We start from the raw sequence: 250,370 nt of genomic DNA, 5'->3' as shown, positions 1-250,370 counted from the left end.
AAGGTATACAACGCCAGTATCGAGCTCCCAGGATGACACACGGAGATGGTCGGGGGCTCCTCCATCGGAGCACCCTTCGCCTTCCCACCCCTGTGTGGCAGTTGCCAATGTGCTTTTCACGGTGTCCTTCACAGGCCCATCCATGATGCCCGGAGCGGCCACCCCGCGCGCACGGCGCTGCAGAAGGGAGCTCGTCCCTCCGGCTGGTTTGAAAGAGCCTGCAGGGCTTTGCCATGCCGGCCTGGCTGCCGGTGGCCGTGGCAGGCTGTGAGTATGCAAAGGGGCTTGCGTGGGGCTTGCGTGGGCCACACACCTCCTCGCAGAGCATCTCCTCGCCGCGTCTCCGTCCTCTCCGTGCACCCTGCTCGGGGTGGCGGCGGTGTTGGGAGCCCTCCTGGCAGCCGCCTCCTTCCTCCCAGTGCCGCGGCATCACCGCACCTGGGTACCACCACCTCCTCTCCTCCACCGCATGCCTAAGGATCGCTTCCCTCCAGCCCCTTCTCTGCTCCTGACGGTGGCGTGCCCACCGGTACCCTTCCCTGCGCCTCTGAGCCTCCCCTCCAGCATCTTCCCTCTTCGCTTAGCCCAGCTTTCCTTTAGGTCCCTGTTCCTGTAGCTTGTTCTCTCTTCAGAACCAGGCATAACCTCTAAGACCCGCTAAAAGCAGCTCCAGGGTGACGGTTCTGGCAGGTTTTGGGGGCTGGAGATATCGGATGTGACTTTCCGCTTGTGACTTTCCACTTGCTACGTCCCGTTAACACCAGCAGGGCTGTGGTGGGATTCTCACGCCAGGGTTTTGTAGAGCCGGAGGGCGAGTTTCAGGGTCGCACTTGCAGACTGAGCCCCACATCAGCTCCATTGTCTCGCGGGGCGGGAAACTATAAAACATTGTCATGACAAAGGCTCTTGTGTAAAGGCCCCTTCAGATTCCTTTTTGTGTTAAAAAGCAGCTCGGCTGTAGGTTTTCCGCTGCGTTCAGGAAGGTCAGCTCTCAGACACCGGTTATTTCGCAGACAGGACTACATAGTCCCAACAAAGCGGGTTTCAGAGCTTGTTTCCAAGCGACACTCATCCTTCCAGGTGCCGAGGGAAAGAGCTGGCCATCCAGGGCTGAAGCCGCGCTCATTATGGCCCCTGTTGGCAACTTTTCTGCAACTTCCTGTGCAGAAAACACCCAAAAGTCCAGATTCCCGTCATTTTGATTCCAAAGGGCAAGAAATTGTCTCAACCATCTAAAAACATTTATATAGCACACCAATAAAAATGTTAGTTTTTATCTTGACAAAGGAGGAAGGAAATCAGATATCTGAGATAACGCACTTCAGGAAGTCAGTTGGTAACTTGTGCCAAAAAAAAAATAAATAGGATGTACATGCAGATTATATCGCTCTTTGGGCTTTTGCTTTAAACTAACTCATCCTGCTCTGGCATCTCTCCTGTTTCCAGACCTGTTGGTGGTTTTGCAGGGCTCCTCCGCCATGGTGGCAGTCACAGAAAGAAGAGTGGCAGCTGAAGGATCCTCCGTTCTGATGCACGCGCCGGATATCAGGAACGTGAACTTCACCGAGTGGGAATACATAAGAACACCACCAACACCACCCCGGAATTCATCCTGCAGTACTACGCAGATCACCAGTCTCCGACCATTTACGCGGCTTACCAAGGCAGGGTGGTGTTCTACCCAGGAGAACGGCTCCATCCTCCTCCAGAGGTTACGGGAGGCAGACAGCGGCGTCTATAAGGCAACAGTTGATCTGATGCAGGATAAAGCGCGGACAACCCTCCTCGAAGTTATCCGTAAGTCAAGTGTGTGGAGAGGGTGGTTTTCTCAGGCAAAGATTCACCAGTCAGTGCGGCAGCCAGGTCCAAGCGATGGGAACCAGGATAGAGCCGTGGGAACCAGGATAGAGCCGTGGGAACAAGGACAGAGCCGTGGACTCTGCCGTGGTTCGGGCTGGGCTGGCCACTGCAGCGAACCACAGATGCTCTGTGTTCCCGCCCTCCCCTCCAGAGAAGAGAGAGCATCTCCCTTCGGAGGAGAGCAGAGAGAACGAGAGAGAGCGAGAGAGACTTACGAGCTGAAAAGAAACTCAACTACTTTAATGTAACAAAATAATGATAATAAAAAGAATGAGATATTAATAAGAAAATAATGAAATACATACAAGATATACAAAGCCAGTATGGAGCTCCCAGGATGACGATCCCGTCACCGGCAGCACTGGGAAAGTCCCAGACTGGACTCAGCGATGGAAGGGAACTGGATTCCGGATCTGGATAGAGGAATACTTGGATCGGGATCAAAGGCAGACAAACAGAGGGCTCCTGGGACGTTTGCCATTGAAGAAAGAGGCTGACCCTTTGATCCCTCAGCTTTTATACTGAGCATCATGCAGATGGGATGGAATACCCTGTTGGTCAGTTCAGGGTCCCCTATCCTGTCCCCTCCTCCCTGGAAGAGGTCCTGTCCTGTCCTGTCCTGTCCTGTCCTCTGCTCTGTGCTCTTCCCTTTCCGAGCCTCCAGCGGGGCACACAACAAAGCGAGCTGACCCCGGTTGTTATAGCCATGAGCGTAAGCACACCGTTCCTCGGTGTTCACTATCAACATCAGATCTTATCTCTGCTAGAAGCCGACACTGAAAAACATGCCATTAATTTCCGAGAGTTCAGTTGGTTAGAAGAGGCTTAGCTGAAAAGTAAAATTACTGTAAAGAAAATTGGTTCTGTTTTACCTCAAACCAGGACAGGATCGCAGAATTTCTCAAGTTCGAAGGGACCCACAAGGATCATCGAGTCCAACTCCCTGCTCCTCGCAGGACCACCTAACACTAAACCATATGACTAAGAGCATTGTCCGGATGCTGCTTGATCCTGGACAGGCTTGTGCCGAGACCACTTCCCTGGGGAGCCTGTTCCAGGGACCGACCACCCTCTCAGTGAGGAACCTTTTCCTAACGTCCAGTCTGAACTTCCCCTTATGCAGCTTCATTCCATTTCCTCGTATCCTATCGCTGGTCACCAGAGAGGGGAGCAGCACCTCCCTCTCCACTGCATCCCTTGAGGAAGCTGTAGACTGCGATGAGGTCCCCCCCTCAGCCTCCTCTTCTCCAGGCTGAACAAGCCAAGTCACTTCAGCTGCTCCTCCTAAGTCCTGCCCTCGGGGCCTTTCACCATCTTGGTCACCCTCCCCAGGACACGCTCTAATGGTTTGATGTCCTTCTTCTATTGAGGCCCCCAAAACTGCACAGAGAACTCGAGGTGAGGCCACACCAGTGCAGTGTCGAGCGGGACAATCACCTCCCTCCACCGGCTCACCGTGCTGTGCTTGATGCGCCCTAGGACACGGTTGGCTGCCAGGGCACAGTGTTGACTCCTCTTCAACTTGCCATCAACCCAACCGCCACATCTCTTTCCATGGGGCTGCTCTCCAGCCTGTCATCGCCCAGTTTGTACGTATAACCAAGATTACCCCATCCCACGTGGAGAACCTGGCACTTGCTCTTGTTGAATTTCATACGGTTGGTGATTGCCCAGCTCTCTGGTCTCTCCAGACCTCTGCAAGGTCTCTCTGCCCTCAAGGGACTCCACAGCTCCTCCTAGTTTAGTATCATCAGCCAACTTAATTAATTCGACTCCCGCATCCAGATCATTTATAAAAACATTAAAGAGCACTGGCCCTAAAATTGAGCCCTGGGGAACCCCACTGGTGACCCGCCGCCAGCCTGATGTCACCCCATTTACTATAACCCTTTGAGCCTGACCCGTCAGCCAGTTGCTCACCCAGCGTATTATGGACTTGTCCAGCAGTGTGCTGTGACCTCCACCACAGAAGGATGCTGTGAGAGACAGTATCAAAAACTGATAAAATCAAAAAAACACATTTACTGGCTTCCCTTGGTCCTTGTCATAAAAGGAAATTAAGTTAGCTAAGTAGGCCTTTCCCCTCGTGAACCCATGTTGGCTACGACCAACAACTGTGTTGTCTCTCAAGTGATTTTCAGTTACTCCCAGAATAACCTTCTCCATAATTTTACCAGGCACCAAGACTGACAGGCCTGTAATTAATTACTGGGGTCTTCCTTCTCATCCTTCTTGAAAACTGGGACAATATTTGCCAGCTTCCAGTTGACTCGGCCTCTCCAGATTCCCGAGACCATTGGAAAATAATGGAGAGAGTTCCTGCGATAACATCAGCCAGCTGTCTCAGGACCCTGGGATGAATCCCGTGGCGTTTATGTACATCCAGCTGGAGCAGCGAGTCTCCAACTAGAGGAGGGTTTTGGATTTCATCACTGCCTTGAAAGACACAGCCTGGAAGCCCTAAAGGAGTTGTTGGGAAATGCCAGAGGGTTTTTTTTGCAACTGAGTCTGACTGTGGCTTGAGTTCCTGGTTGGGACATCAGGCTGCATGGTGCCTTCATCCTGGAGTGATAGAAATGGGGAACGGGAACACCTTCTGCCTTAACTTTTATCTAGTTGTTTTGTCATGAACAGCCACAAGAGTATGGCATAAAATTCCTTCAGGAGAAGGAGTTTCTGCTGACATGTGATGGGCAAAACAAACGCTGTGGTAATGAGCAGCAGAGTCCCATGTTGCTGCCCTTTGGCTGAACTTCATGACTTCTTTGACCTCTCCTTTACTTCCACAGCCACTGCTGTGTGGGAAGAGCCCTCTTCCCCTGGGACGCCCCATGGCACACAGTGTCCGGAAAGTCTCTGCCATCACTTCCCAGCGTAATCCCAGCTCGCTGCTCTTTTGGATCGGTGTCCCTGAGCCCAGGGTGCCATGCCTGATCTCCAGGGGTTGGCAGTGTCCATCCTAGGGGTGGCGTGGTGGCAGGGATGGGGACATCTGCTTTCTACGTTGAACTTGGTGGATGTTGTCCTGCTCCTGCAGTAACTTCTCTCTCTCCAAGCTGGCCTAGGGTGTAAATCAGAAGGGAAGGGCCTGCTCTCTCCCCAAGGGGCTCGGTGTGCTTGCATGTCGGCCAGTTTTCAGGTCCAAAGCAAGGCAGTTCTCGTGCTCCTGGGAGCGCTGCCACGCTGCTCTCTGCTTTTCAGAGCCTGTGCCCCAGCCTGAGCTCCAGTGCAGTTCGAAGGTGGCAGGTTCGCCCATCGAGCTGGTCTGCGTGGTGCCAGAGGGAACGGTGGCTTCCATCTCCTGGAAGAAGGACGGACACCCCCTTCCCCCCGAAAAGTGCTATCTGCTCTCTGAAAAAGACACCGTGCTGCAGATAAGGAATGGCGAGAAGTCGGACTGCGGCTCCTACTCCTGCAACGTCAGCAACGTGATAAGCTGGAAGGAGGCATCCCTGGACCTGACGGTGACAGGTCAGTCTTGCCCTGCCTTGGCAGGTCCGGCGCTTTGTCGTGTTGCCGCAGGTCCATCCCGCAGTGTGGACCATGGTCTCTCATCCATTTTCCCGAGCAAGGAAGACCCAGGACTCGTCCCTTGGGTTTTCCAGCATTTGCGGTTTCCTGGGATTGCCGCTCTGTGTTTCAGGGTTGTCCCCAGCGCGGGGTTTCCCTCCTGCCCTGCCTTGCAGGTCTCACACCTCCTCTACGCCACGTGCGGAGGCTGGCTGTTGTCACGCTGATGTTCGTCGCCTTCCCCACCATCGGCTTCGTTGTCCTGCTCTGGCAGCTGAGGGAGCAGAGGTTCGGTGAGTGCCAGGACTGCACCCCGGCCCCCACACCCACCCCTTCTCTCCCCACCGTGGGCAGGGCGGGTGGCAGAAAGCCTCAGCCAAGTTCCTTCTCCCGTCGTCCTAATTCGCTTCGGTAGCAGGGGGAAATGTGCTCAGCTCGTGCATTTCTTCTTATGCCTCTGTGGCTTGCCTAGGAAATAAAACTCCTTAGAAGCAGCTAATCCCAGAGGGCTTTGTGGGAGATGGAGCCAGAAATATCACAGTACCGAGCGTACGAGTCATTCCTTTCCCATTCCTCAGGCATCCCTGGGAAGAAATAGAGAGTGCAGGACACGCAGGCTGCATGGGAAGAGCCTTCCCGTGGCCAAAGGTCACGTCTCATGGGTTTTGGTGACCAAGCACGCTGGTGTTTGAGTCGTGACATTGGATCCATGCCCCAGGAGCACACAGGCTACCGTGGGTGCTTCTGTAGCAACATTATACAGTGATTAGCAGAAAACAAACCTAAAGACGTAGGCAACAGAAAGTCCTCCCACACCGTCTTTGTAACCTGCTAGTGCTGCCTTCTACCCACCAGGAATGATTCCCAGAGTAACAGAGACCACCTGGAGAGCAGAGGTGAAGCCCTACAGCAGGAACGTTCTCCCACGTGTGTTTGTCTCTCGGCACTAACACGGGGGACACGTGCAGGCTGGGGCGTGAGGACTTGCCTGTGGGGGTAATCCCTCCTGAGGAGCTCTGCATGCCTGCTGCTTGGGGCAGGAGCTTGTGCCGTGTGGGCTTTCCCCCATGAAATGGGTCTCCAGAGGAAATCCAGCACTTGTCAGGTCATTACAGGAGGCAAAAACTGGGGCAGAAGCATTGCGAAGTGCCTCACTAGGTGGAACTGGTGCCTGGTTCAGTGTGGAACAGCCCCAAATGTGGCTGGTTTCTCCTGGTTCATCCTGAAGTCAAACAAAGCCCTTGAAAGTTCACCAGTTCTTCAGGGTTTCTAAGCCTCAGGGCTTCAATTCTTTACAAAGAAAACCTGTGCTTGTTGTTTATCTTCCCTTGGCAGGCTGCACCCATCCTGTTTGTGTGGTGCTCAGCATGTTTGACTTTTTTCCCAGGAACGGAAGCACTGAAACAGGTAACTCTGTTCACCCACGGACTGCTGTGTGTCTCCTCTCTCCTCCTGCTTGCCGCCTCCATCATCTGGATGCAGGAAGAAGGTAGGATTCATTTAACCTGCTTTGTTCTTGATGGCTTCAGTGTCTCATCTTTCTTTTTCCTCCAGGTCTTTGCAGTAGCGTCTTTGATGTAGTGGTATTTGACTTGCAGAAACTGAAGTTAGACTTCACTGCTTGGTAGCCCGCAGGCTCCTCTTTCTCTGCTCTTCTGAAACCGAAGGCCTACATCTGTCCCTTTGCGCTCTTCAGGCACCACTCCCCCTTCTCCAGGACTTCTCAGAAGTTAAAAAGCGGTTCAGAAACCACTCCCACCAGACCTTAAGGCACCATGGGTGACGAACACAGAGCTCGGCTGTTCTAAAAGCGCTCTGTAGCCAGTTCTTCCCTGCCCCGGGCTGAGGCTCCCTGTCTGTCATGCCACGGGGGCTCTTCGCTGCACACAGCAGCGTGTCTGCAAGCAGACGTTGAGGCAAACAAGCCCAAAGGAACCCCCTCTGAAACACGCGGGTCATCTCCCCATTCTCTGTTGAAAGGATGCTGCCTGTGTGTACGTTTATAATAGATATCGCTTGCTCCCAACTTCCAGGACAGGAGCCGTTCTCGGCTGTAGGATACGGTCCCCTGGCCAGCAGCGCCAAGCCAGTCCCGCTTCCAGACCCATCCCCAGGCCATGGGGACCCTTCTTGGCCGCAGCCCTGCTCCCGCTGCACAGCCCCGTTGCAGGGGGTGATGGATCCTGCACTCCCAGACGCAGCCGTTGGGCGCAGGGCCACCACCAGCCGACTTCCCTTGCCTTGTTCTCAGACCTCCACTGGTTTCCATCTTACCTCCTGGTTTGCTTCTGCTCCCGCAGGTCTTTCTGCTGCCTTCGTCTTGCTTGGGCTGTTCTTCTTTGCTGCGGCGATAGGAACCGCCCAGGCGGCGGCGGCAGCGGTGTGGAGACCAGCAGCTCTCATCCCCTTCAAAAGCAAAGCGTGTAAGTTGCTGTTTATGGGCTAAACCTCTGGTGAAAAAGGCCTGAGGGGAGCCCAGGAGGAAACTCCTTAGGTTTTCACTCCCGGGAGGGAGCGGCGGCTCGGCATGCTGCTGTGGCGCACGTCCAGAGACGTTGTCCACATGTTGACCACCCTCCCAGAAGCCCGTCTCCTCCGCATGCCAGCTGGCATTCCTTACGCGTTTTCCTCTCATCCATCACCAATTTTTCCCTCCCCCAGGGCACCGTGTTATCCGGAACTCCACAACCCCCACAACACTGATCGTCAACTTGTTGTTCGCCACCCTCTTGCTCCACAATACCCAGCAGCTCCATGGTAAGGGGTGGCCCGGGTTTGCACCGCTCGTGCTCTTGCTCGCCTTTCTTCTGGGGAGCGGTGGGGTATCTGGGGGGGCTTGGCTTCACTCAGGGCACAGAGAGTCCTTAGGTGGCTTTGCATGGCTGCTTCTTCAAGAAACCTTGTAGTTGACGTGGTGGCGGCAGCTTCGCGCTGAGCGGGGAGGTCGTAGCTCTCAGGTGGCAAAGCAAGGTTTGCCCCAGTGGCTCCATGATTTGAAACACAGGGATCCCCCCTCTCTCTCGCATAGGAAGTCCCTGGATTAAATTCATGGCGTCTGAATGTTCAAAGGGGGTGTTGGCCAGAGGAGCAACTGCTGACAAGTTCTCCCTTTCTCCTCGGCAGAGCGAGGCTGCTCGGAAGCCGTCGATCTGACCGCCAGCTGTGTCTCTGCTGTGGTAGCCATCCTCATCACGCTGCTGCTCCTCTTCCTGTGGCGTAAGTCGCCCCGCGGTCTCCTTCCAGCAACCGTAACGAGCTGCTCAGCCCCGGAGAATCCCCAGGCTCAGCTCTCACACCCTCCCCTGGCAGCGGGCACGAGGAAAGATGCTTCCAGTCAGACAAAAGCCAGACTTTTCAAGAGCTGGACTGTCCAAATCAGCTGAGGACCCAACTCTGGTGTCCATCCTTTTAGGAAAGCCACAGTAGGCACCGGTCCCTGCCTGCGGTCCTTGCCAGCACCTCTGCTTTGTCCACGGATGCTCAAGGAAAGCGAGTTTCTCCTCCAGAATGTCCTACTGTGGTCTTCCCTAGCAATAGCCATACCCTGGTCAAAAGAACCTCAGCTACGGCAAGCTTTGGGAGGAGAAAACTATCTGATAAACAGGCAGAAATAGGTCTGAGAACATCTTCAGATGAGAATAAGTCATCTTAGTCAGGAGAGCAGCTGACCAGTCATCCCAGTGAGGTGGGACTTTCAGAGCGAGCTCCGGGGTGGGAGGGAAGAGATCAGGGAGGTGATTTCTACGTGTCTACTGTGGGTTTACTAGCTTCTGCTTTGAAAGTTCTGGTTTCTGTGGTCTCACCACACGAATCACCTTTAGCCATGATCAGCAATTGTGTCTGGCCTCCCCCCCGGCACAGGCTCTCTGGTGGCCCGGTCTCAAGGACCGGCTAGCCATCCCAGCGGGCTTCCTGAAAGCGCTGGCTCAGCCTTCGGGATCACAGGTAGCATCTCGGGGAACTGGCTAGAAGGAGGGACAACAGCGTGTTGAGGGGAGGATGCCCTCGAGGAGAGGATTGAACGGGGACTCTCGGGCTTTCCCAGAGCGGACAGAGCATTGGCAAGTCTGAAACACAGGAAATACCGCACCGACTCCATACGGCCAAAGGTTTTGGACACACAGAGACTCTGCCCAGCCCAAAGCTCCCATCTCCATTGCTCTCTGCTGACAGCTTTTCTTCACCCGCCCCATGAAAGGCAGGGTGCGGCCCGAATTGCCGGGGCGTTGTTGGAAACCCAAGAGTGACTTGGCCTTTCCTTTATTTCCAGATCACAGGAATATGCAGAAGGAGAAGACGATGAAAAGGCAGTGCACCACCCAGAGCACACAAGCCAGGGACACCTTGGTAACTCACTGCCATTAGCTGGTTCCCTGCTATTGCAAATCCTTATTATTTAATGATGAATATTAAATTCATAATGGGTATTTATGAATATTTAATTTATAATAGCAAAGAAGCATCTGCCTGCCTTCCTGCAGAATGCTACGGGCTTTGTCCCCACCCTGGGGGAGACACGATGAGCTGCTGGGAGCTGCTGCTGTAGTTCAGCTCAGTCCCATGGACTGGTTTGGGTGGGAAGGGACCTTAAAGCCCACCCAGTGGCACCCCCTGCCCTGGGCAGGGACACCTCCCACCAGCCCAGGTTGCTCCAAGCCCCGTCCAACCTGGCCTTGAACCCCTCCAGGGATGGGGCAGCCACAGCTTCTCTGGGCAACCTGGGCCAGGGGCTCACCACCCCCACAGCAAAGAGTTTCTTCTTTGTATCTAGTCTAAATCTCCCCTCTTTTAGTTTAAAAGTCTTACTGAAAGAGGCCCTGCTAAAAAGTCCGTCCCCATCTTTCTTCTACGCCCCCTGTAAGTACTGGAAGGGGCCCCAAGGTCTCCCCAGAGCCCCAGGTTCACAGGGCCCCCCTTCTCGAGCTCGTCCGGGTCCCTCTGGATGGCATCCCCGTGGGACGCGGGGGGACTCTGCCCCGTCCTGGGGAGTTTTCCTGGCTTTGGGGGTGCGGTGGAGGATGTCCCGAGCACTGCCTGTGACAGCACCGCAGGGAAGTGCTCGGCTGCCGGGGAAGCATCTCGGTGTGCTGAGTATGCCAGTTCTCAGGGCTGCTACAGTTTGATTTGGGTGAAAACATACTCTTCTACTACACCTCACCCCAAAATAGCTACAAATAAGACACGGAGCAAAACCACAGGTCCTTCACCCATCACATCAATGCTAAATACACACACCTGCACTCGCGTCACGCTCTCCTCCTGCCCTGCTCTGCCTCAGGGAAACCTCCCTCCCTTCCACCTTCCTCCCACTTTCCTCCCTCCCTCGCCTCCTTATTTCAGAGATGCTGGGGGGATTTGGGGGTCAGGGGAGCCCCCCTTTACTCCTCCTGCAGCCGAGCCTGAGGTTGGTCTCGGCACGTGGGGGGCTGATGCTGCAGCCCTGCATTTTGGGGCTGCTGGGAGGGGGTCATGGTGTGGGGGGGATGGATTTACTGCCTCCCCCCAGGCCAGTCTTTGGGGGTGACTGGAGGGACTGGGATGTCCGTAGGAGTGCAATGGCACCGTGTGCTGGGGGGGGATGCTCATCCCAGGGCTGGGACAACCTGCCCCCCGCCAGCAGCGCGGCTGGCTGCGGGATGCTTCCCAGAGTGGCTGAAGAGCTCCCAGTTCGTTCCGTGCCACCAAAGGACACGGTCCCTCTGTTTTTGGCAGGTGGTGGAAGAAACCCGAGGACAGCGGCAGGAAGGGGAGTAAAGTGTTGTCCCTCCACCCGCCGGGAAGGAGCCCCCAGGAGCTGGGAGCCGTCCGACAAAGCAAGACATCCATAAGCTCTGCCTCTGCCTGGCATCACCGAGGTGAGGCTTTGGGCCAAAATCTTGCCAAAATGTTGCCGCCCAGGTCTCCAAACAATAGCTCCAGGCGACAAATGATACTCCCCCCACCCACCTTCCCTGCCCCTTATTTATAAAATGAAGCCAGAAGTTGTATCAGACGCCAAGCTGGAGGTAAACCATCCTCACTAACGCCGTCATGCCACGCGCCTTCTTTTTTTAGTATGCTCATCAGTCAAAAAAAACCCTAACCAAAAAGACAAGTAAATGTCCACCAAGGGAAAAAGCTGTACTTCAAGGAATTCAATCCACTTTTCTCAGCTGGAATGTATCGCCACTATTAATTAGAGCCGACAACTGCCAAAGAGCAGGTTGACTCCCGGCGTTAGCGGCTGGTGATGGGTCTGGTACACAAGCACCGTTGCTGCCCAAGCACGGCCGAGGTGCCGCTGCCGGAGCTGCCCGGGCTTCTGCTGCCGAAGCTTTAAGCTGCCTCGGGTTTGCTCTCGGCAGAGCTCTGCCGACTCTGCCCACGCCGGGGTTTCGGTGTCACCCCCATGTGTGACGTTACTTTCTTCCTCCTCCTGCTTTTATGAGTGCCTTTCCCAGGCACAGCCAGTCGGGCGGGCGGTTCTCGGGGGAGGCAGCTCCGTGATCACGCTCCCCTTGCAGCTCGCCTGCCCTCAGTTTTGCAAGGCAAATGTCGCCGTGTCGTAGCACCTTCCTCAGAAAACCCAGCCCAAGCCCTTGTCCGTCTGTCCTGTGCCCGCTCCTGTCCTTCCCCGCCTGCTGCCAGCTCCTCCGGGCATAGCTTTGACCCCACACCCCCATCCCTGGAAAGCCCTGGCTTTGGGAAGGCTCACCAGGAAAGGCAGCTCCATCGGTATCCCTGTGTCATTCAGGGTGGGATTTTTTTAGCATATTTTAAAGCATCCCTGAACTCGACTGGCCTGAGCTGATTTCCCCTCCTGGGGGCTCAACTGACCTCGCCTTCATGCCGTGCCCTTCAGCAGCTCCCTTTGCAGGTTGTGGCGTTTTAGATGAAGTTGGAGTAAATCCTGCCAAGGTCCTTTTTTTTGTCCCCCTCAGACAGGACATCAGCTCTAAACGCTGGATGTCGTGTTCACCTGTTTAAAAAAAAAAAACAAGGACAAAAACACCTGATGCTGCTTTTTAATTTGCTTTGTTACAGCTGTTCTAATAAATGTATTTCACACGGATACTTCTGCATGTATCCCCCTTTTGCTTCCTCAAGGAGAAGGCTCCCAACCCCGCTCGCCGGCTGGGTCCTGCCCCGGGGGCAGCTGGACTGGCTTCCTCTGCCCCGGGGGGCGGTTCAGGGCTTTGCTGCCCCTGCCCCCAGCGGCTTCTCCCTCCCTGGAGGACCTGCTTTTTCCCGGCAAGGCTGGGATGGGGCTCGGGGTCTCCCCTGGTGCATCCTCGGGGCTGGTAAGCCACAGGAGGGTGCTGGGTGCTGCACCCTGGCTGGGGGGGTTCCCCCCATCCCCACCTCCCTCCACTTCCTTACGTCAAGCCCTGCTGCCCCTGCCTGAGCTCTGGCTGCTGCCGTGGCCCTGCAAGCCGTGGTGGCGGGGATGCTGCGGGTAGCAGCGGGCTCTCTTCCCACCTTCCCTTATCCCCTTGGCTTCCTTGGGATAGCCCTCGCCCCCAGATATACCCACCAGGCTGGATTCAGGGTGTCCTGAAGAGAAACAGCCCTCTCCCTGGCTGGGTTTGGGGCGCAGGGGACTGTTTCGCCACCAGCAGTGCAGCCTGGGCTGTGACCATCCTGTCCCGGCTCCTTTCAGGTTATCCGATCAAGGACATTCCCTCTGCAAAGGGGGAAGGAATAAATAACAGCACGTGGCGACATAGCCCAGGTAGGCAGGGGTGAAGGGGGATGACGCCAGAGACCAAAACATCTCTGGTCACCAATTGATGGGCCACCAAGAACTGACCGGCAGAGCCTTGGAAAGGACAAACCTGGAGTTTGCAACTAGCGAGAGGGGGGAAGCAGGAGGAAGGTGAGGATTTGGGGTGTTTGAGGGGGGATATGGGACTGGGCAAAGCTTATTAAGTGGGGGGGGAGAGGTAGAGGGGAGGAAGGTAAAAGCGGCCGGCTGCGTGTGAGCAGGCTGGGCTGAGCGGCTGATGGGAGCAGCCGTAAAGGTTATAATGGGAAAAACACTGACAGCAAATGCCTGCGAAAATGGTGGCAGCAGCAGCGGTCAGGCAGCCCGGGGACCGGGAGCATCCCTGAGCAGCGCAGCCGGCATCCCTGGCGCGCAGCTGGGCGCCCGAGAACCTGAAACAGCCCCAGATACCCTCCGTAACCACAAAACCGAGGTACGGAAAGGGGAAATTAAGTCAAAAAAGGCGGAAAACAGTCTGGGAAAGTAGGAATCGGTGACAGGTATTGGCTGCTTCAGCTGGAGGAAGAGAGAAACATCCCGGGAAGGCAAAAATTTGCCTGGGAAAAATAAAACACAACGTCATCTCGGGGCTGTTCCAAGTGAAAGAGAAACCTCTGCTGCAAATAGTGGTGTCCTGCGCCCCCTCCTGTCACCATGGTGGAAAAATTGCTCCCTTTCTACCCAAAATGGAGCCTCTCCCTGCAAAGAACCTCTCCCCGCGGGCGCCGGGGGGGGGGGGGGTGTCGCCTGGCTCCGGGTGCCCTGATGTCCCTCACCCCCGAGGGACACTTCGTCCAGCAGCATCGGCCTCAGCCCTGGGAGCGGCCTGACGAGCGCTGCACCGCTAACGGTTCAAATAATGCACGTTCGTATAGGTGTTACTATAGAAATTAATCATAGATACACATACGTCAAACATTGGTCTATAGATAGTGAGCTACGTGGAGACACAGATAAGTAGATACTTACTGCTTTGGTAGTGGTGACTTTGGTAGTAGCTTGAAAAATGTATATATACACTTGCGTTTCTGCGAGCAATGTTACAGCAACTTGAAACAGATACTTGCTTTACCGGTAGGGATTTGTTCGCTCGGCAAAACTCCAGCACGCCGAAACGCTTCTGCTGCCTGGGAGAGGCGCTTGGTCAGATTTCTGCCTACCCTGTTACAGCAAAGTGATTGAATTTCACCGTCTTTTGCTCGCGGCTTTGCTAATGAGGTGTACGGCGCGTGAAGCTGCCAAGGCTTCCCGGGGAGGGGGAAGAGCCGCGGGAGGGAGGAAGGTCCCGAAGGCACAAGGACGTGGAGGCGATGGGTGCTGGCAGCGTCTCTTCCCAGCGCATCGGCCGTGCTCCGGCACACAAACGCAGGGACCTGTTTGCTCAGGGCACGTTTAAACTCGGCATACGCTTTCTCTTTCCCAAAGGCTATTTTTCCCCCACCAGATTTAGCTGTTACAACGCCCAAAGGTATTTCCTGCAGCCCGGAGGATGCTCTTCTGATTACAAACGCAGCTCCTGCGCGTAAACCTGCACACAGAGGCCTCCAGATAAACCTCGAAGCCAAAACCTCCCCTGAAAAGCCGCCCCAGGGTGAAGCCCAGTGGCGTCTCCAGCCCCGTCGCACTTGTGGCATCGTCTCACGAGTCCAGCCACCCCTGGGACCACGGGCCGTGCCAGGGCGGCCGCTTGCCAGGCCACGGTGACTCAGGGAACTGATGCAGGTTAAAAATACCCTCACCCGGCTCCGGCGCGAGGTGCTTGGCTTGGTTTTAACCCCAGCTCAGCCCCCCCCGAGCTGCGACAGCCGCAGGAGGAGCCAGGCTGCCTGGGCGAGGGGGGGGGACGGGGATGCAGGACCCCCACAGCGGCAGCAAACGACGTCCCCAAGCGCAGCGGCTCTTCCCGCAGAGCCGGACGGACGTCGGGGGGAAATCCGGCACCTCCAAGGTCTGCCACCAGCCGCAGCCCACCGCTGGGGCCTGGAGCCCCCCGGGGTTATTCCCACCCCTACAGAGCAGGGCAATGTCAAATGGGATCTCACACGCACTTTTATTAGTAGCAACAGACATTAAAAAAACCCCCACGTCTCCAAAATGAGTTACAGACAACTCTTCAAAAAGTTTAGAAAACTCTTTTTTGTAAAACGCGGCTGCATTCGTTTTACACCCACTAGTGCAACAGGGAACTCGACAACCCGCACTGCAGCCTAAAACTGAGGTTAAAATCTAGTTCAGCTCACCCAAACTGCTCTGCTTCCTCCCACGCTTTAGTCGCAGCACGAAATCCCAGGCTGAGCGATGCCCCTTTGCTGCCTGACCCTTTATATCCCGCTTTTCTCCCCGGGTCAGGGCTCCTCTGCACCGTCTGCCCGAGCAGCGGCAGCGCAGGCAGGGGCCAAGACGGGCAAGCCACGAGCCAGTTCCCTCTCCCACGATTTTCCAATTTGCCCCAGCAATAGGTGTAGGACAGCTTAGGGACTGCTCATGCCGTGGGATATGATCTGGGTGCGCCTCTATTCTCCATAGAGAGGGGACGACTCCGAGGGGAGGGAAACCCACCGCTGCCCTGGCCAGGACAGCCCCTTGCCGCAGAAGCAGGGCTGCAGGCCAGACCCAAGCGGGAGAAACCTCCGCCCGTCCCACTCTCCACGCTGAGCGCTGAGCGCGGCTCGGGGCGAGGAGAGGGCCCCCAGCCACCAGCTGCTCCGGGAGAGAAGCCACCGCCCAGCGGTGACCAGGGCACCCAAAGCCCCTGCCCCCGCGCGGGCGACGGCTCAGACGGGGCACCGGACCTGGGGCCGTCCCCGTCGGAACGAAAAGGTGGGTGCGAACGCCCCGGCCTGAGGATCAGGAAGGCACTTTGCGAGGGGCAGCGCTCCTGGGAGAGCATCCAGTTTTCTCCAGGGTGGGTATGCCAGTTGTGCCTCCAGGCTAATTAATTTCAACTCTAAGAACAAATAACGACCCCTAACTAATTTCAACTGTAAGAATAACGACCCCTTCACGAGCAAAGCCCGGAGGACTCTGCAGAAGCAGCAGGGGGAAGGGAGGCAGCAGGACCAGGGGCTGGGAGCGGGGCTGCCCTGGCCACGTCAAACCAGGGCGAGTCACCGTCACCCGCAGGAGCCGCAGAAGGGAAGGACAAGCTTGGCCTGGGCACACGTCGAGAGGAGTGATGTCCCCCAGGTCCCGCCGGAGCCCAAGGCTGGAGGACAGAGGAGGCGGGCTCGGGAGCATCCCTGGGTGTCCCGTGCCAGGCTGCATCGCTGCTGTAACGCAGCCACGGGGGCTTCTTTGGGGTTTCCTTCCGAAAACACAACCGCTTTGCTGCTCCTCCGTCCCCTGCCGCCTTCCACTGGCTCCACTCATCTCCTGGCCCCCCCAGCGCACACCACAGCAAAATCCTGCCCTTTTTCCTCCCTCCGGGGGCCAACCCAAGTAGAATGCCCACGGACTCAGCCCCTGAGCCACCCCGGCAGGTCCCAGGCACAGCAGCGCACTGGGAAGCCACCGTGAGGGGCTCAAGCCCTGGGGACACAGGGGTTGGCACCGTGGCACTCCCCAGCATTTGTCCAGCAGGGACGGTGGCTCTTTCCAGAGCCATCAGCCCGTCCACAAGCTCTTAGCCCACCCTGGAGGAAGGCAGGAGAGGCAGGGAGGTCTGGAGCACAGCAGCAGCCGGGTCTGCAGGCACGGCCATGCCCACCTCTCCCCCAGGGGTGTGCCGGGGGCCCTGGGGAAGGGCAGGACGACACAGAAATAGTCCAAGCCTGTGTTTTACAAACAAATATTTGTAGGCTTTGGCAGCTTGAGCAATTCAGCGGTGAGCCCAGAAGAGGTGGGGACAGCAGCAGACGTCTGGCGCTCCCCAGGCAGCATCCACCACCACCACCACCACCATGGGGGGAAGGCAGCAAGGGCGCCGCCGCTCAGGCTCTACCTGCAAGGAGAAGAAGGTCTCCGTCTGAGCCACCTCCGGGCTGCGGATCCTCCATCTGCCACCCACTTAGACCCTCTCCAAGGCTTCAAGCAGCTGCAGGGTGTCACGTGCCGGTGGTGGCAGTGCCGAGAAGGTCTAGACCTGTGCTCTACTCGGAATTTCAGGAGCTACCTCGGCCAACTTCTCTCTGGGAGGAGTATCTGGGGCCTGGCTGCACAAGAGAACCGAGAGCTCTCTCATTTTTGACTGGCTGCAATGTGGGCTGGGGTCTTCCACCCTTAGGGGATCACATCCTTGTCCTCACCCTCCAGGAAGCTTCAGTTATTTTTATATATATATATGTATATATAGGTTTATGCCAATCTGGAAAGCATTACTGCAGTGGCGTTCCTCAGCCAGTGCTGGGACTGGTGCTGTTTAACATCTTTGTCAGCGACGTGGACAGTGGGATTTGAGGGCACCCTCAGCAAGTTTGCCCACGACACCAAGCTGTGTGGCACGGTCGCCACGCTGGAGGGAAGGGATGCCATCCAGAGGGACCGGCTGAGAGGGGGGCACATCCAACCTCGTGAGGTTCAACAAGGCCAAGTGCAAGGTCCTGCACATGGGTCATGGCAATCCCAAGCACAAATCCAGGCTGGGTGGAGAATGCCTGGAGAGCAGCCCTGGGGAGAAGGACTTGGGGGTGCTGGCGGATGAGAAGTTCCACATTCACCGGCAATGTGCCCTCACAGCCCAGAAACCCCCCGCGGCCTGGGCTCATCCCCAGCAGCGTGGGCAGCAGGGCGAGGGGGGATTCTGCCCCTCTGCTCCGCTCTGGGAGACCCCCCTGCAGCGCTGCCTCCAGCCCTGGGGCACCAACAGCAGAAGGACACAGAGCTGTTGGAGCGGGGCCGGAGGAGGCCCCAGAGCTGCTGGGAGGGCTGGAGCCCCTCTGCTGTGGGGACAGGCTGAGAGAGCTGGGGGGGTTCAGCCTGGAGAAGAGAAGGCTCCGCGGAGACCTTCCAGCCCCTGCCAGTCCCTAAAGGGGCTCCAGGAAAGCTGGGGAGGGACTCTGGAGCAGGTAGGGGGGCCATGGGACGAGGGGGAAGGGTTTTCCACACTGAAAGGGGGGAGATTGAGGTGAGATCTGGGGAAGGAACTCTCTGCTGTGAGGGGGGTGAGCCCCTGGCCCAGGGTGCCCAGAGAAGCTGTGGCTGCCCCATCCCTGGAGGGGTTCAAGGCCAGGTTGGACGGGGCTTGGAGCAACCTGGGCTGGTGGGAGGTGTCCCTGCCCAGGGCAGGGGGTGCCACTGGGTGGCCTTTAGGATCCCTTCCAGCCCAAACCATTCTATAATGATTCTGTGAAACCCGAGTTTGGCCCCATCTGAGCCACAGACATGCTTTGGAGAAGCTGAGTTTTCCCTCTGGGCAAAATTCTGCTCTCCCAAAAAACAGAGTGTGAGGTTTTGACTGTTTTTGCAACGGGAGGAACTGGGAGAGTACCACCACTCGTTACCCCAGTACACCTGCCTTCAGAAAACGTGTAATGGGAATTAAAAAGATAGCACAGAGGGAGACCAGGCGATGGAGCAAACGGATGGGGGCCAGGAGGAATGCCGAGGCTCCCCGCTGTCCCGTGCCTGCTTTGCTGGAGATAACAGCAGTATCAGGCTGGGGGGGGCAGGGATCAAGGATATTTCCAGAGCAAATCCCAGTGGAAACTAAATAGGGGGGACAGCACATCCTTTGAGCCCCTGGAGTGGGAAGAGCAACTCCTCATCTGCCTCTTACGTCTGCAAGGAGCGGCTGGCAAAGGACCCCAAGCCCTCCCGCTTGTCCGGCCCCGATCCAGCCCACGACAAACTCTGGCTGGTAGCTACGGCTGGAGGAGCTGGGCCACCAGGAAGAGAGGGGCTGAAAGCATCTTACCTGCAGACGTTGCGACACGGGCGGTCCCTCCTGCACCAGACGAAGAGACCTGGGGACAAACCAGTCATCACCTCCATTAAACGCCCCAGAGATGGTGCTCAGGCAAAGCGTGGCATCGCTCGTCTGGGAAACATCGAGCTAGGAGAGGCTCCCTGAGGCAGGGCTGGTGTTTGGGGGCTGGAGGAAACCACCCTTGCCCATGGCCAAGCTGCCCCACGGGTACCCATGGCCCCAGCCTGGCCACTGGCCGGGGAGCGGAGCCGGCCACCAGCCCTGGCCACGTCTGAGCAGGTACAAGGGATCATGACGGGGACGAGGAGAGCAGGAGAACACCGAGGAGCTCTTCTAGCTCCTACCCAGCGCCCGGAGGCTTTTCACAGGAAAAACCTGAAAACTTTGTGCAATAGCTAAACACACATAAATCACCTAGGGAGAACCTCCTACTTCTATTTTAAACTGCCAGATCCTCTTCTCAAGTCCAGACTTGGGCATTTCTTTGGTTTTTCATCCCACCTCCAAGTTTGCAGTTGGCAATCTCAGAATTGAAATCCCCGCTTTGCCAGGGACTGGGGATGGGCTGGAAAAAATGCTCTTCAGCTCCAAAAAAGGAGGAAAAGCAAGCCCACTGAGGTAGGAAGCACGGTTCGCTGCTGCGGGCAGAAAACCACAGCAGACCGCGGTGGGACGGGGACGCTCAGTGCTCCTACCCTAGAAGGGATGTGTGACACCCCCCAGGGCCCACGGGACTTTGGCGGGGGGTGACCCAGATAAGGAAAGTAAAGTATAATCTCATGCCTGCTCTGGACACGCAGGAGGCGTTTGTATGACAACCCTCCCTCCCGCGTCAGGGAGCGGGGAGGCGAGGGAAGGTGACGGAGGAGACATCACCGCCTGGGGTTAGGGACACCCTGCTTGAATCGAAGGCAGTGACAAAGCCCCAGCCCCGGCCAGGGGATGCCTGGGTGGGAAACCCAGGTCCCTGCAAGGACGTGGCACATCAGCCAGCACAGACCCTCCCACCCCATCCCTGGTCGCATCCCGCCCCTGCCGTAGCACCCACCGGCCAAAAAGCCGGGGTGAAGAGTCCGTCCCGGCACTCACCTGCGAGCAAGCCGATGACCACGCACGCCAGGATCACGGGCAAGAGCACATTGGCAGCATCTGCAAAGGAGAGGATCCACCGTCTCTGCGGCCAGCTGGAATTTAACCCCCCACCCCACACACTCCGAGCAAAAAGCAGGCAGTTACGGGACATGGAGGCACCTGGCGAGAGGATACGGTTTTTGGGGCCATTTCATTGAATCATAGAATTGCCCAGGTTGGAAGGGACCCTTCAGATGATCGAGTCCAACCATCAACCCAACACTGACAAAAACCATCACTAAACCGTATCTCTAGGCACTATGTCTGCCCGGCTTTTAAATACCTCCAGGGCTGGGGCATCAGGAAGAAATCCCCACTTACGCTGGACGTGGAGCAGGAAGGAGGTTTCATTCTGGCTAACTTCGTTGCGGACCACGCAAGCGTAGTAGCCGCTGTCGTTCATTGACGCTTTAACGATGCACAGGGTGCTGTTGTCAACAAAGTGGATGTGGTCGCTTCCCAGCAGCAGCTCCCCATTTTTCTTCCACCAGTACAAGTCTGCCTTCCCTTCCGGGACGTGGCAAACCAGTTTGGTGTTGCCTCCTGCCTTCACTGATGAGTTGCCCAGAATTTCTGGCTCGGACAGCGGTTCTGGGAGAGACGGAGCGACTGTCAGCATTCAAACCCGCAGCTCCCCGGGTGCCAGACCCAGAGCACCTTCCTCCGCAGCGATTCCCCGCTCTCCGGCTGCGGCGGAGGCTTTGCCATCGCGTCACTCACCGACAACGCGCAGCTGGAACCAGCCCGTGGCCTCCGACTCGGACCTGAAGCGGTACAGCCGGTCGTCCCCCCGCTGCAGCACCATCTGCAGTGAGAAGTCCGTCTCGTTGAACCTCGTGCGATTCTCGTAGGGGCGAGACGTGTTGGCGGGTCTATCGAAAGCATAATTGACGATGACCCCTTCCTGCGGGCCGCTTTTGTACTCCCAGAAGGCAGCTTTGCTGGCCCTCAGCGGGGGTATCGTCAGAAGCACGGTGCAGCCCACGGCCGAGACAAGTCTCTCCGATGCCGGCCGGAGATCAGCGGAGTAGCACGGGGAAAGCGTGCGGGCTGGAAAAGAAATCAGATTTTACTCTACAGCTTCAACTTCATCCACCTGCAAGGTGGCCGCAAAAACCCTCCCCGGCTCAGCTGCTCTGCAAACAGCAGCGCTGGGGACTTAATTATTTCGGGCTTTAAGCAGCGAGATGGAAAAGCAGAAGGTCCTGATGGTTGCGTACGACGTTTCCTTTGTATCTCTTGCCCAAAAAACACAGTTCTTTGCCTTAACACTCAGCTCCTGGACCTGCACCGCTCCTGAGGACGGCTGCCGCCCCTGGGGACCCCACAGCTCCCAGCGCCCACTCGGGGAGCCCTTCTCCTCCCTCCCCTGCACCAGGGGCACAAGGCCGGGGTGACTGAGCAGAAGGAGCCCTCACCGCCCACAACCGCTTTCCCGTCGGATCCCGGCCAAGAGAACGGGCTGTAGGAGACGAGAGAGCCCGAGAGCCCCTTCCCGATCGTCTTTTAAAAGCTTTTGTCCGGGCAAAAGCCGGGGTTTGGGCGAGCCCAGGTCTGGGACCGGCCTTGGCTTGCTCTGAAAGGAGCCAGGGGAACCTCCTCTGGGGGGGGTGCGGCTCGGCGAGGTGCAGCCCCCCTCCCCCCGGCGCTGGGGTTCGCCTGTGGAGCTCCCAACGCTCCACAAAGCAGGAAAACGGCCCAAAACGCGCGGAGCTCCATCCACCGGCACCGACCGCCCGGGCGGGACGCGCTCCCGGGGGGCCCGAGTGTCCCCCCGCCCCGTCCCCCGGTGACTTGCCTGTGATACCCAGCCCGGCTACCGAGCTGCCGGGGCAGGCGAGGAGGAGGAGGAGGAGGAAGAGAAGGGGCACCATCTGCGGGGCCGGAGCGGCGGCGGCTCCGCCACGAGTCCCCGGGACGCTCCCGCCGCCGGGGCGGGGACGGCGGGGCGGGACCGGGGCGGGGGCCGGGATCGGGGCCGCCCCGCCCGGCTGCTGCCGCTGTCGCTCAGCGGGTGACCTTGGGACAGGAGCCCGGGGTCCCCCTGGCCGGCCCGGGCTGCTCGGAACCGTGTGTGTCCCCCCCCGGGCTGCGGAGCGACGGCGCCGAGCGGGGAGGGACAGGCGAGGGGTGGCCACGGGTGCCCGGCCCGGCCCGGCCCCGCTTCCTCTCCTCCTCCTCCTCCTCCTCCTCTCCTCCCTTTCCCCTCTCCTCTCCTCCCTCTTCTCTCCCCCTTCCCCTGTTCGCTCTCGTCCCCTTCCCCTCCTGTCCCCTCCCCTTCCTTCCCCTTCCCTTTCCTTTTCCTTTTCCCTTTCCTTTTTCCTTTCGTTCCCCTTTCCCTTCCCCTTTCCCTCCTTCCTCTTCCTCTTCCTCTCCCGTCCCCTCCCCTCCCGTCCCTTCCCCTTCTCTTTCCCCTCTCCCTTCTCTCCTTCCCCTTCCCTTAACTCTTCCTCATTCCTCGTTCCCCTTCCCCTCTCCTCTTGCAGGAAGACCCCCAAGTGCAGCCCCCCCGGCTGCCCCTCCTGTACCCGCTCTATATGCCAGGGGGCAAAAAAAAACCCCAAATGCCAGGTCAAAAAGGGCGCTGGGGGAACGGCACAGACGTGTTCCCTGCCCCGGGGCTGCAGCCGGAGGCAGGGCTGTGCACCGGGACGGGGACAGGGAACGGCTCTGCCTGCCCGGGGAGACGGCAGGGATTCCCACTGCTCCCACCCCAGGTTTAGCACGGAAAGTACGAGGCGGGTGGGGATTTTTTTCTCCTTCCCCACGTTGTCTCCATCGCCTGAGCAGCTTGGGAGGGCGGGGAAGGGTGTTTGCAGCTGCAAAACCCTGTGCGGTGCTTTGCGTGGCCCAGCCCCCTGGTGTCTGGGGGAACTAAACTTGGAGGGAGAGATACACGTATATACACATATATATATGTATAAAACAAGCCAAGCCAAACTGGTTTGAGCTCTCCTGTGTAGGAGAGCTTCCTGTGGAAGGCAGGTTCAGACACCACTGCGGCATCTATTCCCAGCCCCGAGCAACTTCAGAAGCACAGTGAGCTCAGCACCTGTCCCCTCCGTCCCCTCCCAATGCCTTTGGTGGCCCGGAGGGTGGCGGCTGGTGTTTGGGGCACCTTCCAGCGACCCCCAGATGCCGCTCTAACTGGGGATGTTACTCTAACTGGATATGCCCAAAGCTGCTGCACAAACACGTTGCAAGAACCTGCTGCAGGAACTGGCTGGGCGCAGTCGTGCTGCACACACCTGCGGCTCGCGCTAAACCTGCAACAACCCGCCGGCGCCGCCGGGACACGCACAAACGGCCGCATGCGGTGAATACGCAGAAACCGAGTGTGTGCGACCTGAACACGCACTGACGAGTCAGCCCCGACTAATGCACAAAGCCAGGAGGAACAAACCGCTGGGGGAAAAAAAAAAAATCACTGCAGAAACCCTGAGTCGTGGCAGGGGCCGGGGAGCCTGGGGGACACCCATCACCAGGGCGGTGCGTTGTCAGGGTCAGGTCTCTGCGCTCCACATCCCACGAGGGGTTCACCAGTGTCCCCGCGCTGGGAGGAGAGTGGCTTTGGCAGCCCGCACCTCCTCGGAGGGGAGATGCTGTGCCAGGATCTGTGCCCTGGGGTGAACGCAGCCGCTTTGAGGTGCTTCCAGGGCAGGGAGAGGGCTGTGCCAGCACGCAGAGCCCACACGGATGTGGCCGCAGCTGGAAAGAGGAAGCTTAGACCTGCCCAGGTCCCGAATCCCCACCTTTGGGCAGCTGTGTGTGCCCAGAAGCTCAGGGAGAGCAGGACTCTGGGACGGAGCCACCACATCGCCAGCCGGGCTCCGAGAACACCAGGGCTTTCGGTGTTGTCTCCTGGAGGATGCCCTGCTCCCCCCGCGGCTCCCAGACGGCGCACTGGGAACAGCGATGGGGCTGCGGGGAGAGCAGGGACCGGACCCAGCGTGGCCGGGGGAGGATCCCCGGGAAGACATCAAGGCGCAAGAGGAGACCCGTGGGCAGACGCCTGTGCCCACGGAGGCCACCGAACCGTCCCACTAGAGGGAGCGAGAAGATCGGCTGTCGGAGGAGGCAAGGAGGAGCTGGGAAGAGGGAGCCGGGCCCAGAGAAGCAGCTGCAGGCAGAAACCGGCCCTTCGTCCCCCACCGGCGCCTGCGGATGCTCCTGGCCAGGCCACGCGTGGCTCGGGAGCTGGCAGTCCCACCTTGGGGTGTCACACTGGGTGCTGCTGCGTCGGCAGCGCTGGGGCTCTGCATTCCTCCCGGGGAAGGCTGCCGGGCTGTGGGTTTATGGGGCTGGCCCCAGCCTCCCCCCTCCATCCATCCTCCGCTGCCCAGCGACCAGGGAAGCTGGGGAGCCAGCGCAGAGGCTCTTGAAGGAGAAGGAGGACACGGGGCTGGGGCGGTGATGGGCAGCGGGGCTGGCCCGCACAGAGTGCTGACACCCCAGACCCAGCTGGGCTGGGCAGAGTATGGCTCAGATCGGGCTGTCCGCGTTCCCCTTTTGGTTTTTTTTTTTCTTGGTTTTTTTTTCTTGTTTTTTTTTCTTGTTTTTTTTTCTTGGTTTTTTTCTCTTGGTTTTTTTTTTTTTTCCTGATGCTCTGCTTTGCCAGGAGGTTGCAAAACCCAGGCGGTGAGTCAAAACAAGCTGGAGCTCCCTTTTACCCTCTGCAGCCCCGGAGCGGCCAGGCGTCATCTCGCAGCCAAACAGCCAGGGCCGGCAGGAGCAGCCCTAGGACGGGGACAGCTTCCTTCGGGGTGCAACGGCGGGTCCTGGGGCTGAGCCACGCTGTGCGAGAGGAGGGGATGAGCCCAAGCAGCCCAGGTCCTGCTGGTGCGCAGGGGGCCAGCTCTGCATCACAGCTCTCCATCACAGCTCCTGGGAGCGGGAGCTCCTGGTCAGCTTGTGGCCATCCAAGTCAACCTCTCCTGTCCCATTCAGGGTGACCACCACCCCCTCCAGCTTCCACCCTACACCTGGCAACGTGTGGGGCTGGAGCAGCTGGCCCAGCTCTGGAGGTGGCCCGATGGAGCCAGGCAGGGACGGTCTCCATCCCTTTCATAACAGGGAGAAGTAAACCCTGGCCCCAGCCCCAGGCAGGGAGTGACCAGACAAGGGCTGGAGGGGGGAGGCTGGGTCCTCACGGCCGATGTCCTGCCCTTGCAGCCCCGCAGCCAGCCCAAAGGCTGCTTTAGCCCTGCTGCAGGCTGAGAGCAGGCAGAGGGGCCAAAACCTGCTGCCCCCCAGCACTGCGCAGCCAAAGGCAGGCGTACGCCATCCCGGAATGAGCGAGGTTCACCCAGAAGGAGTGTTCCTACGAAGACAGAAGCCAGCACTGAGCACACGCTGGCCCCGTGAGCTGCCTCCACAAGGGGAAGGGGCCTCTCGCAGCTCTGCGGGTAGTAAATGCGTCTCAGCATCCTCACAAGGAGCAGGAGAGTTCTAGGGAGGGGGAGGCATGAAAAAACCCTGAGTCAGCAGGAAACCTGCGGTGAGAAGCTCTGAGTCAGCTCCAACCATGGCGTTGCTGAAACCGGCCCCCCCCACAGCCCCCGCATGGCTTCCACGGTCCTCCGAATTCCCAGGAACAAAGAAGAGGGTCTCGGCACCTCGCAGAGCGAGAGCACGCTGCCTCCATCTGCACCCGGGGCTGCATCCCCAGCAGGGGAGATTGAGATGTGATTTTAGAAAGAAACTCTTGGCTGTGAGGGGGGTGAGCCCCTGGCCCAGGTTGCCCAGAGAAGCTGTGGCTGCCCCATCCCTGGAGGGGTTCAAGGCCAGGTTGGCCGGGGCTTGGAGCAACCTGGGCTGGTGGGAGGTGTCCCTGCCCAGGGCAGGGGGTGCCACTGGGTGGCCTTTAAGGTCCCTTCCAGCCCAAACCAGTCTGTGATTCTGTGATCAGTGTGTCTGTGTCTGCGTGTGCGGGGGCGGCAGGGTCCTGGGACCTCGTGGAGGTCAGGCTGAAGGTCTCTGCACAGGTCTGGCCAAAGGACCAACCCAAACCAGGCAGTTTGAGCCTGACCCAGGTGAGTTTAGGGGAAAAGACAAGGCCGAAAAGCAAAGTCTCCATTTAAATGGATCGCTGGGACCGAGGTATGTCCACTACAGTGTGGCAGCAAAGGATGCTGCATACGGCACAGCGCCGCGGGGAAACTGAGGCAAGGAATTGGGCCAAACCTGGGCCATGTGGGAGGAAGGGCAGAAGGGGTAGGACCGGTAAGACTGGTCACAAAGCCTAAAACAACTCCTCCACAAGTCTTACCGGGAGCAGCAACACAGCCTGACCCCGGGGCTGATGCTCAGGCATCATGGCCTCTGATGCTCAGGGCTCCAGACCCTCCAGGACCCCCGGATGCAGGACTGCACCATCCTGCTGCTCCCGCTACTGGGGCTCCCTTTCCAGAGGGATATTTTGGATGCTGCTGAGGAAAAAGAGCTTCTCTGGGCATCTCTCAAAGCCACAGATCCCTCCCATCGTGCAAACTGTCGGGGTTGTTGGCAGGGGGATGTTCTGCTGGTTCATCGGTGGTCTCGGGCCGATGGGAACTGCTGATCCCAGGGAGAAATTGGGCACCCAGTTACTGCAGCAGCAGTTCTGCGGCGTCAGCACTTGGGCGCTGCCAGCAGCACAACGGGGGCGCTGAGTCACGCTCTCTGGGTCCTGAGTCACGTCTGCTTGGGTCAGCCCCTGTCTCGGTCCTGCTGGCACATCCTTGTCCCCAGGTCAGGCTGCTGGGGGGGACCCACGCAGTGTGCTCCCACACTCCTCACCACGAGGTCCCCGGGGAGGGTGAAGGGGCACCACCAGCCCTGGGCAGAAATCATAGAATCATAGAATTGTCCCAGGTGGAAAAGACCTTTCATAGAATCAGAGAACCACAGAAGGGTTTGGGTGGGAAGGGACCTTAAAGGCCACCCAGTGGCACCCCCTGCCCTGGGCAGGGACACCTCCCACCAGCCCAGGTTGCTCCAAGCCCCGTCCAACCTGGCCTTGAACCCCTCCAGGGATGGGGCAGCCACAGCTTCTCTGGGCACCCTGGGCCAGGGGCTCACCACCCTCACAGCAGAGAGTTTCTTCCTCGTATCCAATCTGAATCTCCCCTCCTTCAGTTTGAAAACGTTACCCCTCATCCTTTCAGATCATCGAGTCCAACCACCAACCCAACACCGCCCAGTCCCCCACTACCCCATGTCCCCCAGCACCACGTCTGCCCGGCTTCTAAATCCCTCCAGGGATGGCGACTCCACCACTGCCCTGGGCAGCCTCTTCCGATGCTTGACAACCCTTTCGGTGAAGAAATTTCTCCTCGTATCCACCCTAAAGCTGCCCTGGCGCAACTTGAGGCCGTTTCCTCTTGTCCCATCGCCTGTTCCTTGGGAGAAGAGACCGACCCCCCTGGCTGCCTCCTCCTTTCAGGGAGCTGTGGGGAGCAAGACGGTCTCCCCTCAGCCTCCTTGTCCCCAGGCCCCGAGGGCCAGGGGCTGGGGCACGCCATGGGCAGCCTCTGGTTTCCCCGGTCCCTGTGAGAGCTACAAGGTGCGATGTTGCTCTGCCCCACGGATGGGGCAAAGCACCCTGGCTCTGCTGGGCCATGGACTAGGGCTGGCCAAGGGCACAGGGTTGGTGCTGGCCACCCCAGGGGAGGGTCCTCCCTGTGGTGAGGGCAGAGCTGAGCCCGGCACAGAGGTCCCACCGGCTCTTGCATGTGGCTGGGGCAGACCTGGTGGGGAAGGTTCCTCGCCTGGAAGCACTGACCTTCCCATGGAGCCCTGGAAGTACGGTGTGATGGGGAAGAGGTTTTTTTTCCACCCCAAAAAAAAATCTCAGCGCAGGAATTGATCAGCCCAAATGGAGAGACGAGCGGCCGGGGGTGCATACCAGGGAGGTTAGCGCAGGCCTTCCTGAGCTGCACGCAATGATTTCACATCCCGGGGGGGCTGCTGTTTCCTGACTGACGATCCTGTAGCCAACACATGTTAGAAATTATCAGCGGTTGGAGCGAGGGAGACGCCAGGCTGGGGCTTGTCTTAAAGGAGCAGCCTCGGGCAGCCGGGACCTGGCACTGGGCTCCGCTCCCGACGCCAGCCAGGGAGGGATGCCCCGTCACCAACCCGGCTCCCGAGGGGTTCGGTCGAGGGGAACCCGACAGATCCTGCAGGTGCTATCAGACCCGGCAAACATGGGAAAATAACATGACTAAATTGCACATTCAGCCATCCTGCCTGAAGCGAAGCTGAAGTGAATCCAAGGGACCGGCTGGGAAATCCCAGACACACCAGGCGCGTCTCCCTGTGGGTCCTCTCCACTCTCCCCCCCAGCCCCCGGTGCCTCGCCACAACACCGGCACGACCCCAACACCAGCACGACCCCAACACCGGCACGACCCCAACACCGGCACGACCCCAGCGAAACACCTTCTCCTGCTCTCCTGCACTTGCCTGCACCACCGAGCGCTGAGGAAACAAACTTCCCGGCTGGGCTGACCCAGATCCCCGAGTGCACAGACCAGGAAACATTAAAAGTGAAAAACAACTCCTCAGCCAGTATTAGGAGGTGTTTTTTTCATCTGGCTCCCACCCAGCTTTCTCTGCACAGTCCCAGTTCTGGTCCTGCCCTGGCTCACAGGCTTGGCTCCCCTGCAAACCTCCCGCCTCCGGGCCACGGAGCGCAGCCCCCCGTGCTTGTCGCCCCGGGCTCCCCTCTGCCCATGGCCAGAGCCCACCTCTGCCCTCGCCCCGGCCGAGGGGGCCGCACGCCGCCCAGGATGGCAGCACTGGGGTGAGCGGTACCCGGGCTGCTTCTGCACCTCCATCCGCACCCCAAATTGCAAACTCACCTGGCTCTTCCAGCTCACCTCCACCAAAAGCCTGGCCACCTCTGCGCCCTCTCCACCCCACCTCTCATGGGGGTCCCCGCAAGCCCCCCGTGCAGGCAGCCCTCCAACGCCAGAGACAGGCAGAACTGCTGCCCGAGTCCAGGGCAAGGGTTTGCCAAATACTTTGTGCCACAGATGCGCCTTCTGTAGCTCTCCCCCCTCCACCTGGCTCTGAAGGTCCCGAGCCTTTCTAATGAGAAGAATAACCAGGAGGGTTCATTTTTCCACTGGATCCTTCAGAAATGAACAGTCACCTCTCTCCTAGCTCAGCGCCCTTCCCCAGCTCCCACCAAGGCGTCTCGCCCGGGGCAGCGGGTCCCTGCCGGGGCAGGGATGGTGCCCGCAGCAGCGCTGAGCCGAGCAGAGCCCGCCCTGGGCAGGCAGCGAGCGGGCAGAGAGGGGCACAAACCCCCCGTGGGCTTGGCAGATGCCTGGGGCTGGAAGATCCCCTCGTCTCAGGAGCATCCTGACTGACACAGCACGGAGCGGGAAGGGGCAGCGTTTTCCCCACCCAGGTCCCTGTGAGACGAGTCACCCGGAGTTCGGCAGCCCCTTCCCGCAGGAAGAGCAAAGGGTGGGAGAGATGAGAGCGGGCACTGAGACGAAGGAGCCGCCCAAGCTGAAAGGCTTTGTCTGGGACGGTTGGTAACAAATCAGTCCTCAGGCCTCCAGCATCCCCCTCCACGTCTCCGGTCCGCATCAGGTCCCAACCGCTTCTCCCTGCTCCCGCGGCTTTGCTCTGACAGGCTCCAGTGCAGGTCGATGGGAGATGGGGAACAGGGGGACCCGCAGCCCCCGAACAGCATCAGTGCCGCCTGGCTGCTAGAAGAGCAAGACGAAAAACATTTTTGCTACCCAGAAGATGCCAAGGAAAACGCCAGCCTCCTCCACGCACCCCCCCCATCCTCTCCCTTCGCACGTCACAGTCCACTGGAGACACTCGTGCGGTGAGCGAGTGATTAGATCAGGGGCTGAAAGACATTTATGCAGAGCTTGCATTATTCAGGGCTTGGCAAAGACTTTTACAAAAGCAATAAAAGCAGATAAGGCGGGGCGTTACCCCGTCCCGTGTTGGGGGGGTCATGGCCGCTGGCCAGGCAGCCCCTCTGCGACGGCTGGCAGGAGCCCGACGAGCCCGGCCGGTGCTGCAGGGAGACAACTGCGCGTTTCTGCACGCCTGAGGATAAAACTGGGCTTGGGGATCCCAAAGTGCTGAGATTACCTGTCCCCACACTCCGCTGGGGGCAAAGCGAGCACCGGTGGAGGGAGGCTTGAGGAGCAGCCCCGCTCCAGCTGCTCCTGGGGTCCGTGCGGTGCCGGCCCAGCCGGGCTGCAGTGACGGGGCCGGAGAGCGAGGGTCAGGAGGAGGGACACGAGCACAAACGCCAGGCTGAGGAGCGAGGAGAGACCCAGTGCCGACCCCGCAGGCAGCCCTCACCCCAAAACGGGCATCTGCTCCAGGAGAAACGTGGGGCAGGGAGGGCAGGGCGAGTCGCCACCGCATGGCCGCCGGCCCCTCTCACAACGTGTCCTACGCAAAAGCCACCTCCAGCCTCCAGGTGCCCTCCCTGGGTGCTCCGTAGCCCTGTGCTGGGGAGCAGCACCCGCGTGATGGGTATGAGCCCCTCCAGAGACAGCACCCACTGCCAGGAACGGCCACGGGCCACCGAGAGTGGCTGCGGCCACAACCAGACCGAGGGCGATTGGGAAAGGAGAAGGAAGGGGGACCAGGGGTCGCTCCCCGCACGCGGGCACCGCCTGGGTTCACAGGCAGGATTGCTCCAAATCGGGCAGCAGAAAAGGCAGAACCTGCCTGAGCCTTTGCCATGCTCTGCCCCACGCTCGGACAACAGGGCCACCCACGGCCCTCCCCGCACCCCGGGTGGTGGCTGCCTTCGGGGCTGCGCGGGGGGACCCGCTCTCGGCCCCCAACATCCTCCACCAAGGGCCGTCTCCCCCGTGTCCCCGGGGAGGGAACCCCAGACGCCATCCTCCCCCCGACCCACGCCCCAAACGGGCAAAGAGCTGGGCAGTGCCGCACGGCCAAGGACAGGGACACCGTCCGGAACGGGGGACAAGACCACGTAAGCAGGAAAGCAGGACTGGAAAGGTGCTTGAGTGGTTTTTCTTCAAGCTCCTGCCCCGGCAGCTGAGGGACAGGACAATTCCTTCCCCCCGCCTCAAGCCCAAGGCAATCAGGGACCTGAGAGGGAGTTGCTGCTTCCCCCCAGCCCCACAAATCATTCAAAAGAGAAACTGGAACGGCTCTTTCCCTTTTAATTAGGTGGTACCTGTGAATAGCCGCCCTCTCCTGCCCGTGTGTCTGCCGGGGCTCCCCGCAGGGACCTGCTCTGCGCGAAGCCAGGGGGAGGCAAGAGGGTTCCGCGGAGGAGACAGTGCCATTCCCGGCAGGCAGGATGCGAAGCGGGGAAAGTTCCTTTTTTAAAAGAAAAAAAAAAATGCCCTTCATTGCATGCGAGCGCAGGAGAAGCAAGCCACTGGTGAGCCACTTCTTCCTTCCAGCTCCCCCCGTCCCCCAGGCTGGGGGGTGACACCCGCTCTGCACGACCCAGCCCAGAAAGTCCAGGCTTAAGGGCCAAATCCTGAGCCGATGTTACGACTGAAATATCCCTGAGGGTTTTGAGCCCCTCAAGGGTGAAGGCTCAGCCTGGCAGGGCTTTGGGTCACAGCTCCCACGCGGGGAGAGCAGCAGGAGCTGGGGACGCAGCTGGGGACCCCCGTGGCACGCGGGGAGGTCAGCCCTGCTCGGCTCGGAGCAGCCCTGGCCTCGTGGCCACTTCTCTGTGGCACGTCCCCGTGGCTGTGGCACGTCCCCGTGGCTGTGGCACGGAGCTATGTCCCAGCCCAGGGAGGGCTGCAAGCCCAGATTTCTGGGGATGGGGTGGGCCACCGGGCAGCCATCTCCATTGCGGGGCTCACTGGGCTCCCAATTCCCGGTCCCTGTTTCCCCGTCAACCCCAAATCGCCCCCAGCAGCAGGCTGGGGTCAGCAGGGCTGCCGCGGGGTTGGGTGGAGGCAGACGCTTTCCCACGCCCCATCCTTAGAGGAAAGGGAGTGGTTCTGGGGGGACCAAAGTGCTCCTGGGTTGTATCAACATCTCGCGTCCATTTCAGAGGGAAAAGCACGAGAAGCCGCGGACTCACCTGACCGCGGGGCGGCTGTCGCAGTCCTCGGGTAACAGCCCTTTCTCCAGCCTTTCTGTTTGCTTTCCAAACAACTCCACATCTCGGCTTCAGAGCGACTGGGACCTCTGCCCACCCGCAGGACGGAGCGTGGGGCTCAGCACCCAAATGCCACCCAGGGTGGGCTCTGGGCACATTCCCCACCCTGGGCAAGGCTCTGGGAGATGCTCAGCAGTAGTTGACCGACTTTCTGCAAACCTTTACCTGTCTGAGCTTCTTGGGGTGGCCAGCTGAGCCCTGGCCAGGCCTGGTGGCCCAGTGCCCCACAGGGATGTGTGGCCCATTACCTAAACCTGTGTCAGCTCATCATTAGGGAATCACAGACTGGTTTGGGCTGGAAGGGATCCTAAAGCCCACCCAGTGGCACCCCCTGCCCTGGGCAGGGACACCTCCCACCAGCCCAGGTTGCTCCAAGCCCCGTCCAACCTGGCCTTGAACCCCTCCAGGGATGGGGCAGCCACAGCTTCTCTGGGCAACCTGGGCCAGGGGCTCACCGCCCTCAGTGTAAAAACTTCCGGCCTTATATCTAGTCTAAATCTCCGCTCTTTCAGTGGAAAACTGAAAGTCCCATGGCTCCCCTCCCTGCTCCAGAGTCCCTCCCCATCTCTCCTGGAGCCCCTTTAGGGACTGGCAGGGGCTGGAAGGTCTCCGCGGAGCCTTCTCTTCTCCAGGCTGAACCCCCCCAGCCCTCTCAGCCCTCCAGGTCGCTCCCCCCCAGCCCTGCGACCTCCTCCCCTCAGCCCGGGGGGGTTCTGTCCGCCCGCACCCGGGTGTCCCCAGCCCCGTGTGACCACCCCCCGCTGCCCAGTGGGTCGGGGGGACACACACACAACCCCGTCCCCGCCTCCCGCTGCCGACGGGACACGGTCCCCCAGCCCCGGGGCCGCGCTCGGGGGTGGCCGGGGAGGTCCCGCCCCTCGATCCCCCCCCTCCTCGGTCCCGCCCCCGGCCCGTCCCCGCCCCTCGGCCGGTCCCTCCCGGCCCCGTCGGAGCGCGGCGGGCGCGGGGCAGCGGCAGCCGGGGCGGGCCGGGCCATGGCCCCGCACCAGCCCAGCGCCGGGCCCTTCCTGCGCTCCGACAGCGGCGGCTCCGACACCCCCATGCTGCCGGAGGGTCCCGACCCCGCTCCCGGGGCCGGCGGGGCGCGGGGGGGGCGGCGGCGGCGGCGCTGCGGGCCCCTGTGGGGCAGCGTGGCCGTGATGGCCATCCTCGCCCTGCAGATCGCCTCCACCACCGGCCTCTTCGTCTACTTCACCATGGCCATCTCCAAGGTGAGCTTTGTCCTGCGACCCCCGACTCACACCCCCCACCCCCCCCCACCTCCTCCCCGGGGGGCCGGGAACGGCGCGGGGGGTGGGGGGGGCTGCACCCCCCGGAGACCCGACGGCTGCGGGGGGGCTCTGCCCGCTCCCCGCTCCGGGCTGCCCCGCCGCCGGTCCAGATGTGGAGGCGGAGGGGAGGGGAGGCGGGGGGGGGGGGGGGGCACTGCCCCGAGCTCCGCCCCCAGCGGCCGATCCAGATGTGGGGTGGGGGGTGGACACGGTCCCCGGCCCCCCCGGGAGCCGCGGATCCAGATGTGGGGTGGGGGGGTGGACACCGGCCCCGGCTCCGCCCAGAGCCGCGGATCCAGCTGCGGAGAGACGGAGCCTTTGTCCTGGGCTCCGTCCGCAGCTGAGGGTCCGCACTGGGAGGGGGGGCCCTGCCCTGGTGTCCCACCAGAGTCTGCAGCTCCCGCTGGGGATGTTGGGGGGCTGCCCTGGGCTCTCAGGCCCTGTTTGCCCCCGGTTCCTACTTCATCCCCCCCCCGCCCCCTCCTTTCCCACCCCACCCCCCTCCATTGCCATCCCACCCCGGCTCCAGGACAGCTGAATCCTCTTCACCCCGTCCCGGAGATGCTGGAAGTGGCCCGGCTGGGAAACCCCCCCCATCCCAGCAGCTCTCGAGTGCTCGCTCCGGCTTAATCGCACGAAACGACCGTATCCAGCCATTCCCACCTCCCCGCAGCAGCGTCGCTCCTGCCAAACCCTTCCCAAACTCAGACGTGACGGGCCTGATCCTGCTAACAGCCCCCCCCCCCCCCCCCAGCAGCGATCCCTGCGCAGGGAGAGTCGAGGAGGGGAAAACACCAAGCGGGAGACTCTGCTGCGGGAGAGGGCAGCCGGTGCCCGTCGTCCCCGCTGCTGGGGGGGCCCAGCAAGAAGAGGGCCCCACAGTGCCAAGCATTGCACGAACCCACAACAGAGGCGGGGGGGCAGGAAGGAGGAAGCCCCGGCCGTGGGTGCAGGAGGAACCGCCTGTCTGGTGCCCGGCGGAGCATCCTTTGGAGCAGACAAAGCTCTGGTCTTTGTTTCCATCCCCAGATCCCATGTGGTGCCCGCTGTGAGGGACTTAGATGAAAAGCCTGCGAGAGGAGGGGAATGCGGGATGGCAGAGCCCCAGGGAAGGGCTGAAGGCAGGAGAAAACCCCTTAAATCGCCCTCTTTGGGCTGATTTCAGAGGCTCCTCGCTGGATCCCCGCATGGGACCTGTGCTGGGGATAGTCAGAGCTCAGCATCTCCAGGGACACTGGATCACTGGGCATGGCCGCCTGCCTCACCCCCTGCCGGGGGTGATTCCCATGCCTCCAGTTTTACAAAGCTTTCCCAGTTTCTCCTTAATTTAAAGAGCCCACCCAGCCCAAGGTCCCCAGGAGGGAGACGGAGGTGGCGGGGGGGGCGGGGTGTCCCCTGCGGGGGGAGAGGCGCTGGTGGGACGTGCAGCCTCTCGCAGGGAGCTTCATCAAGGCAATTAGCGGGGTCAGGCGGTGCCGGGCGGTTGTTAGGACGCAGAGGGACGAGGCGCATGGCTGCGGTCCCTACGCTGGGGACGTGCCACCACCTTAGCGGGAGGGGTCGGAGGAGGGATGACCCCAGTTGTGTGGGCACGTGCCATAACTAGTGCTCCTGGCGTAATTAGTGCTCCTGGCGTAATTAGTGCTCCTGGCAGCTCGGAGGAGCTGCTCGCGCGGGTGCTGCCTGAGCACGCAGGGGCTGGAGGTGGCTGAGCCCCAGGTGATGATGTGGCCAAGCCCGAGGACTCCTGGGTTCTGTCCTGGGATCTGGGAATGACCCCGGTGATAGAGGCAGGGTGGTCAAGGTGTTAATTCCCAGCTCCCGGCCCGCTGATCTCAGGGCAGTGTCCCATCCGTGCCTCAGTTTCCCTGCACAGCCACACAGTGGGGTGAGGCCCGCTGGCCAGCCGTTGCCTGCCCCCTGCTATGACACCAGGGCCGGAGCCGAGCCAGGACAGCCCTGGGACAGCCTGGGAAGGGGCAGCAGCCGGCGTCACACGGAGGGAGGGTTTCCCAGCCTGGACCAGGAGCCGGCACAGGCTGGAAAGTGTCCCAAGCTCTGCTGGGGCCGACACAGCCCCCGGGCACCCAGGGTCGTGGCGCCGGCCGGCACAGCTGGGCAGTGGAGGGGCAGAGCTGCGGGAGGGCTTAGTTTTGGGGTTTGCAACCCCAGTTCGGGTCGGGAAAGCACGTTTAGAGGCGGAGAAGCAGGAGGAGCGCGGTCCAGGCTGCCTGGGCACGTCCAGCCGCAGCTCTGCCCTCCTGCCAAGCCTCCCGGCACCACCGCTGCCCCGCAGCTGGGAGCTCCTCGCTCAAACTGGGGCTGGGTTTTGCTGCCCGAGAAGCCTCGTTCCCCCCGGGGCTGGGGCGGAAGAGGCGGAGGAGATGGAGAAGGGGAAACGCGGGTTCTTTTTCTGTACCTGGTGCTCGGCAGCTTGCGAGAGTCCTCGAGTCTCACCTCCCCCTCGCGCTCGGGGCTGGAACTCCGCGAGTGTTTCCCGAAGAGCTGGGAGGAGCAAGGATCCCTTCTGCCGGGGCCCACAGGAGGACAAGATGGGATTCAACCTGCCCAATCCGCAAAAAAACACAGATTTTTGGCAGAACTTGGCACCCACCCAGCCTCCTGCCACCTAGCCCCGTGCCAGCACGGGACACCCCGTGGGTGTTTGCGTCCCCGGGCCCCGCGAGCCCCTGGCCCGCTGTGACGCGGGGGTGTCCCGTGTTTGTGTTCCAGCTCAAAGCCCAGGTGCCGGGGAGCGCGGAGGAGCTGCGGTGCCTGCAGGTCCTCAATCGGCAGCAGGAGGGCTCCAGCCTGGAGGAGCTGATCAGCAACCAGTCCTGCCTCAAGCTGGCCAACACCATCAAAGCCTACGTGGCCACGGTGAGCCCGGACCCGCCGGCTTTGGGGATCGGGGGAGGATGGGGCAGCCGATGGGAGAGCTCCTGTCTGCCTCCCTGCCTCAGTTTCCCCATCGGCCTCGCTGCGGGGGGGGTGGCAGAGGGCGATGGCGGGGTGGGTTAAGAGGGGAGCGGAGGAGGGGGCTGCAGCGAGGAGCTGGTGGAGGAGCCCAGCCTGAAAGTCAAGGTCATGAAGGCGAGGAAGAGGAGCTGGAGCGCGGGGAACACCCGCGTCACCTTTAACCGCGGGGCTGTTTCTCTTCTCTGACGGTCCAGGTGACGGAGAATGTCATCCGCCGGAGCGCGGTGAAGGGTGAGTGCCGGGGTAGCGGCCGGGCAGACGGCGCCGCGGTCCACGTGCCCAGGGCTCGGCGTGCGGCCGGGGGTGCCAGCAGCCCGGGGGGGCTCGGGGGCTCCTGGGGCAAACTCCGCCGGGCGCCGCGCTGGGGCAGGAGAGGGGGGAGCGAGGACTGTCCCGCCGGGCGGGTGAAGGGCACAGCGTCCCCAGGGAGCGGGCTGGAGGGACGGCCGTGTGTGTCTGTCTGGAGTCCGGGGAGCCAGGGCCACAGGGGACAGCACAAAATGTTAGATAATGATTGACTAGACATTTCCATCCCCAAATAACCCCCCTCTTCACCGGGTCAGTGGGGCATTTCCCTGCCCCGCTCGCTCTGAGGACCTGCTCTGCCGGGACGGGGCTGGGCGTCCCCGCGCTCTCCGTCCCCTACAGCCCTGTGTCCCTTTCCTTGCAGAGGCCCGGCGGAGCTACTTCAACGCCTCAGAGGGGCAGGTTCCTCCCAAAACGGCCGGCAAACCCTCGGCACATCTCACCCTCCGCCCGCAGAGCCTGGCCCAGGGTGGTGAGTCGGGGAGCGCCGCTGGGCACCGCGGGTTTCCGAGCTGGGAGCAGGGGAAAGGTGTCACCCAAAGGGCAGGGACCAGGGCGGGAGGATGCGTTTGGTGGCAGATGGGGACATGTTTCTCCTGTCCAGCCCAAGACCGCCTTCTCCACTCCTCCAAGCTGGATGAAGCGGGAGAGAGCTCCAGCCACCCCCTCCCTCTCTCCTGACCTGACGGGTGCTCCCCAGAGCATCTCGCTGCCCTCAGTGACCCTTCCTTCTCCCCAGGCAACTCCAAGCGCTTCGGGAACCTCTCCCAGTCCTGCCGCCACGCCATCGCCCGCTGGGAAGACAGCACCATCCACTCCCACCTGCAGAACATCACCTACCGGGACGGCCGGCTGCGGGTCAACCAGGCGGGCAAGTACTACGTCTACTCCCAGATCTATTTCCGCTACCCCAGCGACGGGGCCGGCGCCCGCGTCTCCGTCCCCCAGCTCGTCCAGTGCATCAACTGGAAGACGTCCTACAGCCAGCCCATCCTCCTGCTCAAGGGGGTCGGCACCAAGTGCTGGGCGCCCGAGGCGGACTACGGCCTCCACGCTCTCTACCAGGGCGGGCTGTTCGAGCTGAAGGCTGGCGACGAGCTCTTCGTCTCCGTCTCCTCCTTGGCCATCGACTACAACGACGCGGCCGCCAGCTACTTCGGGGCCTTTCGGCTCGACCTGTGATGGCCGCCTCCGCCTCCCGCCTCCCCGCTGCTCCCGGGGCGGCAGCTTTCCAAACCGGACAACAGCCGAACGGCCGGGGAATGCCAGGCGCGGGGTCCGTGCCAGCGTGCCTTGTCCCTCGCAGCGAGGGACGAGCCAGAGGAGGGCACGGGGGATGGCTGCCCGCAGGGACTCGCAGTGCTCGGTGCCATTCCATCCAGCCAGGAGGAAGCCCACCATCCGGGAAGGGTCTCCGAGGGCCTACAAAGAGACATGCACAGGGGGGGACATCCCGGCCCCGGGGGCACATCACCTCCCTGGCTCCTGTCTGAGCAAATGGAGAGGGGTAGCACCGAATGTGTCCCTGCTGCAGGAGAGGCACTGGGGTCACAGCGGCCGCTGCCAGACAAAGCATCCCCGTGGCAGAGGGACCCTCAGCCAGTCTGAGCCCACGGCTGGCAGGGACAGAGCCGGCCAGCCCGGCTGCGGGGTGCCGGGACAGACGCCGGGGTTGGAGAGCAGCGGCACGGCGAGCACGGGCACGGGGGACAGCCCGCAGGGATGAGGCAGCTCCAGCGTCATCTGGAAAAGAGCGAAGGAGTTTCAGTCTGGGCTCATTAGAGTCCTGGAGCGACGCCATGCAGCGATGCCAGCAGTCAGTTTCAGGTCAAAGAGCGGGACCACGACGCTGGAGTCGTCACCAGCCCAAGCAGCCGCTCCCAGGCACGTGGCAGAGAGCCGCATGTTGCCCGAGCCGAGCTGCGCGGGACCATGGGCCCGGGAGCTCGCCGTCGCACCTCCCCGTCGCTCCTCACCCAGCATCTCCTCCCTCAGGGTTTTTGGTCCTCCCAGCCCCACCGGGCCAGCGCGGCCACCCGCTTGCTCGCACCTGCAGCCCCGGCCGTGGTTACCCTGCAGGATTTCAACTCCGGGGTGAGCCCCGGCGGCGGCAGCGCAGGACACAGGAGGGACGAGAGCGTCCCCTCGCTGTTAAGGGCCGTGGCGGATGGAAGAGGTGGGTCCAGGCAGGGCAGAGCGTGGACAAGCGGCTCAGCCCACGGACGCGGGGCTGGACACAGCCCCCTTTGTAATTCCCTGCGTACCCGCGGTATCGTATTGAGCCTGTTGGTGTGTGGGGACAGGGCGGCAGCTCCCACGAAGGATGCAAGTCCCTCCCCGCTCCCGGCACGGCTCGGGGGGGCTCTCAGTGCTGGGTCAATAAAGCCTGTACTCCAGCACTGCTCTCCCTCCTCTTTGCATCAGGCACCCCAGGGCTGCAGCCACGGTGCTGCACGAGCCCACCCTAAGCTGGGCTGGTAGCCACGCTCGGCTGGCACGCTGCAGGGACCCCTCCTGTAGCTCAGCCCCCCCCCTTTTTCCCTGTCCTTGCCCCAGCAGAGGTGCAGTTCCCCCCCGAGGCTGCCTCCAGCCTCCCCCCCTGCCTGGGCAGAGTCCGTCCCCGGCGGCGCTGGGATGCCGGGATGCCGCGGAGCCGCCCGGGTGCGGTGCCGGGGGGCCGGGCTGGTGCGGTTCCCAGGAGCTGTGGCCCCGAGAGCTGCGGCAGAGCCCAGCCGAGGCTGCGGGCGATAACCGGGTCCTGCCTCGTCTTGCGGCGGCAGCGCTTCCGAGGCTCCGCCGCCTCTCCCGGACGGGTGCCCGGGGCATTCCCAGGGAGACGCGCTCCTGCTCCTGAGCCAGCGCCTTCCTCTCTCTGGGAGCAGGGGCTGCTCCTCCACCAGCTCCGGCCCCACTCCTCTTCCTCCCCTGCTGCTCCGGCAGCTCTCGGGGGCCACATCTCGCCCAGCTGCCTGGGGGGGGTCCTGGTGCTGCTCCTCCTCTCTCCGCTTTGGGGTCACCAAGCCCAGCCCAAGGCGCAGCTGAACCCCCCGGTGCTGAGAGGGGCTCGTTCCCCATCACGCCGTGGTGGGGCAGGGGCAGCTCTTTGCCCCTGCTGTCTGTCCCTCAGCTTTCCAGGCCTGAGCCCCCCCCTGCATCCTCGGCTGGGGCTGGGAGCCGGTGCCAGGTGGCTCCCACGTCCCATCATCCCTAAAACACGCCAGGACCCACAAACAAACTCCCCCCTTCCAAAACCACCTTTGAAATGGTCCCTTTTTCTTCCACCTCTCAGTCCTCCTGCTGCTTTCTCAGCCACCTTGGTGAGCATCAACAGGAGCCCGGCTCCCAGGGCTCTCAAAATCCTTACCGACCACAAACCTCCCCCCCAGGGGCACCCAGCTCATCCTGACCCCGCGTCCCAGCCCTCGGCAAGGCTGGCTCCTGCCTGCTCGCTCGGACGCGGGCCCTGGCTGTTCTCAGTTTGCCGCCGATGGACAGCCCTGAAGACAAGATCAGCCCCACGGCCACAAGTGCGACACCCTCGGAAACGGAGCCTTTTCATTTCAGGGAGCGAACCCAGCTCAGCCCTTTCTCCGAGCTGAGAGCTCCTTGACACATTATGCAGAGATTTTTTTCAGGAATACCTGCCCACCGGCCTGGAGGCGTGACGAGGACGGGGGAGTCTTTAGTCAACCTGCTGGCCCTCACCACCTTGGGGTTCTGCAGCTGCCGGGGATGGAGAAAGCGGTTGGAGTCAGGCAATAACCTTTCTCGAGTGCTCACTCTTGAAGCCTCCGTGCCCCCATTTCCCCACTCGTAGGAGATGCCTAAAGGATGGGGGTCTTTGTAAAAGGCTGCGAGCCCCACAGGTCAGAGCGCAGGGGAGGAGCTGAACCTCACAGGGCTGGGGGGGTTTACAGGAAAGCTGGGGAGGGACCCTGTGAGGAGGTGGAGTGACGGGATGAGGGGGAAGGGTTTTCCACTGAAAGAGGGGGGATTTAGACTAGATATAAGGCCGGAAGCTTTTACACTGAGGGGGGTGAGCCCCTGGCCCAGGTTGCCCAGAGAAGCTGTGGCTGCCCCATCCCTGGAGGGGTTCAAGGCCAGGTTGGCCGGGGCTTGGAGCCACCTGGGCTGGTGGGAGGTGTCCCTGCCCAGGGCAGGGGGTGCCACGGGGTGGCCTTTAAGGTCCCTTCCCACCCAAACCATTCTGATTCTGTGATTTCTGGTGGCACAGACACCACCAGGCAACGACCTCGGCCACTCTCTGGCATGGACCTGACACCCAAAAGCCCAGGTGTGTATACGTACGCACGGCGTTTGGCACAGCAGAGTATGGAGTAATGGCTGGCGCGTTCCCGGGGACGTCACTCTGCCCTGCCGGGATTCCTCCCCGCCGCTGTGAGGGCAGAGCGGGGGCGATGCCGGGGAAGACGTGTGGTTTCAGGGAAAGGGATGGGTGCTAAACCTGGGTGCCAGCAGGCCAGTCACCACACTGCTCCCGCCCTGAAAAAGCGGTGAAAAAGCCTCTCCCTTGCCAAAGGCACCGGATCAGCCCGCGCGATTGCGGGGGGGGGCCTGTCCTGGCCTCTGCCAGCACGACGGCTTAGACTAGATACGAGGAAGGAATGTTTTAGGCTGAGGGTGGTGAGACCTTGGCCCAGGTTGCCCAGAGAGGCGGGAGATGCCCCAGCCCAGGCTGACGGGGCGCTGAGCAACCTGAGTCGAAGGCGTCCCTGCCCGTGGCAGGGGGCTGGAGCAGATGGCCTTTAAAGGTCCCTTCCAACGCAAACTATTTTATGATTCTATGACGTCTGCCAAGCTCAGAACCACACAATAATAAAAAAAATCAATCACCGAAACCGAAAGCTGCTGCAGTTCCCCGGGGCCCCTCGTCCCGCCAGAAGCCGCCCCTGCCCTTCCTCCTGCTCTGCCAGAGACGGGGCGACACGGCGGGGGGCGGGGGGCGCGCAACCGCGGCTCTAATAACATTTTCAGGTTGACCTTATTTCTGCTGGCGGGGATTTGATCTGGACACACGCCGCTTCCCTGTAGTCGCTGCCACAGGACCCTCTTATCTCGGCCGCCGCCAAGCTCGGCTTTCAACGCTGCGCAGCCGAGCACGCAGCCAGCGCAGGGCGTTCACAGCCCCGGCCGTGCCGCCCTTTGTCTCCAAATACGTTCAGGGGCCGAAATCTCTTTTCTCCCCCCCCCCCCTTCTGTTGTTATTAGCCGGTTCATCGCTACAGCCAGGTCTTTTGTTCCCTTCCAAACAAGAGCTCGTTTTACTTTCAAGTCCTGAGCCCAGAACCAGTTCGCAGCGGGAAGGAGGAAATCCACACTGAAAAACACGTCAACACCCCAGGAAATCATTTCTTGGGACATTGTAAATAAAGCGTTCAAAGAAAGCAAGCCCGGGGTTGTGACCCCGCTATCACGTACGCGCCCGCCGCCGCTGGCACCCGCCGCTCTGCCCCGGGGCACCTCGGGACATCTCGCCCAGCACCGCCCTCCCCAAAGCATTAAATCAGCCTGAAAAAGAGGAAAACAAAACACAGCGAATCTAATTCCTTCGGCAAGGATTCAAACAGCTGGAAGGAGGCGGGATGCTCGTTAAACCGATGGGAAAACATCGCTGCTGCGATGTGAGCGAGCGGAGGAGCCCAGCTTCCCCCAGCCCGTCCTCGCCGGGTCCCACAGCACCGTCCCCGAACGGCGCAGCCCCCGGGGACGGGCACCGAGGTCCCAGAGGAAAGAACTTGCTTTGAAGAAAGGGAAGGTGATGCCTTGAGGGTGATTTCTCTCCCCTTCCAGAGTGAATTGCCTTTTGCCGCTCAGACCCTGGACTCCAGGCAGCAGTCAGGGCTGCCGGCGTGGCGCAGCCGGTGCCAGCAGTTTGGCCGTCCCTCCCTCCTCACCCGCAGGGACACCACAGCTGGTTCCTGGCACAGTCCCGGCTCCCAGGCCAGCACCGACCCTGCCCCGTTCTGCCCTGGGGACACGCGGAAACAGCCAGGCCAGCCCCAGCTGGGCTCATGGAGCTCACAGACGCAAGACACGCCGGTTTCCCCCTTTATGTCCCCAAGACAGACGAGCTGGAGATACAGAGGAGAAATAATTCCACTTACCTACTGCCTGCAGCGCGGGGGAGGCAGGAGGAGCCCGGCGCCTCACTCGTCCCCTGTCTGTCCAGACAAAGCTGCTGCAGTGACCGTCCCCCTGTACTGGGCACTGGTGAGGCCCCACCTCAAGCGCCGTGTCCAGTTTTGGGTCCCTCACCACAAAAAAAAAGCCATTGAGGTGCTGGAGCGTGTCCAGAGAAGGGCACCGGAGCTGGTGAGGGGTCTGGAGCACAAGTCTGGTGAGGGGCGGCTGAGGGAGCTGGGGGTGTTCAGCCTGGAGAAGAGGAGGCTGAGGGGAGACCTTCTCGCTCTCTGCAGCTCCCTGAAAGGAGGGGGCAGCCAGGGGGGGTCGGGCTCTTCTCCCAAGGAACAGGCCATGGGACAAGAGGAAACGGCCTCAAGTTGCGCCAGGGGAGGTTTAGGATGGACATTGGGGAAAGCGTCTTCACCAAAAGGGTTGTCAAGCACTGGACCAGGCTGCCCAGGGCAGTGGTGGAGTCGCCATCCCTGGAGGTATCTAAAAGCCGGGCAGACGTGGTGCTGAGGGACATGGGCTAATGGTGGGTTTGTCAGTGTTGGGTTGGTGGTTGGACTCGATCAACCAAGGTCCAACTCGATCAACTTAAAGGTCCCTTCCAGCCTGGATGATTCGCTGATTTTGTGTCCCCTTCAAGCCCCAGCACGAGGCTGGGGGAGCTCCAAAGTCAACCCCCCATCTGCCATCCTGCCCTTAAGGCGGCGGGCAGTGGAAGCAGGCACCCAAACCTCTCCCCAGCGACGTACTTCATAACCGGGATATTGCAACGCCCCCGCCACGTCCTGTCCTCTTCTGGGCGAGGGGAGGAGGAGGGTGCCCGAGGGCCCCTCTCGCACGGCCGCAGCCCTGGGGTCAGGAGGTTTAGGAAGAGATGGAAGAGGCAGAGAGAAGGGCTCCAGCTCTGTACCCAGCGCTGCCCCCAACCTCCCTCGCTCAGCTAAGGAGAGCGCAGGCTGGGTGCCATTTATCGAGCACCTGGAGTCTCTCCAGCTCTGACACGTACAACCAGCCGTTCGCTGAAGAGAAACCCCAGGGCTCCTCCTGGAGTCGCTCCGAAGGTAAAGCAATGGAAAAGCAAGAAGCGGATGGGGGAAAACCCTGGGCAGCAGCTCGGGGTGCCCTGGGGAGGGGGAGCCCCTTTCCCAGGCAGCGCCATTCATTAGGGCCAAGGGAGAAAATGCTCGAGTTAAAAAACCTGAGCATGGTCCGTCCCCTGCACAGAATTTTTGATGAAAGATTTGAACGTATTTTTGTAGGAATTAAAGGAACTCAATAAAAGCAGACAGCAAACAGCCAGGGGCTTCTGTACGCCACGTCTCACCGGGGCAGGGCAGGGCAGGGCAGGCAGGGATCCCAGTACGGAGCTACACATCTCTGCCCGCACCAGCCTCGGGTTCTGGGCACGGAGTGTCACCTAATGCAAGAATGACAGTCGGGTAATTTTGCTGCAAGTTTCCCTACACAGAGAACCATGGCTTAGAAACAGGTCCGGAGCTGAAACGAGTGTCCTCCTTACACAGACACCGTTTCCGTGGGTTAATGGGGTCAGGAGGTTTTCACACGCAGACAGAGCAGCTACAGAGTCACGCTCCAAGCAACCCTTTCCACCTTGCCCACACATACCAGACCTCCAGCCACCAAAGCGTGCATCCCCATGCGCGGGAAAATCATCAGTTTCCATACTAAAAAGATGCACAAGTGGAGAGATCTGCTCAAGTGAGAGGCAAAGAAAGGTCCTGTACCATTGCAACGTTTCTTTTACTTGCCCATCGTCACCGGGTTTGGTTTGGCATCGCAAGGACTCGCAATCCTGCCAGTCCCGAGGACTGAGCCTCTCTCAAGCCCAACTCCACCGGGCTTTCCCGCAAAGCCGGGGCCGTTTTCCCACACCCTCACCTTCCTGCGCGGTTTCTCAGCCCAGTCCCCCCAGGACACCTCTCCCTCGCTAAAAAAAACCACAGCGCGGAGCTGGGAGCTTGCCAGCGCTGCTGGGCCGGTGTTTCCCACCACGAGTGCCCCCGTTCCCAGTGCTCCCCAGCACAGATCGGCCGCAGTCCCTCTCTGACAGCATCTCCCTGCCCTGCCGCTTCCCCAGGAGTGGCTGGGATAACCTACCAGCCTGCTGCCGGGCTCCAGCCCGCTCACGGGTTCCCCTTTTGGCACCTCTTGCTTCCCACCAGGCTACTACAGCCTTCCCACACGGAGGAGAGGAACTGGCTCTCATGTATTGCAGATCAAAGTGAAGCAGGGACCGCGTTTGCCAAGCTGGAGCCCTCCTGCGTATTGTAAGGTAAGCAGAAAAGTAGGAAAGAAAAGCTTTGGTCCTTCTAAGGTCCCAAGCCTGCATGCACGGGACGGGATCCCCGGCATCTTCCAGTGCCCACCTCCGCTGGAGGGACCCCAGGGAAGCAGAAGGCAGCAGCTCTTCCCTGAGCTCAGACCCAGACTCACAGAGCATCCATCCGGCCAGAGGGGAACAACCCTCTCCAAAGGGGACAAAAAAAGCATTTAAAGGCAAAGCTTCTGCTGCCAGCCACAGCCGAGGCGGAACGAAGCATTTCAAGTTGTGAGCGACTTTCGGGCGACGCTGCGGTCTCTGTTTCAACTCAGCAACCACCTCCCGCTGTACAAACCCACCCCAGACAGCGTCAAGGCGTTTACTGTCTGAGCAGAAGGTATCCGACCCTTGGCTAACACCTGACTTTGATTCCGCTTTAAGCTACACAAGAATTCAAGACATCACCCCCTCCCTGCCAGGCTGAAGCAGCGGCAGCAGCAACTCGCTGCTGGATGGCCTTGGAAAATAAATAAAGCTGCCTTCTGCTCCAAGCAGAGATGAGGCATTTGGTTACATTTGAGAGAGTTTAAGACCGACCGAGCTTCCAGGCAGCTCTAGCCAGGAGTCCCCACTCCCCCCAGAAGAGGTTTATCGCAGGCAGTATCCTCACGGGGACACCCCACCACCTCCTGCCACCACCCTGGGGCTGCGGGTGCCCAGGCGGGACGAGGGGAGCTGCTGCCACGGCCTCTGCGGCTGAGGCTGGGCCAAGGGCAACACCTGCTCAAGAGCCGGAGGTTCGTCCGTCAGGAAGCACAGCCAGAGCCCTCACTCCGTCACTCTTGGCCGTTACTCAACAGCTTGGCTCCCTTCTGCAGCCGCAGTGGTGAGCCAGAGGCGAGAGGAAGCTCTGCTGCCACCAACGAGCCTCAGCCACGGACCGTAAAGCAACTGAAGCCATGAGGAACAACATCAACCTCCAAAAGCATTCATATACCTTCAAAATTCCAGTAAACGGTCACAGTTTTATTAACAGGAAAATAATTTGATAAGATCTGGGACGGGGACTTGAGGAGCACAGACATGGGACAAGGTAGTTGGCCAACAGTGGTCAGGAAGGGCTTTATTGCATAGTTGTTGGCAAGAGGAGACACCGAGCGGGGCACGTACGTCAAGTGGCAGCGCTGCCAATGCTAGAGCCAGGATCCGGGCCTGAGGAGAGGAGCAGGGAACGGCACCCGCATCCATGTAAACGTCCCGGGCGCAGGGCTCTCCAGCAGGACACCCCCAGCCACCTCCGACACCGCTGACGGAGAAGAGGTCAGTCGTGCAACATCCAACGTGATCAGAGTTTACTGGGAAGGGCAGTGAAGGCGGGCAGTAACTTAGGAGTCAGCCTTCGCAATTTTAATTACACGCTCAAGGGAAATCAAGGAGAAGAAATCCTTAGGCATAGATCTAAAGAAGGGATGGCGATGAGAATACACCGTTAACTCCTTCTGCCTCCTCCTCAGGGTTCTCCCGGCAAGGCAGCATCAGAGTAATTAAATACATTCAACCAAAGATTAATCAAAATAAGCTTCTTCCCAATCAGAATCACTGGGCCCAATTTTAAGGAGATCTGGTCTTCTGGGGGGGTTGTTTTTGTGGACTTTTTACTTCTTTCAACAAAACATCCTCAGCTAACCGATTTCTTTCCCCTCTCCCATTTTGACTTTTTACCAAGTGGCTAATTGGGAATACACCGCCCCTGAGTTACAACCGCGTCCTTCTGCCACCACCTGAAGCTGTGTGCAAAATCATCCTTCTCCTTCACAATTTCTGAAGGTACAGACCTTGTCTTTTCCTCCCCACGTTAGTAACGAGAGTTCAAATAAAATAAGAAGAGGAGATATAATTCTATAGCATTTTGCTTTTACTCCTTCATGGAATCTTTCCAATGCAACTTCACAAAAGCAACGTAAATAAAGTCTTTTTTTCTTCTAAAAAGAAGATTATGTTCCACAGATTATGTAGTGCAATTGGTTATCTGGTAGAAAAAAACATTATCTTCTTCAGCTCCATGGAAGGGAACGCTGAAAACAGTCCCATGGTCTCAATAAAAATAGGAAAGTATATCCAGGATCCTCTATAAAGTTTCTTTTGTGTTGAGCACACAACACCTACTAGTCTGCCTTTAATTGAAGAGTATCGAATCTGGGTCCTGGTTAGCCAGCTGTGCAATGTGCTTTAATACATCCTTTTTGGTAATGATCCCGAGCAGCTTCCTGGAAAGTGAAAACACGTTTTTAGTGCACCACCACCACCACAGAAGGTGTCCCGGCTCTCGCTTGGCTTCACGGCGGGAGATTTTAATTGAAGTGTCTTTTTGGATGACACTCCACGCAAAGCATGGCACTCCCAGGCCCCAACAGAAACTCCATCAGTATTTTACACTAAAAAAGGTAAGGAGGTTATAACGAAGACAAATATTAATAATTATTAACCCCACCTTCTCTGAAAAGACCAACCTGAATGTCTAGCGCTGCATTTTAAGCCCTAGTCTCTCTGTAGTTCTGCTTGCAAAGAGGTGCCGAGAGGGAGGGCAGGAGCTGGGAACGGGCAGAGGCAGGGTCGGGGAGGGACGCCGAGCAGCGCGGCTCCGGCAGAGCTGGAAAGCTCAGCTGGTCCCAGCACACCACGGCAGGGAACAGGGAGAGAACTCCTGCTGGTGCCGCACTTCAGGGAACAGACTGCTCTGCTTTCATCTTTGCCCTCGTTCCTTTCCACCTCACCAACCACACGGTTTCTGCTCCACACCAAAGCGAATTCAAGCAGTTCCACGATACACACGGCCAGATCTGAGGGGAGGCCGTGCGCCCTTTCATCAGTCTTAGACCCGTCACCCCACGGAGCTGTGTCTTTGCTTACAGGCTTTACGTTACTGCTTCCACTGGAAGAGGGTCAGGGGCTTCACGATTGCTGTTTTGCAGCTAACAATCGCTCCAGCTGACGCCCAGTGCTCTGCACTGGAAGGAGGAGGTTGTGACCCAGGCCTACAGACGATCCTGGGACCCCCGGGTTCTGCCTGCAGCGTTCTTACCCGTTGTGAGTGACCAGGCACTGGCGCAATCCCAGCTTGCGGAATATATCCACGACGATTTCCATGGGTGTTTGGTCTGTCACCGTGAAAGGACTGAGGTCCAGGATGCTCCTGAGTTTCAGCATAGAGGGGGAGCTTGGAGGCAGCGGAGGAGAGTGGTCAGTGAAATAAATAATTGAAGTGCTCACAATCCCATCCTGCTTCTTCCGGGCATTTTCTGGAAGAAGAAATATTTTATTAAATATCTTCCCTCCTTTTTCTTTTCTCTCTCTGCCCACACCGGGATGGCCTTAAAGGTCCATCCCTCCTCTTTACCTGCGCTGCTTCTCAAGGCAACCGATGCCCCAAGGAGGGTGTGCTATTTTTATATCCTAATTTCTAATAACTACATCGTAATCTCTAAGGACCCCAAAGTTCCACCCCAGGGGAGAGAGCAGCACACACTTTGCCTAACGTCAAGGCTGCCAGGCATCTCAGCGTCCTGCTCTGGCCAGCAGAATGCAAGTTCTGGAGATCTTTAACTTCCCAGTTTTAAGAGAAGGCAGATGAAATGCTTCGCACTTTTATCAGTCACCCATTCGAGTCCCACGTGGAGTAGCTAAAGAAGGGTTCTTAAGCACTTAACCCACTGGCTCAGGCTGATGGCTGTGACTAGGGTAAAGAATGGAAAACAAGTTCAGGACGTGCCACCCCTCAGATATTTACACTACTGCACTACAGTCCCGCTACACGGGCAGTTGGGGTCTCTTCCCCATTGCAGCTTCCATCGGGTATTTACAGTCCCGGACTCCCTGGGAAGGGGGTCGCCTGGCAGCCCAAACTCCAGGCTGGATATTCGGAGCCGTCTGTCAAAAGCTAAATGGCACCCTGTGGCACACAACAGCCCATTACTGTGCTTATCTTGGGGAAAAGATTACTCTTAACGAGTCCCTGGACACTCAGAACAACACAAATGCAAGAATTTGTGGTCACACCACAAAGCAGCCTTACAGGAGGAAGGCAACGCGCATAATATGATAGTGCCCTTTTTCTGTATTTCATTCCACATCGTTGTAAGCTTTGGCCAGATACTTATCAAGAAGAACAGCAGCAACATTCACGTTATTCACATGCTTCAAAAGAATGTATTGGAAATCCTCAAACTGACACCGAAAACCTACCTTAAAACAGAGAAGGAACGCACGGGGTTGATCCATAGCCAGAGGCAATTTAATGATACAAACTACTCCAGCTCTGCCACGGGACAAAGCTGGCTCAGGACCAAGCCCTCACACCACCCCCACAGAACGTCGTCACGCTTGAGCTAAGGCAGTGCATTCACCCGCGCGCTGGAGAGCACACCGCAGAGCTCAGGCCTCTTCAATCCTTCACCGTCACGCTGTTCCCACCATCGCTGTCTGCTTTAGCGCAGGGTAACCGCCACCCCCAGCCAGCCCTGTCACCTTGCACAGCACCCGCGTGCCCCCCGAGAGCCAGGAGCGGGGATCGACCCGCAGGAGCTAACCAAGCGGAGAGGGGAGATGTGCTCTCGGCTGCACCGGTTCTAAGAAACCTGAGAGCAGGAGAAACCTAAACATGCCCTAAATTGTGATACGGCAATGTTGTTTCCAAAGGAGCTCAGCTCACACCACAGAAATTGTATCAGAGTGATGCCAGGACAGCATTTACCAGGCGTCGCCAGCACCGCACACCACCTGCCTCACAACCACCAACGCACAAGTGAAAGACCAGGCCGGCTTTCAGCGGTGAAGAGAGGTGGAAGTCTTTAACATCAGCACAGATACTTCCAGGTGTGACTCAGAAGTGACCCAATATTCAGCACACAGACCAACCAGACTTTTTCCCCTCATGAAATAAGGTTTGAGGCATTAACCGTTAAGAAAGCTTTCCGTGTCCAGTCATCCGCCAAGTCAGGAAGCCTCAGTCCTTCCTGGCAAGAAGTCCCACGCTTCACAACCGTTCCCTAAGGTTTCTGAATTCAGCAGAGCCACACTAATCGCACCAGGGAGCCACCCTGGCCTTCGCACTCCCTGCATGCGGCCCCCGTGCTGCTCGGGGATGGAGACCAGGTGCCAGAAAGCACAGCCACCATCACTGCCAGGTGTTTAAACTCGTCAAGTAAATTACAGCCAGTGCCATCTGAGGCCTCTAACGGCATCGTTTATCTATGCAGCATCTTGCCTCTTACCAATTGAAATGATGAGGTCTCTCCTGAGGACGAATCCAACAAGCCTCTGGGACTCCCGCGACACCACCACTGGGTAGCCACTGTACGTGGTTTCATTGATGATGGTCTCAACGTCTTCTACGGTCATGCTGTCCTGAGTGATGACAGTCAGAGGAGGATCATTCCTCCGTGGCCTCATTACGTCCATCGCAAGCGTCTTGTGTGAGAACTCTTCCTTGGCTTCCAAGAAAGGGTATCCATTGAGGCGAATATGGGCATCGTAAATGCCTTCCCGCCCAATGGCATCGGCCACCCACTTGCTGGTCATGGCTGCTGCCATCAGAGGAACGATGTATTCCAGTCCACCAGTGAGCTCAAACATAATGACCACTAGCGACACAGTCATTCGGGTCACCCCACCTGCAAACAGAACACAGGAAGACAGATGTCGTGAACATGGAGTTTCAGGGGTTTCCAGGCAGGAGAACTGTTCTGAGGCTTCCATGGCCATCCTCTGCCAACGCATCCGGAAAAGGTCTTGTATCAGCAAGAGCTTGTACTGTTGGATGCCTACATCACATTCAGCATCGCAGTGGAAGCCAGAGACAAGCAGAACAGAGTAGGGAACCAGGCGTCCCTTCCAGAGCATCGTGCCATGGGCTGGCTTACAAGGGTTTGCTACATGTTTTTGAGGGTCTTTCCCTGAACTCTGAAGCAACCCCAAAAGAAGGCTAACTGTCTCGCCTGTTACTTAGCCAGCTGCAAAACAGCCTGGCCGTGCCACAGAGGGGCCTCGTCCACAGCTCCACAGGTGGGTTCAGGAATCGTGACTCTGACAGGCTCTATGCGAAAGGCAAGTGTCATCCTGACATCCTCTGGCTACGAGCACCAGTTCCCTGAGAGCAGGCCCTTCAGCCAGCCTACCTCCCCGTTTGCCGGCTTCCAGCCAGCCACTCTGGCTACTCTTCCTTACGCTTCTGTAGATTTCCAACGCTAAAACAGTTGAGGCGTTTCAAGAGAAAGTAGATGAGTCTTGTTAAATATTGGCATCATTTTTATATAACAGCATTTTGTCTCGGCATATTTTAATTATGCTTTTGAGATTCAAGTCCCAAAGCTACTCCCAAATATTTTAGAGGAGTTTTGCTCCAATAACCATCTCCTGAAGGGGCACATACCCTTTAGTACCGTCCAGTGGCAAACCGAACAGTTAATGAAGTTAATGAAGTGGATCTGTATTTATTTTTCACCAGTCACATGCAAACAAGAGGGTTTATCCCCTGTAAAAAGCCCAAAGATGGGGTTTGGTAGCATGCTTTTATTCTTCCTGAAATGAGAGTTTCTCCTGGCACAGTATAGTAGCCCCCTAAGAGCTAAACACATTATTCTGTGGAGGAGAGGACTGGGAATTACGGTAAAAAATGACGTTCAGTCACGTGCACTCGATTTCTTAAATTCAGCCAAGCAGCAGAAGTGTTACCAAAAACCAGAGCACTTGAAAGAAGAGCTGCACCATAAGATCTAAGGCCAGAACAGGAAGTAAAATGAATTAAAACCCCACGGGAAAATCTAAAGTCCCTGGCCAGGCCCGTTTGTTCTAGTGCTCCGTCAGGAGACTCCCCACTGAAACCCGTCAGTCCAGCAATGGGCTGGTGCTGGCAAAACCGACGCAAACAGGATGAGAACACATTGCACATTCTACTACAAAGCGGTGGAGATGTTCTTGAGATGAAGCCAACTCCCACGGAGAGCGAGAACAGCGGCAGCGTCCCACTGCCACGCGTCTTTACATGGACAACCGGGACCCAAACCAAACCACAGCCTGGACTCCAACATCCACCTCACTTACCCAGACACGCTGCGGCCCCAACCATGGCGTAGAGGCCAGGAGTGATGCAGTCGGCTCCCTGGCTGCACCAGCCGCTGAAGATGGCCCAGTCGTGGTGGTAATAGGCCAGCTGCTCCATGGCCACGCCGAGCAGCCGGCCCGCTATGGCCCCCACCGCCATGCTGGGGATGAAGAGACCCGAGGGGACCTGGGAAAACACACATCGGTAAAGACGCCGTTCCTCAGACATTTCAAAGACCAGTGATGGAAACTCGAAACAGGACTGAGTTAGCGGTTATGCTGAAGGTAAAACCGGCAAAGCTGCCTTGCCCTGTCACCTCTGCCCTTCCTGCACCCTCGAGCTCCAGAGTCCCTGCAACAGTTTGCATTCACTCCTGTCGGAGAGTTAACGAGAGCTTAGTGTGGAACAGCACAAGCCTTTTTCAAAAGCTTATTTCCCAAGAGAACATAACAAAGTTCCACCTGCACACGGGTAACACTCGCCTGTGCCATTCCAACCGCACCAGTACGTGACGGTTGCAGGCAGGGGATTTTCCCTCTCTGTCGGGTTCACATATTGGGAGTGGAGTCGTCGTCCTTCCCTGGCAGACATTCAGACGCCACCGTGAAAGTGCAGGTGCCTGGAATCAGCACACGTGGCACAAGTGCCACCCAGCAGAGCTGCTGCCGGCGGGTTTCACCTCTGCACTTCAGAGTCCTCTTCCAGGACTCCAAAAGCTCCTGTTCTTTGAAGTCAGAGCGTCTCCCCGCTTTCCTTTGCACATCTGTCATACAGCTTTCTCACAGACTTGATGATTGCCCTTGAATGCCAGCGACCACCCTGGCAACAATGATGGCCAAACCTCTGTGGTGGGGTCACCTTTCCGGACAGACCACTGGGGGCCAGTGGGAGATGCTCAGCTCCACCTGCTGGACCTCACTGCAGGACAGCCCAGCCCCAGGCAGGACGTCACAGCTCGGGAAGCCGCCCCCAGACAAGTTCAGAACCCTCTGACCAGGGATCAGCCGTGACCTGGCCTAGCGGGAGGTGTCCCTGCCCAGGGCAGGGGTTGGAGCAAGGCGAGCTTTAAGGTCCCTTCCAACCCAAACCATGCTATGATTCTACGGTAAGTAAGCATTTACAAATTACGATATTGATTGCTTTGCAATTAGCTATTGTATATATATCAAAAAGGCACATGGCAGGACAATTTAGAAGCATTCTGCGTTTGGCAAATGGACATGAAACCCTGAGACACCAGCTTCAGTCACTGCATCTGGCGCCCACACACAGGCTAAAAGGTTTCTACTGCCCTCGGTTACGAGGAACAGAACGAATAATTGCAGTCTATCACCTTGCTCCTTCTTAACAGAGCCTGGGGAGGAAAACAAGCCTATTTATTGAGCAAATAAAACTCTAAGACTTGGGGTTCCTGCAGAGGATGAGAAGAACATGAGCTCCTCCACAGGCAGTTCTCACCTTCATGCCAAAGGTGAAGATCGTGATGAAGACTTTCATTATAAGGGCCAAAGCCAGCTGCCACATGGCGGTGTAAACTCCTGGGCCAGCAGCTCGGTCTGGCAGGTCGTCCCCTTTGGTGCTGTTGAAATCGTTCACATACTCGCAGAGCTTGGAAGAGTCCAAAATCCCACAGTCGTTGAAGAGCTCAGAAATCAGCTCGCTGGTGCTCATTCTGGTGTACTCGTTGGGGAAGGCCAGAACGGCCGTGATGGCGGTCACTACAAACACCTCCAGCACAGGGTATTTACCAAGCTTGGTCGTCTTGCGTCGCCTGCACCAGGCGATGTTGCTGCGAATGAAGAAAGCTCCCCAAAGCCCACCAAATATTCCCAAAAGGATGAACGGCACAAGCTCCAGAAGGTGCCATGGCATGTGAAACTCCACGTAGAAGAGAACCAGGCGGCTGTTCCCAAAAGGGTTGATGGAGCGCAGGGTAAACGCAGCCACCAGAGCAGCGAAGAAGGAGCGCCACAGAGTCTTGAGAGGAAAGTAGTAACTGACCTATAAAGGAAAAAGAAAGCAGATTCGGTCACTTTAACACTTGTCACTACACCGATCACTGCCCAATAACAAAATCACCAGTGCATGAAGTAAAAGCAGGGACCGAGATTGATGCGCGCTGGCCACACACCCTCCTCTCCAGCCAAGCGCCCCAGGCTTTGTTTTGAGCTCCCGTTCAACGCGATTGCAACGACGGGCTGGGTCCCAGCCTGCATAACTCCAATGCAGCAAGTGCCCTCTACGATCCCTGAAGTGGAGGTGACTGACTTGGGTAATAAAAGCTGCTACAAATCAGCTGTGAGCTGAATCCGGAGAAAACTAATTGCCTTGCATGCTCTGCAAGGTCCAGAAGTGCCAAAGAGCAGTGCTTGCCATAGCTGCCACCACAACTACTGCTCAGCTGAGCAACACCATCCTGTTCCTCCTCCGAGCTAAGCCCTGAAGCAGGCAGCGGTGACCCACGGCATGTCTGGATCAAAGAACGAGGATCAGAAGTTCCTTGGGAAGGAAAGGCGTTTGACAAGCCAGGTAAGTTTGTTCCCAGGTCCCCTGGGTCAGAGCTGTCAGGAGAGTGGAGGTGACAGAGGCGGTGGCTGTGAGCAGTCAGTGTTGCCGAGCACGGACAGACCAGGGGAAACCAACAGGTTTATTGCAAAGCTACGGATAGACATCATCCAAAATAAATTCTCCAGTATTTGGAAGAATTACCTGAAACCCCAATAAGCTTTTAGGTTGCTTGGCCTTGTAAATACACCACCAATCAGTATTCAACAGCGTCTCCTTTCCACACCCAAGCAGTTATGAGCAGACTGTATTTTTAAACCAGCGGGGTCAGTTCTTGCAATAAAACAGCTCGCCAAGAGCTAATAGAAAATGCTGATGTTACCTCTTCCAGACTAAAGAGCACTCCTCCGATCGGTGCACCAAAAGCTACAGACACACCAGCAGCTGCAGCTGCTGATAAAACCTACGAGAGAAACCAAGGAGTCAGACATTTTCAGCCCCCGCAACCTTCCCCCTTTTCTGTTTGTCTTTACTTAAATTTGTGCGATTTTTATCTCCAGCGAGTGCACAGTAAGCCAGGGTCTGACAGCAGGGAAAACATGGAGTGAGCCGATTCCCTAGGGAGAAGGGTTGCAAGGAGCTACAAAAACATTGGGGTTAGCATTTCAGCGCTCCCTTCCCCAAACTAGAAGTGGCGTCACTGGCAATTACCTTTTGCTGTTTCAGCCGATTTCATGCTATGCGTTCACCTCAGGTAAAGGTGGAACAAAGACAGAATAGCAGTAATTTCACCCCCAGAACACTGACTTTTCCCAGATTCGCCCATTTCCCAGTCACACCGTTTCTCAGAGGCAGGTAACAGCGTAACTGGAGGTGCTGTGGGGCCACCCAAGCCCTGCCAGCCCACTGGTGGGTTCTGTTGGGTTTGGTTCAGCAGAAGGTAAAGTGGCCAATATGACACCACACATCTCACGTTAACCGTTCTCCAGTGACTTGTCCAGAGAAAAGTCTTACAGCGCTGCGAGGAAACGCTCATGAGCTTTGCGTTGGACATTAGCTTGGTTCTTACACCACCTCCACCACTGCGTCCCTGAAAGCAAAGTCCTTCATTCTACTCCCATGGCCCAGGTCCCTCAAACAGTCCCGACACTGTTTGTGGAGTTGCATGGCAAACACAAACAAGCGCTGCAGAACTGGGTTAGTGCCAGTGAACGCTCCCATCACAAGTGAGATGATGCCCTGCGCTGGGGAGATGCTGTGGCATCACTTCCTAACAGAGATGGCTTTTGCTCCAACTAGGTGTTGTGCTGAAGACCGAGAATATGCCAAACCCGAACAGTCTACACCCAGCGCAAAGCGCCAGACCCACGGCTCTGCCCACGCTGCCTCAGCAGCCTGACAACATCGGGGTCCCTCCGTACCTCTCTGCGTTTCGCTTCATTCTTCCTGTATTTGGTGAAGAGATGACACAAGATGTTCCCACAGCAGCAGGCGACGTGCACCAGGGGCCCCTCTTTGCCCAGGCTCAGCCCAGAGGACACAGCCAACACTAAGGTGATGGTTTTGATGATCAGCGTCCACTTGCCCAGGTAGCCTCTAATGATGAAACCACTTAAGATAGTTTTGATCTGGAAGTCAAGCACACAAAGCTCTGCAGGCTTTCATTCAAGCCCTGGGCAGAGCTCCTCTTTTACCAGGCACTCCCAATCCTGCCCTCAACTTTCCCTTACAGCTTTCAGAGTCCCTCCCCGCCATCCAAAGTAACGTACAGTCGGTAAAAACATCCTCCCTGCAAAGGCAGAAACAGCCATTTGAGTCCTTCCTTCGGGACTATTCTCCCTGCTGAAGAAAAATCCAAGGCTTGTGGAGCCTGTCTTACACAAACAGGGTGCTTTTGTTTGTACCTTCTCCAGTAAAGGCCAAAATACTTTGCTTTTTTAAAGGGATTGCCTGAAGACTTAAGGACTAGACATGCCTCAGTAATAGTTTGGAAAAAAGCATACATTAAGTCACCATCTAAAGTGCAAGGAATTATTATTCCATAGCAGGCACGTCTCGTCTTTGCATGGTGGATCCCTACCCCACCTTAAAAAAACCCATGTCGCTTCCTTTCTCACTCACCTCTGGGATCCCTGAGCCACAGGCGTAAGGAGCAAAGCCCTTCACGAGTAACACCGCAAGAAGGGAGAACAACAAGGCCCAGATAACGTACATGAAGTAGTTGAGAATGTATGCAAAAGCCCCCTGAAATGCAGAGGAAGTTACCCAGATTAGATGATTTCAACTGAGATCACATCAAAGCCGCGGGCTGAAGCCAGCACACGGGAACAGGTCACCTCCCATACGGTTATCAGCCAAAAGCGAGGAGAACTACAGTAAGTCTGAGGTTTCAAGGACAAGATTCATTTGCTGGGATATGAGAGTATGAACCAATCATATCTCCAAAGACCGTTCTATAAAACGGCAAACAAGGCGCACCAGTAGCTCGGTACTGGGATCAGTGCTGTCCCAGTCACACAGGCAGCTCCACCGGGGAGAGCTGCCAGAAAGGCACAACTTGAGCTCGCCCGGCATTCCTCTAAAACCTCGGTGGGCAAAAACCCTCCACGCAGCAGTTCTCAGACAGGCGGCTAAAACACTGGGCTTGTAAATGCAGCAACGTTTTGCTTCCCCCCGAGGACAACATGTAACTTGTTCGGGTTTATTTACACCCTTGGAAGACCCCAACAATGAACGTTAAACCACGGAACCCCCCAGAGCTCGCACTTCTGGCGTGTACATCCAGATCGCTAGCAAGGGGCGGTACAGGCTGGGGAAATGGGGCGTTTCAGCAGCAAAGCCAGCTGTCGGCACACGTCACCTCTCCATGGCCGAGGATCAGCTGGGACCAGCTCTTCCACTCGGGACACTTGTCTCTGTCCGTAAAGGTTGTGTTGGATTTCCAGCAGCAGTGCTCGTGGTTGAACCAGAAGCCTGCTAAACACACGCCTTCTTTCAAATCTGTCATCCAGTGGGCAGAAATGTCTATCAGACCCGCTAAGGAACCTAGTTTAAAGGGAAAAAAAATAAAATTTAATTATTTAATGTTATGTTAATGTTGGAGTCAGCCTTATACAGACTCCAACACCTGAAGGTTACAGTCTGCCCTACTAATTTTTGACTCTCCTACCAACAGATAGAGCAGGACCGATATTTTTGCCCACAATTAACTTTTATTCTATAGAGAGCTAAATGGGAAGATTGGCTTAAGCATATATATTGAAAAGAGCAGGTCAGGAAACAAAGCATGCCTCATAGTACTTCAGAGGCTGACCATCGCAAATGGCGCTCAAACCCACCCTACATCACTAGAAATGAATTTTTCTCAATTACACTGAATAAGTGCTTGTTCTATACAGCACAGCAAGCAGCCTGAGAGGCAGAGGGGGACGCACTGCACTGCTGGAGGACACAGACAAAACATGTCACCGGTCCCCGGCACAAGAGCTGGAATCCAAGAGTTACACTAACTACGCTAAGACTGTGACAGGAATAACTCTGAATCTGGAGAAAAGATTTCCAATCCCAATTTAAAAAAAAAAAAAAAGAGAGGAAAGTTACAACTGTGCCAAGTGAAACAAAGCAAGCAGAGAGCCACACAGAAAGTAATTCAGATTTTAGAAGAGGAACCTTCAAGCAATTCCTTATTTTTCTGTTAAGAACAACTCCTACAATGCCCACAGATGAACGCTGCAATCAGCTCCGTTTCAACGAAAATGGCACATCCGCGCAGAGACCAGAGACCTCTGATCTGCAGGAGCAGGTGCCAGCACAAGCTCCAGGGGCAGCAATAAACATTTAGCAAATCTTCCAGTTAATGAAATACTGGCGAGCAGCTTTCCTATGTAAATATTAACAGAAGATTTAATTTCACTCCTCGTGATGAACGCTTAGCTGCTTTCTATCGGGAAGAGCTGTATCCAGCCGATTTACTTCTGCACTGGGTCCAAAGTTTGCTTCTGAAGTCATTCCGAAGGTCCCAGCCAGCCAACCTCTGCAAGAAGGCCGACTGCCCAAGAAACACCTCTCACCTTTTATATCCAAGTATAGGAAGGAAAAAGAAAAAAGAAAATCTTTCCAGCAATCCTTGGGATTAACCTCTCCTTTGTCAGTGAGGAGCGTTCAGCAGAGATGTACAACGCTCTCCTCTGACCCACATTTGACCAGCTCTGTTCTGCCGAATTAATTATTTTTTATATTTCAGAGCTCTGTACCAGCAGATCCAGAGCAGTGTCCTGGATCGCTTTCAGTCTCAGCTTTGTATCTGGCTATTTACACCAACACAGCCTCAAAGCACATAGAAGTAATTCTCTGTAAATTGCAAAGCAGCAGCAGAGCCGTAAATACCGGTGCAGCCCCTCGCACAGCCCTTGCCCCAGGGCCAAAGGCTCCTCCCCAGCCATCTGCCCGCGTTCGTGGGAGGAACCGACTTTAGAGGACTTTTTAGACCGAGGTTTGCTCTTACCTGCCAACAACCCGATGAGGAGCATCAGCAACCAGCCCGAGAAGGCATCGCTCACGCTGTGTATCAGCGCCCAGGTGGACTCTTTACTTCTACTGGTGATCTAGAAAAGGGTTTTTCAAAAAGAAACAACAATCTGTTAAAGACACTGATCTACTTTGGTGTAAGTGCTGTAAAAACTACATGGTGAGGTGATCAGTGGAAGATTAGCCCCTAACATTGAAAGCCACAGCTATCACGACATATTCTGCTCTGAGGGGCGCGAGGAATAGCACCAGGCAGCGGCTGCTCCCACGGCTGGCGCAGCAAATGCAGCTCTGGGCAGCAGATGTGCAAGAACAGATCAAGGATACTGCCATCTTTCCCAGCAAAAAAAGAAAGTATTCAAGTAACACTCTCCTCCTAGATGTCTTCTGCACAAAAACGAGACAAAATTCTTCCTTTAATGTTTTAAGGCCATCACTTGTTAGTAACAGCCAGTTACCAGTATATCCCCATGCCACGCGCAAACCTGAAGACTGGGGAAACAGTTCTTTCACTTTGTCCCCAGCAGCTTCTGGATCCCGCCTGGCCAGTACCGATACCCACCAGCGGCGAGAGCAAACAGGGGCTGTCACCAGCCGGTCAGAGTCCCCAGCTACTGCCCCACATCTGCAACTCCAACCAGCCGTCGCTCTGAGCAGAGGGGACTCTGCCGAGCGCTGCTCAGCCGGGCACGAGGCAGGGCAGCGGTTTAACACCCGCAGGGAGGAACGGTGAGGCTGGAAGCAGGCTGTGCTGGTGGCACTGGGAAGATCTCAAACCGAGATACCCCAGGAGGGCGAGCTCCTCCTCAGGGGCTCTGGCCCCGTCTGAGGGCTGAAGCCTGGCAGTGTCGCTGCTCTTGACAGGCGGACAAAAGGGCGACAGAACAGCCATTGCGTGCCCCCGTTCCCCCGGCTGCCTCAACCCAGGGACACATTCCAGTACACCACTATTATTCCCAGATAAAAAGGCGCATTGATGCAAACAACTACCACTTGCTAAATGAGGAATAAATAAAGTAAGAATCCCTTCTGCCTGAATGAGCATTGCTTTTTCTCTGGATTTTTGTCTTTCAAACGCCGCATGGACCAGGAGTGGAAGCGCTGCTGAATCAAGGCAGGGGCTGGGGCGGGTGCCAAAACGATTTCCTTTATATTTCTTCTCATTGGACCAACCCTACAGCTCTCTGGCCAGCAGGAACTTCTGCCTTGACCCGATTTCAGCTTCTTTCGATAGACAGAAGCGATCTTTTTATACAAGCACCTCCGCAGACAGGGGACAGATCGTCCTGTTCCACGCTGATGGGCATCACCTATGTATAGGCACATCTGTGCCCGGGGCGTACGTGTGCGCAGCCTCGCGGGTTTGTATTCTTCATCCATAGATGGGGACAGGTTTTTGGGCAGGAGGCACTGGGAGCATGGAGCCCCTTAATTGGGTCTGTACTCGCTCGGGTTTGGGCACTACACTGTATTTATTGTATGTACTCACACACTGAGCAGGGCCTGCCTTCAGTTTGTGCACTGTTATTAAGACACAAGTTGTTTTGTGAGGCTCAGGAAAAAAAAAAAAAAAATTGAAGAATATTTTGGCAAGCAAATAGACAAGTTGAGTTCAGTCATCACCCTACAAGAGTTCTGCCAGCAAGGGCTTCTCGTGAATCAGGAGCATGCTGAGGACAGCGGTACTTTATTTAAAGCATCCCTTGCTTTCCAAGCAGATTCCTTTAATTGCAGAGAGCAGTGATGTTCCGGGAATGAATTCTGGAAGAACTGCACTTAGTTTTCTCAAACATGCAGCACAGAACAATTCCAACAGAAAGAGAATCGTTCACAAGTGCAATTGCATGAGCAGAAAACCAGCTTGTTTCTTTATCAATAAACAGGATCATGGGTGTGTAGATTCTTCCGTTAGAAACCATGCAATAGCAATGCAATTCTTCCAAGTAAGACACGCACCTTCCATGAGCAGGAGTGCAGGTTTTCCTGTGCTTCAGAGCCAAGCAAGTTTAACACGGCATAAGAAAATGCACCATTAAGTCATTTAAGATGCGGATCAGAAATCCACCAAAGCTTTTAAGTAAATAAAAGCCTTCAGAAGAGAAGCAGCAATTGATAGACTGCAGCACGTTCAATTTCTCTCAAACTAAAGATCCTGCAGAGAGGCTCAGTTCCCATCCCAAGGGCGATCCCTCCATCCCAGGTCTATCTCCAGCACATGCCTCCCCCGTCTGACAATCACAACTGGGATTCGCTCTAGCAAGTTAGTTACTCTGCCTTCGGTGCCAGCAAGGAGTAATAAGAATTTTTACCTCTCTGTGCCTGTCCCGGTCCCTGGACTTCTCTCGCACCCAATCTATAGTGTTAAAATCTTCGTAGGTCCCCACACCAGGAAGAGGTTCCTCCAGGAAATCCATCATTGTGCTTGTGCCGTTCATCCCTCCTCCATTATATGAGGAAAATCCTGGGGGGAGAAATTGAGCATTTCTTAGTTTTCACCCTTTTTAGGAAAAGAAAAAAACATCGCCAAAACGCTAACTTAGTGGGAAATCCACACATTTCAGCGGAAGCGAAGAGCTAATGAGCTGTTCCTTGAGCTAAATAGGCCAAGCAAGGCTCCGGGGATGACGCGGGCAGCAGGGCATGCGCTTCCCCAGCTTCAGCAGTTCACGTAGAGACGGGCTGTTCCCGGAAACGACTGCTCAGGAACCAGCAAAGTAAATCAACACTAGCATCTACGTGTTAACTTTTCCCTAAACCCAGAACTTTGAGGAAAGCAGAGGGGAGAGGGAGAGGAGAAGGGGAATATTTGAGCCTCCCAGCAGAGCCAAGGGGAGTCCCAGGTGGATGCGGTGAAGGTGAAAGCAGGAAGGGCAGGAGGGCTGTGGATGGGAACAGGGAGACAGGGGAAGGAAAGCATCTCACCCCCATCGCTGCGGGGGGGCTGGAGGGCCTGAAAAACAGAAAGCGGTACCAAACTGGGGCTTGCAACTGCCCTTCAGGTGAAACAAACTTGGCCCAATCATTCGATCTTCTATCTAACCGGCTCCAGCCCGTGGAAAACGATGCTTAGTGTGGATGTACGTTCCCCAGGTTTTGGTGACAAGACAGTGTCTTCACAGACAGGAGCAGAGAACAAGGCTGTGGGACAGGGTAACGCGAGGGCCTACAGAAACTGATTAATCTACAGCATGACAAGCGTGGCCAGGTCCAACTGAAGACCACAAACGAGGGCTTCACATGGTACAAGCCACGCTCCCAAGCAAAGCCTCCGGAGAGGCATCCCCCGGTTCCACCATCCTCTGCCAAGAAAATAAATCCATTAATCATAGAATCGTTGAACTCCTGGGGTTGGAAGGGACCTTGAAAGATCGTCTAAGTCCAACCCCCTTAGTCCTGGACCTCAGCATAGAAAATGGGTCAGATCCAGTGGATTAATGCTGTCTCCATGTCCCCAGGCGTTCAGTTCACGGCCAGTCCCCAGCCAAGCTGATGTTCAGCCCCCGCTGAGCGGGAGGCAGCAGAGCAGAACCTGCCCTTGCAGCATCCGGGGCAGTAGCCTTGGGCCTGCACGGATTTTACCTGCCCTGGGAAATCTCTTCCACCTGGAAAACAGCCATTAATCTATTCCTGCTTTCCTTTGCTCCTACAACAAAATACTGAGCAGCTTTGATCTAAAAGGAACCTATAAAACTCCCATTAATGTAACACTTGCTCCTTTAAAAGCAGGTTTCTTAAAGCCCCTTGCAAGCAGTTTGAGGAGAGTGTTGAAACACACCAAGGGAAAAACAAAACAAAGGTCTTTTAAACCTTATCCAAGGAAATCAAGCAGTTTTCTTGACAGTAATTGACATGGAACAAGTTTTTCTGTGCCACTCAGCCCAAACCTCATTCCTTTGCTTGTGCAAGCACCGAGGCCCCCGCTCCAAGTCAAACACCTACGGAACCCTTCAGGAAGTACTCCATGTATTTTTCTTTCTAAGCCACCAAATGCTGAAAGGGCAGAAGTTCCACGGGTTACTCCAAGAAACACTCTGTTACGTTTCGGTAGAGGTGAAAGGTGCCCTGCGGTCCATGATCCATTATGCAAAAGCGCCCTCAGAACATGCAGGTGACACTACTTTACGCACTGAATACTGGTTTTGAAGCTCCCTGAAGAAGGCTTTCATGCTGCTCTCGCTCCCAAAGGCTGACAGCTGGAGACCTCCCAAGCTTTACACCTGCTATGATGCTATCCGGGTTGTATTTTTTTTTTCCATTTCTAAAAACTAAAACCACGCTAAGGGGAAATCAGTTACAAAAGCACAGGAGCCAGGACGGGATGCTGGGAGCCGCGAGCTGGGAGCCCCCGCGTTTGCAGGACTTGGGCTCTTCAGCCTTCCCACGCTGAACACCTTTTCTGTTACAAGCAAACTGGGGAGAGAACAGCAAGTTTTCTACATCGAGCCTGGCTGATGATGGACACACGTTCTGGAGTTGGCCGATAGCCACCACGGCACCTTTGGCAGGCCTGGGCACTGCTGTCGTACTGGGATGCCCCTACGAGAAGCCCGCAGCGAGCTACCAGCCTACCTGCGGTGCCAACTTTCTGTTTAACAAACGGAGGAGCAAAGGACCCAACTGACGCACGTGAAGGGGGGAAGGATGCAACTGGTAACTGCTCCTTTTGCGCCCACAACCTGCCCCCGGGAAGGCAGCCCCCCAGCGAGACGCGACGCAGTCCTTGCACCCTGCATTTGGAGGGGGCAGAAGCAGCAGGGAGTTGCACAGATGAACATCCCTGACATCCCAGCTCTGAAAACCTTTTAAAAAAGTCTTCTCAACGTATATTGCTGGTGGGAAAAGGAGCAGAGCAAGGTGCTGCCGGCCAGCTAACACGCACGTTGAGCAATCTCCGTAAGCGGTGGCCAGCCAGCAGCAAACCAAAGGGAAGCAGAGCACGGAACATAAGCGAGAGGCAGTGAGAGACCGAACTCCTCAGCAGCCCATTGCTCACCTGAGCTGGGAAGCCCGAAATAACCACAAACCATTCACAGCACACCAAAGCCACTTCTACCCCGTATGCTCTGCGCAGCAAGCGTGACTTCACGTACTCCTGGTAATCCATACCAGCAGAGCACACACCACACACGCTCTTCCTCCAGCAATACCGGCTGCAAAGCGCTTCCAAGGGTGTACACACGGAGACACGGGCAGGAGAGGAAATCTAAGCACGGTTCTGTGAGACACTAAGTGTTTACAGTCATCCAGATGAAAAAAAAAGAAAAAAAAAAAAAAAGATGCAAACCCCAAAATCCAGTCAAAATTGAAAGGTGGTGGGGAAGAGGACTACTAAAACTCCCATGCAGAAGAATAATGTTTAATATTTCATTTAGCTTATTCAGGGTGCAAATACCACTAGGCAAAGATGCCTTCGGATGGGGAGAAGTAAGGAATTCAAACAATCGCTCTCTACCCCATTGTCTAACGTCAAGAGAGGGGAATAAAGGCCCATGATGTTTTCCCAAGCCATTTCCCAGACTGGCACAGCGGCCTCTTAACAGCAAAAAAGATGCAAGAAAACAAGATGAGTCATATAGCATAACTGACAGCTACCACCAAATAACCCACTTTAAAAAGGCTCCTTGCTTCATTTGGGACAAAAAAAAAAAAAAGGTTAACTGAAGTTCTCAGAGATCTTCCTAAGTGGTGAGTGCACAGAGTGCGAGCCCCACCAGCCCGACTTGTGCTGTAAAGAAAATGGGGCGCGTTTGCTGAGAGCCAAGAGGAATTACTCTGTTTTTAACAACAGTTTTCACTTATGAAGCCAACAGCTTGGAAATATAAACTGGCATCAATGCTTTCAGAGAGCGCCCCGGTCAAATATCCCCACTGGGGTTCCCAAGCACTGTCCTACAAATCCGCTGGACCAAAAGCTCCTTGAATAAATCGTCCTAATAACAACAAACAACCGAGTTCAGCAGGTGCAGTGCTCGCATACCTGCAACTCCTCCTGCAAGCCCCGCGTAAAGCCATCCGGGTGGTGCTTCCTCACAGCCTCTCAAAGCAACCAACCCCCTCTCAAGCAGTTATGTGACAAAGGGGACAAGATGGGGCATCGTCCCAGTCAACCACAGCTCAAACAAGTCACACCTACAGTTCAGATCTTCACAGCAAAGGCCATGGACGTGGAGACCATGATCGTAGCAGAACAACTGAACCAGGGAGACAAGCCCGGGTTTGATCCAGCGCGTCACCTCGATGGTGGCACCGGGCTGTGAGCATGCCACTACCTCCCAAACCACCCAACATCCCAACGCCTATCCGGGCCAGTCTGTGGCATACCAGACACTCTCACCATGGCCACCAGCTTGCTCACCTGGGTCCAATTCCCATTTCCAGGGTCCCCTCTCACATTACGGCAGACTTTTGACATCATCACTTAGATAGTGGCTGCTTTTCTGGGAAAGTAAACTATAAATTTGGGGGTGGAAGGGTGGTTAATGACTGTTGTTAGCAGCATAAAGGAAAGCCAGCATCCATCCAAGCATCCACTTTATCTCTGTCCCCCAGACAAGGGAACCACCGTCACCACATCACTTTTAGAGCAGGTTCAGACGTCAGCGATGAGGCGGCTCTGGCAGGGGGGTCTTTGAGGCCTTGCTAAGTGTGGGTGACGGGTTTCTACTAAGCCCAGCGATGCAGAGCACAACCCTGTGTCTACATTGAGAAACAGAAGGTGAACGACTGCCTCTGCACACCCACCTCTCCAAGCCAAGCACCCAGCCAGAAGAGCTTGCTTTTGTTTCTACAGAAATGACCCTACTCTTCCAGAAGTGCAACAACAATTCCTGTCTGGCTTTCACTGGCTTTTCAATTTATTCTGGCACACCTACCATAATATTTCCTAAAGATAAAAGGATACAGTTGTCCTTAAAAAAAAAAAAAAAAGTACTAATACAGCGGTGTTAAACCTAGTTAACTGAGACTACTTTGAGAAGCATTTTCTGCAAGAAGAGGAGATCAGGGTCATTCCTTGCTCACTCTTCTGGAATAACTGCCCAGAGCAGCGACTTTTAGCTGTCCTGGGAACACCCTCCCAGCTCAGAGCTGCCCCAGAGCCACAGGAACAAAGACCCCGAGGGGACACTCGGCACCCAGCACTGCCCCAACACGGGAGAGGGGCTGCAGGCCGTCACCCCTCAGACCCACCCTGCCGTACAGCACTGGGGGTCCCGCGGGTACCAGCCCCACGGATCCCATCCACACCTCACCGGCAGCTGCTCGGGGCATCTCGCGACGGGGCTGAAGGGATGGTGTGACGTGACCCGCACACTGGGGACCAGCCTGGAGCCTGCTCCTCTCTCCAGCCTGGCCCCGTCCAGCCCAGCCTGCCCTCCCTGCAGCAGCAGGGCTTGTATTACAGAACCCCGCGGTTCCAGCCATGCACGGCAATTTCACAGCCGGGTAAGCGGGTAAGCAGTCCATTCAACAGAAGATAATGAGAAAATGTCCTTATATTTTTTTCCAGGAGTATTACTGAACTATAAAATGGCTGACGGGCATAAATATTTATCAAGATCATATTTCTTGCCTCAGCTTGTTGCAAATCAAGGATCCTAGGATAACCAGATAGGAATAAAGGAAGCAAATGAGCTCAGTAATACCTGGTCAAAAGATGATCATACAGGTCTCCCCAGTTCCTGATGTACAGATCTCTAAATCAGTATTTAATGCTTACAGACAGCAAGTCAAATGTGACCTTGTTAGAGATACAGTTCATTTTTTAAACACAGATTTGTTAGCATTTTGATCACCTCTTCTCCCCAAAATGGGTTAATGTTCCACTTTAGAGAGTCTGCCTGGCTTAAAAAAAAAAAAAGAAAAAAAAAAAAAGGCATCGCTTGTGCGCTTGTTAAAGTTACAGGGCTGTGCCATTGCAGCGCAGCAAACCCCCAGGGCTTTATGACTTGTCCTGCCGGCACAGCAAGGTGACAGCCAGGCACCCGGGAGAGGTCTGCTCCCCTTGCTCTGGCGAATCTGGAAAAAGGAAGGGGTTTGCGGACAAAAGGGAGCCGGGCAGTAAACAACCAACCATTACACAGCAGAAATCCAGCAGCAGAAACCCATCGGAAACCCAGCAGCAGGAGCTCAGCAGACCACCCGGCTGCTCCCGGCCCGACCACCCCTCCACCCCCGCGCAGGAGCGGCTCCGGAGCCCGGTGCCAGCAGTTCGCCGCCCCGCAGCCCCCCAGCCGCGCTCCCCCTTGGCTCCCGTCCCCTCTTCCTCCCTGGAGGGGTCTCCTCACCCTCGCTCAGCCGCTCCGGAGCGCCCTGGGGAGCCCATCCATCCCACGGCCACCCGGGTGGAGGGCCGGCGTGCGCTCCTTCGTCTCACGGCGGCACTTGCTGCATCCTTTCGCTCCGGACTTGGCCAAAGCCGAGCCGGCGGCGGCGCTGGGCCCTCCCCGCACGCCTGGCGCGGCGTCACCGTCACCGGCGGCCGTCACATGAGCTGGCCCTTGCACCGCGCTGGCAGGGGCAGGATTTGCGCCGCACGGGGAGAGGTCCCGCCGGCAGGCGGGGAAGGACCGGGCTGCACCGGCGACGGCCACCCCCGACGCCGCGAGCGGAGCCCTCGGGGCGCCTTATCCGGTAGAACGTATTCCCCGGGACTAAAACGTGCCCGCCCGCCGTGCTGCACGGCTGGGGAGCGCAGAGAGCCGAAGCCGAGCGCGCAGGGGCTGTAGGATGGAGAGCGGCTCGCTGCTACCGCGGCTCGCTGCCGGGAGGGCGAGAAGCCGGGCAGGCGAGAGCTGTGCACGCACATCCCCCTCACCCCCACGCACCGGGCGAACCCCGCACCCGCCCACCGCACCCAAGGTCTGTCTGGGGGGGGGGGGCACACCCCAGAGGTGAGCACCCAGTTACCCCAGTCCGACGGGCGACGCTCCCAGCACGCCAGCCTGGGGCAGACCCTGCTCTGCACCCAAGGGGCTCGGCCGCCCGGCCCAAGGCAAGCTTCAGCGCAGGAAAACCCGCGTTTACCATTGGAGCGTCCCGACACGGGTGGGTCAGTCACAGATGTGAGGAAAACCCCCCTCTCTTTTCCCACCTTGCTGGCATTTTGCTTGCTGACTGGCTGGTGGCGATGCTCTTTGCCCGCCGTCCTCCCAGGAGGCAGGCAGGCTCTGAATTGTCCCTTTGTCCTCCCTCAGAGCTGGCCCCAACCCCTCGGGGCCCCAGGAGCACTCTTTATCTCCCCATTCAGGGTACACAAGAGCTCAAAGGGGCTGGTGATTAAGTTCTCCTGGCTCCAATTTGCTAGAGATAGCTTGTCCTTTAGACACTGTCTGGCGGCTCTGAAACACTACACCCCGGCAAACGGCGACTTTGGGCTCACCCGATACGCTGGCCGCTGGCCGGGGGCTGCTCTGACAACCCCAGGTCTCTGTCTGGAGGTCAAGGAGGAAGGCGGGCAATGAAAAAGCCTGGAGAGATATCTCCAGCTCGGGGATCCATCCCAGAGGTTGGCCCTTTGGCACTTCCATTAGTGGAACCTGCCAGCGGCGCAGCAGCTGAGTGAAATCCCCCGGCTAGCATCCTCCTGAGAGCAGAGCCAGCTGGCCACCCCCATATTGCAGATAGAAACACCACCCACCTCCACTTCCACTGCACAGAGCATGTATGGAGAGCTTAGACAAGGACAGGGCTAGTGGATAAAAACAAAAATCCACATAAACCCAAGCTTCACTAACCCTGCTGCACTTTGGGGTGGTATTTGTTGCTATTGCGATTCTCAATTCTTGCCCTTAAGAGCCCAAAGAGAAAAAGCTTTCTTAAATCCTACAGCAAAAAGATGTTCCAGCCTTTGAAACATTTTTAAGTCTTCCATCGAAAGAAGGGGGGACCACAGTCCTGCCTTTGCTCCCTACAATTTAAAGCACATCCGGAGACTATGGTGATGGCCAGACACGTCTTGCTCCTCCCCAGCCCAGTGTCTGCTTCACCGCCCCAAGGAGCGGAGAGAAAAAAAGCACAAAATAAGCCAGCACCACTGCTTAACTTACCCACCCAGCCAGAACTACTGTAACCCACTCAGGGGAAACCATTGGCAGTTTAATACTTTTGGAAAGGGATATCAAGGAATTAGGAATCTGTACAACTTAACCTCATAACACACCCCTTGACAGAGGCAACCCCTCATCTAGGGGATATTGTTGCCCCAAAAGCAGATCAGTATGACTTGGAAAGGCGGTTGTTCCAACAGATTTTGCTAAAGGAATCAGGCCTCACAAATCTTATATTAAAAATAAATGAATAAATAAAAATCAACAGGACTGCAGATATAGCCTGACCATGTGTTTGGGTATCTGTGAAGCTTTGGACAGAATTTTCTTTAGAAGGTCTTAAGCAAATTAAGCTCTTGGGGAGTAGCAGGGAAAGTTTTCTCACAGAAAAGCAACTGGCTGAAGACACAGGATGTTGAAGGCATAAACTCCTGTTTTGGAAACAGGAGGAAGGCAGCACTGGAATCCCATTTGCTTCTGCTTGTACTGGACTATTCACTACAGTTCTAAGCGTTCTGGAAAAGTGGTGCCTACGCTTAGGGTAACTGGCACTGGGTAACCAGCATCTCTTGGGCTGGCTCTGAAGGACCACAGCTGGACTACCAGAGAGCAGAAGCAGCTCATGGCCAAAGCAAGGCGTACAAGGAGGGGGAAGAGACAAATGTAAACAGTGTTATGCACTAAATCAGCATGTTTGACTTAAAAATTCAAGTGTCTGCAGATAATGCCCTGCAAGTCATTGCTCCATATTTGAGAATGGTCAACAAGGAAATAGCTTTTTAAAAAATCCCTTAAACTAAGAAGCAGAAAAGAATTACTGCTGTAGAAGTGCACCTTGAACATCACGTGTAGTTCTGGTCACCTCTACTATGGCACAGAAAGGAGGCGATGCCACTAAGATGAAACAACTTCTGGGAAGCATGGCTGTATCCTTAAAAAGACCGTGCCACCCCATCGGCCCTTTGGCCAGGAGTAAAATCTATACTTTGACAACGATTTTGAGAAAGCACTGCTAAGGTTCACTTGATTACCACAGTACCAAGACTACAAGGAATACTAGAAAAGTATTGGGGGATTTTATTAAGGAGCCAAGTTTGATTCCCAAGCACAACTTAACAGCGTGGGGAAAAAAAAAAAAATCACGGAAAGTCTTATCTGTTACCTTTTATTGACGAAATGCTGAAGTCCAAAGCAGAGAAGATAAGAGTGAGAGCGGGACCTGGCGGTGTTGGTTGACTGTCGGCTGAACATGAGCCAGCAGTGTGCCCAGGTGGCCAAGAAAGCCAATAGCATCCTGGCCTGTATCAGCACTAGTGTGGCCAGCAGGACTGGGGCAGAGACTGGGGTGAGGCCCCACCTCAAGTGTTGTGTCCAGTTCTGGGCCCCTCACCACAAAAAAAGATACTGAGGGGCTGGAGCGAGTCCGGAGAAGGGCACCGGAGCTGGTGAGGGGTCTGGAGCACAAGTCTGGTGAGGGGCGGCTGAGGGAGCTGGGGGTGTTCAGCCTGGAGAAGAGGAGGCTGAGGGGAGACCTTCTCGCTCTCTACAGCTCCCTGAAAGGAGGGGGTGGCCAGGGGGGGTCGGGCTCTTCTCCCAAGGAACAGGCCATGGGACAAGAGGAAACGGCCTCAAGTTGCGCCAGGGGAGGTTTAGGATGGACATTAGGGAAAACGTCTTCACCGAAAGGATTGTCAAGCACTGGACCAGGCTGCCCAGGGCAGTGGTGGAGTCACCTGTATTTAAAAGCCGGGCAGACGTGGTGCTGAGGGACATGGGGTAGTGGTGGGTTTGTCAGAGTTAGGTTGATGGTTGGACTCGATGATCTTAAAGGTCCTTTCCAACCTAGACGATTCTGTGATTCTATTCTACGATTCTGCATGCAATCCATAGCGAGTTTTCAGCAATGCACACAGCACAGGAGCAGGCACGAAAAGCCCCTGCAGTCCATTTTAAATCATTTTGACTGAGACAAGTCTGAAGAACTCAGAATATCTACACTTTGGCTCAGCCTCTTGAAGAGCTCTGGCCTTTGGGAAGCAGGTGCATTCTTGCAAGCACCAGTTAGGAACAAAGTTTCATAGTCAGTCTAGATCCTACCTGAAGATATGATTCAACACAAGCATCCCGTGTTCCAGGCAAGGCTGGTGGCTCCCACTGGGGACCTGACACAGCACAGAAGTCCTGTCACTCATTAGTCAAGAGCTCCTAAGGAAAGCACAGAGGAGCACCGTCTGCCAAATGCACTCCAGATTCACAAATCTACCAAGCAGCAGTGACCCTTCCTCCTCTGCCCCCTGACAGGATCTATCGGCTCCAGTTCTGGCTGTTTTTTCAACTTGAGACACCACCACTCTTGCAGGAGAGTGACAGTCTTGGAGAAGGCGGTAAGAGAGGGCTGGGTTCTGGTTCCAGAAGGTGTCACTAACTCACCCCCATCCAACGACACAACAGGCAGCAAAAGCGGCAGGTTCCAGCCAGAGGTTTGGAGCTGACTCCACCACGGGAGAACCTCAGTTCCCACCTCTCCAGCTCCAGTCAGGCCTGGGCCACCATATCTTCAGGTTGCACACCTGGCACCCAAACATTCGCCAGCAAACGCTTCCTGAACTGAGTAGGTGAAATTTGTAGAGTGAACTGAAACCAGTATTTTGGCAAGCAAGTCTTTACCCTTTAAGATTTCCTCTTTTGCTCCTTCTGTGTCAACCCCCACCGTGGACTTAAGCACCCTGCGACTTAAGCAGAGCCTCTTCCAGGGGAACCACTCCTCTCTGCCGCCGGCTTTAGGGCAGCCCCTCCATCACCATCACTCACATGCCAGCGGGGCAGACCCTCGCTTTTTGCACAGAAGTAGCCACAGGCCTTCAAACACCCTGAGCCAAGATGGGAAACAACCAAGTGCTGCTTCAGGCCAGCAGCAACGCTGGACTCGGCTCCAGGTACCCACCGCTGCTTCTAAGCTTCATAGAATAACAATGTCCCTACAAGAAGTTAAAGAATTTAGCTCCTTCTCTCTAAATATGAAACACAAGCACACATTTAACTTCAGACAGCTGGTACCCCAATGGCCCCCACCAGCAGGAAAGAGAACATGAATTTACAATTACATTACCAGCATCCATAATGTGATTATTTCTGTGTACTTAATTCTGCACATACCAATAATTAATAGCTCTTCAGAAGTAAATTCAGTCACAAGTCATTATTTCAAGCTCTGTGCAGGAGATCTGAAGTGCACCCCCCGACGTGCCCAGTTCTGAAAGTCACTTCCAGCAGCAGTTCCGGCTGGAGCGCGCACACTGCCCAGTCCTGCCCGCGGCTGGTCCCTATGTGCCAGCCACCCTCCTGCGCCTTGGACGGAACCCAGCAAACAACACACTTGGGATGCAAATCTTGCACCTCCCTTTGTGCACAGACAGAGGGTTTTTAACCACAAACCAGTGCTTATCACTCACAGTTAATGCAAACGCTACAAGAACAGTGACCCTTCCTCTGCTTGAGCCTGGAGGCGGTGGGAGGAACCAGGCCAAGCAGAAAGCAATCTCATGCTCCTTACAGGGACTCCAGCAGCAGAAGAGCTGGTCGTTTCGGGTACTGACAGGCGACATTTGAGGAAGTCTGGCTTCATTTGCACTACCTGGAGGCAGACCACATAGCTGAGAAGCAAAACCAGAAGGGTTTCTTTTTGCCTTACAGCAAACAGGGATGGGGGAAGAAGAGGCTGAGAAGGTTTATGCGAAGTCAGGAAGACTTGCAGTCTGCTGTCCAAAATTAAGTATTTTTGCTCTTAAACTAACTTACGATGATGCACAGAAGACAAATCTTGTTGTGCAGTGCCAAAGCTCAGCGAAACCGTGCAGACTGATCTCTCCCCCACTGATTTCACAACCCAGCTCAGACCAGAGGAGGCAGCGACAGACACGTGGTGGCAGGGGAAGCCCAAAGTCTCAGGCTGCATGCAAGCTCAGCACCAAACCCCTTCGTGTCGATACATTTTGAGATTCTCTCCACAACGGACAACCTTTAAAAGTACAGGTGAAGAAGGAGGGAAGGGGAAGGGAGAGTCTCTGTTCGTATCAGGAATCGCTCTGTGTGGTCGTCGCTGCTCATCACACTCACAACGCCTCCCTCGTGGCACGACCAGCCCCTTCCCTACCGCAGGTCTTTCAGAAAACTCCAGGAAGAACTATCAAGGCCCCAAAAGCAAAGCAGTGGAGGAGGATATGCTACATTTAATAGCAAAGTAACGACGTGGACAGCTAAGAGAGCAGTTTTCCCCTCTGACAGGATGCACACAGCCCGAGACCAGGCAGCTCGGTGGCTGAAGACAGACAGGCAGCGCCTCCCCACCACAACGAAGTCACACGCTTCTTGTAATTGCCATTTATTTTAAGGAGATTTTCTACTTTGCACAGAACACGCGCCTCCCTCCCACCAGCCTCCGTTACAAAGCAATGCTGGGAGCCAAATGTGGCACGTGAGCAAGCACTTGGCTGTTCTGCAGGAGTCTATTCGTGGGTGCAACGCACCGCAGAATCCTGCAAACTATTCACATCGGTGCCATGAAACGCAAGACCCGTCCTAGGCAGAGGCCAGCGGGACCCATACGGAAAATATTAACATGAAATCATACCGAAAGCCATTACGAAAAACAGAAAGAGGAGAGATGCACGGGTTTTACCTCCCATCTCCCTGTCGAGTGGCGGGTCATCATCTGCCATGGAGAAGTCCAGAGATGCTCCTGCTATTTCCAGCATGTCTTCATCACTAGTGCTGCTCTGGAAACTCCCCCGTCGATAGCCTTTCTGATCCATGGCCAGAGCTTCCAAACCTGGGAGCAAAGGGAAAGTTTTTAGGGCACAAGCACGAAGATTCACTTTCTAAGCCAGCTGCACTGACGCCCACTTGGCACTTTGTCCTGGAGACCAGGAGCCCACACTGCTCTTCCCATGGGAAGGAGAAATGCAGCGATACCACCTGAAGCTTGGGCTAGAACAGGACAAAGCTGGATGTTCACAACTCTGGGCAAAGCTCTTGCACTAGATTTCATATTGCCACATGCCAGAGCCAAACACAAGTCCCAGTATGGCATCTGAACTCAACTGGACAGACATTCAAACACCACGGCGTTACGGTGGCAGGTTCTTACAAGAGAACAAGTTTAGAAAACTTTGCACAGCCAGGCCCCACAGAGGAAAATCCTTCGACAAAAAGGGCTCCTACACACATACCCTCTACTCCTCAGTCCACCGCCTGCTGGAAAAAGGCTCAAACTGGTTTCTGACTAACCAGCTGCCAGCCACAGGACAGGCTTAATCAAGGCAACGAGACCGACGAACTGCAAGCATCCACCCCAAGCACTAGAGACAGCCCCATCGCCGCTGCCATGGCCCAGGTGCACTGTCCCGTGTCACCCACCGCCACGGCTGGCACTCGGGCGCAGCAGAGCTCCGCTGGAGGTGGCACAGGCATTGCTTTGAACATGCCGTGTCATACAAAGTGCACTGTCTGATACGCGTGCACAAGTTAGCACTAACTTCTGCGGCTACGATCCCAAACACAAGAGCAGACCAAATGCCTGGTATAATGTTTTTCTCTATAGAAAACCAATTATATTTCCAAGTTCTTGGTCTAAAAAGCCTCTCAAGGTATTTTCTTTTTCTCCTTTGTATTTCCCACAAAGCCTGTGAATCAATTTCTATCTGCTGATCACTACCAGACAAAGCAATTAGGAACCCACTCTAAGAGCACGTAAAAAATTACTCAGGTCAGCACCACATTAGACAAGGCAAGTGATATCTGCTGACGTATTTTTAAAATAATCTCCACGTGTGTTCTCAACAGGTTTGCAATGATTTTTTTTTCTTTTTTTGACCATTTCACCTCCCACGGTGTCCTTGTATTTACTGCTAGAGCTTGGGCGAAGCCCACCACGCAGGAAGGATCCTCGCAGCACAAAAGCGGCCGTGATGCTCTCCAGATGTGCCAAGCTCACCTACCTGTCCTCCTCTCAGCTGGGGGCAAGCCATCAAAACCACCCAAGTGAACAATGATCCTTAACCACCTGCACACAAAGCTGCCAACTGCAATCTGGAAGTGTCCTATTAAACTTCCCAAATAACCTGAATTAAGCCCCCTCGACCTGCTGCTGGACCTGGGCAGCAAGGAGCTGCCGGCATCAGACCACGACACAAGACCCGTCGTCTCTCCCGCTATTCTCTAGGGTGGCAGGGAAACTATAAAAGCACAAGCTCTGAAAACATAACAATAAACTAAATTGGAAAAAAAAAAATCGTGTCTCAGCCTCAAAAACAGCTCTTGCAACCTGAAAGTGGGAATCTTTTTATCTTAATGAGAAGACAGGCCGTGTTAGCTTTTCTTTTGCAAACATATTGTTCAAGAGAATTACAGAGGAACCAAATATGCAGCTCAGCCTTATTTCAGGAAGGGAAAAAGCCAGCCAGCAATTGCAAACAGTATGAATTACACACTCTGCAGAAAGCACTTCCTATTACAAAAAAAAAAAAAGCCCCCCCACCACACAAAGTCTTGGCATTGTCCGAAGTGACGCACTGGGCTCTTCGCTGAGCCTTCCTCTGTGGAACACGATGTTACTTAACTTCTAAGCCCTGTTTATTCATTAAACTGGTGCAGAATACACCAGTAAAGAAAGTGCTGAGCTCCGGCTGAGGGGAACTGGGTGTTGGGGAAGGCACCGCTTCCAGCACACCCCCAAAGCAGCGGGACGGCGCGGGCTGCAGCCCTCCATCAACCCACACGGAGAACCCAAGGCAGGAGACACTGGGGAATTCAAAGCTGTTACTTGTCAGCTAACAATAAAAATAATTAAATTTCATTAAAGCGCTGTAGTACTCCTCCAGTAAGCTGCTTCCAGGGCGCAGAGTGGAGGCCAGCTCCCAGCCCAGGAGGCACGGATGGTCTGTTCACCCTGGCAGAGAACTGTAGAAACTCTGTGCACGCGTGTCACAGCGCTTGTCTGCAGCACAACAGGGTTTTATAGGTATTTTCCAATAAGACTCTGTATACGTATAATATATGTGGGAGGCAAAGTTTAAAATATGTCAAATGTTCACGTATGTGCTTTGCACAAAAAGCATAAATTCGTAGCCCTGCCAGAGGCAGAGTCCCTCAGCCGACAGAAGGCACGGGCACCGCCAGCACGGGCACCGCCAGCACGGGCACCGCCAGCACGGGCAGCCACAAGCCCCTGTTTGAAAAGCAGAAACTGGAGCAATGTCACCTCCTGCTCGCCCCAATCCATCCCCAAATTGGTTCTCATTTAGAGTTTTAAAACCCAAAACCAAGCCGAGAAGCACACCACCTTCCAGTTGCAGCAGAGCCCAGGCAACACCCAGAGCGGATGAAGCACAAAAAGGACAGAGGAGATGACAATTCCGTGCTCACTTCCCTCCCGAGTCCTAACGCAGGCCCTGGAGCCACAGCTTTAAGTCACTTTTCCTTACAGGAACGCTCCCTCTACGGGCGAGCAATGCCTCTCCAGGCTAAACCATGTGCATCAAAAAAAAAAAAAAGACTTCTCATGCTTATCTGTGTTGATAATTTACCACAAGACTTCATCAGGCAAGGGCTGCTTCTTTCCTCCCAGGTCAGAGCATGCTCCGGGATGCCCCGGCAGCAGGGTACGTACCGAAGGGCTCCTGGTGCCCCCAGCGCTTGTGTGACCAAGAAGCCATCCTTCTCCAGCTGCTCCCGTCCACCTCCTCTGCCTTCTTCAGCCCGCCCTTGCTTCTCCCATCGCCCTCAAGCAAAGGGAAGCAACGAAGCAAAACCTGACGGGGTTGGCCCCACGACGCCTGGAAGTGACTCAGATGCCAGCACTCGCAAGGAGGAAGCTGGAGCACCCCGCTGCAGAGCAGAGCCTGCCCCAGCCGCGATGCTTCACCCTCGCAGCGCTTTTCCATCAACACCAGACATTCCAGGCTTTTCTCCCCATTTCGCGCTTCGACATCACCGGCACACCCAGCAAATCTGTTCCCCAGCCTGGCTGCAGCACCCGTCCAGGTGCCACCACGGTCACCCCTTCCTCTCTGCAGCCAGAGGAACGGGACTGGCGAGCTGTGGCAGCGGCGAGCTCCGGCACAGGCAAGCCATGGCACCGCCACCACCACTCTTGCCCCTGATGAGCCCCCAGCCAGCGACGTGGGGGCTCAGAGCAGCCCTTCCAGCACACGGGTCCATCGCTTCCCGAGTCAGAGCCTGGTACAAGTTCCTGCAGCATTTCTCCATGTCTCCACTGAGACATGGCGCCAGAAGAACAAAACTTAAAAAAAAGCAGGGAGTCACCCCGCCTTCGTGAGCCGTTGGTGGTGCGGGGGACGGAGCCAGCTTAGCACCCAGCAGCTACGGGATGTGAGAAACCACAGCCGGGGTCACAAGACCGTCCTTTCTCCAGAGTCGAGCAAATCTCAGCTGAGCTCTGACAGCTCAGGGCACTTCCTCCTCCTCCCCAGCCCCACAGCATCTCTTCGCAGGGGCAGGCACGTCCCTTCCCACAGTTACCAGATCCAACGGTACACAAAGGAAAGGAAAGAAAAATATATCATTTAGCCATTATGTCAGTAACCGGGTACCTGGCTGGGTGCCAGCAGAGCAAGGCTTTCCTGCAACGTTATCACTCCAGGGCCTCACCTTGCCCTTAAAAATAACATTTCTCTTCCAGCGCAGAGGAGGTTACTGCACGAGAGAGAAACTTCAGTGCAGACCTAAGCGAGCTGGTTTGGATTTCCTCGTATCCCAGAAACACTGCCAGGCGCAGGCTCCATGTGCAGACTGAGTGAATTGCAAGAGGGCTGGGCACTCATCATTAAAAAAAAACCAAACAAACAATCCAAAAAAAATAAACAAAAGAAAAAACAACCCCCAAAAAACAAACAAAACAATTGTCATTTCTTCTTTAACTGCTAAAAACAAAAATCAAACCAGCGTCTGTACAAAGCTGGAGGCAGCATTCACAGAAGAGCTCCAAGGTTTTCATCCCTCATCTGAAAACAATTTGGGGTCCAGATACCGGTGAAACCCTTTAAAGTCCCACTTTGTAGCTTTATAAAAGAGATGATGCTATTTTTCCAAGTCATTCCTTGCTTCAGTTCTCAGTGCTGTCTGAAGTGACCACAACCAGTCTCCCGTCCTGTACAGATGAAACTACAGCCACAGGTGAGCCGATAACGGAGAGGATTTTTTACACCGTCTTTAAGTTCCCTTCGGGTGCAGGATGTGACACACAGTATCTTCAGGGAAATATGAAGTGTTCTAAAACATGTTGCCATTAGCAATGGCTGGGCTCCACATAAATCACTTAACAGAAGGCTTTCGCAGCTCAGTTAAGATTATCAATGTGCCTTTTGCTATTGCATTTAAAGTATACGTTCCTAAAAGCATTAATTTACCTACTTTAACTTCTCGCTGCCCACCTGCCTGTTTCTCCTCTGAAGAGCAAACATCCTCGAGCATCATCGGCTTCTTCTGCTCCCCTCCTCTCCCTTCCTGGGTGGCCAAAGGGGGTCCGGGGCTTGCCCAGCGCCAGCAGAGGAGCAGGGGACTGGAGAATTGTCCCTCTCAGGCGGGAACAGGCAGGACGGAGCCCCGGCGGGCACCTGCTGCTCCACCCACAGCTCCACGCAGCATCTCCTCCTCGGCTGGAGCAAAGGCAAACCAACACCGGGCGAGCTGTTTGCATTAGGCGAGGGCTGTGCAGCCAGGCTGGTCGGGAACAATGGATGGGTTTAGAGAAACTGGGAAATCTCCCAACACAAGCCGAGCACAAAGACTTGAATTGTTTTACGGCTTGTTTGGGGTTCTTTTGTTGCTCTTTGAACTCACATGGGCCCCAGGGAGACGATATTCTGTTGTGGTCTGACACCCTTCAGGGTAACACACACCTTTCACCAGGTAACGCCGGGAAGCAGCGTATGAGTCCTGCAACGTTCAGGTTTCCCCAGCACTTTTGTACATGGGGCTGATGCAGCGTGTTACGGGGTTCACTGCCAGCCCGGGATGTGTTACGGGGTTCACTGCCAGCCCGGGATGTGTTACGGGGTTCACTGCCAGCCCGGGATGCTCGAGCACTGACAGGCACACAGCCAGCCACAGCTGATGGCCCTCAGTCCGAGCTCCGATCACCTCCTCTTGAATAATTCATCATTCCACATCATGCCACTCAGCCCAGAACAGCCGAAAACTCAAGTGGAGGCAAACATCAATCACAGCTGATTCCATCCTTGGCTCATAACTACACTCGGCTTCTGAATAAAACGTTGTTTTGGGAGTATTGTTAATAGAATCACGTATACTTGCCCAAAAAGCGTATCTTCAGAAGTAAGATGTTCCAGTATTTTATTTATTAGATTAAAAATCCCCCACAGTTATCCACCACTGATCAAAGAAATGGTTTGCTGCTGCAGACGCGTTACATAAAAGGGAGGTTTGATTTTTTTTCTGTTCCACTGGGGCAAGCACCTGTGACACTTCAAATAATGAGCCTGTTTAGAAAGGCTGACTACACCTTGGATTTCCTAATACCTGCTCCTGTCTCCAAAGTTACGTGCTGCGTAGCTCTCCTCCCAGCTAGGCACAGCGTGTTTACTGGGATCACAAGACATTTCAGTGCTTGTCTCCAGAAATCTCTGCCTTTTTTAAGATGCTTCATACAGAAACGCAGTAAGTGCCCGGATGCAAGTCAGACCGCCTTACTTTTGCTGGGTTGGGATTTTTTCCTCCTAAACTTTATGCAATTTCCACTCAGTTAAGATGCCAGAATCTTAGCTCAGTCACCTCCTCCCTGATCCTGAAGCATAACCACCACACAAGCCTCTAACAGGCAAGAGCTTCTTCACAAACACATCCAGCTCCTTTTCAGGTTCGTGTTTTGACAAAAAGCAGTCTAACTTGATAATGCAAAAGCCCAAATTTACAGGCAGTTCGTGATTGTACCATGGTTTTTAAGCTTTCTGTACCTTCCAGGTTAAATTCAGTTCTTTACAGCAGTTTCCGTACTGCTTCTCTGCCACTACCGCCCTTGTTAGAAATGCAGAATGGTGACATTGGCTGATGAGTCCGGCTCTGCGTAGGAGTATCAGCTGAGCGACAGCCTTGTTTTTGAAACATACCTGTGTAGCTGGTAAGCGATGACTCCCAAGTGTCCACAGCCCATCCCCAGGTTAGCAAATCTTCTCCAGCATCCAGCCAGATGTCACTCTGTTCACCCAGCCTTCCCAACGTAAATGGGAGGAGCGTGATTAACACAGAACCCAGAGTGAAACAGCATGAAGAACGGATCTGACATCATTTTCATCCTGAGAACATCACAGTCTTGGATGATGACTCCAAAGCCACCTCCTGCCAAAATCTCTAGTCTTAAACTGGATGACAACGCAAGCTGTCCTCAAGACCAGCTCCTTTCCTAGGAGAGCTCTAGGAAGCAGGACATCCCTACGGGCTATTCTCATTAAGGAGGCAGGCTTCTTCTTGGATGACAGTTTCCAAGGCGAGATGGCCACAGACCATGCTCGAGAAGCTACAGCCCAGGCCCAGGCTGACGAGAAGCAGAGAGGAATCAGGGGCTCCCAGAGACATGGCAGCAAAGGTGCTCAAGCGGCCGAAGGCTGCAGGACCTCGCTCCATCCTCGCCTCGTGAGGGGGTCTGGAGGGACCAGTGCTGGACCCGCAGCTTCAGTCTGGCACCGTGCAACACACAGCAGCGCACACCAGTGTATCCAGATCACGCCAGGCACATCCGCCCCAAAAACAAGGGGAAAAACGACTTGGATGCAAGACAAGAAGATCTTAATACAGAAAAGTCTTCAAGGCAGCACGAAACCAATAGTACTGGCCAAACGTGGGTTTTATATAAAACATTCTTTTTCCACTTTATGGTAGGGAAGCACACAGAGCATATGCACTAGCCTCATTTGAACCCAGACACACTTCAAGGCTCAGTAATGTTTCTCAAATGAGATTCCCGATATTGCAACGGGCAGATCCCAAAAACTAGTCTAGCAAGAGGCTTATATCCTTTCCCTTATTCCCAAAAATATATCACTGCGTGGTCACCCAAGCAGCAGAGCTCCCCAAACATCTCTGCGGCTGAATTCACCCACGGTTTGCAGCAACACCCACCCGGGTCCCCCGTGCCCCACAACACCCCAGACACTCACACCCCACGCGGAACAGCCTGCCGGACTGCAGCGCTTTTCAATACTGCTCCTTTTGGGTTTACCACGTAGGGCAAACAAGAAAATAAGCCAATCTAATAAAGGTACAGAAAATTTTCTACTCCACAACTAAAGTTACTGCAGTTACAGAACTAGCGCTTTGTAAACTCATTTTCACTTTTCAGGTGGAAAATGTAACTCCTCGTAGTCACAGGCTATTCACACACCGTAACCACTCGCTGTGCAGCACCAGCAGGGACCATCTTCACTTCCCCATTACGTGACTTAGAATCATCCCAGTCTTTCCCTATCTGTTACATTTAGTTATTTTACTGGAATTCAAAAAGAAGAACGTGCTGTTACAGAGCTGAAGTCCTTCAGATCCCATGGAGAAAGCTTATGCCAAAACTGTCAGACAAAAAAAAGCCACATAACCATGATAAAATATCATCTCTCCTCAAACACCATGACTTTTTCCCCCCTCCTTTTCTTTCCTTTTTCCCTTTTCTTTTTTTTTAAAAAAAAAGAATAAGAACTATCATGGCTATAATAGCAAGATGTCAACAAGTATTTCCAATTATATTTTACAGTCCAGTTTAGTTTCAAGCTTGCATCAAGTTTCAGCTGGAAACCTGTCACCTGTCACATTTTTGTTAAGGGCCAAGGACTGTATCTCTTTCAGCAGAGTACCTGATCTCTTTTGTTTGTTTTTATGAGACACTTCACAGCACACCCTGGAATTCAAAAAGCACTAAGTGGTGTTGGGTTAAGCTTTATTTTGGGGAGACCGCTGTTCTGCTTCTCGCTTGAAAATCTAGAAAAAGCCAAATCTACTGAAATACAGGCTATGACAGACTTAAGAGGGGATTTTCCAAGGCACAAAAGGAACATAAAGCACCCAACTTGCACAAAATCCTCGGTGAGAAAAGCCTCTTGAGAGCCTCCCTGTTGTGACGAGAAGGGGGTTACGGGAGGAGAATGGGGGCCCTGGCAAGAACTGCTGCGAAGCCCCCCCGGGACCTGGCCTTAATGAGCCAGAGAGACCCTGCCAAACTGCAGGGAGAATTACAGCTGGCCTGCACCGAATGCTGCCAAGCCGCCAGGCCCCGAGTGTTGGTGTACCCAAGTTACCTTTCCAACATCTCCCTCTCTGTGAAATCCACCTGAGCTGCTCGGCACATGCGATGTAGCTGATTTTATACATTTTTGTCAAAGCAGTGGACTTCATCCTGCTCGCAGGCACCTCCCCAGGCTACTCGATCCAAAGTATACACTCTCTTTCCTCGTACAGTCGCTAGATGTTTGAAAAACCAAACAGAAGTTCCTCAAGAGGCGGGGATAAAAATGGCATTTTGGAAGTCCTGAACTGCAGCCCAACAGGTCTGAAGCCCATTGCATTGAACCCGAACAGGCTGGCACACAAACAACAGGGCTAACTCGCCGACTGCAGTATCGAAGCAGCTCCCAGGGCTCATTGAATTTCTGCAGATGGTTCAGCCTCCTACAAAACCAGGACGCGATTCAATAGCTCACCTCCCACCCTCCAACAGCAGAAGCTGCGACGTTCCGGCGTCCAAATGCTCTGTAGCTACCCACAACGCCAGCACCCTCAAAATACAGAGAGGCTTCCTTATCCCCACTGGGAAAAGTGAAATTTGGCTGGAGAGTAAAGTAGCTACAGCCGATGAAATAAGCAGCCTGACCCTCTACTGAATTTCCAGCCAGGTTCTTTAGCCTTGGCAGCGGCACGCTGGCCTCACCACAGCAGGGATTCAGACCCTCCGTTAATGGATACCTTCCGTGCTGTTTGCTATAAAGCGTTCTGGAAAAGGCAACTGCACACACATTTCATCAGGAAACCTTCAATGTATTGTCCTGCAGCACTGAAGAGATCATGGGCACCAAACACACACACAGAGGATTTTCCCTTTATGGATTAGGGTCCTTACAGTCTCACATAACAGCAGAAATAGACTGCCACTGACTGCAGCACCATTTCTTTTATTTAAAACTTTTTAAAAAGTGATATTGTAGCACAAGTCATTAAAAAAGAAAAAAAAATTGAGGTACTTTTATACATTCTGGGTACGTCTCACTACAGTACTTAAATTTCTTGAGAATTTTCTGCTTAAAGGGAAAACCCATGAAGAGGCAAAAGGACTATTAAGATGAAAATCAGGGACATGATGAAAATCTCCCACTCCCCAAAAAGCCACCAGTTGCCTCTATCCAACCAAAGAACTGGTCTGGGTATTCTCATCTCCCCTAGCTCTATTACCCAAGCATGCCTGCAGCATCCCTCCTTCCGAATAAAATAGATACATCCACTACCCGGACAAATCCAAAGTTCGGTCAGTGGGCTGCTGAAGTTCGAACAAAAAAGAGTTGTACAGACACAGAAGGAACTTCCAGGGCAGCCTGCTCTGTCCTGGAGAAGACCTGATTCTCCCCACAGCACAGCTCTTCTTTCTTCTCCAGGTACAACAGGGTGCTGCAACAGCCAGCTTCCCCGGAGACAGCCTCACCCCTTCCTCAGCCTTGGGAAACGAACGGCTGTTGAGGAAACCCTCGATGGTTTCACCCTAAGGATGCAGGGACACGCAGTGGACATCCCACCTGCCAGGACACAGCCGTGCAAAGAGGGAACAACTACAAAACACTGCCAGCGGCAGCGCAACAAGCCCCGAAACATGAGTTACGGTGTTTTCACACCACTTCACAGTATCCAACCATTGGCCTCAAACCAAAAGCACTACACACACATCCGCAGCGTGACAGCGATGGGCGCACAGCAGCACAGCAGTCCAAATCACCCGGCTCTGTAGCTTCTGCCATTGAGCAGACACGTGTGTGCCCAGGGTTACCTGGCTGCAGCGGCATGCCTGGTCCGGCTCAGGCGGCCAGCTCCCCAGCACCCCTCATCTCTTTGGCCTCCGGGTGCCACCCAGGCTACCCTGAGGAGACATATGGGCCACCATGCTCAAGGGACTCCTTCAGAAACCGATCTTCCAAACCCAGGGCTCGCAGTCCTTCAGGAACAACTGCAGGTGAAGCTGTGCTGCGTAACCAAGAGCAAGTTGTTATTCCAGAGGGAGTAATTACAAGCATGATGCAAGATGCACATAACTATTCAAACCCACGCTGTCAGTTCTGCACTCGGGCACTCAGACCTGAATCCAAACTCCTGGACAAACCCGCTGGATGAGTCTAAGACCAGATGATGGCAACGTCAGCCACTGCCAGCCCTCACCTGGCTGTGCACACAGTCTGGGGCACTGGCTGGACTTCATCTGTCCCCAAAACATCCAAATGACTTGTGATATTACATGGATGAACTGTACCCCCAGGCAAGCACACACTCAAGGTGAGGAATTTTGGGGATCAGCTTTGCCTTCCTTCACTTCCTTCACCAGATCCAGCTGGAGACATGGCTGGTGCCACCTTCCACACCAAGGGTGGAAGAAGAAAATGAGGAACCATGGCCGAAGGAAAGAGGAGGTGGGTGAAGGTGGACACAGGGCAGAGGCGCAGAAGAAGCGGGCGAGCCTTGAGAGCCCACGGAGCTGCAGCAAGCACCTCGGTCCGAGGGGAGGAGGCCACCACCGCCACACAGGCACGTCCTTGAAAATGCTGCTCCCAGGTAAAAAAAGAAAATGTGTGTGTACATCACGCTGCACTTAAAATCCCCCCAGCAAATCCAGGCGGCAGCAGCACAAGCCTGGCTGCTGTGGGAGATGTTTCCAGGCATCTCATCAGCAGGACACCCTCCTCAAGCACAAAGCCACCCACCGCCATCCCACACCAGAGCCGCTGCCCCCCTGCACCTTTGGGCTTCCCCCATTTTTGGAACCCCCCCCCGCTGAACCCTGCCACTGCCAGCTCGTGTGACAGTCACTGCTGCCGACCCAAGAGCTCACGCCACGATTCCTCTCATTAAACCAGTTGTTCATGAAGAGCAGCTCTTTCTCCGGACAGCAAGTGACTCCATGTTCTAATTGCACACTGCGACGCAACAATTGCACAACCAGCTTTTTGCCGGACCAAGACATCCAGAGCCGAAAGAATAACGTATCATTAACAGATATTTCCTGAAATTTTGGTGTTACGGCCACATTTCTTACTCAATTACCAGCTCTGTGTTTGTTTTTTTTAAAAAAAAAAAAACAAAAAAACACAGCAAACCGGATCAAATATGAATGGGGCAAAACAATGCTGGAGAACGACCCAAGAAAAGCATTTAGATGAAAAGAAAATCTTTCCTCGCAGCATCACCCACTCCTGAAATGCAATGAGGCTGCCAAGAACACACGGCAGCAGAAAGCAGCTGTACAGCGAGGGACAGGAGAGAAAAGTACGTCTGCATGGCACAACTTCCCAGTGACTCCCTACAAAACACGGCAGGAGAAAACAGCTGTGGTGATTTTCTAACTTCTGCAGCTTTCTGGTAGCTGAAGATCATGACCTGTGAGTCCACAGGGAGACCAAAGGAAATTTGCTGTTATGTTTTCAAGTGTGTGTGGCGTACGGGGGGGTGAGAAGGTGCAGGGACAACACAACTCCATTAAAAACAACGCTTTCGGTTGGGTGCTGCTCCCAAACCATTTCAATTTCTGGAGTTACTGGAGAACAACTGTTACTGACAAGGCCACAAAATCTCAGGCAAACCAAATCCAAACCTCAAAAGATATTTTGGTGCAACCAAGTTTAAGGACATATACCACAGAACTTCACCTGTTGCCAGGCAGGGGCTGGGAGGCTATTTCAGGAAGAAGCAGCTCAGCGAGGCTCCAGCTCAGGCCGGCAAGAAGACGATTCAAGCATTGCATCCCAAAGAATTAAAAACAATTCACTATTCTATACAACCGTCATTCAAGCAGCATTTTAAAAACAAAAAAAATCCTGTTTTCAAGTTCTTCGGGGAACAAAGGGAGTCAGAGGCCCAGTGGTGTCTGCCAGCCACATGTCCCCGCTGCCTCCCTGGTGCCAGTGCTCGTGGTCCTGCCCCACGGCCACCCTGCCCCACAGACACCAGGAGCCCAGAAGAAAACCACCAACATCTGGAACATTATGAAGTGTGCATTTCACAAACAGCTGCTTTACACGAGCGTAAAAAGCTAAATCGTTCCTTTCATTCTGCCTGCAAAAAAACCTGAGGTACAACCTCCAAGCTTAACGAAGGCTTTAAAACTTGGACAAAGGAAAGCTCACAACGTCCAGAAGCCGATGTCGCACACTGTATTACAGGACTCCCAAACTCTGGCTGCCCTGTTTCTTGCCCCATCTATTCCTGGAGGCTCCCTCAGCCAGGACTTTTCCTTGAGCACTCGAATGGAGTGGGAGACCCCAGCTCTGCCCACCTGCGCTCCCGCAGAGGCAGACAGAAAAGAAAGTGGGCGGCAGGCCCCTCGGCAGCTCATCCCATCAAAAGGCAGGCAGCGTGTCCCCGGGCAGCTCATCCCATTGCTGCCTGAGCCCAGATCTCTGCTCTCAGCAGCAGTGTCCACCCACAGGAGAGCCAGTCGCGATGACAAGAGGATCACCTACCCATCCAACTAGCGGCGTCGGTACCTTCACCAAGGCTCGGCTGCTCCTGCCTTGACTGTGCCGCTTCTTGGAGCTGCTGGAAGAGAAAGAGTGGCTTGTTCAGGCAAGAAAACACAGCCAGGACACACAGGCTCTCCCAGCGCCGAAGCCTGGGGGGGGGTAAACATCAGCAAGGGGGGCTGCAGGCACCTCAGGCACTGCACTCGTGACAAGGTTCACGGAGAACATCCCTGCCCGGCCCCGGGAGCCGTGAATTCTCCCAGCCCGTGACTCGCTTCAACTTTCTTCACCGGCTGTTCCCAGAGCTCCCGCTCCCCACCTCCAGCTGCCACATCGGCACCTTCCCTCCCTCCCTCCCTCACGCTGCCAGTGCCGGGACGAGCGGCCCAACCCACCCCGGGGCCAACAGGGCCTCAGCAACAGGCCGGGAGGGAAAAGGAGGGGGAAGAAGCGGCAGGCCCCGCGGCAGGCCCCACACCTCCCGGACCCACTGTAGGGCCCCCGGCGAGCTCACACCGCCCGGGCCTCCGGCAGGTCCCACAGCGCCCGGCCACCCCACAGCGCCCTGCCCTGCCCCACAAGTTCCCCAGTCCCGGTCCCACCCCGACCCCTCACCCCGTACCCGCTCCGCCGCCGCGGCCCAGCGCGGCCCGGCCCGGGCCCCGCCGCCACCGCCGCCGCACCTGCGCGAGGGGCGGCTCCACCCACGGCGGGGCGGGGCGGGGCCCCCCCCGGCAGGGCTGTGCGCAGGCGCACTGCGTGGCTGTGGCGGCGGGGGCGCGCCCGGCCGGCGCCATCTTGAGTGTGGGCGCCGGGCTCTTAAAGCGGTACGCACCCCGCCCGGTACGGGGGGGCAGCGGGGGCGGAGGCGCCCTGCGTGAGGCCGCCGTGAGGCCACAGCGGGAATCGCACCGCCCCTGTCCCGGCCCTGCCTCTCCATCGCTTGCCCCGCAGCGCAGACCCCCCCCATCGCTGACCCCACCCCCCTAGCAGAGACTCCCCATCACTGACCCCCCCCAATGCTGCTCTCCCCTCGCATTGCAGATCCCCATCGCTGACCACCCCCATCACTGTCACCCCCCCATCACTGACCCCCTCTCACTGTCACCCCCCATCACTGACCCCCCCCCACTGTCACCCCCCACCACTGTCACCCCCTATCACTGACCCCCCACCACCACTCACCCCCCCATCACTGTCACCCCTCCATCACTGAACCCCTCTCACTGTCACCCCCCCATCACTGACCCCCCCACCAATGTCACCCCCCATCACTGACCCCCCCCATCACTGACCCCCCCTCATCAATGACCCCCCCATCACTATCATCCCCCATCACTGACCCCCCCATCACTGACCTCCCCCACCACTGACCCCACCACCACTCACCCCTCCATCACTGTCACCCCCCCATCACTGAACCCCTCTCACTGTCACCCCCCCATCACTGACCCTCCCACCACTGTCACCCCCCATCACTGACTTCCCCCACCACTGACCCCACCACCACTCACCCCCCCATGACTGTCACCCCCCCATCACTGAACCCCTCTCACTGTCACCCCCCCATCACTGACCCCCCCACCACTGTCACCCCTCATCACTGACCCCCCACCACCACTCACCCCCCATCACTGTCACCCCCCATCACTGACCACCCCACCACTGTCACCCCCCATCACTGACCCCCCATCACTGACCTCCCCGCCACTCACCCCACCACCACTCACCCACCCATCACTGTCACCCCCCCATCACTGACCCCCCCCCCATCACTGTCTTCTATGATTCTATTCTATATGCCCCCCCGGCGCATGAGCACCCTCCCCAGTCCCTCCCCAGTCCCACCAGTCCGCCCGGGGAGGCAGCACTGGGGTCGCTGGCAGCACTAGAGGGCAGCAATGGCGCAGGCAGGAGCGGCCCGGCCAGCAGAGCCCGCCTGGGCCAGGAGACCTGGCCTGGGCTGCCCGGCTACCCCCGGGCGTCCTTGGAGGCCCCTTCTCCTCCTCCCACGGGGGCTGGCTCAGCACCCGGCGGGCTTCGCCTGGAAGCGTGCCCGGTCCCTGCTGGGACACAACCCAGGAGCGCCCGGAGCCGTGCTGAGGACGCGGCGGGACGATGCTGCTGGAAGTGGGGCCGTCTCGTTCCCAGCAGGAACCTGCCCCATTCCCAGCGAGATGCTGGGTCCGGCAGCAGACAGCCCTGTGGGCACAAGGGGAGCAGGGCAGGGTCCAAACCTCCGGCTCTCGCTCGTCCCACTTCACCGGGATGGGGAGTCCCTGCTCCCGGCTCCTGCTGGGTTGGAAATGCACAGACGCTGCATGGATGTGTTCACTTCCCCGAGGAACATCTCCTCAGCTGGCCCTACACCTCTTCATTGAAAGGCTTCTCCCGGTGCCCAGTGCCCTGGTACCCACAGACCCCCGTGTCCCACCAGGAGAGGCAGAAAAGAGGGTGAATGTCACCGTGGGGCTGGCAACGCTCCTGTTTTCAGGATGTGGGAGAAGAGACACCTGAGTTTTACCATAACAGCGACCCTAGAAGATGCCACCAGCATCATGCCATGAGAGTGAAGACCCTTTAGAGGAGGAAGACCCTGCCACAAGTGCTGGGGAGGTGAACCCTGGCTCCATCTTCTCTGCCATGCCACGGCTCGGACGGGCTCCCCCAGGGATCAGTGCCAAGAAACGACCCCCAGCTCCCCTGGCCTCGGCCCCGGGCGGCTCCGCGGGATGCAGCCAGCCCCACCGCATCCTTGAGCACGGCGTGGTGCTCCCACCTCCCTGGGGCCGGGGGCTGCTGGATTTGGCCTTCCACCTCCCTCCCCCCCTCCACCTTCCTCCTCCTCCCCAGTGCTCGGGGCATCGGGGCTGATGGAGAGGGGCAGGAGGGCAGCAGGTCCCTCCCCAGGGGTGACGAGTGCCTGTCCCCCGCCCAGACCCCCAGCACACGTGGCAGCGAGCGGGTCTCGCCCGCCCTGCTTGCCGGTGTGGTCCCCTTCTGGTCCCCTCCTCCCAGTTACTGTCCCCAGGGCTGGGAAATCCTGCGTGTCCTGCAGAGGAGGACCTTGCCCCCCGCGCCCCCCAGAGCAGCCTCACGTCCAGCTCCCGTGGGACTGACAGCCCCACCATTTTCCCGTGAAATGAACTTTTTTTTTTTCTTTCCTCCCGGAATAAAAGTAATCAGCATTTATTTTCTTGTTTGCATGGCGTGCAAAAGGCCTGGAAGAACCAGAAACGAGCAGGACGGGGATGTGCAACTTGGAAACCTCGGCAGAAAAGACACTTTCCGCGAAGCACCATTTTTTGGGAGGGAGGAGCAGGGCTGTGGGGACAGGGAAGAGGGGGAAGGAGGGGGCTCTGCTCCGCTCTCTCCTGCCCATCCCAACAGCCCCAGGCGCTGCTGCGGGGACGGGGCTGCTCCATGGGGGATCTTCAGGAAGAGAAACCCGGAGGTACCTGCAGACACACTCCGGGGCAGAGCTCCAGGGCCGGGAAGGCAGACCCCATCCCTGATTTCCTGCCCATTGTTTTCTGCCCTGCTGGCGCAGGAGCTTCACCAGAAGAAAGAAAAAAAAATCCTCCCCCCCCCACCCCCGAATGCGAAAGTCAGACCCATCACACGGAGGAAGGGACAGCCCCAGGGCCGCTGCCTCGTCCCCAGCGCCGGGAAGCCACTCGCTTCAGGGAAACAGGAAGCCTTGAAATAGCCGAGGCTGGAAACACGTGGCTGGGGGAGCTGGGAGCAGCCAGTGTCCCACCACCTCGGCTGCACAGCCCCTCGTTTGCCCCTTGGCATCGTTTTGTGAAGAGCCCGCTGCCCTTTGCCTCTCCTGCCGCTGCCGTTTCCTCGTCTCCCACCCACCCCCTCCCAGCAGACCCCAGTCCAAAGCGCTGGGTGCTCCGGGACCCATCCCTGCCATGCTGTGGGCCACCCTGGATCTGGCACCCTGCTTGGAGAGCACACCCAGAGAGATGTCCCCGCAGAAGGCATGGCCTTGTCCTGCTTCCAACAGCGAGCTCAGCCCCGTGCCCTCCTGGGGCGGGGACAAAACCAGAGGCGATGGTCTGAAAGGAATCAACCACCTTCTTGTCCAGCCCCACACCGTGACCGTGCAGGGATGGAGCTGCTGGCCCAGGGGGACAGAAGGACCCGGAGCCAGGTCCAAGATGACCACACAGAGGGCAAGCATGAAGGAGGGGATGCTCTGGACCACGCGAGGCTGCAGGGGCGATGCTGCTGCTTCCCCCACCTGCTACCTGCACGCAGTGGCTGCCAGCGATACCTACCCGGCATCGGCCTTCCAAGTACCGGCAGACAGCTCACGGCTGGGAGCCAACGGACAGCAAGGAATGCACCCCCAGAGAAAGCACATCTCACAGCAAAATGGGAAAGGAGTTCAACTTTAAAATCTAAACACGCCCCGCAGCGGTAGGACAGGCAGGACACGAAAACTCATGGGACGCTGTGAGGAAAGGAGCGTGCGGCTGGGCATCACGCTAACCGAGCCATAAAGCTCTACAAGGGGGAAAAAAAACGACATTTCAAGTCCAAAGATCGTTGCACGAATAGACTGCCAGCCTCCGGGGGCAGCGAATCGGGGGTGATTATGTGGGGGAGGGTTATTTGCAGGCTTAGCCCCCTGCTTGAATGCAGGCTTGGTGCCGAGGAATGGTGACACCGGGCTGGACCCTCCTGGTATTAATTTAATTAGTTTAATTATGAGGTTAATGCCAGCTAAGCCAGCAGGGAGCCCCGGCCCGGATCAGCTGTGTCCCTCTGCTCTCCCTCCAGCTCGGCAATGTCAGCGCAAGGGTTTTGGCCGGGATGGAAATCGGGATCCTGTCCCGTGGTCCAGGGCTGCCTGATGTTGCCGCTGGTGGGACCGAGGAGGGCAGCTCCTAACGAAGGAGGGGGGAAAGGCGGCAGGAGAAAGCCCAGAGAGACAGGACAGCCTTCCCCTGCCATCACCCCGTGCCCCAGCCGTGCTCTGTCGCTGCATGAAACACCGCCGGCACGTGAGGCTCATCTGTTCCCGGCCCCCGGGGACCGCCGGTCAGCCAGCCCCTGTCCGAGCGGAGCAGAACAATCCCGGGAAGTGACCCGGGGGGCGAGGGGACAGGATGCAGCGCTGGCCGCCACCGCCGGCATTGTCTCTTTGGATACCTGGGGGATGAAGTCAGAGCCCGATGGAGGAGCACAGGGTGGGGGTTGAGAGGGAACAGCGGCCAGGAGAAAAACACAAAGTCTCTCTGATCGCAGGCACCCGCCTCCGTCTCCACCTGGGTGAAACCTCAGCGAGGACCTGGAGGAGCTTGTCTCCTCATCCTCGGAGGAGGAACGCACCCGCTCCGCTCCGAGTGGCGCTGCGGAGCTCTCCTGTCCTCTGGGCAATGGGGGGTCACACAGAGACTCCTCGGGGACTTTTTGGGGAGTCAGAAAGAGCAGTTGCAGCACTCCTGGGGAAACCTCCCAGCCCTGGTCTGCAGCCTGGTCTGCAGGCACAAGCCTCCAGGCCACCCCGGACAAACCTGGCCCGTTGTGCGCCCTGGGAGCTCTCAAAGACGCCATGCTGTCTCCATGCACGGCCAGTTCACTGCCGGCCTCGCCAGGGGCTCCCCCAAGGAACCCAGAGGTGGGGGGGGAGCATCCCTGGGGGCACTGGTGGTGTAAATCAGGGCGGAGGGTGTAAAGCAGGAGCAAGACCCCCAGCTCTGGTTGACACCAGTTCAGTGCAGCCTGGAGGGACACGGGTTGGAGCCAGCACCGCACTGTTCGCCGCGGGGATGAATTCGAGCAGTGATGGGGTTCACCCTGGGGAGGCCCTTCGGGCACTGGCTGGAGCAGGACACAGCTCCCAGGCCCTAACACATCCTGAAAGATGGTGCAGGAGAGACTGGCTGCTCGCTGGAGAAGACTCTGCGAGGGCTGGGGACTCCGCAGGGGCTCATGGAGGGGCTCAGCCTGGCTCTCTGAGCATCCTGTGCGTGATGGAGACCTCCCTCCACCCCGCTTCCATTGCAACGTGGCTGCCTTCATCTTTGCAGCATTATTCTGTGCAGGTAGCCCGAGCCCACCATGGCTAATGAAGCCCCCGACCTCTTGCCTGGCCCATAAGGGCCCTGTTGCCGTGTTCCCCCCGCTCTCCATCGGGATCTGAGGCTGTTCAGCCTGAACTACAGCTCTGCTCGCAGCCCTGCGCCGACCAGCCTCCCTCCATCCTGCCTTGTCCTCCAGCAGCTGGGCTGGCGCCCTGGGGACTCCCCGAGCACAACCGTGTCTTGGGACGCCCCTTGTCCCCCCTGGGTCCCTCCGTGGTTTCACACCCCTCCACGGCATCGCAGCTAAACTCTGCTGTCTCTGCGGTGGAGGCTGTGGGAAGGTCGGTGGAGAGATGACGGGACCGGTGACACCGCGCTACGTCACCCCGTTCGGTTCGGGGAAGGAAGGTTGTTTCTGGGGAGGTGTTTCACCAGAGAGGAGCGGCCAAAGCCCACGCTCACCCCCCTCTTGCCTACGCACGGGTCTCCCTCGGAGCAGGCAAAGCTCCTGGGGTGTCTCCTGTCCGCGGTGGCTGAAGGCAAGGACCGATGTCTCCAGAGCTGAGACAGGTGGGCTCACGGTGTCTGGAGGCAGAGCAGGGTCACCATGCCCGCCCTCCCTCGGTCCCCAAAATGGAGACTCTCCCTGGGCCCTGTGTCTGGCTGCACTGACAAGGTGGTAAAAGGCAGCAGAGGGGAGCGAGTCGGTGTTTGGGGCGTGGGGGATCTGCGGCCCCCCCGGGAAAACGTCTCGGGCTCTGCTCTGTGGTCCTGTGCCCCCCCACAGGTGTCACTGGGGCTGTTCTCGGGCAGGGATTCGGGTGATGGAGACTTTGGTCTCCCCAGGTCCCGCACCGATACCTGCCTCGCCACCTCCTGCAGGCAGGACCCGGGTTGGGCGCAGCCAGGGCTGGCAGCTCCCCGGGGAGAGGAGGGGGCCGAGGACAGCCCCCCCCGGCCGGCAGGGCAGGCTCAAGAGCCGAACTGCTCAGCAAGGAGGACCCGGAGTCGCCACCATGGTCATGTCCCACGGAGCTGGTGCTCCTCCCCGCTCCCCCCGGGCTGGAACCCCCGCGGGTGCTCCCCTCGCTGCTGTCACCCCGCCAGCCCCGGGGGGGACCTTGCGCCCGGCATGGGACGAGCTGGGGTCTGGGCAGGTGAGGAGCCATGAGCCGGGCTTTTGGAGGGGAAACGTGACCTACGGCGAGAGCGGCGCCTGCCCCCGCGCAGCTCTGCCTCCAGCTGAAAAGCGTGCTGGAAAACGGGGGTTTAAGTCAGGATCTGAAAGGTCTGACTTCAGGTCCTACTTCTCCTTTCCCGTAAATGTGGAAAGATCCCCCCAAACACATGAGAGGGCTTGTCAGGAAAGAACGGCAGCAGCAGACGACATCCCGGGTTCAGCTATCTCCCAAAATAGTCACCGCCTCTTGCATCAGCCCGGCCGCACTGTCTGGGCAGCCAGGGACTTCCCTCCCCCGGAGGACGTGGTTCCCCTCTGGAACCCAGCGGGGCACAGATGTCCCCGGGCGCACGCAGCCCTGGGCGGCCCCACGGGACTGTCCTCCTGGCTGCTGGGGGAGAAACCACCAGCTGGAGCTGGCGGAGCTCCGCTCTCTGGGGAGGACCAGAGAGCCATGGTTACACGGGGATGAAGAAGAACCTACTGAGCTCCTGATCCAAATTTTTCTGCAGATAGACATTAAGCCCCTCTTGCTACTAGGTTTTAGGCTCAACAAGAACAACAGCTTTTGGTGGAGAAATACCTTGCCTTACGTGCCTTTCTCAGGGCTGACCCGGTCAGCTGGGTGCAATGAAGGAAATTCAGCCTATAATTTCTTTAGGGGAATTCTGGTGACTCTTCTCACCCCCAGCGAGGCTGGGGAGATCCCTCCAGGTGGGAGCATCTTTGTCGAGGAACATCAAGCCTGGGTGGGCTGAGGGAGCGTGTCCCACTCCATCAGCCTCCGTGCCCAGACGGAAGACCTGACATCCGCGTGCTTGTCCCTCCACACAAGGCTCGAGGGACGCCTCCCTCCAGCAAAAGGCACCTCATCCCCTCTTCCTGTGGAGGAAGAACACAGGGAGGCACAGGTGACATCTGCCCAGAGCTGGTCGCTATGGTGGTGGCCACCAGGGAGGTTTCTGGTGGCCCTCCGTGCAGCAAGGGAGGGAGGTGGCTGTTTGCCAGCCAGCCCCTGTGTGGCTACGGGCCACCTCTGCTAAAGCTCTCACCTCCATGGCCCAGCCTGGCTATTTGGGCCCCCAGGACAAGCTGCAAGCCGGCATCACAGCTGGAGCCGGACGCTCCCAGCCTGGAACTGGGGGGTTACCGAAGACCCTCTGAGATGGGTGTGCAGGACCCACTGCTGGAGCGGTGCCTGCCCCGCTGGTAAATAACCACCGCGGGCTCCAGACAAGCTGGGTTTGCAGCTGGGCTCGGAGGAAAAGGTGCATGCAGGAGGCCCGTGCCGTTGCCTCAGCTCCGGTTAGCCACTTCCCGTCCCTCGGCGGCCCCGCGTGCGCTGCTCTCGCTTCTAAGAAAACAAGCAAGCAGTCGGCAGGCAGCAGACCGCAGGGCGGTGAGCGCACGGCTGGCAGCGGTGCCAGCCTCGCAGGTGGCCCCGTGCCTGCTCCAGCGTGGCTGGGGATGGGCTGCTTCTCCACTGACCGTGGTGTGATGGGGGGCTGCCGGCCCCTTTCCCCTCTGCAGCCCGTGCCCCGACCAGCCTGGGCCAGGATGCTGAGAGCTCCGGCATGCCCCGGGCAGCGCTGCTGAGGGGCTGACCAACGCCGGCTCCATCAGCTCCCGGTGTCTCCAGAGCTGGGGTTCCCACCCTGGCAGGTCCAAAGGACTCTGCAGGCTCTTTGCAGAGCCCCACGCAAAGTCCAGCCTGACCCTGTGGCTCCCAGGGATCCTTGGCCCCGGCCCAGCCTCCTCGGAGCTGCTGGGGGAAGAGGGGCCCAGGGGAGGAACTGACGCGCCGCAAGACGTGCTCCTTTGCGCTGATTATTTTTGCAGCACCTCCACCACACGTGCACGCAGGGGCTGTCTGACCCCCCCCACCGACCTGCTCTCAGGTCTTCAGCCGCCCTGTGAGTGTGGCCGGGAGGCAGTGGTCCCCCCAGGCTGCACAACAGCCCTTGGACCACTGCCCCCCCATGGGCTGCTGGATGCCATAGCTCCCATCCCAGTGACACCCTGCCACCCAGGCCCGTCCCCAATCCCTGCCTGGGGTCCCCAGGAGAAAAGTCCCCCGCCCTGCTCCAGCAGAGGACCTGCCGGAGCCGCTGTGCCCCGAGGGCTCTGCTTGCAGCGATGCGCACGAGTCCGTCCCAGGGAGGGGGTTAGGGTGAGCATCGCCACGGCTGCTGTTGTCGGTGCAGGCTGGGCAAGACGGCGCTGGCACTACATCCCATGTCACCCCGTCACCTGCATATAGCTCCGGCACCGTGGGGTGCCCAGTGCCAGCCCCACCATCCTCCCAGCCCCAACCCGAGCAGACGCTGTATCATCGGGTGCAGGAGGTGCCACGAGCCCTGGAGAAGATGCCGTGCAGCACGGGACAGCCCGGCCACGTCCCCTGCCCGATTCGAGGGGCTGGAGGAAACCCGGGGTGAAACCGAAACCCCTCTCCTGGCAACCCCCACAACAAACAACCCCTCTGGAGCTCCAAGGAGTCTGTTCTTTTGCTGCAGGGGTGTATCAGCCGCAGCAGATTTGGGGTTTGAAAGTATTTATATCTGCAGCTGCTTAGCAACGTCTGCAGACACCGCGCTGGTGCAAGCAGCGCCCAGGGGAGGTGGCAGCGTGTGGGATTCCCCAGCCCAGCACCAAGCACTGCCGTGACCCAGCCGGAGACCGCGCTGTGGGGTGGGCTGGGGGTGGGCTGCGAAAAACCCCCTTCCCACGCAGGCTGGAAAAGGCGCTTGTGATGCCCAGAGGCAGAAAGTGACCGTGAGCGGAATAAGTACCAGAGTCAGAGCTAGACTTCGAGGGCGAAATTCCGGCATGCAGTGACTCAGAGGGGAAAAAAAAAACGTCCTGAGTGACACTGGGGTCGCTGCCATCACCAGTGTGCACGGCAGGGACAGTCCCCGCAGCACGGTGGATGTGGGCTGTCTCCCAGCAGAGTGGGGTGCTCCATCCCCCGCGGCACAGCCGAGCTCCACCGACACATCTCCGAGCATCACGGACACATCTCTGAGCATCACGGACACATCTCCGAGCGTCACCACCGCCCCCAGCCCCACACACCGCTCTCAGCCCCGTCTTCTGGCTACCCCTCTACGGGGCCAGGGGTCCCTTTGGGAGGCAGAGCAGCAGCCACATCACACAGCATGGAGAGAGTGACAGCGGAAAGTGTCCCCACGCGTGCCGTGCCCTGCGCAGGGCTCTGCTGGGGCTGCTGAGGAGCTGCGCCCCTGCCCTCCCTCCCGAGCACTCGAGTTCGCAGGATTAACGCCTGGTCAGCAGGTTTCTGCGGCAGCACCGAGCCCCAGGCCAGCAGATTAGATGACCAATGTCCTCCTGATCAGCACCCCATGAACCGAGGGGTGAGGGAAGAAACTAAAACCGTCTCATTTCCTGCTCAGGCGGTTGCAGCAGAGGCACATGTGGCCCTGCTCCACGCGGACGTCACAGGGACATCAGCCCAGAGACGAGAAGAGCCCCACGTCCCTCCTCTCCCCCGAGCTCCTCCGGGTCATCCCACCGCTTGCGGGGCAGCTTCTGGGGAAGGGAAACCTTGGGGCGGACTCTTATCCATCTGTCCCCGATGTCCTCCTTCTGTCCATCCGTCCCTCCCTCTGCCTGTCCATTCATCCCTCTGTCCCCCCCTCTGTCCGTCTGTCCCCACTGCCCAGGTCAGGGCACACCAGCCACAGGCAGGGAGGACCAGGGGGTCCCCTCCCCAGCTCCAGCCAGACAAATGCTGCTGAATTTGCTTCCCTGCAGCATCCCCCCGTCCCATCTCTGCTGCCCCCCGGGCACAGCACAGCCCTGCCCGCTCCCCCCACTGGGGCAGAGAGAGGAGCCCAGGGAAAAGGCTGGACACACGCACGGACACGGACAGAGACTTGAAATCCTGTTCATAAAAATACATCCTGCCTGTACAGCACATAACATCCTTTTTACAGTATTTACAGCAGCAGCAGCTGGGGCAGAGGCACTTGGGGGGCAGGTGGGGGGGGTCTTACTTGAGGCTACACGTGCAAAGCGAAGGGCTGGCAGTGGTTGGTGCTGCCTGCGAGACGGGACACCGAGGTCTCCCTGATGTACTGCGAGGATGATCTTCCCTAAAATCACCCAGGGCTTCTCCTCTGGTTTCAACAGTGACATAGACCCCCCCCCCCCCAGCCCCACTCAGTCCCAGGAGCCGCCAGCCCCCCTCGCAGGGCAAAGTCTGGTGACCCCAGTGAGAGCTTGTCCCCTCTCCGTGCTGGCACCTTCATGCGGGAGCAGCGCGAGGTCCGGCCACCGTCGCAGCTGCCCACCCCATGGCCACATCGGTCCCCGCTGGCCGCGGGCGCTGCCCTTCCCGGCGTGGAGCAGGGCGGCACGGAGAGATGTCACCCAGGCCGGCAGCAGGTGGCGGGGGCACAGAAGCAGAGGGTGGGTCGGGGAGGCACGGGGCTCGTCTGCTGTGGGTCCTCCTCTCCAAAACCCCATCTCACATCTCTGCAGGACAACCAGAGAGAGAAAAAGAAAAAAAGAGATCGGTGAGACGACTGCTGGGGGGAGGCTGCACGGCGCGCTGCCCCCCAGGCACCACCAGCTGCAGGGTTAGAGCAGAAATCTGCTGGGGGGGCTCCGGTCCCCCCCGCGTCACTGCCTGCCAGGGTAGCTCAGGGCCAGCAGAAGCGGCGCTTCCCACCAGCCACCTCATTTTGGACCCCCCAGGGAAGGGAACAGATACTGAGAACTGGGACTCGTGCAGCTGCCCAGGGGGAATTCTTTTTCTCTCTCTCTTTTTTTTTTTTTTTTTTTTTTTTTTTTTAAATCAAGTTCTCTCTGCCTCCAGCCTCTCACCCAGGCACCCCGCTGGAGAGAAAGTGTAGCCTCTGCCTCAGTTTCCCCAGTGAGGAAGCTACTGGGGACCAGGCAACCTCACAGACTGCAGAGCTGCCTGAGCAAAGCTGCCCGCGATGCCCAGCGCGGCGTCACCACCGTCCCCTGGGGCTCCTGCAGCCAAACTCCTCACCGGGAGGAGAACATCTGCAGGAGGAGACCACGACCCATCCCCGCTCCCCAGTTCCCCTCTCTGCCACCGCCCAGACCCTCTGAAGTGGTTCCCGCTCCGAGACCTGCCCACGGCTTCGCTCAGTGCCACCACGGCCAAAGGGCACTTCCACAGGCACGTGTCGGGTGGTGCTTAGCGAGTCTGAGCCCTCACTGCCCTCCCTCCAGACGGGGTATTTCCACAGCACTGATTTTTTACAGACTGGGCTATACAAGGGAAAATGTTCTTTTCCTCCTGCTCCCCTTCCCCCCCACCCCCAGCAAAGAAAAGCCTTTGAGCAGCAGCCGGAGGGGGCTGTGGGCAGAGCCACAGGCACCTCCACATCTTCCTGAAAACGTCCACAGCTCTGCAGGTTGTGCTGTTTGGCCACCTTTTTTGCAGGCCACCATTGCCAGGACCCACCTGGCCTCCACATCCCCAGTTCCCTCCAGCGGGACAGTACCGCCACCTCCAGCTGGGGAAACTGAGGCAGCAGAGGGGGAAGACACTCAAGCAGTGGAATGTCTGCCCGGGCTGGAAGGGCTTGAAGGGGATGGGGGGTGACATCCAGATGAGCCCCCTCACAAAAGAAAAGACAGAAGGATTCCACGCCTGCAGCCAAACCCAGGCTCTAAGCGCCCTGCGCTGGGAGCCCCGGCTCGGGGGGGAGCTGGGCCAGGCTCTGCCGAGCCAGAGGCAGCGCAGAAGCCCCAGCGCAGGCGTCCTGCCACGCTGGATCAGCCGGGGGCTCGGGAAGCCCAGGGATCAGAGCTGTGTACGTACCCTCCAAGGCTTTATCCAGATCTGCAATGAACTCCTCCAGCTCCTGCGTGTCGCCAAGCTTAGCTAGCGGAGAGAAACACACCGTCAGGTCCCTCCCATTCCTGCCCCCAGCTTTAAATTGGGGAGAAGAAAACTCCCTACCCCTTGCTTCCAGCCACAATCGCTCCGGCTCCCTGCTGCTCCTGCACCGGCCGGGTGCAGAAAGGAGGGAGAGGGTTATGGGGGGCTGTGTGTGCAACAGGGGCTCAGGGATAACCCCAGCGTCCCCGTAGGTCGATGCATCTCTAGGGGATTGCAGCCCACGCCTGTCCCCAGCTGACAAAGGCATCAAAAGGGCAGCACCGAACCTTTCCAAGCAGTTGCCCAGCACTGCCTGGCTCCGAGTCCTGCACCCCTGTGGGGCTTAAGGGCAGCTCCAGCATCACCCATCCCCACGGGTGCTCCCCCCGTCTGCGCTGGGAGGCACAGGGCTGGGGAGCCGGGGGTTTCACCGAGGATGCTGCTTGAGGAAGGAAAACCCCAGGACTAACTCTGACCTGCAGACACGCAGCGCTTCCACCGGCTCTGTCCCCAGTCTCAGACTCGGGCTCTGGGCGTAGGGTGGTGCCCGCAGGTATCACACAGATCGGCATCCCATAACCCAGCCACCGGCGCTTCAGGCTCAGCGTGGGGGAAAGCAGAGAGGCAGGGCACGTGCTCCCTGGCACGCGAGGCCGGTCAGCATGGGCTCAGTGGAGGCCAGAGCTGGACCCGTACATGGTGGGAAGGGTGCTCACCTTCCCGTGCCCCCTCATCCCTGCACAACCCCAGCTCAGGGACAGACCCCCTCTCTGGGACCCTCCAACAGACCCCTGGCTCAGTCTAGCCTTGACTGGGAGCATGCCAATCCAACTTCGGACCTTTTCCAGGAGCCAGCCAGGACTCCAGGGCTCATTCCCACCGCCAAACCCTGCAGGGGCCCATTGCCCACCCCACCTCAGGGCAGGTGAAGGCCGTCGCTGCTGAGCCCAGCCAAGCAGGCAGAAGGAAGCGCTGGCATCAGCCCTTCGGACACATCTCTCAGCCTCACCTTTGGAGGGGTAACCATCGGCAGGGGTGTTGAGGTCCTCCTCGCTGCAGTTGAGGCTGCTTCCCGGGGACGTGCTGGTACCTGCAGATACGAAGCATCAGCCACGGTCCACAGGCACCTTATAAACAAGTTGCAGGACCAGGGACCAATCTCATAGAATCGTCTAGGTTGGAAGGGACCTTTCAGATCATCGAGTCCAACCATCAACCCTACACTGACAAAAACCACCACTACCCCATGTCCCTCAGCACCACATCTGCCCGGCTTTTAGATACCTCCAGGGGTGGCAACTCCACCACTGCCCTGGGCAGCCTGGGCCAATGCTTGACAACCCTTTCAGTGTAAAAATTGTTCCTAATGTCCATCCTAAACCTCCCCTGGCGCAACTTGAGGCCATTTCTTCTTGTCCCATGGCCTGTTCCTTTGGAGAAGAGCCCGACCCCCCCTGGCCACCCCCTCCTTTCAGGGAGCTGCAGAGAGCGAGAAGGTCTCCCCTCAGCCTCCTCTTCTCCAGGCTGAACACCCCCAGCTCCCTCAGCTGCTCCTCACCAGACTTGTGCTCCAGACCCCTCACCAGCTCCGCTGCCCTTCTCTGAACAGCTTTGCTGCCCCTTCTCGTGCATAGCATAGGGCCCCTGGTCCACCTCACTCTTGGCCAGCCCATCTGCTCTTCCCCTGCTGCAAGGAACGCTTAGAAAAAGGAACTGAGCTTCTCTCCGAGACCAAACAGCACGAGAGGTTGCTGGACACAGACACGGGGACTCCTCGGGTTTATTACAGGAAACCGTTTCCCTCTGAAGTCCCAGTTATCTCAAGCCCCGTGTGCTCCTGCAGCAGCCAACCCAGCAGAAGGAGCCCCAGCAGACACCGGCAGGCCCTGGGCCAGGATCCAGTGGTCACCACCCCGTGCTGCTCACCCAGCCCATGAGAGATGAGTCAGGCGGGAGCTCAGTGGTGGGATCAGCAGGAAGCTCCGTGGTTTACCATGGAGGAACCCCAGAGCTCCCAAAGCAACTCCATCCCAACGGACACCGCCCTCCCCAGCCCCGGACTCACTCTCCAGCTCATCAATGCCACTGTCGTACACGCTGTGTCCCGCTTTCCTCTTCAGCTCCTCCAGGTGCTGCTCGTATTGACACGCGGGGCCTCTGTCGAAATCCTCCATCACCACATCGAACTCCCGCAGCAGGTCACTGAGCTCATCAGCCATGGCTGGGGGGGGGAGGCAAGAAGTCAGCGGAGGGAGGCGCTTGGGGCACACGCCGGACAGACATCCCCACCAAAAGCCTCTGGGGAGCAGTGCCAGGCTGGGGACGGGGCAGACCTAGGCTGGGGGCCACCTCTCCGCAGACCCGCTGCCAGCTCTTGCCCCACGCAGCAAGGTCAGGGCTGGCATTGCCCTTCACCACCACCGCCCCGCGCCATCCCCTGCAGGGCTCTGAGCACATCCAGCTCCTTGGGCAGCTCATCCGTCCCCCCCAGCTCATCCGTCCCCCCCAGGCTCATCCCACAACCCAGCAGGGCCCCAGCCCAGTAAGAGCTGGTCCTACGCAGGCAAGGGTCTTGATCCCGGACCCAGCTTCTTCCTCTGCCTTCAGGGGAGGTTACGGCAGGGCTGACCAGGGGCCCTGGACCACGCCGAGCCCAGGTGACCGTGTCCTGGGCATTGAGCCCGGCTCCCAGGGACGTGCCGCTGGCTCCCCCCGGGTCCTGCCCCACAGAGCCAGCCCGTCCGGGGGGAGGCGAGGCCGGAGCGGGCCCACGGAGGGCTGGGGAGCGGAGACGGGCGAGGGGCCGCCCCTGGACCAGCAGCCGTGGGAAGGGGCGACCAGCGGGGTCAGGGATCGCGCTAAGGCAGGGCAAGCCCCGGCGGCACAAGGCGGGGCGGGGGGGCACAAGCCGCGACCCGCTCCCCAGGGCTCACCCGAGGGGGCGGCGGGAGGGGGTGTAGAGCCCCTCCGGGGGCACGGCACGGCACTCACCGGCGGGCTCCGGGCGGCGGCGGCGGCTCCGGTGCCGTCCCGGGCGCGGGCGGGCGGTTTTAGCCCCGGGGCCGCCCCGCGGCGGGGGCGGGGGAGGGGAGGGGAGGGGCGTGGCGGCCCCGCCCTGCCCCCCCCCCCCGCCGGCCTCGGGGGTCCCCGTCGCTCCCGGTGCGTCCCCCGTGGTCTCCGCGGGTCACCCCCAGCCCCTCCGGTCCGCCCCCCCCTCCGCGGCCGGGGGTCTCCCCTCGCCCCCGCGGGAGGACGGACCGGCCTCTCCCGGGCGGGGCTCGCCGCCTCCCTGCGCTCTGGTGGCCCTGGGTGGTGCCCCGGGACCAGTGTCCCGTGGAGCCGGGTGGCCAAAGCCCCTCCACACCCCGGCAGCCGCGGGGGGGACATCCCTCCAGCCCTCCCTGCCTCCCCCTTGGCACTGGTCAGCGGGAGCCTGGTCCAGGCCAGCTGCTCCCTGGGCTGCAGACGTTCTTGAGATCTTCAGGTTTCCTCCCGGGTGCCCCGTTTCCTTCCCTGCATCACTGTCCGTCCACCAGAACCTGAAGTCCCGCAGGATGAGTCTTCCACTGTCCTGCAGCCGAGCTCTGCCCCCTTTCCTGGGAGCTCACCCCTCCTCCATCCCTTCTGCGGACTGAAGTCACCCCTCAGCCTGGGAGAACGGGCTCCGCTGTAGATTCTCTTTCTCCTGTGTTTCTCCCCCTGCCAGGACCTTAAAAACTGGCCTACGACAGGGCGAGGGGAGGTGGTCACCCATTACAAGAGCGCTGCTCTTTCTCTGCACTTACAAGTTGCGTCTCCTGTTCCCTGCCATGAACGAAAAAGAGGGAAAAGAGCCCGGCGATAGCTAGATCTGAAGCATAACAAAAGTTAAACGGCTTTTTTCAGAGCCGGTCCAGAGCGATGCCCACGCTTCATGGATGACTGCTTTGCCACTGACTTGTACGGCAGAGTTTATTTCGTGAGGGTGAAATGAAACAAGTTATAAGCAAACATTTGTGCGTGCCGGGCAGCGACCGCCGGTGGGCTTTGGAGGGAGCAAACAGTCTGCGAGCGGCTCAGAGGCGGCAGCTCCCACGCAGAAATCAGCCTCGGCCGGTGCTGGGCTGCCCTCAGGCGGAGTTCTTAGCAATATCCCCGCAGGCAGCGACAAACGGTACAGAGCGCTTTTCAAGGCTTGCGATGTGGTGGTAGAAAGGCCCCACAGTGATTTTCATATTTTCTGTAGTCAATGGAGAAAGCTGGCGTGCTCCCCAGCGAGCCCCCCGGGCTCTCGTCTGCCCACCCGCGCGGCCTTGGGAAAGTTAACATCTAGAGGACTTGCCTTGCCCAGCAAAGCAAACAGCCACCGAGGATTTCAGCGTCCCCGTCCCACTCAGATGACGATAAGCTGTTTGGTGATTCCATGTGTACGGGGGTTTCTGAAAGTGGCTCTGCAGCGCCTGGCACCCCATCACCCCGTGGCAGCGGGGTAAGGTACGGAGCGTGAACTCCATCTGGCTGGAAACCTTCACAGGCATGACTTGATGCTCTTGAACGTGCCTGTTGTAATGCCCAGTGGTGACCACAAACCTTTCGGTCACCTTTTAAATCCTTGTGTGGCTTCCAAGGGGGTAACACACGCAGACAGCTCAACGCTGCTGTCCTGGGTGCACCTGCCCACACAGCCCCCACGTCTCACACCCTCAAAGATGCTGTAGCTCTGCAGTGGGTACTCCCCAAGTGCCATGAAGCATTAGAGTTCGTACGTCAGCCACTATGCTTTCTCCATGCTTATTTCTTAGGGAGGTATATGGCGAAAGCAGTGGAGGAACAAACTAAAGCTCAGAGGAATCGAGAGAGAGAAGCCAAAGCGACGTTGGTGGCATCAATCTGCACCACAGCCACTCTCCAAGTGACTCGCTGAGGTGACGGGGAATGAGGAAATGTTCACTCTGCTTGGGGCTCTTCTGCTTTGACATTGAAAAATTTGATCAAGACCATGTGACGGAGTCTGCGTGGACTTCTCACCACCAGACCTTGGTGCCAGATCCGTTGCTCCTGACTCCGACAAGTCGAAGCCACACCTGGCAGCAGCAGGCTGAGCTCCGGCCGTGACAAGGCATGGAGCACTTCGCTGGGTTTGTGCTCTGCTGGAGATCTCGGTGTCAGCCTTGGTGCTTCTGGCTTCCTCCTCTGGGAGCAGGGCGAGGGCTGCAGCCGCTGGAGTGTCGGGGCAGCAAAGTGCCTGTGATCTTCTCAGGAAGAACTAACGGCGAGGGATGCAGTGGCTTTAGGCCACCTCCATCCACTGGCCAGGGCTGTCATCTTGCCACCACGGCAGACAGGCAGTGAGCTCTGTGTTGTCCCCAGCGCCGCTAGCGGCAGTGTGCCGTCCTGCTTCCTGTGGTCCCCCTCACACACGACGAGTTTCCAGACTTCGTATCACCCCTCCTGCACAACTGCGCCTTTCCCTTTCCTCTGCCATTAGAATATGTTCCCCTTTGGTCCCCAAGAATCCCACGTAGGACAGGACACCCTTGCAGGGAGGTCTCCCCAGGATGGCCCATCGCCCACTGCACCCGGCGAGCCTTAACCGTCCATTCCCTGTTCACCCAGGGCTCCGGCACTGCACATTCCCCCACGATGACAAAACGGCTGGTTTCCAGCACAGGTTTCAGGTTGGCAAAATGATTTGAGTGCCCTTTTGTCCAACTGAGGATATAAAGATCACCTGCTTTTTCTTGGATTCAAAATTCTTGGTGAACGTTTGTAACAACTCCTCCCGCCCTGCGGATCTGCCCCCTTCCCAATGCTCCCCCTCAGCAGGGACACAGAGGGATCCACCAAGTCCCAGCCAACAGTTACTGGAACACCTTGTCCCCGTTAGTGCGTTACTGTTAACGGACTCAAGCTGGTACAACTAACAGGAGATAAGTAGTCACTGGCACCGCATGGGACCGACGCTGGCTGTTGACTGGGGAGCAGGGAGTCATGCTGACATGCCAGCGTGACCAGTAAGAGATTGGGAAGGTCCCCCAGAGCGTCTGCTCTTGCAGCAGGTCTAACCCTGTAGCGTGTCCGCACAGAGCAGCCACTGCCTCCCTGGATATGGTCTTGGTTGCACAACCGGCTGCTGGTGCCCGAGCGTGCTGGTGGCCTCAGAAACCTTCAGCAGACTCGTGGTGTCCCGAGTTTATCCGCTGCTGCAGCCTCAACAGCACTGCTCGTCTCGGGAGCTTATCAGTTCCTGGGAGGCTTTCACCAGCTATCTCTCAGCACACATCGCTCCCTTCAGCCTGCTGTTCTCCGGGAGCTGCTTCTCCACCCATCCCGACTGTCCCCATCCCCAGGGGAGGGACCTCTACAAAATGAGAGCTCGGCCCCGAGCGGTGGGGCTGAGAAGGTGCAGTTCCATGAGACAGGAACCACGCGCCGGGCAGAGGCAGCTGAGGCTGTGGTGGAACGTCTCCTGCCACTCAGGCGAGGGGCGCAGAAAGGCTCCTGCGTTCGTTAACGATCCTCTTGATGTGACAAGTGGTAGCCAAAGCCAGGATGCTGTTATGGCCTGTACTGGGCACTGGTGAGGCCCCACCTCGAGCGCTGTGTCCAGTTCTGGGCCCCTCACCACAAGACAGACATTGAGGGGCCGGAGCGTGTCCAGAGAAGGGCAGCGGAGCTGGTGAGGGGCCTGGAGCACAAGTCTGGTGAGGGGCGGCTGAGGGAGCTGGGGGTGTTCAGCCTGGAGAAGAGGAGGCTGAGGGGAGACCTTCTCGCTCTCTGCAGCTCCCTGAAAGGAGGGGGCAGCCAGGGGGGGTCGGGCTCTTCTCCCAAGGAACAGGCCATGGGACAAGAGGAAACGGCCTCAAGTTGCGCCAGGGGAGGTTTAGGATGGACATTAGGAACAATTTTTACACTGAAAGGGTTGTCAAGCATTGGCCCAGGCTGCCCAGGGCAGTGGTGGAGTCGCCATCCCTGGAGGCATTTAAAAGACAGGTAGCCATAGTGCTTAGAGATACAGTTTAGTGATGGTTTTTGTCAGTGTTAGGTTGAAGGTTGGACTCGAAGGTTGAAGGAGGACCCTCTGTCCATGGCGAGGGAATCGGAGCATCCCCAGGAGATCCCAAGGTGGAGCTACGCAGCCCAACAAGGGAGCCCTTCAGCCACAGCTCCGTAAAAACTTGCTGCCACCTCAGCAAGGTTCAGAGCTGGACGGGAACACCAAGACCTCACACTGGGAGCCAAATGGCAAGGCTTGGGGAAGGAGGGACCGGCTGTCCCCCATCTCCTGTCGGAACCGCCGTCACCTCCCCCTTTAGGGCCGGCAGTGGGAGCACAGGCAAGACACCGGTCCAGGGACGCAGCTCAGCCCTGTCCCAGCCCCTGACCCACGTCCCCCCTTGCCCCCAGGAGCTGGTGCCCAGCCCCACCAGCGCCCGCCCTGCCCCACACCGAGCACCTGACAGCCCAGAGCTGCCCGGGGCCCGGCTCTGCCAACGGTTCCCCGTTCCACCTCTCACCCGTGGACCGACTCTGCCTGCAAACGAAGAGGATCCCACAGGGAGCGAAGCACTGATGGAGCGTTGGTCCTTCAACCATCCCCGACCCGCCCTGGCCCCCCCGAGCCACAGTTCTGCCAAACGCGCTCTTTTATTTCTCAGCTAGTTCGGGGAGGGGAAGTGGTGTGAAGTCCTTTGGCTTCTACCCAACACACCAGTGTAAACAGGAACATTTCAAACCTCAACAAGAGGGGAAAAAAAAAAAAAAAAAAAGAAAAGGAGACTATGCCCAGACATCGGCGTAGGGCGGCTGTGACGAGGGGCTCATAGCTCTACAGAGATAAATTTCAATCAGTTCTCTGCTAAGGTTGGGTTTGGGGGACTTTCAGAGCCATACACAAAACCGGACAATTAAATCCATCGCGGAATACACATTTCTAGCACAGGTGAGAAACTCTGCTGTGTAAATACAACCCAAAATGACAGACGGATGGAGACCTATGGAACAGCAAGAGGAGGCAACTGCAAAGCCAAACTCTCTGTGCCCTGAGTGATAAAGCCAGGTATTTTGCCACGATTCATGGAGAATAAGCATCGCTGTAACCATCCGCGTGTATTTCTTGGTTTCTCCAGAGCAGAAGTCGTGGATTTGCAGCTGGTTTTGGGCAGTCCAGACGAGAGGAGCTGTGACACCAGATCCATCTGCCCCCAGCACCAAAACCCCCCGGCAGAGCTCATTCCCGTCTTCTGTCTGCCCTGCTGCTCCAGCGTCCCCCACCTTCCTCCCCTGCCCGCCTGCCCTCGTTTCCCGCACCAGAACTCCTCCGGGCACCAGTTCCCCTCCCATCGCACCCCTTACCAGCTTCCCACCCGCCTGCCCCCTTCTCGGCACTCCAACTGCCTTTCCTCGGAAGTAACATCTAAACTCTGAACACGACAATTGGCATTTCAATATATATTCAATTTCGTTATAAATTACACGACCTCAGAAGACAGACGAAAGACAGGAACTGTTGCACGCAGAATTCCCAGGCGCCTCTTTTGCTGCCTCCCTGCCTTCGACTCCCCCTCCACACCCCGACGTTCTACGCTCCGCGCTGGGGCTGGCTGTGCCGGACCAGCCCGCCCGCAGCCGCTGGCCACAGCATCCCTCCCGCCGCCGCCGGGGGACAGCCCACCCACGGGGGTACTGGGGGAGGGGGTCCCGGGCCGTGTCCGGCAGGGTAAATGGAGAAAACAAGACACAGTATTTGCTGAAAACTTTCGTTCTGCCACACCGGCTAGAAATGCACGTTTGCACGTAACTGGCCGTGACTTCCAATGCCTGAGCAGTACGAACAAACCAAACCAGGCGTTTCTCAGCCAAAGACCATGAAAAGATGACATAATCTATAAAATACATTAGAAGGTCTACTTACTGAATATTAACTCAAGGAAAATTGAAATTTATAATCCTCAGAGTATATTGTTCCCTCTTATCACACCAGCCATACATTTTGGGGTCGGTACAGTGTTTTCTGTCCATCAAATGAGGAGTTTTCATCCTCAGCACGACAGGCCAGGGTGCCTTTGCAATGGCGGTGCCGTCGCTTCACCCCCGCGGGCATTCCTGTGGCTCCAAGAGAGCTTCCTCTCCACACAATCCTGTGATACGGCAACATGCAGCAAACGGGATCCCAAAGCACCGACTGCCCAAAGCCGAACGGCACTTTTCCATCCTCGCTGCCCTGCTAACGGTCCCCATCCACGTCTGCCTCGGGCCACCCTCCTCCCTGTCTGCGCCGGGGGGCTCAGCCCCAGGCTGCCGCTCCCCCCAGTTCTCCCAAGCAGCCAGTCCCACCACAGCGAACGCACCAGACGGGCTCTGGTTTGGAGCTCCGAGTCCCATCCACCGAGCTCAGCACGAGCTGTCACACTCCTGCCTGCTGCTCCCCAGTCTGCACCAGTTCACTGCCCAGTGCAGGGTGGTCATTCGGAGGGCAGAGGTTGTCCTCCCTGGGCAGGGACGCCACGAAGCCACCCTGCGGTGGCCTGTGCTGCCACCCCTGAGCCGAGAGCTCCCTCACCTCACTGGGGACGGACACCTCGCGCCTCGAGCTCCTGAGGAGCAGTAGGTGGCAGAGGCAGTGCTTCAGCCCCCCAGGCAAGGCTACAGCATGTGCCCGTGGCGTCCTGGCTCCATCCCCTTCCCACAGCCGCCGCTCAAGCACACAGGTTTCTTGGTTGCCATCCGGCAACAAAGCCAGGTGTGGAAAGCCCTTCTCTGCTGGCAACCTGCAAACACCTCTCCTGCTGTGGCCCTGCCTGCACCAGAACGATTTGGCACGTCTGCCAGCAGCAGAGATGCTCCCACAGACGTTCTTACTCCTTTCGCTTCTCCGCTCCTCCAAAGCGGGATAGAGGGCTTGTTTTCGCCGGGGAAAGGTTGCCCAGCTTTGTCCACAGAAGGCGGTGCAGAGGGCATGGGCCAGGCTTGCTAGATGCCAACGTCCAGGTTTAGGAAGGAGACGTTGCTGTACAGCTCCGACGAGACCGAGCTGCTCCCCAGGGTGTGGGTCCCAGCAGGCAGCGGAGCGTGCTCCTCTCTTGAATCCTCACTCTCTGTGCTCCTAAGAAAGTTTGAAAAAAAAAAAAAAAAAGAAGAGATGTTATCTGCAAACTGCTTCTACTGCCAACTCCTCTAGCAGTGACCCCGAAGACTTGCCACCTCTTTGGACGGTCCCAAAAGGAAGGTGAAGACAGACAAGGATGGGCAGCAGAGATGGCTCCAGGAAACCCCTTCGCAGAGGACAGTGCGTGTTGGCTGAGGGTCTCACCAGCTCCACAAGGAGAGCGAAGGCTGCCGAGCACGCCCTGACCACAGGGGAGCAAAACACCTCCTGTGTTACGGCCATGATCCTGGGCCCAGACCACGGCACAGGAGGCCCTTTGACCCCACCTTTTTTAATCACTGGGAAGGGCATGAGCTCAAATTCTGAGCCTCTATGGGACTAACCTGTCCCGCAGCCAGAACGCAGGTGTGCGGGCATAGCTGCAGTCGCGCGCACACACACACGTGCGCACGCGGATGCGCAAAGGACAGGCAAAAAATGCACGGACATGCAGACACCGCCAAGGGTGAAGAAAATTTGGAGAAGGAGAATAGGGAGCTCCAAGGGACAGAAAAGCCGGGATGTTTCAGCTGGTGGAATGCGTTAGTGCAGCAAGTGAAGGATTTTAGCTGGGGATTTTGTGACTGAAAGTGGTGGAAGGAAGAGGAAAGATGGGCAGGAGGACGGGCAGGGTTTGTCCGTCACGTGCCAGCATCGCGGTGAGCGTTGCTGCAGGAGGGTTTTGCCCCCGAGCAGCAAGGTGCCCTCCGGCAGCCCGGCACCTCACGGGGACTTACGGCATGGCATTGAGCTTCCTGCGCAAAAGGTAGTCAATGACATCGGGGTCTGTCTGAAAGAGCCTCCTTAGGACGTCACGTTGCATTTCTGGGGAGACCTGGGCAGGAGACACGGACACACCGGCTCCTGGCACCTCCTCCTCTCCGCAGGAGGATGCGCAGGGGCAGCCAGGGACAGGAAAGGACCCCGGATCAGTAGGTGCTCAGAGACCCGCTGTGTTGGTGTCGGGTCCCACACACCTCCGGGGGGCTGAGCAGGATCTCAGCCCCTGCTTTTCCCACACGAACCTCGGGCCTTTCTCCCTCTAGACCTGACAATTGCTACAAGGCTTTTTGGGGACCTGAAATGTCACGTTCCCATGGATCTGTAGGAAGTGGACATTTCTGGTATTTCTCTGGAATGTCCCTGGAAGTTGGGGTTGTTCAGCCTGGAGAAGAGAAGGCTCCAGGGAGACCTTATAGTGGTCTTCCAGTATCTGAAAGGGCCTACAGGAAAGCTGGGAAGGAGGAGTAATGGCTTCAAACTGGAAGAGGGGAGATTTAGGTGAGAGATCAGGAAGACATTTTTCACCCTGGGGGTGGTGAGGCTCTGGAACAGGTGCCCAGAGAAGCTGTGGATGCCCCATCCCTGGAGGTGGGTACCCCCGGAAGCTCTCCCCACTGTTACATCCTCCCCACATCTGCCCGAGGCTGCGGCACCTCCACCCCATGCCATTGCCTTCCAGCTCCCTCCCTCTTCTAGGGTCTCCCACTTTTTCCTCTTCTTTCCCCCCTCACTGGGAATTGCAGGTTGCCCCTGGCCAGTTGTTTCCCATCCCAAACGAGCTTGGTCAGACGTCACCAGGGTGGAAGGTGACAGAGAAGAGGGGACCCTGTTCATAGCATGACCCTCAGCTCTGCCTTTACCATACCAGTAACAAGCCATCCCAAAATAACATTTACACCATGAGGAATGGATCACATTTTCACCCTCCGACTCGAGCCATCTGCCGCTAAGTGGGGCTGTGAGTACATCCTTCCTTCTGCTGCCACGAGAAGAGTTCAGAGGGGCAGGAAAGGTCTAGAGGAGCTGCCCCGAGAAAGCCTCACCTACCATGAACAAGGTCTGGTAGTGCTCAATCAGCCTCTGGAGTACCAGTATGATGGCCGCGCTGTCTTCAAAGTTCATGGCACCCGTGTCTTTCTCCCCAGGCTTCTCTTTCTGAAGGATGTTGGGACCAAAGATCGTGGCCAAGTTTGAAACTGTCATTTTATTCCCAGGAATCTAGCAAGCAAGCGCAAAAGGAAATTGCATATTATAGATGCACTGGCGTGAGATGTCCCAGGGCAGCCGCACCCACCCCAGGAGAGGAACACGAGCTGCGGAGTGAGGCCGGGGTGTTGATCTGGGTCCAGTTTGGTCCCCTCTGAGCTGGTGGCAGGGCCAGCGTGAAGGGTGTGTGGTGCTGGAGCACACACTCACCCCGTCCTTGCATCGGGGTCTCCATTCCCCTCTTTATCACTTTCACAGCCCCTACCAGAAGGTAACAACCAATATTTCTACATCATCATGGGTCGGGGCAATCCAAAGCACAAGTCCAGGCTGGGCAGAGGATGGCTGGAGAGCAGCCCTGAGGAGGAGGACTTGGAGGTGCTGGTTGATGAGAAGCTCAACATGAGCCGGTAATGTGCGCTGGCAGCCCAAAAATCAGCCTCCATGCACGATCCTAAGTCCTTCATGAAAGTTGGAGGCGCAAAACCAGAATTAGCCCACAAAAGATGCCCCATGCGCTGCCCACAGACACACAGGCAGCTCTCCCTGGGGTTACTGCACCCTAGAAGGTCACTCAGCCAGACCGAGAGCAACCAGACCTGCCATGGACAAGGGGATTTATCAACAATTTGGGTTTGCCAAAGGATTCTCCCCGGCGTGCCAGAAGTTCTGCTTGGTTTTAACCAATGACGTTTGGGCCACCCCTTTCTCCATGCAGCCGACCCGTTAGGGCCAGCCTTACCTGCTGGCCGTCGGGGCCCCGGGAGCCCTCGGCGTGCCGGGCCACCTCACTGAGGAACCGCAGGAGCCGGTGCAGCGTGTCGCTGTGGCAGGGGGGCAGCAGGAAGAGCAGCAGCTGGAGGGCGGCCAGCTGTGCCGGGCCCTCCATGGCTAGACAGAGAGCAGCCCATTAATTAGCGCCTTCCCAGCCCTTCCCGGCACCTCCAGCTGGACAGCCCTCGTTTACATCCACACTAACGAGCTCTGGAGGGAGCCAGACGGGCGTCTTACCCTTCAGCCCATCCATGCAGGGCTAAGCACCCCGGGAGACCCCAGCGAGGGCTGCGACGTGATCGCATTTGGTTTTGTACAGCCCCAGAGCCAAAGACTGTCCTCGATCAGAGGGATTATAATCCAGTGATGGCCTCAAGCTGCGCCAGGGGAGGTTTAGACTAGACATTAGGAAAAATGTTTACACTGAAAGGGTTGTCAAGCATTGGAACAGGCTGCCCACGGAAGCGGTGGAATCGTCATCCCTAGAGGTATTTACAAGCCGGGCAGACATAGTGCTTAGAGAGATGGTTTAGTGACGGTTTTTGTCAGCGTTGGGTTGATGGTTGGACTCAGTGATCTGAAAGGTCCCTCCCAACCTGGGCCATTTATTTAAAAAAAAAAAAAAAAAAGGCACAAACTGCAGCAACTCTGGGCGGCAGCGCCAGGCAGCACATCGCTGCCCCACGGCTGTCAAGAGGCTTCGGCAAAGAAGGTGGTGAGGGAGGATCTGGGAGCCAAACCTCTGGAAAATCGTGGGTGGTGTGATGTGAACTCATGGATTCACCCGACAGCCCAGGGCCATTCCGCCTTTTTACTAACAGCGTCAGCAAGGGGAGAGAAAGTCACCTCACCGCAGCGACAGGGATGCCGAGCTGGCACGGGAGGAGGACGGGGAGACAGCAGACACTCAGCAGCCGGGGCTAGAGAAGGCTAAAAAAAACCCTGGGAGACCACTGGAAGGTGGAAAATTGGAGGAAACAACACTGTTTTTACACACTGCTTCAAGTAAGAGACCCTGGCTGCTCCCGGAGATGGGATAGATAAAGAACCAATATTGCTTCTTCAGTGTTATTAATGTTAATTTTCTAGGCTTACTCTATTAAATCTGTTTACGTTTCAGCCCTCGGGTTTCCTTGTTTTTTCTGATTCCCCTTCCCGGGTGGGGAGGGGTCATCGTGTGAGAGAATAATTGTCTAAAGGACAATAAATTGTTGCGGGTTCTTCAAACCATAACACAGGGATGTGAGGATGTGGAGAACCCGATCTGAGGAGAGAAGGATGGCAAAAGGGAAGCAAAGAGACGGTGAAGGAGACAAGACAGAGTGATGCTGGAAGCTGCGGAGAGCGTCGGAAATCTCAGCCACCCAAAACAGGGAGGGGGGGGGCACCTGGGCAGCACATTTGTTTGCAAAGACCCCCCCTTACGGGCAGCGCAAACTGCTGGTGAGCTGCTGGGCAGCACCACGGGCTGCGCTGGGACCCGCTATTGCACAAGAAGAAAATTCCCTTTTTTTTTTTTCCTTACAAAACCAAACGTGGGGGGACACCATGCAGGGCGAGACGCCCCAGTGCTGCTACTCACCAGCTGTGCTGAGGAAGGCTGCATAGAGCTCCCTGGGAATCAGGGGATCCGGCATGTCCCGAAGAAACTCTTTGAGCAGAGCAGCCACATCATGAACACTTTGATGCTCATCCAAGAAAACATCCAGTCCTTGGTCAAACTCTTCCCTCAGCTTAAAGACGGAAGAACGGAGAAGAATAAAAGCAACAGTCAGCTCTTCCCCTGTCTGCGAGTTGTGCTGGTGGGATCTGCCCCCGTACAGAGCTACTGCAGTGGTGGGACGGGGGGTCTGGCTACTCCCAGTGTCCCCTCGTGCAGGTCACCCCCAGGGAAAGTATTCCCGAGCCCAGCAGCCTGCTGCTGCCCAGAGCCTGGGCCAGAGGGAGCTCCTGGCTGGTGAAGGGAGCCCAGAGAGGGCTCTGAAGTGCCGCCCAGGGGATGGAGACTCATCTGCTAAAGGCAGCCTGGGGAGATGAATCTGCTCTCCAGGGCTGGGAGAAGGACCCAGCACGTGCCTGTGACACGTCAGACCTCCCCACGTCACTGTCTGCTTCATTCGTTCCCCACCTGCACAAGCATCTGTCCTTTGCATGCGGCACTGCTACAGAGGGCGCAGTAAGCGTCTCGCTTTACCTGCTGAACTCTTTTCTTGGAGCTCCCCACCCGGAAGATGCCCACCGTTTGGAGACCTGGGAGACAGAGAGGTTAGTGCTCGGCATTCCCACAGCCCCCCGCCACCCCGGCGGGTCCTTGGAGCCCCTCACCGCCATGGAAGGGGTTCTCCCGGGCTGCACACGAGGCAGCGCGTCCTTCCCCGCTCCCGGCAGAGCGGGTAAAAAAGAAAGGTTTTGGAGCCATAAGATTTTCCGGGGCTGCCTGTGGGTCAGGGAGGAGACCTCGTCTGTACAGTCGCTCTGAGCTACTAGTGGATTTGCAGGGGGAGCGAAGGCCAAACCGCCCCAGCCCACCACGCACGGTGGGTTCTACCGGCCGACCGCGGGCCAGGCCATCTGCCTGGAGAGAGGTGCCCGTTTACCGTGTGTTTCAATGTGTTTGCAACACCTCTCCACGATGCGCGGGACCTGCCAGGTGATGGGGTTGAGGCTCAACATCTTCGTCTTGCCCAGGCTCCTGCGGGGGTCCAGCTCGTGGGGGTGGGACAGCTGGAGCGCCTCCAGCAGCTTGGAAGTGTTGTCACTCAGGTCAGTGATGGAGTCCACGGACATGGCCCCCTGCGGGGGAGCAGAGGTGATTCGCAGGGTGGCAGGAACTACCCCACAAGGTCCCAGTACACCGTCACTGCTGTGACCTCAGAAGTTTGTGGGAAAGGGAAGCATCAGACATTCTTGGCTGTGAGGGGGGTGAGCCCCTGGCCCAGGCTGCCCAGAGAAGCTGTGGCTGCCCCATCCCTGGAGGGGTTCAAGGCCAGGTTGGACGGGGCTTGGAGCAACCTGGGCTGGTGGGAGGTGTCCCTGCCCAGGGCAGGGGGTGCCACTGGGTGGGTTTAAGGTCCCTTCCCACCCAAACCATTCTGTGATTCTACCACCTCCAAACAAACGCAGAGGTCTACAGAGCCCGTCTGGGGTTCAAGAGAATAGGAAACCATGTTTATTGCTGAAGTCAGAGCCTCCCCCCGCCTGCACCACCACCACCACAGTGCAGCCCATTTTTGCAGCCGTACCCTTCGCTGGCTCCAGGAGCCGTTGTGGAGAAGAGTTGGGGAAAGCGGCTCTTCCGGGAAGAGCCCGCAGGGCACCAGGACACAGCTCCTGCCCATCGGGGACCTCTTCTGCCTCTGGGCCTGGAATCTCTTCACTGTCGCTTCCACCTCCAGGCAGAGCCGGCGGCTTTTCTTCACGTCTTCCTGGAGCTGCTTGTAGGCACGGTCATTGGCGATGACTTGGAAGAGGGGGATCCCAAAAGTCTGAGGAGAGCAGTCTGGGGAAAAACATGGGAAAAAGGGAAAAGTATCACCAGCAGGAAAAACAAGCGGGAGCCGCACTAGCACGACCCAGCTGCCAGGGGCACGCGTGCGCGCCTGGAGAAAATAATTAACCAACAGAAGGGAATACCAGGATACCGTAAAGGTGAGCACCAGCAGGAGAGTGAAGAGGACAATGTATAAAATCAATTCAATACACGACAAGATCTGTAGCTCGAATCCAGGATGGCAGTCCTGTAACTATCAGTGCCTTGCGTGCCCTGCCCCCTCCTGCCCCCTGCTCCTCCTCCAGCCCCCAGCAGCCCGGAGTGCCTGGGGTGGGTGGGAAGAGCATCCCCAACGGCCTCCCAGAGGGACCTGCTGCCCCTGGAAAGCCCCGGGCGATGCGTGGTGGGACTCGGGGTGCAGGGCAGGCAGGGACCGTGCGGGGAGGACACGGCCTGGGAGATGCCGGAGGAAGAGGAGGGAGATGCAGGGGAGCCGGTAAGATGGCAGAAAAACTGGCCTCCATCAACGTGCTTGTTGCAGCCTGTCCCAGTTTTTCCTGAACTTTCCTTCCTTTTATTGGCTACAGCCTCGTGAAGAAGCCATAGAGTCTATCAAGTGGAGACTTCGTAAATCACCAGAAATATTTGATACCAAAGATTCTTACCAAATTATAACCTCCAGTTTTTGACAGGGTTTGCGTCAGCTATGTTTGTTCGAGAGTAACAGTCTTGCTATTAATGGCATTTTCCCCAAATAAGTTGCCCCTCCACACCTCCTTGCAGATGCAAGGAGAGCTCTCCCTCCTTCCAGCCTCCCCCAACCCTGGGCCGAGGGGTTTGGCAACTGGAGAACAAGCCGCAGATCTGCTGCTCAACAATTCCCTGGAGCGACTTTGCACTGGTGTGAAGAAAATCAGTAAGCGCTCGTTCCCAGCTGGGCTCTACAACTCCGGTTTCCCCAGTTTTGCGGCTGACGGCCTCCAAGGGACAATAAAACAGAACGTGAAGCAGCGAGACCAGGGGTAAAATGGGCCAATATTCACATACGTATATCTTTACAAATGCACACTCGTGCGCACGCACCTTTTGTCCCCACACATACACGTCCCTTCCAGACGCCCTCGTGCCTGTGCACGCACCGTCACACCCCTCCCCGGAGAACAGCAAACCCCCCCGGGACAAAGCCCCGCGCTGGCTGTGGGCACCTCCCAGCTCAGCCCCATCAAACCCCACCAATTCCGCTTGAGAGCGGGGGCCAAACCCTGGGGAAAGGGGGGCTGCTCACCTTTCTTCTCCTTTGAAAAGCTCTCCAGTTTCTGGCGGATAGATTTGCTGCCTTTAGGTCCGACTATGAGGAGAAACGAAAGCAAAGGTTCTGCATCATTGGGCTGTTTTAGCACAGTCTCCCCTTAAACTCATTTGCTCCCACAGCCTGGCGGGCAGAGCACTGCACGGACGTACTGTCTCTGCATTAACGACGATGTCCTAGCAATTCCTTAACGACTCTGGAAGTTGCCTTAATTCATCCTCAGAGGTCTGCTCTCAACGCTGGAAAAAGAAATACAGCCCCAGAAAAGCTTTTGTGGATGTTTTACAGACAAATGAAGTTAGACAAAACACATGCCACCGGACATCCCGTACTGGTCCCAGCGAGTCAGGCCCCGCTCCCAAGTATTCCCTGCATCCCACGCCCAGGGACACCAGTCACCGTATTTGATCACAGCAACGAACTGAAAACTCACACACTGCCCACCCTAAATCCAGGACAGATTGTCCTATTCTGGCTTGTGCTCCTTATTCCTAAGGAATTCTCTTCCTAGACACAGCTTGTAAAATTGTTTGGGTTATTCCGTAAGATTTAGAAGAAAGCTATGAGAGTTGGTATGAGCAACACGTGCATCAAAGAGCAGCCCACGTTAATTATTCTCCAGCCCATACGTGTTGTTTCAGTCAAACGACCGGAGAGCAGGAAGGTGAAGAAGAACCTGGAGACAAACCCCTCCCAGCCCAGGATACGAAAGGCCAGCAACCCCCCACCGTTCCGGCACAGGCTGGGGAGGGCTGAGCTGGGCCATGCTGGGGCTGAGCATCAGCGTAACGCTCCACTCCTAGAGCCCTGCCGATGGTCCGGAGGGAAGCAAAGCATGAGGCAGCAGATAGCGAAGAACCCACCAGCATGCCCCTGCCCAGAAAGGCTGAGCCGGCACCTCCACGACAGAGCGACACGACCCGCTGCCAGCCCAGGAGATGGGGACAACCGCTTTTCACCGAGATGCATTCCAGCCAGAGCTCGATGCTGCGCACCCTCCACAGATTTCATCTTGCTCAGCCATCTCCTGCTTGGGCCCCAGACTTGCTCCCGCGGACTTGGCCCAAGTGGGACGCAGTGCCCGTGATGGGTTTGCTCTGCGGCTCGGGAGGGGCATCCTGAAGGGGGCTGTTTGCTGCCGGCTCCGAGACGCCACAGAAGTTTGTTGGGATTGAATGAGGAAAGGACTGTCGGGAGGAAAAGAGCAGCCCAGAGGGTGTCAAAGCTGAAGGCCGCCCCAAAAGAGGGTTCACAAGGGGACGCACACCCGATGTTCCTCATCGTCTAGGTATCTGGAGATACGGGAGTTAAACCAGGTGCTGAACACCTCTTCCTTGAGGAAAATAACAACAACTGTGCAATGGCTGTTTACTAAAGAAGGCGGGAATTTCATGTGGGTAGATGTTGGGGAGCAAGTACAGACAGGTGGAGACCCCAGTGGAGACCGTGCAGCCCAAATTCAGGCATTCCCAAACATTATGAGCTTCCCTTAAACGACTGGGATGGGCAAATGTTGTTGCGGGTGTGATAGTTTCGTAGCTAATCCTCAGCATCCCACATTGCCAACTAACTGCAAAAAAGGCAATTAGCAGGTAGAAATCTAAGGGATACAAAGACGGACACAAGGAAGGAGGCACCAGGCTGGACGGGGCTCGGAGCAACCTGGTCTGGCGGGAGGCGTCTGGGGTGGCACTGGGGTTTAACCTTCCAACCCAAACCAGTCTGTGGTTCTGTGATTCACCAGACAGCAACTGCTTCCTTCAAAAACCAGGCGAGCAGGAGAGCGGTGTCCAAAACACGCACAGGGATGGGATCAGGACTTTGCAGCGCCCTGCACTCGTCCCGCAGGAAAAGAGGAGCCCAAGGGACTTATCTGCAAGGAAGGAAAGGCTTTTTTTTTTTTCACTGCACTGTTCCCTAGAGAAACTCCTGCTGCAGGGTATCACTGAAGATGGGATCACAATAGCTCAAAATAAAATAAAAAAAAAAAAAAGAAGGAACCAGGATGTTTGTGGTCAAAGTCCCCCGAGGACCATAGGGCCAGCTGAGGTGGCTGGTGCTGCAGCCATGGGGCAACTGGGAGTTCTGGGAATGAAGGGAGTTTTCTCCCTTTTCTTGGAGCCATTTCATTGCGTGAAATCTTCCAAATATCAATTAAGGCAGGAAACCAAACTTGGACGTCGCCCTGAGTAAGTACTTGCTGTCCAGTACGAGGTTGAAACTGGGTGTTCGGCAAAGCTCCTTCCCTGGGAGGGCTCCTCAGGGATGCGGGGGCTCCGTCCCGGGGCGTCCCAGCCCCAGCTGCCCTGGGCTGGCTGGTGACAGCCCTGCTGCGGTGGGGGCCGGGGACCCCGAGCTGCCCTGGCACCCGCGCTGCTGGTGCCACGCCGCCCTAGGGCTGCCGGGCTGCGGGCATCTCCTGCCCCGCTGGGATGCCAAAACGTACATCCAGGGCGGAGGAGGAATTCCAAGGGGGTCTGGCCACTCTTGAGTAAATCTGGGAAGGAGTCAGCTGGTCCCCAAGCCGCTGTGCTTGCCTGGTTAGACGTGTAGATGCCAGGGGACGCAGGCAGCTATGGGAACCCAGACAACGTCTGTGTGGGCCAGGACAGAGGAGCTCAGTCCCTCTGGAGCGTCTATATTTATCCGCCCGTTAACTTCGGTAGCACGGCTTCCAGCCTTGCACAGGCCCCATCCCAGCACCAGGACTTTGTGCTGGACATTAATCCAAAAAACAAAGCTTGTCCCATCCCAACGGCATTAAGATAGTCCCAGTGGGAGACCTTGCCAAGTCACATCGCATCTGGTTTGGATTAGGGGGATCAGAGGGGGACAACAGGCAAGGTCAGGTTCTCACACTCCTGTGGACACGCAAACCCTCCTCAAAGGGCCGATTAGGCCTTCGAGGCTCAGAGCAGAGCACGAGACAAAAAATAAGACGGACCAAAACGTGTCACAAACGCCTTTCCATAAACGCCGTCCCGAGTTATGAAGCGCGGGGAGGAGCAGCAACGGCTCAGCCCTCCCGCGGCAGGAGCCCTCCTCGCCCCCCGCTACCTTTGGCCAGGCGGAGGTCCCCAACGAGCCGCTTCTCCTGCAGCTGGTAGAGCGCGATCTCCTGCAGACTGGCTCTTTCCAGCTCCGAAAGGCTGTGCAGGGGCACGGGCTGCATCTCCGTGCTTCGTCCTAGCAGAAGGGCCGAGAGAAAGATCCTCCTGAAAACACATGTATAAGAACAGAAGCGTCAGGAGCACGTCGCAGAGACACCTGCTTTAGGAGAGAAGCTGCTGAAAACGCCTCAGGGTGTCTCTGCAAGCGCAGGAGACACCTGGCCAAAGAGCCAGCAGGTCTGTAGGTGCCCCGGCCACAGCATCTCACTTTGCCCGTCCAAGCAAAGGCCGTGGAGGCACCAGGGAGTACGTGGGGGACCTCAGCCCTGGCTCCCGAGAAACCCCCCGCCAGGCTCCCTGAGACATCCCCGTGCTTGGCAGAGAGCTCCTGGGCCAATTCCAGCTGCCATCTGTTTTCATGTGAAGCCTGACGCCACCAGGCTCAGGACACAAGACAGGACACATCCCGGCCAGCGAGAGCGGGGACCGCGGGCCTGATGCTGGGACTTGGCCATTCCTCACCATGGGGATACAGTTCCTGGCTGGCATCGCGGCCACGCTCCACATGCCCAAAGTCAGGATGGAGGCAAGTCCAAGCATCTCCTGACCAAACCCAGACGGCACGACACGTCCCAAAGCACACAAAAGCTTTGCAAAGCGGCAAAAACTCCTGCGAGGGAAACCGCAGGAAGAAGCGCTTCACCCAGCTTGGTCTGAGCCGCCATCTAACGGGCTTCCTTCCCTCCTGGGAGCTGCTCAGCAAACGGCATGCACACGGAGCCAGGGGCTCCATCCCAGCGCGTCCCCAGACCCAACCCGCAGCTGCGGGTGTGGGGGTACCACGGGATCAGCTCGGGATACATTCAGGCTTGGACTTTCTTCGCCCTCCTGCCCCAACTAAGTGGCCCCTGGGGAAAGGCTCCTCCCGGCTGCTGAGCGTTTCCCAGCTCCCCCGGACACCCCTGGCTTCGTCCCCGCCCTCCAACCATCTCCACCAAGCCCGAACCGTTTGGCTCCGCGTGGACAGGTCCCAGCAGCCCATCCCCGCGCACATCAGCGGAACGCTGCTCCCGCGGGCAGCTCGACGCAAGCAAATCCGTGGGCTCTGGGTGGAAAGGGCTTGGGATGAGACACCAGCCTGGGACCGGCCTTCGGAGGATGCTGTGCAGACGGACCCCCCTCCTCCCCTTCAGCCGCACCCCACGGCGTGCCGAGGTGTGAGGAGCGAGCGAGGAGCGGTGACCCTGCAGAGAGCCCTGCAGGGCTGGTTTATGGTGGCGGTTGGGCGCGGGGAGGCCGGGGCCGCACACGCTGCCGCTCCCTCTCCCCTTCCCGCTCCCCTCCCGCCGGGAGGGGCTGGAAGCGAGCTTTGGGGTTTTTAGACATAAAAAAAAAAAAGTCTTCTAAAACCTGAAAAGCAGCACCAAATAAGACTCACAACCCCCGGTTATTCACAAGCTCTTCTCTGCCTTTCCCCCCTATTTTAAATTGGTTTATTTCTTAATTTAATACTTATCACTGAGCTTTATCTCTTGTAAATCACACACTTCCAGCCCCAACCGGTGCTGCTGAAGCCTCACCGGCACCTTTGCCCCCAGCACAAGGTCATGGCTGTGTGCCCCGTCCCCTCTCCCGCATCCCCAGGGTCTCTCCCTGCCCTCGGCAGCCCCCGCAGAGGGACCCGTGCCAGCCCCCGGCCCCGCAATCACCTGGTGTCACAGCCCCTGCCCCGCGCCGCCGCCGGCACCCGCCGAACCCGGCCACCGCCCAAAGGGCAAAAAGCAGCCATAAACGGGAGAAAGGACCAAGGTCACCCAGAAAAGACGCGGTCAGAGTACAGGGCTGGGAGAGGAGCTTCCCAGAGAGGGCTTTAAAGCAATAATGGAAAGTAAACGCCTGGAAACCTCCTCGAGGCAGAGACACAGGTGAGAACAGCCCGGGGGGTGACAAGGCTCTTGGTTCAGCACGGGCTGCCGCCTCCCTCCCCCAGGCCCGCGGAGGGCTGCTGTCTGCCGCGCTGTTTCTTTTGGCCAGGTTTTCAGTTTCTAAAGCTATTTACAAAGTTACATAAATTTTTTTTTTAAAATAAATATAAAAGGGTTGTTATGAACTCCCCAGAAGAGCACACCAAAAAGGGAGTTCGGCTAAAGACAAGGATATTCTTGAAACATCTGACGTTTATTACCAAAACGGCGTGCCGCGGCACGGCCGTGGTGACGGAGGTGAGCTGCAGCGGGGCCAGGCCGCCGGCACAGCTCAGCCCCTCGGGAGGAGGGAATGGGGGGCAGCCGGGTGCCCGCGGCTGTCTCCTACGCTGGACTCGGGGGTAAATCCCGCGGGAGGGGCGGGCGCAATCCCGCTTCCCCGGCAGCTAACGCCGCAGGATCGGCACCGACCCCCGCCGGGGCCCGGAGCTCAGGGGCTGCGTTAGCAAAGGGGGCAGAGATCACAACACCCCGGCAAATTTCAGGCCAATCGCAGCCCATGGAGGCGATCACACCTTACCTGAAATGGGTTTTTTTTCATTATGAAATTATTAAACACCACCAGGAGCTGCTCTTTAGGCTCTGCAGTTGCTTTGGCTGCCCCTCACTTTCTGCCCCTCCACCCGCCCCCTCCCAGCGAGCTCAGCCGTCAGCCCTGGATGCAATACACGGCTTTTTATAACTTTCATCCTGCAGGGAAAAAAAAAAAAAAAAAATCTGTGGAAGGAAGAATCAGCCCTTTAGGAACGTATTTCATTTACTGTCTCAACAGGGCTGCAATGTAAGAGATCAGTCTTAAACTAAAATAACTAACTGGTCCTGCCAAGCATTGCAAACAGAGGTCCTGGGACACAGAATCACAGAATGGTTTGGGTGGGAAGGGACCTTAAAGCCCCCCCAGCGCCACCCCCTGCCCTGGGCAGGGACACCTCCCACCAGCCCAGGTTGCTCCAAGCCCCGTCCAACCTGGCCTTGAACCCCTCCAGGGATGGGGCAGCCACAGCTTCTCTGGGCAACCTGGGCCAGGGGCTCACCACCCTCACAGCAAACAATTTCTTCCCAATATCTCACCTCAATCTCCCCTCTTCCAGTGTAAACCCCTTCCCCCTCGTCCCATGGCTCCCCTCCCTGCTCCAGAGTCCCTCCCCAGCTTTCCTGGAGCCCCTTTAGGGACTGGCAGGGGCTGGAAGGTCTCCGCGGAGCCTTCTCTTCTCCAGGCTGAACCCCCCCAGCTCTCCCAGCCTGCCCCCACCGAACACGAGCTCCCCTGGGCGGGAGACGAGGGCACAAACAAAACATTGGCTTTGGGAGGCAGGGACACCCCACCTGCCAGCAACAGCTCGCGTGTTTCTGATACGCCAGAAACGGGGATGAGCAGAAGCGGGGCCGGAGCAGGAGCCTCCGGGCAGGACGGAGCAGCGCTGCTGCTGCCGATGGACAGACGGCCCCCGGGACAGACGGGCTGAAGGAAATTACCTTTCTGCAGGCAAAGCTGGCAGCTCCGGGCAGAGCGGGAGGGACGGTTGGAGTGGAGTCACCGAGGATGCAGCTGCCTTAGGGCTGGGAGGAGGAAACCCGATTAGGAGAGGGAGCAGAGGAGGGAGAGCAGGAAGGAGAAGTCAGGGGAAGCGGCTGCTTATCTGGCCCCTGGAGCCACGAGAAGAGCCCTCTAACATGCCACCATCGCTCCCTTTCCAACAGACTCCTGCCTCAAGTGTTAACCCCAAAAAACCTGGCCTTACTTCTGGCAACAAGCTCATGGAAGAACCCAGATGGGGACTGACAACTTCACAGCGGCGCCAACAGCTGGGTGGGTGTCCCGGCCCCGAGCCGGGAGATGAGCCCCGAGAGCTCGCTCCAGCCGGGAATGGCATCAGAGCTCCCTGCAGGGGCAATAGCCAGAGTAACACAAACCCTCCTTCAGAGGGGGACACCGCAGAAGGGATCTTACTAACTCAAAAACAGAAATAAGATGCCTTTCGCGGGCAGCGTTAAGGCAGCACTTCCTCTCTGCAATGACTTTCCCTGCTTATTTTTAGGACTAGGGTCTATTTAAGGAAATCTCATGGGAAAAGCTCAGCTCAGACCTTTCTATTCCCAAGGAGCTGCAGTTGCTCCCCCATTTTCATCAGCAAAGTCACCCTCTTCCCAGCTGGAACCAAGGGCTGACATTTACCTTCCCCAGTTCCTTCTTGCGGCACGGCCAGCGGCAGCCTGGGCTCCCTTCTCTTCCTTCAGGATGGTTTTCCAAGCAGCGTCTCCGTCGTGTCTCGAGCAGCCCCGCAGCGCGGGTGGGAGACCCTTCCCTGCCTGCTGGCGGGAGGAGAAGCGGAGAAGTGGCGGAGAGGAGACGCTGCAGCCAAAGGCGGCCAAGGGGAGGAGAGGGGGGGACGAGAACGTGAATTTTCTGCCAAAAGAAATGAGAGCCAGAAACATCGTGTGGAGAGAGAGAGGGCAGGGTTAGATGGGAAGGAACAGCACTTCCCACGCCTGACAGTGTTTGTGCCTTGGCAGGGGATGGATCATTGCTCAATCCATCTCTGTCCCCCTGCTTTCCCCACTCTTACCTAGGGGGCACTAGGACACCTACCGACACATCAGCTGTCCCGGCAGGTGAAACCCGAAAGGGAAATGTGCTGCTGGGTGCTGGTCAATGGGGGCCAGCAGGTGGTTTTCACCTTGGCTCCCCACACCAACCCTCAACTGCTCCGTCACAGCATCTTCCCAACGACCGAGTCTCCAGCGTGGCCAGGCACGGGCAGGCACAAGGTTGCCTTCTGCAGCCACGATGGGTCTGAGGGACCGCAGGGGGCCCCTGCAAAGCTCTGGTGTTGAAGATCTCACCGGCCTGACGGGACAGATGGACAGGCATCATCTTGTACGATGCGTTGTACTTGGTGGGTTGCAGACCCCAGAGCGCCTTACGCATCTACGGCCACCCGCAAGACACGCAACACCCCACACTGCCATCATCAGCCAACTCCATCTGCTTTGAAGAAAGGAGGAGGACTTTGCATTCGCTGCCTGGTGAGTAAAAGATCAGAAGAGGCTGGAGAGGAAGCAGGGAGCATTTCCCAGCCGTTTGCTGCTGATCACTCGCCAGCCTGATATTTGTGAGCGCTCTGGAAATTTCCTACAAGGACAGTGCAGCCCCGTGCTGGCAGAGGACGTGGGATGGAGCAGCTCCTTCCCTGCAGCAGCCAATGAAAGCTAGGCGAGCAAAAGAAAGCAGCAGGGCCAAGATTTGCCCATAAAAAATGTTTATTCCTTAAAAATACAGTGTTCCCCTGCAGTGACACAACTATTCAGAACATTTCTTTAGCAGGGTTTCCACCTGCTCCCAGCGTAGCGAGCCGTCAGTGTCAGGCACGTCTCCTCCATGGCCACCCCACCTTCCCAGTGCACAACAGGCACGAGGCTCTGCAAGTGGAACCAACAACGACGAGGATGATGGCTCATCAAGCTTGGAGGTGCTGTCAAGGTTAAGTTGACCTATGCCCTCCACCAAAACCACTTCCATAAAGATAAAACAACAGGCCATTGTCATAGGAGACTCCCTTCTGAGGCAACAGAAGGCCCAACATGACAACTAGACCCCCTCCCTGGGGCCAGGGTTACAGACGTGAGGAGAAAACCTCCCACCCTGGTACGGCCCTTGGAACATTGTCCATTATTGATTTTTCAGGTAGGCAGGGATGAAGTTGCAGTAAGAAGGCCAAGGGCAATCAAGAGAGACTTCATGGCCTTGGGACGACTGGTGAAGGGATGAGAGGCACAAGTCGTTTTCACTGTCTAGAGCTTGTCGATCCAGTTGGCGGCTGGTCACAAGTGGTGTTCCCCAGGGCTTGGTGTTGGGGCCAGTTCTGTCTAATGTCTGTACCAACGACACGTACAAGGGGATGGAGGGCACCCTCACTCAGTTTGCAGATCACTCCAAGCTGGGCGGGAGCGTGGATCTGCTGGAGGGCAGGATGGCTCTGCAGAGGGATCTGGACAGGCTGGATCGATGGGCCAAGGCATTTTAACCCTACATCTTACCAACCTTCTGCAGAGGGTCGGGGAGGAGCCTGAGAACACGAGGAACAGCCTTTGGGAAGGTTCAGGAGGAGAAAAGTCTGTGTTGCTTGTAGCACTTCCAGAAGCTCGGTCTCCAAAGAAAAGCAGGTGGAGAAATTTGCTGGTAAGCCATTACTGAGGACTGATGTAGGCTCTCTGCTCCACCCAGACCAACAGAAAGTTAAATACCCTTCCCATGTAAAAAATTATTTACAGACTGACTCTGCAACGCACAGCCCACCAGTGGCACTGCCAGAATCGCACTCGGCCCCTAGAGACGCTGCTTCATCGTAGCTTAACCGTGAGCAGAGAAAATACCATGATAAAGAACCAATTGTTGGGCTCAGAGAACTCTGAGCCATCTAAATCTTCTTCTGTTTAAACATATCTCAGTTTTTAATCATAGAAATGTGTAAAAAATGCCTTTTTTTTTTCCCCTTTTGGTGGTTCTAGAAACCAGAAAATGCCTCTTTGTTGTTGCTTCAGAGGACAGTCTATGGCTGTTCCTACCAGTAAAAAGAAGGTACAGGATGAGAGATTTGGGCACACAAAACACATACAACATTGGCAAAACATACAGTCAACACGCTGTGCTTAAAAATATCAGACGTGAATTTTTTTCACAAAATATATTGAACAGCACTTGCCCGTTAACAAATAACTGACCAAAGAAGCTACAGAACTTGAAGTTTCTTCCAGTGCTGCTCTGGACTTACAGTTTCACTTACATATTATCCCACCCGAGTCCGTGATGCGTGCAAGATAATCAACATGAACAGAGGTAATCCCAGGCATCCCAGGTTTTCTTGGCGCACGTTGTACGTATCCCGCTGCTGCTTTCAGCGTTAAGTCGAAGCTCAAGTCATTTTCAAGCCATCAAAGCCACAAAACTTCCACCTTTTCTCTAGGCTGGCCCCAACCCCACTCAGCTCCTGCCTGAACGTGTTCTGGAGTCGAGTCATGAGAACTTCCACTTCCGCGGTGCAAATCTGTGAAAGCAGAAGCAAAACATCACTAAAAATGAAGGGGTTTGGAAGCCCTGTAATGACGGTCAATATTCAAGCTCAGACACATTTTATCGCTAAAGCGCACCTAGGCTTTCCCCGGGCGCCCTGTCCAAATACTCCTGGCAGTAATCTCGGGACAGCATGAGTTGTGCTGCTGGCACTTCGGGGTGAGACGGCCGCAGGTACAACAAACACTAGAAATAAGGGTAAAAGAGCCACGATGTAACGTGAAGAACAAACAGGAAGAACTCCTTTCAACAGACCAGGCGCAAGAGACCTCTGCAAGTCCGCAGGCTGATGTGTTTACCTGAGCGTCAGCGAGCAATAAAAGACGACTGACTCCATCGCAGAGGTTAAAAGATGCCCTTTTCACAATAATTTTTTGCTATGCTTATTGTAGAAACCTCCAGTAGCCCTATTCTACACTGGAGAGCCCAAAGAGAAGTGCCAGAAGTCAGATGAATTACGTGATGACATTTCTTTCAGAGTTCCCAAGAAAAACAAAGGCAGCTGTTCACCTCATAGGCAAATTCTGAACTAGGATGAGAAGATAAATTATTCAATACATCTTTAAAGGGCTGGAGTGAGCCTGGAAAACACGGGCCAGCGAGCTGTGCTTTCTTAGAATGAGGAAAACTAAACAGTAAGTTATAAACAAAAGCAGCTGAAAGTTCCAATCACAAGAGACATTCCCGTGCTGGTAAGTCTCCTGTTCCTGGGGCACTTTAAGGAAAGACAACCCATGAACAGTATAGTAAGGAGAGAGACGTAATTTCCTTGAACCTTCAAAAGCCTTTGCTCAGTCCCTCCCCGTTCACTCTGAAGCCAGCGATACCCAGAAATACCGCAGGAAATAGCAGATTCTTGTTGTACTAAGGAACGTGCGTGAGCGCTGCTCTTGCTGCCCTTCTTGACCCCCGCGCCCAGCACAGGCCCTGTGAGCAGGGGCTGCGGTTCGGTGCTTATGCGTCGGGATTATGAGACCCTCGCACAGCACCCTCCTAAAAATGACTTCACTGACAGTATCAAAACAGAGACAGAAAAGGCTCAGTGAAGGGCTACAAGATCAGAAATACGGAAAAACTTTGCTCAGAGACACAAGAACGATATGACTGTTCAGTTTAGAGAAAATATATACAAACAGCAGCATGGCAGCTGTTATAAGATAATAAACAGTATGCAAGAGGCAGGCTGTTTGCTCTTTTCCTTAGAGGTCATAAGGATAAGGGAAAAAAAGGCAGCAAACTTAAACAGAATAAACAAAAATACATTTTAGATGGAGACTTTAAAGATGGAATTGACTGATGCAAAATACAGGGTTTTCCTGAATTACGCGGGGGATTACGCATGAACATCTGCAGTAAGAACATCCTCTTCAGCTCTATATTTAGGATAACGACACGCAGCGTGAGGCTAAGCCAGCAGCCGGGCTGCTTTGAGCAGCCTGGTCTAGCGAAAAGATGCCCCTGCCCACGGCGGGGGGTGGAACAGACAATCTCGAAAGGTCCCACTGTCCAACCCCACACTGTGCCCGGGGAGGGAGCAAAGCTCTTCACCAGCCGCACGGGCCAAGCACAACCGGGGCACAAACACAGCGCCCAGGCTGGCCCAGGGAACCGGGAGGGTTGGTGCACTTACCTTGCTGTCCAGGCGCTGCAGGTAGGAACAGATGTACTCTATGCTTGCTCCAAACGGGTGCACGTGAAGAAAAGTCGAAATTATTCCTGGGGAAAGGAACACCACAAGCGTTACTCTCAGGAGACAAGAGCCAGCTGAGAACACCAGCTCTCTTACTACCGGCACAGCAGAGAGGGATCTAATCGGGCATTTTTGGCCGTAAGTGCGGTGAGGTTTGGCTCATAGACTGCAAAGGAAACAACAGCCAACCAATGCCGCTGGTCGGCACTTAGAGCAAACCTCACCACTCTCACCCCTTGCAGGGGACTGGGAACGTCCCCAGCGATGAACCACACTGAGATTATCGTACACGTGGGGATGCAAGGCCCAAGGAGAGGGAAAGCAGAGCTCTCCTCCAGCTGTGCCATCAAAGGTCAAGGAGCAGGAAAAGACAGAAGGCAAATGGGGAGAGTGGCAGTGGCATTCGTGTCCCGTCCCAACAGTTTTGCAGCGCTCAATTAAACAGAGCAACCCAAGTTTGCACCTCGTCATGAAGAGACTCTGTTCCAGCTGATGGCCAGGACCGTGGATAAAGAGACAGGCTTGCATTTCTGACCACCATCGCACTCCCGTACGTGCTGACCTGGGCTGTCACTACACGCAAGCCCCCTTTACACAAGTGTGGCTTTGACTCAAAGGTGCACAGCACAAGATTTCTGCGTGAGCAATGCACAAGTTGAAACCCTGACCCCACCAAAGCTCAAGGCTTGCCTTGGTTCCAGGACTCCCACCTCCATTGGCATAACCAAAGGAACAAGTGGTGGCCAGCAGGAGCTGCAAGGCCACCTTGACGCAATTCCCACTCAGTTCGGGTCTCCAGCATCACCACCAAGCCCATCAAAAGAACTTACCAACTAACAGAACTTCTCGTTCCGATTTCACAGGACTATTGCTCAATGTCTTCTCAACTGGACTCTCCTTCTCCTGGCTGCAGGCGCAGACTCTGGGTGTACTGCTCTCCTGCAAAAACCCACAGGGCCCGTTGCAGGCGCCGGCGGCACAGCAGGCATCCTGCACACCAACAGCAGCTTGCTCAGACTCTCCAGAGTCTGTATTTTTGTTTCCCCGTTTCTGCAAGTCGTTGCATTCATCATACTGCTGTATCTACTGTTTCTTTTGCCAACAAAGCACAGCTACGTTCACGCTGCTGTGTCTGAATTATCAGCTTACATTAAAAGCCCATGAAGCTGAGCAAGATGCCACAACACACACTTTATCAGCCCTGTTCACTGCTATGACGTCTGCTCTAGAAGGGCTTTATTTTAAATAATAAAAGAAAAAACAGACTAGAAAGCAAGCCTTGCAGTGACTAATTCAGTGCAGATGTTTGTTTTTCAGATGCCTAAGCGGAGGCAATATGAGTAACGGAGCGCCCAGTGGCCGCAGAGGGTTTAGGATCAAACTGTCCTTGACTTGAGTTCGTGGTACCGAATTAAAACAGAATTTTGCATCATTCATTATCCCCCAATAAACACAAGAGTGCCCGTGATGCAAAGACTTGGTGGGTGCACTAAAAAAGACGGACGTTCTTTTATTCTTAAGTTTTATGCGGAATTCCAGTGGTCTGAGAGCTACAGACAGCTATAATTGGAAATAGCCTCCAGTCACTAGTGAAATGACTGGACTTGGGCCAATAACAGAAACAAATGGTCCCTCGGGTTTGCTTGGCGTCTTACGCCAGTGCAATTCTCAACTACGCAGACTGAAACTGTGCAGTCCCAGCCCAGGCAGGCTCTAATTTGTGTCTCCAGGAGCAAGCAAAGGTCTGCACTGTGGAAACGGAGACAGCTTCGGGCTGCCGCAGGGACTGCAGCTCAGCCAGCAGTGTCCTGCTGGAAACGCACGGGCTTTCTCTGGGAGATCCGACCGGTATTTTTGAAGGCTAGCTGAATTAACAGTGCAACAAGTTACCTTGCACACCAAAACCCATTTCTACACCACAGCGTTGCGAATACCTGCTGTTCTTCCAGCCAGAAGCTGCTAGAAATGGATAACTTCATGATTCTAATTTGTACATAAAGGCCGCCTGTATCTACCATGCTTACACACTTCACAACAAACCAAACCTTAAAAAAATCGCCCATTTTACAATGAGGCCATTACTGCCCTCAGTAAGATTCTGACTAAAGGAGCAGAAAAGAAGCTCTTAGACTTACATTCCCTTGACAATCAACTGCCTCTCTCTCCTTGTCCTCTTCATCTGCTATGCTTTGCTAGAGGTAGAGACAAGGAAAGGTTACTGATGATGGTCTGGTACTTCTGTTCTTGGAGATCAGGCACCGCAACTCCTGCGCTGAGGCTTACTGAGATACAAACCCATTTTCAGCTACTAAAAAGACATTTATTATCTTCCCTAGCTCGTAGCATGAGAAGGTGAGGCTAAAGATTGACAATCTGAGACAAGACCAAGCACTTGGCTTTATAAGCCTTGGTGAGAAACGCTGCGCAATGTCTCTCGTCTGTCCTGCCTAATTGTGTCTGTGCTAGAGAGGACAGGACCGAGCAAGTCGAGATTCACGCACGGGTCCACAATCTAGAGACACAGCGGATCACACCTGAGAAGAAACAGTTTGTAATTATGTTTAGAATAAATCCAGCAAACATAAGAATATTACAACACTGACAAAAACTTTCAATTCAACAGTGTTTTATGGAGGCCAAATCCAAACACATCCCTGAAGTGCAAATCTAAAAAATCAATGTTTGATAATCGAGACCCTTTTTTCTTATCTTTTAAAGCCCAAGTTGCAGAAAAACACATTTCAGCTGCAATGCCATTGTTCACTATAAAATGAAAGTTAATCTTTTATTTATACGGTTGCTTACGTAGATTGTCTCGCTGGTACAGGAAGCAATCAGCAAGTTCGCTACTGATATACATCCTCCAATTTGACAGGTAGTTTTTTCTAGCTTTCCAGAGACAAGTGCTCCTAACCCAGGGCTAGGGATCTTCTACAAGAGCGTAGAAGGACAGAATTCCTTCACTGCGCTCACGATGGACCACGAAATCCAAGGACTGCATTTACCACAGAGAATAAGGAAGCACTGGGATGGCACATACCTGCTCCTTCAGGTTTTCCAGTAATGTTTCTATTTTTAGTTTGTCTTCTCTCACTTTTTCTAACTCAGCTTCTCTCTTTTTATATTCATCTTGTACTTTCAAAAGATGCTGGAAGAGAAAAGATAAAACTCAGTTCTTAACCTGCCTTTCATCTCCTACTGTTTAGAGAAAATAAAAAGAATACGGGCTTTTCCACGAAGACCAGACAGACCATACTCAGAACAATTACAAGGTGAAGTATACAACAAGAAGAAACCTTTTCTACAACGTACCTTAGAAATGTCTTTGTGAACACTATTAGCGTACAAAACCAGCATGACTCTGTAAACATGGGGCAGTAATTCCATCATCAACAAGCCTTCCCCGCCTCTGAAGTAAAGCACGTGCTGTGCGCTAGACTGCAGGTAAGCACAGACTCAGCACTTCAGAAGTCACAGTATGGCCAAGCAAAGAGCACACAAGGAATCCATAAAGTACGCGTTGTTTCCGTGTGACTTATCAGTTCATAAATAATCGCTGCTTTGAATGTTTGCTGGTTTGCGGTTTTCTTGGCAACACTGGAAATGACAGAAAGTTGCTCCCATTTGCCAGTCTTGATGCCACTGCCTGTTTGTGTTTCCGCCCCACACCACAGCCCCTTTGCCTTTCGAGCAAGGCCATGGCTATAGAAAAGTCGTGCCCACCTTCTGCATGCCCTGCAGAGCCTGCTGGAGAAGCTTCATCTGCTGCTCCTTGGTCGTGTCCTCATCCCTGCTCGCTTTGCCCTGCTCCTGCTTTAGCAGCTCCACCTCGTTGCGGTAGGCGTCCAGCTGCCAGCGCAGACTGTCATTTTCTTCTTTCAGGGCTTCCACCTGCGACACCAGCGCTGGAGAACAAGGCAGCAGGGACCAAGAGTCAAAGGACTGAGGGCAAGAAGCCCGCGGGTGATCTCCCCCAGTGCACAGTGGCTCTGTAGCTCCCAGCGCCCAGTTACAAATCAAGAGTACCAAAATGAACTTCTCCCAACCATTGTTTGCGACACCTCTTTAGAAAACAAGCTCCTCTGGACAAAGAGCGCCTCTCGGTAGTAAGTGTAGATTTTTACCTGATTCTTCTGTTTCTTTCATCTCTGATGGATCTTCTATTTCTTCATCAGACATTTCCATTTCCTCCTCTCTTCGAATACCCATTAGTTCATCGTTATGAATGTTACGAATTTCCTAAGGTTCAGAAAGTAGAGGGGTTTTTTAAATACTGATTTCAAGGAACAGACTGGTTGGATAAAAAGATACTGAAATCTAAGTCTGAAAAATCCAACTCTGTGATACAAGAAAGGGGAAACGATAAAAAAAAAAAAAAAAAAAATCGGCACAGCCTATTAGATCAAGGACAATATCTTGCACGAGCCGGTCTGTCAGTTCTGCTGGTATTACGGACTTGCCATCTGCCTTCTACTCTCTGCCCAGGGCAGGCACCTCGCCTTTCCCGCAGGGTAGTTTCTTGGTGATCCCCCTCCCCGCATCTGCCCTGCCTGACGTCCACACGCCTCTCCTCGTTCAGCGCTGCCCAACCTCGGAACCTCCCCCGGGTCGCTGCCTCGCGTCCTCCCGCTCGCAGCGCACATCGAGATCAGAACCTCCCTGCCACCACGAGCTGCCCTGCCCTGCCCTGCCCCACACAACAAGGGCTGTGCCACCCGCACCCCTCCCCGGGCTCCGGCTACCAGTCCAGCACTTGACACTACACCTCCGTAGCCCCCCGAGCCCCCGGGCTCTCTGGGCAGCAGCAGGCTGCACGGCGGGGCCCTCCCTCCAGCAGGGACGCCTCTAAAGGTTACCCCTCAAGGCTGAGAGACCCCTTACCCCGCATCTTACATCTCTAACAAGGTAAGCAACAGTTTACATTCGGCCTAAAAGTATATTTTATTCCAGCAACACTTTTTAATAGATATATCCAGCTATAGCTTAATTATTAGAAGCAGAGTAAGTGACAGAGTGTTTGACCACTGTCTAATCACTGTCAAGTCACCATTTAATTACTATTCAATTATTGCTTAACCGCCATTTGATCTTCATTCAATCATCGATTAATTATCATTTGATCGTTGTTTAATCATCAATAAAACCCTTTTCATTAACCCCACAATGATGACTTCTCTTAATTCCCCTGCGACAGCTCCCCCACTGGTGATGTCCCCCCCGACACACACAGCCCGGTGGCCAGCGACCCATCTCCCTGGCATTTCTTTCTCCCACACCTTCCAAGCACTGGCCTGCACGGTGCCCGGTACCACCTCGCCATGCACCTCTCTCGCCCCACTGCAGCACGTCCGTATCCACGATCCCCAGCGCTGCCCACTGCGTTCCTCCCTGCTCCCTGCCTCCTCCACACCACTGCATGGCTGCACCACCAAAACCTACCTGAGACAGAGGTCACAGCAGCTGGAAGCAGGAATTGTAAGTACATAGACGAGGCCAGAGACAGCCTGGCCGCCTCCTGACCCTTATCAATGGCGGTGCAGCACCTGAAGGTTCTCTCCCCTCTCCCACTGTGCTCAGCCCCCACCAGTGACTCTCCCTCCGGCTGCTGGGATCCTCTCCACTCTCTGTCCCAGTCTTGGTCCACAGCAGGAATGAGAAAGGAACAGAGACGCTACCTCCTACACTGGTCCCTGAGCCACCCCAGCTCCTGCCTGTGCATGTCCTTTCTGCCCCATTCACCTCGTCCAGGCAGACCTGGCCAACCCCCCCTGCTCCTCCAGGCAAGGTCCTCTGCTCTGTCCCCTGCTCTGGAGGCAGAGCTCTGCATGGACACGCATCACCCTGTGTGCGAGGGAAGGCAACACTTAGCTCAGCCGCCCCATCCCTGCTGCGGAGTGGGACAAGCAACATTCAGAAAATGACAGTCAGTTATTGAAGGAGATGGAGATGCCATGAATACTTACTAAAGGCTAGCACAGGTGGCCAAGTGTCCCTACCCGGTGTCCATTTACCACAACTTCACTTGGTCTGTACACCCCAGAAACAGCCACAGGAGAAAATATGTAGAAGATTTGCTTATGAAATAATGTCCAGCTCTTTGTAGATTTTACTCTAATGGCCTGAAACTTTCAAAAACTCTGCTTGCCAGCACCAAGTACACATCCAAGAGCAGCCAAGAGCGATAACGACCATGCTTTCAGCTGGGATGAACCTTGGGGACAGCAATGGGGAAAGGGCAAGAACGAGGCAGACCCGAGCGCGACAGGCAGCACTGGCTACACTTCCAAAGCAACGGCTGCCTGCCCTGGAGACCACCCGTAACATGGCAGCTGGGTTGGAGATCAGAGGAGAATCTTCCCGTCGTCTTTAATTGACTCTGCTCAATAGCTAACGCAGCCTCAAAGCTGGAGATGGCTGCGCAGAGTGGAGCACGCTCCGGGGCCAGGCTTGGCTATGCCATGGCTCACCAGCGCCCTGACTGCACCCGAGGCCAGCCCTGGATGGGAGAGGAAAAAGCACCAGAGAAGCCAAATACTTGAGCGAGGCCCTTCCTAAGGAAGGGAACATGCTGGCTGGTAGCTGCCGTAGCATGGTGGTTCACCAGGTCTCAAGCTTCTGTGGCTTCTCAATGACTGCCTGCAGCTCCAGGACCTACCAGCACCGCCTGGGAAAGACACCTTAAGTCACCATTGTTAAAAACAAGACCCTGGCCCAGCCCAACAACTCCCTGCCACAGCCCCCTTCCTGAGCTGCCCGCCAGGCTGTCTGTGATGCGGTGACCCACAGGATTAAATTCTGCCAAAAGCTGTACCAAGAAGATGCATCCTGTGGGTCCACCTTCCTTTAAGAGAAGGCTCTAAGAAGGCTGAGCCCAGCAGCAAGTACTCCTGGAAGAGGCCTCACCAGTGGTCTCGCTGCCTCTTCCCACCAGGAGAACTTACCTTGGAACAAAAGACAGCTCCAAATGGAGAGAGTGCTCCCACCCCGGCATAGAAGGCAATCGCAGGAAAGAACAGGAGCACTAGGGCTCAAAGTGGAGGCATAACTGGAATCAGACTCTCCGCCTGGCTCATCAGGTATAAAAGGAAATGTTAGCTCCTCCTCTAGCTACTGCGTAAGGTTTGACTCAGTGGGATTTGAAAACCAAGTCCCAGAAGTGCAGTCTCACATGGAGATCACAGCTGAAAACTTCCTAGGAAGACACGGTCAATTAGAGTTTTCCAACGTTGTGGAGGATCGATCATCTGCTCCTTTACCAGGCCACTGGCTGGGTATTATCCAGCTCGACAGATTTCTCCCAGGTCGCAGCTATGCGGGGAAGTGGCCTGCACATACCCAACCGAGTGGTGATCACAGAATCACAGGGTTGGAAGGGACCTCTGGAGATCATCTAGTCCACCAGCCTGTCAACTTTGCCCAGATTTAAATAATCTTAAAGGTGAAAGATGACTTCTGGCTTTGCTGGGATAGACTTGTTTTTCATGTTTGTAATAGGGAACTCGATACTTGAGAACAACGCAGAACCATAGGAAGACTTACACTGGAGGGACGGGATGCCAACCGGAGGGACCTGGACAGGCTGGAGGAGTGGGCCCATGTGAACCCATGAGGTTCAACAGGGCAAGTGCAGGGTCCTGCCCCTGGGTTGGGGCAACCTTTGGTATCCATACAGGCTGGGGGATGAAGGGATGGAGAGCAGCCCTGCCGAGAAGGCCTTGGGGATGGCGGGCAGTGAAAAATTGGACACGAGCCGGCAACGTGCACTCGCAGGCCAATCGTATCTGGGGCTGCATCACCCACAGCATGGCCAGCAGGTGGAGGGAGGGGATTCTGCCCCTCTGCTCTGCTGAGACCCCCCTGCAGTGCTGCCTCCAGCTCTGGGGCACCAACAGCAGAAAGACACGGAGCTGTTGGAGCGGGGCCGGAGGAAGCCACAGAAATGGTCAGAGCTGGAGCCCCTCTGCTGTGGGGACAGGCTGAGAGAGCTGGGGGGGTTCAGCCTGGAGAAGAGAAGGCTCTGGAGAGACCTTACTGCAGCCTTTCAATACATAACATGCAGAGAGGATATTGTGCCACCAAATTTGCACTCCCCATGATGGCCTTTCGATACATAAAGGGGGCTTACAAGAAAGACAGAGAGAAACTTTTTACCAAGGCCTGTAGTGACAGGACATGGGGCAACGGTTCCCAACTGAACCAGGTTCAGACCGGACATAGGGAAGAAAAGATTTGTGATGAGAGTGGTGAGACACTGCAACAGGTTGCCCAGAGAAGCTGTGGGTCCCTAACAGAAATCAGTGCACACGCCTGACGGACCGGCACGCTGCAGGGATTTGGGCAGAACAGATGTGCTCTCCAGCCTGGGGGCTCTACTTGAGAGACAGACCCCTGAATATTGCAGAAGAGAGATTTGAGAAGGAGTAGCTGAACAGCATTTCAGCATCATGCTGACAGAGTAAGTGAACAAGATGCTGTGGTTGAAAGCTAACCTCGCTCTTTATTTGCTACTCTACAGCTTCTGTATTACAGTCCTTTTTCCTACGAATAACCAAGCACTTCAGAACATGTGTGTCTACAAGCAGCGCCTTTGCCCGGGTGGGGGTCATGAAGCATCTCCAGACTTCCAGCTCTACAGGCAGGCTCCCGCGGGATGGCTGTGTGCTAGAAACACTGAGTGCAATCCCCAGCTGCGACCCAGAAAACTGGTCTTCCAGAGAATTACCGGGCAACGTTAGGCAAATGCCTCTTCACTCGGTGCCTCCCCCTTCCCCATCTCAAGAGGGTTCATTCACTACTGGCTACATGGGGCTCTGGAAAGGCACTCGACGAGCCCCAGCACTCAGCACCTTTGCTTTGCAAGCACGCGAATTGAAACAAAGGAAAATGAAAACCCAAAGCTGTCATGCAGAGTAGGATTTGCCACACAAACCTGACTAATCAGCAGTGTGTGCAGACAAGACCCTCTTGGCTGTTGACACATCTGTCACGGGAACACTTGGACAATGGTGCCAAACACCCAATTCCTTTCCAGTGCCTCAGCCGCGGCTGCCACCTTACGCATCCAGATTGATGTTCCCAGCACAGCTTTGCTGGGCGCTGCCAACCCACTGGGCTGGAAACCTTCATAAGGTTATGCTGAGATTAGAAAGCATCTGCTCTGCCTGATGTGTCAGAAGACACACAAATGACAAGATCAGCTCCAAACTGCTAGCATTTATGCAGTGAACAAGGAATGTTTCCAAACACAGGAGCATCTCCCTGGATTAGGATAAAAGGCAGGTATTTTTCATAGCAGTTCTTTTCTACACTTCAGATCTGGGTCCTGCTACTTCAAAAGACTCTCTATTGCCAGTGGTAGAAACCTGATTCAAGCTCCATCCTACTTTAAAAGCTTAATGAGCAAGAAAAACACCATTTCTTTATCTTTCCTCCAAAACTATTGGTACCCCGGGATGACAGTACTTCTGTTACCACTTCCCCTTTCTAGGGAAGGGACACAGAAATGAGACTCCAGGGGAGACGAGCTCTGACCAGAAGATCCACCATGGGGCGCCTCTCGGTCACCCTCCACGCTCCCAGGAGCACAGCTGCCTCCTCCCGTCGTCCTCGGGCCAGACAAACATCAGGATGGGCCCCGCTGCCAGAGGCAGCCAGCAACGCGACATCCCTACTACGCAGGGGACAGAAGGCAGCGTGTATCGCATCACAGACTCCAGGACAAGCATCTCCCAAAACCATCACTTTCCCGGGAGACCGCCTTTCTTTACCTTAGCTTTATTTTTCCTGACGTTGTGTCTGACTGCAGTAAGATTTGATCAGATAAGGGACCGAGAACTACTCTTCCTCTTGCAGGAAGGGCAGTTTGAGCGACATGCCTTCTTCCATCGTCCCCATCCTTGTCACCACCTTTAAACCCCGTATTTCACTAGCAATGTGGCTGCATGGGGTAAACACGCAAATATGAGAACATGCTCCCTCAGGGTTTGCAGACTGTCCAGCTCTAATAATTTCCACCCCTCACTCTGTCAATAAAATGTGATAAAACAGATCTCTGATGACGCTTAGGGTTTGTTGGTTTTGTTTGGTTTTTTAACCTCTCTCTAGAAGTCCCTCTTGCTTTAACATAAAAACCAGCAGAAACCAGATCAGTAATTATTATTATTGTGCACAACTTCAATCAGCATACAGATCTCAATGCATTGCTACTAGTACCACAAAGACCAAGAGAAAATTGATTACCTGTAACACAAGAGACGACTGAGTAATTCCCATCTTACACTGCGAATTAAGGTGGTGTTATCCACGCGAGCACTGTGCAAACTTAACATCAATATCCTGACAAGAAAGAGACTGTGCTGGAGGATCTAACACAATAAAAAATTACCAACCTCTGCTTGTTTGCACCACACGCTGATGTTCTTACGCTGAGCTTTCGTGAAATGGTCCCAAGCCTTTTGTTTGGAGGCAGAATGGTACACGGCCACTATCTGCTCGACTGTAGTATCAAATCAGCAGTCAAATCAGGCCAGAATATCATCCAGAGAGGGCGAACAAGAGGAGTAAAGGAGTAAAAAAGTGGAATCAGGCAGGTGGTTTGGCTAACCTTTTCTTATAACACTGTACTGTGCTGCAGCTAGGCTCAGGAAAGGGACGCTGCGCCTGGAAAGAAAAGTGTGGACTTCACCAGGCCAGTGTCAAACGCCCACAGAGTAACGGTCAACTGGGGAAACGGCATCTGCGCTCAACTGGAAAAAAGGCAGGCACAGGCTGCGCTGAAAAATATTGAAATCCGCTGTGCAACGCTGCCTGTGAGTGTAACAAGCACACCCGGGTAGCACTCGCTCTCTAAAATGGGCTGGTTCGGTACAACTGTGAACGCTGGCACTTTGGGACTGCACCCACGGGGCAGAAGAGCGTCCAAAGGACGGTGCCACAGCCCGAGCACGACCACATCCCGCCCGGGCTGACCACGGACAAAGGATTCTGGCATCAGCCATCAGCTCTTTTAGTTCCTGAGATTTATTCCTTCTATTTCTCTAGAAAATCTGAGGGTTTTGGAAAAAAATAGAGGTTTTTTGGAAATACAAAGCGCTTCTCCTGCATGAGAACTCACCCAACAGCAGAAAGCACATCTATCTAATATATTAATTATTTTTTTCACCCTTGTGATGTTGTGGTAGGCACAATTCTTACAAAATAAGATCAGCTATCTGCCACTTAGATTAACCTGAGTGGCTGAGGTACCAGTGGGCGTTTTACGGAGCGGAGCTGAGTGCTACTGTCTGTGACTACTTACTCTGCAGGCCTTACTGTATTTCCCTCTGGATCGTGTGCCCGTATTTTTTACCATGAACGGAATTCAAAAAAAATAACTAAAAATTAAGTGTTAAACAAATAAAAGCCGAAACTATCAAATATAAATTTTTATATGAATATAACGTTCACAACCCAGCCAAGGGGCTCAAGGAGACTTCATACAATTGTGGAGAAGGCTCTCTGAAAGGTACTCTTAGGAAAAAAAAAAGTAAAAAAATAATTCAGACTTACTAAAGAAAGGATGTTTAAGAGGCAATGAATGGTTTGAGGAACTGTTATAAATCACATCTCGGAACTAATATAGCCCATGCCTCTTCCTTGATTTCATGATTTAATAAAGAACTGGGATTTGAAAGACCCAGGCTCGAAATGCTGTTTCGCACCAGGTTTTCAGCTGTGACTGAGAACAGGGTGTTGGGAACACTCTGCTGCGTCCTACCTTTGGCGAATAAATCCTGCACACTTCGCTGAGGCACCAGATTACCAGGAACTTACCTTGTCTGTGCACAGAAGTGGAGTTGAAAAGATGACAGAACTACTAACAGACTATAATTAAAAGAGGAAAAAAATTAAGAATTCACTCTCTCCTCCCCCCAGATGTGGGCTCTTACTCCAATAAAAAGTACCACATGAAGCTTTTGCCAAGTTAATGACACACGCTAATAAATTAACTGTAGCTGCACGGAAGCAATTGCTGCTTCTTTTCCTGGAGCCCTTTTAGCATGGCCTCTCCAGAGTCTAGAAATTAAGCGTCTTCCCTACAACAACAGACAAACGACATTCAGCGCAGAAGCACTACTCACACTGAACCAGAATCCCTGAGAGCGCGAGTTTGAATTTCTCTTTAGCTTCTTCCATCTCTTTCTCATGAGCTGCCTTCTCGTTCACCAGTCGGCGAATGTGGCTGTTGGCCGACTGGATCATGGAGTAGAAGTTGTTGGCCGTCCTCCTGTTCACTTCTCCCCGCTCTATCCAGGTCAGCAAGGTCTGGATGGCTTCCAAGAACTTTGTGTCATCTGCAGCGAGAAAGGACACCTTTACACCACAGAAGTCCAGGGCCGGCTGCGCAGCTTTCAGACCCTTCTCAGGCACCACTGAACTGCTCTCTTACTTCGGGCGACTAATTACAACTCGTGAAAGCACGGTATTATCTGAATACAAGGCTATAGAAAGGGAGGCAAGCCAAACATAAAGCTTATGGAGCAAACCAGCTGCTGAGGTGCAACAAGAGGACACCAACTGCTGGAAACCTACCGGAAAACTTCATACGTCTCTTCAGATGTACTCTTTCATGAAAGAAAATATCCTCCAGCTCCAAAATAATCAGGCCACACGTAGGTCTTAGGCTTCAAAGGTCTTAGGACTTACACTACTCCTTTTAACATGCACAAAAATGGTTTGGCAGAAACTATCGTACTCTAGTATGGGTTTGTTTTTCATAGAATTATAGAATTGCCCAGGTTGGAAGGGACCTTTCCGATCACCTAGTCCAACCATCAACCTAACACTGACAAAAACCATCACTAAACCATACCTCTAAGCTCTACATCTACCCATCTTTTAAGTAACTCCAGGGATGGTGAAAAGACCACCATTTACAAAAAGACCAACAATTCTGAAAAAGAGATGGCCAGGAGAGCTGCTGTGTGCAGGCTGAGGGCTCAGCCTGAATGGGCTCAGCAAGGCTTAGATGGCACCATCATTTCCGTTCAGCAAGATGAGCCCTGGAGAATACAAGCCTCTGTCCCAGCATCTGCGCAGAAGGGTGGCCATGGCCCACAGAACCACTTACCTTTCAGCTTTTCAGCGACAACACTGCACTCGTGGTCGGAGTAATGGACAACGGGAGGTGGGGAGGGCGGGCGGAAGCGCTCCTCTTCCAGCCTCCTGCGATGGCGCTCCTCTCTCGCCAACATCCGCTGCTTGCATTCCCACTCGTACAGATCATCCCGAGCCTGAGCAAAATCCACATGCAGGCGCCCAGTATCCTTCTTGTCAGTGCTGGAGCCCAGCCTGATGCGATAGCCTGGCAGTGATGACAGCAGTGTTCAGAGGGGACAGGTGACACACGTCAGGCTCCAACCACCCACCAGTGTCCACCTCTCGTTCCTACAGAGCCAGGAAGGCCCTGAGCAGAAGAGGTTAGTGCACAGAAGCAACGCTGGAAAAGGAAATATTGTTAGGGGGGTTGCTGCTATCTGCCTGTGCTTTGCACATCCTAGGCAAGCTCTTACTTGGGATGTTCCTCCACTAAACAGGTCCGGGGTCTCGAGTAGCAACTGTTTAATTGCATGTAACCTCTTCGTGCTGCGGGACTAAGCCCAGCTGCTCACGTGGGGGAGGCAGAACTGACTTGGATTCTTCCACACTTTCACAAACTGCAGAAGCTGGGGATGGGAAGGGTGAGGTGAGACACGGCAAAGAGAGCAGCACATGGGTGGCGGTAATCTTTGGAACAGCCCCCATCACCCGATGGGAGCAGGGATAAGGTCAGCAAAGATGTACATCCACTGTGTGGGAACTCTTCTCACTGCCACCAAAGTCTGCAGGACTCCTCGTCTGGATGCACAAACGTGCTAAAGGCTCTCCTCCATCGTTAGGAGAAGCACAGGTGGGATGTAGGGAAGAAAATATTAACTACAGAGAGGCTTTGTACAAAGAACAAACCCAGAAACAATGCTCGTGTGTGGAGGACGCTGATGGCTGTGCACATGACCACGGGTTTGGGCAGGAGGAACTATAATCAGAGAATGCCCGCAGCTGGAGAAGCTGTGCTGGCCATGTAGAAGGGGTAATCGCAAAGAGACACAGCTCTTACTAATGGGACATTGCAAGTCTAACTCAATTCAACAGTCTCTGGAGTGAGATGCAATGCTTACGATTAGCCAAAACAGACTACAGAAAGTTTTCTGTTATTTTAAACAGCAAAGAGCATTTCCCTCACTTATCTTGACCATCTCATCTCTCTGGAGATAGTACTGTCTTTGGAGGTAATACCCCGGTTTGTTAATACGCTGAAAGGATGAATTTGGAAGGGATTTTTAGCATGAAAATAGAGTATTACTGTATTTTCTAGAATGGTAAAGAGTCAGGTGGAGAGCCCAGGCTGCTCAGGGCAGATGTAACGAGCAGAGCAAACACGGGCTTGGCTGGAAACGCACAACCTGCCAGTCACAGAGTCTGTGAACACCAACAGCAAGGTCTCTGTCCTCCAGGAAACAAACCTCTTAAAACCCTACAGGCACAGAACAGGGGCTCCCTAGGCAAGGGGAGCCCAGGTGTTTCAGCTCTCATGACTAACAGGGAAAAAAAAATAATTGATGAAAGTCAAGCACACCATCCATTTAATTGAGAGCAACTGCGAATTTTTATAGGAGCCTTAAACATTATCTACAGAATCAACTGGACACTGCTCCAGGTAAGATGGGGATCTCTGATTGTACCTCATCCCAGTATTTTGCAGAGGTTTGCAGTACCCAAGGTAGCAAAGCATTGCTATCTCTCCTGTCAGGAGCTGTTTTCATGTATTTAAGCAGAAATGCAAAAGCAGCAGAACGAGAGGCAAACTGACACATTAGACAAATATTCCAATTGCAACAAAGCCTGTCATTATAACCACAAAGAAGTTATTACGTCTCTGTCCCAGAATCTAAGCTGCCATCCGAGATAGAAATACACCTACCAGAAAGATAAAGTGCCTTGTCCACCATGAACTCTTCAGCAAAGCGGATATGACAGAAATTCTTCTTACTCTTCCGAATAGCTATGACTTCCCCGCACTGTTCAAACACTTCCATGATGATCTGCTCAGTTCCGTTTTCCGGCAGGCCTCCAACAAACACCGTCTTGCACCCGGGGGGCCTCTCTCTTGTTGCTGGAGGGGGCAGATCTGAAGAGAGGAGGAGAGAGAAAGCAGACCAAGTCAGTTTTTGCTTTGTCAGCACATGTTCCTTTCATCTGCCCACCTCTCCCAAGAGACGACCATACCTTCCTGCCTTCCTTCAAATGAACACCTCGCATTTGACTTTACTACAGATTATTGCTTGGTAATCTAAAGTCTCGCCTGCCAGAAGCAGGTTGCCGAGTGTGCCCACCTACCACCTCTGACACGGCAGCACCAAGAGAGACCGCATGAGACCGCTGTGACTTGAAGTGTTTCTCCAACACCGAACCCATTCCCATGCCCAGGTGCCCACCTGGCAGTGCAGTGAGACCCTCCCAACTCAGTACATGAAGGCTGAGAAGGACTACGCGCTTGCTGCCTGGTGTTTCTTATGATCTAGAAAATCCTAAATAAATTTCAGTGCTGAGATCTATCGCCCCTGGTTAAGTTCACAGAATTACACTACTTACATATTTATTTAACAAAACAGTTGTATTACATTCTTTTAATTCTTTGGCATATTTCCAGCAAAGTTCTTCCAAAAGCAGTTATTGGATTATTTTCTTTTTCTTTGGAAATGGCTCCTTTTGGTTCCCACATCGAGCCTGACCACTGACTTGCTACAGCCTTACGAAACACCACCCGTAACCTTCTTTGCTGTACACCCCCGGCTTCTGCGCCAACGGTTCCTCTTAACGCCCCACTCTTACTTCACAAGGGAAGCTGCAAGACGGTGCCCGGCCAGGAGCTCGCGCAGCCCAGTACCAGCTTGTACCAAGGGTCTCCAGGAAGGACTCATACGCTCTACGAGATGCTGAGGTTCCCCTTCTCAGGATAACACTGACCACAACTGCTAGGTTTCCCCTGAAAACCCAAAATCCAAGTCTAATCCCCTTCCCAGTACACCTCCACAACCTTATCAAACATTCCTTCTGTCTGCTTTCCAACTGCCTCTGCTCTCCTTCCATCGCATTCTGCAAAACCCAGCGCGTGGACCACGCTGGCTGATCCAGCCCCTTACCTCCAAGAGCTCGCCGTCCTTGAAGCCTTAGATAATACATGCAAGAATCACATCATGAAGATTAGAGTTCAAATATCCAGGGACTGGAATGCTTTCTTCCACAGTCCCTATCAATCTGACAACTGAAAAGGCTATTTACTGAAATGGCAAACACTCAGTGACACAAACAGGCTCTTCCTATTGCTTCGTCACCTGCTCGCCAGCACCTGGTCCATGGTGACCCCCCCAGACCTGCTATGTCTATGCAATGTAATGGCTCTCCTCTCGTGTACAATTTTTATTTTCTTTTTATATACATACACACACACAGGTATTCCTGTATAGACAGAAACAGGAAAAAGATAAAAAGGGAGTTACGTGGGTTCGGTGGGAAGAGAGTGCAGCTTTTGCAGTGAATGATCTCCTTCACAGCAGGCATGTCCGGAGGGATGGGAGGTGGGACAATCCCCAAGCCTGGCATCATGGGGTTGATGGGAGGGATTCCAGTCATCATCCCAAGAGCAGGATCAAAATCTAAATGGGGGAGAGAATAAGGGACTCAGGGAGTGGTTTGGACTCATACAGTAGCTGCTTATGCAGACAGCAAATGGAGTACTCTCCCCACATGTGGCAGGTAAAATTACCTGAATAAACAGCAACAGAGAGGGGATGTTGTAATACAACTCACCAGAACTTTAGATTTTCACCCTTAGAACAACTTTTTAAAAACTGTTTCATTGTTGATTGCTTCAGACAAATACGATTTTCCCCGTTCAAGCAAACTACTACCTTTTCCAATCTGTAGACACCACCTCCATCTAGTGTCAAAACCTTCCCCCGTAAGCATTATATTATCCATAAAAAGCAATCTGTGGCATATGGAAGCAGTGTAAAACCTAACCCGCTCCGGTTTCATTAGTTTAGTAGAGCAGACAGCTTGTGACCCAGGGTGAAGGGCATCACCTTGCAAACCAGACAGCCCCGTCCCTGAAGGGCTGGAAGGACACTCACCAAAACTAGCATCCTGGCCTCCAACTTACCAACACACCTTTCAGACTTCCTAGATTTAGACTGGGATGCTCTTTACTTCCCACCCTTTCAGCAACATCTCTGCCAGTAAACTCAATGCCAGCTGTGGAGCATCAGACCAGTCTGACAGTGCTGCTGGTGCGGGCGGGCCAGCGCCTGGGCAGGCAGCAGGTACCAGAGCTGGCCCTGAAGTAGCCCTCCAAGCAGGACGGAAGCCACCCCAGGACAGCAGCTCTCCACAGCACGTGCCCTGTTATACACAGCCTTGGCATCCTCCTGCTAAAAGCACTCCTGAGATGGTAAAGAAACTCTTCGTCTCCGTCGACTGTGCTCCAAAGCGCCAGCAGGGAGCGACCTGGACCCTGCCCATCGCTGCCTATGGAGAACAACTGGAAGGAAGACGAAGAGCCAAAGCTCCCATGCTGAGACAGCACCGGGGATGGGAGATACGGAGCAGCAGCGACCTGCTGGGAAATGCAGAGACTGTTCGAAACATCCATGCGTTAGAATCCAGGATCCCACTCATCTTCCCAGCACAGTTTGGTACAGGTACGACCTCCGTGCTGGCAGCAAGCGGGGCAAAGCTGCGTGCGTTTCAGCCAGCTCCCCACCGTCCTTGGCAGGGTGGTGGCTGCTCTCCCCAACCCTACACCCAGAGGTGCCGGGGGTCACCCTGGGCTGTCTGCCACACGTCAAGGGCAGGCAAGTAAACCCACTGCTGCAACTTCTGCAAGCCACTAAATTCAGCCCCTTCACATTTTATAATTATCCATGCCAAGGACAGCAATCTCACCTTGTCCTGGTAATTTGTTCCTGCTGCAAGGTTAGCTGGCAGCAACGGGCACGGACGCCAACCAGAGAAAGTCCTTAATGCGGGTAACAGGGGAGCTCAGGGAATCCGAGGGAGGAGAAAGCCAAGATGGGCGTTTCTCTGACTAAGCAAGACTTACAGCTCTCTAAAAGCATGAATCAATACAATTATCAGAAGCAAAAGAACTAGCAGGGTAATGAACTATCACATTATAACGAAAAGTAGAAAGTGTGTATGCAAGGGCAAACAGGGCCTGTGGCTGTTGGATTTGGAGCCCCACTTTATTGCTCAACCAGCAACGCCCAGGACAACTTGCCAGCTTGCGCAGAGACGTGCTTCTTCTGTCAAGAAGCTGAGCCCATGGCTACAGGCCAGCAGCCGAGAGGCTTAAGAAGCAGATTTGGAAGAGCCAGTCGCCATTTTTAAGAACAAAAAAAAAAGAAGAAAGAAGTCTCCAGGACTGTAAAAAGCTCAGACATCAGGCCTGGCAGGTGCTTTTTGATGAAAGCTGTGATAACGTTTTTTATACAAAGCTGGCAGCAGCTGGATGGAGCGAAACGTGCTGTGCATTCATTTTAGACACTGAGGTCCTCTTAAAGCATCTCACAACTATATGCTTTTATTTCATCTGTAGGAACAGAAATTAGCTGGTAAATTCTTAGAACTTTTTTAGACTCACTGTTTGTTTTTTTTTACTGTGACCCGAAACTTTAGTCCCACGTAGCCTTCAGCGAAGATGGCCCAAAGCACATCAAGCTTCCATCGTCTCTCATTTTTAACAGATACTGGAGATACGACTGGTCTGAACTCCAAACCATCACTGTGCTTGGGAACTGACCCATACTCACCGGAGCACCCTGTTCTCTTGCAGCCAGATCAGAAAGAAAATATTTTGCTCCTTCTAAAACATTGAGTTGTTTGTGTTGGGTGCAGACCTCCTGATCTCAAACAGCTCATAACGAACACCACTCAGAAGCCTTTCCATATTCTTACAGCAGGGAATCAGAGACTGACTTTAAACTTGTGTGCTCTGCTAGGACAGACTTGTATCGACTTTTACTTGTCAGAAACATGGGAGCAGGAGAATGACAAGACAACGGCACCCCTAACAGCAAAGACAAATGCTAAACAAGACCTAGGGGACACAAGAGTACAGACTGCAGGCAAAACCTGTGGCAAGTTAAGTGATGCTGTCAGTTAAATATAATATCAGCTGCAAAGCAAACTACCTGCTCTATGCCAGAAGAGCAGAAATAGGAATGTAGAGTGCTGCCAACACAGACAATCCCTCCCCAGGTGAGCAGACAATTATTCAGGCAGGAGACAGCATCCTTCTCAAGCGCTTAATGTAGTAAAGCACTGAAACAGCAATTTCATTTCAGGAGTTTGATGTGCAGGCATCCTGCACTGCTGAGAAACCAGGTACAGCACAGCTTGGCTCCTACAGGAGCTCTTGTAACAAGTCCTGGACAGGATGACTCACCCATCCACTTGTACTCCAGACCACAAGGTGGTCATTTCTGGAGCAGAAACCTCCATTAGTTTCTGCCGTATCCGTTTTACTGCCCTACTGCTGTTCTCTTCATCTCCCTCCCACCCTTTCTTTTAAGCAGTTCCAGTTCAGCTTAGAATAATGATTTACTTGATATCATTGGTGTCCCAGGCTCTGTGTGGGACCCTCCTCCTGCTGGTCCACTGCAGAGTATCTAGAGTACCTCACAACAACCACTGTTTACATCAAAACCATGTATTCTCATTTCCTCTGAAACAGCTTTAAAACACTGGCCTCTAAATGAATCACTTGCAGGCATTAATGCATTTCAAACGCAGCTCATTAATGCTCTTTGTACATGGCAGGCATTTATCTAGCTCAACTGAAAAAGGGTTTTCGCAAAGACCTGTTTGAAAGAAGATGAGCTGACATACCAGGCAGGAGGGGCTGTCCTGTCATCCCCATGGGAGCCATCCCCAGATTGTTCATCGCAGTGGTCCAGGCAGCTGGGTCGGACATTGGCAAGCCCATCGGAATGGAGTCGAGACTTAGATTTCTGCCACCATCTGCTGAGAGGAAAATAAAGTGATGAAGAGCTTAGCGCATATCTTAACTCTTCTGCAGGGCATACGCTGCCCAGCAAGGCTCTGCGGTATCGGTGTCCAAAACCAGGCTTGAACATAACATATAGGAGAGAGCCAAATGAGGGAAAAACAAACCCACTTGTGTCCCTCTCGAGCAGAGGACATTTTATAAAAGCAACATATATGAAAATACTGCCTTCCAAAAGCATCTGAATAAATTACGGTTTATCCACTACAATCAACAGCTCTAAGGGGCCTTAAAGAAACGCTGATTAAAGGTACACTTTCATTCCTCCCAAGAGATTTATGAACAAAGGACAAACATTCAGCAGGTATAAATTGTCATAATTGCCCTGGATTTAACAGAGATGGCCAGCATGTTCCAGCAGAGAGTGCTTCCCCTGCCATCCGAAGACACTTCTCTTCCATGCTAAAAGGGGAAACGAAGCAAAGAACGTGCTGCTGCTGAGAGCAGCAGTACCAGAGGTGTTGACTCAAGGTCTAGCAGAGTTACCTGGCCATCCAGGTGGAACCATTAACATTATATAAACATGTGGCTTAATTAAGCATTCAAATCTTCTTCAGTGAGTCAGCTGGGTCAACCACACCTTCAGCTGGTTACTTCCACGTACCACCAAGACATACACTTGTTCTTCTTGTCTGCACAGCCCAGCAGCTGGTTTCGGCCTATGCTTATGTGGATGCCTGCTCTATTGCCAGCCACCGAGCTGCTCCTGGGCTCACCTGGAGGAACGGTTCCTCTCTTCCTCTTCTTGCCCGGATCACTTCCATTCTCGGCTGGGCTTTGGCTTTCCGACACCCGTGGGCCAGCAGCACCACTGAACTGCAGAGATTTGTTGGTGCTGGCGGGATCAAAGGACAGATGGTTTAAGCCTAAAAGAGAAAAATACACTCAGAGACTTTTCTTTAAATTGGTTTGTGATGCTTCACAATCACAGTAATAAGAGAAACACCCAGTCCCAGGTACAAGCAGCCCTTCAGCCCCTGGAGGAATTGTGCCTCCATTTTACTGTCCCCAGCTACACCTGATCTTAGTGTTACACTGATACCACTTTAAAATATTACTCACGAACATTAATCCCAACACCCTCACAAATCAAACTGTCTGTACCTGTAATACTGTAAACCAGGGGTACATCTCCCCTGTATTGTACAGTATTTCATGTTTGGAAACTCAGAGGTCAGAATTTTTTTCTATTTCTTCCAGTCCAGGAATATAGTTTTCAACAGTTACTTAAGTTTCACCCAATTTGTCACCAGCTGTGACTTCACCTGGAATTATTTACTAGCAAAAAACAAGGCACATCTTAGATGACCTTTGAAAACATAAGGTGCTATTGCAATTTTTATTCGAGGAGTCTGGCATGCAGTTGCCCCCCTCTGTAGCCAAGGAAGGGCGCTTTGCAACATGCACCCCGAAGAGGGATGCTCACAGACCCGGTGACCGGACCAAACTCCTCCTCAGTCAAGCGACAGATCCACTATCAGAGTCCAGACAAAATTCTTCAGCCTCAGGACTCAAGTTCCCTCGCTCCTACCCCGCAGCACAGGAACGGGTTTTCCTTTGCGGGCACAGACTTGTCTCCAATTCCGGCCCATCGGTCCCCAGCCACCCCATCACCTCCCACCCCACGCCCTGGGCGCAGCCTGACCATGGCGCGGAGATGCTGGCAGTGCCTCCAGACACTCATTTTAAGAACCACAGCACTCAAAGACAGAACGCCTTGAGTCCCGTTGCTCAGAGTTCGTTATTGCTAATAGAGCAGCTCTACCAGTGAGCTAGGTTCACTGAAGAATAAATGCAGATTGACCCATACTAAGTAAATAAATGTAAGGTAAAGATATAAACCCAGGACACTGAAGACAGCATGTACCACCGAGACCCCCCTTGCCTGATAGCACACTGTATGGTGGTTTTAGACACAGCTGTCCATCTTTTCAATAGCCACCACCCGCCTGACTAGCTGAGGTACCCCATGACTTGGAGCTGAGGTACCCCATGACCTTGGGGAACACCAAGATAACTCATGTTCCCCAGGAAGGATCCCAATGAAGGGGACACCAAGGCCCATACAGACCCAGGAAGATCAGAATCAGGTTTCAAAAATAGCACAACTTTTTAAACATTCACTAACTATACAGCACACACTAAAATATCAAGTAACCTATAGACCAAATATTACTCAAAAACATGGATTTTGGGCTCTGCTCCCATCTTCTCTCCCAGGAGCACCCCAAGTAGTTTCAGGTGTCTGTAAGAGCTTTGAAGCCCAATGTTGTTTACCAGCACCATCCTGCTACGGCCAGCTAGTTGTTTAAATGGTTACAGGGTCTCCCTAGATGAAGCTAGCCACCCTTTAACGAAAAATCAAAATATTTAAAGGAAAACTCAGTTACGGAGGACATAAAAATTGCAGAAGAACGTGCTGATGTGGTAGTTGATACAGTGGAAGTGGGGAGAGGAATAAGTTTTTTTGAGACAAGAGGCATTTGAATGAGAGAGCTTTAAAGGAATGGACAGTTTGGATTATAAAAAAAAGACATATCTGAGAAAATATTGTTTGGAGCAGAACTATGGGAGTACCAAAGATGACAATTATGCCGTCCCAACACACTGATGGGCCGAGGCATTTGTACCAAACCTTGCTCTAGACACACCGCAGCATTGTGATTTCTATTCTAGAAGATTCCACTTCCAAGAACTTGTTAATAAACATGGTTGCTGTGTACGGCTGTAAATAGACAAGGGAGTGACTACAGAGAGCCTGAAGGGCCTCTTCTCTCAGCTACTGAAAGGTGAGAACACAAGAAGCAGCCAAAAAAAAAAGTACTATTCGGCTGGCAACAACAATAGTCACGCCTGACTATGCAAGATGCCTACAATGCTGTTTCTTAAATACCCCAAAGTCAAAATATCACTGAGGTCGTGAGGGCTCAGGAAAACAAATCTCGAATGCAGCAAGTTAAAAATAGAGAAAGGCCACGCGCAGCAAAGAAACAGGGAAAACAGAAAAGGAGCAATTGTAAGATTTACCTCTATTTTTACCCAGCTGATGGAAAAGGCAACATTAAACTTGGAAGTGTGTTTTCCCATGCCTGGGTGTAGGGAAGGAGGTGGACAAGCAGCGATGCAGCCAGACACTCATGCCACCAGACCTGAAGCGGACAGACGGTGGGGTCTGGCTGAAGGCAACTCGCCATACAGACACTGGGCATTAGCCAGCACCTGGATGTTAGGGCACACTGCTCAGGTGATTACTTTCTAACCCACTGAAGAGCAAATGCAGCTACTTACTGCAATTATTTCCATCGTCAGTTTGAGCTAGGATGCTTGATTAGGCTCCAACCCTAACCTGAGAGATACAGGAAGGAGCAGAAACTGACCTACAAATGCTCTCAAGTCTCAGCATCAGCAGACCCCAACTGCCCATCACCTCCCCATCGGCCACGAAGCACCGCGTGGCTGCGAACCAGCTACGGACCCGCTGCGAGCCAGCAATGTGCCCCTGCTATCAGCACACAGATTAACAAAAGGCGACCTACAAAAGGAGGAGCAGAGACCATGGTGACGGAGAACTGAACAGTAATTAATAAGTACTTGTTTCTCTTCTTGTCTTCTGTTTTTCTACCTGAAAACATCCAGACCCCAGGTGCTGGCATTAAATACTGCCCCAAAGGCAGCTACATGAAGAGCAATTAAAAAAGAAAAGAAAGGTACATTCGCAGAATTCATCAAGCCCTGTGAAAAGCCCAGGAGGGCTCAGTAATTAAAAGCATTCCTGAGGAATCCTCCTCCCGATTATCTCCTGCACCAAAAGGTCAACCCGTTCATGACTTGTTTAAACGGCTGGAGAGGAGCAAAGGGGAAGGGGAGGCTGGTGCAATTCCGAGTAAAACACTCTCGAGCAGGCAGAGGAACACGACTGCTGACTTGGTGACGGGACAGATGCTGACCCAGAGCTCCTAGAGTCGTTCTCAAGTCAGGGGATGAGCAGCAGCAGGCTAGGCCTGCAGCACAGCTTCTTCCAGGCATTCTATGTCATTAAGAAGAGATGGAGTAAGGAAATCTCAGATCAGCCCCTCAACCTCTCCCTTCTTGGCTGATCCTCACCTCAGGTTTCACTGCTGCTCCAGGAACCTGCCAAATCTGCTCTGCAGCACGGGGGTGAGTTCGCAGTGCTGGCGCCAACCTCTAGCAGCACAAACACACAGAGGAGCTGCTCTGCGTGCCCGAGGACCAGCAGCAGAGCTTGGAAAACATCCTCCAAAAGGAGTACTGCGAAGTTTGAAACAGGACTGGTTGCCTAAAAGGATGAAGTCCATCACGTGCAAGAGGATGAGGTGGATATGAGTGGCAACCTGACAAGGAACATGGAGACTTTAGTTCACCTTGTGTTACCTGCCAACGTCCTGAGCTGAACAGCAGGACAGGAATCGCTGGGTGCCCACCCACAAAGTTACCTTTTTCAAAGGAAGAGTCGCACCCAGGAGAGCCTCAGCATCCACCCCAGGGCTGTCCCAGGAGGACCCCAGCTCCAGCGTCCACCCCAGGGCTGTCCCAGGAGGACCCCAGCTCCAGCGTCCACCCCAGGGCTGTCCCAGGAGGACCCCAGCTCCAGCGTCCACCCCAGGGCTGTCCCAGGAGATCACTTCATGTGACACTTCACATTTCCCACCACCACTCACATAGTCTCAACCTGCAACTTGAGTGGCTTTTCCCCACATGCAAAGGGATACCACGGTCTCTGAGAAGAGTGTTGTTCTCACCAGCCACACAGCTCTGAGGGCCTTGACAAAAAGCGTGTCCCCTGTCACACGCTAAATTACCCCGTACATGTGCCTACATTTCCACCCAGTGTTAACAGCCCCATGTTTCACTGTGATTCTTCCTCCCTACTCTCCTCAGAGAAGCTGGGGGAGGGCTTAAGCTTGGAGGTTGTGTTGTTGCTTTTAACCAAAGTAAATTGAGGAAACTATTTTCCTGTTAGGTTTTTTGGGGTCACACATACCACGGAGGACCTGTGGTGTCCAGACACAAAGTGTCTTCTGTCAGGGTCACACTCTCCTGAACGCTCTAAGAAGGATGAGCTCTACAAGTTGGGCCAATCCTTCTAAGATTTCTAATTCTGGATGAAAACAAAGACCCGGAGCTCTGCAGTCACACGGTTGTCTGCTCTTCTAGATGACATTTTGCAGGCCTAGAAATCTTTGAGATCATCTAAACATCAACACCTTAAGCCAGCCACTGAAAACTTTTGCAAGCCATGACATGTTGTAGTACAGCTGCGCCTTTTCCTCGCAAAGATCATTGCTGTCCCATACACCTCTGAAGAACAGCAAGAAATGGTTTGGTAGCATATGGACCGAGGCTTCAACCGCAAGCTTATGAAGCTGACTTTTAATTTGCTACTTAATAGGCAGCAAACATAAAGAATGCTAAACAAGCATAATATGATCACCATGTGCATTGCCAGGAATGTAACGTGCTGCTGCAGTCCATGCAAGCCATGGGCAAGAGTCCTCTGAAAGCCCCCATGAACTGGGATTACAATAATCAAGTTATGCCATCAAAAGGGGATGTATTCATAACGGCTGTGGCGTTGCCAGGAGAAATAAAACAGCTATCTGAACATGTGGCACAGCTGGAGCTTTCAGAGCCGCATGTAGACATTGGAAAGAGACAGCTGTTACAAGAGTACTGTAAAACCAAAAGCAAGACTCTTACCCATCAGCCACAGAAGGGATTTCAACCAACAGGTGACGATGTTGCGGCAGAGGATGGGGCCACCCTAAGCTCCCTTTAGAGGGGGGACAACAGCTACCCACACAGCCAACCACCATCTGCACAGCCAGAGTTCAGAGTACAATTCCTCTCACCTGGGAATGTGGCAAATCAACCCACAGCTGGTCACAGGAACCACGCCACGTCCTGTGGTGACAACTCTCCATTCACTACGGAGCAAGACCTGACCAGCCAGCTCAGACGCACTGCCTCGGGGAGAGATGAATCCCAGAGCTACAGTCGGGCACCTCAAAACAGCCAAGCTGCTGGAGGAGCTGACCTCCTTTGCCCCAAGGGTACATTGTTGGTTCATGCTCAACTCCAGGTCAACCAGAACACTCAAAGACTTCTTCCACAAAGCCGCTTTCCAGCAGCTTGGCCCCAGGATGTACTGGGACATGGGGTTGTTCCTCCCCAAGGAGGGGGACTCTCGTCATAAGAGCTGCCTAAGAGTGACAGTAACATAAGTTAAAGTTCAGTGGAGTGTTTCTGGGGGGAAGTCAGGTGAAGACCAGTGTGAGACCAATGACTACCTAAAGGATGAGGATGTGTTCAGCAATACTTCAACAAACGCATTTCTATCTACCAATGTGCGTGCACGACCCGTGAGAGACATGGGCAAAGCCTAGCAGAAGCATCATAAAGACAACCAGAGACACTCCTGGGCGAACAGACCAGGGACTTGCTCCAGCCACTTCGTGAATAGCCCACTTCCAAAAAATTTATTATTTATGGGCTCTCCATTAAATGTAATCAGATATGCTCTCTAACAGATGCAACACATGATCCCCAGACGTGAATGCAGCAACATTTTTTGTGCTGGTACAAATTCATGGTGTCAGATTAATTCTCAAAGGTGACCATGCAGGACATGATTAAGGCACCAGTACCGGGAATCCAGATCCAGGCTCAGTGTCTCATCAAGCCACGGCTTAGGTCATCCTGTTTGAGAGACCACACCAGGATCAGCGAAGAGGTCAGAGATAAAACCCTCGTTGTGTTCCCACTGGAGGATTCGGTGGTGTTTTCAACCTCAATCCGTTGCTCTTACCAAGCAATCCTGAAACAGCCACACCAGTACAATGAGAGTATGAACGAAACCAAAAATTATTATCCTGCTCTCAGATTTCCAGAATAAGCAATTGACTTCCCTACAGCCTTTTTTCCAACTGATACTCACAGGCCAACAATGCACTTTGAGGCAGCAAGGACTCCTTCCTGCAAACCCCTGCATTAGCATGTAAGGTTTAAAGAGCTAAAACGCGATTGCTTCAAATCAAGCTTCATGTTCAAAGACATTAATTGTATGAGGAAAGGAGGAAAGTTTGCACCCCTGCTGTGAAACTTCATTCCAATTTACAGCTTTTTTTATTCTGAGCCAATTATTTCCCAACAGAAAAACTGGTTTAGAGCTACCCTTCTCGTTCGGTACGCTCCTCTATACTGCCTAAACCTCTTCAAAAAGGAGAAACAGGACTTCCTTGGGTTTAAAACTAACCTTCTGCATTTACAACTCCATTATGACATGCAGAACACATGGTATGAGCGCTCTAGAAGAGAAGCCCACTACTGTCATTATCCAGCCTCAGACTAGAATTCCACAAGTCGAAATACTGAGAAGTTACAGAAAATGGAAGTTGATGAGATCATGAACAGCAAAATATTTTTCTCTGCAGGCACAGGCTGAAAACTGAGTAGCTCCTTCACATGCAATAAACAAAAATGAATGTATTTTCTGGGTAGTGTTGGCAAGAGACAGTGCTAGAGAGGATGCAGTTATTCGGAGTGCACTCACACGAGATCCTGGTAGCTCCTCCAACAAGGGCTTCCAGGATCCCAAGACCTCCTTCCACAGGCTCTTTGCCCTGTTTTTTGCTCCAGGTTCTGCGAGCAGAGAAAGCCAGGAGCTACTGATGATGGTCGCCGAGTCGCCTTCATCTACAGAACCTGGCATTTACTTCATGACACGTGCCCAGACCTCTGCCAGGGTGGTTATGGTGGGCAGAAAAAGTCCCTGTGCACAGCTGCCTGTGCCAAGAGCAAGAAACTCCTCATTATATCAGATTTTCCACCCTACAATTGGTAAATGCCACAGACAGCAGCCACCTTCAGAACCGCTTGCCTCTCTTCTGCCATTTCAGAGAGCTGCTGTTCAGCTTGAGCTCCAGCCACATCCCCCTGGATACAAAGAGCATGCACAGAAGAAAGCTGAAGCTGCAGAAAAGCTTCTCTCCTGGGCACAGAGCAGGATAAAAGCTGGCAGAATCAGCCAGTACGACTGTGAGGCACAAGCACTTTTCCTTCACGCCCACTTTAAGGAAGCATCCTTGGCTATTTCGAGCTGCTCTGCTCAGGAAGGGAGGGACCATGGGCACAGGAGCAAGCCTTGGGGTTTCACTCAGCTTTCCTGAGGCTCTGGGGAGAGCCAGCCGGGAAAGGCAGAAGTCAGCAGATTTCTGCATTTGCAGTGAAGCGCTATGCAGAAGCTAAGGGGGGAGGAGGAGAAAAATTAGGGTTTTCAGTGAGTGCCAGACCAGTGTCAGCACTTCTAGAGAGCCATATGTGGCACGGGCCTTAGCGTGTCCTTCACCTCCAAGCACACCCACTACGTATCTCCAGGGATTTTCAGAAGAGTGAAGTTTCAGGAGCACGATATCAGGAGCCGCCATAATGCAGTGACTAAAATTTTTTTGAAAAGCAACTTGGACTAGAAGATTCCTCACTAGAAAAATGGATTGGGGAAAAGTAGTGAAGATCCTTAAAGTCGAGGAGGGAACAACTACCAGCAAGTCCTCCTACCCAGCAGCAGGAGGTCGCTGTAGGTGGTCTTCACCTCTGGGAACAGATGCTGAGTCCTGTCTTACAGGCAGAAACACAGCAGTCCCCCACTGTCCTAAACAGCATTAACAATGCCCAGCCCCGCCTGGCCCTGGGGACAGGTATCGACCTGGGTCTGTGCTGGTGCTATATACGGCTGTAGCTTTCACAGCACACGTCTAGAAAGGGCCTGGAGAGAGACAGGAAAGATCTCAATGTTCCAGGCATAAATCAAGGGAAGAAGCATCTACCCTAACTGGGTCCTGTGCCAGACCCTGCGCAGGACTTCATTTTCGAACCACTAGTTCCTGCTAGGAGAGCTTGGCCATCTGCCTTAACGACCAGTGAAAAAAAAAAAAAAAAAACATCAAGAAATGAGAAATAGGCACAACGTGAACTGAAAAGCACTGTTTTACAGATTGTTCCTACTACTGAGAGCTGAACGTGCTGACACCGTTTCTACCCAAAACGCAGGTTTGCACAGCTCACTGTGCAAGGCTCCTGTGATCGTACAGGGAAACGGCACCCAACAGAGCTTCCACTTCAAGATTTTTGCAAAATCTTCCCTGCTGGGTTTACTAATGTTCACTCAAATGACAAACGGAGCCCTGCCCACAAGCCTCGCACTGCTTGAGAGACACGCAAACCAGCTCACCTGGGGCCAGACAAGGGAACCGCACGACCTGACAGCAACCTTGCACTGCTGCGAGTCAGACACTCAGATGGATTTCCTGATGCCCAACTAGGTAATAAAACGCAGTTACACAAATCTCTCCCCAGTAACTCAAAGAAAAAAACGTAGTAACAGATACTCTGTCACTTTCACATACCTAAAAGCATGTTAATGACACACGTAAAAAGCCCACACAGATTATGCCCACTCATCAAACTTCTCTCTTACCCAGCATCAAGAGGAACTTAAGAAATGGGCTGACACAGGCTCTACTATAAATATGGATTTACCTTTTGCCAACACTGGCAAATATATGAAATAAGTATTGCTCAGCCTGAACAGGAGTCAGGCTTTTCTTTTCTGCATGTTTAGAAATGCAATTTAGAAATAAACTGGATTCCAGGATACAATCTGCCATCTGATCTCATACCGCCTGTTTTAGCTCTGAAGAAACGCATTTCAGAAGAAACCAAAGTACACAGCATCGGCAGTAATCAATGAGAAAACACAGAGAAAAGAGCAAGGAAGGGAAAGGAGAGAAGACACTGAGGCTTTCAAGTTACATTGCGATACCAACAATTTGCCTTCTGAGACTAATTCACAAATTCACAAACTACTGTTGGGCTTCTGCCCTCTTTTCTACTGTACTCCTGCCTTAAGTGTCATGGTTAGAGCTTCATAATCACCAGTTTGATCAAGAAGCTGGCGAGGCACGCTGATGAGACCAGCAGACTTTGGGTGGTTACTTTTGTCAACTCCATGTAACCCTTTAAGCTAACAACACTTAAGACAACATTATCGGAGAAACACATTTTCAGGAAAAGCACAGAAAACACGTACTGTACCTGCATACTGCACGAGAAACATGGCAAGATGCTGATCATATTTCAGTATTTCAGCCAGTTCTCCTGCCACTCCCAGCTTGTTTAGTTGTTTAAAAGATGGAGCCCGGGGTTGAGCTCCCACACTCGGTGCAGCTCCACGCAAGCCTACAAGCTCCAGCTCCGAGCACAACAGGGAAGTTGGGTCCTAATGACGATAAAACTCCCAACCCAGGCATCGAGAGCACAGGTCGGGACTGGAGCTGGCAAACAGCGGCTGCACGTGTCACCATCAGTCTCCAGTGACTGACACCGATAGGCAGATTCTGGGGTGTGGGGGGTGGAGATGGACAAGCAGGTGGAGAAGTGATTAGCAGCAAGTACATCTGAATTTGCAAGGGATTTCATACATCAATGCTTTTAAGCGCTGGCACGCAGTTAAATAAACCCTGTTTGCATGCCTGAGATTAGTTGCCTTTGCACAGAAAGGTTACATTCTGGTAATCCTCGATAGTAAGAAGCACACCGCTCACTTTCCTTGGTTCTGGAAGCTTGTATTCAAAAGAAATATTAACTTCAGACAAAGCTAATTATTCTAGCAGGGCACTGTTAAAAAAAAATTAAAAAGAAAAAGAGACACAAAGAGTCCCTTTCTTCTTTGACCCTGAAAACACAGCATTCAGTAACACCAAAGGTCTATCTGCAGTGTTTTCCAGTGAATGGCATATTTCCACAAATATATCTCCAGAGCAGCAAAAACACAGAGATTTGTTCAAGTTGTGTATGAGCTGTGCTGTTTGCTTATAACCATTATAACCCAAAACAAACAAAGGACAAAAATTCTTTACCAGGGTGTGTACACACATTCATGTGTACACCGGCACAGACCCAGACACTCAACCGTGTTTGCCTCACTGCGGGCAGCCCTCACCAACGGCCCCAGACATCGTGCCAAATGACTAAATATTCCACAGAGTGTTTTTAGGCTGCTCACATGGCTCTGTCAAACCTCCCGAAACAACGCCTACAAATCATTTTGCATTAACAGGGATTTACACGGGATGAGCAGCTCGTCCTTCGTGGCCTGGGGTGCAGAGCAGGCGGCTCCAGTCTCAGAGGCGACATGCCTGACCCCAGGCAGGTCACATCCCACCTACCCCACTCACAGCACGCCCAGAGAGCAATACCACCTGCCACTTCGTAACAAACGCTCAAAAGCTCCCATTTTCAGAAATATATTTCAAAAGGCTAGAAGAAACCCGTCAGGCAAATGAACGCAGGACTAACTGCACAGATCTACTGGGGGAAAAGAAGGGAAGAAGAAGAAGAAAAGAGTGAAGTCCCAAAGAAAACCCCAGCAGAGCCAGCAATCAGGATCATCGGAACATCCCAGTGCAAAAACCTGGACCGAGGGGCGAGTGCTGCTCCCCAGACGAGAGCCTCGCAGAGGGGCAGCACCAGCGCAAGGACCTGAATGGCTTCGTCCTGGCCGAGCGCAGGCAGCTGGACGCAGGGGGGAAGTGTCGCTTTGGGATGGATATGTTGGCACTGGAAGAACGTCAGCAGAAAAGTTGGGGATTAGGGGAGAAATCTCACACCATCTTTGGAAGGTGCACAGAATGCCTCCCTAGCAACACCTTATCAGAGATTGAACTTCACCCCTTCTATGAGCTCAAGTCACCCATACAAAAACATGACATTAAACCAAGAAACCTGACCTTACAGTGGCTCAGACAGAGCTTTCAACAACTTAACACAGCACGCTTTTCAGTTAGATGTTACGAAATCCCTCAAATAAAACACTAAGAAACAGAAAACCCAACCAGTCAGCTTCCAGAGCGGGAAGGAGATGAAAGGCTGGAGTAAGAAGGAATGCAAGTTTGGTTACACTTTACCCATCGTCTCAGGACTCTGCTGCAATGTTCTGCAGGCTGGAAAATACAATGTCTAATTATTGTAGCTGTGCAAGCGAAGTATGGGGGAGCTAGAAAGCGTGTGGACTAATGAGTAATCTAGCCAAGGACTAACACGTTTGTGTGACAAACATATGGCACTAAAGGACAAAAGCATTTCTCTGCAGCATGATCTGAAGACACATGGCTGTTAACAGCTGGACCTCGCACACACAATCAAAACATGAACAAAATAATTAAGACAGAGAGAAACAGATAAAGAATCTCGAGTATATTGCTTAAGGAACCAAATACACATGTGCACGCACATGTATCTGAATCGCAGTCACAGGATCTTCATGGAGTGGGGCTGTGGGCGAGTTACAGCCCACCGGCAGCTATGGTTACTGGGATGAGCGTGCCTGAAGGTAAGAGTGCTTCCTACGTAGGGCAGAAGGAATCCAGCGCAAGACGAGATACAGGGCTGGGCACGGCTGAGCCTGCCCAGTGCTCAGGAGAGAACCCAGCCAGTTACACCCAGCGGGGGAGAAGCTGCTGCCACCTTCATCCCCACCCTTCGCAAACCAGCCACTCTTGGAGCATCAGAAGCGTCCCACGTAACAGTCAGTTCAGTAATTTATTTAAACGCTACTCATTTCTCCCTCCCTCTTGTCCCACACCTTGTGACAATTTAACTGCCACTGGACCCAAAATGCCGCCTGGGGACTCCCTACCCAGCTAAACCTCTCACAGCAGCCTCCCCACCACCCAAAGGGCCACCACGGCGCGGAGCACTGGAGATGCCACCACCAGCAGCAGGTCCCTGGGGGCTCTGAGGGCTCCCGCGAGGCTCTTGTAGATGTCTCTACCCAAACACACCTCGTCAGCGAAAGCCAGCACCGACCGGGAGGCCAAAACCCCCGCCGGGGGACCTGCGACCGAGCCCCGCGACGACCTGAGAGGCGGCAGGAGAACCCCCGGGCGGCAGAGGACCGGGGCCAGCCCCCGCTGCTGCCCCTCCGCCCCACGAACGGGGGGGACCCGCGGGAGAGCCCCGGCGCTGAGGCGCTCCAGGCCCAAACCGCCGCCCTGCCGCCCACAGCCTCCCCCGACGGGCGGCCTCGGCGGGCCGGCCCCGGGCCGCCCTTCGACCGCCGTCCCGAGCCCGGCAGGGCCCAGGGGCCGCCCCTGCTCCCCCGGCACCGCATTCACTCACCGCCCGGCCCCGGCCCGGCGCCGCCGCGGCCGCCATCCGCGAACATCCGCCCCGCCCGCCGGCCCCGCCGCGCGCCCCCATTGGCTGCCGCCCCGGCGGGGGGGCGGGGCGCTGCGCGCAGAGCATGCCGGGACGGTGGCGGCTCTGGCGGGAGGGGCGGCTCCTTCCGCCGCCATGTCAGACCGCAGCCCCCGGCGTTAGCAGAGCGTATCCTTGAAATGTTATCGGTAACTAGCGCTGGAAGGCCGTATGTGTATTCTCACGAATAATGAGAGTTATGTCCTTGAAGGTATCAAGCATGAGTTAATGAAAGAACTCCTAATCAAGGGAGGCGAGTGTTGTATCATCTCGAGGAGGCACGTCCTGGAACACACGAGTATATGGACCTTGAGGATGGCACTAGTCTGCGCGTTTTGAGAAGTTCAGCCAACTTGGCAGGAAAGTGGGAATTCTTAGTGTCCCAGGCTGAAGTACCTTCATTGTAATAGTAAAAATCACCCCCACGGGTCAAGACGACCCTGGCCCAGGTGAAGACCCTTCCCCTGAGCACGCGCGGTAGCTGTAACTCCATGGTGTGACCCTATGTGAATTACTGACCCGTCAGATACAGGTAGGAGGTACTGATGTCATCATGACGTCGTAAAATGTGTACAAAAATCGCATGGAGAGTTCTGGTGGGTGCGTGACAGGAGGAGAGATCCCCGTGCATCCAGCGCTGTAAATAAACCAATGTCGGCTTTCTGAACTACAAACCTGGTTTAGAGAGTGAGAGTTTTGTTACGGATTTTGGTAACAATATTGGAAAACATGTATAAAAACCGTGCAGAGTGTCCTGATAGGGGTGCTTGATTTGTGGGAAACCACCGAGCACCCAACTCTGAAATAAATAACATCTCGTCCTGGCGGGGGAGACGGGCTGTGGCACACTGGGGACGGATCCGACTTTTCGGACAGCGCTGGGGAGCCCTGGGCTGTCAGGAACGGAGACCAGGCTGGCAGGAAACGCAGTTTATTGAGCTGAGGGACAGCAAGCAGGGGAAGCGCTCTCTGTCTGTCCCTTCCACTCCGTCCCTCCTCACGCCATGGCCTCGGAGGCGCCCACCCTCCTCTGGCCGCCCCACAGCGTCGGGGCAATGCTCCGGACCCACAGAGCCCCCGCGGGGCTGGGAGAGGAGATGGCGGCAGGCATGGTCCCATAGGGAATGGCTACTGGTCCCGGCAGGATCTGGAGGGGTCTCCCAGGAACGGAGCCCCGGCTCCTCCAGCCCAGGGCTCGGAGAGAGGAGACACCACTGCAGAGCCCCTGGGAGCTGCACCAAGTCCTCCATCTGCACAAGAGCCTGGCAGAAGTGCCTCCTCTCCCACCCAGACCCCGTCTCTCCCCGGCACCGAGGCAGCCGCCCGAGCCACCATCCCAGCTGTGGATGGGGACGCCGCCGTCACTGCAGGCCTGCCCAGCCGGGGCTCCTGATGCTCCCCACAGCGTCCCGTCCCAGATCCGCAGTCCTCGGCCGGTTCTGTGCCCCGGCACAGGCGCTGCCGAGGGCTGGCCCCGGGGAGCAGTCAGAAGCCCACGTGCAAAGCGTCCCTGTTGGCAGTGGGCACCCCGAGAAGGCTGTCGGAGGGAGGCGGAGGATGGCTTCGGCATTACCGGAGGCTCAGCGAGGATGGGGCGGCTCTGCAAAGCAACAGCCGGCAGAGCTCAGGCTTCTCCCAGAGTAGGCAGCAAGCGCGTGGTGCAGACAGACGATGTGCGGATCCCCGGAGCTGAGTCAGGCTGGATCCACCCGCGCGGCATCAGTCCACCCACGGAGCCAGCACCGCTCCGCGGAGCCTCCTCTCAGGCTCGCTCCGTGTCCTACAGCCAGGAACAGCAGCTGCCGCGTGATACCTGGCCTCAGGCCTTTCCCAGGCACGGTGAATGCCACGCGGACTGTTGTTTAGCTTTTTTTTTTTTTTTTTTTTTTAAAAGGAGCTTTTATTTTTGCCTCTTCCTCTAGGTTGGGGAAGGCCTCAGGCCCAAGGCGGGTTCTGGATTCATGCTGGATATGGCCTTGAGCCGTCATGTCTACGGTGGGGCAAACGACAGAGGTGGAAACAGCTGCTCTTTTATGCATAGCACCCTCATTTTGAGATTAGGGTGCGTTCTTAGCTAAAAAAACTTTTAAGGGAAATTATCTTGCCACGCTGATCAAATGGACGTGATTTTATGAGAAGCAATTAAATATCATCATAGCCTCTGGCAGGGTGAGCAGCCTGGTCACCGCTGCAGCATGGCAGGGCCATGCAGAAGCGTTCCTATGGGATGAATCCATGTGCAGGGACCCTTGCAGTCCCAAACCCAGCCCTGCCGCCCCCCGGGGACAAGGCAGCCCTCCTGCTGCTCCAGGCAGCCGTTCCTCCCGCTCCTTTGCCGCAGCTCAGCGTCCAGCCGGTTACTCATTAACTGGCTTTACAGCCCAAGCCAAACAGCGACAGCACAGCCCGTGCTGCCCCGCACCTCTCCCGGGCGTGCCGCCTGCTCCGCGCTGGCCCTGCCGGCCCCGCTGCGGATACAGCTGCTGCCGAGGGACGGCGGGAGGGAGCCCAGACCCCCAGCCCTCGCCTCTGCCCGGGTGGGCACAGCCCAGAGCGGGGGCCACCCTCCCCGGCTGCAGGTTTGACTGCAGCAGGGGACAGGCTTGGGGGTGGCGCAGGCTGCAGCTGTAGGATGGCGAGTTCGGTTTGGGAAGGGCAGCAACTGGCAGCGCTCGCGGTCCAGGACAGATGTGGGACCCGCGTGCACATCCCAGCCTCCGCTGCCCGGGCCGAGAGCCGAAGGTGACAGAGCCACCCCTGTGCCAGCAGCCCTGCGCAGGGGCCTCGACCCCCAAGAGCTGAGGCTGCAGGCAGAGGGGGGGGCCGGCAGATCCAGCTCTGGGCAGGGGGAGCCATGGGTGAAGGGTCTTTAGCCCGTGGAGCGAATGCTGAGGGCTTGGTCCCAGGAGACGCAAGGCTGAGGCTCTCCAGGCAAAATCTAACGCGTGCCCTGCACCTGTAATTTGGCTGGTGCAAAACGGGCCATGGGGGTGCAGGCAGGCTGGAATTTGGCCAAGCTGATGTCTGGGAATTAGCGTCCGGATCGGTCCCACCCCGTCCATGATCTCCTCCATAGCTGGCAGGCCCCGAGTTCATGGTCGCGATGCAGGAGATGATCTGGAAAGCCGGTGACAGCCGTCCCTTACCGTGTCAGTCCTGGAGCCGCAGGCAGGACACACTGGGGAGGGGCTTGGTGCCTCTGCCAGGGAATCGGCGGCCATTCCCCAGGCAAAAGAGGACTCTCCTCTTCACACCTGCAGCCAGCTGGGAGAGCTGCAGCCGCACGTCCTTCTGCCAGCAGGAGTAGAGCAGGGGGTTCAGGAGGGAGTTGCAGAGTCCCAGCAGCCAGAGGTAGTTCTCAATGACTTTGTAGGGGAAGCAGCCAGGACAGACGGTTTGCGCGATGCTGGCGATGAAGAACGGCAGCCAGGACAGCGTGAAGCAGCCGATGAGGATGGCGACGGTGCGCATGGCCTTCATGTCGCTGGTGTTGCGGGACGGGGGGCAGCCCCCCGCCAGCCCTGCGTGCTCCACTTCCCGGATGTGCTGCGCGTGCACAGAGGCAATTTTCAGCATGTCGCAGTAGAGATAAATGAAGAGAAAGAGCGCTGGGAAGAAGCCGGCGCAGAAGACGGAGAGCATGTAGGCAGGGTGGAAGACGCTGAAGAAGGAGCACTTCTCATGGTCGGAGGTCTGCTGAAAGGCCGGAGCGAGGACCGGGAGGAAGCCGATGGTGGCAGCAACCAGCCAGAGCCCCACCAAGCGCACCCCGACCCGCAGGCCCGTCACCATCTGGAAGTAGTGGAAAGGCTTCCTGATTGCCAGGTGCCTGTCGCACGCAACCAGAAGGAGGGACAGGATAGAGGCAGCAGAAGAGGAGGTCACGAAAGCCATTCTCAGGACGCAGAAGATCTGGGGAGGATAAAAGGGCTGGGAAAACTCATCCATGACCAGACCCGTGACCGTGAAGCCAACCATGGCATCTGCGACGGCGAGATTGAGGACAAAATAGAGCCCCTTGGAGCCGCTCTTATAGATGAGGCGAAGGAGAGCGATGGCCACCACCGTGTTGGCGGTGATGATGAGCGAGGCCAGCACAGCGAGGATGGCTCCCAGGGCTGAGCCAGCCATGGCTGTCCCCTGTGGGGGCACAGCCCGCGGGCGGCGCGTCCCGGACACGATTCTAGGGCATCCCTCACCTGGGGCTTCTCGGCACGTACGGCTCAGCAGCCGGGCAGCTCTCGGGGCGGCGCGGGGAAAGCCCTGGGTGTCGTGGCGTCTCTCAGGCTGGGAAACAGAGCTCTGCCGAGCTGCTGCCTGCCGGAAGGGACCGGGTACACTCACGCTGTGCCCGGGGAGGTCCCTCCCCTCCAGCCACGTTTCCAGACAACCCTGGAGCAGGGGGGTGAGCAACGAGCACCTGGGCAGGAAGCTGCCACGGTGGCAGATGAGGTGGTGGACGTTCCCCAGCCAAGCACCGAGGACCCGAGCAGAGCCTTTGGCTCTGCTCGGGTCCTCGGTGCTTGGCTGGGGAACGTCCACCACCCTGCTTTGGCATGGATGCTGGAGAGAAATCGTCTGCCAGGCGTCGGCAGGCGCAGGTGGGAGACTGCAAGGCCCTGGAGGAGCGCAGCTGGAGCCCAGGGCATCCTCCACACGCCCAAAGCAAAGAAACTGCCATAACCTGCAAAGGGGCCTCCTGAGCAAGCAGAAGTCAGCGACGACGGCTGTTCCAGGAGCTGGCGTCCTCTGCCCGCTTATGGATCCACCTAAAAGTAACTCGTTACCTACCCAAAACGAGCCCCTCTCCCTCCGAGAGCTCCCTCTGCGTGAACTTCTCTGCACAATCCTTCGGAGCCACCGGGGACGCCTGGCTGATTCCAGGCTCTGTGACACGGATCATCTCCAAAGAGAGACTTCATCCGTCACCGACTGACCTCACTCCCAGGAGCAGCTTAATGAACTGTACTATAATATTTTGAATGAAATATACATTTGCTACTAATACTAAAAAAAAAAAAAAAAAAAAAAATCTATACAAATCTATACACACACTTCCTTTACTAATCATAAATGTATTTACCTTACTAATAGTAACTTGTAACAAAGAAATTCACGGAAACAAAGCCTCCGCATCCTTGTATATTACAGAATCGTACGACCCCACCGTCAGGTCCTTTACGCCCCGGGGGGTGGGTGACCCTCGCAGGCTGCGGCCGCAACTGCTCCAGCCCTTTAAACAAAGTGCCACAAGCCACCTCTCCTGCCTCCTCAGCCGGAAAAATGCGGGCTGCCAGGAAACAGGGCAGGGTCAAGCCTTCCTCTGTCAAACAGTAACTGGGGAGCGCAGGGGCCGGGGAGAGGACGTGGGTCCTGCGGTGGGGGGGAAAGACGCAGCAGACGTACGAATTGTGGGCGCTACGGACGGAGCTGTGGAGCGGGGAAGCCCTTTGGGAACACCCTGGGTCTGCACCACGGGAAGGGCCCTGGTGGCCTGACACCCGGGGAGACATCTGGGGAGCTTTAGCCCCGACGGGGGAGAGGGTCCAAGCCCCACGGCAGGAGACGCAGGTGGGGGGGAGGTGAGACAGAGGGAAGCGTCAGGACAGCTCGGGGAGAGCACAAACACAAACCAGGGCCGGTGCCTCCCCGTGAGCACATCCTGGCACCGTCCCATACGTAGCGTGCGGCAGCTTGCCGTGACGGGCAGTCCCGCTCCGCAGGGGCTCCCCCATCCCGCCCCACCAGCGCAGAACAGGCATCTCCCTCAGCAGCAGCCACATCCAAGCTGCAAGACCACAGCGGGTCAGCAGCCATCACCAGCAGCGATCCCTCCTTCCCACTTCGTATTTCTGCTTCACCATGCCCCTCCGCAGCTCACCACCGCCCACTTTCCCAGTTACAGCCTGAACACTTCCAGTCATGACCTTCGCTCGTCCCCGGCAGGCATTTCCCTCTTATCCTGCAGCAGCCTGGCTGCTTTGATGGCTTTCATAAGGGACTCGATCAAAAGCCTTCTGGAAGCCCAGACAGCCTGGGTTCACTCCAGCTTCCTGCTCCACGTGTTGCTGCCTCCTTCAGAAACCTCCCAGCAGGTCTGAAGTCTGGGTTCCTCCTCTTCCTCATCCACCAGCCACTGGCCCTTCCAGCACATCACAGCCGTTTCTGTCTCACATCTTCATTAGAGTTTCTACCAGCATGGCACAGACATCGCAGTCGCCGGCTGGTAGTTCTCTGAAAACAAACCTTCTTTCGAACCCCGTCCGCACTTCTGACACTTCCCTAATGTGAGGAGAACTTCAAACGAGAGGCTTCAAGCAGGAGCTTTGGCCTTTTCATCCTCAGGTCCCCCAGCCATCTGGGGCGCCGGCCCAGCCCCCTGCTCACATTCCCTGTCCTACCCCCTCCTCTGCCAACCTCTCAGCCCGAGACCTTCCCCAAGTCTCCCCGTCACAAGGCCCCAACAGACAGAGCCCTCCGAGCTCTTCCAAGTAAGCTTGGGAGCAAGACAAGCTCTTCAGCTTGTCTACTACAGTCTCTGCTTTCTTCAGCGGTCCTTTCACTCCTCGATTGCCCGCCAGCCCCAGGGACTCCCTGGCAAGCTCCTCCCTTCTTCCTGAAAGAGGACATGCCCTCACGGTTGAGGTTTTGTCTTGGTAAGTGGATGCCTACGGTCCCTCTTTTGGTTTTAACCTGGTTTACAGCCATTTTTATACCTAACGTACCAGGGACCACGCGTATTTCTACTTTCCACATTTGGGTAGGACTTTGTTTCCCAGGGTGCCTTGACTACCACCCCCACGCCAGCGTTAAACCAGCAGGACCCTTCTGTGGGTGCCCGGGGAAGGTCCCTCCCGGTGTCCACCTTCGATGGGATATACATTTACCCCGTATACCGCAGGCTCTAACACTGGTGCCTGCACTCTCGTCACAGTGCTCACAGTAATTTTTCAGCCACTGAAGGTAGCAAGATGTTGATGGCTTCGGGGCAGGAACGCGGCCCACACCGCCCACGGTGGGACAGCGCTGGCTGCAGCCGCTCAGGAACCGCCACCTCCTGGGACGGCGACAGGATCCGCATCAACACGCGCTCGACACAACTAGGCACAGTGTCAGCGGCACGCTCACACGCTACCTGGCATGGGAAAGGTTAGAGAGAGAAACACGAAAGCCTGAGCACGTACGACAAACGTACGTTTAGGGAGCGTTTCCAGGAAGGCCATCCCAAGGCAACGGACCCGCTCAGAAAACGTGGGATCTCCAGCAGCACCACCCCCTCCCAGAGCGCTCACAGGGCCGTTCACGGGTTGGGGTCGTTGTTTGTAGAACACCCAGCAAAATACTCGTCTACCAACCGAGAAACCCCGAGCAGCCCAGCTTTTCCTGCTCGCAAAGGCAAGATGCTCCCGGGACGAAGGGCTTTACGACCGCCCTCGGGAGCCGCCCGGCACAGAGCGGGGACAGCCAGCCGTCACCTCACCGTCACATCCGCAGGGATCGTCACCGCCGCACGTGGACCCACGGTTACTATTGACAAAGCGAGGCAGAGCGACGTGTGGCAACGCGTATGACAGCCAGAGCAGGCAAAGCTCAGATAAGGGACGTCTCCAGGGGCTGGGGCCACTCGGGCAAGCGGCAGGAGGCTCTCCAAAGCCATCCCGGGGAGCTGGGCCAGCGGGAGGAAGAAGAGGGGAAAGAAGAGCCTCTCGCCAGCACCTTACAGCTGGGAAAGGCAAACAGCGAAGTGGCCGTGGGGACACTCTTCTGGCATTGCTGAGGAGCTCCTCGCCTCGCGGCGGCCCGCAGAAGATGGGCAGGGGAGCAAATACCGACCGTCAGAGGAGCCCTCCAAACGTAACAGCAGCAGCAACATCCCGTGGAGCCGCACAGAAGAAATGGCTCCAGAACTAAACCTACAGAAACACTGAAGAAAATCAGCAGAATGTAACGAACCGTAGTTAAAATACATCTCTCAGATAGTCTTGTGTTCATCCGCCACGTAAGTATTTATTTACTTCGTAATATTTAGAAATCCTCTTCAAGATTAAAGCCAGGCGAGACGTATGACCCTCGTCCGCGTCCAACCCACTGCTCCCCGTTTCTGGTAGTTTGTAAGTACAGTTTCACTCCGAAAACGTACCTCGCAGCCTCCCGAGCGGTGGCCCTGTAGTAATCCCTCTGCTCAAGGCGCGATTGGAGTCATCCTCCTTATACACGCGCTGGTACAAGGCAGCTCTGCCTTTGCAAAACCCCAGCAAACGATTCGCTCTCGTCTGTCGGGGCCGGATTTGGCTGAACGTCCCTTGTGCAGTTTGCACCGAGAGAACCCAGCGTCCAGCACTGCCAGGCAGGACGCGCTGCTGCGCGTCACATGGGACCTTCATCCCAACTGAAGCCACCCCATGAAGAGGAAAGGGAGTAGGGACACAGGAACCATCCGGAAAAAAAAAAACAAACCCAGGTGACGACCAAAATGTCTTGCTTGATGTTCTGCTTCGCACTAGAAATGTTAGAGCCGTTATTTTAAAGCAGTGGGACATCCCAGTTCAGCTTTAACTCACATTACTTTGCTTTAAAAATGATATAAGCAAAAATAACATAAACAATAAAGGTTAAGAGACTGAGGTTTTGCACAGTGAGCTGAGTGCAACACCATAATTTTCTGACACTAACAATTAAACTTTATTTTAGAAACATTTCTATTGCAATGAGTCCTAAAGATTGCTTTTATACATATACTTCGGGAAAAAAAGACACATACAGTGTGCTGAAAAAATAGCTCCTGTTCTCTCCAAGGGCAGACACACCATCTGCTCTGCAACACACCTGCAGTAAATCTGCGCAAACACAAACTCAAGCCATCCAGTCAATAAATAATTTAATGAGGTTACAATTCCGCAAGAAAACATGATCGCGTCCCTTCCCAGGCTCCAGCCTCGCCCCGTGGGCACGGCAGAAACACGGTCACGAGCCAAACAGCGAACCACAGCTGCACCCAAAGGCCACTGGAATGCACCGATCTTCACAGAAGATACTGCTTCAGGCCCAGACACTCGCACGCTGTTAATACTTGCCTCCGAGGGAAAAAACATGCAGCACCTGCCACCAGCCTCCCAGCTCCGCCTCGGGCGGATCATGCTCCAGGGACCATGCGTTTGGGGAGGGGGACAGCCCGGACCCACAGGTACCAAAACATCAAAAGATGGGGATGGTGAGATGGAGAGGAAGGCTGCAGCAAAGCTCTCTGCTGCAGGTCTTGACGATGACTCTCGTGGAACGAAGCCAGCGGTCAGAATGGAAGGCGCTTCAACTGCTCGTATGTGATAAAAAACTGAAGGGAAGGTCAAGGAATTGGACCAAACCCGTGAGGCAGCTGCACCGGGGCTCCCAACAAGGCAGGCGGAGCATCGGCACAGCTCGGCTGCAGCCCAACGCGGATGCCCCTCTTCCAGGCAGCAAAGCTGATCCGCACAGAGGGAAGAGAGAGCTGTGGGACAAGAGCTGCCAGGAGAGGGAAGAGACTGACCCAGAAGCCAACTGGCCCAGGCTCGCCTAGGCCACTGCCGAAGGGAGGCGGCAGCAGCACCCACCGCAGAGCAGCAGAACCTTCCCCAGGCTTCCCCCGCGGAACAGGAGCCGATCCAGAAACCGCAGCACCTCCAGGACCTCGGGCCAAAGGGAACGTCTGGAGCCAAGGACTCCCTCTACAGGAACCCCCTGTGCTGCCACACTGAAGTCCCTGCGCTGGCCACCCACAGAGCTGCTGGAGGCAGCACTCACCACCAGTGGCATTTTTTGGCACTTGAACCAGCTTATGTCTGCCCAAGGACAGTGAAATCTGCTTCGGGCTGCTGCAGGGAAGACAGAGGTGCCCCACCAAGGCGTCTGCTCTGCATTTCCCTCCACAGCGCGGTTCTCCCCGGCCTGTCCATACCCAGGACCTCCCAGCAGCACACCGAAGGATACAATAATGTTCCAGGGACCGAGCCGAAGCCAGTTGGGCCAGAAACCTTTATAGAGTGCAAAGAAGCCCTCGCTCTTCCATGTCTGGGAGGAGAGAAGAGACAGATCCATTAGGAGACACACCAGGTCCATGCTGAACCCATCTCCCTAACGCCACGTGTGCGATAATGAGCCTTTACAGCCGCCGCAGTAAGCGGACAGGCCAGGGGAGATGCAGTTAAGACGTGTGAACCGTCACTTACAGTATGTGAACCTAATCAAAGTGCATCACTGACAAGGTTTTGTCCCATGAGGTTGGGAGGATGCTCAAGCTGATGGCGACCTCAGGAGCGGGACTCCAGGCCCTTCTCTGGTTTGTCTGAAGCACTCACTGACACGCACGTTCTGCCGCTGTGGGATCTCACTCTCCTGCCAGTGGCGTGTGGGGCTGCAACCTGGGCAGCCTCCTAAGACAGGCATTTGCCCACCTCTCTCACCTCCTTACCTTCACCAGGCCGTCCAGAGTGCCCTTGTAGAGCTCCGTGCTGCCCACTATCGCCCGCTGGTTCATCATCCGTGTCCGCACCACGTCCACAGGGTTGGAGGCAATGGCCCCAGCCAGCCCGCATGTAAAACTGGAGCTGTACACACACCAAAACAGGAGAGAGGAACGGCTCTGAGCGCCGCCATTCCGGCTCAGACAGGCCCTGACATAAGCACAGGAGAACATCTCCCACTGGATTTTGTGAAAGGCATTTAGCAATAAGCATTAGCTGCGCTACCTGTTCCCACCCGGAGAAGAGGCAGGGGCAGGAACCACGCCACCTCAGGGCCCCCGAGAGCTACGGGAAGGGAAATCTCAGCTTTGTCCAATCAAGACCCTTGTCAGAGCCCACTGCGGGGTCTCCCCAGGGGCAGCCTGCAGCCCAGCAAGTGTCTCTGGGTGCCATCAAGGTGACACAGACCTGAAGGCAGCCTCTCGGACGCGCACATCCTTCTCACCAGAGCAAACATTTCTTCGGGGTGGGGAAGGAGGGAGGAAGACCAAAGGCAGCAAGAGGGAGCATGCAGCTGCCAGTCTCCTCCCGCCACGTATGGTCTAGTGCTTGTCACCTTCAGCCCACAGCAGGCAAACCCAACAGAAGCTCTGCAGCACCTCCAGCTAAAGCGTCTGCCAGGAGAACAGGAAAATGTAGGTGAAAAAAGACTTTGGGAGGTCTCTAACCCACCCCCTGCTCAGAGCAGGCTGATTTCAAAACTTGGTCAGATTGCTCAGGGTCTTGTCAGCTTTGCAAGTCTCTGTTCATCTCACAAAGCTCTTACAGCAAGGGCTGCAAGCTGACGCTGGCCGTGCCGATGAGGACCTAGGACTGGAGCAGCTCTTTGAGTGACTGCTACAGGTAGTCGCACACCTGGAACTCCTGCCTTGTTCATAGCGGGGCGCAGGCACGGAGCAACAGCATTTCTGGTCAGCAGGCAGCTGAAATCAAGCTGACATTTCACATCACCAAGGGATTTCTGCCAGGCTCCTTCTCCAGGGAGGTCTCTCTGGGGATACCTGCTGGTCGCTCTGAGCTGCTCCAGTCGACACAGCAGATCCCTCAGAAGCACCAAGCCCGTGCTCTGCAGCTCCGCAGCGCTTGCTCTATAAACAGGTCTCACCCCAAACCCCACCTTGCTCCTCTGCTTCACACGCCCCTGCCAAGCTTAGAGAGCGCAGCAGCTGCAGCAAATACTCACACGAAGTGGGCAAAGATGGTGTCACCCATCAGGCCTGACAGAATTAAGTGCTTCTTGGTGATGTCGTAGACCGGCAGTTCCACCCCCACCACGATGGCAGCTCTCTGAGCTGTTGGGACAACACCCTGCAGAGCACAAACGTCAGTCACAAGCGCAAACTGCTGCCTGGGCACTGCAGCGAGTCTAACGTCTCCCCCAGCTTCCTCCCAGGACCTTTTGCTGCCAATCTGCCCTGTGCCTCCTTGCCCTGCCCTGCAGTGCAGCTCTGCAGGCAGACCAGCTCGCTGTCTCCCAGCTTTACGCCAAAGCTAAGGAGGATTCCTCCACGCCAGCAGCATTGCTCCGGCTACATTGACTACACACTGCCTCTCTCCTCCCAGCCAGGGGCACGCAGGGATCAGGCTATAATCCACTCACCCTCCCCCACTGCGCAGCACCCACCGATTTCAGTACCAGGAAAGATCCCGCACCACAAGAAGAGCGGCTGTTTAAGGAGCCAGGCGGGACTCCAGGTCCTCCTTGCTACATAACAGCACTGAGTCTGCTTTATTAAGCCTTTGATTTAGATTTTCATGTACTAAAAAAGTTGCTGCCAGCAGGACATTGATTTGGGAACTGGCGAGATAATTACTGGAACAACTACAAGCTTAAGTAAGGGGAACCAGCTACCTTCTGGGAAATACCCCAGCGAACCCCTCATCAAATTTTTATTGGCGTGCAGAACGAGAGAACACGGCAGCAATGCGGAGCTGGGCCATTTCCCTGGAACTGTAACACCACCCGAGTAACGCCGGGAGACCCACGGTGTCATGAGAGACCTCCCTGGGCACTGGGAGCGACCCTTCAGTGCGGCCCAATTATGAGCCAGCCCATCAGGACAGCCAGCTTTCTTGCCACATAAAACCCAAGCGACTGGAAGAAGTAAAAGTACTTTATGGCTCCCGCTGTGCTAATGCGGTACCTGACAGTCTCCTCCCGGGCTCCTGCCTAACCCAGTCCTGGCACAGCCAGCTCAAACACCCCACAAGAATGCCAGAACTGGTGAGGACAAATGTCTTTGCCTCAATGCAAGGAAGGACTGGAGCGAGGAGACAGTGGTTGTCCCAGACCCGAGAGCAGCAACACTACTTTGGTCACTGGAATCCACCGAGACTGCTCTGCCTCTGCACCGTGTGCTCTCTGCAGCACTCAGCACCAACACAGAGGGTTTCACGTCCTTTCTAGTCTCTCTTCCTCTCTTGTGTGTCTTTGTCTAAAAAGCAGAAATAATCTCAAAGTAAATACTGTCAACACTGCCAGTTGTCTCCTCCTCCCCTTCCCACACAAGACACTGCAGCAGCTATCCCTCTGTAAAGGATTTCAGTGACCGTAAGAGGAAGAAGTCAAACTGTTGCCTGGAAAAAAGCACTGGGATTCTGTAGTTCCCATACCTGACCTCACGACTCGGCAGACTGCTGGACAACTGAGCCTACAGAAGACAACCTCACCTGAAGGACAAAGTGACATTCTCTAACAAAAGCCGAAGAACCACTGCTAAAATCCAAACAGTAAGGCTTCAGCACTGGTAACTCACGTCTCCCTTCAAGCCCAAGAGCCATACATCACTGGTGTCCCCAAAAGCCACCACTCTGTCTGTCTCTTTGCATGCTCAGAGGGCAAGTTTCAAGCTGAGCAGCCTTCCTCAGGCAGACCATGGAGAGGATCCAGCCCCAAATGCTGGTCCTTTCACGGGACACTCCTGTATTTGAGACTTTATGCACACCAGCTTCAGTCCTGGAAACCAGGACCCGGCCCAGCGCTGATGCTGCCACAGCACAGACCCAGCCTCCACCATAAACACGCTGCTGTTTGTCCAGTAACCAGAAGCAGAACTTCTTTTACTACACTTGGTGCTCTTCAAAAGCTGCGCCTGGGTGTAGCAAACCAGCTGAGGGAGCTGTTAGTTCTGCTACGAGTGGGGGGTTCCAGCAGCTGGTGCTTACCCTCCAGAGGCCTCGGGTACCCTCCTGCTGGTAGATGTCGATGAAGCTGCCAATCATGCCACCCTGGAATAAGCTGCCTTGAGCCTGCATTCGAATCTGAAAGGAACGCGAGAGTCAGCGGGAGCCATCAGCGCCTGCCCAGAGGGCTGAGAGACCAACTCAGACGACCTCCTGGTAGAAACAGAGCAACTGGGGAGACACCGCCACCCACCCGCCCTCTCCCTGCAAACCACCCAGCAAACGCTGATGGCAGGCAAGGAGCCGGGACAGCAGCAGTGCTCCCTACACAGGCAGAGGCGTGGGAAAGCTCTCCAGGCTCTCTTTGCTCTGAGCAGAGCTACCATGACCCCAGTAACCCCGCAGTAGGGAATAGAGGCGACCAGGCAGTCCCCACTGACTCTGGTCCCTGCAGGGAACAGGCAGGACTTTGCAGCAGCGTCAGCAACACGCAGCACAGTGACCAAAGGAAAGGAGCTGAGAAGGTCTGACAAACAGCTGGCTACCACCCCACTCACCCAGTTAAGATAACACAGCCTCCACCCCTTGCCATTATAGATTTCATGATCTTCAAGAGCTGCATTTTTAAAAATCTGTTTATTGCTCTGTGCTTCTGTTCCCATTCATAAAAAAAAACAAATTAGCAGAGCTGATGCCAGCAGGGGCTCAGAGAGCACCTCGCTGCAGCTGGGAGACGCATCTGCACTGGAGAGCAGCAGCTTCTCCGTGTCAAGCCCCAGCCAAGCAGGAGCTGTCTCTGCCCAGGTATGCGTCTTACCTTCAGCACGTCTGTCGGATTGGCAATTGCTGAGGAGATCACCCCTGAAACCACCCCGCAGATGACATTGATTAGCAACGTTTCATCTGCAATAAAGAAAAGAAAGTCAGATCCTAAACATCTAAAGAGAAGGTGCACAGATTGTACTGAGCAAGCGAGAAGCTCTGGGAAGAGCAGAGAAGCTCCGTTTGCAAATCACACGGTGAAGCTGCAGGAGCAGAGGCTGGCCAGGTGCCATCAGCTCTGGCAGGTCTGTCCCCACACCTGCCAGGGACAGAAAGCAGCAGCTGGAACACGCAGCAGCACGCTCTCAGAGAGAAGCGGATCTTACTGATGAGCCTGGCTGATCAGACAAGAAAAGGACTGTGACACGTGACAGTTTTGAACAATCATCTGAGATTTCAGTGTCCAGTGATGCATTTCTCACAATGGAGACAAGCCCAGACAGAGGGAGACAGAGAGGGACAACCCAACACTTCTCAAGGCAGCCTGATTCCAATTTGGTTTGATCTGGAGCCCCAGCTGGCCGCGCTCAGAAAGTGCAGCCACCTTGAGAAAACAGAGAAGAGGCGACCCAGGCAGAGAAAGTTAGATGCAATTAGTCCCGGGGTGGGGGGCGCGGGTGAAATAACCCAAGACTTCCAGGCCCAGTATTAGGGTGATGGTTATGTTGGGAAAAGGCACAGCCCTTTGGCTGGTACTGACCACGGCACTTCCCAGAGGAGACCAGGCCACTGGCTGCCCCAGGCCTGTAGGGAGACAAACATTCAGACAACGGTACTCACAACTGGAAATGCCGCGAGAGCAAGCCAGGAGAGCCCCAGGGCACCGTGCCGAACGTGCGTGGGGAGGGGTGTTACTGGAGAACAGAGCAGCCCCTGGAACACAGCTCTACTGCACTGCACTTCCCAGTCCTCTCACTGGCCGGCCCCATCAGCCCAGCTCCCTTTCCCAGGTCGGAACGTCCGTAAAATAGTCCCTATGTCACACCAGGGGTTAAAACCGCATGGGCAGATCTTGGTGCTCCTTCAGGGAGCACATACTGGACTTCGGCTGCTCCACTCTCTCGGAGGAGCTGCAGAGACCCTCATTACCAGAGGGGCACAGGTCAAGAACGCTCGCGGTACCCCACCTCTGCGGCCAGAGCCAAAGCTGAACAGCCGGACTGCACCATTCCCATCCAGATGTGCTGCCTCCAGGCACCAGGACCCAAACGCTCCAGCAGGAAGACAGGAGACTCGCTACTGAAGCTTTCAACCCATGTACTGCATGTGATGCGCAGACGGGATGAGCCTGGGTCAGCGACACCTTTTATTTTGGCTCTGACATGGCAAAACAGAAAGGCTGGGGAACGACGGGCCTGGCTGGAGGGGGAGGCGTTTGGCCAGGGACTGTGGGCAGCACCGGGCACAGCGAGACTCACATCTGTATGGAAACCTCTCCTTGCTACTACTGTACAAACAAAACCACAGCGTGAAGTAACAAAAACTCCACTTCTGTGGGAATCTCCAGCTGGGAAGGACAGAGCAAGGAATGAGCCAACCCACACAGCACAGAGAGCAGGAGAGTTCACACCGCACCTCTGGTGAGATGAGGTGCCCGTACTGACACATTCACTGACCTTCCATCCGATCCACAAACAGCCGCTTCAAACTCTGGTAAATGCCAATCTTTATGGTGCCATAAGACGCCTGTCTCAGCAATGCAGGGGCAATCCTGAGCGGGGGAACAAATGAAACCATTGAACCCTGACAGTGTGGTGGTCCCACACAAATCACCCCCCAAACTGCCAGGGGCTGAGCTGGTGAGGGGTCTGGAGCACAAGTCTGGTGAGGGGCGGCTGAGGGAGCTGGGGGTGTTCAGCCTGGAGAAGAGGAGGCTGAGGGGAGACCTTCTCGCTCTCTACAGCTCCCTGAAAGGAGGGGGCAGCCAGGGGGGGTCGGGCTCTTCTCCCAAGGAACAGGCCATGGGACAAGAGGAAACAGCCTCAAGTTGCGCCAGGGGAGGGTTAGGATGGACATTAGGGAAAACTTCTTTACTAAAAGGGTTGTCAAGCATTGGCCCAGGCTGCCCAGGGCAGTGGTGGAGTCGCCATCCCTGGAGGTGTCTAAAAGCCGGGCAGACGTGGTGCTGAGGGACATGGGGTAGTGGGGGACTTGGCAGCGTCAGGTTGATGGTTGGACTCGATGATCTTAATTAAAAGTATTTTCCAACTAAAACGATTCTACGATTCTAGAGCTTGGGCCCAGCACGCCCCTTCCACAGCTCAGATGCCCCCAGGAAGCCCAGCTCTGTCAGGTAAGAACCCTGGGTTCCCAAGGATCACCTCGGGTTGCCCCCACGCACCCTGTGGTGCAGGCAGCTGGCACCCACACAGCCCTCAACGAGTCCTCCCTCCCCACCTGGGGAAAACAGAGTCTCCAGGCTGCAGCAGCAGCTCTGCTGCCCCGACCCCCGGTGGGGCTCAGGGACAGCTGGGTGCAAGGGGGCAGCAACACGAGGCAGGTGGTTGACAGACCCAGGAGCGAACTTGGGAGGGCAAAGAGGGACCTGGAACAGGTGGTAGGGAGAGCAAGAAGAGACCTGGGAGTGCAGAGCGGGGCCCAGGCTGGGCAGGGATGGAACCCTGGGAAGGCAGAGGGGGACCCAGGACAGGTGGTAGGGAGACCTGGGATGGTAGAAGAGGACCTGTGAGGGCAAAGAGGTGGAGGAAACCCAGGGAAGGGGAAGGGAACCTGGGGAAGGCAGGGTGGGGGGACCCGGGGAAGGCAGGGAAGGACCCAGGGTGGGAAAAGAAGGAACCGGGGGAGGCAGGCAGAGCAGGACCCGGGGCAGGCAGGGAGGCAACCAGGAAGGCAAAATGGGGGGACCTGCGAAGGGCAGGGCAGGGGGATCAGGAGGACAGAAGGAAGGGGGAGCCGGGGAAGGCAGGAGGAGACCAAGGGTGGGCAGGGAGGAAGCCGGGGGGGGGAAAAAAAGAGGCAACCGGGAGGGCAAAGTAGGAAGACCCAGGAAAGGCAGGGTGGGGGCATCAGGAGGACAGAAGGGGACCCGGGAAAGGCGGGGAGGGACCCGGGGAGGGCAGAAGGAGACCCGGGAGGGCAGAGAGGGAGCCGGGGAGGGCAGATGGGGGGGGGCCCCGTTGCTTACCCCGAGTAGAGAGCCCGGCCGCCCTCCTCCCGGCAGATACGGAAAAGGGCATGGAACATGCCGCGGTACCGCACCTCACGGAACCGGGCATCGGCGCTCTGGCCCTGCACCTGCAGCCGCGTCTTGGTGAGATCCACGGGGAAGGTGCCTGAAGGAAGAAGAGCGGCCATGACAGACCTGCCCCGGTTCTTCCCCACCCCCGCTTTCCCCCAATTCCCTTCCCCGTCCTCCTCTCACCGAACTCGGCCACGATGGAGGCGAGCCCGCCGTACACGAAGGGTTTCCAGTTGAGCGCGGACATGGCATGGCGGAGCGGGGCGGCTGCGGGGCCGACCCGGAAGCGGAAGCAAGGAGGGTGGGGCGGGAAGAAGAGGACACACCCTTCCGCCATCATGGCGCCACAACGGCCCCCCTGAGCAGCTGGGACCGGGCCCCGACGGCTTTTCAGCCGTCGGGGCCCGGTCCCAGCTGCTCAGGGAGTTAAAAATCCCCCTTTCCCAACTACCCAAACCCCACACTTCCCACCAGGAGTTTATTATTTCTCACAGCAACCGGCCTAAAAAACCATCCCCGCCGCACGCCTCTCGGCAGATGCAAACGCTACTACCCTCTGCTACAAACAGGTTGATTTTTTTATTAAGAGGTATTTAAAACAAAAACCGGCCCCGCCGCAGACGCGGGGATCCACCGCAGGAGCGCTGGGCCCAAGACGAGATGCCCGCGGGTCTCTCCTCGCCCGGTGGAGGAGAATGGGAGCAAAAGTGGGGGGATTGGGCCGTTTTGGGGAAGGAGAGCGTCCTCCCAGCGACTCGTCCTCCTGCCGCAGCACAGCCCGGCACGCCTGGAGCCTGCAGGAAGGGCTGAGGGAGGGAACAGGACTCACATCCCAGTCCGCAGCACCGCTCCCCCTTCCAAGAACAGAACGAGAAACCACGGAAGGTGCTGGAGGCGAGCGGTGTGACCACGGTGCCCTCTGAGAGGCGCAGAGAGGCTCTGAGCAGGTTTTTGGGCAGGTCTCTCTCGGCCCCTGGGCTCAGCAGCGGTTGGAGCTTCTCCCGGAGCCCCGTTCCCAGCGCTCCCGGGATCTGCCTCCCTCGGGATGCTCTTCTCGCCGGCTGCTGTGCCCGTCGCCTTTCCTGCCAGCCTGCTCTCTCTTCTCCCTCTCATCCCACAAACCGCTTTGTCCCCTCTGGTCCTGGCAGCTCTTTTCCCCTCTTCTCTCCAAAGGCCTCTGGTGCCTCCGCTCGTCCTCTTCTCGCTGCATCCTCCGCTCGTCCTCTTCTCGCTGCATCCTGCTCACAGGCTTCCTCTCGGAGCTCTTCCAGGGCTGCTGGCTCCCGCTGGCGTAGCGCTCGTAGGCGGGGTCCTCCTTCTCCTTCTTAATCTTGATTCTGGGGTGCGCCTCCTCTGTGGACACCGCCCTCTTCACAGCCTGCGAGCTCTGCTTCTGCCGCTCCTGCCTGCTTTTCTCCTTATCTGAAATACAAGGTTCATCTTTCAGGGTGGACAGTCCTGCAAACATCACCTCAGCTCCCCAAGCTCTCCCCAGCACCACGGCACCTTTTCCACTCCCCTCCCATTTTAAGTTCTCCCACAGGCTTCACAGCCTGTTTCCCCCCACAGAGAGATCCTATTCTACTTCCAGCCCCGACACTTTTCTCCTCCAGCTTGAGCCATCCTACTTCCTTCTTTAACACTCACCACATTGCGTTCTTCCCAGGAAAGCTGCCCTCAGCTGAAGTCAACACAGCTTGGAATATTGTAGCACCCTCCTTTCATAATCTTTCCTCAGTAACATCCATGCAATAACAACACGCTGATCCATTCCGTGGGAACTCTTCTCCAGACACAAGGATTTGTTTCCCGCTTCACTCTCCTTTGCCTCTCTCACTTTTGTGCACCTCCTCAGCGCTCTGGAGCGGCATCTTGTCCCCACCCTTAGTTTTGCTGCCTGTTTTCTCTCCTCCAACCCTTCTCTCGAACTAGGGCTCCAGCCTGACCAACACGCCTCCCCACCCCACGCTAAGGCCCCATCCACCCTGTGTCCTCCTCCACGCAGCAGAGCGCTGAGCTCCTCTCTCAATGCCAGGGCGCAGTACCAACAAATCCCAACAGCACAAGGGTTCAGCTGTAGCTACAAGATCTCCTACTGCAAGACACAAGTGCTTCTAGCACTTCTCTGGCTCTGACAGGGATAGCTTTTCAAGATCTCTGCTGTACAGATGGAAAAAAACCCTAATGGCTTCTTAAAAATCTATCAGTATAGCTGCACAGGCTGCTCCTTTATGAGGCACGTTTGACTTGGATATATTCTACATCTTTCTGTTTGCTTCTGAAAGTTGTAGAGCAACAAATCCTGCTGCATCCACGAGAACAAGAGGTATTCAGACAATCGGATGCACTTTTAGGTCTACTTTCACAGAATCATAGAAGAGTTGGGGTTGGAAGGGACCTTTAAAGGTCACCTAGTCCGACCCCCCCTACTTTCTTTGGCTTCAGTTTCCAGCCACAGAATATCATACAGATCCGCCGGTTTTATGTTGTACTCAATTCAGTTACCTTGTGCAGGCCACATAATGGTCATTCCGTACGTCTACAGCACTTTAGTCCTACAGTAGCAGCATCCAGATTTTAAGATTAAGTGGTGCTTTCCCTAAACCTTCATTCTCCCCATCCTCCCCAGCGCTGCTGTCCCCTGCAGTAACGCTGCAGCCTGGCAGGTTTGTTCCAGGAAAAGTGCTATTATTGTCTGTGAGATACAACTCTTCAGAGGCTGCGGGAGGATATTCACAGGGAAGGGGTAAAGACAGGCACTCAGATACCCCTCAGGAGACCACAGAGTAAAGCCCAGACATTAGGGCTGTGGCTCTTTTCAAAAGCACACCCGTCTTTGGTGTTCCCCTGAGCACAGGGACCTTGCGAGGCCGAGGGCTCCATGCAGACGCTCCCACCTAGGCTGAAGACTGGCAGGAACACACCTCACCTTTCTGCTTTTTTACGGGCACATCATCATCTTCCGACAGGGAATCGGATGACGTATGAGGTGGCGTTTTAACTCCACAACCCTTTGCATGGAGGGCTTTGGTGACATCATCTAAGTCATCAGAGTCTTTGGGGGGCCGATAGTTGGCCACATGGTCCACTCGAATCGTTCTTCCTTTGATCTACGAGAGGATTCATGCTGTTGGGAAAGGCACAGACCAGTTCCCCATGCAACTTGTGCTGCCAGGGCTCCCGTTTGACGTGCAGCAGCACCCCGGGGGCCGTGGCAGGCAGGCCAGCCCACGTCCCAGGCTGCTTCACTCACCTTGATCCCATTGAAGTTGTCAACAGCGAGAATGGTGCTCCTCTGGTCCTCATAGCACAGAAAGCAAAAACCTTTGGACTTTCCAGTCTTCTTGTCCCGCACCAGGTTAATGTTGACGACCTCCCCATACCTGCAACACACTCTTAGCACCCGCGGCAGGGGCATGGCGGGCCGGGGGGGGCAGAGGGGCTGCGACACTTACTGTGAGAACACGCAGATGACATCCCCCTCCGTCAGCTCGTAGGGCAGCCCACCTGCGGGGAGAGGGAGAGGAGGCAAGAGGGCACGGGCACCGGCACCGGCACCGCTCCCAGGCTCGGACCCGAACCGGCCCCACCACCCCGCTCCCGGCCCGGCCCATACCGACGAAGATCCAGGCGCTGTCCTTGTACTCCGCGTGCCACGAGACCGCCTCCTGCACGCCCAGCTCCGCCTCCCGCGCGTTCAGCTCGTTGATCAGCTTCACCTTCGTCAGGGGGCTGAAGGCGAGGACACCGTCAGCACCGAGACCGGCCGCACCGGCCCAGGCCGGGCCTTCCCTCCCCCCGCCCCCCTCAGACCTACTTCATGGCGGCGGCGGCGGCGCGCACTGCGCATGCGCTCAACCCTCCGCCCGAGCTGAGCCGAGTGTAGCCGAGCCGGCCCGAGCGTAGCCGAACGAAGCCGAGCGCGGCCGACCCGCGCCGAGCGCGACCGAACTGACCCGAGCCGACCCGAGCGCGGCCGACCCGGTCCGATCCGCGCAAAGCACCACCCAGAGCTGACTGGAGCCGCAGAGACTTTATTGGGGTGACCGTGACAGAGGGCGGCGGGAGCCGGGGGCCGCCGGGGCTCCCTGCTCAGCACGGGCAGGAGTTTTTACCGTCGGCGTCGTGCGCTGGGTCCAGCCTGCGGGCCTGGGCCGGCCGCCCCTCCAGGTCCCGGCAGAGCAGCGACCGCTGGGCCTTCAGCCGGCAGGCCAGGCACATGAAAATGGCGTCCACGTTCTGGCTCTCCTTAGGGTCCTTGGCCGAGGTCTCAAACAAAAGCATGTTGTGAGCATCGGCGAACTTCAGGGCCATGCTGGATGGCACTTGGATCAGGTCTTTCAAGTCACACTTGTTCCCAACGAGCACCCTGGGGACAAGGGGGGGCACGGCGTGCCCGTTGCACTCCTCGATCCACATCTTGAGGTTGGTGAAGGAGGTCATCTTCGTGACGTCGTATACGAAGACGACGGCATGCACGTTGCGGTAGTAATGCTCTACCATGCTCTTCCGAAACCTCTCCTGGCCAGCCGTGTCCCACACTTGCACCTAGGAAGCAAAGCAGACGACAAAGAAGGCTGCAGGAGCGCGGAGCGTCCCGCCGGGCAGGGCCTGCTGTCCGGGGAGCCGGCCGGCTTGCTGACTCCCTGCCGGGAGATGCCGGAGGGCTTGCTGCTGGTCTCTCTTGACAGCGGTGCTGCAGCCCCGAGGCAGGGAGGGGGAATCTCTTATTAGGTGAACCAGGATCGATGGAGGAGTCACACAAGCTTTTGGGCCCATGCTGACGGTGCCCAAGGCTGTCTAGGCCAGCACACGCCTGTGTAATTCAACCACGCGAGCCCAGCTCAGCTAGTAAGAGAGACCATGTCAGCACTTCCATTCACTTTCGATATTCACAGGCAAGCCCGAGGCTCTGCACAGCGTACCCCATTTCTCAGCCACTGCAGCTGATCCTATATATTCAAGAGAACGGGCAGCACACTTTTCAGCAATACAAGTCCCTGCCTGATGCCTTACCTGACTTCGTAAGCCCTTGCCAGGCAGCCCTCCTGCAGCTCTCTGCTGCTGGGCTGCTCCCTGCTTCTCATCCGCTTCCTGATGGAGCCGCCATCGCACAGAAACGAACCGCACAAAGCACTTCTCATTTCACAAACATTCTTGCACCGGTTCGCGACATTTGTCCACCTAATCCTATGCCATAAAAGAGAACCCCGACAATTACACAGTGGTAGGTACAGAGGAGTCAGGGCAAAGAGAAGATGAGGAGGGGGGGCCACCCTTTGTGTGGGAGAGCAGTGGGAGGGCACAGAGCTCTGGAGATGGGCGAGGAGCCAACCAAGAGCTTGTGAGTGAGGACTGAAGAGCAGACCGGCATGGTCTGACTGGCAGACACCCATTGTAGGGGGTGTCTGCTGTAGGCCGCTGGCCAGGAAGAACACGTGGATGAGGCACTTTGCAGACAGATAAGAGCAGCCTCACGTTTGCAGGCCCTGGTCCTCGTGGAGGACTTCAGCCATCCCGAGAGCTGCTGGAAGGACAACGCAGCAGGGCACAAGCAATCCAGGAAGTTCCTGGAGACCTTTGATTACGACTTCCTGACCCAAGTGACAACGGAGCCAAGAAGCTCCTGGTCTGGATGAGCAGACAGTGAGGTGGACTGGGAACTGGCTGAACGTCGGGGCCTAGAAGGTGGTGATCAGTGACACTAAGCCTAGTTGAACACTGGTAACTAGCAGTGTACCCCAGGGCCCAGTCCCATTCAACATCTTCATTAATGATCTGGATGGTGGGGCAGATTGCACCCTCAGCAAGTGTGCAGGTGACACCAAACTGGGAGGAGTGTGGCGAGGGTGCGAGATGGTTGTGCTGCCATCCAAAGGAACTTCAACAGGCTGGAGAACTTCACTGACAGGAACCTTGTGAAGTTCATTGAAGAGAAGCACCACGTCCTGGCCCTGGGAAGGAACACCTCCAGGCACCAGTACACGCTGGGGACCATCCTGCTGGAAAGCAGCTTTGCAGAAAAGGACCTGGAGGTCCTGGTGGACACCAGGTTGAACACGGGCCAGCAGCGTGCCCTTGTAGCAAAGGGAGTGAATGGTGTCCTGGGCTGCATTAAGCTAAGTATTGTCACCAGGCTGAAGGAGGTGATCCGTCCCCTTCCTTCAGCACTGGCGAGGCCACACCTGGCGTGCTGTGTAGAGTTCTGGGCTACCCAGTACAGGAGAGGCATGGACTGGAGAGAGTCCAGTGAAGGTGATGAAGGGACTGGAGCGTCTCTCCTACAAGGAAACACCGAAAGAGCTGGGACTGTTTCTCCTGGAGAAAAGAAGGCTCAGGGGGTGGCTACCCAGTGTGTACAGATACCTGAGGGGAGACTGCAAAGAGGACGGAGCCTGGCTCTTCTCAGTGCCGCCCAGTGCCAGGACCAGAGGCCATGGGCACAGGCTGAAACACAGGAGGTTCCCTCTGAATGTCAGGAAACGCCTTTCACCATGAGGGTGACCAAGCACTGGCAGAGGTTGCCCAGGGAGGTTGTGGAGCCTCCATCCTTGGAGATATCCAAAAGCCAGCTGGACATGGTCCTGGGCAACCGGCTTGGGGTTGCCCTGCTTCAGCAGGGGATCAGCACCTCCAGAGATCCCTCCCAACCCACACTTTGCTGTTAGTCTGTTGACACTATGAGTTCTGCTGGCCCTCACAGGTAATGTCTTGAGGCCTGGAACTGGCAATTTCCGAACAACAAGTGTCTGGGGTTAATCCAAATCGCCCTGTACACCACCGAGAGAGTGCCTGCCCCAGAGTCTTTCAGAGTGGAAAAATGCTGGCGAAGAAGAGCTGCTGCTCATTTGTTTCCCTGCCGGTCTCTCCTGGGCTGCTCCATCTGGGCAGAGCAGGAAAGGGAGGGCACCTCTCCCGCCTCTCTCCTCCCCTCTTGGATGCGTGGTCCCGGGAAAAGGCCAATTTGCTGCACTGCCTCCCACTCCTGCCTGCTGGAGCACAAATAACAGCCAAAGGTGGAAAGCCTGGCAACGTTTTTGAGCCAGTGGCAGTGAGACAAGCTTCATGCCAGCCTGCACTACAGCTCACAACAACGCAGCTCCATAGTGTGGGATAGAGCTGGGGAAGGCAGGGGAAAAATGAGAACCGCTCCTCTTAAAGGAGAGAAAGAGAGTTAAACGTTCATGGACAGTTTAAAAGCACAACTAAAGTTCTTATGCACCAATAGTAGCTCTGAATTCACTGTGATGAGTCCCTCAACTTTTGATCACCCATCTGTCAGAAAAATAGCAATATTTGCTTTTTCCAGCAGTTGGCCTTACACCCCGACAGCTGTCGGCACTGATGCATCCCCCAGGCAGGCCGGGAGCTGCACACTGTGCTCCCCAGGCTGTTTCCTACCAGCGGCTGTTGAGCTGCAGATCTGCCCTGGCACATCAGCCAGAGCTCCGCGGGCTTGGGCCGATGCATTTCTTACAGGTGTCACGCCGGCCTGTGCACAGCAAATTTGTCCTGTTCTAGTTCTGCTGAAACTGCCCCCTCCCCACCCTCGCTGCCAGCGGCCATCAGCGTTAATATCATAGCTGCCAAGCCCACCACAACCCGCTCCTGCGAGCTCCTGGCCTTCCAGCGCAGCCGCTGCCAGCCTACAACCATCTGCTCCCCACAAACCACGCTGGTTTCTGCCCACAGCTCCTTCCCCCAGCTCCCTGCAGCTTCGCCTCTCCTTTGGTCCAGCTCCTGGAGCCGGAGGCCGCCCTGACGCCGGGAGGACTGGGTTACGCTGGGTGTCGGGAGAGCAGGACAGCAGCGTGGCACCCCAAGCTATGGCTCCAGACTGCTGCAGGCTCAACAAACCCCATCGATGGTGACAAGGCAGCAGCGATGGGTTCTGACAGCGTCTCTGCAACATGGGGGGGACCAGAAACCTTCCCCTGTCCCCCTCTCTCGGGGGAACTGGAAACAGAGAAGCCCCCGAGAGGTGTTTGGGGTGCGGAGACGCAGCCCCGGGGACAGCCCGGTGCCGGTGCCGCCGTGGCCCACCTTGATGCGCTCCCCCTCGATCTCCACCGTCTTCTCACGGAAATCCACGCCGATGGTGGCCTCGGTCTTGTCGGGGAAGGTGCCGCCGCAGAAGCGGAAGGTCAGGCAGGTCTTGCCCACGTTGGAGTCCCCGATCACGATGATCTTGAAGATGCGGGTCTGCACGTAGGGCTCCAGCGAGGACTCGGGGCCCGGCGGCCGCCCGCCGCCCGCCGCCATCCCGCCCCGCCGCCGCCGGCCTCACCGGCTCATGGGGCGGCGCCGCCCCGCGCCCCGGCACCGGCCCCGGCACCACCCCGCCCCGCGCACCAGCTACCGCACCGGCCCCGGCCCCGGCCCCGCCCCGCGCACCGGCACGGTCCCACGCACCGGCCCCGCCCCACGCACTGGCACGATCCCACGCACCGGCACCGGCACCGGCACAACCCCGCCCCACGCACCGGCACGGCACCGGCACGGCCCCACGCTCCGGTCCCGCCCCACGCACCGGCACGGCACCGACACGGCCCCGACACGGCCCCACGCTCCGGTCCCGCCCCACGCACCGGCACGGCACCGGCACGGCCCCACGCTCCGGTCCCGCCCCGCCCCGCGCACCGGCCCCGCCCCACGCATCGGCACCAGCACCGACCCAGGGACCGGCCCCGGCCTCTGCCCCCAGCGCCGCGGCCGCCCCCGCTAGAGCAACCGGGGCTCGGGCCTTTCTCTCCGCGGCTGCCGTGGCGCTGCCGGCACGGGAGGTGACGGGAACCGGGATGTCGCCTCCTGTCCCCGTCCCACCAGCCAGCGCTCCCGGCGGGAGGGCGCGGGGGCTGCGGTGAGCCCGGGGGCGGTAGGTACAAGCGCCCGGGGGACAGGAGTGACACGGCGGGACCGGGACACCCGGGGTGAGCTGGACCAGGACGGCGTGCTGCAGCACTGGGAGGGCGGCACGGTCTGTCCTCGCCTCTGCTGTGTCCCCGGGCCGCGGTGCTCCGGGGGGTCCCACTAACTGGCTGCCACGTTCACATTTAGTGTCCTGAGCAGAGCACCCGACCTCTCCTCACACAGAAAAGCCAAGGCAAAGGGGCCAGGAGGGACGACAGGAGACAGGCAAGAGGGGTCTCTAGTGGAGCCCCAAGTCTGCACAGGAAGAGTACCCTATTTTAAGGGGATAAATATTCACCTCAGATGCTTTTTATGTCCCATAAAATACATCAGGGAAAAAAAGCAGCAATATTCAAGCCCTAGGCTGTGCCTTCAGTGCATTGTTACCATCTTACCCAATTTAGGTGTTGCTCCAAGGCTGTCACCCAGCAGCTCTCGGAGCCCTCAGCCCCGCTCACACACCAACCTGCCCAGGGGTGTCTGTGTCCCACGGTGGGCACAAACCCACACCAGTCACCTGGGCAGGACAGCACAGCCCTGCTCAGCCGGGTCTCCACCCACCCACTTTCTACCACCACCAAGGGATGGGAGGAACATGCTTTTAACAGAGACAAGATTTTCCAGGAGTTCCCGGAGGCTTTTATTTACAGCAGCTGTTTGTCAGAGACTGGAGCTTCTTGGTTTCTATCTGATGCTGACGCTGTCTTGGCTTCTCTAGTCTGTGAAACAAGACGCCGGTGTCAGGGCCAAGCTCTCTCCCTTCAAAGGGACATGGTTTCCCATCGTAGCGTGGCAGAAATGTCAAATTGGAGAGACCTCTCTCTTCTGGCTCAACAGCCAGCCTGGAGAGCAACCTGTCCGCAGTGTGCGGGATCACAGGCTGCAGGAGCGTCCCATAGACACGCAGGCACTCCAGCGTGACGTGGATGATGGTGTCGAGCCAGAGCTGCTCTGCAGGGTCTCTGCGGTCAAGTTTCCAAGGCTTGTGTCTCTGGAAGAAACCATTGGTCTGCCTGACGCACAGGGCAATACATTCTAAAGCCTTGTAGATCTGGAAACCTTCAAAGTAACTAGCCACCTGCAGAGGCAGAGAAGCCACAGACGCCACCAACTCATAGTCCTCAGCGGAAGCCCTACCCAGGCCTTTTGCCTCCCTGTAATCCGAGACCTTTGGAAAACAAGACTCTGAGAAACAAGGGTAAGTGTTGCTGGGGTTAATGCTGAGGGCTGTTGAGCGATTGAGAAGCCCCCCAAGCGCATCGGCCAGTTCTGAATTCACTAGTTTAACCACCTTCTCGTCATAATAGTCACAGTCCCGCTCGGGTACGCCCTGCCTTAGCAGGAAGTACCGAAATCCATCTAACGTGTACTGGCCAATGCAAGCAGCGGGGTCAATCACGTTGCCCAGGCTTTTGGACATCTTCTGCCCGCGGACAGTCCAGTGGGAGTGCACAAAGATTCTCTTGGGGGGGGGCAGTCCCGCTGCCATCAGCAGTGCCGGCCAGTAGACGGCATGAAATTTGAGGATGTCCTTGCCCACAACGTGGTGCGCAGCAGGCCACCACTCGCCATGTGTCTCGGGGTAGCCCACCACGCTCAGGTAGTTCACCAAGGCATCTACCCACACGTAAATGGTTTGGGTTGGGTCACTGGGGACAGGGATGCCCCATTGCAGCCGGCTTCTCTCCCGAGAGACGGACAAGTCTGGCAAGTCCTCTTCCAGCCAGCGGAGCACACGCTGGTAGAAAGGGTCAGGGGCAATGGCGCCGGGGTTGTCCCGCAGCCAGTCCCGCAACGGGTCCCGAAACGCCGAGAGCCTGAACATGTAATTCTCCTCTTTGGTCCAGTGCACCTGGGAAGGCAGGAGAGAAAAGAATTACGGCCCAAACGCCCTGCAAACAGTTGTACAATTTGCACAGGGAATTCTTGGTGTGGAGTTTGTCTGCATCCGGGTGTGCTTCCCACCACCTGTGAAGCCCCTGGCACCTTTCCGTGGCTAGTGGGAGCCTCCTCTCCTGTCACCGCCTCCCTGGGTTCCCCAGGACAACACGTGAGGCCTTCAGCCCTTGCGACGGCTCAGCACTCTGCTTTCAAAGATGCTTGTGCCCCCAGGGAAGAAATACCTTTCTACCAGCCAGATTTGTGTGTCATCAGGCAAGAATTATGGAGATGAGAATACGCTTTCTTAAAAATGTAGTTATGCAATAATAGTAGAAAATCATGAAAAGACAAAATGTCATTTTTTTGTCGTTTTGTTAATTACTGCCTTACTAACAATCCCGGTGGGTGCCTCTGCTTTTCTCCTAGGCGCTACTTTCCTCTTTTTCCCCATCCCGCGGTTTTGGCTGGGATGAAGGTGACTCGCTGGCAGCTGGTGCGGTGCTGGGTTTGCGTTTGGGATGGGAGTGGTGTTGATGGCACAGGGGTGGTTTTCGTTGCTGCTGAGCTCTCAAGGTCTTTTCTGCCCCTCACACCACCCCACCAGCGAGCAGGCTGGAGGGGCACAAGGAGCTGGGAGGGCACACAGCCGGGACAGCTGAGCCCAAGTGACCAAGGGATATTCCATGCCATGTGATGTCACGCTCAGTGTATAAAGCTGGGGAAGAAGGAAGAGGGGGACGTTTGAAGTGATAGCGTTTGTCTTCCCAAGTCACCGTTACGCATGATGGAGCCCGGCTTTCCCAGGGAGGGCTGAACACCTGTGTGCTGATGGGAAGCAGGGAATGAATTCCTTGTTTTCCTTTGCCTGTGGGGCTTTTGCTTTACCTATTAAACTGTCTTTATCTCAACCCACAAGTTTTCCTTATTTCCCTTATTTCCCCCACTGGGAGTGGGGGAAGAAGTGAGCAAGTGGCTGCATGGTCCTTGTTACCAGCTGGGGTTAAACCACGACAGCATCTTAGTTGCCAACTTTGTAAGCTGTAATCGTGTTAGAGTACTGACAGCACTCCTCCCACACGTTTAAATTCATTAAATGACACATTTAGCTAAAACAATGAAAACTTTGTGAGTAGATACGGTATGAGTGAGCTGTGCAAAGGCGCTCAAGAGATCTATGGCTAGGTCAAGAATTCTTACATTTTAAAGCTAAATGAGGCCCTAAGATAAGAAAGTATGGGCTGTGGCATCACGCAGCAGAGTTTCCGTTTCTAGCCCTGAACCCAACAACTTGTGACTGCGCCAGAAAGTGCCTCGCTCTCAATACAAGCAGTAGAGAACCTAGCACAGCTCAGGCTGAGACACCCTAAGGAATAACTAATCTGAGTGGTACATACCCTACGGAATAATTAATCCTAGGGGTACAAAATGCCGTTGTGATGTAGTTGAATTTACTTTATTTCAGTAGCAGCCAGTAGCAAACGCTATCCTTCCTTACTTGATTAGAGGGTCACCCCCAAAAAAATATTCTTCCCTACACAAATCTTAAAAAGTTACACAAAAATGTTTTGGTTCCCCCTGAGCTCCCAAATTCTTTATGATTTTCCATAATCTTTTTCAGTTTCTGGGTACCAGCCCTCAACACTCCGCTCAGGAGTCACTCTGTCACGCAGAGCCAATACAATGTCCTCCATCCAATATTCCCTTTTACACAGTCCAGTGATCCTTTCGGTAACAACCTAGGAGGCAAAAGCCATCTCAAAGCAGGAGCTGCAATCATTTCTTCCGAAACGCTGACCACGTCTGGTGTCTGGCTCTGAAGAGCCCACCTCACGTCCCCTGCCAGGTGCCAAGAGCTGAGCTACCCGTCAGCTCGCCACCTGCAGAAAAGGCAGTTGACAAGTGTGTAGAAAGTAGTTCAGCGGCAAGAGGAAAAGGGATTAGAAACAGGCTGTCTCCTGAGAACTGCGAAGTTAGGGCCTGGAGCATACAGAGAGGTTGATTAAGGGCAGAGTAATTATAAGAACCTGCAAAACCGGTGTCTCTGTTCAAGGCTTGCCTGCAAACAGCTACTGGAATATCTGCCCTGCAGAGAAACGTGCGTGCCGTCTCCCCTGACCTTCAAACTTGAGAGCACGGGATAATTCAGAAAGCCTCTAGTCCGGCCTCCCGCTCACAGCAGGGTCACCTACGGGGTTAGAACAGGTTACTCGGGCTTCAGCCAGGCACATATTGAAAACCTCTAAGGATGGAGACAGCAGAACTTCCCCAGGCCTGTTCTGCTGCTTGGCCGTCCTCATGGGGAAAAAGTTTCTCTGTAAATCCAGTCTGAACCTCTCTTGTTTCAACTTACTCCCGATCTCTGATCCTCCTGCCACGTACCATTAGAACCTGGCTCCATCTTCTTGATGACCTCCTCGTAGCTACTGGGGAGCTTCTGCCACTAGGCCCTCCAGAAATCCTGTCTTCTGTAAGGCTTAAGAAGCCAGCTCCCTCAGCCTCTCCTCAAATGGCAAGTGCTCCAGCATCCTAACCATCTCGGTGGCCCCCCGCTGAACTTCCTCCAGTTTCTGAACTGAGTTTCCTGTATTGGGGGATGGAAAACTGGATGCAGTACCCAGATGTGGTCATTTGGAGTGCCGAGTAGAGGGGAATAATCACGTCTTTTTATCAGATGTTGCTCCAGTTCATATAGCCCGAGAAAATCCTGTTGGCTGCCTCTGCTGCCAGGGCACGCTGCTGGCTCACGTTCAGCTTGTTGTTTACCAACCCCACAGGGCTTTGCAGTGTGCTCCCTGAGCGCTCAGTCCCCAGCTTCAGCTCAATTCCTCCTCAGAAAGAGAACCCGTGCAGCCCCACATGCACCAACTGTCTCTCGGCTGGACCTGAGCAATGAATGCCTTAAATGCAGCTCCCCTCCCAGCAAACAGAGAACGCCACACAACTCTACGGATAAACTAATCCACACCCCATACCAGAACGAACCCATAAAACAAGAGCAGTGGAGGTGGGACGGGCCCTCCACCTCTCCCCAGCGCCACAGCCTGCTCACAGCAGGGCTGGCACCAGCCAAGGGCGACTGGAGCTTTATCCAGCCAAGGCTGGGACACCCCAAGGACAGGGCTCCCCCACCTCAGTGGGGACCTGCTCCAGGACTGCACCACCCTCCTGGGGAAAGAGCTTATCCTAATGCCAGGCCTGAGCCCACAGCACAGCTTGTGGCATCATCACCCCTTGCTCTAGCACCTGGCGCCCCGAGAAGCAAATGGCTTTGTGCTCTTCGTAACTGCCCTGTGAGGAGGTGGTAGGCTGCTCTTAGCTTGTCCTTTCGCATCCTGTTTGCCAAACTAAACCGGCCCAGTTCCCTCTACCTCTTCAAGGCCTGTGCTGCGTACCCTGACCACACTGGGAGCCTCTGGTGGCTCCTCTCCAGCCTCTCCGCAGATTAAATGACACAAAAGCACAGTAATAGAGTGAAGAAGGAGGATCATTTCCTACAGAACAGTCTTTGATCTCTCAGTGTTCAAGGAAGACCTGAAGAACATCATTCAAAAGTGAGCTATACGTTTTCACCCACAGGCTCTGCTGGATACCAAAAATCAGACACTCACCAGAAGTATGGGCTTTATGGCATGTTGTAAACTCCCCCTTTTCCTTCCCCAAACCCTCAAGCAAACTGTCTCTTTCTGGTTGGAGATAAACACCCACCATCTCTTTCCACCACCTTGCAAGATCTCCTCTGCACCACGCACGCTACCGTTTCTCTTAGACAGTTTGATGTACAGCTAAAGCAAGTCATTGTTCTCAGGGTATATTTGACTTTGAAGCCTGCTGACTCTATTTTAGATCTAAAGAATGATTTCTTTCCCTGGAAACTTCATCTTTTCCCCAACTACGTTAGGTGCTTTATCAAGAGATATTATTTGCCTACAAACCTCTTTCTGTGTGAGCCAACACTCCCATGCCCCAGCCTCATAGAAATATGACAAGAGCATAACCTCTGCTTAGCTCTGAAGCATGATTATCTGCAATGGCTGGATTAGATCACGTAACTCCCGACACCTTACAGAAAATGCAGAGGCAGAGAGACTCTTGGTTGGCTACCATGCTTCTAGTTGCACTGCTATTCAGTCATCAGACTAGACCACAGGCAGATGAGGTTACGGTGTTTTATGTAGGGCTCAAACCCACGTAACACGACTGATTAAAAGTGTCCAGAGGCCAAACTGAATTGCCTCACAAAATAGGTCTGAAATTCCAGACACCCAACGAACACCTCAGTTATAAACACCTTTATCCTTCTGCACAGCAACCTTATTTCATCACCACTTTAAAATGCTACTTCCAGGCCACCAGCCTGTGGAACCCAGCAGCATCCTTCCCATGGCACATGGCTGAAATCTGCATCTCCTGGCTGGGGTTCTGGCAGCTCTCCCTTGCACAGTCACACACCACTAGAATCACAGAACGGTTTGGGTTGGAAGGGACCTTAAAGATCATCTAGCTGCAAGCCCCCTGCCCTGGGCAGGGACACCTCCCACTAGACCAGGCTGCTCAAAGCCCCATCCAGTCTGGTCTTCTATAAACACAAAAGAAACATTCTATGAAATGCAGGTGAATCTCAGCAGACATGGATTACAAAAGGCTACTGGAAGCACTAAACACCCCCAAATTTGTCCAGACCAGACCAAGAGACGAGTGTGCAGTGCTTCCACAGGACCGGCCACCCTTGAAGAGAACAGTGCTGCTGCCATTACCTGATGGCCGGTCTCCAGTGACACCTTGCAGGGGCGTCCCTGGGCGTCCCTGCGCTCGGCCAGCTGGCTCTCCGGCAGGAAGCACTCCTCGGGAGTGCAGTACCAGCCCTCGTAACACCCTTTGTAGAGAGCCCCGCCATCCTGGAGGGCCCCCCAGAAATGGCGCACAGCTCGCTGGTGGTGGGGCTCGCTGGTGCGGATGAAGTCTGTGAAGGAGACGGCAGCCTGGGTCAAGGCTTGGCGGAAAAGGCCCGAGACCCGCTGGCAGAGCTCCGGCGGCGACGTCCCCGCCGCGGCCGCGGCCTGCTGGATCTTCAGCCCGTGCTCGTCGGTCCCTGAAACGGCAGAGAGGGCCGTGGGGAGGAAGCCCTGGGGCCGCAGGGGCCTGGGGACGAGCCTGGGGACACGGGGGACGGGGACAGGCCCGGGGGAGGTGGGGGAGCCCCGGGGAGGTGCCGGAGGTTGCTGCCGCCCAGGCTCACCTGTGGAGAGGCGGCCCGGGCCGGCGCCGCGGAGGCCGCGGTGGCGGTGCAGCGCGTCGGCGAGCAGGGCGGAGTAGAGGTGCCCGATGTGCGGCGGCCCGTTAGCGTAGAAGATGGGGGTGGAGAGCAGGAGGCGGCGGCCCGGGCCGGGCCCGGTGGAGGCGGCGCGGCGGAGCGGGCGCGGCAAGCGGCGGGGCGGTCGCAACATGGCAGGGCCGCCACCGAGACGGCGGGGCAGAGCGGCCGCCCGGAAGGGGCGGGCTCGAGGGGCAGCAGCCAATGGGGAGCGGGCGGCGGCGCAGGCGCGGTGCGGGGCGGCGGGGCCGGCAGCGGCGGGAGGCGACCGGCGACATGTTCCGCTGCAGCGTGGCCGCTGCTGCGGGGGGGGTGGTGCGTGCCCTGCGCCCCCTCAGCCCCGCACCGCGGGGACGAGCCGCCGCAGGTCAGTCGGGGCCGGCACCGGGGTCAGTCTGCCCCGGTACGGCGGCGGGAGCGCCGGTGGGGCCCTGCCGGTGCGGTAGGCCTGAGTCCGGGCGGGGGCTCCGTGAGGGCGGCGGGAGCGGTCCCCGTAGCTGGCTTCCTCCCACCGGCGGGTCCGGGCGCCCCTTCCCGCGGCCAGGCGAAGCGGCGGCCCGGCTCCCCCTCCCCGCCGGGCCGGTGACCGAGGGGACAGACCGCGGTCGGGGACCGCCGGTTTCCCGAGCTGCAGCTCGCTCGGGGGCTCTCGGCTCCCGTTAGGCGGACAGAGGGCAGCCGTCCTTCGGCTCCGGCGGCGCTGACCGCTGCCGGATGAAGAGGCAATTTGACATAATTAGGCAAAAAAACCGCTTTCGGCAGCGGAAGGGGCGCGGGGCCATTGCTCTGCCCTCGGAGCACCGAGGCGCCGGGCGGCTCCGCTCCACCGCCGGAGGAGGCCGGTGGGTGGGAAACGGCGCGGTGGCGGCACGGAGCCGGGGCGCGGGGCGGGGGGGCTCGGCCCCCGGGCACGGGGGGGAAAACTTGTGTGTTTTGGGAACCCGTGGGGTGGCTGGAGCCGTTCGGCAGGTTTGTATCCCTTCGGATGGCCGCGGCTTTGCTGCGGGTTTGTCTCACAAAGGTGCGCGTTTGGGCAAAGGGGGCAAAGGGGTTCAGCAGGTTGGTGTCGGGGGAGGAGGGTGTTCCCTGCGCGGGTGGGAACGAGCTCTGCAGCCGAGCTGGGAACGGCGCTCGGAGCCATCACCGCCACCGCTCCATTTAGAGACCTAATTGGGACAGGCGGGAGTCTGTAATTAAATTGTAATAAAAAAAAAAAACAAAACAACCTCCCCGTTATATAGCTGTTCGGCTAGATGCGCTCTTTGCCTGGCTGGCATGCTGGTAATGCCCTCACCTGGGTTGGCAAGCCCTGCTGCTCCTTTTCATTTGGGATCCCCCTTCTGTCAGCAGAAGCCTCTTTCTGCTCATAGTTTACCTTGGTGGAATAATCAGCGTTGGCAAAGGGCCTGTTTGCTGGTATAACTGTACCTACCGCTCGCCCTAACCAGGTTACGCTAGCCTCTGCTCGCGCGTGGCCGAGCAAAGTGCATCTGTAGACCTCCACCGAGAGGCCGAGAGAAGGGCGTAAGCACAGCGAACGTGCAGTACGCGCATCTGTGATGTGCTCTGCCAGCGATATGTAGCTCGAAGGCTCCTTCAGCTGGAGACAGGCTTTCTAGCTTCCCAGTAGATGTTTCTGCTGTTAATTTGTTCAGTTAGTCTTTGATCTTACAGATGTTTTTGGTTTCCACAGCTGCCTGGAGCCGTTTGTTGTGGCAGAGAATAATATACTGCAGTCACTCAGATGTGGTACCGGGCGTTTCAAACAAGTAGCTTGTTTACTTGGTTTCAGAAATTACTTGGTCTCTAAATTTCAAAACATAACTCTGTATTGACAGTCTTTTTGTGTTTTTTCTCTAATAAATTGTGTTCCTTAGGCAACTTGTTACAGCGCTGGAATGTTCCCATAAAACTGCAGATGAGCAGACAAGTGGCTAGCTCTGGTGTGCCCGGGGGCAAAGGCGATAGTTCTGTTTTTGTCCTTATTGTGGGCTTGTCAACATTGGGAGCGGGTGTCTATGTAAGTAGAAAGGTAGCTCACGGAAAGAAGCTGCAATACATCTCTCCTGTCAAGTGTTCGCTGTACTTCAGCTAATTCTACTTAGCTTTTTATCTCTGTAGCTATTTCATCCTTCAGAAAACTTCACGGGGAGCTAACTGAGCTGGCTGGAAATTAACTTTATGATAATTATTTTTTTACTGTAATTTCAGTTACTTTTTAATATTTTTTTTACTATAAAGGCACTGTTTTTTTACATTCTATGATCAACCATGGTTCTGTCCGTTGTCTTGTATGTGATAGTAGCATATAGTTCAGGGGCAGTTTTATGGCATATACTTTTCATACCAACGTAAACCATTCTTTGCCAAATCTCAATTCAGAGCATCAGTGTTCAGCTTGTGTAAGTACACCAAAGCAACCCAAAAGCGGTGAGCACGCATTTGTGTCCTTCTCAAAAGATTCAAAAGAATAAAGCTTTTCAGCCCAACTTAGAGAGTAAATTACGTTCAGGCAGCTGAAGAGCAGCCGCGTTACCTAGGAGTGGAAGGGTCCGAAGTTTACATCACACAAATCTTTGTTTCAAAATTCGTTCTCTTAGAGGATCATATTAATTAAAAGTTCTAAGTCCTGATTTTCTCCTAATGAAACTCTTCGCATGCAGAAGGCTCCTGGGAAATAAAAAAAAATAAAATATCAAAATGGTGCACGGAGGAAAAGTCTTTTCCTGTTCCCTTTACCTTCTTGTGCCTTTTGTGACAAACAAGGTAACTGAAATTACAAAGGACATTCTGCTTTTCCCAAGATCTGTTTAATCAAGAATCCTTCTTAATAGTCCGCTCTTTCCCTCTCTTCTCTTTCATTGCCTGTCTTCACCTACAGTTTTGCAATGCCATCATCTAAGATGCCCTTCTAGATCACTGACGTCTTCAGGTGTTCCTGGCAAAGCTGGCAGCAACCTATTGTTATACTTAATTGTAGGAGGAACAGTCACTGGGACTGGAGCTTATGTAAGATGCTTAAATAAATGTGTTTTAATTGGGTGAGAGGGCGGGGGGAGGGTACCGTTCTGTATGTCACACCAAGTTCGCCATTTACTTCAACTTAACTGTCTTTGTGCCTCCTGGCCTCAGACGCTTAATGTCGGGGAACGTTGACAAATAATTTAAGCTTACAAATTTGATATTCTCAGTGTAGTTCTTAGTGTGAAAAAAAATTGCTTTGGAATTAAATTTTCTATATTAGATTAATCTAAAACCAGAACTGGCCATCTTCGATTTGTAACCATCAGAAAGGCACAAATTAACACGTCCATTCTGATACCAGTAATGTTGGCATACAGGAAAAGGAGATAATCAACTAAATATAAGCATTCCAGAGAAAAGAAAACTCGTCTGTGATTTCTTCAGAGAAGAGGATGGAAATATCACTCTGATCTGGCAAAATACACAGCTATATTTCTGACTAGAAAGAACTTGGCATTGTCCTTTGGGAAAAGTTTATCCTGAAGACCTGATTTGGAATTTTGCATGTATATAATGGTCATTTTTTTTTTTTCTAAGGGATCAGATTTAATTTGCTAGATGTTGCCCTTCAGACTTGCTTAAAAAATTCATGGTTCTGCTTGCAAAAGCGGAGGTAGTTTTGTTAACCTTGACTTTTATATGCTTAAGCAAAAGGCTTTGAAAATATCGTCTTGCGTTTCAGCACTGATGAGTTCCTGTTTTCTGCTATTTTTGACATTGTTTCAGTTCCCTGGATATGCTTTTGTCTGCCTGTGCTCGTTTCTGTGCCTGGCATTACATTCCTCAGTTCTCGTTTGAGACTATTTGCGATGTCGGAAAACACCTTTTTGTGGAGACTGGAAAAATGCAAAATGTCTAGGGAGTAAAAGAGATTTCAGTTCCCCAGAGGAATTAACTTTTGTTCAGACACAGTTTGGATGTCATAACACTCGGTTAGCTAACAGCAAGCGGTTTGGCATCAGCTGCAGCATTACCTGTTGTGCCTTTACATTTAAGAGGCTTTTATTTCTTGCTGGAAATGTTCCAGTTTTAATATTCTTCCACAACTCAAAATCCAGTAATTGGATAGACAGTTGTTTCAGACTGTCTTGATAGGGTTTTTTTCTCTTTTATAAGAAAGTTAATGTTGTGCACACGTGATATGGATTACCAGCAAGGCTAGGTTTTGCCTTTAAAAAACTGCTTGCTTCCCTCTCATTTGTTAATTGGGGGAAAATATCATGCTGTGACCTGCTTCCAGCAGTCTCGTTGTCTTTTGCTCCTCTACATTTCGTGTTAACTTCCAAGAAAAATTGGTAGTCTTAAAAGACATTCCCTCCTTGTCCGCACCACCAAATTGTATCCCCAGAACACGCAGACTGTGCTTATACTGTTTAACAGACAAATAGCCGGAAGGTCAGCGTTCGGACACGGGAATCTCTTCCAGCTGAAGGCAGTTACCTAGAAGAGCCACGTTCCCGTGTCCGAGGAGTGCTGCTAACATCAGTGATGTTACCGCTGCTCCCACCCTGCCTGTAACATCTGGCCCAAGGAGAGCCAGTGCGGTTGTTTACTTGTTCTCTCCAGCTGCTCTAGGTTTTTGAAGCTGGGATTTGCTTTTTGCCGTGAATTTGTCTTCCTTTTCTGCAGCCTTGTGTTAGGCCTTGGCGCACGGCACAGCTTGCAAATAGCCTTTTGGGGTTTGTTTGACTGCGTTTGCTTTGTTGGACCTGGTTCCTCTTGAAAGAGGTCTGCGGCCCAAAGGCCAAACACCTGCAGAAAGGTTGATGCTTGCTTATGGAAAGCAACCAGGCCACTGAGATCCATCATATGGAGAGCAGATAATTTTCTGAGTGCGTTCCTCTGGTAGCTATGCATACGTACCTTTATGGGCACTTTTTTCAGTGAGGTATGTTTTGATCTGTGTGCTTTAATTGAAAGCAGACGGCTTTTCTGAGCAAGCAGGATAGACAAAAGCCTGTCGAGGGGGAGAGGCAGAATTGTGCCTTGATGCTGTAAGATATGCAAGGTAAAAATCTCCTTGTCTCTCTCCAGGTATACAGATCATTGAGAGAAAACAAAGAGCGATTCACCAGCCGTGTCACAACAATAACTGCGCGATCTCAAGACAGTGAATCGTCTCCTGGTGGGTACTAGCCTGCTAGTTCTAGGTTTGGGCCTGTTTTTTGTAAGCTGTGAACTTGAGACCTCTAAAACAAATGGAACAGAGCCTTTCTGAAAACACAGGTTAGCATAAGCTGCGCCTTCACAGCATTGTCAATTCCCGGCGCATTCTGTTGTTTGTGAGCTCCCATGTCTTCCCCGCACAGAAGATGGTGCTAGCTTTCCATGACCCAGAACAAGGCTCTGTTTTACAGATAATCGTGAGGATAAAGTAGGTTATCTCTCAGGGCTCCTTCCTGCCGTTTATGCCTTCTGTGATAAAAGGAGAAAAGAGTTAGCCCCGCTTTTGGTTTTTACCCTTACGCAGTCTGGCAGAGACATTGTGATTCCAAAGGGATGATATGGTCTGCCAGCACAAAATCCTGTCCCGTGCATAGTGGGCTGGGCCTGCAAGAAGTATCGTGCTTGGGCTACCATGTAGAGGGAGGAATTGGGACAATTAGTGAGGCTCTTGATGATGCTTTGTGGGCTCTGTGTGGACCACAGACCTTGAAGGTATCTTTTAAATGTGCGAGATCTCAAGCTGCTGTGTCCGAAGCGTTGAGGTTGATACACTTCCTACTGACAGTGGCTTTAGGTGATAGAGGATAGGGTGCGTTATGTCGCTTTACTAGGAAACCAACAGAAAGAACATCCTGCAGACAGGACAGCAAACGGCTTGGTTTGAGGGAGAGGATAACACGTGTTTGTCAGGGTTGAGGCTGGAGAGCAGAGTGAGAGCCTCAATGCTGAAGCCGAGGTCTTGGTAAGTCGACGTTTCTGGAGAGTTGGTCCCTTTAGAGCGGAGGTAATCCTGTGGTCTCCCTGAGTCAGCCCGGAGCCGCAGCTTCCCAACTGGGATATCCTTGGTAGCCTGTGCTTCGCCGAGTAAGTCAGTGTCTTCTCTTCCAGGTACGGATGCTGCTTCTCGGGGCACAAGAGGTGAGTCTTGATGGTAATATTTAACTGACTGTTTTATTCCTACATACGGTTTAACCATGTGTTGCTTAGAAACGGGACCTCCATGTGGGAGGAAGTGCATTCTGGTAGGGACCCGAAAGTTGGCCTCCTTTCAGAATACAATTACAGAAAAATTTGCCTTGGCATTTTAGGGAACTTTACTTTCTTATAAACCGTTCTCTGAATGGCCAGTGCAGAGTTTTGGTCTTGCTCACAAGTTGATTTGTGTTCCTAAAGATGACATGCAGCTAGATCGAACACTTTGCAGTTTGTATTTTCCAAATATAACTTTGAAAATTGTTTTCTGGTTTGAATGACACCCAGGCCATATCTCTTCTCCTGGTGCTTGAATAATCTTTTGGCTAAGTCCCTCTTGCTAGCTTAGCAAACTGGCACTTGCTGTAAAACCCAAATGTTGGACCTCTAGTGCAGTGTTTGGCCAGAATAGAGGCCAAACATGTTTTTGCTATCCTGAATCTACTGTACGGAGTGTGTCCTGATGTCACACGAAGCTTCTGAAATTGTGTATTGAATGCGGGAAGTGAACTTTGTGGGTCTTTGATTTTGCAACCACATCACCCAGCTGTGCAAATGTAAGCAGCATTCTTTCCTATTCCAAAACTCTGCCATTGCCAAGGAGCTCAGCTGTGCAGATCTAGCTTACAAAAATTAACTTGCTGAAATCTGACAGTTTGATGTATGCAGGGAGCCAGCTTTGAGTGAAGCAGCAGCATAGTGCTTTATACTGGGATGGAAGGGAAGGGGAAGAGAAGGTATTCGAAGGGCAATTTGCCAAAGGAGGTCTGTATGTGACAGGCATCTGGTGCCATACTCTGTTCCTTGGGGCTGGGCTGTTTTCCCTGCTGAGTTTGCAGTAAGCTGTCCGGTCTGTCACCTGCAGCTCCGGGGGCTCGCCCTGAGGTCCCGTCTCACGTTCCTTTCCTGCTGATCGGTGGAGGAACTGCTGCTTTTGCTGCTGCCAGATCCATTCGGGCTCGCGACCCTGGTGCCCGGGTAAGAGATGCCCTGTTTTGGAGCAGAGCTGTGCGGATGGCTGAGTACTGTGCTTGCTTCAGAGCCTCTGTTGTGTGTTTTGCCATTTGCCTGCCATTGGTACAGCTGATGTGTTTAATGACCGATTAAAGGTGCTGATTGTGTCTGAAGATCCTGCCCTGCCCTATATGCGTCCACCTCTTTCCAAAGAACTATGGTTTTCAGATGATCCAAAAGTGACAGAGACTCTGCGGTTCAAACAGTGGAATGGCAAGGAGAGGAGGTATGTGTCACTTACGGGTAGCAAGGATGAAGGAGGTGTTTAAGGAAAAGTTGACCATGATCAAACTGCTCTTGTGAGAGAGCCACTGCAGAGCTATGAGGGACCCGAGTGCTGTGTGGACAAACCGCTGGGTAGATTTTTGTGTTTGCCTGCTCCAGAGAGAGCCCTGGGGTGCGTGTGTGCCTGCGTGCGTTGTCGCTGGGCTGATGGAAGAGGGGACGGAGCAGTGCATGCTGTGTGCAGAGCCCGTGTGGTGGTCTGCGCTGGAGCAGCTGACTGACTACCCTGTGGCGTCCGCGAGTCTCCCTGACGCAGGCTGCAGACTGGTGAAGCCTGGCTTCCCAGAGACGCTGAGATGTTACAGACAGGTCAGTCGAGCACTAAGAGCAGACCGAAAGGTGTGGCAGCGCTGGCAGTTGTCAAGAGTGCTGTTTTGCACATGTGAGTTAGCTCAGTACTTAATACCTCATGAGTCTTGCTGTGATTGCCTCAGACATGCACCACCGCTGGCAGAAATCCTGTGAAAGAAGTTAATAGCAACGGTGAGGGTTTAAAGTAGAGCTCCAGGGACCCTGGATCGTATTGGATTCTTGTGACTTTTGTGATAAAGCCTTACTGTTCTAAACCCTTGAACTTCAACAGTGTGAAGACCTTAATTTTTAAAAATAGGTAAATAAGAATTCTGGAGCTCGTTATGGATGCATAGAGTTATCTTTGTATCATTGGTAACTGCTGAATAGCTGGTATCGCGGAGAGAGTGGAACCCGTTTGATAATGGAGCTTTTTTCAGTATATATTTCCAGCCACCGTCATTCTATGTGCCTGTTCGTGATCTGCCTTTCGTCGAAAATGGTGGAGTAGCAGTTCTCTGTGGCAAGAAGGTGGGTACAGCACTCGCTGTTGTTCTGGCGTCATACGCTTCTTCCCAAGCAGAGCCTGTGCTCTAAGCTGAAACTAAACAGCTGTAGCTGGTGGTGTGGAGGGTTGGCTGAGGAGGAAGGAGAGCGTGTACAAGTGTGGGAAAAGTGTATATGATGAACTAGGCTATGTATCGGTCAGAGGGTGAGGTAAGGAGAGTAAAATGATCCAAGTAATGGGTTATAATATGAGCAAAAGCATGGTGCAGAAGCAGCAGGAAGGTGGAAAAGTTTATGTGAGGCTTCTAATATATTTTCTTCCTCAGTTTTTATATGTTTCTGAAATAAAATTTAAGGGACTCCTCTTACTGCTGAGCTGCACTTGGTGTCTGAGTCCATTTCTTAGACTCAGATCCTGGGAAGATCAGCCTGATCTATGATGGTTGCCAAAGATGTTTTCTTAATTCCTACTTCCAGTCTTCTCCTTTCCCCACTCCTACCCCCCCTAAACTTAAAGGTGGCAGAATGTTACTTCCAAGTTTGCTTCTCTAATGACTAGTCTGTGCAGTTGAACTCAAATGGCCTACAGCCCATGGAAGCTTGAGCTCTCCTGCTTGTTTAATTTTGCAGGTTGTGCATATGGATGTTAGAGGCAACACAGTGAAACTCAATGATGGTACCCAGATATCCTATGACAAATGTCTAATTGCCACTGGTAAGTTTTTGGGTTTTTTCCTCTTTGTTCTTTGTCTTGTCACAGCCTTTTTATTTCAGTGGCATTTATTTGACAAGAAAGTTTCCACAGTATGCGTCAGACACTTGGCAGAGCAGTCACGTGAAGGACAGTCATACAGACAACCACGCCACTGGGTTTTTCACCTCCCTCACATCAGCCAGCTTCTCTGGGACGTTCAAAGTTTTGTCCTGTGCAAATCAGCAGGGAAGGAGGAAAAGGTGACTTCCCCAGTAGCCCAGCAAGGAGCTCCTGCCTAGGCCAGCCTCTTCAAATCCTGCCTGCAGCAGCAGCGAGCAGAACAACCGGCTCTTGCTTGGGCAGAGCACTGCTGCAGCACCTAACGCTGGGAGTTGTGCAGCCCCCTGCGGATAAAGTGGAGCTGGCTGTCTCCAGTCAGCGGAGCAAGGTGTGAAGTGTTAGGTCTTTTTGCCCTGGGTGGCTGTTGGGTCACCTACTGCTCACACAGAAGGTCTTTCATGTTAAAAACCCAGACAGCAACAGGAAATAGAGCATAACAGTTTGCGAAGCACAGTCCGGATCACAGCTTTGCGTTGTCTGGGTAGCCAGTGGCATGGCCATGGTATCATTAGGCTCTCTTTCTGCCCTTGTCCTCAGGTGGTTCTCCAAGGAACTTACCCGCCATTGAAAGAGCAGGAAAAGATGTACAACAAAGGCTGACGCTGTTCCGAAAGGTAATCTCCAGGTGCTGCTAGTCCTGGGGTGAGGCTGAAAAATAATCAGAGCCACTACCACTATTTTCAGCTTTTTAACTCTTCTGCTTTGGGCCCAGGACAGCCTTGCCTTGGCAGCTGCTTCCCCCAGCTGGTGTCCAGGAGTCCATTTGCTATTTATTCCTTTTCCCCAGGCAGGTAAACAGGGTAGAGTCTGCTAGGCCGTTCTTCTGTTTGCCTCAGGCCTGAGAGCTGTAATAATGTGTGATTTTTTTTTTATTATTTTTTTTTTTTTAGTTTCCCTTCTGTATGACTTTGCTGCGCCTTCCAGGCCTTTTAAAAACAGGAGCAATGTAAGGTCTGCGAGTCCGTTTGGACTGTAGGCAGGGTGTGCCTTCAGGACCGCGAGCAGCCGCAGGAAGCTAGCGTAGTGCTCCGGCCCGACACACTTCTGGAGTAAGTGTATGCCGCAGTTCGGCAGCACACGGGCGAGAGGTTGGCCTTTGGCCTGAGCCAGGACAGAGACTACTCTCATGCTCCGAAATTTTAGCTGAGTGTGAAGTTGAGTGTTCATCTTAGCTCTCGGATTGGCTTCGATAGTTTTTCTGATGAACCAATAAGCTGATATCCGTGCCTCCTTCCTGGCATTTCTTCACCTTCATCCTGTGCCTTGGGACAAAGTGAATAAAAGACGTGGAAGTCAGTCAATGGTCTTCTGGGTTTTTTTGCTGCAGAGTTGCTTTTTATTGACATACTGCACTTGCTTGAAAGCACGGCATTTAGAACAGGCATGCAGCCTTCTGCTTGGTCCAGTTCAGGGAATGACTCAGGAATAGGAAGCCTTATGGGACCTTTCTGTTCTGTGCCGGGCTTCCCCTAAGGTCTGGCCCGCTCAGCTGCGGGAGGGGACAGATGGGTGATGCGAGCTGTGCCATCCTTGTAGTACTGTGTGGATGTGCTGCAGTACCTCTGTGTCTAGAAATTTCATTGTCATTTTTCCTGAAAGTTAGGGGAAACTGCAGGACTCTGAGGTTGCCTGGACAGGGCAAAGTTTGCACAAACATTAGGAAGCCTCAGAGTTTTGTCTGTGCAATAGACGAACAAGAGGAAGGAGCAACAGGTTTCCCTTTCTAAGCTGGAGAGAGACTTGCTTTTATTTCAAAGGGAGAAATTGGAGAAAAATATGCCTGCCATTCCTCTTGGAGGATATTTAAAATGAGAATAAATCTTCTTTCAGATTGAGGACTTCAAAAGCCTGGAGAAGATTTCAAGAGAAGTCAAGTCCATCACGATTATCGGTGGGGGTTTCCTCGGCAGTGAGCTGGCCTGTGCTCTGGGAAGAAGAGGTAAGTGTGCTTCTGCAGGCAGCTGGTCTTCAGCTGGCACCTTGACAGAAGCGATAGACATTGACTGTAAGCAGCCGGGCATTAGAAACGTCCTTTTCATTCCCCGACTGCTGAGTGTTTGCACAACCTGTGGTTTGCCTGAAGTAACCTTAATGCACGTGTGTTTTGTTGTCTGTGTGGCCTGACCTGATTTTCCATTTTCCCTCTCGTTAGCTGTCAAACAGCCCCTGACCACAAAGGTTTCTGTGAGCTGGGGCCTCTGGAAGCTCTGCAGTTGCTCTGCATGTTGCAAAGTCATTCCACCTTGGAAAAAGTTATATTTGCTCTCTTGACGCTAAAAGCCACCCTAAAATGATTATGCCAAAGAGGTGGTGAACCACTGGATTCTTGCTGTCAAGGGTGCGCAGCTTTTTGAGTAGTGTCTTTATGATAATTTTTTTAATAAGAGAAGTTTTAAGTAAAATACTTAGTATTTTGGGGAAAAGCCTGCTGTCTGATATCCTAGAGTTTGCAGGTGTGTGTGAAACAGCGGACAGTCACTTTGTGACTCCTGTGGAAAATCTGGGAGCCAGAACTCCGAGTTTTGGAAACTTCTGTCAAGCTCCTTGTGTAAAGTAAAGCATATGCTTGTGTCCTGAAGTCTGTGCTGCTGCTCTTCATCCCTGGTTGTAAGAAGCCTGCTCTTTGCTTTCCTTCCAGCACGAACCAGAGGCCTGGAGGTGATTCAGCTCTTTCCAGAGAACGGCAATATGGGCAAAGTCTTGCCTGAATATCTGAGCAACTGGACCACAGAGAAAGTCAGAAGAGGTGAAGCTACACTTCAGTGCTCCTCCTCGGCCAGAGGCAGAGCTGTGCTGTTTAGGCCAGTGGCTGCTGTAGCTCTTCCTCGTGAAATACAGCTCTCTGCCGCTTGTGACAGTGGAGCCCCAGGAAGGCTGGGTCCCTTGCAAGGTGGCCTGGGTGCAGAACAGAACAAGCTGCGGTTCAGGCAGCGTGGGTAGCACAGAGCTGCCGTGAATCTCTGGCTCCTTAGGAGTTCCTCTGGGACAGCCAAGCAAATCTACGTGCTGGTGCCAGTGAGATTTTTCCCTCTGTTCCTGCACAGAATGATCCCTACTGCCATACTTGGAGTTATTTAACGGCCTCTGTAGTCTGGAACCAAAGTTGCCTTACAATAGCTGCCTGTCCTCTTCTGAGTTGCTCTAGCCTCGAATAACGTTACTTCTGACAGCCCAATGCAGTCATCCCAGAGCGACTTTGCGAGAAGGGTCGGGTAGCCCCACACCTTATGCGTACACCTTTGTAAGGCCAGCTGCTCTAGTGTTTAGCTGATAAAGTTGGTAAGGATCTGAGACACCTTTCTTCCATTTGCCGTATCGAGTGCGGAATCGATTCCTGTGCAGTGGTAGGTGGAGTGGGGAGAGAGGGAGGAGGGCTGTAGCTTGGGCTGCAGATTGCAGGGGCTGATAACCCCCAGGTCTGAGTTACATTCTGTTGTTATGGAAGTTGCCTTGTCGGACCTCTGGGTCTGGCTGTGACAGAGCAGTCGGTAACTGGATGTCCTTGGTGCCTGAAGACCTGCCTTGGGGAGTTCTTTTGGATGTGACCGTGTCATCATATGAGACTTGTACTTTTGGTTATCATTTAAGTAGCTCTTTCAAACTTTTTAGCCGGGGTTCTTTCTCACACTTAACTCAAACTGCTGGCACATGCAGCAAAGATAAGGTGGTCCCTCCCTTGGTTCCTCACCTGGCCGCTGCTCTGCCCACAGCAGCACCAAAGATGCCCCTTCAGCTGAAATCTGTCTGCCCCCGAGCAAGCAGTTTTGTTTCCTGTGTTTTTTTCCAGAGGGCGTTAATGTCATGCCTAATGCCGTGGTCAAGTCTGTCTCTGTCTCTGGCAATCGGCTGGTGATTAAACTGAAAGATGGCCGAAAGGTAAATTTAAAAGCAGGGAGAGGGTGAAGTTGGCAGGGGCATTGAGAGGATTAAGATAATAATGACGAATTCCCAAACAGGTGGAGACGGATCATATTGTGGCTGCAGTAGGGCTGGAGCCTAACGTGGAGTTAGCAAAGTCAGCTGGGCTGGAGGTGGACTCGGACTTCGGAGGGTTCAGGGTGAACGCGGAGCTGCAGGCACGCTCCAATATCTGGGTGGTGAGTACGTGCAGAGGAGTTTCCCGTCTGCTGGTTATGCTGATGCCGTCAGAATACACACGCTTATGGGGGCTGGGAGACCTTGATTAGGTGAATGGGGCAAAAAATAGCAAGTAACGAGACCAATTGTAGTGCAGATCCTGCCGGCAGCCGTGGAGTCTGTTCATGCACCACGGCACGCTTCGTTGCTGTGGTAACGACTCTGCGAGTTTTTGAATATTTATGCTGTGTAAGAGGAGTTGGGGTAACCTAAAGATAGCACGGATTACTCTGTTGCGTAAGAGTCCCTTTGGTGGGAGTCGAGACTTGGATTCCTCTGGAAAAATATACCTGGTGCTGTCTTATTTTTCCAAAGATCAGTGAAAAGTGCTGAGAAACTGGGACTTTTGTAGCCTGGGGAAGTGGGAAAAGGCAGTGGGGGTGTTTGGGGTTTGTCAGAAAAACTCAGTTCGTAGTTCCGCTTTGTTCTCTTCCCAAAGCCTTTTTTGTTTGTGCATTAATTTAAGCTTTCGGTGTCAATGTTCAGTCCTCACAGAATGGTTCTTGTTAAGGCAGGGGATGCTGCTTGCTTCTATGATATCAAACTAGGCAGGAGACGTGTAGAGCACCATGACCACGCTGTCGTGAGCGGAAGACTAGCCGGAGAAAACATGACAGGAGCTGCAAAGCCCTACTGGCATCAGTCCATGTTCTGGTAACGTTGATTCCTTCTTTTGCCATTTCTTATTTGGCCACGGGGCAGGAGCTGTGACAAGATACACCTTGTAGAGGTTTCTGTTTCCAGAGTGTAGTGAAATTACTTCAGCAAATACCTTGTATGGCTTGTCCCCAGAAGCTCAGGGAATGGGAGGGCATTTGAGCGTCCGCTGCTCTGCCCTGACCTCTCCGAAATGTTTTTCCTTCCTGCAGGATCCCAGTTTCTCCCTGAGTCCTGCTCAGTGAAGGAAGCAGCAATAAAGAGCAGCCTCTTTCCTCAGAGGTGGCTAATTTACAGGCTGGGCTTAGCAACAGCTTTTCTGTTGCAATTATCTGAAGCTCCCCAGTGCAATCTGTTGGTGTCAGTTGTGTTGCACCTCTGCTGATTAGCCGAACTGACGCTTTAGTAGCGATACATCCCTGCATCCAGGAGTGTACGTGGAAGTTTGTTGTTTTCCAGAGAGGGGTATCAAGAAAAGAGACAGTTCTGCTGTATCTCTGAAGTTCTTTTTAAAACAAAACACAAAATCCGCCAAACAAACAAAAAATAACACCCCAAAAAAATATCCCAAGGCCTGTTATCTCAAGATCAGAAATGCAAAGGTAGCAGGAATTTTAACTATAGGGAAAGGAGTTTTACTTTTCTCGGAGAAACCCCCTCAAAAATAGTTCTTTACGACTTGCTGTCATTTACCTGGACGCTTGGTCTATGCTGCACGGGCTCTGGACCCAGAAGAGGGTCCTCACGTCACTTCTAAACGAGGAGACAGAAGCATCCATTCTAATGGTGCGCTTTCCTCAGGACGCTCTGGCGGTGACACAGATGCGGGCAGTCGGGGCACGGGGAGTTGCGGTCTCGTGTCTTGCTGACAGGTGTTAACTCGGGGGTTTGCCGGCCCTCACCGAGTGAGACTTCCTTCTCCCGCGCTAAAAAGCTGGCAAACGGCAAGAGCTCCTCTTGCGTCTTTCCAGGATGTTCAGGATCCCTCCTGAGCTCTGACTGACCCACTGCTGGGTGCCGGCTCTGCGCACCTGGCATGTTGCCGGTACTCCTTCCAGTAACCCCAGTCTGTGCTGGAGGATTCTGGCCAAAAAGGTAGCGCTGTACGTACAGAGACAGCCAGACTGGTTTGTGGGATGCATTTATTGCCTCAGCATCGTTGGGAACACTTTAGACACATTGTACTTACTGGGCCCCAAACCACACCTGCTTTGACTCCTATGAGCACCCCGGTTCAAATTCAGCTGCTGCTCAGTTCAAGGAGGTGTTACAGCGTGTGGTCTTCTCTTTAACATTCCTTCAATGCTTTTTCTGAAATATACACTAAATAATTGTCTGTGCTGCAAAGTCTAGTACTTGTAACTCGGCACTGCCAGGAGTTTGGTCAAATGGTCTTGCCAGGACCCAGAGGAACGCTTGCTTCTGTCCCAGCTCTGTCTCCTCGGCCCGTTCCTGCTAAGGAGGCACACAGAAGATTTGTCCAAGTCCCTGCTAACTGCGTCCTGATCCTCACATTTGAGTGCTGAGGTCAGATGGGCGACTTCCTAAAGGGTCGAGATGTATGCAGCTCTTGGAAGCCACCCAGCTTCCTTCCAGGGAGCAGGCCTTAAGTATTTAAAGTTTTTGTTCATTGAACTGGTTTCTTCGGAAACTGATGGCTTGGACATGCTGTGTCGTCACCCCTTGTTCCACCCTAATGCATGCAGAAGAGACTGATGTGTGTCGTTTCTCCTGCGTACCACGCTCTGTCTCGCACAACACCGTCTGTAAGGATTCGGGGCTGGAATTGCCTTGTATTTGTCTCACTAATGCTACAAATGATTATTTTTTTTTTTTTTTCCGCTTCATTTCTAGGAGCGATCTGGGCCCTAATGTAGGGTACGAAGCCATTGGCCTTGTTGACAGTAGTTTGCCAACAGTAGGAGTCTTTGCTAAAGCAACAGCAAAAGACACACCGAAAAGTGCAACGGAGCAATCAGGTAGGGCTGTGGTCGTGCCTGGGGGCTGTCTGCGTGCGTGGAGGCTTCTGCGTCTCGCTCCGTGTGGTGGCCGCGGCATCAGTCTCATCTCAGCGTAGAGCGCTAGGAGACACCAGTCTGTTCGCCTCTTTTCTAGACCAAGCTTTAAAGGCTGGTTTTGATATTAAAATGTGATTAAAACATAACATTCCTCCAAGAAGACACCACGTAACTCATTTACCAAAACTAAACCTTTTTTTCCCAGTGAAGCCTAGTTTCCTCCATAGCAATAAAATGATCATTTTTGCACGAAAGAGATCGTGTGAGTATAAGAATATTTATCTTGTATGTGCCACCTGGAAGAAATAGACTGTTCTGTCTCTTGCATTTGGTGGTGGAAGTTGGGAATTGTCAGCGTTGTGCTTCACCTTAGGATTGCTTCCTTCCATTGTTGAAACTTAACTATTGCTGGACACGACTCGAAGGAAAACACCTCAGTCTCTTACAGAACCCCTCTCTTTAGTCTGCTTTCACCGTCACAGGCAAATACCGCTGCCTCCTTCTGCACGGGGCGTTTGATATCTCTTGTCTTTGCGTTAGGGACGGGCATTCGATCAGAGAGTGAAACGGAAGCAGAAGCCTCGGATGTTCGCATCTCCCCAAGCTCTTCACCAACGCCTCAAGTTCCAAAGCAAGGAGAAGATTATGGCAAAGGTGTCATTTTCTACCTCAGGGATAAAGTTGTGGTAGGAATCGTATTATGGAACATCTTCAACAGGATGCCCATTGCTCGAAAGGTCAGTACAGGACTAGGCTGCTGAACAGTGAGGCTTGCTTAGGTGGGGGATTTCTCGGTGGAAAAATCAATCTACCAATTTAAAATAAGTAAATGCAGATGCTCTTTCTGGAGCAGAGCTGTGCAATGTCCAGTGGTAGCCCCGTCTCGCGTGGATTATGGGAGGTGTCCTTGTGCTCTTCTGCATGTTCAAAAGTTTTACAGAAACAACTTGAATCGGGTTTATCCTTCAAGCCTTGCCTTTGCACGGCTGAAATTTCAGGTCTGCAGTGAGTACAGGCAAGAATCACACGTGACTGAGCACCACAGTGAAATGTCCTGGTTTTGTGCTACTTTGTCTAACGTACAAGTGTCTAAAACACTGTCAAACGTCTGTCATCCTAGATACACGGCCACAAAAAGTCAGGGTTAGAAGCAGCCTTGAGTAGGTGCTTAGTCTGTCTCCATCCCCCATAGTCTGTCTCCATCTTCCAAGGTAAGATCAGCTGTACTTAGGTCATTTTTTTAACATCTTTGGAGAATTTCAGTAAAGTATAAACGTTATCCCCAGGTGATCTGGCCCAAAATGAACTCAATGTTGGAGGTTTCCCTTGGTATCTAATGCGAAGCTTTCGTGATGCAGTTTAAACCTGTTACTTCTCCCATCCCCGTGAAAGAGAAATCCTGTCCTTCCCTTAGCAGCCCCTTGCCCGAATCAGAGCCAAGTACCTACGGGCTCCTGGGCCTCTCGGTCTCGTTGCCTAAAAGATGGGCTTGCAAGTTTAAGCGCCTTACACTGGCTCCTCTCAGTCAGTGCGCAGAGACTGGCTCATCTTCCCAGAGTTGAGATGAAGCACTTCTCGAGGATACTTGTTGTCCCCAGCTGTAAAGGGAAATCCAGCCATCAGAAGCAGGGACAGTGAGGTTGGTTTTAACTCCAGCCATTCCTGTAGCCAGGTGATGCTCCCTTTAAGACTCCCATTCATTTTGGCTGCGGTAAGTACTGGTGTCGTGTCGTGGACTGCCTGAGTTGAGTTGTCACCAGCCCAGTTTCAGAGAGGATCTAAGAAATCCGTCACGTTGGCTGGGGACCATGCACAGTCTTGCAGCAGCGGCTCTTTCTAGTTCGTGCAGGTTTTAACGCGTTCTTCCTCCCTTCAGATCATCAAGGATGGGGAGGAGCACGATGATCTCAATGAAGTGGCAAAGCTTTTCAACATCCATGAAGACTGAACTCCGGAAAGTGACACTGCGATAGGAGTGAGTAGGGCAGCGGGGGCTGCCAGCTGAGGGCACCCCTTCATCGCGGACAACTTCCTCCAAGAACTTGTGAATATTTCCCCTCACCTAGAGTTCTAATGTTTGCACCAATAAATTCAGATTGTCTAAGTTAAATGCCTTCTTCCTGCACCTGTGCGTTGCCGGTTCTGAAAGGGCAGCGTGCCGCCTGCTGTTGGCAGTTTTTCCCCTCATACGGATGGCGGAGGAGCCCGCGGACCCGCCTCTCTCCACGCAGCACGTCCCAGCTGGTGAGCTTGCAGTCCTGCGGGCTGCGCGGGGGGCTCTGCCCTGGGCAGCAAGAGCCGCCTCTGCAGAAATAAAGTACATCCCCGCGGGATGAAATAGTGCAGGATGCAATGGCTCCCGTCTAGGCTGCATTTGGAGCCAGGGGCGAGCTCCAGCCTGGTGCCGGTTGTGAGGTGCGGCGTAGAAGGGGCGGGAAGAATAAGGAGAGAGGCTTAGAGTCGCTAAGGCAGGAGGGAAGGGAGTGTGGGAGCGACGGAGGAGGCGCACTAATGTGGGTCTGGAGAGGATGGGCTGGAGTGGGTGGGGAGAAGCAGCCAAGGGTGATGCTGGGCCCGGGGGGTACGATGGTGTCAGGAGCGTGTCATCAGCTCTCCAGCCACCCTGTGGGAATTTGGGTGCTTTCTGCTAACGCTGAGCCCTCGGCTGTGCGTGCCAGGTAAAAGGGATCCAGGAACGGGCCGCAGCATGGGACAGGGGCGTGGGAGGCGGAGGGAGAGGGAGCCTTTCACTGTGCCCTTGGAGACAGGCTGATGCCCTTGGCGTGTGAAGGGAAGGGTGTGCAGCTGAGGGTCTGCAGGCTGCCCCTGCTTCCCCTGCCACAAGGAGTGCTCCGGTGTTCCCAGAAGGCCCATCCTGTGGTGGGATGGATGGGGTGGATGGACCTGCACAGGCTTGAGAGGCGTGTCTGCGTGAACCTCATGAGGTTCAGCCAGGCCAAGTGCAAGGTCCTGCACCTGGGTCATGGCAATCCCAGGCACAAATACAGGCTGAGCGGAGAATGGCTTGAGAGCAGCCCTGAGGAGAAGGACTCGGAGGGGCTGGTGGGCGAGAAGCTCAACATGGGTAGGCACCGTGCGCTGGCAGCCCAGAAAGCCAACCGCATCCTGGGCTGCACTGAAAGAAGTGTGGCCAGCAGGTCTGGGGGGGGGGATTCTGCCCCTCTGCTCTGGTGAGACCCCGCCTGGAGTGCTGTGTCCAGCTCTGGAGCCCTCAGCACAAGAAGGACGTGGACCTCTTGGAGCAGGTCCATCTGAGGATGATGAAGACGCTCAGAGGGCTGGAGCCCCTCTGCTGTGGGGACAGGCTGAGAGAGCTGGGGGGGTTCAGCCTGGAGAAGAGAAGGCTGCGCGGAGACCTTCCAGCCCCTGCCAGTCCCTAAAGGGGCTCCAGGAAAGCTGGGGAGGGACTCTGGAGCAGGGAGGGGAGCCATGGGACGAGGGGGAAGGGTTTTCCACTGGAAGAGGGGAGACTGAGATGAGATCTGAGGAAGAAACTCTTTGCTGTGAGGGCGGTGAGCCCCTGGCCCAGGTTGCCCAGAGAAGCTGTGGCTGCCCCATCCCTGGAGGGGTTCAAGGCCAGGTTGGACGGGGCTTGGAGCAACCTGGGCTGGTGGGAGGTGTCCCTGCCCAGGGCAGGGGGTGCCACTGGGTGGCCTTTAAGGTCCCTTCCCACCCAAACCCTTCTGTGATCCTATGGTCTGCAATGGTTTCTGCTCAGGCTGGAGCTGCTCCTCAGCCTGAGGAACCGGTCCCTCAGCTGCAGGAAGGTGGTGCCACAGGCCGCGAGGTCCGGCTCGTCCTGGCAGGGCCTGGGCAGTGACCGGGGAGAGGACACCAGCCTCCATCCCGAAGTACCTCCAGGGATGGCGACTCCACCACTGCCCTGGGCAGCCTGGTCCAACGTTTGACAGCCCTTTCTGTGAAGAAACTTCTCCTCGTATCCACCCTAAACCTCCCCTGGCGCAACTTGAGGCCGTTTCCTCTTGTCCCATGGCCTGTTCCTTGGGAGAAGAGCCTGACCCCCCCCCCCCCCCCCCCCGGCTCCCCCTCCTTTCATGGAGCTGTGGGGAGCGAGAAGGCCTTCCCTCGGCCTCCTTGTCCCCAGGCCCGGGGCGGTGGCCCCCGAGCTGCTGAACGCCTCCAGGACTGAGCCCTGCAGAGGCTGGTGGCCCCGGGGTGTGCGGGGGGGCCATCGCGCAAGGAACCCTGCCCGCAGCAGGCATCAGCCGCAGGACAAGGAAGAAAAGGCAGGAGACGGGGGGCCTGATGCAGGTTTTTTCTGTACATCAGTGTTTTTGACACCACAGCCTGTTGCTGCTTATAATAAAACAGAAATCAGAAAGAGCAACCAGAATACACACCCAAAGGCAAAAAAACCCTCGGCTTAAACAAGGTGCTGCCGGGCCCCCAGGAGGGGAGGCTGGCGGCTGGGAGTCCAAGGGGAAGGGGGAAACATCTGCCCTGGCCGGGAAGAAACACAACACAAAGAAAAAAACGAACCAACAAAAAAAACCCCACCCAACGCTCCCGCTGCGGAGCAGGGGAGAGCCAGAAAAACCAAGATTGTCCCGTCCTCAGTCCTGTTAGCACCTGTACAATAAAACTGTACCATCTCCCGGGAGCGGAGCAGCCCTGCCCCGCGCCCGGCCGGCGGGCACCCTGCCCGCTCTCTCCCAGAGAACTGCTCCTGGTGACACCGGAGGGGCGCGGGGAGCGGGACGAGGCCGAGCAGACGCCGCGCAGGGCAAGGAGGGGGCTTCTGCAGTGGCGAGAGACCCCAGAGCGGGGGGACAAGCTGCTGGGAAGCAGGGGGTGTGCTGGGGGAGCGCGGGCTGCGCCTGCCCGTGGGACAGCCGCCGGGGAGCGGGAGCAGCAGCACGAACGAGATGTGGGAAGGAGCTCGGTGAGAGGATGGAGCAGCGGGGCTGGCTCTCGGCTGGCAGGCAAGCGCCTCCAGCAGAAGCCGGCTCCAAAACTAAGGGAAGTGACTGTCCCCAGGCTCTCGGCCGAGGTGCGAGAGCGCAGCCCCCGAGGGCCGTGACCCCCCCGGGTGTGGGGCTCAGGGGCCGGCTGGTCCAGGGGGAGTGTCGGAGAAGGGCCGGAGGAAGCCCCCATCCCCTAGCCCAGAGCTCACCATCACAGTGATACAGACTCAGCAAAAACAAAGGAAACATTACAAATTAAATACTAATTAAATAAATACTATGGAAGACGTTGGGAGGGGGAGGGCAAACAGAGAGGCGCAGTTCTGTGGGGACAGGCGGGGACGGGCAGCGGCACCCACCACCCCTTGCTTCGGCAGAGCCAGAGCTGCCGCTGCCCCACAAGTTCCAGCTCACGCAGCCCCGCGGAGGGGGCTTCATCGCCCGCCATAGCTGGACGGGGCCAACGGCTGCAAACGCCGCTGCTCGTGGCGAAGGGACCCTGGGAAGTCCTTGGAGGCAAGGGTCCTCTCTCCCCAGCTGGAGGAGACCCTGAGGAGAGGAGGACTGGCGGGCCAAAGACTCGGGTCCCAGCTGCTGGCGCTGAGAGGGCTGCTTCCCGTTGGTCCTTATTATTGCCTCGTGATGCAGGGAGCGATCCGTCCCCGTCAGCTGCTCCAGGCCTCGTACTCCACTGCCGAACCCAGCAGCTGCAGCAGCTCGGGCTCGTAGTGCACCAGCTCCACTGTCTCTGCAGGGCCCTGCGCAGGCTCGGGGCTCTCCTGCACCTCCTCCTGCGCCAGCACCTGGCTGAGGGACACCTGGCGCTGGAACTCCGCCTTGGGCAGCGTGGCGATCTCCAGGTGCGGGAAGCGGGCCTGGAATATGCGGGAGGACAGCTTCAGCCGCTTGAGCACGTCGGAGAAGAGGAACCAGTTGCAGGGCCTGCGAGAACGGCAAGAGGATGGCGGGTTAGGGGCGGAGGGGTCCGCAGGCACGTTGCCCACCTCACCGCGCCCCAGCTGCCGGCGGGCTGGCCCTCCCCGCCACGCAGCGCCGCCGGCGAGCCGCAGGCACTATTCTCCACGTGCCTCGCCTCCACAGGGCCTGCACAGACCACACGTGCAGGACCTGGGCTCGGAGACGCACCTGGGTTTGATCGCTGCTTGGCAGGTCACACCTTTATAAAGCACTCAAAGTAAGACAGGGACACGGGTGTAGAAGTCATGCTTCCCACAGTGTCCCAGCAGCATCCCCGCCCAGCAAAAAGCCACACCAGGGGCTCCATTTCCCGCCCAGCCACTTCTCTTGGGCAGAGATTTGCCCAGGACGGGCAGAAATTTGCTAAACACAAGAGATTTGCCCAGGACGGGCAGAAATTTGCTAAACAGAGAAGCAGCACGTTTGTCGCTGGCTCTTGCAAGTTGCCTTCCGCCCCCTCTGCAGGCCACGCAAACGCAACAGCCACGGTGAGATGGGAGGTGGAGAAAGGAGAACTGCTCCAGTGCTGGGACCTGATTTAGCCTTCCCCACGATGGAGGGGAAACAATCTGCTGGGACCCATCAGTGCAAGCTGCTGCTGACCATGGCTGGAGAAAAATGGGGCCAGGAGCAACAAGAGCGGGAGGAGAGAGGGACAGGCACGGCCCAGGGACACCGCACGGCAGCAGAACGTGTCTGGCCACGCTGCAGGATTGCACAGGGACAGCCCTGGTGATACCCCCGTGCTCGCTGGGGACGGCCAGCTCTGTCCCAGGATGCAGGTGTTTCCCCTGCCGTCGCACGGCCGGAGCTCTGCAGGGACACGAGGAGCGGGACCCCGAGAGCTGCACATCTCCAGACACTGACTCTGCTCCCGCATGGCCCTGCCTCCAACCCGGTATCTCTAATCCTAATTTGAAGGAAAATAACCTCCACAAGCTGCTCTTAGCCTCCGGAAGCTGAAGTGACTGATGTGCTGCCATCTGGGATGCTGGGGCTGTGACCTCCCGTGGTACAGAACATCAGGCACCAGATGGCCGACGCAAATCCAGCTCTTTTTGGATTTACCTGTGCTGCTTCTGGGTTTTGCTTTAAAACAAGTGCTTTCTTAAACCAAAGGGGTCCTTCCTTGTCCGCTTCCCTCATGTATCGGTCTCCATCACCTGTAGTCCCTCAGTCTTTCTCCTCTTTTCATTAACTCTGGGGGACATGACCAAGGAGACTAAAACAGGGACTGAAGGGCTTCACAGGCTTCGTGCTGTGCTGGCCACCAGCCAAGGAATCCCAGGCTGGGACATCTCTGAGCACGTCTACACTGTGGGAGTGCCCATCCAAGTGAGTGACCCCCCCAGGTTCCTCCACGGTCACTGGAGAGCTGATCTGTCACACCCTGCGGTTCTTCTCAGCCTGACGGTCACTCCTGCCCTCGTTTGGATAAATGCTGCTGTCGAGACTTTGCTGACTGCAACCAGAGACCAAGGTGACCTCCTCAGAGGTGGACCTCTGAGAGCCAGTCAAACAAACTCCATCTTACCCTGCATCTTCCACTTGCTTCTCTGACTTGGGGCTTACAAAGTGTGGTTTCTACCCTCACATTTTTCTACAAGAGTCTTTGCAGTGCTTCATTACGAGATGGTGCATGATGGGGAGTGTGCCACAAGAGGCATGTCACCCAGAGAAGATGCAACAGCTCCACTCCTCTGTGTCTCTACCTGCAGAACAAGGATAAAGGTATCTCCTCCTTTGGAAGAGTGCTTTGAGACCTACAGGACACAACGCAACTCTATACGGCCTGTCTCCTTAGCACGCAGTCAGCTTGGGCTCTCCAAGTTTCTCAGGCAGGCATGAATGTTGCATATACGTGATCCCTCACCTGGCGGATACCCGAAGGCTTTGTTGTATGGCTGCTATCCTCACAAGTTCAAGGGCTCTGTTCTGTGCTCCTGCTCCCCCCAGCATTAATGTCACCCAAATGCTCTCTGCTCCAGGAAAAGATACTCACGCCCGAGAGACCGACACTTGGAGGTTATAGCTGGGAAGCAGCGGTTTGTCTGAGAACTCAAACATGAAGTTGTCTGCTTCTTGTTCCTCTTCTTCCTGGTCTGAACTTCCCGGAGGGTTGAGCAGAAGATCGCATCCAATGCTATCTTTCCCCTCTGCAAGAAGGAAAACAGACGTTGGCATAGCTCACAGCTTCACACCAGCCAGTGCTCATCACTCCCTGGGGAACAGCTCTGCCCAGCTGGACCAGCTCCCACCGCAACGGTGCGCCTTCCCGCAACCTCACAGCGGCAGTCAGAGCCAAGTCCCAGGGGCTCCTCCTGCTCTCCTGCCAGCCCCTCGTCTCGGGGAAACTCTGCGTGAGCGCTGGCTGCTCTGCACAGCCAGGCTCCACTCGGTGACCGGGTTGGGTAGAAAGAACACCTTATGTCACAGCAGCAACCTTCAGGTTTACACTGATCCCACACGTGAGACGAGGCACCACCTGCTTGCAAAATGAGCCACCTCGCCCGGCAGTCTTTTCTTGAGTCAGCCACACGCTCACCCCCAGACTCGCCCCAAAACGGCCTCAGCCCCCTGCCCTCGGCCAGCACAGCTGCCCTCGGCCTGGAAGAACCTGTGCCGAGAGGAAGGAGGTGGACGTACGAGATGCTTTGTCTGCACAGATCCCATAAAGGAAGGCACTGCGCTCTGCTGGGTACTTCTCCACCCAGATCCTGCTCTCGACAACTGTCAGCAGGTTATCTAGAGGTGCGTGCCAGCAACTGTGTCTAAATAAGGACCGCAAGGCTGTGCCACCAAACTGTGCCGCAGATCTAGAGACGAATACAACCAAACAACAAGAAGCATGACTTCAGAGAATCAGCCCCGCAGATTTCTGGCTTAAAGCTGGCTGTTCCAGGAGGTATCTGAGCTCCAGCAGGATTTGCTTCCACAGGAGATGGAGAATAGCACTCTTGATCCATAAACCATTTAAAGGCAGTTAAATTTACTATTCGCCAATCTGAAAAGCATCTGTTCAAAAATAACTTGCTGCCTGGATTTTATTATTAAGAGGCATGAATAGTCTTGCGTTTGCAAAGTGAGTTTGTCCTGCTAAGATAATACAGGATAACCCCCAAAATTTCCAGAAAATAGAGTTTAGATTCTACAGAGAGAAGCCGGACCAAATGTGTCGGTCAGCAAATAAACCCATCACACAAAAGTTCAACGCCACGCACGAGACAAAAGGCTGCAAAAAAATCTTGTGGTGTGCTGCATGAGAAAGCTCCACGCACCATACTGCTCTACGAATCAACCCAGCACCCAGCAAGAACGTTATTTTAACAGAGAAACAACAGCAGATGACAGGAGACATAGGCTCAAACAGGGTCTCACGGAAAAAAAGATTTCATATCTTAGTCCTGCCAAGGAAAAAAAGTCCCTAAGAAACAGAAAAATAGGGTGTTTAAATCTTGAAAACTTACTGTAGAATAGGACAAAAACAAGGGACACGACTATTGCTCCGCCGTCACTGCTAGGCAAAGCTCAGTTGCCATCACTGAAAAAACTCGAATTTCTTGAGCAACGCAGGAAAAAAGAATTAAATGCACTTAATGTGGCAACAATTTGGCCCAATGTCTTTCCTGAGAACTCTTCTCACTCAGTCCTGTCCGTTAGCCCGAGCGAAGGCTGCGACAAGAACAGGAACATCCTGTACCACCGCAGAGTAACAGGGGGACAATCAGGCACAACAATGCTAGTCCCAGGTGTAGAACAACACCCTGGAGTGGGACTTTGTATCTGGAACCACGGTAGCACGGAGTGCGAGACGCTGATGACTTTACCATACCCAGACCTCTGAGATCCCACACCCTGGCTTCTCTCATTATCTTTTGGCCCCCAGAGATTTGCAGATCTACAGGAAAATATGGACAACATTCCTGCCTCGAAGAACAGAAACAGATCGAGCAGGGGCCTGGGTTTTCTCCTCCACCCGGAGGGACACACAATGCTTTGTGCTTCAGCTGGTGGATCTGATGGAAAGGGAAGCGTTGAAGGACTGAACCACTGAAGGAGGAGAGCTGTTTTCTGCGGAGCTGGTTTGCTGCTGTGGAAGCAGCTCAGTTACTCCAGAGCAGGAACCGGGTACTTCCCTGCCCCGGGGAGTATCCGCTCTTGGTGACCCGAGGTGACTGCTGAAGGTAACTGAGCCTAAAGGGCCCATTTCGAAACACTCAGTGAACACCGCTGTCGCAGGCTTGGGCATCTTGCTCTTCCTTGCCAACTCCGCCAGTGTCCTGCAGCGGTGCCTGGCAAAGCAGAGGTGACCCCGGTCTAACACTGCCCTTTCCCCAGTGCTGGGAGCCGATCTAGGTGTGGGTGGAAAGGAAGGTCCCTTTCTGTGCCCGCTGAGAACAGACCTGGCCGGATAAAGGATTACTTCCCAGGCGGGTTATTCCTTGCTGCTTGCCACGCGGCCTCCCCAGGGGCAGCACTGGGAATGCTCCACGCAGAGAGGTGAAAGGAGGGGCAGTGTGACTGACAGCAGCGTGGTGGTACTTCAGCTTGGGATCTCGCCATCCCCTCTCCAAGCCAGGGAGAAATGTCCCACGAGCAACACCAAAGTCACGGAGATTCGGCACATTTAGTGTAGCTGACATTTCTCCAGGGATCATCACTCTCACGTCTAGGAGGAACCTACATTCTCCTAAGTGCTGTGCAGAGGTACCCAGTAAAGTCTGAAGCGCCTGAGACGCACGCATCAGCCCAACCAATGCTGGAAAGATCTTTCCACTGCAGCAAGGATAAAACGACATTTCTAGGAAGGGTACAGGCAGATCAGTGCAGGATTTGTCTGGCTTGTTAACCAACTTCAGGTAGCACAGGAGACAAGAAAGACAAAACCTGGCAGATGGCACCACGTGAATGACAGAAACCCAGTAGAGACACATCCACAGTGGGCAGGATTTAGTGTGAAGGCCCACTGGAAGAGGTTTAACAGAGAAGGTCATCTTTTTCCACTCCCCAAGAAACACCAGAAGAGTCGGTGGTGGTTTGCTTACTGAAAAAAATAACCCCTTTCTTTTTGCCTACAAGGGTGGAGGACAGAAATGTGGGAAAACATGATGCAAGACAAGATTTTTTCAAGACAAGCCGAGGGATTTGGAAATGAAAGAACTGAAACAAGCAGCTAATTTGAACGAAACACAATCGGCTTGCTTTTCCAAGATCCACTTGTTTCATTTCAGGCATGAGGGTATATGAAAAACAAGATTTCTAAATGACTTGCATGTGGCAGTGGGTCTCCTAGAGGGTATGAGAATCGGCAGTCTGCAGTCCCAGGCCAGGATCTTCAAGAGGAAAGGACACTGACGAAGGGGCCATACGCAGATACTAGAACTCAAGCACAGGAGCTCTCTGGGTAACCAAGAACTCAGCCTGCTGTAGTAACCAGAGAGAGCCAAACTCTCCTACCCACAAAACCACAGGCAATTTTTCTTCCTTGTTCATCAGAGGAATCCAAGTGGGAACCAGTGATAAATCAAAAGTGGTAGTATCTTCAGTTTAAAAATATTAGTCAAAGAGTTTTTCTTGTGGTAAAGAGGCGGCTTCTTAAAGGATCGTGATAGCTTCAAGAGTGAGAAATCCAGAAGACGACTGTGGTTTGAACTGTTTCTTTGGCATGCCTGAGGTGCAAAAGCCTACGAAGAAAGCGTTCTTCGGAGTACAGAATTTCTGCTCTGAAACAAAGAGATATCAGGGTCCTCCAAGGATAAGTCCTCTACCAAGAGCATATGTATCTGATTTTTTTCACTTCTAGAAGGATGGCGGAAATGACGGAGCAACTAAAATCAATAGCCTTTTAGCTTGCCAGCGTAAATAACCCAAGTCCTTCTGAAGGGCTTGAGAGTGTTGATCTGCTGCCTCAGACACGGTTGGGAGGGACTCTGCAGTCCACCACAGGCCCACGGCTAGATCCAGAACATCTTCATTCATGGACCCTGAGGGGAACTGGAGCAACACAGTGAACAATTTGTGGACCTTGTGCCTGTATCGTTTCGAGAAAACTTCAAAGCTGGTAACCACAATTTTCAAGAAGCGACAGTAACAGGTCCAATCGTGCCTTCACTGGGCAATGCCTGGCACTGTAAGAAGAGGACCTCCCCCAGATGAACGCCTCCCCTCCAAAGCATAGGAGAGGGATGGGCAGCCCTGGGAACCTTGAAGTTCAAGGCCTCTATACACCTTGAAGGAATAAGTACGTCCTCTACCTTCCTCGGTTTTATCTTGGTGACCGGTTATCAGGGCAGTAACAAGAATTGCTACATGAATAACATGCTCCAGGACCGACAGCCAAAGACCCTCAGGAATCACCAGCAGTCTAGTCTCACACGCTGCGTTGAGCCTACTTGGAGGGTTCCACACATACATCTTCCCAAAGAAAAAGTCCCTTTCAGGAGCAAATCCCAGCACATAACATTACGGCAAGATCTCTAAGACGTGAGTTGGGAGGGACACGGACAGACTGAGTGAATGATGGGTCATTACCTCGCATTACTTCTCTGCTGTAAATGAAATGGCATAGACTGAACTCACCCAGCACAGAGCTGCTGTAAAAGTCCCACGCTGTCCGAGGATCCCCATCAGTGCGCCCCTGGAGATCAGAAAGGTAATCTAAAGAGAAAAAATTGAGAGGGTTAATGCTTATCTACTGGTGAAAGCATGATCCTGGCACGCATATCCATCAATGCTGGGTGAGCCACTTCACCTCTGCTGCTTTTCCCCACTTTGCAGGTAGGCATGATGGCAAAAGCTGCACCGTACCTTGCAAGAAGGGTACCCTCGCTCAGGAGAGGAGAACATGACCCTGGTCCTGAGAACATGAAAGAGAAGCTGAAAGGGGAAAACAACTGACAACACTAAGTGGATTGGAAAGCAAGGCTCTTAGGGTTGTCTTGAGTTCAAAATTACATCTCCTACACCTGCGGGTACAGCTAAGCCTGGAGGAGCACGGACAGACAGCTGGCTGGTTTTGTCAACACTGGAGATTTTCTCCCTTGTATCTACCTGGGAACCACCACTACTCTAGCTGTCTCTTCCTTGCTGTCATGTAGAAGCCACAACACCCATCTTGCTTCTACACAAACCGTGCAGAAAGAAGGCGTGCTTCGCTCTCGGCCGTAGGGATCCAAAATGGTCCTTTCTAGCAACGGCAGGCAGGGAGCACTTGGGGCAGAGCCGTTTTCGAGTAGAGGGCATCATTACTTGGCAGCAAAAATATGTTCATTTAGGTTCTGCAGTAGAACCAGGAACTACAGCACAGCGTCTTGAACCCTCGTGCACAGCACTGTCTTTGGTTGTGTGACCACAGCATTGCCGCTCCCTTGTACCTCAAAGACTGAAAAGTGACTTATTTGGAAAATGGTATATAATTCTGTAATTAAAGATTGGGTGGTAAAAACCACACACACATGACAGGACAGAGATAAAGTTATTCTGTCACCTGCTGCTCAAGCACTTCTAAACCCTTTGACACCCAGGTTTGGTCCCGTATGCTGCCAGACGGGAAGGATGGAAGCACTGCCACCCCCAGGCTTGGCACCTACCGCAGAGGAAGCGCTTCATCACTTCACTGGTGGCAAGTTTCACAGCCGTCTGCCCAGAGTAAGTGGCCAGAGTGGGATCAGCACCATAGGAGAGTAGAAGCCACATGGTTTCCAGGTTGTCATTTGCTACTGCATCGTGGACAGGCCTGCAAGGACAGAAACGTTGGCAGGAAAAGAAGAGACTAGAAGAGTTTGCAAATGCTTTGTTTTGGGTTAAGACGGATCTAGTGATGACCAGCAGCTCTTCCTGAAAAACACACCCTGCTCCCTGCCCCTGCACATCTCGGCGCTTGCCCAGATGTCCCCCTCTCACTGGCTTGCCTTGTGCCATCCTGTGCACTGCAGTTCACGTTGGCGCCGTGCTCCAGCAGAATGTGGAGGATGTCGATCCAGCCTCGCGCGCAGGCTTCGTGCAGAGCTGTGTAGCCAGCGTTGTCACGATGGTTCACGTCACTGCTCTTCTTCTGCAGGCAATACAGCACTACGTCCTACAGGAAGGAGATCATTGCAGGCCCGGTTACACACAAACCCAGACAAGGCAGCACAGGAATCATCAGGACACAAAGCAGAAAAGGGAACCAAAACTCACCTTGTAGCCCAGGCGAGCTGCTCGCTGCAGAAGGGTCTCCCCTGCATTTTTGTTCACAATCAGCCGCCGAGCTCCAGGAGGAATATTCTGGGCCACAGGCAATTCGGGGGAACTCCCTGGGCTGACCCGACGGGACTTACAAAGTGGCCACAAGTCCTGTGGCTTCTTCACAGGGCGCATTTTTGGCTGGTTCCAGCAGCCTTTCCCCTGGAAAAGAAAGGAATACAACTCCTTGGCACGTGTGGCCACGGCTTACTAACAGGAGTCCCCTTCTCTCTCTCTCCCCATGCGTGTTCCCCTCATCAGCCCAAGCCGTACCTTCCCCTCGTCACAGATTCCTGCCAGGTGTTTGGTTTTACATTTGCGTTTTCCTGACGGTTTCTCCAGCTCTTCTTGGACAGGAGAGCTGTCTGAGTGCTCCAGGAAGAAGCCATTCCGAAAGTCTGGGCGTCCTTGAGATTTTCGGGGGGATGGGGAAAGCCTGCTCCTCAGTCGTAGCTCTGTGCCTTTACCCTGCACGGACTCCTTCTGCTTCCGGTACCTAAAATCTAAAGGACAAACGGGAATGAGGAGCTTCTGTAAGTACAGCACAGAAGACCAGCAACCCAGATCTCTGCCACCAGGCACACAAACTGCTCATCTAATGGCTGCGCATCCAGAAATCCAGACCCACGGTGGAGGCACTGTGGTAAGTAGAAACAGCGAATCTGCAGATTGTCCCTATCAGGGAGATTCTCCCCATCAGCATGGACAAAAGATGCCCAATGACAGGCATATTCATGGACAACAGACCCACAAACGAGCTGTAGAAGGCCTGGGTAGGGACAGCCCTAGTTTAGTTGTTCTGGGTGCTGGGGAAGCCCAGGTGGCCGTAGTCTGGAAAGCGGCTGTGCTCAAGTGCTGGCCCTGCATAGCCTCTGCTCTTGCCACCGTCGGGTAAAGCTCCTGGAGAAAACCCTCCCGGATGCTGCTGCGCTCAGACCGCCTTCTCAGGCTCTGTTTGAAACAGGCATCAGCAGGACACAGTCTGAGAGCACCCCTGAACTATGAAGATGCCAGGAAGCCCATCAGAAACTTTACTCCTTGTCTCACAGAGGCACCCAGACACTGCAGCAATAGCGTAAAACTGTGCCAGAGCAGAAACGTAGCTTGGGAGAGCAGCCAGTGGGAGGACAGTGGTCATCTCTACTACTTTTCACAGCACTTCAGCAGCATCTCAGCCTCTCCTGAGGACTGTCGATCTCAGCACCAATGTGGCAGAAGGCAACAGGTCCATATCCACCACATCACCTCCAAGAGAAAGGTCCAAGCATATGGAGGGCTGGCGGAAGTGCCTCCCCCAACACTGTGGCTCGGACATGCTCTTCTGCAACCCTGACAGAAGTTACCTGTGGGACACTCGGACACAGCTATGAGCTACCAGCCAGCCGTCAGCACACGCACCGAGACATCTGTGTGCTGCTGGATGAATCCCAGCCTTACTTCCAACAGCCTGAAACTGCCCCTGCACGGGCAGAGAGAAGGGACCGCAGAGATTGCTAAGCCTCGGGGAAACGCAGATCACAGATTTAGTTTTGGCCACATGGGAGAAAACGCAAGAGCAGAGGTAGAGCAGCAAGCAGGACGCAGGCAGGTGGCACAGCGTTCTCCTCCTAGCAAAGCTGCAAATACGAACCACAGAGGGGGATTTCTCCATCGCTTGCAGACACTCTAGCTTTGTTAATCCTCTCGCCCTTGTGCTCCCTGGTGCAAGCTTGCAAGTTGCCTTAATAAAGCAAGACAAAGCATAAAGAAGCCTGGTTGAATTGTGATGGCTCCATCTCCCTCTACTTCAGCCAGGAATGCTGAACACTACTCCCAGGGGCTCATGCTTGTCCAGAAATATTTCACCGTGCTACCTCGTCCGATCCTCATCTTCCCACGCCCTCTGTCTTAATCTAAGGGTAAGATCAGTGTCTAATTAGCCACATAAGCTGCTGTTTCCTACTCCCAAATTTACTGTAAACATTTTTCAAAGAAGAGCTGATCAATTGAAGCTCATGCTGTGTACATCAAGCCATTAATAACGATGGAATTTCATCATTACAAAAAAAACCCCAAAATCAAAAAGCCCCCAAAAGCACAACAAAAAAAAGCAACAAAACAAAAAAACCACGTTGGTCCCCAGCTTGGTACCAGAAACCCCTTCCCAGATTGTACCTGCTTTGGATTTTCGCCTCCTGTGGGGGTAGCCCACTCGCTCCTCCTCTCGCTCAGTCAAATATTCCCCTGTCTGGTATTTCCGACTTTTCTGTCGTCTCCTTTTCTTCCTTTTGATGTGGCTGTCATCTTCCTCCTCCTCGTTGGGCTCCCACAGCTGCCTGGGTGATTCCACTCTCCACGGCAGCTCCCGGGTCCTCCTTGTGTAACAGCTGCTCCTCTCGGACAGAGACCTGTCCCTGTCCCTGCGACTGTGATAGCGTGATGTCCTGTGGGATTTTCGCAGCTTGCGATGTTTCAAGGATGTCTCTTCCTCCTCTTCCTCCTCCTCCTCTTCTTCCTGATCCTCCTCCAGCAACGGTAAAATCTCCTGACCAGTCACATCACACTCTCCCGTCACACCAGCAGAAGAGCCAGCAACGTTTCCTGCAAGAAAGTAGGATTTTTAGCTGGCAGAAAAGCCAAGAGTATCTACAAGAAAAACCCTGCAAGGCAGGACAGAAGACAGGGACAAGGCCACATAAAAAGGGAAATGCTCACAGTCCACCCAAGACTCCCACTTGGGTCCCTTGGCACCAACTCACCCGACTGACTGCGCGTCCGGCTGCTCAGCACCACCGGAATGAAATCCCGGAAGTTGTTCTTGGGCTTCTTCTCAAGGTAACCTGTGGGGAAAAGCGAGCCTTGAGAAACCACGCCACACATCTGTGCGCGCAGGCCTGCTGGCCTGGGAAGGGCAGTCCAGCATCATGCTGCAGCTCTGTTTTGCATTGCAAGCCGCTACAGGAAGCCACCAGCTCCAGAGGCCGCTCGGATTCAGGGGAGCGGCGGTTTGGCCCCGCAGGCATCAGGGCGACAGGAGCTGCTGCAGCCTGACCCTGCAACAGCACACTGCCATTCACAAGAGTACCTTCCTCGTGGCTGTCCCCACGGTGTGCTGGAGATGGGAACTCCGTCTTCGCTGGCCTCCTGCGCTTACGCTTTACCCTGAGGCTGTTGTGATCCTTCACTGATCCCAGGCTGGTTCGGCCTTCTCGCTTGCTGAGTTCATGCGGATCGTCGTGGTGTTTTCGCCACTGTGAATGGAGGACACAGACTGAAGCTTGAGACGTCAACTGAGTGAGCTGGAGTAGCAAAGGAGAAGGAACAAAATGCTGTACCCCACTCATCATGTTGATGCCCTTCAGTGTTTTTGAAACCCCAGATCCATTTTTGCTCTAGATAACCTGCAGACACGCGTACGTTAGTCCGCTGCCAGGTAATGCCAAAGAGCATGGGTAGAAAGCCCTGTGCACTCAGCTACCCTCCCTCGTGGAGCTCCCTCCTCACCCCCAAGCTCACTTGCTAACCTCTGCCATAACCCAACACCCCCAGCTCGTCCCACCCACCTTCCGGCCATGCACACTCCGGCTCCCCGATTTGCCTGGGGACTCCTCGCTGTCCTGGGCTTGGCACTTCAGTCTCTTGTGGGACTGCCTGGTGTCCCCATCATGCTGCCGCTTGGACTTGCAGCGCGCGCTGCCCTCTTGCTTGATTTGTCCCGCTCCTTTGAGCTTGGCCTCGGCAAAGGCCTGGGGAGCAGTCCCAGCTCGTAGGCAGGTGACAGAAGTAAATGACACGTCGCACTCCACTCGCTCCTTCTTGACCCTGCACAGATCCACCTGACGCACGCACTGGAGGGGCTCTGCAGCTGGTGGCTCCTGGGAGCCTTCGCAGCCCAGCTCCTTCTGTTGACTCTCCGTGGGCACCTCTGAAACCATCCGCAGGCTCTGCTGCCCAGCCGCAGGCAGATCATGCGACAAATATGCTGCTAACACTTGGTTTTTAGGCTTTGCATCCAACTGTTTGACGCTACAGCTCCCCGGGGGAGCCTCAGTCTGTACGCTGCCCTCCTTACTGGAGTCAGCCTCTGGTTGATCGCACTCCTGACTCTTCTGAGGGTTGTCCAGCTTCCCCTTCCCCCCTTTCACATCCAAAGCACTGGTCTGAAGAGATGGACCTGCATCCAGCGGGACTGGGTTGGCCGGCTCCTCGTAGAGCTTGGGCAAGGACCGGCAGCTTTTGCTCTTGGCTGCAGCTTCCCGTTCCTGAGGCGGGAGCCTGGGCAGCCCCTCCGGCAGGCTCTGGGCGGCTGTGCTGGACTCGGTGGGCTGCACGCTCGGGAATGTCGGGAGCTCACCTGCACCAGCTGGCTTGCAGGAGCTGTTCTGGTTTGGGGGCAGCTGCCCTGTCGTGGAGATGCCAATTGAAAGCAGAGGGGTTTGATGATAAGGAGACCAGCCGAGAGGCAGAAGCTGAGGATTGGAAGGTTTCCCATTCACGGGGCATCGCGGGTACACACTCCCCTGGCCGGGATTCCAGGTGGAGATGTCCTTGGATTGACACAAAGGAGCTCCTGGAGCAACTCTGCCATGAAGAAGTCTCCTGGCAGGATCCTGCTGTCCTTCTGTGCTGACCTGGTTGGCTTTCTTCCCACAGGGAACCCCAGCGCTGCGAGGCTCTCCCTGATCGATGATGGAAATGGGCTCCTGCTTGGGCAGGTGGCGCGGGTCCCTGCTGAAGCTCACACCAGGGTCCTTGCTGAGCAGCAGCGAGGCAGGCACCGGGTTGGCGACGCCGACGTAGGTGCCTGGGATGGTGCTGATGAGCGTGGTGTTCTTCACCCAGGAGCCCTGCTCACCGTTGCGCAGGAACTCGGGGAAGATGACTAAGGGAGGGGTGGTGCCGAGACACGAGGTGACACTGCTGCCCGTGGTCTGGGCCGCACGCTGGGACTTGGACAGGACCGTGGTGAGAAGTGCTTTGCCGCTGGTGTGCACGGGTGTGAGGATGGGCATGGGAGGTGTTTTGCGTTGACTGGGTGGAGGCAGTTTCTGACGATTGGACTTGGAGGAGAGATCGAGAGGCATCTCGCTGCACTCTGGAGAGGAGACCATCTCACGCTCTAGCTGTGGAGGGGACTTCAAGGGAGAGAGTGAAGTGGCAGCCCCCGGTGCATGCTGCTCGGGAGCTGCCGGGGCTCTGGCGTGCGCAACAGTGCCGGAAGAGGGAGCAGCGCTCCCAGACGTTGCTGCCGGGGGAGCCTGGCTGGATGAGAGGGAAGGGCCAGCGGTGGCCGGGGGAGCGCCCTCGGCAGCAGCCTGGGCACTGCTTCCGCCCGAGGGTGAAGGGCAGCTAAGCTGATTCACCTCCACAGACACCACTTTGGCATCTGAAGCCAAAGGTCTGGTGACGGAGAAAGTGTAGGGGTAGGAGCGTAACTCTGGGGACGCGATAATGCCCGGCAGGCAACGCTCGTGTAGGTAGGAAGGCAGGACGGGGAGGGTGAGCGTGGAGGAGACCCCCAAGGTGGCTGGAAGCGTAGCCACGCTGAGCGGCTGCCCGCAGCTGGGTGGTGGGATGTACACCAGCGACTGGCTCGGGCTCAGAACTGCCCCAGCCTGAAAGGACAGGGGCATTTTTTGCATAGCAGGGGCCTGAGATGTGGGAAAGCACACTCTGTTCAAAGTAAAAGTAGCAGGAGTGGAGGCAGAGGTGTTGCAGCTGGAGACAACCACAGACAACGTCCCTTCTGCCAGCACGCCTGGCCCTTGTGCTCCAGCACTTGGGGTGGTTTTCTCCTTCCCAGCAGGCTCACTCTCTGGAGCCACGGAGCAGGCTGGAGGAGCATCAGCCTGCTTGTCGCTGTGAGGATCTGCAGGTGTCCAGGCAGCATCAGCACCACTGCTGTCCTGCTCGGCAGCTCTGGGGGTTGCAGGCTCCTGCCCTCTGCCATCCCCCTGGCTTGCCAGAGGGCCCAGGGCATCATCTTTCACAGTCTTTCCTGTACACTCCAGGTTTGGGCTGGGATCAGGTGGCTGCTCTTCCAGTTTGGGCCCAAGCTTTTCCTCCACCTTGCCATCAGCATCCAGACCCTGGGCGCTGCTGCCACCACCGCTGACCGCTGTGAGCTCCACCTGCAACAAGAAGGGAGAAGGTGTTCCTGAGAGCTGCGCAAGCTGCTCCTAGCGAAGCAGGCAGGGCCTTCTCTCTGCCCACCCCCCCCCGGACACAGAGGCAGAAGCGACAACCAGCTCTTGCCGAACCAGAGCATTGCTTTGCCCTTACTGCACCTGGGTGCTTCCCTCTTGAGAAGGAGCCTGCAGGACCCATTAGGGTAGATGCTCTTGTTTGTCCTGTTCTGTCAGGGAAAGGCCTTCTTGGACCCAGACACGCACGCAAGGAGCTCACCTTGGAAAGGCTGCTGCTGACGCAAAACTCTTGAGACCCCAAGTGCTGGGAGCTGCTTGTTTTAGACTCCTCATCAGAAAGGGGGGCTCTCCTAGCCGAGGAACAAGACACAGCATTATGAAACCCCAAGATATCCTTCCAGCATCCCACCCCTCCCTGACCCCGCATGGGACAGCAGAGCAGCTGGCAGCCTGAAGAATTGTGCCTGCTCCAGGCAGCCAGCTCCTTGTCACCACACATTTGATGGCGGGCACTGGCCACCGCAGCCTGAGGGGATGAGGAGCACTGCTGTTCATGGAGCTCTGCCCACCGGGTAGCACCTCCTCACATGCCAGTGATTACCCTACGGCTCCTACAGGCCTGACAGGACTGTCTCCATGGCCCAGCAGCAATGTGCACCTTCCTTGCCTACAGCCATTTTGACCCCCATGGTCTCACCATGGGCCAGCCCAGCTCTCCCTGACTGTGCTGCGTCACAGCCTGGCCCCACGCCTGTCCCCTCCGCTTCCCCTTCTGCCCCACCACACGTCCTCCTCCGAACCCCATCCTGCTCGTCTCTTCTTCCACAGGCACCTCCTCATTCCCGCTCCTCCATCTCCGGCCGCGCTCACTCCCTGCCCTGGGACTTCCCCCCCCCTGCTGCTCTGCTCCAGCCTCACGTGGAGATCTCCCTCCAGCGCCAAAGCTCCTCAGCTCCCGCTGTCCGTGACTCGAGCAGCGGGTGCCTGCAGCCGCCCTGGTGCGCAACGTCCTGCACGTTCGACCCTTTTTCTCTGGAAGACCATTCCTGAGTGGAAAGCCTGAATTCCAGATAAGGATTGTGAGCTCCACGGAAACGGGGTGCACCGAGGAGATGGCTGTCCTCACGATCTACGCGAAGCCTGGGCAGAGAGCGCTCGCGTGCCCCGCGACACTCCCGACCCAGCAGTATTCACCCGGTGACAATTTTCTGCTCTTTAAGGGTCGTTTAAACAAGCTGCTGGTGCCAGGATAAAACAGCTATAGTTTAGTTTCTGCTGATGGCGCGATTTCTCCTGGATTTGCTCCCCTACCCCCCAGCCTTCCACAACAGATAACAGACCGGAGCGATGGGAGGACGCTTTCCCCTCGGGCTGCCCTGCCCCGGCGCCGGGTCCCCGCTCGGGGCTGCCTCCCCTCCGCCCAGCGCAAGCCCCGCTGACCCTCCCGACAGCCCGCTCCCTGCGCGGGGCTCCCGCCCTGCCGCCCCCTCGGCGGCGGTTCCACAGCCGCCCCCCCCGCCCGGCTGTCGTTACTCGGGGCAGATCAGATGGCGGCGCGGCTGACGGCCGGCCGGGGCCAGGCCGCCTCAGCGCAGCCGGCGGCGCTCGGGGTGCGGCGCCCGGCTGCCCGGCCGCGACAGGCCGCGAGGCCCGGCCCTGCGCCGGGGTGAGGACGAGCGGAGGGGGCGTCCCGCAGCCGCCGGAGCCCGGTCCCCGCGGGGCCGTGCGGGGGAGCGGAGCGGGGCCGGGGCCGGTTCCTCACGGCCGGGCGGCGCGGCGGCGGGACGCCAGGGGGCGCCCGAGCGCAGCCGGCGGCCCGCGGCCCCGCGGCGGAGCGGCCGGGAGCTGGACAGCGGGGCCCGGCCCGCCCCGGCCCTGCCTGCCCCGCTCCGCCCCGGCCCCGGCCCCGGCCCCGGCCCCGGCCCCGGGCCCCGGACCCCAGGCCCTCCCGCCCTCGGCCACGCCACGGCGGCGGGGCCGGACCTGCCCCGCCGGCGGCGGGCCCAGGCCCTGTCAGCTGCCGGGACGGCCCCGGGGACAGCGGCGGCGGCGCGGCCTGCCCGGCCCCGGCCCCGGCCCCGGCCCCGCCCCGGGCTCCTCCACAGGCCCCGGGAGCGGGCGAGCCCGCGACAGCCAGGCACCGGGGACGGGGCGGCCAGCCGCCTCCCGCCCGGCCCGAAACGGGGCCGGCGGCCAAGGGAGAGCGCTCGGCTGCAGCCAGCCCCGCTCCAACGCCCCAAACTTTAATGTTTGTTGTAAACGCGGAGTAGCTCCGAGTGGTTGAGGAGAGGCAGAGGGCAACGCCATCCCCAGCCCTTATCTGAGGGACGCACGGCGGGCCGAGCAGCTGCTGAGGGCTGAAGATGATCTCTGCCCGCCCGCCTGCCTGCCCCGAGCGAGAGCCGAGGCTCGTCCCTGTCCCACCGCTCTCCTGACCAGCGCTCGGGGACTCGCCACCAAAAGCCTCAACACCCGCAGCACGGAATGACCAGCACGCGCTGCCTTTGAGCCCGTAAACCTTCTCTGGCTCCAGCAACAGCAAATGCGCTGAGCAGACGTCGTAGCCTCAAGGAAGCCACAAACAGATCAGTTTCGAGAACAGGACCCTGGAGCTGCGGGAATAAAAGGGTGGTGCAAAGCCACGGGGCAGGCCAGGAACTCATCTTGATCGATTCTGCCTCCCAGCCACTAATCCTCCCTAATCTCCTATTTGGTGGCATGTCACAACTCTCCCATCTAATCATTTGGTCTGCACTAACCCCCCCTGGGCCACCGAAAGCTCTTCGTAGTGCCTTGGCTCGCAGTGGGTCAAGCTCTTTCCCTCCCCTGGCAGTTAAGAGCACAGGTCTGGTGAAGCCAATAGCACATGCAGGTGACCCAGGCTCGCCACCCCCCAACACCGCGGAGGCAATACAGCTACACACAGCCACGGTGCCTCTGTGGAGACCTCCAGCGCACTCTGCTTGTGGGCCCTGCTCGCTGGAGCACGGGATGTGGGGACCGTCACAGAATGCCACCATTTGACCACATATCCATCCCCTCCCCGCGGCTCTTTCGTCCCACAGTCCGTTTTACACCCTAGTAAGAAGGGACTGAGCCAGCACCAGCTCCCTTCCCGGAGCCTCTCCAGTTTCCCCGCTCTCTTCCTCCTTCCCCTACCACGCCGCCCACGCACCTCACCTCTCCTCGTTGAGGCCACACATGCGAATCCGCTCTGTGCTGGTCCAGTTGTGCACCCCGCTATAGAGAGGTGCTGTAGAGATCATGACAGCTGCTCGTCACCGACCAGGACCTGCTGGGGCTCGAGGGGCCGCTCTGCCTACAGAAGAAAAACAAGAGGATTGGTAAATCTCCCCAGGACGCTCGCATTCAACCACGCTTCAGAGCCACCCCCAGCTTTGCCAGACTTCTCCCTTGCCAGGCAGACGGGGTACAACGCCCGAGATACTACACATCTGGCTGGAAGAGGGCTGGACGAAATCAGCAGCGCCTTGGGACAGAAGCCACAGTCCGCTTATCCTCATATTAAACAACTTTACTGCCAAAAAGCCTCTGGCTACCCTGAGAGTTTCACACAGGCGTCTTCACACACATACGCATCCCTCGACAGATTCCTCCCCTTTCCTTCTCCCTCCAGAGGGACGGCCAGCACCGGGTAGCGAGCCGTAAAACAGAGCTTTGCCCAAGATGATGATCTGTTAAAATGCTGACATCCCCACGGCTTCATAGGACTTTGCTAAACCAGCACATGGCAGGTTGAAAGGGGAAAGCCTCAAACAAGGAGGCAGAGGTTTGCCAACAGTGCTGTCAGACGTGCTGTCAAGTGATTATCCCCTCCCTCTGTCAGGAAGGTGCTGGTATTCGGTGGAGTTACGGGTGGAAAACATGAGGAAATCCAGAGATTCGTGAGCATCCAAGACGCACCGTCGGCTGGGTGGAGCTTTCGAGGGAGAACGTTGCAGCCAATCGTGCAGCGCTGGGTGTTCAAGCATTAAGGCAGCTTTGCTGCTCAAGTCGTATCAGGGAAAAAGCAACGAAGGAAGAGAGGATCTACTGTGCTAACAAGTGGACTCGGTTGAACCAAGTAGGACTGACTGCAAAAGGCAGAGAGATGCTTCAGAGAAATATTAAACACCCGAAGGTAAAGCAGGCACAGAGCCACGGCAATGCTCTCGGTGCAGTGGGTGAGAGTGGGAAGAAGCTGAAAGTGACACGTGATCCCAAATCTCCGTCGGTTGTCTTTTCCCTGACAAACTCCTGGCCACACAAGCTCTGAACAGGACAAGAAGCAGCTTGCGCCATCCGTTCGTGCTGAAACGGGCTACGCAGGGATCTACCGGCCAGCAGCTCAAGGGATCGAGACGTGGAATCAAACGACTCCTCTGAATGCAGCTGCTGCCGGACATCCTCGCCTCGGCCCAAACACGCCAGTGGGGATCTTCCAGATGGAAAAGAAGGGCCAGGCACATAGGAGAAATCGGGGCAAGGCAGCTCGTTTGCAAAAAAGAAGCGACAGACCCACCTGCACGTACGAGGGCACAAGGGAGCAGCCAGACTATGGAAACCAGAGGTCAGGAGAAGAGGGGGAAACCTGCTAAAAGACACGCACTGTCAGATGGAAGAAATACCGTATAACGAGGGGGGAGCCGGGCAGACGCTAAGACAGAGAGCAGGGTCATACCCAAAGAGAATGAGAGGTGGCTTGGAGCAGGAAGGGGAGGAGTCTTTTGGTGCTTGGAGAGAAATGCAACATAAAGGAAATAGGGGAACAAACAATCTGCGGGGATTTCACCATCTTAGGCTAAACTGAAAGAAGGGGAGGAGAAAGGTTCTGCCCCTGAGCACAGTGGCAGGACAGATGTTTTGGGAGAAATCAAAAGGGACCGTCTGTGCAACGGGGGACGGGGATGCGTACGACTGCGCAACGTGGAACAGGAGTTGGAGCCGAGCTGAAGCCTCAAACAAGCACAGATCAGGCATGACTCGAGAAGAGGTCCAGCAAGGGAAAAGTGCTAACAGGGTGGTGTGAGGAGCTGGGAGAAACAGCACGTTTTGAGCACTTGAGTAAGAGACGGTCAACAGAGGAGGCACGACGGCCACGAGGAGAAAGCTGGGAGGACGCAGCAACAGAGATAGACACTGTTTCATGAATTCTTGGCCTCTATCCTCTACGGACGATATGGGACACGTGCCAAAGACAGGCATTTCACAGGGAACGAAGAAGAACAGAAGAGAAAAAAGAGTCGAGACTTAAACTAAGAGAAGGAATACAATGGGGGAAAAACAACAGACGTGGTCTCCAGCACAAACCAGCGCGAACAGCGAAAGAACAGCATCCTTAAGAAGGCGGACCAGGAAGTTTATTGAGAAACACAGGGATAAGCAGCCTCCCGATGCAACGCCGAACCAGAGAGAGCAACGGCGGCCTCCCTGGGTCAAAACACGCTTTTAGTCGAGTCAACACAAGGAAAGCGAACAAATTTCTCGTCTACACTGGTGCAGCTTGAAGCGACTTTAAATGCATGTAATTAAACTAGTAGGAACCCCTTGGAGAACACAACTAGGGCATGGTTTCACATGCCTGTCTTTGAGTAGAAGAAGCTGTTGAAGAAACCATCGAAGTCCTTCTCTCCCCTCAGCCCTTCAATCACATCACTGAAACCACGTGGTGTCCCAGTAAACTTGACGAGGGAGCTGATCTCTGGTTAAAAACTTCTCTTCTTTTTCCCAGATGGACTGGTTTTAACCCATACTAGGTCCTAGACCAGGTTCAACAAGAGGGAGAGAGGGCACAGCCTGGCACAGAATCTGCTTAACCCGCTACTTCTGCCAAAGGAAGTGTATATGAAGCCAGAGTCTTATTTTGATTTAGCTAAATAGGTGCCCAGCCAATTCTAATTAACTCCAAAGAAAACTAGTTTAGAACGAAATAAGAACATCAACACAGCATTTTGCGTGGAGAAGCTTGTCGTGCAATATTAAAGCTCCTTCACCTCTCAGAACAAAATGTGCTCTAAGAATTGTGAACAAGAAGGGTGCTGAACATGTTCACCTCCAGCAACAAGCCCTTGGAGGGATTTCCAATGAAACTAACACGGTGAATTAAAAGCAAAGACTGGGGCGGGGTGTTGTTCATTGAGACAAAACTTCTCGTCGTTTTGCAAGAGGAGAGGATGCTACTTTGCCGACCAGTGTCTTCCAGGCTTCAGAAAAACCAAGCAGAAGATGTTTTCCATGTAGTAAAAGCATGCTTTTACTCAGGTTAGCGATGGCTTAGCTACATGTGGAAGTTCCCTTGGATTAAGTCAAGAAATTACTATCTCTTCTGAAATACCGCTACACAGCCGATGGAAACAAGTTTCCTGAGATTAAGTTCTTCAGGAATGGATGTTTTCTAATAATTATCTCTAGACAAATCCTCCTTGCGCTAAAATCCCAACAGCGCCAAGACAACTGTAGTTTCTGCCCAGGCCGAGCTGAGGACGGCAGGACAGGCTGCCGCTGCCTTCACCTACCAGCTCCCACACCGCTGAAGGGAATTAAGCCCACGGAATCTCCTTGCTGACCCCTGTTAAAATCCTGCCTGCTCCCCGGCTCTCAGGGATCCTAACCTGAGTTGCCTGAGGTGAGGCTTCCTAAATAAGTTTTCCACTGCAACGTCACCCCCCACACTCTCTCACCTCCCGCCCCAGCGTTAATGTGGCAGAGGGGTACGGGAGCCACAAAGCAGATTTGCGGGCTGTCCTCTCCCCACAAATGACCGTCATTCCCCAGCCGGATCACTTCCCTGACCTGGCTCAACGCTCAGCTCCTGGAGCACTTGCATTGGCCAACAACAAAGGAACTTCTCTGGGCTGTCACCAAACTTCCAGCCACCGGTAGCAGAGAGTTTGTCTCTTACCAGAGGGTTTGGTACTGCCGGTGTTTGCCCTGACAGATGTCACGTCTACATTGCCACCTGGCCTAACCCACTTTTGCACTGCTTTGACCAGGTCAACCAGAGCCACCATCTCCTACAGTCGTCCACCTCTATGGCAGCTGCGGTGGACCCAGACCCACGGGCACAGAAAGGGCTTTCCCCTGTTCCTCACAGAGACAACTTGTGCCAGCCACTTCTTCACGGTGCACACGCATTCTGCTTTAGGACCGTGCTGCCCTGATCCCTCATGAAGCTTTTCACATATTTTCCTGCTCTGTACGTTTCCGAATACTGAAACAGCTTGGATTTCAAGACGCTCACCTCTCCTCTCCCACATCTCAGCACCAGTGCGTGAACTACATGCCACCAGATCGCCACTGTTTCAGCCGCATCCTGCCTAGGCAGGCACGAGATGGTGGGGACTTAAATGCTAGCAGCCAGTCTCCTAAAATCCCCCAGCGCAAGGCTTCCCTCCGCCTGGGCTCCGGGCAGGCATATCATCCCCCGAAGCATGCAGGGGAGGACCAAGCAAGGGCCAGATGAGCAGCGACGTGCACCGTTACCGGCAGCCGGGGTTCAGACAACAGCACAAGCTCCCTGGGGGCGAAGAGCAGCTTCGCCTTTCCCCGCTGTGCCAGCCTGGCGAGGCCGGGGGCCAGCTCCGGAGATCCCGCTGTGGGTCATGTAGGTGGGGACTAGGCGCAGCTCCGCAGAGACAGCGATGCTCTCGGCTGGGCTCCGGAGCCATCACGGACACAGTAAAACGCTGCCCGTCAGCGGTGCCTCCTTTTGTGCTGGCAGCGCTCTGCGTTAAGCGGGCCAGCGGCACAGGGGAAGGAAAGGGCGACTTTCCAGCTTTAGGGGATGGGAAAGGAGAAATCCCAGTACATCCCTGAGCAGTGAGAGCCGGGAGGACGCAGTGGCTGGCTCTGCAGGGTGCTGTGCGGCTCCCTGGGCCAGGGGGCACTGTGGAAGGCCGGGAGGGACGCAACGGGACGCACTTTGACCCTGGAAACACACCCGCAGCCGATACCTTTGTGACATTCATTCCCAGAGAGCAGCCAAACCTCGAAGGCAGGGTGGTTTTTTTATTGTCCCCCCCGCGGACGGCTACAAAATATAAAACTACATCGGCTGCTGGAAACTCAAGCGGGACTCGCCGCTTGGAGTGCATCGCCTACAGCCCCGCCACTCGAGGGGAGCAAAAGCAGGGGATACGGCGGCGTGTGCCCCATCGGCTCTTAGATGGGCCAGAAGGAAACGGTCCACATCGGCAGGAATGGTCTCCTTCACTTGCGAGAGTTTGCTCACTTTGGCAATCTTCGTTGCCATTAGTAACACAGGCAAGAAAATATATTTGTATTTTTTAGATGTTATTGTCGGGCGTCCATTTGAGGTGCAGAGGTCCGGAGCGAGTGCCCATCCTGAGGGGTGCCCGAGACGCCTCGGCAGGGATTCAGCTCTGAGCATTGCTTCAGAAAACCCCTTTAAAGCAAACTGCTTGCGAAAAAATTAAAATTAAATAAAAAATTAAATTAAAAAAAAAATCACAACGGTCCTCTTGCAGGACTCACAACAGGCGTGAGACACAGAAAGGGAAAAATTTCAACAAGAAAACTAAGAGAAAGAAAACGGTTTCTCGTAGGTTATGTTACCGCTCAGGGAGAGGTCAGAAACGGTAGAACGGACCAGGAACAACTCGTGTGGGACAAAATCCAGCGCGGAGATGCCAGGCCACCCGTTGGCGGGAGCCGGTGCTGGGCGTGGGGTGCAGTGGTGGCCTGGGGGGCAGCCCCACGCCGCGTTTGGGTCTCCCACCGGCTGCAGAGCAGCCCCGACCGCTGCGGAGCTGAGCCAGGCTTTGCCTCCACGCATTTGCTTAAGCTGATTTAAAGACACAGTAGCACCACGAGTAATTATAGATACTCAGCGGCGATGAATTGGAAATAAAAAAAGAGGAAATACATCCCCATTGCAAAAATTTTTTTAAAAAAAAGTTTGCTGCGCATTCGGGAGTCCTTTAATAATAAGTCCCAGCTGCTGGACGGCTGGTGTCACTAAACCCTCGCTCGCTCGTGACAAGTGGGCTGTCCCCAGGAAAGCCCGCTGTCGCATATTTTTAAGGAATAGAGAAAAAAAAAAAAAAAAAGAGCCACGAAGGGTGGATAACGTTAAAAAAACATTTAGTGTCTGAGAAGGGGCGCATCGTCCGAAATGCTGCAACCCATCCCCGGCCGACGCTCGCCACATCCCAAGGGCAGTTTTCCTCCTGAAGGCCACACCACGCCAGACCCCGGTCGTCGTCCGTCCCCCCCGCCCCCTCTCAAACCGCCGAACCCAGGTGACAAAGTGACAAGAACCCTCGACGGGGCACCACCAGGCAGCCTCCGGCGCCGCGCTGGCACCGGGACCGGCTCAACCCAGCGGTTGGCGACCGAAAGGGCTGGGCGGGGATGGGAAGGCTGATGCGGACACGGCCAAAAAAAAAAAAAAAAAAAAAAAAAAAAAGAGCTGAAGAAACCCCTTTTCAGGGAGCGGGCGACAACGGGGGCTGCGGGAGACGGTGCGGGGCAGCGCCGCGGGCCCGCGGCGCTGCCCCGCACCGTCTCCCGCAGCCCCCGTTGTCGCCCGCCCCGCTTCAACAGTTGCCCCCCCCCTCTCCCACCGGTCCCCGCTCGTCCCGCAGCCCCGGTGGCCGCGTCCGGGCAGCCCCGAACATGGAGGTGGCGACGGTCCCCGGGGGAAGGGCTCTTCCGCCATCGCCCCGGTACCCGCAGCTTGGCGGACGCCGTTCTTCCACGCCGCCCCCCCCCCCCCCCCCCCCCGCCCCCAACACGCACACACCGGGGAAAAAAAAAAAGGTTTCGCTCCGGGACTGGCCCCCCGGCACCGACCCCCGGGAACGGCAGGTGCCGCCGGTGCCGCCCGGGCGAGGCAGGGCAGCGGCACGCCGCGCCGTCGCGGGGCAGCCACCGGAGCCCGCCCGTCCCTTGTCCCCGCTGTCACTGCCCGCCGGCCCCGCCGCTGTCCCGCCGCAGGACGACAACCCCCCCCTCTCCCCTCCCCTCTACACCCCCCCCCGGGGGTGTCCCGGGACCGTTTCCATGGAGACCCCCGGTTGGGAAGTGGGGGGGGGGGGGAAGGCGGACGGGAGCGGGCGGCCCGACACCCCCCCTTCGTCCCCCGGTGGTGGGTGCGGGGCCGCGCGGGCCCGGGGTGCCCGGTCAGCGGGGGCCGGGCGGTCCGGTTTGAGGGGGGGGGGGGGGGCTCGGTGTGGGGTTTTTTTAGGCGGGGGGGGGGGAGTCGGCGGGCAACGCACCTGCTTCCCGAGCCGTGCGTGCGGCGGCGGGGGGGGGGGCGGCGGGCCGGGGCGGGCCCCTGCCCGTAGGCGGCGGGTCGGACACTGGTGGCGGCGAGCGGCGGTTCGGCGGCGGCGGCGGCGGAGACACTGGCAGCGGCAGCCGGAGTGTGAGGGCGAGAGCGAGCCGCCGCCGCGGGGGCCGATGGGAGTTGTAGTCCCCCCGCCCAGCCCCACCGCCCGCCCCGCCGCCCCGCCGGACTGCGGCTCCCGGCGTGCCCCGCGACAGCCCTGCCCGCCCGCGGGGTGGGGGGGGGCCGTGCGGAGCCAGCCGAGTCCGGAGAGGGAACGAACGAACGGGCGGGCGGGGAGGGGAGGGGACGGGAGGGGAGGGAAGGAGGAGGGGGGGGGGGGGTCCCGCGGGAGGGGCCGCGGACGGCGGGGCAGGGCAAGGCGGAGCCCCCCCACCCCCCCGCCTTTCAGCACACGCACGACCCCCCGCAACCGGGGCATCGGTGCCCGCACCGGGGAGCTGCGCTCGCTCCGCACCGGGAGGGAGGGGAGATGGAGGAGGAGGAGGAGGAGGCGGGCGCTCCCTCCACGCCCGGACGGAGCCCGCAGTCCCGGTGCCCGCCGAGGCGGGACGGACGAGGTGGCCCCGGGGGTCCCCGCCCCGGTGGCGATGGGTGTCGTCCCCCCCCTCCTTCTACCCCCCTATTCGGGCACGGTGCCCCGTCGAGCGGCTGGAAGTTTCTCACCGACCCCCGCCCGCATCCCCCGGCAGAAACGGGGAGCCCCGCGGTGCGCCCCCCGTCCCCCGAACGGGGGGCGGGGGGGGAGGACAGCGGGGCTCCCCGTTTCTGCCTAAAATGTCCTGTCCGAGGCAAATTCCTGTTTCTTTTTCCGAGGGAAAGGCCGCAGCGGGCGTTGGGGAGCGGTTCGGGGCAGGATGGTGCTGAGGGTGCGGGTTTGGGGAAATTCAAGGGTTGGCAGCAGCTCGGGGAAGGCGGAGAGCGAGAGCTGAGGTGGGGGAAGAAACTCTTCCCGCAGAGGGGAATGACTCCATTCCCCCCCCCCCCATTATATCCGCACCTTCTCCTACCTGTCGCCTCCGGCCAGGCTGCGGGCAGGGAAGATGGGTTTCGGAGTCCGGGAAGCCAGGTTGCCACAGCCCTCACCAGGCACACGACCGGCCCCGGGTTTATAAGGACCTGCCTTATTTGCATCCTGATGCAATTAAAAACCAGGCGGTTTGAGTAATGGCCTCGTCCTGCAGCTGGCCTCGCCCCATCCCTGCAGGAATCACACGCGGGGATGCGTGGTGCCGGCCGGGAGGGCTCCGCATCCCACCATCACACCCTCCAACACCACTCTGCTCCTTAATTAGAACCTACTAATGCTTTTACCTCTTCAGGATGGGATAATTTGCACCCAGGGGCTTTAAAAGGTGGTGCTGAAAAGTTCCCCGGCTCTCGCGTGAGTGTTCCAGGGGCGAGGGGAAAGTCTGGGGAATACAGGGCATACCTCACCGGGGAGCGTGGTTAATGGGACAGTGGTCATGGGCTGACGTGCAGAAAAGCCAACGGGAATTATCTATCGATACGCGCTGCAGAAATGCGGTTGGGAACACTCGCCGGTAGTTTCCCAAGAGAAGAGAGCCCGGCTGCCCACCACGGGTGGAGCTTGGGGCTCCTTTTAACTCGCCTTCATCTCAGGGACGCGTCTCCTGGGAGCCCCTGCAGGACTCCTGCCTGGTCCCACGGCACCCGAGTGAGCTCCAAGTGCTCAGGGTGGCCCCCGGTCCTGCGGGGCTGTGTGTCCTCTGCCCGCGGCATCTCCCGGGCCATCGGGGCTTGAGCACTTGGCTCTGACCTGGCCTGCAGCCGATGTTGCTGCTGCTGTTGTCATTACTGCTTCATTTTGTTTCTGGATTTTATTTTGCACCTTCCCTCTGTTTTTTGGGCAGGATCCGCATTACTCCCCCTCCCCACGCCAGAGACACAAATGCGTTGGCTAATGCACCCAGACAACCACTGGCCACAGCGACGCCGCTGGCACACGGCACACTCTGCTCACTGCCAGGGCGCGGGTGGGGGGACCTCAAACCCTTCTTGGGACCGTTTTGGTCTCTCTGACCATCCCCAAGCGGCTCCCACCTCTCCGGTGGGACTGGTAGGCCACGGGATGCAAACAGGGGCACTTCGGAGCCTTCTCCTCCTGCAGGGGTGGTGGCAGCTGGTGGCGGTGAGGATGGTGTGTAGCTCCTGGCATCAGAGGGAGCGTGACGGGGGTGACACCTCCTGCCTGCTGTGATGCCTCCTCCAGCTGTCCACCCCACGAGCGCCTTGTCACCAGGCTGGTCCGGCATTGGACATCCTGGTGTCAGAGCTTGGGTGTCACTGGGAAGATGGAGATGTGGCCGAGGAACCAGCCGCGAGGCCAGGGAGGGGGTTCCCGTTAGGTCGGGCAGAGCCTCATCGCCACGGGCTCTGGGGGTCTCTCTGTGGGTTTCTTGGGGCTTTACCTTCTGCTCCAAAGAAGGAGCCTCGGTGCTCCCCCATCCATGGTGGGCAGCAGCTCACCTGGGTTTTACTGGTGTGGTGACACCGACGAGAGGCTCAGCTCCAACCACAGACCTCGTCTTCCCGCTTTCCATGGGCCAGCCCCACTCCGGCCACAAACACTCCTGCAGTGTGTTTGAAGGTGCAGCTGAAAGACGACAACTTCCTCGGAGCAGCTCCTTTTTCCTCCCCCCTGCTCGCACCCTGGGGACAGAGAAGAGCGGGCAGGAAGAAGAGCGGGCAGGAAGGCCACGAGTTCTGCTGGGGACATGACGGGCCAGGCTGCTGCCACTGTGTGCTGTGTGGCCCCTTTTCCCCCAGCTCCCCAGAGGGGTTTGCAGCAGGGACTACAGAGGGATGTGTGATGGAGTCTCACCTCCGTGAGAAGCTGAACCTCTTCGTTATGAGCCCGGAGGTTGACATTTTGAACCCAGTCACTGGGGCCAAAACAAAGCCAGTGCTGCTTCTGTCTTGGGAAGGGGCTTTCGTGGCTTGAGGCTTTGTATTGCTTCACCTTGGACCCTCCATGGGCGCCACGGGGAGCTGAGCACTGGCCTCTTCCTCCCTGCGTGCTCCAGGGGGCTTGTCTGGGACTCACCTCCGTGCTGGCTGGAGGAGCCTGGAGAAACCAGGCATCGCCTGTGGCGCGCGGTGCAGCCGGGGGTCAGCAGTCAGTACACTGCCCCTGCTGCCCTCCTCCTCCGCAGTGTCCCCAGGAGACGCCCTGGGCCGGGAGGACTCCGTTGATGGGTGAGGATTTGGGGTCCCGGGGGTGAGGCGGGGAGGAACCCGCTGTGCCCGCAGCCGAGGGGAGAGCTGGCGGCTCGGGCGAGAGCAGGGCGAGGCAACAGAGGGGAAAAGGATGCAGTGGGTGAGCAGAGCTTGGGGTGCCTGGGAGCCCCCAAAACAGGCGAGGAGCCCAGCGGGGCTGGCGGGGTGGGAGAGGTGCCTGCGGGGAGCCCCGGCTCCACTCCAGCCCCTTCCCAAGGACCGCACGGCAAGAGGCTCCGGAGAGCGGCTCGCTGCAGGCAGAGCTGGGCCTGCCCCTGCTCCCTCCGGCCCCCGGGGCTGCCACACCGGACCCCCGCCTCCGTTATTGTCCGTCCTCCGGCCCCGAGCCCCCCAGGTCCGGCTTCGGGAGCCGCCGAGGGCTCCTAATTGTAACCGGAGACAAAGAGAGCCGGTCTCTGAACGCAAGGCAGGCTGCGTCTGACAGCCCGTGCCTGGGGACGCCGGGAGCGCTGCCAGCAGCCCCGGGGACGGCCGGGCTGCGCGGGGACCTGCGGCCCCCAGGAGCCGAAGGCTGGAGCGGCCGCCGATGCCCAGCCGCAGCCATCGCCCCCCGGCCGCAGCTCCCCGCCGCTGAGCCGCAGGGCTGCGGGCAGCCACGCTGGGCTGGGGGACGCGGGGAGGACCCGGCCGCCGCCGCCGCCAGCGGAGGAGCCCCCGCGGAGGCTCGGGGCCGGCCTTGGCGCGGGGCAGGACGCGGCGGCCGGGGGAAGGTCGCGCCGGCAGCGGGGGCGGCGGCGGGGGAGCGGAGGGGCCGGGGCGGGGAGGGATGGCGCGGGCCGAGCCGGCCGCAGGCACGGAGCGGGCACGAGCGTGTCCCGGCGGCGCTTCCGCGCTGCCGCCCGCTCCTCGGCGCTGCGGCTCGGGCTCGCTCTGAACCAGGATTTCGCTGCGTGCGGAACCGGTGACTGCGACCTCTGCGGCGGCTGCCTTTCAGCGAAGGCTGCTGTCGTAGCGCCGGCCGGGGCACACGCACCGTGCAGCCGCCTGCCATGAGGACATCTGTCTGAACAGCCCCCGCTCACCCCCCCGGCTCTGCCTCAAACCTGTCCCTTTGGGCACCCTCCTCCCCCCCCCCCCCGAGGTTTTTGGTGCTGCGGCTCTGCCGGGGCCCAGCCAGGCATCCCCCAGCTCCGGGATGCCGCTGGTTCGGGGCTTGGCCGCCTGGTTTCCCCGGTGGGGGGGCCCAGCGCGGAGCCCCGCTCCCTGCCCGGTGGCCCTGACATCCCTCCCTGGCCCCCACGTGCCCAGACTGTCCCTCTGGGAGTTGCTGGGTGGCAGCTGGGACAGAGTCACCAGGGGCATACGGGGACTTTCCCCCTCTCCTCCCCAGGCAGCTGGGGACAGACAGGGACCCGTCACCTCCAGGAGACCCAGAATGTGACATTACAGCCTGACCCAAGTGACCGGGTCCCCAGCCCGGACGGGTGACACGGCTGGCAGCCGCTCCAGCCCCAGCGACTGTTCAAAGCCGGCAGCTGCCCGTGTCCCAGTGCCTGTCACCGTCACCGCGCTCGGGGTGAGGCGCGGTTGGTGCCACCACACGCTGCCCTGGGAGCCACCGCGGGCCCTGTCCACCCGGCTCTGTGGGAATGGCCCTGCTGCGGACACGAGGGTCCCGGCTACAGCATCGCGGCGGAAATCTCTTGCTCAGGTTGTGCCGTGCTGGATACGGCATCTCCATGGAAACCCTCCCGCTCAGGCTGTGCGGGCTCGGGAGATGCCATCTCCACGGAAACGCGGCTGCGGCGGCTGTGCAGGCCGGGATGTGCCGGCCGGGCACCGGGTGCCCACGGCGGGAGGGTTGGGGTGCCCGGGGCACCCATGGCTGCGGGGTGAGGGGGGAGAGCTGGACGCACCTCCGAGGGTGATGGGGGCATGGGGGGAGCAGGGGACGGAGCGCAGGCCACCCCTGTCCCCAGCATGGGGGCAGGAGGGACAGGGAAACTGGGGGGAGCGCTCCTGTGCCTAAAATACCAACGCACAATCCGCTTCCAGTGCCCCGTCCTCTCCGCACCGTGCCGAGCACAGCCTTCCCCCTCCCCCGGGTTTTGGGGGGGGGTCACCACTTCTCCCACCCCGGTGCTCAGCCAGGCCCATTCTGGGGAGGGCCATTTCCTACGCTGTGGGGGCCAGAGGGGTTCGGGGACACGGGAACCCCCGGATCCCAGTGAGGCAGGGTGCAGGACCTCCCCCCCCATGGCCGGGGGGGCCCCGTGGTGTCCCCGGTGCTCACACTCGCATCCCGCAGCATGGGAAGCCAGAGGGACGAGATTTCACCCTCAGAAATAGCCCAGACGAAATATTTTACAGGTTATTTATAGCCTGCATTAAAAAAAAACAAACAAAACACCACACACAACAAAAACCCAACCACCAAAAGCCTTTTATTTGTTGATTTTAAATCTGCTTTTTACTTTCATCCAGCTCCCGCTGGTCTCTGGGGGTGGCGGGTGCAGGAGCCCGGCTGTACCAGCGGCTGCAGTGGCCCTTGGGCAGCGGCTCTCCCCAGCCGCGTCGGGGTGGCTCGGAGGGGACACCGGCGGTGGCCGGGCCATTTCCCCAGCACGGCGCCCGGCCTGGGCGAGGCAGAGCCGCACGGCAGCACCGGGGGTGCCGCCAGGCTGGGCTTCCCAGGCCGGCAGCCGCTGCCACCGCTCAGGGCCGGGATTAGCCACCGCTCCCTGCTGGCACCCGGAGCAGCTCGGCCGCCCTCGCCGAGGCTCCCGGCTCCGTAAGCCCGGCTTTGACGTAGCCCAGAAAGTAGGCCAGTAAGAGCAAACCGCCGCTGCTCGCGGCTCTCTCGAGGGACGCGGCGCTCGTGGCCGGGGAAGGCCTGCGCACTCGCTCCGCAGCTCCCCGGGGATCCCGTGCGGCCGAGGAGGCGGCCGGTGAGGAGGGGGGTTTCTCCCGATGCCCGCCGACTCACACCGCCGCCGCCGCACCGGGAGGGGAGCGGGGCTGGAGCGCGCCACGGGAAGGACGAGGATCAGGCCGGGAAAATCCCCGCGGGGAGCCGGTCCCCGGCCCGCAGCAGCACCGGCTCCGTGCCAGGGCCCCACGGGGCTCCCGGCCCCTTTCCGCCCCGCCGGGGAGCATCAGCCCCCTGCAAGGGGCTCCCCCCGGCCACGGCTCCACTCTCCCCCTTCCCCACTGCCAGCCGGTGTCCCCCACGCCCCCCGTTCCTGCAGCAGTTTGCAGACCTGGAATTGGTTTTTATTTAAAAAAAAAAACCCAAACTCAAGCGCTGACATTCCTGCGTCCAGCAAATTTATTTCTGCAGGGGAGGTGGAGGGACAACCCTTGTCCCTGACGCGGGAGCGGAGCAGCTCCGGGGGAGCCTGTGCTGGAGCGGGCGAGCTGGCCCAGCAGCCCGGGGGGGCCGGCACCGCAGCACCGGTGGCCCCACTGCATCGGGTCCCTCCAACTCGCCCCTGGTGGCTCCCGCGGAGGCTCTGCGTTTGTTTTTGTAGCATCTCCAGGCACTGGAAGCCCCGGTTCAAGCCCAGCCCAGCCCAGCGCTGCCCTTCCCGCAGGATGAGGCACGTCCAGCTCTGTGGCTGGAACCCGTCCCCTCCCAGCGCTGGCTGAGCATCAGCCACGCTCACGCTGCAGGATCCACCAGCCAAAATGCAGCGCAAGGCAGCCTCCGGACCCAGGGGCCGTGGGTCGACAGGTCCCGCTCGCT

The 250,370-nt window shown here is 55.8% G+C and overlaps 15 protein-coding genes across 36 annotated transcripts in view; 4 read left to right on the top strand and 11 right to left on the bottom strand.

Annotated features, from left to right (window-relative positions):
* LOC134520461 (vascular endothelial growth factor receptor 2-like) overlaps positions 1 to 12,421 on the top strand; it is a 15,939-nt gene extending 3,518 nt beyond the window's left edge. For 3 of the 4 annotated variants that reach the window (XM_063345835.1, XM_063345837.1, XM_063345836.1), the window contains 10 exons: positions 135 to 267; positions 1,447 to 1,797; positions 5,062 to 5,331; positions 5,547 to 5,663; positions 6,758 to 6,859; positions 7,671 to 7,793; positions 8,032 to 8,127; positions 8,494 to 8,586; positions 9,641 to 9,717; positions 11,083 to 12,421. In XM_063345835.1, the coding sequence (XP_063201905.1) occupies positions 234 to 267; positions 1,447 to 1,797; positions 5,062 to 5,331; positions 5,547 to 5,663; positions 6,758 to 6,859; positions 7,671 to 7,793; positions 8,032 to 8,127; positions 8,494 to 8,586; positions 9,641 to 9,717; positions 11,083 to 11,124 (1,305 nt within the window). In that variant the 5' untranslated portion in view covers positions 135 to 233 and the 3' untranslated portion in view covers positions 11,125 to 12,421. The remainder of the gene's footprint in view (positions 1 to 134; positions 268 to 1,446; positions 1,798 to 5,061; positions 5,332 to 5,546; positions 5,664 to 6,757; positions 6,860 to 7,670; positions 7,794 to 8,031; positions 8,128 to 8,493; positions 8,587 to 9,640; positions 9,718 to 11,082) is intronic. The other variant, XM_063345834.1, reaches the window with a different exon arrangement.
* Positions 12,422 to 15,145: 2,724 nt separating this feature from the next.
* LOC134521126 (uncharacterized) lies at positions 15,146 to 22,292 on the bottom strand. Of its 2 annotated transcripts, none has more exons than XM_063347256.1 (6): positions 21,907 to 22,292; positions 20,829 to 21,158; positions 20,430 to 20,699; positions 20,067 to 20,228; positions 18,966 to 19,014; positions 15,146 to 17,054 (listed from the first exon to the last, which is right to left on the bottom strand). In XM_063347256.1, the coding sequence occupies exons 1-6, from the start codon at positions 21,980 to 21,982 to the stop codon at positions 17,051 to 17,053; spliced, it is 891 nt and encodes a 296-aa protein (XP_063203326.1). In that variant the 5' UTR covers positions 21,983 to 22,292; the 3' UTR covers positions 15,146 to 17,050. The 2 variants fall into 2 exon arrangements, with proteins under 2 accessions (XP_063203326.1, XP_063203327.1); XM_063347257.1 differs by having other exon boundaries at positions 20,067 to 20,126.
* Positions 22,293 to 33,163: 10,871 nt separating this feature from the next.
* On the top strand, positions 33,164 to 39,205 carry LOC134521101 (tumor necrosis factor ligand superfamily member 10-like). The gene is made up of 5 exons (XM_063347203.1): positions 33,164 to 33,464; positions 36,258 to 36,404; positions 36,698 to 36,734; positions 37,174 to 37,281; positions 37,549 to 39,205. The coding sequence occupies exons 1-5, from the start codon at positions 33,228 to 33,230 to the stop codon at positions 37,989 to 37,991; spliced, it is 972 nt and encodes a 323-aa protein (XP_063203273.1). The 5' UTR covers positions 33,164 to 33,227; the 3' UTR covers positions 37,992 to 39,205.
* Positions 38,742 to 42,223, top strand: LOC134520846 (unconventional myosin-XV-like). Its single transcript, XM_063346712.1, has 3 exons — positions 38,742 to 38,985; positions 39,366 to 40,675; positions 41,044 to 42,223. The coding sequence occupies exons 1-2, from the start codon at positions 38,742 to 38,744 to the stop codon at positions 40,406 to 40,408; spliced, it is 1,287 nt and encodes a 428-aa protein (XP_063202782.1). The 3' UTR covers positions 40,409 to 40,675; positions 41,044 to 42,223.
* Positions 42,224 to 47,135: 4,912 nt separating this feature from the next.
* On the bottom strand, positions 47,136 to 87,855 carry LOC134520499 (H(+)/Cl(-) exchange transporter 5). Of its 7 annotated transcripts, none has more exons than XM_063345930.1 (15): positions 87,775 to 87,854; positions 87,153 to 87,228; positions 84,473 to 84,666; positions 74,099 to 74,248; positions 61,684 to 61,835; positions 59,352 to 59,451; positions 57,708 to 57,892; positions 56,969 to 57,091; positions 56,269 to 56,475; positions 55,230 to 55,310; positions 53,801 to 54,343; positions 52,342 to 52,528; positions 50,514 to 50,912; positions 48,326 to 48,542; positions 47,136 to 47,510 (listed from the first exon to the last, which is right to left on the bottom strand). In XM_063345930.1, exons 3-15 carry the CDS (start codon positions 84,486 to 84,488, stop codon positions 47,420 to 47,422), a joined length of 2,451 nt encoding a protein of 816 aa, XP_063202000.1. In that variant the 5' UTR covers positions 84,489 to 84,666; positions 87,153 to 87,228; positions 87,775 to 87,854; the 3' UTR covers positions 47,136 to 47,419. The 7 variants fall into 7 exon arrangements, with proteins under 7 accessions (XP_063202000.1, XP_063202001.1, XP_063202002.1 ...); XM_063345931.1 differs by having other exon boundaries at positions 87,153 to 87,225; XM_063345932.1 differs by lacking the exon at positions 84,473 to 84,666 and having other exon boundaries at positions 87,775 to 87,855.
* A 10,399-nt stretch (positions 87,856 to 98,254) lies between these two features.
* On the bottom strand, positions 98,255 to 103,373 carry LOC134520623 (regulator of cell cycle RGCC-like). 2 transcript variants are annotated; one of them, XM_063346265.1, is made up of 5 exons: positions 103,246 to 103,373; positions 102,320 to 102,475; positions 101,264 to 101,344; positions 100,195 to 100,257; positions 98,255 to 98,870 (listed from the first exon to the last, which is right to left on the bottom strand). In XM_063346265.1, the coding sequence occupies exons 2-5, from the start codon at positions 102,471 to 102,473 to the stop codon at positions 98,863 to 98,865; spliced, it is 306 nt and encodes a 101-aa protein (XP_063202335.1). In that variant the 5' UTR covers positions 102,474 to 102,475; positions 103,246 to 103,373; the 3' UTR covers positions 98,255 to 98,862. The 2 variants fall into 2 exon arrangements, with proteins under 2 accessions (XP_063202335.1, XP_063202336.1); XM_063346266.1 differs by having other exon boundaries at positions 103,188 to 103,257.
* Positions 103,374 to 108,594: 5,221 nt separating this feature from the next.
* On the bottom strand, positions 108,595 to 126,114 carry ARHGAP36 (Rho GTPase activating protein 36). Of its 5 annotated transcripts, none has more exons than XM_063346654.1 (13): positions 125,628 to 126,114; positions 125,214 to 125,444; positions 124,514 to 124,597; positions 121,000 to 121,157; positions 117,919 to 117,981; positions 116,386 to 116,642; positions 115,741 to 115,936; positions 115,338 to 115,393; positions 114,726 to 114,876; positions 113,112 to 113,260; positions 112,211 to 112,381; positions 111,118 to 111,215; positions 108,595 to 110,338 (listed from the first exon to the last, which is right to left on the bottom strand). In XM_063346654.1, exons 1-13 carry the CDS (start codon positions 125,633 to 125,635, stop codon positions 110,206 to 110,208), a joined length of 1,755 nt encoding a protein of 584 aa, XP_063202724.1. In that variant the 5' UTR covers positions 125,636 to 126,114; the 3' UTR covers positions 108,595 to 110,205. The 5 variants fall into 5 exon arrangements, with proteins under 5 accessions (XP_063202724.1, XP_063202723.1, XP_063202726.1 ...); XM_063346656.1 differs by having other exon boundaries at positions 108,596 to 110,338; positions 125,214 to 125,390; positions 125,628 to 125,721; XM_063346653.1 differs by having other exon boundaries at positions 125,214 to 125,658.
* Positions 126,115 to 126,309: 195 nt separating this feature from the next.
* ENOX2 (ecto-NOX disulfide-thiol exchanger 2) lies at positions 126,310 to 163,229 on the bottom strand. 6 transcript variants are annotated; one of them, XR_010072554.1, is made up of 16 exons: positions 163,136 to 163,229; positions 150,658 to 150,807; positions 149,764 to 149,898; positions 146,376 to 146,531; positions 144,797 to 145,003; positions 142,907 to 143,140; positions 141,918 to 142,130; positions 140,187 to 140,293; positions 133,923 to 134,037; positions 133,522 to 133,703; positions 132,839 to 132,946; positions 131,934 to 131,990; positions 130,629 to 130,737; positions 129,739 to 129,824; positions 127,822 to 128,082; positions 126,312 to 127,185 (listed from the first exon to the last, which is right to left on the bottom strand). XR_010072554.1 is itself a non-coding variant. In XM_063346648.1 (15 exons), exons 1-15 carry the CDS (start codon positions 163,179 to 163,181, stop codon positions 127,951 to 127,953), a joined length of 2,037 nt encoding a protein of 678 aa, XP_063202718.1. In that variant the 5' UTR covers positions 163,182 to 163,229; the 3' UTR covers positions 126,312 to 127,950. The 6 variants fall into 6 exon arrangements, 5 of the variants coding, with proteins under 5 accessions (XP_063202722.1, XP_063202721.1, XP_063202718.1 ...); XM_063346648.1 differs by having other exon boundaries at positions 126,312 to 128,082; XM_063346649.1 differs by having other exon boundaries at positions 126,312 to 128,082; positions 149,764 to 149,895.
* A 906-nt stretch (positions 163,230 to 164,135) lies between these two features.
* GPR119 (G protein-coupled receptor 119) lies at positions 164,136 to 170,176 on the bottom strand. The gene is made up of 5 exons (XM_063346660.1): positions 170,101 to 170,176; positions 168,297 to 169,447; positions 168,005 to 168,181; positions 167,759 to 167,897; positions 164,136 to 167,717 (listed from the first exon to the last, which is right to left on the bottom strand). Exons 3-5 carry the CDS (start codon positions 168,114 to 168,116, stop codon positions 166,364 to 166,366), a joined length of 1,605 nt encoding a protein of 534 aa, XP_063202730.1. The 5' UTR covers positions 168,117 to 168,181; positions 168,297 to 169,447; positions 170,101 to 170,176; the 3' UTR covers positions 164,136 to 166,363.
* A 1,898-nt stretch (positions 170,177 to 172,074) lies between these two features.
* SLC25A14 (solute carrier family 25 member 14) lies at positions 172,075 to 181,183 on the bottom strand. The gene is made up of 9 exons (XM_063346659.1): positions 181,040 to 181,183; positions 180,803 to 180,950; positions 179,274 to 179,368; positions 177,653 to 177,738; positions 176,878 to 176,973; positions 174,896 to 175,020; positions 173,661 to 173,796; positions 173,180 to 173,260; positions 172,075 to 172,544 (listed from the first exon to the last, which is right to left on the bottom strand). The coding sequence occupies exons 1-9, from the start codon at positions 181,101 to 181,103 to the stop codon at positions 172,503 to 172,505; spliced, it is 873 nt and encodes a 290-aa protein (XP_063202729.1). The 5' UTR covers positions 181,104 to 181,183; the 3' UTR covers positions 172,075 to 172,502.
* Positions 181,184 to 181,401: 218 nt separating this feature from the next.
* Positions 181,402 to 184,671, bottom strand: RBMX2 (RNA binding motif protein X-linked 2; the record flags this gene model as incomplete). The annotated part of the gene is made up of 5 exons (XM_063346711.1): positions 181,402 to 182,278; positions 183,786 to 183,966; positions 184,110 to 184,239; positions 184,312 to 184,363; positions 184,473 to 184,671. Coding segments are annotated over 5 exons (1,005 nt in total), but the record flags the coding sequence as incomplete, so codon positions are not given.
* A 199-nt stretch (positions 184,672 to 184,870) lies between these two features.
* RAB33A (RAB33A, member RAS oncogene family) lies at positions 184,871 to 189,337 on the bottom strand. Its single transcript, XM_063346610.1, has 2 exons — positions 188,900 to 189,337; positions 184,871 to 185,404 (listed from the first exon to the last, which is right to left on the bottom strand). Exons 1-2 carry the CDS (start codon positions 189,116 to 189,118, stop codon positions 184,949 to 184,951), a joined length of 675 nt encoding a protein of 224 aa, XP_063202680.1. The 5' UTR covers positions 189,119 to 189,337; the 3' UTR covers positions 184,871 to 184,948.
* Positions 189,338 to 190,397: 1,060 nt separating this feature from the next.
* MARS2 (methionyl-tRNA synthetase 2, mitochondrial) lies at positions 190,398 to 197,113 on the bottom strand. The gene is made up of 3 exons (XM_063346833.1): positions 196,884 to 197,113; positions 196,402 to 196,736; positions 190,398 to 191,618 (listed from the first exon to the last, which is right to left on the bottom strand). Exons 1-3 carry the CDS (start codon positions 197,089 to 197,091, stop codon positions 190,407 to 190,409), a joined length of 1,755 nt encoding a protein of 584 aa, XP_063202903.1. The 5' UTR covers positions 197,092 to 197,113; the 3' UTR covers positions 190,398 to 190,406.
* A 63-nt stretch (positions 197,114 to 197,176) lies between these two features.
* AIFM1 (apoptosis inducing factor mitochondria associated 1) lies at positions 197,177 to 214,947 on the top strand. 2 transcript variants are annotated; one of them, XM_063345985.1, is made up of 17 exons: positions 197,177 to 197,325; positions 199,840 to 199,967; positions 202,017 to 202,107; positions 203,037 to 203,066; positions 203,986 to 204,098; positions 204,230 to 204,360; positions 205,151 to 205,241; positions 205,848 to 205,932; positions 206,569 to 206,645; positions 207,862 to 207,970; positions 208,670 to 208,777; positions 209,819 to 209,907; positions 209,988 to 210,128; positions 210,680 to 210,822; positions 212,680 to 212,804; positions 213,384 to 213,580; positions 214,720 to 214,947. In XM_063345985.1, exons 1-17 carry the CDS (start codon positions 197,235 to 197,237, stop codon positions 214,789 to 214,791), a joined length of 1,821 nt encoding a protein of 606 aa, XP_063202055.1. In that variant the 5' UTR covers positions 197,177 to 197,234; the 3' UTR covers positions 214,792 to 214,947. The 2 variants fall into 2 exon arrangements, with proteins under 2 accessions (XP_063202055.1, XP_063202054.1); XM_063345984.1 differs by lacking the exon at positions 199,840 to 199,967 and adding an exon at positions 198,836 to 198,978.
* A 2,207-nt stretch (positions 214,948 to 217,154) lies between these two features.
* On the bottom strand, positions 217,155 to 243,493 carry BCORL1 (BCL6 corepressor like 1). The gene is made up of 14 exons (XM_063346597.1): positions 243,354 to 243,493; positions 236,296 to 236,434; positions 233,375 to 233,465; positions 230,533 to 233,100; positions 230,055 to 230,220; positions 229,729 to 229,809; positions 229,145 to 229,570; positions 227,264 to 227,493; positions 226,946 to 227,152; positions 226,678 to 226,844; positions 226,357 to 226,502; positions 225,347 to 225,424; positions 220,770 to 220,923; positions 217,155 to 218,731 (listed from the first exon to the last, which is right to left on the bottom strand). The coding sequence occupies exons 2-14, from the start codon at positions 236,379 to 236,381 to the stop codon at positions 218,455 to 218,457; spliced, it is 4,677 nt and encodes a 1,558-aa protein (XP_063202667.1). The 5' UTR covers positions 236,382 to 236,434; positions 243,354 to 243,493; the 3' UTR covers positions 217,155 to 218,454.
* Positions 243,494 to 250,370: the final 6,877 nt, after the last annotated feature.

Source organism: Chroicocephalus ridibundus, chromosome 9 (assembly GCF_963924245.1).
Source record: "Chroicocephalus ridibundus chromosome 9, bChrRid1.1, whole genome shotgun sequence".
NCBI lineage: Eukaryota > Metazoa > Chordata > Aves > Charadriiformes > Laridae > Chroicocephalus > Chroicocephalus ridibundus.
This window is presented reverse-complemented; position numbering and strand designations above follow the sequence as displayed.

Bases quoted from the DNA above. Each gene is read 5' to 3' on its own strand.
- RAB33A (XM_063346610.1), bottom strand. From the start codon at position 189,118: ATGGCGGCGGGCGGCGGGCGGCCGCCGGGCCCCGAGTCCTCGCTGGAG. The intron at 185,405-188,899 runs GTGGGCCACGGC...TTTGCTTCCTAG, and splicing joins TCGAGGGGGAGCGCATCAAG to GTGCAAGTGTGGGACACGGC.
- GPR119 (XM_063346660.1), bottom strand. From the start codon at position 168,116: ATGATCCGTGTCACAGAGCCTGGAATCAGCCAGGCGTCCCCGGTGGCT. The intron at 167,898-168,004 runs GTAGGTAACGAG...GCCCCTTTGCAG, and splicing joins GGGAGAGGGGCTCGTTTTGG to GTTATGGCAGTTTCTTTGCT. The intron at 167,718-167,758 runs GTGGTGGACGTT...GGACCCGAGCAG, and splicing joins AGCATCCATGCCAAAGCAGG to AGCCAAAGGCTCTGCTCGGG.
- ENOX2 (XM_063346648.1), bottom strand. From the start codon at position 163,181: ATGTTCGCGGATGGCGGCCGCGGCGGCGCCGGGCCGGGGCCGGGCG. The intron at 146,532-149,763 runs GTATGTCAGCTC...TCCCCCATTTAG, and splicing joins AGGACAGCCCCTCCTGCCTG to ATTTTGATCCTGCTCTTGGG. The intron at 140,294-141,917 runs GTGAGTAGTGCT...TTGATACTACAG, and splicing joins CTCAGGGATTCTGGTTCAGT to TCGAGCAGATAGTGGCCGTG.
- AIFM1 (XM_063345984.1), top strand. From the start codon at position 197,235: ATGTTCCGCTGCAGCGTGGCCGCTGCTGCGGGGGGGGTGGTGCGTGCC. The intron at 205,242-205,847 runs GTGGGTACAGCA...TTAATTTTGCAG, and splicing joins CAGTTCTCTGTGGCAAGAAG to GTTGTGCATATGGATGTTAG. The intron at 206,646-207,861 runs GTAATCTCCAGG...ATCTTCTTTCAG, and splicing joins GGCTGACGCTGTTCCGAAAG to ATTGAGGACTTCAAAAGCCT.
- LOC134520846 (XM_063346712.1), top strand. From the start codon at position 38,742: ATGGGCCCGGGAGCTCGCCGTCGCACCTCCCCGTCGCTCCTCACCCAG. The intron at 38,986-39,365 runs GTGGGTCCAGGC...TCCTTGCCCCAG, and splicing joins GGCCGTGGCGGATGGAAGAG to CAGAGGTGCAGTTCCCCCCC.
- SLC25A14 (XM_063346659.1), bottom strand. From the start codon at position 181,103: ATGTCCGCGCTCAACTGGAAACCCTTCGTGTACGGCGGGCTCGCCTCC. The intron at 173,797-174,895 runs GTGAGTATTTGC...GTGTGTGTACAG, and splicing joins ACCATCTTTGCCCACTTCGT to CTCCAGTTTTACATGCGGGC. The intron at 172,545-173,179 runs GTATCCTTCGGT...CCTTCCCTTCAG, and splicing joins TCGGTCCCTGGAACATTATT to TTTTTTATCACATACGAGCA.
- BCORL1 (XM_063346597.1), bottom strand. From the start codon at position 236,381: ATGATCTCTACAGCACCTCTCTATAGCGGGGTGCACAACTGGACCAGC. The intron at 230,221-230,532 runs GTGGGTGGGACG...CTCCATTCACAG, and splicing joins GGAGTGTGCATGGCCGGAAG to TGGCGAAAACACCACGACGA. The intron at 218,732-220,769 runs GTGAGTATCTTT...CCGTTCTCGCAG, and splicing joins CAAGTGTCGGTCTCTCGGGC to GCCCTGCAACTGGTTCCTCT.
- MARS2 (XM_063346833.1), bottom strand. From the start codon at position 197,091: ATGTTGCGACCGCCCCGCCGCTTGCCGCGCCCGCTCCGCCGCGCCGCC. The intron at 196,737-196,883 runs GTGAGCCTGGGC...CTGCCGTTTCAG, and splicing joins CCCGGGCCGCCTCTCCACAG to GGACCGACGAGCACGGGCTG. The intron at 191,619-196,401 runs GTAATGGCAGCA...CTGCCTTCCCAG, and splicing joins CACTGGAGACCGGCCATCAG to GTGCACTGGACCAAAGAGGA.
- LOC134521101 (XM_063347203.1), top strand. From the start codon at position 33,228: ATGGCCCCGCACCAGCCCAGCGCCGGGCCCTTCCTGCGCTCCGACAGC. The intron at 36,405-36,697 runs GTGAGCCCGGAC...CTGACGGTCCAG, and splicing joins TCAAAGCCTACGTGGCCACG to GTGACGGAGAATGTCATCCG. The intron at 37,282-37,548 runs GTGAGTCGGGGA...CCTTCTCCCCAG, and splicing joins GCAGAGCCTGGCCCAGGGTG to GCAACTCCAAGCGCTTCGGG.
- LOC134521126 (XM_063347256.1), bottom strand. From the start codon at position 21,982: ATGGTGCCCCTTCTCTTCCTCCTCCTCCTCCTCCTCGCCTGCCCCGGC. The intron at 21,159-21,906 runs GCAAGTCACCGG...TTTCTTTTCCAG, and splicing joins AGCCGGGCTGGGTATCACAG to CCCGCACGCTTTCCCCGTGC. The intron at 20,229-20,429 runs GTAAGTGGGGAT...TCCTCTCGCCAG, and splicing joins CTTCCTGCTCCACGTCCAGC to GTGCCTCCATGTCCCGTAAC.
- LOC134520623 (XM_063346265.1), bottom strand. From the start codon at position 102,473: ATGGCTGATGAGCTCAGTGACCTGCTGCGGGAGTTCGATGTGGTGATG. The intron at 101,345-102,319 runs GTGAGTCCGGGG...TCGTATCTGCAG, and splicing joins TGGCATTGATGAGCTGGAGA to GTACCAGCACGTCCCCGGGA. The intron at 100,258-101,263 runs GTGAGGCTGAGA...TCTCTCCGCTAG, and splicing joins CGATGGTTACCCCTCCAAAG to CTAAGCTTGGCGACACGCAG.
- ARHGAP36 (XM_063346653.1), bottom strand. From the start codon at position 125,473: ATGTTTCTGGCTCTCATTTCTTTTGGCAGAAAATTCACGTTCTCGTCC. The intron at 115,394-115,740 runs GTAAACGGGCAC...TCTGTCTCCCAG, and splicing joins CAAACACATTGAAACACACG to GTCTCCAAACGGTGGGCATC. The intron at 114,877-115,337 runs GTAAAGCGAGAC...TCCGTCTTTAAG, and splicing joins CCAAGAAAAGAGTTCAGCAG to CTGAGGGAAGAGTTTGACCA.
- LOC134520499 (XM_063345928.1), bottom strand. From the start codon at position 77,132: ATGGCTTCTTGGTCACACAAGCGCTGGGGGCACCAGGAGCCCTTCG. The intron at 57,092-57,707 runs GTGACGTGTGCC...TCTGCATTTCAG, and splicing joins TGATCCTCGGCCATGGAGAG to GGGGCTTTTGCATACATTCT. The intron at 48,543-50,513 runs GTAAGAGGCAAG...TTCTTCTTCCAG, and splicing joins AGACCTCATCATTTCAATTG to AAAATGCCCGGAAGAAGCAG.